This window comes from Alosa sapidissima, chromosome 15, assembly GCF_018492685.1.
Source record: "Alosa sapidissima isolate fAloSap1 chromosome 15, fAloSap1.pri, whole genome shotgun sequence".
Lineage (NCBI taxonomy): Eukaryota > Metazoa > Chordata > Actinopteri > Clupeiformes > Clupeidae > Alosa > Alosa sapidissima.
This window is the reverse complement of record NC_055971.1, coordinates 22634495-22864494: the sequence shown is the minus strand read 5'-3', so window position 1 is coordinate 22864494 and position 230000 is coordinate 22634495. Positions and strand designations below refer to the sequence as shown.

At 43.2% G+C, this 230000-nt stretch overlaps 16 protein-coding genes across 28 annotated transcripts in view; 4 read left to right on the top strand and 12 right to left on the bottom strand.

The window, feature by feature from the left end:
• Positions 1 to 20920, bottom strand: part of rap1gap2a (RAP1 GTPase activating protein 2a) — a 73999-nt gene extending 53079 nt beyond the window's left edge. Inside the window, exons 1-2 of the mRNA XM_042063605.1 lie at positions 20849 to 20920; positions 12401 to 12436 (exon numbers count right to left, since the gene is read on the bottom strand). Coding sequence (XP_041919539.1) covers positions 12401 to 12436; positions 20849 to 20889 — 77 coding nt within the window. The 5' untranslated portion in view covers positions 20890 to 20920. The remainder of the gene's footprint in view (positions 1 to 12400; positions 12437 to 20848) is intronic.
• Positions 20921 to 23845: 2925 nt separating this feature from the next.
• On the top strand, positions 23846 to 26505 carry xaf1 (XIAP associated factor 1). 2 transcript variants are annotated; one of them, XM_042063634.1, is made up of 8 exons: positions 23846 to 23950; positions 24199 to 24334; positions 24444 to 24500; positions 25007 to 25241; positions 25460 to 25527; positions 25621 to 25815; positions 26014 to 26073; positions 26171 to 26505. In XM_042063634.1, the coding sequence occupies exons 1-7, from the start codon at positions 23904 to 23906 to the stop codon at positions 26068 to 26070; spliced, it is 795 nt and encodes a 264-aa protein (XP_041919568.1). In that variant the 5' UTR covers positions 23846 to 23903; the 3' UTR covers positions 26071 to 26073; positions 26171 to 26505. The 2 variants fall into 2 exon arrangements, with proteins under 2 accessions (XP_041919568.1, XP_041919567.1); XM_042063633.1 differs by having other exon boundaries at positions 26014 to 26077.
• A 110-nt stretch (positions 26506 to 26615) lies between these two features.
• On the top strand, positions 26616 to 29384 carry LOC121683794 (F-box only protein 39-like). The gene is made up of 3 exons (XM_042063629.1): positions 26616 to 28008; positions 28745 to 28921; positions 29041 to 29384. Exons 1-3 carry the CDS (start codon positions 26857 to 26859, stop codon positions 29167 to 29169), a joined length of 1458 nt encoding a protein of 485 aa, XP_041919563.1. The 5' UTR covers positions 26616 to 26856; the 3' UTR covers positions 29170 to 29384.
• A 4891-nt stretch (positions 29385 to 34275) lies between these two features.
• tekt1 (tektin 1) lies at positions 34276 to 38368 on the bottom strand. Its single transcript, XM_042063631.1, has 8 exons — positions 38238 to 38368; positions 37104 to 37294; positions 36810 to 36975; positions 36596 to 36724; positions 36195 to 36341; positions 35690 to 35915; positions 34680 to 34876; positions 34276 to 34548 (listed from the first exon to the last, which is right to left on the bottom strand). Exons 2-8 carry the CDS (start codon positions 37291 to 37293, stop codon positions 34389 to 34391), a joined length of 1215 nt encoding a protein of 404 aa, XP_041919565.1. The 5' UTR covers position 37294; positions 38238 to 38368; the 3' UTR covers positions 34276 to 34388.
• A 146-nt stretch (positions 38369 to 38514) lies between these two features.
• Positions 38515 to 51587, bottom strand: inpp5ka (inositol polyphosphate-5-phosphatase Ka). 3 transcript variants are annotated; one of them, XM_042063627.1, is made up of 15 exons: positions 51291 to 51587; positions 51109 to 51197; positions 50883 to 50965; positions 48655 to 48759; positions 48325 to 48433; positions 47811 to 47927; positions 45759 to 45934; positions 45367 to 45478; positions 45115 to 45224; positions 44831 to 44857; positions 43266 to 43515; positions 42955 to 43092; positions 42224 to 42307; positions 42021 to 42125; positions 38515 to 39768 (listed from the first exon to the last, which is right to left on the bottom strand). In XM_042063627.1, exons 3-15 carry the CDS (start codon positions 50954 to 50956, stop codon positions 39688 to 39690), a joined length of 1488 nt encoding a protein of 495 aa, XP_041919561.1. In that variant the 5' UTR covers positions 50957 to 50965; positions 51109 to 51197; positions 51291 to 51587; the 3' UTR covers positions 38515 to 39687. The 3 variants fall into 3 exon arrangements, with proteins under 3 accessions (XP_041919561.1, XP_041919559.1, XP_041919562.1); XM_042063625.1 differs by lacking the exon at positions 51109 to 51197 and having other exon boundaries at positions 51291 to 51586; XM_042063628.1 differs by lacking the exons at positions 44831 to 44857; positions 51109 to 51197 and having other exon boundaries at positions 51291 to 51586.
• Positions 51588 to 52304: 717 nt separating this feature from the next.
• Positions 52305 to 61777, bottom strand: pitpnaa (phosphatidylinositol transfer protein, alpha a). Its single transcript, XM_042063632.1, has 12 exons — positions 61629 to 61777; positions 60476 to 60506; positions 58564 to 58709; positions 57039 to 57130; positions 56908 to 56915; positions 56446 to 56520; positions 56050 to 56133; positions 55129 to 55206; positions 54536 to 54646; positions 54176 to 54298; positions 53357 to 53420; positions 52305 to 53044 (listed from the first exon to the last, which is right to left on the bottom strand). Exons 1-11 carry the CDS (start codon positions 61652 to 61654, stop codon positions 53373 to 53375), a joined length of 822 nt encoding a protein of 273 aa, XP_041919566.1. The 5' UTR covers positions 61655 to 61777; the 3' UTR covers positions 52305 to 53044; positions 53357 to 53372.
• A 1366-nt stretch (positions 61778 to 63143) lies between these two features.
• On the bottom strand, positions 63144 to 87160 carry slc43a2a (solute carrier family 43 member 2a). 2 transcript variants are annotated; one of them, XM_042063623.1, is made up of 15 exons: positions 86997 to 87160; positions 84918 to 85142; positions 80226 to 80478; positions 79972 to 80027; positions 79778 to 79854; positions 73970 to 74062; positions 73750 to 73883; positions 73026 to 73231; positions 70017 to 70160; positions 69182 to 69199; positions 68600 to 68726; positions 68186 to 68318; positions 67713 to 67786; positions 67444 to 67567; positions 63144 to 67073 (listed from the first exon to the last, which is right to left on the bottom strand). In XM_042063623.1, exons 2-15 carry the CDS (start codon positions 85069 to 85071, stop codon positions 66816 to 66818), a joined length of 1851 nt encoding a protein of 616 aa, XP_041919557.1. In that variant the 5' UTR covers positions 85072 to 85142; positions 86997 to 87160; the 3' UTR covers positions 63144 to 66815. The 2 variants fall into 2 exon arrangements, with proteins under 2 accessions (XP_041919557.1, XP_041919558.1); XM_042063624.1 differs by lacking the exon at positions 69182 to 69199 and having other exon boundaries at positions 86997 to 87157.
• Positions 87161 to 89989: 2829 nt separating this feature from the next.
• Positions 89990 to 98344, bottom strand: si:dkey-118k5.3 (NLR family CARD domain-containing protein 3). Its single transcript, XM_042063602.1, has 9 exons — positions 97926 to 98344; positions 97000 to 97055; positions 94531 to 96438; positions 93091 to 93516; positions 92867 to 92953; positions 92680 to 92763; positions 91935 to 92018; positions 91420 to 91503; positions 89990 to 91328 (listed from the first exon to the last, which is right to left on the bottom strand). The coding sequence occupies exons 3-9, from the start codon at positions 96405 to 96407 to the stop codon at positions 91235 to 91237; spliced, it is 2736 nt and encodes a 911-aa protein (XP_041919536.1). The 5' UTR covers positions 96408 to 96438; positions 97000 to 97055; positions 97926 to 98344; the 3' UTR covers positions 89990 to 91234.
• A 295-nt stretch (positions 98345 to 98639) lies between these two features.
• Positions 98640 to 144330, bottom strand: myo1cb (myosin Ic, paralog b). Of its 4 annotated transcripts, XM_042064160.1 has the most exons (33): positions 144224 to 144330; positions 143858 to 144035; positions 119679 to 119834; positions 119247 to 119362; positions 118073 to 118271; positions 117178 to 117258; positions 116556 to 116735; positions 114703 to 114801; positions 113847 to 113960; positions 113475 to 113546; positions 113176 to 113295; positions 112587 to 112669; positions 112343 to 112448; positions 109725 to 109805; positions 109193 to 109284; positions 108843 to 108937; positions 108637 to 108683; positions 108420 to 108500; positions 107778 to 107883; positions 106761 to 106878; positions 106308 to 106421; positions 105806 to 105882; positions 105627 to 105695; positions 105249 to 105333; positions 104026 to 104185; positions 103836 to 103919; positions 103552 to 103645; positions 103372 to 103427; positions 102713 to 102848; positions 102009 to 102079; positions 101667 to 101764; positions 101379 to 101478; positions 98640 to 101090 (listed from the first exon to the last, which is right to left on the bottom strand). In XM_042064160.1, exons 2-33 carry the CDS (start codon positions 143945 to 143947, stop codon positions 101064 to 101066), a joined length of 3207 nt encoding a protein of 1068 aa, XP_041920094.1. In that variant the 5' UTR covers positions 143948 to 144035; positions 144224 to 144330; the 3' UTR covers positions 98640 to 101063. The 4 variants fall into 4 exon arrangements, with proteins under 4 accessions (XP_041920094.1, XP_041920093.1, XP_041920096.1 ...); XM_042064159.1 differs by lacking the exon at positions 144224 to 144330 and having other exon boundaries at positions 143858 to 144131; XM_042064162.1 differs by lacking the exons at positions 143858 to 144035; positions 144224 to 144330 and adding an exon at positions 140637 to 141131.
• Positions 128966 to 158682, bottom strand: LOC121684202 (14-3-3 protein epsilon). 4 transcript variants are annotated; one of them, XM_042064168.1, is made up of 7 exons: positions 158454 to 158681; positions 156628 to 156827; positions 155817 to 155923; positions 155509 to 155715; positions 155231 to 155371; positions 142450 to 142460; positions 128966 to 128977 (listed from the first exon to the last, which is right to left on the bottom strand). In XM_042064168.1, coding segments are annotated over exons 1-7 (732 nt in total). In that variant the 5' UTR covers positions 158518 to 158681; the 3' UTR covers positions 128966 to 128975. The 4 variants fall into 4 exon arrangements, with proteins under 4 accessions (XP_041920102.1, XP_041920100.1, XP_041920103.1 ...); XM_042064169.1 differs by lacking the exons at positions 128966 to 128977; positions 142450 to 142460 and adding exons at positions 152589 to 152713; positions 154689 to 154735 and having other exon boundaries at positions 155235 to 155371; XM_042064166.1 differs by lacking the exons at positions 128966 to 128977; positions 142450 to 142460 and adding an exon at positions 151581 to 152713 and having other exon boundaries at positions 155235 to 155371; positions 158454 to 158680.
• A 1551-nt stretch (positions 158683 to 160233) lies between these two features.
• On the top strand, positions 160234 to 169143 carry ndc80 (NDC80 kinetochore complex component). Of its 2 annotated transcripts, none has more exons than XM_042064164.1 (17): positions 160234 to 160307; positions 160647 to 160742; positions 160907 to 160987; positions 161204 to 161327; positions 163639 to 163811; positions 164468 to 164570; positions 164986 to 165075; positions 165176 to 165269; positions 165542 to 165642; positions 165853 to 165997; positions 167124 to 167329; positions 167587 to 167739; positions 167867 to 167956; positions 168110 to 168202; positions 168290 to 168420; positions 168509 to 168611; positions 168710 to 169143. In XM_042064164.1, the coding sequence occupies exons 2-17, from the start codon at positions 160654 to 160656 to the stop codon at positions 168863 to 168865; spliced, it is 1932 nt and encodes a 643-aa protein (XP_041920098.1). In that variant the 5' UTR covers positions 160234 to 160307; positions 160647 to 160653; the 3' UTR covers positions 168866 to 169143. The 2 variants fall into 2 exon arrangements, with proteins under 2 accessions (XP_041920098.1, XP_041920099.1); XM_042064165.1 differs by lacking the exon at positions 160234 to 160307 and adding an exon at positions 160476 to 160494.
• Positions 169144 to 174091: 4948 nt separating this feature from the next.
• LOC121684203 (transgelin-like) lies at positions 174092 to 179583 on the top strand. Of its 2 annotated transcripts, XM_042064171.1 has the most exons (6): positions 174094 to 174250; positions 176266 to 176308; positions 177528 to 177716; positions 178061 to 178229; positions 178432 to 178534; positions 178763 to 179583. In XM_042064171.1, exons 2-6 carry the CDS (start codon positions 176297 to 176299, stop codon positions 178902 to 178904), a joined length of 615 nt encoding a protein of 204 aa, XP_041920105.1. In that variant the 5' UTR covers positions 174094 to 174250; positions 176266 to 176296; the 3' UTR covers positions 178905 to 179583. The 2 variants fall into 2 exon arrangements, with proteins under 2 accessions (XP_041920106.1, XP_041920105.1); XM_042064172.1 differs by lacking the exon at positions 176266 to 176308 and having other exon boundaries at positions 174092 to 174250.
• A 413-nt stretch (positions 179584 to 179996) lies between these two features.
• pcsk7 (proprotein convertase subtilisin/kexin type 7) lies at positions 179997 to 210022 on the bottom strand. Its single transcript, XM_042064163.1, has 16 exons — positions 209899 to 210022; positions 207209 to 207675; positions 205748 to 205882; positions 203548 to 203713; positions 203238 to 203328; positions 202871 to 202925; positions 200237 to 200375; positions 199796 to 199896; positions 194810 to 194977; positions 194130 to 194237; positions 193744 to 193846; positions 183867 to 184023; positions 182439 to 182533; positions 182103 to 182202; positions 181858 to 181975; positions 179997 to 181463 (listed from the first exon to the last, which is right to left on the bottom strand). The coding sequence occupies exons 2-16, from the start codon at positions 207623 to 207625 to the stop codon at positions 181200 to 181202; spliced, it is 2217 nt and encodes a 738-aa protein (XP_041920097.1). The 5' UTR covers positions 207626 to 207675; positions 209899 to 210022; the 3' UTR covers positions 179997 to 181199.
• Positions 210023 to 210857: 835 nt separating this feature from the next.
• Positions 210858 to 220754, bottom strand: bace1 (beta-secretase 1). Its single transcript, XM_042064552.1, has 9 exons — positions 219771 to 220754; positions 217484 to 217572; positions 216584 to 216800; positions 216359 to 216496; positions 215999 to 216133; positions 215653 to 215754; positions 214839 to 214988; positions 214194 to 214365; positions 210858 to 212283 (listed from the first exon to the last, which is right to left on the bottom strand). The coding sequence occupies exons 1-9, from the start codon at positions 220062 to 220064 to the stop codon at positions 212039 to 212041; spliced, it is 1542 nt and encodes a 513-aa protein (XP_041920486.1). The 5' UTR covers positions 220065 to 220754; the 3' UTR covers positions 210858 to 212038.
• Positions 220755 to 222598: 1844 nt separating this feature from the next.
• Positions 222599 to 224596, bottom strand: LOC121684612 (T-box transcription factor TBX1). Its single transcript, XM_042064670.1, has 6 exons — positions 224551 to 224596; positions 224130 to 224292; positions 223760 to 223861; positions 223225 to 223396; positions 222815 to 222970; positions 222599 to 222670 (listed from the first exon to the last, which is right to left on the bottom strand). The coding sequence occupies exons 1-6, from the start codon at positions 224594 to 224596 to the stop codon at positions 222599 to 222601; spliced, it is 711 nt and encodes a 236-aa protein (XP_041920604.1).
• A 4299-nt stretch (positions 224597 to 228895) lies between these two features.
• The window catches only part of LOC121684438 (apolipoprotein A-I-2-like), a 2393-nt gene continuing 1288 nt past the window's right edge, over positions 228896 to 230000 (bottom strand). Inside the window, exon 4 of the mRNA XM_042064490.1 lies at positions 228896 to 229863. Coding sequence (XP_041920424.1) covers positions 229284 to 229863 — 580 coding nt within the window. The 3' untranslated portion in view covers positions 228896 to 229283. The remainder of the gene's footprint in view (positions 229864 to 230000) is intronic.

Genomic DNA, 230000 nt, shown 5'->3' with positions numbered 1-230000 from the left:
TCAGGGAGACTCCCCCACCTCATTCTCTACCTCTTTCATTTCATGCTAGAGGCATTTTGTGTGTGTGTGTGTGTGTGTGCGCGCGTGTCTGTACGTGTGTGTATGTGAAAAAGGAGTCCTCTCCTTTTCCCCTACGACAAACATTTGAAAAACTGCCTTGTGCCATACCTGCATGGACTGCAGCCAAACACACTCACCTGCACTCAGTTTGTTTTATTGCTGTTTATGTCTTGTGTATGTAGGTGTATGTATGTCTTTATACTGGGAGATTTTAACTGTGATTGGATTAATGGTACAGACCACCACCACCCCCGCATTCCCTATAATAGTTTAGCCCAGACCTAATTGGGTAAATGCCTAGCCTATTTAAAGGCAGACTTATTTCACACAGGAGAGAGAGAGACACAATAGACTGGAGACGCAGGAGAAACAGGAGGACACAGGGGAGTGCCAGAGATCCAGGGCCAGGGAAGTTAAATGTTTGTTTGTTTTCATGTAAAATTAACCCTTAATTAACCTAAATGAATCCCCGGATTTCATGTTTGGACTCCTATTGTGCTTCCTGGATCTGCCTGCTTGTTTATGGACTAAATCAATTATATTTTTGTATTAAACTGCTGTCTCCTGCCTTCCCTCGACACCACCTTATCCAGTGGCGCACCTCCCTAAACGTGGGGTGGTCGCCTCGGTCCCTCACTGTGTGTGTGTGTGTGTGTGTGTGTGTGTGTGTGTGTGTGTGTGTGTGTGTGTGTGTGTGTATATAAAGGTTTGGTGTAGGGCTTCAGATACGCCTCTCCGATTCTTCATACCAGACCCCTCTCCCTCCTTGACCACAGGGACAAAGAGAACTGCACTCCCAAACCGCGAGAGGGGACTTTATGGGCCCTTAAAAGGCCCGTTTAAATCAGCCGGCCAGATGGTACCCTTATCAGGCTGCCAGCGCTCACAGACTGCGAGAAGCAAAGTAGTAAATATTTGTCAGCAGCGCTGGAGACAGCTGGGCCACTGTGGGGCTCAATCCATGCTGGCTTTACAGACTGCCACTTTCTCACACACACACACACACACACACACACACCAAACCTCTGGGTACATATGAGAGAAGGAGGTGGTATGACAGAGGTGAGAGAAAAACAGAGAGAAGGAGAGGGAGAGAGAGCAACAGAATGATGAGTATTATTTGGGAGAACTAAACTTTTGAAAAGGTTACTGATGGGAAGAGGGGTGGGAATGTGTGTGACTTTTAGCCAGTCCATCTGGTGTATGTGGTATATAAATGAGACAGAATATGTTGCCTGAAGAGCACTAATGCAATATAGAGACATCACTCAATTCACCAAAACCAATTAAATGGCTAAAAAAGTGGGTTTGGCTGACCTCTGTTCCCAATCTGCCATTTTGTCCCTTCCACTCTCCCCCCATCTTCCCCCCGAGGCCCAGCACCCAAACCAGAAATCTATCCAGCTAGCTCAGCTCAATATGGGGCCAGTCCCAGTGTGGTGCTGTGGGGCGATTGCATAATCACAGATGGGGAAAATGGCCCTCACTGAGGGCTCTTTTGCCATAGCAACTGGCCTCCCCTGAGGTTTTGCACATTGCACTGTCGCCATGGCCTCTGCACTCCATCGCCATGGTTATGGGGCACTGGAGAATCCCTGAAGGGCTCAGTGCGCGATGACAACCGCATGTCTGCATCAGAATTGCCACCATGGCGACTGGGCCTCAGCATCCAATCATCTGTCACTTTTCAGAAAAACAATAATGCTCCTGTTATTGTTGTTATGCTGGGTATCCATTTCCAATAAGCCCATCCACACAGGATGGGTTTTAAACAAGATTTTCTTGTTTCCTTTCAGTGAGGAAAGGAAGTGAGAGATTTTCTATTTGTCTACTTTTGGGGTTGTATGAGTCCAAATGCAAGTTTTGCTTTATTTGCCTCTTTATCATGCAAACTTCATATTATTTTCCAAGACTCAGTTGGGTAAACAAGAACACAAAATATAACAAATACACAAGAACACAAAATATAATGGATAAATTATTCTTATCTCATTCAAGACAACAGGTCGTTTCTCACAGGAATTGTCAGTAATTCATTGAATTCATTCACTGAAAATCTGCTGCACTGACACACAATGCCCTTTCATTAGCCACACATTCCCGATTCCCATAACTATCACCCTCAGTCATGCAGGCTGGTGGTGGTACATTAAAACATGACATAAATAATCAAGTAACAGGTGGGTGGTCGCCTGAAACCACAGTCATCCAAAAATACCGGTCACATTAAACACCTGCCTGTCCACCTTAGGCCTTACGCTGGTCTGTCATCACTACATTTGTCAAAATTTCCCAGAGAAAACATGGTTATTAAAAACTCACTGATACTGTGCAGAAGTGCATACAATTAAACACACGTCCACCCATATGCCCACACAAAGAGCACAGACATACTGTATTATCTCAATTGTTCTCTCAGCAGCAAGGCACGTTTCTTGGTGTTTTATGCCCCCAACGTTGTCTTCAAGGCAGGCGCTTCAACTGGAAGACGCCATGGTTAGGCATGGGTAAAGGTTAGGGTTAAGTTTAGGTTTAGGATAAGGTGCCTTTAAGTCGACGGTGGCAGCGCTACCTGGAAGACGACGTTGGGGACCAGTAGCACCTGACAGCAGATCTTTGAGCTATGGAGGATGACCAAAGTCCTTTTAGGCAGGTCCCTTCACTCAGTGGCCATATTGCAAGACATTTTGGGCACTTATCGGGCGTCTATTAGGGGCAGAACTGCACGTGTGCAAGGCTTAGCAACACCAACCTCGCTCCAGCTGTTAGTTCACAACACATGATTTGCACAATGTATTCACAACATACCACATGATTGGCACGATGTATTCACACGTCAACTTTTGACGGCGGAAGGCGCGGAATATGTGTAGATGTGTTACGAACTAACCCCATAAATTATATGGGAGATTCTTTGAGTGCTGTATCACCTCATTAGAAATACTCTGGGATGACTGAAAGAAAGGCAAAACACCTCACCCTGCTGGATTGACACAGAATTACATCAGTCTCTGAGAACGCCCAGAGCACCGCAGTGCGGGAGCACATATGAAACTCTACTGCCCTCTTCTGGAAGCAGCACTAAAGTCACTTCAGCTTTCACAGAACTGTATTGCGGAGTTGTACTTCAGCTCAGCACTGCTTGCTTGTCAGCCTAGAATAATTAGCTTGTGGTTATCTGGATGTTGTTTAATCGTTTCAAGCAAAGGCTAATTGGGGAGAGATGAGCAGAGCAATACACAATAATGAGATTGGAAGGAAACAAAAACAAGAGCCTCAGAATAATAGGCTTTCTCTTTTCAGGGTTCCCACGGGTCATGGATTTTCTGGAATATCATGGAATTTTGTAAAGTCTATCCCAGAAATGGTCAGGGTATTTGTCAGGGAATTTGATAATTTTTGGGGCAAAGTCATGGAATATTATGTCATTGTGGTTGAGATATCTGACATTTTTCTATTAAAGATTGGCATGGAGACAATGGGACATGGTTGCCTTTGTCAGTGTCCTTATGTGAACTTGCACAGGTCAACTTGCTCATCTTTACTTGCGTACCACTTCACACCAGTGCTTCAGACCAGGGCTGATGCTTCAGCAATAGCCGTCACTGAAAAGCTGTAAGTGTTGTTGAACACAGCTGTTCTCACATCAGCTGATTGCGATAAACATAAACCATTGTTGCCTAATTACCAATTATTCATTACACCTGTGTGTAGTATCTACTTTTTTGTGTTTTTCACATTTAGTATTTTGCAGTATTTTTAAAATACAAAAATACACACCAATAAAGTATTTTGATACAAAATACAGAGCCATTTCCTTCAACCCAATAAAATACAAATAACAAAATACTATTTTGCATTTAAAATACATATTACATGTTTCAGAAATACTACCCATCACTGGGAACAGGCAGATTACATCTTTATAGTTGGCCATATGATGACATACTTAGGTTAATACTGTATTTCACCAGTTTGCGCACCAAAATAGCCAGTAGCTGCACTGTGTAGCCTATCTTGACATGTCTTTAAGTTTTGGGTTACAATATACAGGTAGTGGGCTCTCTGTTGATTTTAATGAGTAGGCCTAAGCCTAAAGTTACAGCATTTCTATCACAATTGACCAGACTTTGACCTTTTGTCTTCTTTAAACAAAATTCTGGCTATGATTGTTCCTTGTATTGCATCATGAGCCATCACTGCACCTATTGCATTCTACTGTAGCCTTAAGCCTAGCTCAGTCATTATGTTGTACCACATCACCCTCCATTAGAAGTGCAATGAGCTGCATTGAGCATAATAAACTGCATTTAGAATTCCAAATCCATATTTCTAGATATTTTGGTAAAAGTAACTTAAAAGTAATACAATAGTAGTGTAATGCCTTACAATTCAGAGACAGTAATATTATAATGTAATGAATTACTTTGAAATGACAGTAATAAGTAATACATAATATATTACCACATGTCACTGCTTGACTAAATGAAAAATATAGGCTACTGAACATGCATTGAGACAAAGTCCTTTTAGGCAAGTCCCTCCACTCGGCGGCCATATACCAACATTTTATGGGCACTCATCGGGCACAGTCTTTGGGTCGAACTGCGCGTGCGCAAGGCTTCACGACACCAATCTTGCTCCAGCGGCGAGATCACAACACATGATTGGCACGATGTCTTCACAACACACCATATGATTGGCTCAATGTATTCACATCACACCACATGATTGGCTCAATGTATTCACATGTCGACGTTTTGCCGAGGAAGGGGTGGGATATGTGTAGACAACGGCCATATTGGCGTGACAAACTAGCCCCATGCATTTCTATGGAGTATTTTTTGAGTGTTGTGTCTCCACATTAGAAAGTCTCTGATTGAGATCGTCATAGTTGACACAAATTACGATTTGTGCCAACATGTTGTAGAAACACAACCACAGCCTTTAGGCCTATTTGGTGCAAATCTTCTACATTGGTTATAGTCAGCGATTCACATTAACTGTAGGCTATCACTAGAACTGAGAAATTGGTAGTGAACAAAGGGTTTAATGGTCTGACCAGCTGAGTAGGCTATGCAAGCCATAGAACAAATGTTATGGCCCTATAATTGTCCCTAAACTAAGTGACACAAGCTGTTTTTGCTTTTGAAATTGGAAGAAACATCTGTATGATTTTTAATAACTGTGGACAGTAATTTATATGCATGAATGTATGTAAGTGTATATGTATGCATATATGTGTACTCTTTGTACACATATAACTTGTCTTTTTAACTAAATAAGCTGGTAACTGAATAACAATCAATGGCAGTAATATCACTTTGGTCATGAATTCAAAAAGGCCTAATGCTACCATGTGTTATGGTGCTTAGGTAGGAAACAGAACAATAGAGGGGAATATGACATGAGGTCACCTGGCCACCGGCCTCATAGATTTATTTTCCACACGCACAAAAGTGGAAGAATGTGGTTTGCTCTGTCTTTCCAGCAGTCAAATAATGATACATGGTCAACGGTTTACTGGGGTGATGCTCTACCTCTTGAAAAACAGCATGCTTAGAAAGCAGAAAGGATTTTCTCATCATAACATCATTTATAATGTAGATTAGTGCAGCATTTGTGACACTTGAGCTGACTGACACAGGGAGAAAAACAAGGTGGTGTTTATTTGCTGGGTGTGGTGGTAACTTGTCCCACTTGTAAAACCACCAATGTCAGTGGTTTCACTACCTATTTCTAAAACAACTTGACTTACGTATTGATATTTTCACTTTGAAACCTCAATGAAGTTCACCACAGCCCTGCTGTCCACATATTCTCTAGAATGTAGCCCACGTCATATTTCTTCATTAAAGTTGCAAATTATTCCCTAGGTTATCTGAAAAACTGTTTAATAAATCTAACCTCCAGCAGTGAAAAAAGTACTAACGAAATTACACAGCTGTTGTGAAGTGTTCTCAATGGGGAGTACTGAAACTTGGACTTTGGGTAGAGAGAGAGAGGGAGGAAGAGAGAGAGGGGGGAGAGAAGGAGAGAGAGAGAGAGAGAGAGTCATTTTTTCATTCATTTTCATTCAGCCTAAATGCCATGCTCCCCAAAATAGCGACAAAGAGAGTAAATTACACTGATCCTCGTAGACAGTTAACATTTGCACCTTGGTGTCACGGGGCGGCACAACAGACTCGAGCCTCCTGTATCTCTTCACCATCAGGTCTGGCAGGACTGGGTGTGCCATGTCCTAAAAGTGGCCCAGACAGTCAGCGAGAGACAGAAGGGCTGGTATGATTCAGACCCCCCATGGACAGCTATGCTCCCTGCAGCAGCAACAATGGCAGCCATTTTGGCTCAGTTTAAGTCGTAATGGATAACCACGGGGCAGTAGCGCTAATTGCCTCCTGTAAAGCCACAGGAGTAATTGATGCAGCTGCATACAAGGCGAGGGGGCCCGCATGTGTCCCGGGAGACCAACATCTGCCCACTCAGTCACAGAAACAGAGGAAGGAGGTCTGAGAGCAGCATAGGGAATGTAGATCATAGTCTCTGTACTCTCTTGATATTCAGCAGGTCTCTCTCTCTCTCTCTCTCTCTCTCTCTCTCTCTGTCTGCCTATCTCTCTCTCTCTCTCTCTATTTTTCTGTATGTGTTTGTGTAGTTGTGAGATACAGAATGAGACAAAGAACAGAGTTAAATGCTCTCTACAGAGAAGCAGTGGTGAATTACTTCATGTGTTTGCCTCTCTCTCTCTCTGTGTGTGTGTGTGTGTGTGTGTGTGTGTGTGTGTATGCGTGTGTGCGTGTGTGTGTGTGTGTGTGTGTGCGTGTGTGCGTGCGTGTGTGCTTGCCGACATTTACAGGCGCTGAGCCATGACAATAACAGTGTCTGAGCAGATCTCCCATAAGAATATATCAGGCTTCACCACAGAGATCACAGCCCCAGCCTCCTGCTCCTGACATCTTGCGTGAAACGAACACCATGCAAGCGAACCGGTTCACAACTCAGCCACTAATCTTTTAAAGCATTACAAACTGCAAATCTACTTTATGTCAAGGAAAACTCCCACACTTGAGGAAACAGCTGGAGAGAAGCCAATGATATGATTGTGCAACAGCTCCTGACAGTTGAACATCTCCCTCGGGGTTAAGACAGAGTCAAGGTTAAGGTGATGGACACAGTACTGACATCTCTTAGATCATTTTCCCTTTAATCTAACCCTGTGTGTTATCTTTTTACCCATTTGTCTCGCTGCATGGTTTATTCTTGCATGGCTAAAGGCAAGGTTGCGGAGATTTCCAGAAGGTCTTAATGAGAAATGCATAATAAGTAAGGCATAAATAAATACATAACAAATAAGCGTTATGAGTACAAATAAGAGTATGCTATGCTTGTCTCAGCCTCACCAAGATATATTTGTAGTACATAGTTAAGAACAGGAAATGATACAAAACTATACATTTACAAAAATCCATTTGCAGAAATGAAACACAAAATTCATTCAATGGTACATGAATCTACAATACAGTTTCACAAGGCACATGCACTTTCAAATGTCCTGCAAAAGCTCTGTCATTGACTTCACTCATCATGCTAAACACATCATGCTAAACACAGCTGAATAATTAATCAAAGCAGAGACACTGCCACTCACCAGATTTTGCGAGGCATCCTGACACTGCTTGAGTCAAAGCAACTATCTGCTCCCAGTGGTATGATTAGAAGAACCTAGCCTCAGCCCCTGCTAACATTTTAATATTCATTCATGAGGCCTTTGTGCAACAGTGTATAAACAGGCATGCGCACGCACACAAATGATGCAGACACACACACACACACACACACACACACAGACACACATGCGCACACACACACACAGAGACACACACACACACACACACACACACACACATACACACACATGCCTGATTATGCTGTTGTTATTGTGTGGCTGTGCTTTGGCGGTGCAGTCCACTCACTTTGTAGTTGGAGGAAGCGAGGGGGCGCAAGTAAGGGGGAGGGAGCCGTTGACAGCCTCTAGATCCCCGTGAGCAAAGCCTGCCCTGTCTATCAGCACAGCCACACTGACCCACTCTGACCCACACACACACACACACACACACACACACACACTTTTACAGGCAGATACACACATATGCACTGAGCCATGCATACATACATTTACGGGCTCACACGGGCACACACACACATACACACACACACACACACACACACACACTTTTACACACACATGCACACATGCATACATACATGTATGCATACATATATTTACGGGCACACACGGGCACACACACGCACACACACACACACACACAAACCCTTCTGAGTACACCCTTTGTAGACTGATTTCCATGGAGACAGATATGGAAAGGGGGCCTTAGCTACCTCATTATTTCAGACCAAAAGAGATAAACAAACACACAAACACAGACACACACACACACACACACGAATGCACACACACACACACTTGCACTGCCAAACGCACACAATTACTCCAATTGCTTTAAAATGAGCAAGCAGGGTCAAAACCATCCTGGGCCGAGTGGCCAGATGAAACAAAATCATCTAAGAGCACACCTGTAGACCTCTGGGGCTTTGAAGTGAGATGATGTGTTCTACTAACCTCCCTCTCCCTCTCCTCCTCTCTCTCTCCTCCTCTCTCCCTCTCCTCCTCTCTCTCTCCTCCTCTTCCTCTCCTCCTCTCTTCCTCTCCTCCTCTCTCTCTCCTCCTCTCCCTCTCCTCCTCTCTCTCTCCTCCTCTCCCTCTCCTCCTCTCTTCCTCTCCTCCTCTCTCCCTCTCCTCTCTCCCTCTCCTCCTCTCCCTCTCCTCCTCTCTTCCTCTCCTCCTCTCTTCCTCTCTTCCTCTCCTTCTCTCTTTCTCTTCTCCCCTTTCACCCTTCTCGCTGCTTATCGTTTACTTTCCTACTCATGGTTCTTTCTTGTCAATCTCTTTTTCTCTTGCCTACTGCATTATTTGTCTTTTACCTCTCCCTCCTCCCTGCTTTCTCTCCTCTCTCCATTATCCCTCTCCCTCTCTCATTCCTCTTTTTTCCTCCCTCTCTTACTTCTCCCTCTCTCTCTCCTCTTCTCTCCCTCTCTCTCTTCTCCCTCTCTCTCTCTCTCTCTCTCCCTCCCTCCCTCAGTGAAGCAGACGTGACCAGGCATGTAGGAGAGATGCTGCTCAGACACACTAGCCCTGCTGCTGGCCCTGAACGGTCTGTGGACTCTGGTCACTTCTGCACCCCAGCTGTTTGTGCCAGACGCTCCAGAGCGCCGCTTCATGACCTCCAATAACACGTCTGTGCCAGACGCTCCAGAGCGCCACTTCATGACCTCCAATAACACGTCTGTGCTGCCAGGCACTCCAGAGCGCCGCTTCATGACCTCCAATAACACGTCTGTGCTGCCAGGCGCTCAGAGCGCCGCTTCATGACCTCCAATAACACGTCTGTCTGGCTGGAACACCTGAGGAGACCAGCTCTGTATTTCCAATTCTCAGAGAAACCACACAACTCGTCAAAAAAAGAGAGACTTTTTTTATCTCCGGCCAAGGCACTCCTTAATTAAAATGTCTTTATTTACAATTACATGTCCTAAATGGACCAGTTAAAAAAACATAGGCTTTTTTTAGCATTGTAAAAACAAAATGGTGACAATTATTTTACATACCGTATTTTCTGTATTTTTTTCATAGTTTGGCTGGTCCTGCGACTTATAGTCAGGTGCGACTTATAGTCCGGAAAATACGGTACAGTGTGTGTGTGTGTGTGTGTGTGTGTGTGTGTGTGTGTGTGTGTTGTTTATGTAAATGTCCAGACAAACAGAGGAAGTCGGCGAGGTAAGACAATAGGAACTGGATCATTTTGGATCATTTGCCACAGTGGAACATGGTTTAGGGCTGTACCCAGCTGTGTGAGAGAGGAGCTTATGAGGTGAACTGTGCTGTGACTATTCTGTGTGAGAGAGGAGCGTATGAGGTGAACTGTGCTGTGACTATTCTGTGTGAGAGAGGAGCTTATGAGGTGAACTGTGCTGTGACTATTTTGTGTGAGAGAGGAGCGTATGAGGTGAACTGTGCTGTGACTATTCTGTGTGAGAGAGGAGCTTATGAGGTGACCTGTGCTGTGACTATTTTGTGTGTGTCTGTTCTGCAGCAGTCATGTCTCAGTGGTGATGCTGGAACAGAAGTGTGGGTTGGGGGAAAAAAATGCACAGAATTGACCTGTCGCTAAGCCCCGCCCCCCATTGTTACCGCGTGAAAATCGGACAAACAAACCAGACTTGATTAGAAAATAGATTGTGGACAATGGCAGCTGACAGTATATGAAAGCAGGCTTTGAGGACGTTTTGGTTGAAAAAGGATTTACTTTCCTCCAGAAGCTATCAAAACGGAGTTAATTATGCTATGGAGGGGTGTATTCAAAACTTTAGAATACATACAAGGTGACAAGCAGTTGTGGCGAGTAGCCGTGCAAATCACCGTGCAAAAACCACTGACGTTAATGCTAGCTAGCTAGCTAGTGGAAGATTGATACTCAAGATATGTTAGGTTACGTTAATATTTGATGTAGTAAGAATATAGTAGTTGGTTAATGAGCTTTTTCATCTTGGGATTTAACAGGAAACCTGTGCCCACGTTGTTGGCTTAGTAGCCTACATTACGTCGAGCTGTTGCAAACACTTGGAGCATACGTGATGGAGCATACAGTGCGTAAAAATTGTATTTGGGGCTTTCTGCTATATGAGAGCTATCACGACTATTATTCCCAGTCATTATCATGGAAAATATAATGTTCAGATATGCGTCACATTATTATAATGGCATTGTATAACAACCCTCATAGTAATAGGTATATTTAAAATTTTTCAAATGTATTTATTTGTTGCTTTTATTTTTCCCTCCAACTTGCTGAGGCCCCCCCTGGCACCCTCTCGCGGCCCCCGGCCCCCACTTTGAAAACCACTGCTGTGGGCTACTGTTGATGAAAATATACCCCGTTTTCTAGCCTCTCAGGGTACCAGCTATCAGTATTACACGTCCCCCATGCAAAACGTTTGACCATGGTTATCCGTCTGGGTTTTTTGAGTTAATAACCATGATAAATAACCATTAATTTGTAATTTTATGCCTCCTCCCTGTTGTTTCCTATGGAGTTGTCCGAGCTGATGTCCGAGTCCTGTTGAGGCTGGACTGTCATTGGCTCATCAGCGTTCTAAGGGTGGCGCTTAGCGACAGGTCAATTGTTGTTTCATCACAACACGGGCTTGGGTAGCGGGCCAACTCAGAGAGGGTTCTGCTGAGCGGCTGGGGCCGAGGTGTGAGAGCTGAGCGATGGAGATACGAGTGCCAAAATGAGTCAAGTAAAGCCCGTTGAACCCAAATAAAAACATGAGTCAGTGATTATCTAATCGAGACAGAGTGTGAGTGAGTGAGTGAGCGAGCGTAGCGAGCTAGTGAGTGAGCAAGTGAGCGAGCTTGGGAGTGAATTTGCAAGTGTGCCAGTTAGAGAGTACACAAGGAGAGAGAGACGGAGCGAGAGAATGCGAGCGAGCAGCTGAGCAAGCGAGTGAGTGTGTGTGTGTGTGTGTGTGTGAGTGGGCGAGTGAGTTAAAAGTGAAACGCTGTCGTATGCGATTGGTTTTGCCCTGTGCCGCCTGACGCACATTAATGGGCTTGAGCTGTGAATAAATCTTTACTCATGACACATAATTAAATAAAGTCCTTCATCTTGCCCCCGTTCACTCGTCGGAACAGATGAGGCTAATCAAATCGGACTGAGTCATTGAGATACAGTAATGTACATTAACTGCACAGAGCACTGCAGGGACTGGTCATTCAGAAAGGATAGGGCCAGATGTTGTGTTGATAGGGGGAGGGTGGAGGGCCCAGGTGGAGAGGTGTGCAGTGAGTGTTTCTGGGTGGAGGAGAGAAACTGGTCTGTGCTGGTCTGCCCATGCAATCTACCAAAAAGCAGTTTCTCCAGTGCTTGATTTATCTCTCTCTCTCTCTCTCTCTCTCTCTCTCTCTCTCTCTCTCTCTCTTCTTTCTCTCTGTCTCTCTCTCTGACTCTGACTCTGTATCCCTCCTTTTCTGTGGCACGGTGCAACATCTCTAACCATTTACTGCATAGTTTTTCATTCAACATGAGCGCCAGGGGAGCTTAACTTCAAAGGAGAGGGGAAAAAAGTAGCAAAAAGGCTCACACACACGCAAACACACAAACTGAATAAACAAACAGTGGATCGGTTGGAGAGGGCTCACAGATTGAACGACTCTGATAGCATGCACTCACGCTGGGTGCCGGTCAATAGTCAGACTCACCGGGTTTTCAGCGCAGCGATGCTGGACTTGTCGATCCTACAGAGAAACAGGAAGAGAGAAAAAAGAGAGAGAGGGTAAGAGAACTCAGATCAGATCACACTCACAGCAGAGCACTGACTAAAGAAATTGCAAAATGAGGCACTCCACTCACTCCCCACTGCTTCTGTGAAAGCATCTGATTTATGCATCCCTGCACACAAATTTCACCCTACAAGCGTATCCTTCTCCACGACGACCCCCGTACACAGTATGTGATAGCAATTACAAGTGGAGACCTAGAGCTTGTATTAACTCAGTACCCTCACACAGCCTCTCATTTCCCTCTAAAACAAATCAAATGATAGCAAACCAGGTCCTCTCAGAGGAACCAATTATGTGGATATGTGTGCCGCGATCAGTGACTCAGCAATAATCACTTGATTTATTGCCGGGAATGAGTCCATTTTCATCTCCCGTTGGTGCTGGAAGAAGGAGGACCGGCAGTCCACACATACCAGTAGACTTACTCAACAACACATCAACAGGCTCCCCATAGATGTGTAAAAGGCAAGTGAACCAAGAAAGCCTTTTAGCTCCCATTGCAACTTGAGTCATGCATAAACCATTGACGAGAGCTCTACCTGAACCACCGGTGCCACTTTTAATGTTTCACCGGTCTGTCGCTCACAGAATGACCAGCACTGTGAGTCCCCCCCTCCCAGTGACATATTTATGGCCGCAAATCTCCAGAGCCTGCCGAATATGGGGGGTGCTCAAGAGGGGAGGGGAGATAGATAGGACCTGATAGGACCTGATTACACACCGCAGGAGATAAGACAGAGAGGAAGAGAGTGTGTGTGTGTGTGTGTGTGAGGAAGAGAAAGTGTGTGTGTGTGAGAGAGAGAGAATGTGTGTGTGAGAGACAAAGTGTGTGTGTGTGAGAGAAAGTGTGTGTGAGAGAGAAAGTGTGTGTGTGAGAGAGAGAATGTGAACACAATTTGAATGAATGTAGTTACAGAATTAATTATAGAATGGAAGAGATAAGTACTGCCACTGAGGAAGCCCAACTTTAGACAAGGTAAACAATTATGGCTTTCACAGTAATGATTAAACTCATTTCTTTTTCTTTCAGTGACATAGCCATGCGAGGAAAGACGTAGCCACTACACGGCTTTTGGTGCCGTCTGAGACACGTGCCTGTGCCAGTACAGTATGTAGCGTCGTCATGGACACCGAGATGATGCTGCTGGCGCAGTGGCGTTCTTATCTTTCTGTACATTTGTCCAGTATGGAGAGTATGCGTCTGCTGTCATTACCTCTCTCTCACACTCCATCTGTCCCTGCATTATCACAGAGCTGTTTCCTGGTTACATGCGTGTCCCATTGACCCTGTCGTATCTGGGCTAGTGTAAATGATGGGAAATGTACATCGAGGTGTGATTTACTACTTCTGTGTTTAACCTTTGTGTGCACTAGGTCTGTTATATGTAAGAGCACATCAGCACACATAGGTGTTGCAGACCGATGTGTGTATGTGTGTCTGTGTGAGTGTTTCTGTATGTGTGTGTGTGTTTGGATATGCATATGTGTGCATGTCTAGAAGCTGACTGTATGTGTGGGGAGAGAATGGTTGTTTTTCCCGAGGTGAGCAGTGGAGCTGGAGACGCATCGGCCATCGGAACAGTCCTTCCTGAGACCACCAGCCAGGCCATGGGAACATGTATTATTCATGGTGGTATACTTTCATTCTGTGAACATTTAAGCGATCATCATCAATCTCTTCTACCTTCCACAACCTTTGCGATCTCATCATCAAGACTTTACACATTGTCATTCGTTCTGGCCAATGTCACCCACACAACTACAAAACGATCCTTTCTGAGCCATAAAATCCAATGAGGGATTAAACTGAGTCAGTATTGTGACAATATATTCCCAGAAGCAACCCCCCCGCCCCACCCACTCACACACACAGTTGAAATCTTGTTTTTGTTTCCAATTCCAGACACTTTGGTGTCTAAACTTTAACAAATGATGCCCTCTTAAGTATTCAGAGTGGTCACCAAAGCCCAACTCCAGTTAAATGGAGCATCACTATACATCTCTCTGAGCTTCACAGGCCATTTTCTGCACTGATGCCCATCTCTAACACGTAACGACAGGCAAACCAAATAAGGCTTGAGAGCTCCGTCAATAGCCGAGTCCACCGACTGTGAAGCAGTGTGTGTCTGTGGTGTAGAACATGCTGTTTCTTGATCCTTTTCTTTCCTTCTTTCCTTTTCTCTCGTTCTTTCTCTCTCTATCTCTTCCGTTCTCTCCGTCTCAGAGAGAACACCATGCATGCAACACCTCTCATAGGGTTGGATAGTCTTTGTGCCACACAGCCAATTAAACCTGACTAAGCCAGCCCGCATGGGGGTCCACACACACACATCTACCATCTCGCTCCACTGCTCACAGCTCTGAGCAAAGTCAGGTGGCTACTCCTTTAAGAGTTTAAAAAAAAAACAAAAAACAATCACACTTTGCCTTCAGATCTCAATCGTCATGCAGACAACAGCACAGAGCCTGAATTTATGTATGAGCTCATCTCAGAGACGTAAGAGGCTCTGCATCACAGCTAGAGAGATATCAGTGCAGCCTTATCGCACAGACAACTAAATAAATCATCTCTCTTCCTAAAGCAAGTTTCTCATGAACAGACTATTTGAAACAGCTTAAGGTTAGAAATACTTAGAACCTCTAGAACTTCAGATCTGAAACGACATGTTAATATTTAATGACAATGTGATTCCACTAGCAAAGATATAAGTTCAGAAATAGAACTAGACAGACAGTACACATTAAGAAGAAATGATGGATGGAGACATACTAGTTAACAGTTTTCTTTTGCAAAGCCATAATGGATGCAGTCAGCACAGTGTCCTTCAGCTGACTGTGCCTCTGCTGTCTGAGAGCTGAGAGACACAACATGTCCACATACAGCTGAGTGGATGCAGTGGCTTGAGAGCTGCGCAGTGCACAAGGCCGTCCACCCCACCCTTCCTCTGATAGCCTCCACTAGACACACACACACACACACACACTCACACACATACACACATAGAGAGAGAAATAGAGAGAGAAACACATAGGTACAAAGCTGTGGGAAGACCAACAGTGACATACCATTCAAATCCTCCAAAAGACACACTCCTCTTTCGCCTCAGCATAATGAAGTGACGTGCTGGAGAACTTTCTCACTCTTTTTTTCCCCTCCCTCTGTCTGACCCCACCACACGCTTCCAGGCTCAGAGCCAGTCTGAGGGCAGTAGCAGGGAGGCTCTCGGCTGCTTTACCTGCGACTCGCACTCCACTCCTCAGCCACTCACAGAGGGGTGGGGCCCACAGACGACAAAGGGTGGGTGGTGGAAGTGAGGCTTAGTAAAACGGGCATTCTCTGTCTCACTCTCTCCCTACCAAACGACCGGCATATCTCTAGCAATCAGTTATTTACTTGTCTTGTGTTAGTTATGACTACAGTATTGCATCTTATGGCTTTGGAATAACATTGTCACTAAATATTAACATGTCTCAGGTCTGAAGTTCTACAGGTTAGTAGTATTGTCTATTTATAACCCTGAGCTGTTTCATTTAAACACACTCGAAGTGAGAAAAAACTTGCGGCAAAGCTTGCAACCACTCCCATAGAAATGGGATCGCTACTTCCACAATTGCTTTGGTCATATGATTGATATCTGGCAACAAACCTTGAAGTAATAAGGCAGTAACTTCTCCCTGCCGCAAGCTCTCCTGGCAGCTCTGTGAGAGTAAATCTGATGGATGTTCCTGTTCTTGTTTGGGAGCCGACTAGAGGCACAAGGGGCCAGAAAAAACCAACAGAACACAGAGGCCATTTCAATAAAGCTGTTAAGAACATCAGACGCCAGAGCGGAGCGGCTCAGAGGAGAGGAGGAAAAAACAACAGTGCATTAACAGGGATCACGAGCCACTGAAACAGCAGCGGTGTCATTTTCTCAGCAGCCCAAGAAGCGCTCGCTGCAGTGCTCCGTCCCATTAGCTCGAGCGGCAAACGGAGGCTCTCCCCCCCCCCCTTGCAAAACAGCATCATTTATCATAAAAGCCCCCCGCTTTTGATGGTGCTGTTTGCAATGCTGAGATTATGCCGGCTACATCTACGTCTTCCAAGTGCTATTTAGTAAAGGCTAATGTGGAGGAAACAAGGTGGACACGCAGAGGCCCAGTGATTAAGAATTGGACATCATATCTGCATTATCAGGCTGAGTGTCTCTTGAACTCGCCTGGCTGACATTTAATGGGAGGCCTGCCACTGTTGCTCTGTAGGCTCGGGGAGTGGGCGTGCAACCTGATGATGCTTCATTATCAGTAAGAGCAGTCCTAATTGATTGAATCGAGAGGGGGAAAAAACACACACTCTCTCCTCTCTCTCTCTCCACTCTGTGTGGATGGGGTAAAAGAGTGGGATGGATGGAGGGAGAGAATAAAAGAAAGAGAGAGAGAGAGAGAGAGAGAGAGGCACCCCATGCCATGAGAAAATCTGTCGCTCTGTGAAGCATGACAAAAATGCCGTTGCTGAAAGGCCACAGAGACACAGTGATCTGGCCCCCAGGAGAAAGCAGCAGATTGATCCGTGACTTCAAAAATGCTCTCATACATCTCAGATGTCTCCCGTCAGCTTTGGACATGGTAACCTGGGCACTGGGCTCGGCTCGAGTTTGGATTAATCCTGCCCTGGGAGGCGACGGTGGTAAATTACAGAGACAGCAGGAAGACATGCTGGAGAGCACGGAGGGGGGTTGTACAAGGTGTGACATCTCGTTTGGCCCATGTTGCTATGGGGTCGACTCATTTATGCAAAGGGCACAAACAAGTCACAGGAAGGATTTATATTGTTGGATGGCAACTATGCCAACACAAGCAGTTATGACCAAAGCACTCTAGAATCTTTGGTTATGACTTGACATTGAGACACCAGAATACAGCAAGCTTGTACAATGAAAGAGGCACAGCAAAAACAAACTTGTCATCTGAAATTAAAACAGGATTTTTCCATGGCATCTGAGCTCTCAATAACCTGGTTAGTGTCCTGAATCTGTTCCGTTTAGTGGACAGAATGTACGACCCACGGGACACGACGAGCACAACAAAGAAGCGGTACTTTGGTGGGGACGGGCCCGGTTCTAAGGACGTGCCAGATGATTTAATTGGACTGATGAGATTAAGAGTGGCTGCACAGCATTAGCAGAGACAGCATCAGGGGCATAATGTCGTTTCCTCCTGGATGAGTCATCCGCACCAAGCCGCGGCTCGTGCTGCCCCTCTTTAGCGGCTCAAAAAGCGAATGGGATGGCAAGGCTAGCGGGCGACCATCCATATGGGAGCGTCCCATTTGTGAGAGTGCTGCTGGAGGAGCCGAGTAGGCCGCTTCTTTGACAGACAGGTCCTATTTTACTTTTCTCCATGGTCCATTGTCTCCTAATAATCAGTGGAGAGTATGGGGTAGGAGGACATATAGAACAAGAGACACACAGATGGAAAGAGCAAGAGAAAAGAGAGAGGGACAGTGAGAGAGAACAGAGTGATGAGAAGAAAGAGAGAGAGAGAGAGAGAGAGAGAGAGTGGAAAACAGAGAGAGAGAACATGGGCAAAGTGCCAAAATTGCAATCCACTCAAGGTTAATCAGTGAGTGTTGAAAGGGAGGGCAAAATGGTTTTGAGTAGAGGAATGGGCTAATGACTGAGCTCAGAGGGCTAGAACAGCTCCCATACACATTCATGGCAATAGCATACTCAGTTGAAGGGTACATCAGTACGGGCTGAATGTAACAATGCCTTTGCATTGCAAGATCAATTACATCTCAAAGTTGCTAATTGAAAGCCTCCCTGCGATTGCTGTAAATCAATATAATACTATGATCAAAATAGAAATTGTACATGACATAGCGGATGCAAAGACTATGATGTACATGGCATGTGCATGGGAATGGCAAGCCAAGCCTTGTCTATAATATCATGCTAACATGGCGGTACACTCCGTGCCCAAAGCACGTTGGCGTTTATAGCCTTGTCTATAATATCATGCTAACATGGCGGTACACTCCGTGCCCAAAGCACGTTGGCGTTTATAGCCTTGTCTATAATATCATGCTAACATGGCGGTACACTCCATGCCCAAAGCACGTTGGCGTATAGCCTTGTCTATGTTGGCTGGATGCACAGGAGCAGACTTCTGCTGATCCCCAGCTGATTGATGGTCCTATTTTTTCCCCTGCAGCTAGCTCCCTGTGTGTGTGTGTGTGTGTGTGTGTGTGTGAGCTAAACCAAATGCTGCACTTTATCATTCCATTATTACGGGCTGGGGGAGCTCAGTCCCAGCTGAGGCCTGCAGCAACGCTAAGGCTCATTAAATCACCTGTCTGGCCGTCATTATCATCTTCATCTGCCTCTTCCCTTCTCTCTCTCTCTCTCTCTCATGCCCACGCCCACAAACACACACCCACACACTCACACACACACACCACTGACAGCTGCCAAGGTCTGTGGTTGTCGGCTTGCCACACTTCCTCTGTTTTACTGACAGCAGAGTGACACAAGAAAAGGAAAGAAAAATCTGTCTGGCGGTTGGTCACATTGTTTCAGAACTTTTTTTTATGTCATATTTTCTTTATTTTTTCTCTTGTTCTCTCTTTCTCTCTCTCTCTGTCTCTTCTGTCTCTCTCTCTGTCTCCCCAGTTTATCTCTCTGTCTTTGCACCTGCTACAGAGTGCAACAAGTTGGGCTTGACAGTTGGCATGTCTAATAATACAAACTACAGCCTTGTGGGGGGGGGGGGGGGGCGTTTGGGAAGACAAGATGGCACACCGACGAAGACACATGGTACCAGATGAGCGCACCAGGGGAGTTCAAAGTCTCCGCTCACAGCTCAGGTGACTCAAACGTGTACACGCACACACATACACACACACACACACACGCATGCACGCACGCACGCGCACGCACGCACACACATAATACATGCACGCATGCACGCACGCACACACACACACACACACACACACACTGTCAAAGTTTCATCAATCCCACACACCAGACAGACATGTCAATGGGGAAATGGGATGAAGGAAAGGACACATGCATAGGGTGATGGAAGGATGCTGACAAAGGGAGGGGGATGGAGGGAAGGGGATGAAAAGAAAAGAACGACAGAAATAAATCTGAGAGGGATGAGAGATAAAGCCAGGCAGCCAGGGTGAGGGTGGGAAAGGAGAAGCATGCAGACTGGCTGGTACAGAAGTGAGATGGAAAGACAATGGGGAAAAAATATCTGGTGATTGAATAAGGAGGCAATTATAGAGCAGTGTGGGCAGAGAGAGAGAGAGAGAGAGAGAGAGAGAGAGAGAGGCCACTGATTAGAGCTGCAAAAGAATGCACAAAGCCAGGAGAGTCGCAGCCTGTAGACACCCTTTCAGCAGACATCAGAAATACAAATGTAGAAGTGCAAAATCTGCTATTAAGCAAGAGGGCTTTCAGGTATTTTAATACATTATGCCTTGTCCTTAAGGGAACTATAACAAATTGCACGAAGTAAATTTAATAAAACTTTCACAGCTGTGGATTGGATTCTCTAAATTACTCTGCACACTTGAATGTCAGATGTTGAATTAATGAATCAATTTGTTATGTGGCAAATCATAGCTGAAGTTTTTTTTTTTGTAACATTGCAATTTTAGCAGACAATACCAATTATAAACCCTTGTAACACTCAGCTCAGAGTAATGTAGTCAGTGCTGCCAGATATCTACTTGACATATACTCTACCTCATCTACTGGGTCTTGCTGCTTATTGCTATTTCACACATTTCCCACTGTAATTGAGTCATCCGTCAGAAAGGCACAACCCCCTACTGCATGCAATATGCAGCTCCAACAGTTTGCACACAGGAACAATTGAGAACATAAACTAGTAGAGAAATGCAATGACTAGAAACAAACAATACAAACACAAGTCATAAAATAGTCACATGCTCTATGTACCACATTACATAAAATAAAATAAAATAAAACCACTTTTAATAAATATAGATCATTACTACGATTCATGCAGGTGCCTATAGGATCTGCACCACTGCCATGTGCGTGACTGTGATACGCAAGCAAGTGAATGTGAACATGAACAATGGCACAAGGGAAATGAAGACTAACTGTCCCTGCAGCACGCACACCACGACCAGAGGGAGACCGACCCAACAACAGCCTGCCGCCTGCACCAGCCTGGGGACGGCGAGAGCTCTCCCACACGCTGGGATGCATAGCAACAGTTTAGCAAGCTCTCCCTGCCAACATATTCTTTCCCCACAGTTAAGGTGGCAAAACAACAGAGGACAGCGCGTGAGAGAGAAATGTAGGGGACATCCTGTGTCACAGTTGGTCATTCATGCGGTATTCTTACCTCGAGTCCCCCACGGTTCCTTTGCAGGCAGGAGTAAACATTGCAGCACGAGTGACTTGTCCAGCATGAGAGACGTGCGAGCGGTGAGAGATACAGCGAGAGAGTGAGAGGCAGAGAGAGAGAGCGAGAGCAGAGAGATGAGAGGAGAGGAGAGGAGAGGAGGAGGGGAGGAAGGGAAAGGAGGGAGAGCAAGGAAAGGGGGAGGAGAAGGATGGCAGAGGGGGAAGGAAAAGAATGAGAGCAAAAAGATGAAAAGCAGAGCGAATGAGATGCCACAAGACAGAGAGGGAGTGGAGAGATGCCTTCGCTTTAAGAAGGGGGGGAGGGGGCAGGCTATGCACTGTGGGCTTTTCTGATGGTAGAGACTTGTGTAGCTTGTAATGATGTGTGGTCCATAGGAGCTCATGAATTTATAGGGAAAGAAGGACAAAACAAACAGCAAATTATAAAGAAATCAGGAATACAGCACAGAGAGAGAGAGAGAGAGAGAGGGAGAGAGACTTTCACGAGCCCTATCCCTGCAGATGCATGCCCGCCAACACGTGACACCTGATAAAACATCTACCCCCTTTTGGACACCTTGCCTCTAGACAACTGCAAATGAGGTGCAATCATATCAATACCGCCACATGTGAGCCCAAAGGACAGCACCACCACCAACCACCACACGCAATCAATATTCTAAAAATGGTTCCTGGAAATCACAGCTATCAAAGGGCACAAACACTATTTGCTATTGATTTTGCTTGTGGCCATGTCAAAGGGCTGGTAAAAAGAATGAGCCAGCCTTGTTGCCAGCCATGGCTCTAGGTCGGTGGGGATCAGGGGGGGTTGGGGGTGGCAGCGGCTGTGAGGTACTAGTGCGCACCGTGAGAAGCTCAATCTCCTCCCACCCCCCCTCAATACCCACCCTCCAGGTCCTGTTTAATCAATTTTTCCCTTGCTTGCCCTGTCCTGCATCGCCAGCGCCATTCATTCATCTGTTTGCTTAATACCCTGTGCTTTTCATTGGCCTCCCTTCCTCCCTCTCTCTCTCTCTCTCTCCTCTAGTCTAGTCTCCGGGTGGTTTTGAAATAAGACAACCTCGCAGAGTTCTAATTGGTGCCATTTCTTTGGTTGCCTTGGAAACCTGTTTTTTTCCCATCAAAAAATGCACATTGGAATCCTGCCAAAGGTTTGAATGGCTTTATTTTGTTTACAGTAATCCCAAAAACGTGTGTGCTCACATATATTTCTTTCTTTATTTCTTTATTTCCACAGCCGTTTCCTTGGTGTTCTGTTTTGTTGGATCACATGATGCTCAAATTTCACAGCAGGCTAAAAATGGGCACCCGTTTCAGAGAACTATGCTGTGTAGACAACAAGTCCACATGGCAATTAACCACACAGCTAGATCCTTGTGAACATGTTGAGGTGAAGCATTTCTTTAAATATATAAAAAGGGGTCAATTTACAGATTAATAAGTCCTCTTGATCCCTGCGTGCACATGCTTGGGTTGAATTTGGCTCAGGTCTGTGTGATAAATCAAGCAGGGTGGGAAATGGCTGAACTGACAAAGCCAGTGGAAAACACCCCAGGAAGGGCTTCTTATTACAGAGGGAACATGCGCTATATCTGCTATTCTTTCATAGAGGAGCTTGAGCTTATCTTTATATATCTTGGGGGGAAAAATAAAAGCAAGCCTTGCACTGCATTGTACACTTAATGCCATCCTTCTTACTGAGAGAACAGAAGAACAAGCACAACTGTAAAACATGTTACGTAATTTTGCAACTATCCCCATGATGCTATTGTGATTGTCTAGTTATAGCCTATATGTGATATGTTTTAACGTTTAATATTATAATGTTGAAACACATGCACAACAATAACAAATAAAATCGTGCAATTGTAAACAGGAAGTGTGGGGCAGCTGAAAGTGATAGAGCATCCTTATTGCAGTGTTATGTGTTGGCTTTGTTTTTTACTGTGAAGAATAGAAAACCCCCAGCTTCATCCTCACCCCTGAGAAGCTGATGAGTGACAACAACAGTAGAGATGAAAGCTATGACATACTGTTTCAGAGCCAGAAGGATATAGAGCATGTGTTCTCACAGACACACACACGCACACACACACACACACACACACACACACACACACACACACACACACACACACACACACGGAACGATGTCTGAGTGGGTTCGCACCTTTACAAATAGGTCTACATCATAAAAAGACGAGAACATGCCCTCAAGATGTTCTGGTTGTTTTTGTATACACACACACACACACAGAGAGAGAGAGAGAGAGAGAGAGAGAGAGAGAGAGAGAGAGAGAGAGAGATACACACTGACATACACACTGCCACACATGCACATGACTAGTTATGCATGTCACACATTGTAAGTCTGAAAAGCCCAAACATCCAATATGCCTCCAGTCTGTGTGAGGAAAAAGAACTACACTCATTACTAACTACAGCTGACGTCTGGCAACTCGACTGGAATCAGGAAATTAACCAGCCAGGGTAAGTTCACCCCCCAGCACATCTGAGTGCAAAAGGGGGAAGCAATGACATAATTGCTATTGCCCTCAAGTGACACTGGTGTTTTACCAATCTCTGATCCTGCTAAAAATTCCTGGGCAGGAAATTTCAATCCAATTCCTACTCTGGCATAGCATATGATTAGTGCTATGGAACTTGCAGTCTAAAGATTGTTATGCCCAATGGACTTATCTGAAATACCACCGACTTTAGAAAATACATGATATTGATTGAATTAATGTTTTCGAATTTCGATAAAATTTCGAAAGTTAATGGTAGGCTACTTGAGGTCAGTCCACTGAATGCAGACTATCTCAGCGAGTGTAACATTTTATGTGGAAAATCTAAAAAATAATAAAATTGAAAGATCTAAATGGAAGGCAATTGGCAATGTCAAGCTCATCAGTTGAATCAGCAAAAGGTGGCGCAGTTTCGCCTCATTAATGTCAATCAATGTTATATTGAGGTTTCAGTTTCAGTTCCGATGAAGTGCAAACATAGGTTATTTAACACGCTAGCCTACAATGGAAAACAACGACAACAACGAAGAAACTGTTCTCTGTGGAAACTGGTATGTCTGTGTTTAGTTGTAGCCTATCATGTTCGACTATGTTTGTCGGCGTAGCTTATACTCTGTCCAGTGACAATATTGTACAATTTTAAAATGTTCATTTATTGTGAAGTATCTTGGTAGGACCTATACTGCAAAACTGAAAGTGAAGAAAGGAAAACAACGCTATCCTGACTTCAGAGAAAATGTATTTAAGTGTAAAACAATCTTTACTGAATGTTACTGTTTTGTATTACTGTATGTCAAAGTAAAAAGGACATCGCGAAATCAAATTTCGCACTTCATGAGCCTCATTGTAGACGGTTCTTATGTGTCTGCCCTGACTGCGATGAGCCGGTTCCGCGAGAACAGCTCGAGGAACACCACTCAGAACAACACACCCAGGTAGGCCTACATAGTCTGCTTTTAACCGAAATGTGCTATATTAGCCTAAGTTAGTGGGTAGTAGAGAATTTGGAATTTGATTTCATGTGTTTTATGATTATCTGAACAGGTTAATTGCTCCAAGTGCAACGTTAAAGTGGAACGCTGCCACCTAATGGATCATGAGGTATGCTAGACAGGTGACTTGGCGTAGCCTAAGCCCTATCCCAGATCTCATAACAACCAGCATGACCCTCCACAGTGGCACATTCTGGCAATCACTGTATAAAGATAGCCTACAGCAACCAATGATTGTAAAAAAAGGAAAACCAGTAACTTTGTAGGCCCTATACAATAATTGGTGACAGTCATCATCGCCTTTCTCTCTCCAAGGACGTGCAATGGAAAGGCACACCATTGTCCTGACTAACTTGGCTCCATCTTGTTTTGCTAATTAGCTGAATGGCTTCATAGTGATTTCATAACATCATTTGTGTTTGGCATCAACTTATGACAAAGTCCTCTTCAAATAACCTTGTCCAAAATTGACAATAAATCAGTTTGATTAATTTAAGTTTGAATCACAGCTACTTTTAGGTCTACCTTCAACAAACGAAGATAAGAGAATTGTCAGGATTCACTATGTCCTGTAGAATTAAAAAAAATCTGACAGAAGTGTTTCTTCTTTACCAGGCAGATGAGTGCAAGGAGAGGTTGGTCAGTTGTGAGTTTTGCCAGCTGGAACTCCCTCTGTCCCCCATGGAGGAGCACACTGTGGCCTGTGGTAGCCGGACTGAGCGCTGCTTAGACTGTGGCCGCTATGTCACCCTGAAGGACCAGCTCCGTCACGCCAAGATCTGCTCCTCTTCAGCGGCATCAGCAGATGCTATCACTGATGAGCAGAAAGCTGCAGCTCACGACACAAACAGTTAAGTACATATTCAGTGAGTTCTGTCATTTGGTCAGGTGCACTTCATAGTTTAGCTTAGCTGTGATGTCGTAGGCTATTTTGTGATTTTAGTCCAAGGATGAAGACATTAGCCACAAGTGGCCACAATTCTGAATTTTACATAAAACGTACAGTTTGCAAGTAAAGGTGAATATCTTTACTTGGCTTCCAGTGAATTTATTGTCATTTGTTTTCAGGGCCAACTCTAGCTCTTTGCTGGAAATGCAAAAGTTCTGTTTTATCAGAATGCCTAGAGGAGCATCTGGTAGGCCCAAATGATAGATGTTGCACATTTACACCATATCATTAGGTTTTTAAAAATCTATCCTTCACCTAACACTGCCCTCCCCCCTTCCAGTTTCAGTGCACCTCCCCCACACTATCCGAGGCCCAGGAGGACGAGAGAGATGAGCGGGCCTCAGCCCCGGAATCAGACTCAGATTCTGTGCTCCGTCTGTCTGATGTACTGAAGAGAGGAGAGGATCTGGACCAGATCAACACCTGTCCCATCTGCCACCTGGCTTTGCCACGTAAGACTCTCAGCTGGCACGTGGTAAGGAAATGTTTAAGGAAATGTCTTTTTGTAGGTGGTGGTTTAGTTTTTGCTGCAATGATTATAGCTGAAGAAAAGAAGATTAGAACTTGCTGGTTCTCCTATGGATGATCTCAATGTGTTTGGTTCACGGTAGTCACTGAAATACTTTCATGGTGAAACAGATGTGGTGACAAGGCCATCTGTTTTCTCCCTTAGAAAAAGTGCAAAATTTTTGAACATCTGAAGTGCACTGAGATCCATAAAAGGAAGTGAAATGTAGGTGAGTCCACTGAAATATATTCACTACCTTATGATTATTAAATTAGTTGACAATCACAATGGTAAACCTTCAAATGTATATTTCCTTTCATAGGATGATGCGCCTGATGACCCTACAATTAGTGAACAAAATGTTCCTTCCATCTGTAAAGTACTTAGAAACGCTCACGCTAACTCACTTATGTTTGAAATATGTGAGCATTTAACATAGCCTAATGTTAGAAATTTGAAATATAAGATGGTTGTGATATCAATTCAGGAAAAAATAGAACAATAAATACAATATACAAATAAAATTCACAGATACGTTCAAATATTTTCATGTATTTAGGTAGTTAAATATTTTTCAAAATGTTTGTTTCAAACGTTTAAAATGTAAAATGTTGTTTACATTTCCATGACATCAATAAAGTTAATGTAAAGCATCAACTTTCCACCTTGTGCTTAAATCTAAACTCCTTTGAGCTTTGCACCACTATGAGGTCACAGATTGTTCATCTGATGTCATAGTGACAGCATAAGCCCTCATGTAATCATGTATTGACAATCATAACGCAACCCTATTGTTAACACCTCTGACCGAATGTAATTCGGAAAGGTGTCTAAACTAAAAGATAGCTTTAGTCTTGACAAAAACAGTCAGGTAGGTTAAGCAGACTGTACTGTAAGCAGGGGTAGCTATTGCACTTCCAACAGTGTCTTTAGGTTACTTAACAATTCCCCTGAGGACTGTATGTCTTAGTGAAAATCATCTGTAACCAGCCTACTATTTGTCTCTGAATGGAGTATCTTGAAGAAGGGGAAGTTCTTTCAGGTGATGACTGCGACACTCATGGACATCGGAATGGGGAAGAGGGTGAAACTGAAAAAATGAAGTTAGAGAAGTTAGAGGAGGATAAAGAATGTGGTCAGTTCATGTGGTCCCTCCTTCCAGACACATGTCTGCGGCAGGTGTTCTTGCACCTCCGTGACCGGGACCGGGTGCGCGCTGCCCTTGTGTGTCGCCAGTGGCACCACGTGGTGCGCTCTCCGTCCCTTTGGCGCGTGCGCACCTTCAACTTCTCAGGCCGCGTGTCACGAACCCACCGCTCTGAGATGGACACGGCCGTCAACTTCGCCAAGACGTACGGTGGCTTCCTGGAGGACCTTGAGATCCGCTTCTCGCACCCCATCAACTCCCTGGTGACGCGGCGCTTCCAGCAGACCATGCGGGCATTCCTGTCTGCCCTGCGCAAAGCCCGAGGCCGCCTGCGCTCCCTCACCGTCAAGCACATGGACCTGGACCGCTCGGCCTGGTGCCGTAGCGTGCGCAGCAGCCTGGTACGAAGCCTGACATTCTACCTGCGCAGGGAGGGCTCTTACCTGAACTACTTGAACCTCCGAGGGGCCCGGTTCTACCTGCTGCAGGGGCTGGAGGTCCTCGAGGCAGTCGCCGCGGCCCAGCAGCACGTGCACCTTGGCCGACGTCCCGGATTGGCAACCCTGAACTTGGAGGATTTTTTCTCCCAGTCGCTTGCTGTGTACAACAGCCCTGGCTTCGCTGAGGTAATGTGCCGGTTTAAGGGTCTAAGGTCCCTCACGATTAACTACAGCTGCATGTCAGACCAGCTACTGGAAGCTCTGGCGGTGGCCTGCAAGGGTCTGGACAACAGCGGATCCCTGCGCTCTCTCACGGTGCGCTGCCACATCCATGAGCCACATGGCCAGGTGATCTGGGGCAGTGCCTGGTCCAACTTGGCCAAGCGCTGCCCAGACCTCCGTGTGCACATGTCTGTGGAGCGAATCCTGAGCCTGGAGAGCCTGAACCGCATCCTGCTGCATGAGATCCCCTTGCGAGACCTGAGCCTCACCAGCTGCTACTTCAGTGAACAGGAATGGAGTGCCAAGCCTGCTCTGACCCAGGTGGTGCCCTGTTATAGACATAACTTACAGGTAAGACGGAGGCCCAAACATAACATGGATTAAATGCACCTGGACATACATTCACAGACATTCATTTAGCAGATGTTTTTTATCCAAAGCAACTTACAAGTAGTGAACATGCAATTCATTCATTAGTAGGCAGGGAGGCAAGGAGACGTAATACTGCATGACATTCTAAGCTACTCTGGTCAAGACCACTTTTATCAAATCAATAACATATATATCTCAAGGGTTTCCCCATAGACTTGGCGAGATAGCTCTATTCTGCAGTTCCTTCACAAATAGAGCAGGAAGGTGGGCAAAAATTACCCAAAGGGACAGCAAGAAAGCTCCAACAGACACCGCATTGCATTCAATAACCAAGCGAGAATAATTAAACATGAGTTGAGGGGGGTTTGAAAGGCTGAGAGCCACACAGACAAAGGTGGATGGTGGTGGGTGTTAAATGCAGCTCCCAGCCATGTTATTAACAAGGCGGCTGATGAATGAATGAGAAGCGGCATTAAAAAGTCTGGTCCGACTTGTGCTGGAATTGAATTGGTAGGCATTATGAGTCAGCTGCACTGACAACCACTCTGAATGATGTGACTTGCACTGCGGCTTGCAATGCTGCAATGTTCAATATGTGACCAGGGGAATCTGAACAATGTCATGTCTAAAAGATAAAATTGTATTCAACATTTAAAACATACATTGTGTTTTGCGTTCTGAAAGCATATTCTTTTTCTTTTCTCTCTCCTAACAGAAATTGAGTCTGGACTTGAACAACAGTCATGAGCAGGTTGACGAGGAACTAATGGAGTTGATTTTGATGTGCAAAAAGTTAGTCTACTTAAAGGTCTGGGCCTTCCTGGACATCAGCTTCCTAGAGAGGCTCATGCAGAGTCGGATAGAGAGGAAATGCATACTCAAAACCATAAAAGTAAGATGCATACTCAAAACCAGAAAAAGTAAGACAAGGGGCAGTGGCTGTCATATAGAATGTGTTTTACGATGACATTGTACTGAGTGGTCATCTTGACTGGTGTGCTAACTTGGCAGGTGCGAATCTACACAAACAAGTATGAGACCCAGGAAGAGGACAATCAGCTGGATCAGATTCACCTACGCTACAGGAAACTCATAGACACTGAGCTCAACTACTTCGCTATCTCCTACCCCATGCTCTAACAGCACTGAGAACCAGCCGGAGCTCTGAAGCCCACTACAGCTGCACTTATCTCTTAGCTGTAGGCAGACATTACAGATGTATTTAGAAAATTAGATATGTTTCATGGACTTCAATTAAGATCTATTTGGCCCATGCTATAAATGTAAAATATTGTGCATAAATAAAATGATCATGACCGTGAACAACCCCAAATAAGAAAAAGTTGGTTCTGTAAATGTTTAGGATATAGGATTTCAGTTGCTTAACAGTTTGAAGTATTCTTAACAGGGCTGTCAAAATAATTGATTAATTTCGATTAATTAATTTGGCAAAAAAAAAACTGATTAAAATAATTAGTGCAGATTAATCGATTCCGTATGACCCCGAGCCATTCTAGTCAGTAAAAATTAGAATGATAAAAAATAAAGTGTTGAAAATAAAGTCCTCTGCGATGTCTGCAGCAAGGAATTTGCATATCACCAGAGTTCATCAACTCTATAGTCGCACATCAATGCAAAGAAATAAGTGACATTGAGGGGAGTGCTAATTTATTTTCATTGTGTCCCCTAGGTTATATCTGTGGCCTGAAATGCCTTGCATGTGAAAAAAAAACTTCTTCCCGAAGCACTTTTGAATTTATTCCCTCAGCATATTAGGTCATATCGTAGATTATTATGGAAATTATTTGAACAGTGAAAATAATAATAAAATAGTTTTTGAACTTTAATGTCACTTATGCTGATTATTCAATGATTCATTTGAATTTAAATATTTAAAATACTTTCACAGTAAAAATTATATATGCGATTAATTAATCACAGAGTATGTAATTAATTAGATTAATTTTTTAAATCGATTGATAGCCCTAATTATGACTGCTGCTAGCGAAGCGGTCATATAGGGATTGTCAAAGTCCCCTCCCCCCCGTCATCTACTTCCTGAATTTTTGGTCAACGATACCCGGGACACCGAACCACCGGGGCACATGAAATTTGGTGGGTATGTAGCCCCACTAGACTTTTACGGAAAAATTTCGTTTGGTCCCCGGGGGCCACTCCCCCACCGCGCTGGGCCCCCGGGGACCAAACGACCATTCCTAAATAACTACCTGAACCGTGCCACCAAGGATGAAGAAATTTTTATGGTATGTTGGTCTCAAGGGCCCACATCAACCTAGCCCATAATCACTCATTTGTGATTTGCACCCCCCTGGTAAAAAATGAAAATGCAATATCATTCTGCTTTAATCGCCCCTCTCTTCAGTTAAGATATTCAGAACTGCACCACATTTTATGTGTATGATTTACCTGACATTCTCTGGGGGTATGCCAAGTTTCGTAGAATTTTAATCCATGGGGGGGGGGTGTACATTTAGTGTACATTTAGTGACTGTACACTCATTGGCCTGTAGATGGTGGTGCACACATATACACATGCACACACACACACACAGGTACGCACATACCATCAGTATCGGCAATTACAACGGCCGATACATAATTACAAATTCAGTAGGATTAAAGGAAAACCAAATATTCATCATAATAATTTGGCTGCATTTCCAGTATTAGCGTCACGTAGTCGTTTGTCCACCAGATGGCGCATCGTTGCAGTGAGACGTAATTTTGTTGGAAGTTAATCTAAAGTGGGTTGGAAAGACACTACGCTTCCTACAAGGACAAGATTAGTTTACCGCTGAGAACGTCTAATAAGGGTAGGATGATTTCTGCATGACATGTAATTCCCATTTCTTCTTGAAGCCGAAATAAATCTGCGATTGTTTATCGGACATGCTTGGTTTTTACGGCAGGTAGGCTACATTAATCTTAAATTATATCAATAGCCTAGAGTAGGTAAAATAATCTTACCGTTAGCATTGGTTGAGTGATAGAGGCCAATTTGATTATTGATGTATTTGTAGAAAACCATAAATGCGGTTATAGGCTACCAAGAAAATTGATAACAGCACTAATTGCATCTTTCGACTGTCATCTCATTTGCTTATAACCATAACCTAGGTTACTAACAGAAGCTAAGTGAGTTAGCCACAACACGTTCGCTACGTGATGGTTTTCTAATGGAAAATATAGGCTACCTGAAAGATAACCTGATGATGCATCCTAAACACCGGGCTGGGACATTTAGCTCAAAGTCTCAAAAAGCATCTGAGTCAACGTTCATTCCCAAACACCCATCTAGGCTACTTCAATCCTCTATTTTCAAAGGTGATTCAAGTAAGGAAGAGCATGGCTTAAAGTAAAGTAACTAGGACTGAAATAAATTCGTCAAAGTGAATAATTTGTGTCAACTCGCCGCAATGTAGATTTATTAACGCACCCGTGATCTACATCTCCATTTAAACCAAATGTTTTAGAGCGTACGTTGAGAGATGTATCCAGGGCAGGGCTGTACCTACACATATTTGTTGCACGTGCTACAAAAATCATTCTTTGCGATGGATGATTTAGGATGGCTATACCGTGAGACTGAGACGTTTTTTGTTTGTTCGAAGTGCGTGTTTAGGGTGTGAGAGGGGAGTCGATGTGCTTTGATTCCAGCTTGGTAGTAGTAGTCTATGCCAGTGGTTTTCAAAGTGGGGGCCGCGAGGGGGTGCCAGGGGGGCCTCAGCAAGTTGGAAGGAAAAATAAAAGAAACCAATAAATACATTTGAAAAATGTAAAATATACCTATTACTATGAGGGTTGTTATACAATGCCATTATAATAATTTGTCGCATATCTGAACATTATATTTTCCATGATAATGACTGGGAGTAATAGTAAAGTGATAGCTCTCATATAGCAGAAAGCCCCAAATGCAGTTTTTACACACTGTATGCTCCATCGCGAAGTGCTTGTGGCTAAAGTAATTATTAGGATTAGCTTAATGTATTTTTACATTTGCCGTAGTATTGTCGATGGGTTTAATAAAGGGGGTCCTTGGCCAGAACCTAGTGGTATTTGGGGGGCCTTGTTGTGGAAAAGTTTGGGAACCCAAAAAACATGTGTGTGTGAAGTATCCAAACAATGATAACGCTTTCATTATGGCTGCTTTACCCATAGACCTTGAGCTACTGTACAGTGGGTTGGGTAAAGTGTCGCGTTTCGTGATTCACACAGCTGCGTGAAATGTATTACTATTAATATGCAAAACTATTAACTTTTCGCCAAGAGGTGGCAGCTTAGCTTGATACTGTAAGCCATTGGTTCCCAAAGGAGATTTTATTTGGGTCGCCAGCATAGCCTAGTGACAATTTATGTTGTGTAGTATAACATAGTTGCAAAATGGGAACATGAATCAGCATATTATTTGCACAAACAATAACGGACAGTAGCTCTTCAACTTGGCCCGTTAAAATGTGTATGCAGTCTAGCAACGCATTTCATGAAGGCCCTTTTGGACATGTCAGTTATTTGCACCACCTGGGTAAAACGGCATTTTGTTTTAGACTACTGGTATTTAATTTGTGCATTGACAATAAAGCTGAATATCATATGAACTAGATGACTAAACTATATGTAGAAGAAGAAACATTCACAAAAATCCATGACATGACCTCTCTTCTTGATAGCTGTTGAAAACTGCATGGAACTGAGGGATTGTTTTGTTTAATAATAAATAAATAAATACATTATGCTGCTACCTTCTGCTTTTCCCAAATATAATGTAGCCTACAGGTTTACCTTTCATCAGTCCAGTTGCAATGGATGGACTGTGATGAACTGCCCTACTTGTGATTGTTTAGATATTTTAAAGGTTTTATAACAATGCTACACATTTTTTGGCAAGTGCTACAAATCTATTCACCTTTGCAGCGCCAGTAGGCTACTTTGTGTGCGGCCCGCAAACACACATTCAAAACAAGCATACACAAAAGTTTTTTTAAGAGTGGGGGATGGAGTAGAAGATGGAGACAAATTCATTAATATGATTTAATTTCACGGAATGGATGTACAGGACTGAGCGGCAGTCATATTTTGTACCGCTATGCGGTACATCTAGTTCTTAATCATGTTTTTCATTCCATGATGCACCAAATTTGACAGGTCTGGACTATAGACAGGCCATTTTAGCACCTGGATTCTTCCTCTATGAAGAAATACTGTTTAACAGTTGGAATACATTGTTTTCCTTAAATATTCAAGGTCTTCCTTAGAAAAAAGCATTCCGAATTGATTGTGCCTTGTCAGATGTGCAAGATTCCCATGCTGTAGGCACTAATGCACTAATGCATCCAAGTAAAGGTTGGTTGCTTGGAAAGGCCCTCTCCTCTTTATTTCCAAAATTGATTTCCAAAAAGAATGGCAAATTCTGATTGGTCTAACCACAGGACTCTTTTCCATGTTACCTCAGTCCATTTTAAACAAGCTCAGGCTCAGATAAGACGGTAGTATTTTCTTTATCATGCCTCGATACAATTTTGGCTGCAGTTTTTGAATTGAGTATCAAACTGTGCACATAGACAACGGTTATCAGAGGTTTTCCTGAGCCCATACAATGACAGGTATGGAAACAGGTCTGGTTTTGATGCAGTGCCATCTGCGTTCCAAAAGACCACGGCCATCTACTGTTTTTCAGCTCTTTCCCTTGTTTGCCATGATTTCTTTGGATTCTCTGAATGTTTTAATGATATAATGTACTGTGATGAACTCCCCAAATACTTCACAAGAGCATTAAAATTACATTGTTTTTATCATTTGTGCACACAGCTTTACAGAGTGATGAATACCCCTACATCTTTACTTCTAAGAGACCCTACCTCTCTGGGATGCTCTTTTTCATACCCAATTGTGTTGCCAGTTACCCGAATTAGTTGTGAAACATTCCTCTTTTTGTTTTCTTTATCATTACACAACTTTTGCAGCATTTTGTTACCCCTGTCCCAACTTTTTTTAGAACATGTTGCTGGTATCAAATTCAAAATTAACATATATTTTCCATGAAATAGTCAAATGTGTCATTGTCAACATTTTATATGTTGTGCGTGTCCTTTTTGCAACTAAATATGAGTTTAAGAGATTTGCAGATTATTACATTCTGTTTTTATTCACATTTTACCCAATGTCCCAACTTTTTCTGATTTTAAGTTGTAAAACAAAACCACACAATCTGACTTTCTCCCCACATTTCATGATGCATAACTTTCAGCTTTATTGCAGTAATTCCCATCTTTGTAAATAGAACCTGAGCATTGCTTATGTGTACTGTGATATTAGTTGGCTCCTCCTAAATCCCCTCCTCAAAAGTTGTGAATGACGATTGGCTGGCGCAGCTGGGTGCAGATGACCTCGTCGATGTACAGGGAATGGACCTTGACCTGGATCTGCTCCTCCAGGGCCAGCTGGCTGCGGGCCAGCGCGCGGAGCTCCATCTCGGCCTCCCACAGGGCTTCCTGCAGGCTGAGTCCAGGATGAGGGGGAGAGCAGGCAAACGTTTAGAAAACAATAAATGCCAAAGGGCATTTCTTTTAAAGCGAAAAAAAAAAAAAATGTTAGTATTTTGATCGAGAGCTTTCTGATCCTCTGCTCACCTGTTGATTTGGCTGGTGAGCTCCTGGACCTCTGTGAGTAGCTGGGATTGGGCCGAGTCGTGACACAGCTCCACGTCGGGCCTGAGGCTGCGTGCTGTGAGCCGAGCTTGAGCCACTTTCAGAGGGCCCTCCTTATCTGCCATGTTCACACGCAGGGCCTCCAGGTTCCTCTCCTGGCTGGCCAACTCAGCCAATACCTCAAAAAGAGAGAAACAATGTGTTAATACAAAAGCAACACAAGCTTACTACAAGGGTTACGTAGTATGGAAAAGAGTAGCCTAAATATTTCTTGCAGCACTGAATATTTTCAAAAATGTCATGATCTACATGGTTCACAGTTGAGTAGTCAAACAAAACAGATGAATACTAGGTAAAGATTTCTCTCCTAACTTGAAGGTTTTACTATAAATAGAGGCCATTGTGGGTCATAGAGGGTGCGAGTTTGACAGCGTACTTTGCCAACAATGCAAGCGCACTGTGGCCAGAGTGAAGTCAGATGCACAAAGTGGTCAGAGTTAGGCCAAAGTTAATTAATAAAAGATAGATAGATCAGAATTTAAAACTGGTTGTATTTGATTGGTTTATTCAATTTTCACTTAAAGTATAAGTATAAGTATATATACTCTTTTGATCCCGTGAAGGAAATTTGGTCTCTGCATTTATCCCAATCTGTGAATTAGTGAAACACACACAGCACACAGTGAAGTGAAGCACACACTAATCCCGGCGCAGTGAGCTGCCTGCTTCAACAGCAGCGCTCGGGAGCAGTGAGGGATTAGGTGCCTTGCTCAAGGGCACTTCAGCCGTGGCCCACTGGTCGGGGCTCGAACCGGTAACCCAGAGTGTCCAGAGTGCTAACCAGTGGGCCACAGCTTCCCCAATATATGAGATATCGCCCATTTCAGAGTTCCCGCCCTGACATAGTTTCCCCCTACCTATATTGCCGTCAAACTCGGGCCCTTAGTCTTCTTGTGAGGACAGAAATGGACTAAAACATCTTGTGGTCACACCTTGCTGAGATGGTCCTCCAGTAGGGCTTTGGCACTCTTGGTCCTCTGCACGTTTATCCCCAAAGCGGCACCTGTGGCCTCATGCTGCAGGGACATATCTGTGGCTGTCTGCTGCAGCAGGCTGTCCACCAGGGACCGCAGAGACACCGAGTTGGTTCTCTCCCTCTCAGCTTTGCAGATGTTAATGTCAGAGAATGCCTCCCACTCGTCCGGTGTCACTGTGTTACTGCGGACAGTGAATCCAGCGCATAAAGATTAAATGTTGACACCATATTCTTTGGAAAAGTACAAAGTCAAATAAAGACCTATATTTAGATATATTGCTACAATTTCTTAGTGAATTGATTTTATACTATTGAACCACTCATAAAATATATGGTGCAATTTTATCCACACACTTAACAGTGGACTCTGACTGACCCCTGCAGGCCAATAGGGTACAATGCCACAGAATTAACACAATAATATTAGAGGTTTGAGTTTTGCAAGGGAAGCCTGTTTTTACCTTGCTGGACCAGTCTCCAAGACTCCAGCTCTGCTGTCAATCTTTTGATTGGTGCTGGTTAGGATGCTGCATAAATCATCAATCTTCTCTGCCTGGAATTTGCCTTGCAGATCCTTCTCTAGATAATACTTTGCTGATCGGTTGAGCCTGGAAATGCACAGAATTATGTGTTAGAAGAGATGAGATACCAATACTCTGACTATAGTTGGTAAAATAAAGCTCAGGTTCAGGTGAAATGTTGTGATTCGTAATTATCAGCAGAATGAACAATCCTCACAATTTCATAAAACAAAAATAATGAAAATACTGAAAAGATCCATTTTATTATGCAAATCAAAAATGCATATCATACTGTGTGTCTGCACAGATAGCTCATGGCATCACTGAACTAATCCTCTCACCTGATCTGCTCATTGGTCTGCTCCAGAGTGCGCTGAAGGAGGGTGGTTACACCCTCGATCACCTCCTTCTCCTTCATCAGCTCTTGCTCTACCTCATCATGCACCAGGTCAATACCCACCCGCTTCTCTCTGGAACAGTCAGTCAGGCATATGTTGAAGTGGATGGGTTTGCATTGGGCTGTGGCTACATCAGACAAACATTATGTTGGCTCACCTCTCTGCAAGACACTGCACGGTGACTTTCAAGGGCTGGAAGCAGCTCTCCAGGGCTCTCTGCACTCTGCTCTTGCTGGTGATTAGGTTCTCAGTCTCGCTCACCACTTCATTCAGCTTCTTGTCCAGCTCCAGTTTCCAGAATTTGATGTCATGGATTCTCTGTTCTTCATAGTTTAAAGCAAGCATGGCATAACACGTCTATTTCACCATCTATCATCACCAGTAATATAGAGCATTTTCTATAAATGGTGAAAACGTTTGGTGCATCAAATGCAAAAATGAAGTTGCTTACCCAATCTTTTACTGGCCTGATCTTGCATATGTTTGGTCGCCCTGTCACACTGCTCCATCAGTCGCTGCGACTCCACAGTGAGACGCTCAGAGCGGGCTCGCTCTGATTCTGCATTCCCACAATGAACGTTGTTGGCGTGCTTCCATTCGTGGGGTAGGAATTTAGGTGGAGGTTCGATCAGCCTGGACATCCTGTTTGGAGAACAGATTTAGATAGTGTTCAAAATATGCGTATGCTCACAATTAAATGAAGTGCCTTGCTCACAATTAAATTAAGTTGATATGTGAAACCGAGACAGAGGGAATGTAGGGTCAAACCCAACAAAATAACAAATTGAGGTAGAAAAAGGTGGTCTAACTCAGTGTTTCTCCAACCTTTTCAGACCAACAACCACTTAACCTAGCAAAATAAATAAAAACATACAGAACACCTACTTGCAGTAATTCAGAACTCTGCAGTCAGGATAGTAACAGACACAAAGTCCACAAGCCAACACCTGTACTGTTATAGATACTGGCTACCGGTTACCCAGTAGGTCCAGTTTAAGATCCTATTAAGGCCCTGCATAACCTTGCTCCCAACTCGCCGACCTCCTGGAAAGCTATACCAGTTCCCGGTCGCTGCGATCCTCATGAGCTGGTCTGCTCAAGGTGCCCAAGATGAACCTCAGCACCATGGGAGAGAGAGCGTTCTTCTATTTGTTTTATCTGTGAAGTGACCTTGGGTGTCCTGAAAGGCGTTTTAAATAAAATGCTGCTGCTGCTGCAGTATAGGCTACACGGTACTCACTAAACCACCTTGCTTATTGTCTTAACCTTACTTGTTGCACATACAAGTTGGTTCAATATTGCAAAAAACTCATCAATATTATATTTTACCACGTCTGCTTGCGGACAACTTGGGATAGCTTTAGGACCACCAGTGGTCCTCGGACGACACTTTGAGAAACACTGATCTTAACTTATAATATTTGACTTCGCTAAACAGGCTAGAGCTAGTAACGTTACTTCAGTTGGCGTTCGATAGAAATCTAGGCTAAAGATGTCCACCGTTCATCAAAAATAATCCTGTCATTCCCTTTAATTCAAATAAGGCAATGGATCCAACATATACACAATAAAATACACAACCTACCTGACCACACTGATTGGATTTGCAGTGCTGTAACAACAGCGAAGTGTTTTGTTGTGTCTACAATGTTACTTGCAGCACTTGGCTGTAGAGTTCCAGGGCAGATAAACAAACGGTTGTCACGGTAACGCTTCCTAGCGCAGAGAAGATGGGGCGTTCTTTTGAGATCAGTCAGTGCCTAGGCCGACGTAAGACATGAATGAATAACATTAGCCTGGGAATACTCATACATGTCAACCAATATGCCATTCTTTCTTACAAGAAATAAACAAAAAAATAAATTATTTTAAATAATTTATTTTTGAACAGAATTAAGGACAATTGTTGCTGTGAATATGCAGATAATAAAGCAAAACATGTAACATTTTTATTAAGGTCTGTGTAACTTGGCCTACATGACAGAAATAAGAGCTTTAATCTTTTGTTTTGAACATTACTGAAATTATGGCAATGATATGAATAATAGAGCCCTAACATCATGTCCCACATTTGTGTATCTTTGAGAAACCGGATTCATTTACAAGCACCAGGCACATAAATTTGTTTTTTAAAGTGTACTAAGTAGGATTTATTGCCAAAGCATTACGTTTCAATCGGATGTCTGTTGTATTGTACATCAAATGCATTTTTAATAGATTTATTTTTCAGCAGCATGAATGGGACCTGAATGACACAGCTGAGGCACAGAAAATGTTTTGTTCTTTTTAAAACCATATATATATATAATACTTGCCTTCAGAATTAAAGCACTGTTTTTGACAACAACACTACTTACTGCACCTTTTGAGCTCATTAATTTTACAGTTGATGTGTTCCAGACACTTGGTTAACTCAGACCGTTAGCAAATAAATATACATGTGTATCATTCATAAATATTTTCGAAAACAACCATCCTTTGCAATAAGCAATATGACTAAAATATATCTGTATATATACATCCATATATCTTTCCTATAGCACAGGTAAACTGATAACATCTGTAAAATTGACCTGCTGAAACAAGACCGAATTAAACACTGAAATTGAATGACAAAAGGACTACAAAAGTGCGCTTAACAGTTTAAGAAAGATACATTATCTGAGCATATAAAATATCAGTTCTACAGTACTTTCATTATATTAAATTAAAAACTGACAATCTCAAAAATGGCTGTTTAACTTCCTCACTGGAGTACAGTCACTACAGGCAACTATAGAACCCTATGCATATTTTTCCATCAAACTTTTTTAAGAGCCAAGAATGTTAAGGCAAACTGTATGTGCCGTCTCAAATTATTTCTTGTAACTGTAACCGAATGCATCACATTAGCATGATTGATTAAAGGCTAATAAACTGATTTTCTTTAAAATGCACTTGTGTCCAATAATTCCTGGGTTTCCAAGGTCCAGTGCTGGTTTTGCTCAGCCTATGGACACACCACAGTGATGACGTGGATTCTGTGTTCGTCTTGTTCAACTTAATACTGCTTGGTCCAATCCATTGACATTCTCAGGCACCAAACCTTCTTCTATAGCAACTCTAGACTCCTGCACCTGTAATGAAGATATTGGTCATATTCTCTCAAGCGACATATATATAACCCTGTTTCCAAAAAGGTTGGGATGCTGTGTAAAATGTAAAGAAAAACAAAACACTATAATTTGCAAAATATGTAAACTATATTTAATTAAGAATGGTGTAAAGACAACATACACATTGATGATACGGTTGATTTTTTTAAATTTATTGTTGTTTGGAAAATATATGTTAATTTTGAATTTGATGCCAGCAACTTACTTAATCCTCTTCATGCATTTCTGCACATAAGGCTAACAACACTTTATGCAGTTCAGTAGCAGGGGGTCAAGATTCTCTGAAGAAGACGCATGGGCGTCGAAACGTTAGTCGTTTTGCACTAAAAAAAATTCACTAAAAGCTTTGTGTGCTCCGGTCCTGCTCCTTGGTCCTAGATAGACCTTGGGTCTCCTCATTGACTTCATGCCGTTCTTCAGCTACAGTGCATCTTCTGAAGCCTTCCGCAGCTTACGTACCATTGTTAACAGTCTGGCACCAGGTTTCTCTTGGGCATACTCACCTGCGTTTTCACTCTAGAGTACAGCGGAGTGCGGTATTGGTATTTGTACCATTTTCTTGTCAGATCCATTTTCATCGTCTCTTTTTAATTTCTACAGTGATGGGTTGTATAGATGTCGTGCAATCGAGTAGATCATTGGAGATGGTGTCCGACCATATGTTGAGAATTCTGTGGAGACAACGGTTTTGGAAGACTTCTAGTTTGTCACTGATTCTGAAGTCTACTCCATATACCGGTAGTAGGATAGAAAAAAGGACACGGTTCTTAAATATAGGATTCTAAATATAGGTGTTATGTATGGGGAAACAAATGTCTGGTTGGCCTGGGCGATTCTTTCCAGTATCTCTGTCTTTTGGTCCATCTGATGACATTTTGGAGCCCTGATACATACATATGCACACCTCCTTGATCTCTTCCCCATTGAGAGTGATTAATCCTATGTGCTGTCCTGACGTTTATTCTCAGATGTTTTGTCTTCTTTGCACTGATTTTCAAGCTAAGTCGAGCAGCTCTTCTTGCCAAATCATCCATCTTGACAGACAAGATCTTCTAGAACATGACCATGTGAGTCCTCTCCTTCCTTGGCCTACCACAGTCTTTCATGATATAACCAATGACAAGTAGGAACAAACATGATGATGCATCCTTTTTTGACCTCTGTGTTGATCTGGAAATGACTACTGACTTGATTGTCACAGATGACTTGGGCTGAGAAGTCTGTGTACAGCATTTTGATGATGTTGACAAATCCACTCTGCAACTTTGCTCCAGGATCTGCCTGAGCATGCAGAATGAGATGCGATCACTACATGATCGCCCTTTCCGGAATACTTCTTCAGTAGCAGTGCAGATTCTGTTGAGAATAAGACGACTTAACACTTTGCTAGTGAGTGAGAGCAGTGTGAAATTATAACTTCTTAAATTATAACAATCCCCCTGGTCTTCTTTCCCCCAGGTCTTTCTCTGGTTTCCTCTTCATCTTGATAACACCTCTTCATAAAAATGTTGATTGCTCTAACCACAGAACAGTTTTCCTTTTCGTCTTGATAAGACCTCTTTGTCTTGATAAGACTTTTCCTCTTCGTCCAGATAGGACAGCAACATTTCTGGATCATGTCTAAATAAGGTTTCTTCTTTACATGGCGGATTTTAAACCAGCATTTGTGGAAGGAGCGACAAACTGTGTTCAAAGGCAATGATCAACAAAGGTTTTTCTGAGCCCATGCAATGATTTTCATAACAGAATCATGTTTGTTTTTAATGTAGGGCCATCTGAGGCTCCAAATATCACGGCTATCCAGTATTGTACAGACTACTCTTTAGCATTACACAACTTCTCAAGCCTTTTGTTGCCCTGTCCCAATGTTTTTGAGATGCATTGCTGGCATCAAAATAACCAAAAAAGTTCATAACATAGTATAATTAGTCAGTTTCATAATATGTTGTCTATCCTCCTTTTGCAACTAAATATGGGTTTAAGTGATTTGCAGAAAATACCCCCCCCCCCCTTCATTTTTCACATAATCACTGTTTTCATTTACACAGTGTCTCAGCTTTTTTGGAAACAGGGTTGTACTGTACATTACTCATGTACATTACTCACACATTTGCATCTAAGCGCAACTTGACTTGCATCCACTAAGCATTCCCAAACATTCTATATTGTATAGAATAACAATGTATATTAAGACAATGTATAAGTGGACTGACCTTAAATGGTTTGCTGATCCCCACAATGCACTGCAAGTTGCTACTGAAGTAGCAGAGAATACATTCACCGCCAAGGACAGGAATTTCATCTTTGCTCACATACACCTGTTATCATTACATGCACAGACCACATTCGGTTTTAGACAACTTACAAAAAACACAACATAATCATGTTAAAGTTCCACTTCATAATTTCACAATACCTGTACAAGTTCATCATTAAGAGAGACCTGGTCATCCTTCACCCATGTGTAGGTAATGTAGTCCATTGTGCTCTTGAAACCAACCTAATAAGGTATATAAACACAGACTGTAATTATTCTTAAAATACAATTTATTATTTGCATTAAAACACTGTCCTGCAGTTTATGCACAATATGCCTAATACAGAGCAAATTACTGTAAACATGCATAGTAACTCACTATGAACTGAAAATGTTTAAAATCAACAACTTGCAACTTCTATTGTGCAACACAGTTTATTCAACTTACTAGAGGAACAAAGGCATAAACTGTGCAGGTCCTCCATAGCACATCACAAAAATCCATGTGCTAAAACATTGCCTTGGCTCCCTTTACAGTAATTTCCTGTGTATTAGCCACATTGTGTATTAGCCACATTGTGTATAAGCCGCAGGACAGTGTCTTATACAAGTTAAAAGAAACACAACCATATCAATATACCATATTAACTGCCCCCGTGTATTAACCTCATAGCTGAAGAAATTTTACAAAATCAATGTATAAGCTGTGGCTAATAGTTGGGAAATTAGGGTATAGCATAATGATTTCACAACCAACTCAATTTGATGAGCAAGTAATACGCATATACTGTAAATGTCCAGTACTGGGCCAGTCTGGTTCAAGGAGGCATTCCATCTTTAACCCAGGCCAGACAGAGAGGTGTGTGAGGAGAGGTGGAGGTGTGGGAAACCTTATAAAGTCCAATCCAGTCCCAGGCACTTGAGGGGAATGGCTGGAGGATGGTGTAGGTCACCATGGCATCAAAATCCGCGCTCCAGTCTCCCTCCGCACTCACTTGGACCAGTGGGGTGTTGTACATCTTCTTCAACTGGGACAGAGTCAAAGGAGTTGAAAGAGAGATATTAATAGACACATGGTGGGCAAACCTCAGCATGCTTACAAATGTCTAAACTATTTATTTATTACTGCTTAATGTGGAGGAAATCTGGACTAATGAATCAATGAATCAATTTCAAGAATCAGAGAATATAAATGTCTCACCTCTAGATGGAAGGTACCAATGACAGGCTTGTGATCGCTGACACCATACTCCATATTTGACGTGTAGAGGTCCTGTTTCACCTTCAGGGAAAGCTCCTCGTCCTCTTCCCCTGCTACCGATGCCTGCTGCTGGGCCTTCTCGGAGCTTCCCGCCTCGCTATCTTCCCCCTCGTCCTCGGTGGCGGGCGAAGCCTTGGCCTTCACCCTCCACAGGATCCGGTCAGTCCACGCTGGCTTTCTCTTCTTGCCACTAAGCAAGCACACAGGGACAAGAGGAGAGGACCCGTAAGAGGCTTCTCATGTCATAGTAGACAGCGAGCCGAGGCAGGAGCCAAGAGATACACAATGGGCAGACACGGACAGGCATATCAAATTAAATATATCTACACACACCACACACACACACACACACACACACACACACACACACACACACACACACACACACACACACACCCAGAGGCATAACAGCAGGTGGTGCATCACTAATTCTAATCCCTACCTACACACAATACACACACACACACACATACACAGGAGAGTAATTCTGGAAGTGAGAAGTGAGGCTTAGGTGTGTGTGTGGGAGAGATGGGTAAAAGAAGGATTAGTTGGGCAGCAAACAATACTCTTCACCTGTTTAGTACAAACTTATGGCACAAACTTTTAGAAACACTCGATGACATTTAATAGGATACATTAATATGAAGTGCAGGTAGGTTAAAACCCCAAAGGAATGGGAACAGCTACTCAGTAGGGACATGCACAAGCTTCTATGAAGCTTATTATCCCATAAAGGTGTAGGTTTTTGAACATTCTAACATAAGATTCCGTTCCGCAACAATTGAAGGTTCTAAAATTCTAAGTTGAATTCAGAGCCTTATACATATGGCTCTGGTTGAATTCAATGAACCCAGATATTCTTTAGAACGTTCATTTCCCAACATTCCCGTCATACCGGTATGACGGTACTCCTTTAAGGATTAATTTGGATGGAGTGACAGCTAAGCTATTGGCAGTGAGCACTGTTTTAAATGGTGCTTCAAAGTCCAAATACTAGGATGTGATTTACTAAAGCCCAAGGCATGTGCAAAAAATTCCTTTATCTATACCAAGCCTTATGATTGGTCACACTGAGTCATTTGAGCCAATCTTAGGTTTGATGTTGAAATGTCTCTTGCTGAAACTTTTTGCACCAACTGTGGGATTTGGTAAATCCAGCTCTACGGTGAGTGATTTAGCTGGTCTAAATAGCAGTCTTTTGCAGATTGCAATGTTTCACATACCATACCATTTGAGTGATTATCAAATATTTTTCAAAGAAAAACACTCCATGGCTATAAATGTCTATCAAACCAAAAATGTCTGATAATCTGCAAAGGCACATGCAGCAAAATAAAATAGCATCTGCAGCAGACAGGCAAAAATCAGAACCTCAAACATTACAATCCGCTAGACAGCTTGACCAAACAGTATCTCTCCCCCAGAGCTTCTAGGGGCTTGATGGAAGAGGGGGTGTAGGAGAGAGGGAGATGCACATGAAAGGGACAGATGGTTTGAACTCTTACTTAAAACCCAACAATGTTCTCTGTAGTCTGCAAAACGTCAAGCAGAGGACAGGTAATGCTTACTATGGGACACACGGCTGTAAGAGGGAACACCAGAATCAGACTATAAGGCAATGACATGCATTGTATACGTAACGGAACAGCTTGTTCTTTCCCCCTTACAGCCCACAGGGACAAACAACTTACTGTGCTTCAGTGTGTGTGTGTGAGTGTGAGTGTGAGTGTGAGTGTGTGTGTGTGTGTGTGTGTGTGTGTGTGTTGGCACGGGTGAACTTGATAACTACCTGGAGTCATAGTTATCAGAGTGCAGGTCAAATTTATAAGTCGGCTGAAAGTCGAGTGGTCCCTCTTCGAACTCCTGAAGGCTAGCTGCTTGCTGTTTCATCATCGTAAGCTGATGAAATCGCAAACAGGCACATGCACAAGTTGAACAACATCAACACAAACAGCAATGAACACAGTCCAAAACCGGCAGGGAAAGGGATTTGTTTTTTTTTGTTTTGTTGTGTTTTGTTTTAAATTCAAATGCAGCAAACCTGGTCCTTGGACCATAGTAGGTTGAAGCGCTGGCTGGTGATGCAGGAGCGTAGAAAATGCATTCCATGGTCGGCGATTCGGAAATTCAAATCCCCGAACCAAAAGACCACTCTGAAAAGAGGAAAGACGGTTATGTAACAGAATGTGATTAAACGCCTACACACAGTTAAATGAGGCCGCCACTGCAAGTCAGGGATGCGTACAGCTCACACACATTCAGGCATCGCTGATGTTATAGCTAAAACATGGCCAGGTCTCTTGTACGCAAACATCTGAGAGGAACTGGAATAGCTGGTTCTTAGGTTTTGGTATAAGCAGCACAGCTCCTGCAGATTGACAGATCCCCTACAGGGATAGCTGCAAATACTTTGGCTTGTATGTGTATACTGACTTGTGGTCGAGGATATTCGGAGTGTCCTTTGAGTTAAAGGTCTGATTATCCAGGATGTACTCAAACTCATCCACCCGCTGCGAGGCGTAGTTCATGTGGGCGGCCAAGTGGCAGTTCAGGAAGCACAGCATGTGGCCGTAGAACGACAGACGCATGGAGACACCTCCCTTGTTCCCCTGAGGCAAACATGTGAGCATGAGAAAAACAAGACAACAACAAATAATCTTAAGTAATAATTAGTGCTGTCAAATGATTACATTTTTTAATCGCGATTAATCGCTGAATTCCTATAGTTAATCACGATTAATCACATATTTTATCACATGATTTAAATTCTATTATTTTGCATACTTTCCAGGAGTCCATATTGACAATATAAAGCAATTATTGTGTATCTTGATTGGGATTCAAATGAAAGCAAAGCAAGTTAGCCTACTTTATTAACTTAACTTTAGACGTAGGTCTATTTGATTATTTCAAATCAAATTTCAAAAGATGTGCTGCAGCCCTTGAGGCAACACAATATAGGCCTATTCTTCAGAAATATAGCTGATATAAACTGGACTAGAAGGAAGTAAAGTTCTTAGAATATTTGCTACTAGGAAGTGTCGCAGTTTGAGGACAAGAAACGGTGCATCAAAGCCACAGATAACAGATAAGTGACGGGGAAAAAATCTTTGGCGGCACATTATTAATGAGTCAGCCTACTACTCTTTGGCCGGCTCGTAAGCCCAACCAAGTGTGTGCAGCATGCCTTTACGTAGCCTAGCCTACTAACAGGGCATCATCATAAAGATACATTTAATCTGCATCAAGCCCCATTTTAGTGGAAAGTTAACATTATATCATTGATTCCAATGGGAAAGACAGCTAGTAATCACACGTTGACGTTACATCTAGTTATTAATTCACAGAACATTCAAAGCTACACTTACCATAATATCCCATGTAAAACGGTTAGCTTGCTAGCTATAGTTAACTGTGGAATAACATAGCCAATTATCTCCTAGTTGTAGGAAATAGGCTATTCATATTACAAGTGATAGAATGAATGTGTGACTTATGTTTAGTTGATGTTATGACATGTAAAGTTAAGCTTGCCGAACTTAGTTATAGTCAGCCATGGGCAGTTTGACTGTGCCTACATTCATGACACTCCTGTTAGTAAACTGCAAGAGCAACACATAGGAACATAATGGTCATATTAATCCCATAAACACACAGATAACTCTTACACCAACCTAATTTTGTGCCTTTTATTCACGTTTGTTTCAAGATTTAGTAAGTATATAAGCCCTTTTCGCTCCCCACTTCGATGCAGCATAGGTTTCCATTATATCCAAACAGTCATCTATGATCTTTCCCCTAAAAGGGGGCGTGTATGTGCAGCACATTCAACGTTCCATTCCATTCGTCAGTGCGTATTGTTTAGTTTCCGGTCTAGCTGGATCCAGTGTGGTGTTGTAGTTGTTCTAACGTTACTAGTTGTTTCAACAGCATGTGAAAAAACTACAAAGTTTGTTAGACCAAAAAGAACGTTAATCTCGCGATAAAAAAATTGATGCCGTTAAAATAGGTTTGCGTTAACGCCGTTAATAACGCGTTTAACGGACAGCACTAGTAATAATGTATATAATTAGATAAATAATAACATATATTATTACATAAATAATAATGTAATTATTATTTATACTATGCAGAGGTGGAAAAGTCCAGCTTGATAAAGTAAAGGTCCAACCATGTATTGGATCTACCTGTGCACTTTAGGTGATCTCACAAGTTAGCTGCTCTACCTGGCAGAAGTTGTGCTAATTAGAATCAGCTGCTTTAAGTGAATGGTTGGCACAGATATGTGGTAGGACTTTTACTTTCTGAAGCTGGAACCTTTCCACCTCTGATACTATGTATAATATAATGTATATAATTGTTTCCGTATAGTATTAATATTTATACGGAAATGCGCAAACTGTAAGTGCAGCTACCGATGGACTGTGTTTGTGGTTTTCAAACACAATCAAATGCAATATGGACAGTGATGAAATCTGGCCTTACCCAGTAGCCAAACATGCCCGTGCGGGTGTAGGAGACCTGGATGTTTCGGATGAAAGGGACGTGTTCCAGGCGGGTGAAGAAGACCAAGAGGAGCCCTTGCATTCTAATGGAGGACACCTGGAACAGACAGGGTAGAACCTATCAGAACAATAAGGCCACAACAGCTCATTGTCCATGGTATTTGGCAGAACCAATCCTCCATCAATACACACCTCGTATTACAGCACATTACGTAAAAGGCTCCATAGTTAGAGTGGACCACTTGGACAATCTTATGGCACGCAAATGTGTAATAGCTAAAAAATATTTAAGAACTCTGGCGTGTTCAGCTCCAGACACTTCGGTGATTGACTAAAACACCATTATCCATGATGCAGAATGCCTTACACAAGAGTGCACCACATTCTTGTGTTCCTACTCAACGAATACAATGCAAGTCTCAGTGTATTTTCACATTGTCGGCAACAGCAAATAACAGCCCTCAGCTGAACAATGCACAGGAGAGGATCGGTACCTTTACGTAGCCTCGTGGAGCCAGCGTGTTCATGAAGAGATGGCTCCAGGAGTCATCAAAGGCCAAGTCGGTTACAAACTTCAGAGGGGCAGCTCTCACTTCCTGGAGTCTGAAAACAAAGAGAATGGTTTCTTCCTTTCAGGTGAAGATAATCTTTTCAAGTTCAGATGACTTGATCTGACTGCCAGGGAAAATGTTTTTGTTGAAGTAACGTCACCTAAATCTTTCAGACATTTATAGTCTAAAGATGATGTTATATAATGCTGATAAAAGGGTCTTTGTCCAAATTAATTGTACATCTCGCCACTGAGTCATTGTTCTGAGACCCACCCTATCACATAAAGATCTGGAGTCTTTGGGGAATGTAGCTTGAGCAGGGAGCTGATGTCATCTGGAGGTTCTGCTGTCGCCACATTCCATGTGACCATATGCAACCTGAAGAATGGAAGGACACACACACACACAAACACACATTGCAAAGATCAAAAACGACTCACAACTGTCACACTGAGTGTTAACCCAAGAAAATATGGGCTACATTGACAATCTCCCCCAGTTTCTGATGAAATGCTAAGCTGAATACTTATCCAAAGTATGTCTAAGCCAGGCTAAGGCTTTCTTTGTCCTCAAATAGCTCTCTAGTGTAACAAAAAGCTCCATTTAGAGTAATGAGGTCAGGGAATAAGTGTAATATAGATTACGATCTGAAACAATTTAATCAATTTGGTCTGATCCGGTTTCAGAGAGCCAGATTATAATCTGTCCAAGGGGAGGGAAAAGAACTCCAGAACGTGAGAAACAAATGGCACCCACTCACAAAAATGGAAATACTACTGTTATACACAGACATTGAGATGAGAGTGCTCACAGCAGTCGTACTAAAGGCAGTTACTTGAACACCCATCCCTAAATTCTGCAGAGTGTACCAAACATTAGTAAACACAGACACGCTTGTACAGAAAGACAGAGGAATCAAACAAGAGCACGAGAATCAACCTGAACTGGTCTTTCTTCGGTTTAGACGCCTTCTTTCCACAGAGGAGCAAAGCCCCCTCTAACTTCTTCCTCATCTCGGCTTGCAGCTTGCTGTTGGACTCCAGGTCGTCAACACAGGTCATGAGCTGGGCAACACGATTGCGCAGCTGCATTCGACCGTCTGTGGAGTGAGTGGTCGTGCTGGCCAAGCTGTCTGCACGCACTCGCATCTTGGCCTCGAAATAATGGGCAATGTCCTCCATGATGGGTTTTTTTTTTTTTTTAACTGGTGTATCAGTGAGAGAAAGGTTAACACACAGCCAGTCTTCAGTCTCCGCAACTCAGAGCAAGTTCCTCCTTCTGTGCACTGGACCCAACTTGAGTATGTTCACTTGTCGTCTAGGTGGACTAGCCTTGCTCAAGGTATAAGCGATTTTACCTCAGTAAACTGCTAGAAATATAATCCATTCCTCAGTCATTAGAAGAAAAAAAAAACAATCCAATCAATTCTGCTTCACACTTCAATGTGTCGAAAGTCGAAACTGTACATAAAGCCCCAGTTTGTTTTACTCACTGCTGCTGCTAATACACTTCCACAGTGTGAGGGAAATTTCCTGGCAAACGCACCAAGCTCAGTCTATCCAAATGCAAGGGGCTTTGAGGGTGGGCTGGATTTTTGATAGATGGAAGTATGGAGTGAGGGCTTATGTGGGTAATCTGGCTCGGGGCAAGGGGGTGGGGGAGTTTGGAGCATGTGTAGCAATCCCAGTGTAGAGCAGTCTGGCAGCTCTAAACCTGTATACAACTCACATGACTACAGTCTAAGCGTCTCTAGCATGATAAAAACAAAATTGCATGCAAATACAACACAGAGGGAACAGTTAAAACTTAACCAAGTCTGGGTTTTGATTTTGAAAGAACAGCAAAATAGAGCAACACTGTCTGCAACAGGTGTTTATGACATATGCCACAGGAACAGTAAACAGAGAGGGCAGGCCTAGAAGACTCACAACTTTTGGTCCAATTCAGGTGTTATAGCGGTAATGTATAGGCTATATAGCCATAGATTGTAAGAAATTATTTTGCTAGAGGATTTTGTCTTTAAACTTCCCATTGAGAAGCACTGGTGTAGCAAACATTAGATGAGGTTTAATTTTCTCCATTAAACCTTCAGTCAGAGTGACTCAATGGTTCCCCCTGGGCAAAATTGAGTAATCTACTCAAAACGTCAAAAGGAAGCCTTTTAGCCCTTTTGGAGTTGAGAAACCTTACCATGGTAAACTCATTTTATAAGGTGCTGTATGTTTTGTAATGCCTTCATCACAGCACAGGCAGCTGAGAATCTTGGGTTTTGCAATAAGAAAAACTAAGCACAATTCTCTCCCAAATTGCCTATTCAAATCTAACAAAGCAGACACAGCAGTACATAACACATGGTAAACAAAATCCATCTATAGAGTAACGAAAACAGACTGTTTTCCAAATAAATAATAGATAGATACATAAATAAACCAATGCATACATATAGATGAACAAACAAACAGATACATATTCACACACTGAGTGGGAATAGATTCCGTTACCTGAATGTATGCATGTCGCTCCTACCGTCCAAGCTCATTGCTTCCAGACTGTCTGACAGGACCTCTTGCTCCATCCCTTTCACCTGCAACAACATGCATACAGTAGTTCCAGACACCCAGTGAATCAGTCATATTAAATTCCTGAATGGACTACTTGCTATACACCGAGTTTCAAGGTTAAACATGCACGATTAATACACAAAATATATTAGGAAATTACACCTGCCTGCTCTGTATCTTAGTACGTTAGCTCATCCGTTAACTAACGTAAACGTTAGTTAGCTAGTATGCTGTTGATGCTGAGGCTGGCTTTTACTATCAGAAGTGACCACACACACAGCACACTTACACAAATTGCATCAACACCACCAAAAATAAATAAACATAGGAGATACATCACATCCATACCTAGCCAGATGAAATTAAATGGACTGTTGTTTGGTAGGGTAACTTGCCAAATAGGGTTTATCAAGAAACGCTAACTGGCTTATCACGACGCAAACTACTTATGACTAGCTTCCTAGTTAGCCATTTCTCTACATAGCTAAATACGACGTAATGTCAGCATCACTGTGAATTGAGTTAGGATATATGAAGACTGGTGTATAATAGGGCTTAGACCTCAACTACTACAACTATACAACTACAGCTACTATGTACCAGCTCCCACTTCCCTCTTCAACGTTTGTTTGGTTTTCATACTTCCTGTTCCAGGCTGTCCAGTCGCGCCCGCGCCTTAAAGCGACACACAACCTCAAAATAAGATTTGCGCTACTCTCCATAAAAAGAAAATGCTGTCATCCATATAGGCCCTTGGGAAACTTCAGCTGTCTTTTACTGAAAACAACACTGGTCAACAACTGAACGGATCTAGATATCTTAATATCTCTTGCTCTGCTAAAACAGCTCAAATAGGCAAATATGCATTATGAAATGAAATAACCTATTACTGCGCCTAGTGACAGAAATATATTGACATACAGTATATTGCATGAATGCAAGAATTTATGTTTCTATGATAGCATGAATAAGTCAATCCTAAAACACCAAAAAATGGTGTAATCTGACCCAGCCACCACTGCTGCTTTATTGTACCAACCGTATCACAGTATTACAGGTACTCCTATGTCGTGTAGCGTAGGCCTATTCTTTTGATAGGCTACACTAAATATTTGTTTACATATATTTTTAAATAAAGATGTTTAAGCTTTTTGCTGAATTTAACAGTGTGTAGGGAATTAGAATGGTGGAAGTGGAACCTTTCATTTCTAACCACAGACTGCCTATAACTTTGTGTTTAGCCTACAACTGGGAAGTAACATTTTTACACCTGCACTGTGTGAGCCCTACGCTTAGGATGAATTAAACATTAATTAAACATACTTCCGGTGTGCTTATAAACATGGTAGGGGAGGCAATTCGTAAATATAAATGTTTTTTTAATTTCATGATATGTCGTATAAACAGTACTACAGTGTATCTGAAGACATATGCAAATACAGTGTTTCTTTCCACCCCTGACCAAAACAACAAAATCATGAACATAAAAAAAATGTACCCCAGATATAAATACAATTTAATACCCCAACTCTGGTTTCTCTCATTAGAGGACCGAGTATAAAGAGCCACACAGACACACATCAAACAACCCCTCAGATCCCATCCTTGGCTTACACTACCATCGACTGAAACTGAAACATCATCTCAAGCAATGTTGACCATAGGGAACATTAGGTAGCGTTTTAAAAATCCAAGAAAAATAAAGAGCATGGCAAAAGATATTGTACGGTAATTTTGATTCTGAAGGGCCTACACAAGGAAAGATCAAAGGCTGACAACAACTGGATTTGGTCCATTCAATTGTATAAGACAAGTGCCACACAGCATTTTGACATTTGACACCACATATCAAAAAAAAAAAAAAAAATGAATAAAAACAGTCCCATGAATCAAACATTTGTAAAGAACAATATCCTTATGAATTAGTGTACAGGTTACAAGTGAACTATTCAAGTGGTAAGGCTGTAGACCTTGATGATCCACCATGACAATAATGGCTTTTTAGATTGGTCAACAGGGCAGATGGAGAAGTTGAGCTGGATCATAGACTTGCTCCGGAAGGATGGCAGTCAAAACAGAATGCTGGTGTTTAAGGCAATGATCTGAAAATAAATCAACAGGGAAATATAGATAACAGGGCATTAGAAAAATGAGCCAAGATTGCTTGAATAACCATGTTCCACACACGTATTGTCTATACTTTTAAGTGAACCCAATTTGGCGGTAGGGGCAAAGAACATCTGGACCACAGATCAGTTGATTTTGGTCTGACTCAAATACTCCACTAACACACTGCTTTGTTTCTGAGGAACTTGGAGGTGCTGTTAAGCTGCCAAGGATAAAAGCAACTAGCAGGCTATTACAGCCATCCCCATGGCTGACAGTAATTAATGGTATGAGGGGTATACACTCACAATCACAGCTGTAGTCTCACTCCTCTGTGGCAGACATGCCCTTCACTGGGTCCTTCACCCTCATCTGTAAGGAGGAAGCAAACAACTTCACAAACCGCTACAACTTCACAGGCAGTATGGCAACTCTCAACACTGGCAAGCCAGTGTCAGTCTTACTTTTATACAGGGGCAATGAGACACAAATGTAATGGAAAAATCGCTATCTTGTATTTGTATAACTCACTTTAACAGTTATAGAGCACAGATACATGTTCTGACATTTTTAAATGAAATGGCTGGCTGTGAAAAACACATTAAAAGGAAGGTCACCTTATCCTAGTGAACAAGACTGCTCTTCAATAATTTGAGAATGAGAGCTCAACAGAGGTCTTTCTACAGACCATGAATTGCACAACACATACAGTTAAGTATGTGGTGATTGTGGACTGTGAATATGTTGGCTGTAAAGTTGAGTCTGATGTCAGGTCAATGTTCAGAAGGTGGACAGGGCATGACTTTTACAACTTTAGTTTATCAGCAGCAGTCACCATCTGACCAAATTAATTTGATCACAGACCTAGAGGTCTAACAAACCACAAGGATATGTTCATGGTCTTTGCACAGTGAGAGCTGGGTGCAATATCCCATTTGGATTTGGAATGAATTGGAATAGGCCTACATATGAGCATTAGCATGACACACATTAAATAAAATGTATGGAAAGATGAAAGGACAGAGACAGAGAGGAATGACTGAAGAAACAGAAATCAAGTAATCAGGGGCATGACTTAAAGAATATAATTCAAGAATATAATTTTTTGAAACATAGTCATAACCTACATCATCAAGTTCTTTTTGTGTCTCCTCCTCCATTCTTCGGATGTCATCCATTGTTAGTTCAACCCACTTGTCAAGCCAACAGAAAAGCTGCCTATGGAAATTGGTAAACAAGCGCTTCTCTTGCTGCAAATGAAAAAATAATTCATTAGACAACTTTTAGGTCATCAAAAAGACCTTAACTAACTCACAGATTAGAACAAATTTAAACCATTCAAAACATTACTGATTACCATACAGACAGCATATGTCTAAGTTGCTATGGACAAAAGTGTCTCTGAAATACCTACGTAAACTATAGCTATATGTGGTATTCTTGAAAACCAGTGACATAGCACTGTTCCCATCTCAGAGACTCCATACCTTGTGAATGAAGTTCTCCACCTTGTTCTGCAGGCCAAACCACTTGAATTTGACTGTGACCAGTTTGTAGGCACACATATGTGGACAGTCCGTCTTGGATGGGAGCTCCTTCTGCAGAGCGCAAACAAAAGTATTCACATGGAAGCAATTGTCTCAGCAGTCACAGTAACCCCAAGTACAAAGACATGCTGCCATAAAACAGGAAAGACAGCCTTAGAGGCAGAATAAATAACATCTGTGTCTGTCTTTGCTCAACACCATTTTAACCTCATGTCAGCGCAGACTAGTCAAAAATGTGTATTTTACACCAATGACATGCGTTGCCAAATTATTTTAGCCATGCATCACTGGGCCACCATAAGGTTAGTTTAGAGTTTTTGAAGTTTCATAATTCTATAGAACATTGTTTCGGTTGTTCTATTGAGATTAAAGAAAGAGTGGCGTGCATTTCACACACATGTATGTACAAAAAAAGCTTTATAAAACAGGATCCAGGTGTTTTCCATATGTGAGGATGACTGGACATCAACTGTGAAAGCCTGCTGTTAAAGGTTGCACAGCAACATCTGTGAGGGAGGACTACATGACTTTACCTTCCAGTCTGGTCCAAGGGGTCCCCGGCCTGTCTTTGCAGACTTGTATGTGGCAGGATCTTCATCTGGTTTATAGTCCTGAAGGGAGACAGTTCAGGATGTCAGTGAATCAGTGAATGTCAAATGAAGTCAGTAGTGAGGCTGTTTAAAGAAGCTAAAGTAGGTGCAGTAGGCAAGGGAATTAACTACAACCCATGGGGGACAACAACCCAATTTACTACAGTTACGATTAAACTAAATGATCTCTGACAAAACGTGCCTTTAAATCACATCTTGTCCCAGATTCTGTTCATGCTGTTAGGTCACTTCTGTCAGTCCACCAAGCCAAGCTATGGTTGTTTGCATCCGATGCACTGCAGGCGAAGGCAGCCTATCTAGTGGATGGGCGACAGCCAAACACAACCTGCTGTATCTGTATCTTTTGATCTTGTGTCAAAAGCAGAAATCAATGACCCCAATTGCAGCAGTTGATTAGCTACTGTTTTTGACAAGTGCATCTCAGTTAGCTAACGGCTCCCACACACAGCTGCGTGCATCGCGTTGCTGGAGACGCATCCCATTCACTTTAAATGGGCTCACGTGATCCGTTGCCAAACTGAATTGTGGGTCCGTCGCGTCGCGTTTCTCCCGCTGCTCGCGTTGAGGAGTTCAGCTGTTGCTGCACCGACAGACGGCACCGGCCAATCAAGCCAATCTACGGACGGCACCAACCAATCACATTACGGTTTTACTTCAAGTCATTTGCATAGCTACCGTCGGGAACACCCACTGGAATGCATTGACGGAACGCAGCCGTGTGTGGGAGCCGTAATGGAAGAGTTTACCGATGTGGACATCCGTGGCAAAAAATTCATTCCTCATTTCTGCGACTCTAGGCATATCTAAGTGTGCCAGCAGTGCCACGGACACTGGAAAACTCACCTTGGCATCCACAGCATTTCGGTCTGCAATGTCAATGTGAACTACTTCAACCTTCTTCCATACGTCTGCATCTAATCCATGTACCTAATGAAAAGAATATAGGAAATAACAGTGAATCAATCCTGACGATAACAATAAGGATCACGTCTGCTTTCCTCACACCAAATTCTGATTGGACGGGATGAATTATCAGGTAATTGGACGGGATGAATAATCAGGTATATAAATTCCTGAAATACAGTATCTGTATCCTCATAAATAACCCTTGAGAACCATAACCCAGGAGGATGCAGTATATTAATAAGAGGGGATGTTGAGTTATAGAAAGTGAATTGCTTGTAAGTTTGCCATTAAGTGTGGTAACATAAACTCTCCTTCCTTTTGAGACACACTCACATTTTCCTGCTCACCGAGGTCAGGCTTGTGCCAAGTTTCAATCTGGATCAGAAAATTGTCCTTCATGTACTCACTCTGGGAAACAAAAAAAAAAAAAAAAATAGTTTCATGAATATAGTGAATAGTAATTATTTTTGACCACTATAATAAACACATAAAAACCTACACATACAAGACATGGAATGCTCTTATTATACTGAATCATATTGCCAATTAACCTATTTGGTTTTGGAATATTCCTTCTTGTGACGTGTTGCTGGCATCAAATTCAAAATGAGCTTATATATTTTTTTTATAAAATACATGTTATTTATGTTCTACTTTCAATTGGTTCACATGATAAACAGATCACCACATTCTGTTTTTATCTACATTTCACACAGCGTCCCAACTTTTTTGGAAATGGGGTTGTACTTGTAAGGCTTAAGAGGGAAAAGAAAAAAACAAACAAAAAAAACTTACTGTGAGAACTGTCATGACGAGAACATGTGAGGAGTACAAAACAAAATTAGAACAAAAAACATTAGACATTCAATTCTCCAAACACAATTAGTAAGACTTTTCCTGATGTGTCAGTAACGAAGAAAGGGTACCTGTGCGACAGTACGGGTAAGCATTCCAGGCCTCCTCATGGATGTTGAGGGCAGAGGAAGGTGCTAGCATCCGCACAAAACCTGGCACTTTACTGCATATAAAAGAAAGCAAGAGGCAATGTTTAAACTTTCTAATGAAGAGACAGCACTCAAGAAATCCTCCGTAGAAATGCGTGGGGTTAATTTGTAACTGGAATATGGCTGTTGTCTACACATATCCCGCCCCTTCCGCGGCCAAAAGTCGACATGTGAATACATCGTGCCAATCATGTGGTGTTGTGAATACATCGAGCCAATCATGTGGTGTGTTTAGTGTTGTCACGATACCAAAATTATTGTTTCGATACTGAATCACCAAGTCAAGAATCTCGATACTTTTTTAAAATTTGATTTGATTTGGGGGCCCCCACCACCTTAACCTCATCAGAAATATTGAATATAGTGTGATCATTCACACCAGTGTCCTTCAGAGATCAGATAAGTGTCTTGCAATGCCCATTTATGGTATTTTGGTGCACACTACATGATTGACAGAAATGACGTGAGAGCTAGAGGGATATTTAGCAAGGAGCTCTCTGCACATGTAAACGTTTGGCATTAGGTTGCATAGCATATTTCTGAAATGTCATTAAACCCAACAGTAGGCCTAAATTAACTAAATCCCATAGCCTAGGTAGGTTAGCAATACAAACTTGAGAGATGCAATTGAGCAAATCAACTTAACATTAGCCTATTATTATTTGTTGCTTTGCGGGCACAGCATCACTTAAACTAGCAGCCATGTCTCAATGTTTATGGCATGACAGCTGCAGCTTGAAAGATGCGTGTGTGAGAGAGGAGAAAGGACACACAGACTAGTGGAGGCACTAGAATGCCTTGCGCACACGCATCTTACTGCAAAACGACCCTGTTATTCTTAGAAGTATCGATACTAATAAATTTAGTATTGTGACATTTTTAATTTCTGGGCGAAACTTTTGTGGTATCGGTACACCGTGCAACACTTGTTGTGATCTCGCCGCTGGAGCGAGGTTGGTGTCGTGAAGCCTTGTGCACGCGCAGTTCTGCCCGAAATAGATGCCCAATAAGTGCCCAAAGTGTGTTGCAATATGGTCGCCATATGGAGGGACTTACCTAAAAGAACTTTGGTTTAAATCAAGGAAAGAAATCAGAAATGTTAAAATAGGCTGTGAATGCCCATTTTCATATATTAAACCTAGCCAACTCCTGATTTCTAGCAGAGTGCCTGAGGCCTTTAAGCCCTTAAAATGAAATTTATTGCATGTACAAGATTGAGAACCAACTTGTGATCTCACATAACAACTTGTGATCTCACATACCAACCCATATTACACTTGCTAAGAACAAAGAGGTTCTTAGCAAGTTCCTCCTATAGCAAAATAACCTAACTGGAGCTGAACTCTTGCTTTGCAATCATAAAAATAATCACTTGCCTTCTTGCAAATGACAAAAGAACCTTTGCGTGTTGTACACAGACCTGTATTTTCACAGTTGACCGGCTTACCTCTGCAGGTGGTAGATCTTGTGCGTGTACTGGCCCTTCTCCCCCTCCTTCTCGTACGGCTCGTTCTTCAGCACCTCCACCCCTTCTCCGCCGCCCGTTTCATTTTTGCTGGCCTCAGCTACTGAGTACAGCTGGCCCACCTGATACTGCACAAGGGGGGAGGGAGAAAAAGGAAATGCTGACCACCACCGGCAGCAACACCCTCAACAGAAACCACTTAACCTAAAGTACCATCTGTGCCCTTAGAAAAGAGGAAATGATGGTTTTGTGCAATACGCAAGATTGCAGAAGGCACATAATCTGTGAAAAGATGGTATGGCCCTGATACAATGACCTGACTGACTTCTGCCTCTTCAACAGCTACAACAACATAGAATGCATGAATATTACATGAGCACATTGAATGAGAAATGAGAAATTAACTGAGGCAATAAGCACAATGAGGACACATGAGACCCATCTAACATTTCCATGGGGTGACTGACCATGGCACAGCATGTGATGCCCCCTTTTCAACAACATTAACAGAAGCTCTATTGGCTCTCAGGGAGGGCTAGTTTTAAACAGAGGCGTCAGAAGTCAGCTGCCTTTAAACTGATCCCATTATTCAGTCAAGCTTGGACGGAGGAATTATCATTATCTTACGGCTTAGGCTGCCTGCGAACCAATCACCCCCCATCCAACAGCCATCGTCAGGAGCTGGAGAGGTAGAGGTAGTAGCAGCAGCACCAGCAGTCACAGTCACGGCCAGCCTGCCTGCGTCACACAGGTGGTGAGTCACCCAGCCAGTGGGCCCACGCCTGCTGCTGACTGAACTACGGTCTCACTCCACTGACATCAAGGCCACAATAGATTAAACTCCCAGAAGAGCCAACACTGGACTGTAAGGTGTCAATTGCTTGTCAATTACTCCGCCACTCCTTTTGAGGAGTTTGTTGATGGAAGACTGAGGGAACAATCACAAAGAACTGAGAGTGTCAATGCGCCGGTTGCAGTGGGTGGATTGGAATGTCACCTCACGTGTTGAACTTGTGCTTCCTATTATTGTTAAAAGGAAGACTGGTCTTTTTCAATGACAGACAGCCAATCTAGTGCCAATATAGTGACGTGAATCAGTGAGCACAATGCATGGCAAACTGAAGTCTTATGGCCTATTTAAGCTCTGTTGGGACTGGGAGTAAAATTACAGCAAAATTGTCAGTCCCTCACAAGGCTCCCATCTGTGACAATGACTTATGAGCACAGGCTGCTCACAAGTCCACTGGCAGGTGGAATTGCTCCCTGGGGGCTACTCAAGTGTTGGGAGATTAAGCTGTCAGGTATAGAACTGATTGGCCAGGTGAAACTCACACACTACATCAATGGTACACTCACACAACTCACACACATTACACCAATGGCATTCAGTTGTTAAATGCTCATAGTCGGGGGTTAAAGTGTGTGTGTGTGTGTGGGGGGGGGTTGGCAGTTCTTGTCCAAAAAGTATTGCTATTGAGTCATTTTTCCCCGTTGCACCAGCACTGGATTTTAGGGTTCCCCCACCTGCCAAACCCCACTTTAACCACTGCTCAGAGTGTATCTCCTTTTCACTTCCAAAGTGGTGTATTCCTTTTATTATTCAGGCAATTCTAACAAGCAAGAAGGGAGTTCTTCTCACCAGGAATATCTGAGTCAGAAGGGTGGAAAAAAATGTGAACAAACGGCTTTTGTGCCTGTGATTTCTCAGACAGGGTTTAAGGCTCAACTCTTTATTTACAGTAGATGAGAGAGAACTTGCTTCATGCTATGTTTGAATCAAGTGCTTAGATTGAGTTGAAAATGTTTAACCTAGGGACTTCCCATCTGCAGACAATCCCAGAACAAAAGGTCGGGTGAAAAAAAAAAAAAAAAAACATGCGAAATCAGCACTTACCTCCTCAACCGATATCGGAAGGACGACGCGGCTGCAGAGAAAGAGAGTGGAGCCTCATTACAATATGGCAAAATATTACCGCATTACAAAAAAAAAATTCTTTGTCCAGTCTGCCTTGGGGTTTTGAAATGTTAGTTATTAGCTGGCACTTACACCATGCAATGATTGCTACGGTAGATATTCATAACTGAAACGTGCTGTAGGCCTAAGCTACTTTCAATGATATTCCTTGATTGGCTTTATGATTAGGCTACTCTGTAGGCCACTTGCGTCTGTCAAATTACTAAAGGCAAATTAAATCAATCATCTCACTAGGTGTAAGATGCAAATGTCAATAATATAATCAAATAAAATCTAAATTACACCTAGAGTATTTGTGATAGGCGACTCAAAGAGTTAAACGTTGTGTGAAGTCCTCCACAGCCTTAGTAATTTGTCCTAACCCTTGGCTACCTTCATTTAATAGACTGGTAAGGTGCTGTGCGACCTAGTGCCATCAGAGTTAGAGATAGTAGGCTACGCAATGACAGGCTAAATAATAGTTAGTCATCGTAAATCCATTATGGAAGTAGAGTAGGCGAAGTAGGTTATTACAGAAATAAAGTAACTTCACCCTAAACTCAACCAAATCAGTCACTCTTCACGTGTTCCACTAAGATACATTTCTATTTTGAATCAGCTTCGTTCTGCATTTAAAGATTATTCTATTTTAACAGTGTTGTGGGCCTTGGCATAAAACAACGTTACTCTCCCATTCATTTAACATTCACTGCCCGATGATGTGGTGACAACTCAGACCAAGGTGTAACGTTACTTGGCAGCCTTTAACGTTAATGGGATCATAATGTTACATTTCACTGGACGCCACTTCCATTTACAATTTCCTAGGCAACCTGACCAAGATACGGTACCTATTGTATTTAGATCTGAGGATAATTTACATATATTTTAAAAGTAAATCTTTCACGAAACAGATCGTGGACAACAGCTGGCTGGCTGGCTAACTGCTGCCTAACGTAAGTTACTGACTGTAGCTAGCTAACGTTAGCTCGACCAAGTTCATGGTAACACCACCTTGTTCAGTTTACTCATAATTTACGAAGCAGTTGCTATGCTTCATTTATAAAACGTACAATTGAAAATAACAACTTACTACTCCTTAATCAGCGTTTTTTGCATGTCGCCGTTGTATGCCCCACTTTCACAAGTCCAGACAACGTTATGCTGCTCTCACTCGTCTAGTCGATGCATTTTGTTCCACAGTTTCCTTCTGCCTTAAATTTACTTCCTGAAAGATATTGAAGGGGGCGAGGCGTAGTCAAGGCAACTACACCCACTACAATGTAAAACACATCAACTAGCCGAGGCTGGTGATCATCTCCAATACATTCTTTTATTTTGCGTAATATTTGGGTGTTTCGGAGTGACTTTTGTCTTTCTTGAGTAGTGTATTTCAAAATATTTAAAAGAAACAAGAACTTCAACTGGCCTTAATGCTTTAATGCCTATATATATATATATATAGGCATTAAGGCCAGTTGAAGTTCTTGTTTAACAAGTGTGCTCTGTTCAAAAACACAGTAGGCATACTGGTTTGACTGGGTGGGTGCAATTCGACAGTTATCGCAAACAAGAACTTCAACTGGCCTTAATGACTATATATATATATATATATATATATATATATATATATATATATATATATATATATATAGGCATTAAGGCATTAAGGCCAGTTGAAGTTCTTGTTTAACAAGTGTGCTCTGTTCAAAAACACAGTAGGCATACTGGTTTGACTGGGTGGGTGCAATTCGACAGTTATCGCAACAAGTTTCTTTTAAATATTTTGAAATACACTACTCAAGAAAGACAAAAGTCACTCCGAAACACCCAAATATTACGCAAAATAAAAGAATGTATTGGAGATTATCACCAGCCTCGGCTAGTTGATGTGTTTTACATTGTAGTGGGTGTAGTTGCGGATATAGTGTAGTATGCGGACACAAACCTGTCATTGACAGTGCAGGGTTCGTCTAGTCGCACCTTACAAAATTCCTAAAAAAAAAAGCCTTTTAGCAACTTGTTTTAAAGGATTCCGGAGGGCCTGATGTCTAGGCTACTAGACTAGGCCTACTGATAAAACCATGGCTAGGCCTATATCTGATGCAAGCCTTTGGATTATTGATAGGGTAGGCCAGGTATTCCCAAACTTTTCCACGACAAGGCCCCGTTCAAGGACCCCCTTGATGTGTTATTAAACCCATAGACAATAGGCCTACTATGGCAAATGTAAAAATACATTAAGCTTATCCTAATAATTATTTTAGCCACAAGCACTTTGCGATGGAGCATACAATGTGTAAAAATTGCATTTGGGGCTTTCTGCTATATAGAGCTATCACTCTACTATTATTCCCTGTCATTATCATGGAAAATTATTATAATGGCATTGTATAACAACCCTCATAGTAATAGGTAGCAGCTATATTTAAAATTTTTCAAATGTATTTATTTGTTGTTTTTATTTTTCCTTCCAAGTTGCTGAGGCCCCCTGATGGCACCAATTTGCAGCCCCGGCCCCCACTTTGAAAACCACTGGGCTAGGCTACGTGTCAAAGAGCTATTGTGAGTGAGAGAAGGCCTTATTAAAAATGAAGACATACATTTGTACAAATTACTTTTGGTTTATTTTACATATAATTGATTTTTGTTTCAACAATTACTCAAAATGTCAACAACAGCTACTTTAATATAGGATGACTGATATCATATAAAGACATAACATGTTTTGACACATCAAAAAGAAAGCCTAAAAAAGATGTCAAAATAAACAAAATGCACATGGTACATACAAAAGTCAGGTAAAACATTGGAGTTCAAGATGATGACTCATGACATCAAGAATCTGGTTACTATCCCCATAATTACTCACCATGTCAATAGCCTTTTCCTTTCATACCAGGACACTGTAATGTTTAAAACAGGGGCTAGTTAATGTGTTACATTTACAACGAAACACATGGTTGATTTAAAAAGAGGATGACCATTTAAGGTATGGCAGTGAAAAAGTGCTGAATCTCCCATTCTGAGGGAATGAAAACCATAAACCCACATTCATAGCGCCGGAGTACAGTACTGCATCATTATTTTCTTCCACCTGCAATTTCTAAGCATGTTCAAGCTATTTAAAGCTGTCCTTCTGGGACACATGCACACTATAGTCTACACAGCCCAAATTGTCCATTATTGTCAAAAGATATTCATCCGAAAAGGGTATAAAGATTACGGGTTTGGGGTACCATTGACCTGTTTCTCTGTGTACAGTGTATGTGTGCGCGTGACTGAGAAAGAGAGAGAGAGAGAGAGAATGACAGCAAAAATGTGAAAGGGGAATGCTACCTCCATGTTTGCTGTCAATTACAACAAGGGTCAGTGACCTGGACATGGATGAACTGATGTAAGAGAACAATAAAAGGAGGAGGGGGTGTTGATGTAGAGTGCAAGCATTTCTCTATTAATACAAAAATAACAAACAGCTTGCATCCCTGACCAAAGACACGTTGGGGGCACAGACCATACTTTTTCTATATTTCACTTTTAACCTGGAGGCTTCTGACTGTGCCTTAACCAATAACATTCATCACGGGACAAATTGGACACAACTTGATGAGATATTAAAGTGCGTATGTGCCATTCTCTTCTCTCTTTTATTCACTCACTGGACAGGGTGATCATAGTACCCTCTGCACTGTGTACAGGGTATGAGTTAGGTCCAGAGAAACAGGTCTGCTAGGGGATCTATGCATCAAAGTGGGACTCAGCTGGGATAACAAGGTTAAAATGAATGCAGGGAATATGGTCTACTGGGGGAACAACCTTTGCCATAATCCTATTCCCAAAATGTGTGTCGGTACCCCTCTACAGACGGCTGTCTTTGGAAGTGTTTCTGTGAGTGACTGCTGAGCAAAATCCTTGTGAGTCAAGTTTGGAGAAATTCGAGTTGCCCCCAAGGATTTCCAAGGGCAACCCTTTTGTGCTCCCAATACACTGTGTTTTAACCTCACAGTTACAAGAGTGTGCATCAAGAATTAGGCACAGATATTCAAGCATCTCTTCAGCTCCCTTTTTTGATAGTTAAAATATTATTCAAGTTTTTCAAGTACTTTTTTGCCTGAAATGTGAAATGTGGCTCTCAATATGAAAATGTACTGAAGACTGATCTAAAAAGGTTTACAACCTGACCACCATAAAAAAGTGTGTCCATAGTTCTGTAATTACTAAGAAGCACCATTAAGGCTGACACTGTGAAGAGAAAATCTCTATCTTGTTCTGTAAACATAGACAGAAACATGCCCATTCCGTGTAACTCCTAAGGACTTTACCAACTGAGAGCAGGCATGCTTGTGTGTATGCACTTGAGGTTGCAAAACAGTGTAAGTGGAAAAGAGCACTGTAAACTATTCCCAGGTGGCTCACAGAAACACTTATTGCTACATCAAATCCTCCATAACCTCCACTTTACCCAGATAGTATAATGCAGGTCATGGATAAGTGGCAACGATGGTTCATCCTTATCAGCATATCTCTTGTTTAAAAAATCTGAACTATGTAACTGCTTCTTCTGTTTTATCTTTCCAAATAATACACATTGTTGTAAGACAGAAGAAAACTTGAACTGGATCATATTGCAGGTAAAATACCTTTGATAAAATTATTACTGTATAATACCAGATTCCCAGACAGATACAGTATCTGGTGTAGAATACATACACAAAGAATCTCCAGAGAAACGTTAACATAACAGTAACCCTAGGCAACAGCAAAGACAGTAGTATGGCATGATTGAGTAGCTGGGAGAAATGCTCTAATGATTGGTACTCGTCTGTTAACTGTGCAGGTTGTGTCGTGGTACATTATTGCTGGTGAGAAGTTCACTCTATGCCATGCTTTGTGATAAAAGCTTTGGGGAAAAGTAAACACAGAATTTTAAGTCCCTGTAAAATATCCACAATGACACTACTGTATGATCAGGTCCACGTTCGACACCCCCCTCCCCCCACCCCAAATCATCAAAAGCATCTGCCTCAGTTCTGCCTCTGCCATGACACCAAATGCGGACAGTTAAGTCTTCCCAGATCCCTGGGGTGGTACTGGGAGGCAAAAGAATAGTTTGTAAGGTCTTTATCACTTCTTGAATACAGAACATTCCAAAACTGCACCTCTGCGAGTCATTGCTTTTTTATATTTAAAAGAAAAGGAGCAAGAACACTCTGAGGCAAATGGTGCAGCAAAAAAAACCTGCCAAGAAGCTCAAAACATGCTAGTTTAAAACACCCATTATGTGAAGTGTGTAAACGCTGGAGAACCTTCTGACCAGACTACAATGCCACTTTCTTTGTTCTCTGATCTAGTTTCTTCTCTGCTAAAGAACCTCTACTAAACATTGATCAAAGCCAGGTAACCCAGTGGATGTTGACGAGAACTGTTCCAAAGGAGACATTTTTTGGCCAAAGACACATTTTTGGCAAAGTATCAACATTACCGTAGTGATTTCAGAAAATCACTGTAACACCTCAGGGTGAAGACTGGTTTCAAAGTCCAGGTCATCTGAAGCACTTCTGATCATCGGTGTTCAGGCTTCTTGACACTCAGCATTCGAAGACACTCAGTGACTAACTCGGTCTCGACGGGCAGCCCAAACTGACATGGCATGTGGCAGGGCAAGTAGCAGGGGTCACAACAACACACAAGCAGCAAGGGTTGGGGGGTCAAGGTCTGTTGTTGAGACGGTCATCTGCCCTTGCTCTGTGACCTTAAGTCTCGTGTGAGTTCACTTGTGGCCTCCAAGACTGTCGGCCCTTGTGGTGATGGCAAGATCAATGGTGCTGAGGGCTCAGTGGCTAAATGTGAGATGGGCGAGGGGCTTGTGCAGACGTGGTTTAGTGTCGCCATGTGTTATCGCTTGTGTCGTGTTTCACAGTGAAAGTTGTGTACATCAGTCTTCTCTTCGGAGTATGTAATCAATGTGTATGTGCGCGTGTCTCTTGACAAGAGATGTGGACTCGAGAGTAAGATCTCAAAGGGCAACACTACTGTGTTCCTGACATACTGTGGTTTTAGTGGTATTTGAGTGGTACTTCTGTGAATGTGTGTTTGAGTGTGCAGGAATGTCAGGGTCCATCTGAGAGTAAAAGGGGGAAGGACAACTTGGCCTGAGGACCTGGGTAAGTAATCATACACAAGGCCTCAAGCTCTCTACTTTCTCTCTTTCACCCATTTGTCCTTCTTTTCTTTGCCTCACCCTCTCACCCTCTCTCACCACATCTCTCCATATCAGACTTTAGACAAAGACATCTTGGTTATCCCCTGGGCTGCCCAGTTCATTGATGCCATTGGTGCCAGTGATGCCATTGGTGCCATTGGTGCTAGTGACGCCATTGGTTCCATGAAGGCCACTGTTGCTTTTGCTGATATTCACGTAGATCTTCGGGTCTTCCTCGCGCTCCTTCTTCTCGCGGCGGAGCTGGCGGCTGAAGCACAGGAGGTAGAGGGGCAGGCAGAATCCCAGCATGCTCACCACCAGCAGGCCCACGTTCACCTGTGGGGAACAAACACAAAGGACATTCCAGAAAGGTCCATAAACAGAGACAGACAACAAACTAGGAAAAAAATGAGAAGGAACATGTCCTACATGGAATGTGTCACTGGAAAAAGAGATTGTTAACCCTAAAAGGAGTGTTGGGAAATTAACGTTCTAAAGAATATCTGGAATTCAACATAGAATTTTAGAACCTTCAATTGTTGCGGAATGGAATCTTATGTTAGAATTTTCAAAAACCTACACCTTTAAGACAATCTATGCACATGTGTTGCACAGTCTGTGTATTATTCTTTGTATGGGTATGAATGCAAGTGTGTGTGTGTGCACATGTACAGTATGTGTGTGTGTGTGTGTGTTGCAGTCTCACCCAGAGTGGGTCTCCTTCTAATGGACCCATCATGGCCATGAACAGAGGCTGCTGAAGCAGGGCAAACAGAGCGCTGATGAGAGACTGCATGCCTGTCAGACTGCCAAACTGAGAGGACGGGTAGCTGGAAAGAGAGAAGCAGAGAGTGGAGGAGTGAAAAAGATGCCAGGAAGCGACAACATTAGAATGAACCATTATGTTCAATAACATTCAAGCGAGGATAGACAGGGATTCCTCAAAAAACTCTGCTATCCCTTTAAAATACTTACACAGCAGCATACAGACCACCAACAGCAGAGTGGATGAAACCCCTTACAATTGTGTGCAAAACGAACGACAGGATCTGAAGAACAAAACCAACACAAACAATTTAATTTAAAAACATCCAGTCACACCATTCCCACTGCAGATACTGTCTGATGTATTTTTGGAAAGAGCGCCAATGTCATTAATAAATTGCTAAGGAGAGAGCTGGAGGTGAACTCAGGCAAGGTGCTGCTGGTTGCACGCAGAAACACCACATGGCCACAAGGGAGCAGTACTGTACTTCACATTGCAAGAGCTGCAGTAACATGTGAGTGCTCTGCAGCAGAGTAGTCTCTCTCCAGCCAAACCGCCCGCCCGCCCCCTTGGGTGTTTGGAGTGCATCGAGTGCAACACATGCACCAGAGCGTGTGGCTCCCTGGAACCTCCCCACCCAACCCAACCCAACCCAACCCAACCAGACGGACAGGTGAGTCACCTGAAGGGGAAGGTTGGGGATCAGGCACACGAAGCCGAAGCAGACAAGCAGCAAGTTGGTGAAGATGAAGGCGCGTGTGGCGTTGGTGATCTTCTGGATCTGCCGATCGCGCCGCTTAGGCTGAGTAGGGTCCCTGGGAGAAATAAGGACAAATAGAGAGAGAGAGAGAGAGAGAGAGAGAGAGAGAGAGAGAGAGAGAGAGAGAGAGATGGGTTACATGGTGCATTTGCTGAATTCCAAGAGGGGTGAGTCATCAACAATCCCTCAACCCCCCAGCACCCCACGTTAGTGATGTGGTGTGGTGTGTGTGTGTGTGTGTGTGTGTGTGTGTGTGTGTGTGTGTGTGTGTGTGTGTGTGTGTGTAACAAAAGGGGTGCAGATTGGGGCAGGGGGATTCATTATGTAAAAACCCACTTGCTGCCGCCCTTCTCCTCCCCGTCGTCACACTCCTTCATCTTCCAGTCCATGATGTAACCGATCACCGGCGCAGTGAGGAGACAGAGGAGCTGCAGCACGCCAAAGATAGAGGTGTACACACTCACTGTAATAGAGAGAGAGAGAGAGAGAGAGAGAGGGAAAGGGAGAGAGAGAAAGAGAGAGAGAGGGAGAGATTAGACTTCACTGTGGGTGAGTTCATCTACAAATGACCTCTGGGTTGTGACTAAGGGATGGAGGAAATGATGACTTTGTCCAGGTGGAAAGTGCAGCCATGCTTCCTCATGTCAGAATGAATCAGTGTGTCTCTGTAGTTCAATGGCTAGTGCAAGGTACTGAAAATGCCACATTTACAGTCAGTAAATGTAATTTCCTAGTAAATAAACAAAGCTCTAGCTGATCTATACTCTCTCTATAGCAGAAGCCATTTTACATGAGTGTGTCTCTTAAATAAATAAATGTGTCAGCCAATGTCAAATGAAGGAGAGTGTGTGTAATGGACCGGGAGTTGTTCAAAACATGCACATCATCCCCAGCCCGCCCCCAGTTCCCAAGCCTTACCGACTTCCATCCTTTGCACTGCGCAGGCAGTTAGAAAGCCAGCATGATAGAGGAGAGGAGAAAAGAGGAGAAGAGAGAGAGAGAGGAGAGAGCAAACAGAAGGAGGGGGAGACACAGAGGAGACAGAAGCAGAGTGCATTAATAACACGCATCCGCAGCAAGCGTTACACCGCAGGGCCGGGCTCTTCCCTTTCCAATAATCTCATCACATTTAGCTTTACATCGTGGACCAAAACGCACCGATCAGATAAAGCGCTACTGCACAGTCAGCAGAGAGGGGGGGAAAAACATATAGGGACAAGCAGAGGGCTGTTAAAGAGGCTGCAGAGAGATTTAGCCTTAATCTGTAGTGCGGCAGTCACCCCAGCACTAAGGCCACCGCCACCAACAGCACTTTCTGAACCACATTTGTTAATGCTATCGCCGTATTGATCCAGGGCTGTCCCACTCACTCACTCAGACTAACACCAGTCCTAGCAGCGCAAACATATACACACAATCAGCAAGGAGGAGGGGGATAGATGGAATGAGAGGGGGATAGATGGAATGAGAGAGAGAGAGAGAGAGAGAGAGAGAGAGAGAGAGAGAGAGAGAGAGAGAGAGAGAGAGAGAGAGAAGGGTTTGGCAGGCTGAGTGGGGTCGGGGGAGGTAAACACACTTTCTTATATGAACACACTTTCACTGATCAACTGATTTGGTTCAACTGACCGATTGTCAGACATGCACTGAAACACAGAGAGACATCCACACATTCGTCCAATACATAATATAAACATCCAAATGGTCCCTCCAAACAAACTAACACACACACACACACACAACCATAGGCACATACCTGTGTTGAGGTTGCCATCTGCAAGCGTCTCAAGGATGCTGTTCATGGCCCCCATGTAGAAGATGAGGCGCAGCTGAGTGACACACATGGTGATCAGGCTGAGCATGAAGATGGGGCTGAAGATGCTGCGCATGAACGACTGAGCTGTAGAAACACACACACACACACGCGCACACACACACACACAGAGAGGCAGAGAGAACAGAGAGGGGTTAGGAGGTCTACAGTCTACTTTAAACACCATTAGAAGAAGCATGAATACACCTTCACAGAGTGAAACAAAAGCTATATATATGGTTGATTCAAGTTCAAAGTAATGGCATATCAAATCCACCAAGAAGTTCTATTTGAATTCCTTTTGGAATGTAAAGAGTTATGGTTAATGTATTATTTTATTGAGTTGCTTGTTTGTGATACGTGGAGGACTTTTTAGCAGCTGTAGGTGTCTGTCGTGGAAAAGTACCACACCATCCTGAGTGGCCCATATCCTACAGGTTGGGTGGATGTCAGAAGTGTTGTTTGATCAAAGAGAGCGTGTTCGCACGGAAAATTATTCCCTGGGCCCTGGGATGGCAAGACAACGTCCTGGGGGCACTACGGTGAGCACCGGGATTGGGAGTTGAGCCGGTTAATAATCCACCCTGCCTGATGCTGTAAACGGACTCAGGTGGCGGTCCAGCGTACGGTGGAAAAAACTCTTTATGGTCGCGTCGCAGCTGCACTGGCCTTTTTATTACCCAGCATTCCAGTAATCCTCCTGAACTCAAGACCCCCATTCTTCCTCTTTCGCTCTCTCTGTCTCCCCCCCCCCCTCTCTCTCTCTCTCTCTCTCTCTCTCTCACTCCCTCTCTCTCTCTCACTCCCTCTCTCCCCACTTCCCTTAATACACAAGTGCTTCATTCATTCACATGGAAATGACATAAAGGCAGTTTCGGCTGTACTCATAATGCTTGTACATGTTTGTAGGATATGACATACTGGCAGTTTCCACTGACCACATTCAGTACTGAGACTATATCAGAAGAGGCACTAGAATGGTGGTGTAATGGAAAAGACACTGTACTGTACTGGCTGACTGCTGTAATGTACTGCTGAACCAGCTGGGAGGGGCTGCAACAAGAGGAATGCAAGAAACTCCACAACAACACCCTCACCACCCCACCTCTATCTACCACCATCACCACCATTACCCTCTATTACACAAATGTGCAGCAGCTCCAGCTGTGTTATTAAACAAGCGGCTGGCCCTCCACATCATTACCCATCGCACCCCTCAGCCTGGCCGGAGTCAGCAACAACCCCTCCACCACCAACAACACCACCACCACCACCACCACCTCCACCGTGGTCTCAGTGCCCCGCCAACCTTGGCTCCAAGCACACTGCCACATTTGAAGGCTTCTAGGAAAGCGGTCTGAATCGATTGCACGGTCCGTTTGGTCTGAGAAGGCTCAACAAGGGACCCCGCTGGGAGTCAGAGACCCTCCCGCTGCCAACCAGGGGAGGTGAAGAGGCCACTTTTATTTTGATGCCGGGGCTCCGGCGACTTGTGGCTAATCGTATGGTACATATCTGGGTTAGTGATGCCAAAGTGCATAGAGATCCTATGCATGCATCACACAGCTCACTGCAGCCTCGGTGACCCCATACCCTTGTTCATTACTGGGGAGACCCCCCACTCTACTCTCCCACACCAACACAAATCCATGGCCATTAACCCCAAACACAGCCTCCCTGCTGGCCAGGCCATGGGTTCACAGTTGGCATCCCCGCTCAGTGGGATTTTGATAAGCGCAGCAAATATTTACATTCCAGTTTTTGTTTTATCTATTTTCATCTGTTTGGTATTTTGGCCCATGCTTGTCGTTGGGTACTGAGTAGGCAGTCTTTGTGTGTCACTTCGCAGTGAGACAGGTTGCTGGCAGAAGGTTTGGCTCGTGCCCCACTGTCTTTGAATGGCGTGTTTATAAGGCTGCCGTTTGCCAAGTCACTTAGGCAGAGATTGAGGGCCTTGCTACCATGGAAACATGCAACAGTTTAAGAGTAAATCTTTTGTTTTTGTGGAGTGGAACCTTCTCAAAAGACCTCAACAGACCCCTGCCTCTATGCCTTCAATTCACCAACAGTTGTATTACTCTTAAAGAAAAACAAAATGGATTTATGGACAGTCTATCCATTTTGGATGGTCTTTGAGGTTTTGGCACTGTTCATTTAAGAGACAAGATTGATGATAATTTGTGTCCATGTCCTGGTGTCTCATAAATCTACAGAGAAGGAGGCGTGTGATGGCTGCCTCTCAGATCCTTACCACAAAGAACTCAAACATGATGGCTTGCAACTGCATGATCTCGTCACTAAATGGTGTTTTTACATGAATTAAGAGTATAAATAATTTAGACTAGGAAAACCTACTCCTTTGTGCTTACATTAGAAATGAGTGGATGTGTGTGTGTGTGTGTGTGTGTGTGTGTGTGTGTGTGTGTGTGTGTGTGTGTGTGTGTGTGTTTTTTAAACAACAAACAAACAAACAAACAAAAACACATCTCAGTATTGTGCAGAGAACTGATAACAAACCACAGACAGCCAAGGTCGGTCAAACAGCTGGGAAATGGCAGACGACCAACAAAAACACCTGGAGTCACAGAGACTGTGACACAACTGTAAACAAACTCTGTGATGTCTATGTTTCCATGACTTCCTTTAGATCAATGAGTACATTAGACAAACAAAGAGTGAATAGTAAATAAAATGAGAGAACCTTGTCCTCTGTACAATAATTATTAGTAATAATTAGTACAATAATTCCTGTTAACCGTATGGCTTATTTTGTTTAGCATATTTTACTTGTTCTGTAAACACAACCAGTGTATCTTTCTTATGAAAGATGTTCTATTTGGTTCAATTTTATACTTATATAAACTTATATATACTTATTATACTCCTTTTTCTTGAAACTGCTATGGTGTTATGGCTATATTGACAAGGAGCAGGGAATGAGCTGATTCTTACTTTCATCCTCAGCCTTGCACTGGACCTCAAGGTCTACGGTGGAGAGACAGAGCTTGTTGCCCTCCTGAGTGGCCAGCTTCTCTGAGTGGTGGTGCTTCAGGGAGTTCCCCACGCTGAGGCGACGGCCCACAGTGGTCACCTGCCTGTAGAACTGCTTTCCGGTGATCTTGTGGTCGAAGCCCAGCCAGCTGAACTTGATCTTCACACTGAGGAAGAAGTAGCGCAAGAGGCAAAGACAGATAAGTGGGAGGACAGGGACATGTTTTCTCTTAACTTATTTACACTGTGGACGGGGTACCCTGACATGTTTGCAGATTAACTAAGCCTTTAGGAATGCTGCAAGTCTTCTATTGGACTACATAGCCTTTCTTAGGGCTGAGCTACACCAGGCGCGTAACTGAAGCGTTCCGTTCGCGTTGCGTCTGCTGCAACAATTAGCTTCCATTATAATCAATGGAAGTAGCTACACCAGACGAGACAGTGGGGCGTACGATCGAAAAAAATAGACCATTCATCTAAAATGGATTTTACGCGTTGTGAACGGAACGCTTCAGTTACGCGCCTGGGGTAGCTCATACCTTAGTATTCTTTATCTATTCTGTGAAAGAATGCTTTATTCTTCATTTCCGACTTCATTTATCATAAACCACTGTTTCACTGACAATGATGTGGGAATGGTATTTGAAACAGGGTTTGTGGGTTTGTGTGCGTGTTGTACTCTTACGTGTAGTCCATATCCTCTGGACCAGGGAAAGGTTCAAGGGGCCAGTTGAAGAAGCAGTTGATGAAGACCAGGCCAGCGCAACCAGCCCACACCAAGAGGATGGTGATGAGGGCCACGCCCAAATCATAAATCACCTGTGGAAGGACAGCCAATCGTGTTAATGTTTCTACGGTGTCACGTGTGAGACTTTTAGCATTAGCTCAGGAAAAGGGAAGCGCACCATAATTCCGGGGAAGGTGACGGCCGAGGAGGCGTAGGAGCCGATCATGAGAGAGATGAATGTCGATCGGAGGTCACCAAACATGTTCGGCAGCTAGAGGGAGGCAAAGAGATGGGCAGACAGAGAGAGAGATTTCATGTGGTCACATTCAAACAGGTCTGCTGCTTAAGTGTATACACATTTCCCCCCACTCCCCAAACGCTGACAGGCAAACTCATTTAGCAACGGCGTGACAGTGACAGTTAAACAATTCTGAGATTCAAGTGTCCTCCAAAGTGTTAACTTGGAGGTCAACAACATGGTGGGTGGAGCCCCTCTTTGGTGATTAATAGCCTGACATCAACATTTACAGCAGACTGTGGTGGAGAGGACAGCTTGCATAACAACCTTTCTGCTTTATCTCAAAACCCTGAGCACAGACTGTTCCCTGCCTCGACATGTAAACACCTAATACAAAAGGCTGCAAGCAAAGTGAGAGTGAGAAAAGGTGATAGAGAGACAGAGAAAGTGAGAGAGGAAGGGGGGGTAGGGGGAGAGAGCGACAATGTTTGAAACAAAGAAAAAAGAGGAAGGACATAACCTAATACAACTTCAGCAGCTATCTCTATCACAAACATATCAGACTCAACTGGGCTTGTCATTGTGACCTGTATTGCAATACCACTCCTCCAAGAATTCCCACTGTTTCCAAGAATTTCCCCAAAACAATGCTTCCCCAATGCCTTCCCCAGCATCCCCCTCCATTCTCAGCATGGTCTCTGCTAGTTAAAAGCAGGAATGAACTCCTTCTCCTGGCCCCAGCAGTCACCATTTACCACTTCTAATTGGAGTAAAGGTTAGCCAGGGTGGGCCCGTAAAAACTCTGGGATGACAGTTACACTAACAGTCTCACAGCAGCCTCGGGGTGTGGTGAGGAGAAGAAAAGCCCTCATGTGACAATCGTGTGTGTGTGTGTGTGTGTGTGTGTGTGTGTGTGTGTGTGTGTGTGTGTGTGTGTGTGTGTGTGTGTGTGTGTGTGTGAGTAAACTGACTTCAGCATGTGGAGGAAGAGAGATGCTGATGAGGGGGGAAACCACAAGGCAAGAGACGGAACAGAGAGAGAGAGTGGAAGAACTGGTTTTTGCTTTTTTTTGGTGTTTGCGAAACGTCTGCCCTGGTCATGAGAGACCACTGAGTGGTGCGTCAACAGGCTTGACACAGCACTGAGATGGAACACGGCGAAAAACAGGCTGCGACGGTTTTTGCCTCCGAGGCAGATTTCTGTATCTCAGTCCCCACTTCTCTTTCCAAAGCGACTGACAGTCACGCGAAGGTGAGACGGGCGGGGTGAGACGACTCTCAGAGAGCAGTCAACACAGGAACAACAACGCCTGCGCTCACCTACTTTTCTGCCTAACAGATTTCTCACTCTGTTCACCACACACAAAATGGGATACGAAAGCCTTTTGATTGAGACGGGTGTAATTACAGTCGTCTAGTAGTGTGTATGCGCAACGTTTTAAAAGAAGAACAGATAAGATGTTCAGATGGGAACTGTGGAATTGAGCTCCAAGGCTTCTCAGACAAAGAGCCCATTTGTCCTCTGTGTGTAATCAATGTGAGCTAAACACAGGTGAGTGGACTAAGGAAGGACACCCTGGTCCATCCCCTCCACAGGTTATATGGCTGCTGCTGCTGATGGCACCAATCTATAGCTTTGGTCAGCAGACAGAATGTCTGGATGGTGGCGTTTTTACCCTTGCGTGAGAGGTCCGAGTGATGCTGCTGTTCCTCTTTTCTCTTCCCGCTCAATCTAGGTCAGACAGGCTCTGGGGGTCTGTGTCTGGCTTGAGCTGTCTGTGGCTCTGCGCTAACCTAGGCACACAGGGTTCGCATTCGGCAAGGTCAAACCTTTACCTGTGGGCCCCCCGGCTGTGAAAGGGCCCCATGTGTTCGCTGCTGTCAGGCAAGACTACGGGCAGTGTGCTGCGATGGTGACGGGTAAATGATTGCCCGGCTGTGTCCTTTTTACCTTTTTGCATTCCTCGCTGACCTCACGCAATCAGTTTGTCTTGAGCAGAGCGGAGCCCTGACTCAGTGTTGAGCTCTCACTGAGCTTACGCTGAGCTAACACTGAGCTTACGCTGAGCTAACACTGAGTCTGTAGCTTTGGACATGCTGTCAGCGACGTGCTGTGATAGGGGTATGTTATATGTTATATATATATATATATATATACATATATGCATAGATCAGATTCAATTGTTCAGAGAACAAGACAGAGTGAGGATATGTGGTTAAACGAAAGTGTCAACAATATCAGTGGCTGGTTTTAAACTCATAAACTCAACTCATATAACTCATGTCATGGAGGCCGACTGTACATACTATGAGAGAGTATTTGAGCACTAGCACTTGTGATGCAATTATGAATTTTTTCATTCTAGGGTGGAAAAAGTGGAAATTTGCTGAAGGGCAGATTAGGAAACCTTGGTAGCTCTCATTTTCCATTCTGTATTTCATGAGCCTTCGCAAGGTTCCTTTACATGTTGTCTCCCCTCCATAGCTTTTTAATCCCATATACATGGAATGGCCTTTGTAATGGCCTTTGTAGTGCACACAAATGGTGTGTAGTTGAGCCTGAATGTGATAATACAGGAGGAGATGTTCCCAGAAGAGACACAAACATTTGACACTCTCACTTTGTGTTCTACTCCTCCATGAAAACATTCCTTCACTAATTGAGAGAATTTAGAAAACCTCACATGTTTTGCCTGTTTTTTTTATTTTTTATTTGGGCCAGGGCTGCTGTTTTTTTTTTATGGGCCAGGGCTGCTGTGGAAACTGAAACGTTCCCAACACTCCCACCACCAGCCACAGACAACAAGTGTGCAGCACAGGCAGAACTGCACCGGCGAGGGGATGAAAGGAGCAGAGAGGGGGAGAGAAAGGGAAGTGAGAAAGATGTGCTCAGCTGTGGAGAACCGGTCCACACTGGCCAGCACCCGACCTAAAAGACCTCAAGCCTTTCCATGAGTCAACAGTTCAGCGAAAGTGGAACTGAGACTAATTCCACACTGACCCTCGCTTATCTCCAGTTTCCCAGCAGGCCCCTAGCATTGACCATGGAGAATGATCACTGGAGCACAGAACTGAAGTCAACACAAAGTATAGGTCCTGCTTGCCCTAGTTCTCCTTCCTCTCACCGACAACATCATGTGCTCCTGACTGTCATGGTGGTCCGTTTCATGACCTTTAGTTGCAGTATCAGGTCAGTACTTCTATTTAAGTGCTGTTGATGTGGTCAGCACCTAGTTTCTGGTCCACAACGGCACAGTCATTTTCATTCATCATCTAGGTTAAAGCCATATTTCATGTACTCCTATTGCCCTGACCCCCCCCCCCCCCCCCCCCCCCCCACCCCCTCATCCAGAGTGGCACTCATCCTCTCTTCTAAATTTACCTTTCATGGACTGTTCCTAGGAAATCACATGGAATAACCGCTGTGACAGGGCTTGGCTAATGGCAGCTATATGGAGCATTTGTCACAGTTGAGGAAGAAGGGATTGAACCCAGGGATAGGGCTTTATGGGCTGTAGAGTGCTGGAGCGGATTACCAGTGCAGTGGACTGATTAGTGGGACACAGTGTCCAGAAATATATCATACACAGTAGAGTCATTACAAGAGCGTGTGTGTTTATTTGCGTGCTTTGTTTACGGCTAACCAGCTGAGTCGGAAGCCTGTGGCCAAGGAAGAGAAATTTAGGAGTGGGTGGTGGTGACTGGCTTGCTGGCATGATTGGGGGTGGGCATAAAGGGCACACACACACACACACACGCACGCACGCGCGCGCACGCACACATGCACACACACACACACACACACACACACACACACACACCCACACACACACACACACACACACACACACACACACACACACACACACCCTCAGGCAACAACAGCAGAGGGATCAGTAACAAACAGCTGTGTCAGGTTACTGAAGAGTGGGTTAAAAAAAAAGAACAGCCTGAAGTGTTCTCTGATCGCTCCGTTTCGTGGGAGTCACTCTCTCCCCCTGTCCCTGGGCCCGGCACTCCCACACTTGTTTACGGCTTTCTGGGAGGGTGCACTGCTGAGTGGGCACACACAGAGAGGGAGAGAACCGGAGAGCTCCAGCCTGGTACCGGGAAAGGTGCGGAAACCAGACGAGCCAAATTTGGAAAGGGAGCGCGAGGGGAAAGAGTGGAGCGAGAGATGACGGAGGAAACAAGAGGAAGAGGAAAAGGGAGGAGGGGGCACAAGCACAGCGCCGAGACCAGGGAAATGAGAGATGTGCGGATAAAGGCCTCTCTATTGTCGAGATCGCTCTCAAGCCAAGATATCTATCACACTTGTTTAACTTAACAGAGGCGGCCATTTTAATACTGTGCACGATGCACAGGCTTTTGCTACGTTCTATAGAAAAGACAGAGAGGCCATTTTCAAAAGGCTGTCAGTGATAGGGACGCACAGACACAAAGAGAGGAGCACACGTAAATATGAACCCACTGATCAGCATGTGTAAAATACACAGTTTTTCGAAGGAGTGCTTGCAGTGCAGGGTTGCCGTGGAGAGGTTACTGGAACAGAGCAGCTGCAATAACAAATCATTCTGTTCCCTGGAGCGAGCGCACGCATACACACTCACACACACACAGAGAGAGATACACATGTATGAGCGTGTGCTCGCCCCTACAAACAGTCTCGCACGTGCTGAAACTGAACTCTGGGAGAGAGCTCAAACAGGCTGAGGTATGTGTCATGGGAGTACCATTGCAAAAGAGCACAAAAACAAACCCATTTGCCTTGGCGTCAGGGTTAGGGTAAGGGAACCTGTTCGTTTGCTCTACTTCGTTGTTTTTTGTCAGGCACAAAAAAGACAGTACGTCACTCAAAAAAAAACAACAACACTGTGGCCAGGGTTGCAGCAGCAGCAGCAGCAGCAGCAGCAGCAGCAGAAGCACAGCTATCAACAACACTGACTTCCTGTTTACGTCAACTGAGCTTACGTCCTGTTCTGAGAAGCATTTGGAGTGGGGGCTAGTCTGCCTAGTGGGTTCCAAATAACATTGACTAGTGAACTCTCATAGGGGTGTGTATGAACAGTGTAGTGTGTGACAGACAGCTAGAACCAAAATGCTAGTTTAGCACTGGCTAGTTTAAAATCTGGCCATGCAGTCATAGATGCATGCATGAAAAGGATAATGTAAAACGCAAGTACTGCAAATGTAAAATATCTGGTCAGTCAGTCTATTCAGCCAACTCAGTGATGACTCAAAGTCTCATTAAAAAGAATGACCAGGTTTAATCTGACATTGCACAATATTGGCTGCCTGTCTGGTGCACAGCGAAGCCCTGGTCTATTTTGAGGATGAATAAATGATGACGAGGGGTCTTTTTTTGGGTTCCCGTGAAGAAAAGCGGCTATGCTGAATAATGCATCTCCAGTGCACTGAGGCACGTGGGCTACTCAAGACACACCCTGTGAGTGAGTGGGCTCACTCCACGACACACACTTGTGTGCATACAGATGAAGAGATGATCACACATACACACACACACACACACACACACACACAGACGCGCACATACACGTGCACACACACACCACACACACCACACACACGTATACACTAGCTGGGGATTTCTTCACTTCCCTTCTAAAGAGGCTGTGTGTGTGTGTGTGTGTGTGTGTGTGTGTGTGTGTGTGTGTGTGTGTGTGTGTGTGTGTGTGTGAGTGAGTGAGTGGTGCAGAGGAGTGGTTCATCACATCCCCAGTCACTTACTGTCAGGGAGGTGAAGGTCATGCACATCCCTCCGAAGCCATTCAGTGCCAGAGCGAAAAAGATGAGAACGGACAGATCTGGGGAAAGACAGACAGGTTACCTCGACACAGAGAGCGAACAGAGATGGCCCAAACAGAGATGGCCCAAACGGACCAAATCTTAGAACACAAGAGAGTGGAGAGAGCGGTACGTACTGTTTGGATCACTCGCTCCATAGGCAATCAGGATACAAGAAAAGGCAAAACAGGTACTGAAAACACAAAATGAAATGAATTACGCTGGGTTTTTGATTCATCATTTACGTAAACATGGTACTATCTATTGCCATTAAATTCTAGCAGAAGCACAAAAAATATCTATCACAAAATCCATGAATTAGTTCTGGCTTTGGATTGAACTTAGAGCATATACACATCACTATTGGTGGAGGGTCACAGGGTTGCCTCACCTGCCCAGCAGGCGCAGTTTGCGTGGGCCGTATTTGTCCATGACGATGCCCAGGGGCAGAGTGATGGCACTCAGCAGGAAGGAGCCCACGGTGAAGGCCAGGTTCAGCATCTCATCCTGGTCCTTGCACACTGGCCACCCTCGAAGCTTCAGGGGTTCCTCCTCAGCTTTCTCTGCAGCGTCCATGCCCTGGTCGTCTGAGGACTGATTGATGGCCGACGAGGACTGATTGAGCTGACTGTCTGAGCTGTTCCCTGTCGGATCCAGGAGGATAAGAGAACACCTGAGATGTGCTGTGTGTCTGCCATCACTAAAATCAACAACTTCAGACCGTATTCTAGATTCTGTTCAAATGGCCGAGTTTGCTTTGAATAAAGATTTGAATCACATTTTCATTGTTAATGAATATTCACTTTTTCTGTAGAGCACTTTAAATTAATGAATAAATGGATCATCGTTTACTTCTTCCTAGTAAAGCCTGCATTTGGCTTTACATTTCATGCCAGATATACATGACCTGGTATGATATGTGGCTTGCTTTGACTCCTGAGGTTACCCAGTTGGATTACCAGCCTAGGGGTATGGTGTGGGCATATGTGAAATTGTGACCCTGTTGCTGCCACAGAGTAATGTTCCCGGGGGGGGGGGGTGACTGGAGCGAAAGGTCACACACAGAAACAGCAGCAAATAAAAATAGCCGTGGCCCACCGGTTAGCACTCTGGACTTGCAACCGGAGGGTTGCCGGTTCGAGCCCCGACCAGTGGGCTGCGGCTGAAGTGCCCTTGAGCAAGGCACCTAACCCCTCACTGCTCCCCGAGCGCCGCCGTTGTAGCAGGCAGCTCACTGCGCCGGGATTAGTGTGTGCTTCACCTCACTGTGTGCTGTTTGTGTTTCACTAATTCACCGATTGGGTTAAATGCAGAGACCAAATTTCCCTCACGGGATCAAAAAAGTATATATACTTCTACTTACTTAAACAGATGGGTAACGTGTTAAGAGCCGTCCACGCCAGGAACAATAATTATAATGATAACTTCAAAAAAGTATCACTCTAGCTAATATGATTGACAACGTCCACATATAAACTATACCGATAACAGCATGAAGAACTACAGTATATTGCTGGGGACCACTTTCAGAGTGATTTTGAGAACAATAAAAAGCTAACAGCCAATCAGAATCCATCAACTTGTAGACACTACATTCAACAGCAGGGGAGACTTTCCTTATTGGTGGTTTAGTGTGGACACTTTTATCGTCATAGTTACAATTATCTTTATAGTTATCATTCCTGGTGTGACCAGCCCTTTAGTGCTCTTAGGCCACTGGGCTGCCTGTTCCTGCAGAGGCTAGGCCATGGCTTCGCCTCCCGCCATAATTTTATGGGGCTTTCATAATGACGTCTTATTTGCGATCTGATATCCTGCTGCTCTTCCAAAGCTGCCCTGTAGAGCCAGACTTTGCAGATGGCTACATTTCACTCCCTCCGAGTGGTCTAACTGTTCTTCTACCAGGCTATTTTTAGTTGCATCCTGATGATACTGCGCTGTGGCATTGGAGATTGCATTCGAATATTTGTGACTTGTTTTGAGCGTCTATGTGTGTAGGCGGTGAGGACAAAACTGACACACAAAAAAAGGACCCAATGTCTCTGTGTGCTTTTCAAAGAAGATGACAAACAACAGCAAGACCAGCAGAACTTGTTCAACAGTGGTTGTGTTTGCCGAGACTTCTCCGAGATGTAACAGGAGCGACATGGGACCTGAGTGGTGACCTAGCAATGGGTTACTAGACTGCAAACAGCAGCTGGGCAGTGTGGGCCTGGCTGGGTATTAAGGACTTATTGAGCTGTGCTGAGTCAATAAGGAAGACGCCTTGAGTACCTGCAGGGTCATACTCTCTTATCTGTTTAAGCTATGCCCCTCAGCTCACTGACACACACAGTCATCATGGACACAGCACAATTATTCAACACCTTGCCTAGAAGTAGAGCTGCTATTTATAACTGTTTCTAGCAACATTTTTAAACTTCTAGATTGGCAGAACTAGTCAATAGGTGAACATGGTCTTGATTATTTATAATGACTAATACTGAGGCTTTGGCTTGAAAAGGAACGATTTTTAATCATGTATTGAAAAGATTTGTTTTATTCTTGCTATTGATTTTTTAAGTCGCAGTGCAATGCTGTATTACAGCGACAGATGAGTTTATGTTTAAGTGTTGAACAAAGCAACCCATTGTCACACAGGGACCTTAATCAATAGCACCATTATCTCATGTAGAAGGAGCAGCAAGAATTAGGGTCATCTCCTGGAGTATTTGTGTGTATATGTGGGAAGGGGGGGGGGGGGGGGGGTAGTCAACTTTTAGGACTCTAGAAAGTAGTGGGTGGGGGTGGGGTGGGGGGGTGTAGACTGGATGTAGGGCACAGGATGGAGAGAGTTAGCCGGTCGTTTGAAATAGCACTCATGGCAAATTCTCAGCTTCCTGAGAAGCCTAATGTGTGGAAGACCAACTCAGTCACTCCAGCTATGTGCTGACAACAGCCCCCCTGGTTCATTACAGAAGGAACAGAGGTGATCGTGAGAGTGTGTCATGTTCGGAAAGAAGGGCGTTGTATCATAGGTTTGTGGTTGCATTATGCGGAATGACTAAGAAATATGTGTGGTCACTGCTGATAAAGTATTCTGACCACCACCACTATATATAAAAAATCTCTGGCTAAAGCTTGGAATGTTTTGCTGAAAATGTGTCACTCCATTGCAAACTCTTGGTGGGCCGTGTTTGTCAAATTGTTTATCTGATAAATAGCACTGAGGGCAGACGAGGAAAAACAAAAGCAGGTTAGAATGTGCCCCTCACACTTCACACGTGCACGTTGACCACAACTTGCGGGGCAGCAGCCTGGTGAGGAATGAAAACTCTCTGGTCCGAACAAGCTCACCAGCGCGCTGTGACAAGACACAAGACAGCGTTGTCCGTCCACACCCTGTCTGTGTCGCCTCAGAGACACACATATCCCCCATCACCCCCACCGGACACATGATTGATGGAGCGAGGGCTGGGGGGGGGGGGGGGGGGGGGTACTTCTTGTTTAACTGGTCCTAGAGGTGCCTCAAAAGGATATCTGCTGACTCCATTCCTGTGAATGGACGAAGCACTCAGCAGAGGACAGAGACGGCTTGGCAGAGAAGCCAGCCTCGCTCTACCACAGAGGACTGTGAAACCTCAAACCCTTGTCAACAGATCTGACCGATTAAAAAACACTTTGCAGTGACTTGACACTATCTGCAGCCATGTAGCAAAAAAAAAAATAACAGAACAAAACAAAAAGCATTTTCTTTCTTGCAGACAGGGTGTCAAAGTGAAATGGTCAAAAAGGAAACAGTGTGAACCCAGTAACCAACAGGGTTGATTCTGATAGTGTCCTGATGCATTACCCATTATAAAGGTCTCTTAAATGGGATTAGACCAACAAAAGGACTCTGTGGTAAAAAAAAGAGAAGCACAGGCAAAAAGCATGCATCCATGTCAGCTCTTATTTGGCACGAGAGCAATTTTACACTTGGTTTGAAACCACTGATGGTTTCCAGGTACAATCTCTTTGAGCAACAACAAAAGAACATAGATTCTAAAGAAGATGATAAGAGAAAATTTCAACTGATCAAAGGTAGCTTTTGATAGCACTAGACTAGTAAATTATCATTTGACCCACATACATGCATCGAGACTGACAAGAGACACTAGGGTATTGTGAGGATGGGAAATTGAAAAGCGTTTGATGTGTTTTTTACACTAATCTACTAATCGGTCAGTTCTTAGAATGTAAAAAACTCATTTTGGGATTAGCAAAGTTTGCACAGAATCAAAATAAACAACAGTATTTACTTGTTTTGTCTCTTAGAATTAGTGTGTAAAAATGCTGCCAAAGTCTGCAGTGTCGTTGGGCAGAATTAGGGACTTTCGGCAAGCTGATCACTATCACATTGTTTTTCCTCTAGACTCTGTTGACTGCCTGACACATTGGGGGTAGATTTATATAAAAACCAATCTGCAATTGAGAAAATTCTGGTAATCTGATCAACCACAAAGGTAAACACTTGTGTAATACTCTAATATGTTCCCTGTTTGTGATGGATTGGTGCTTAGGCAGTGAACTTGCAGTGTATAATATTGACTTTTGATAGACTTTTGATATATATTTTTACTGACTTCTAAACAAAAGTTGGCTCATGGTGGTTTGGCAGGTGACTAGGAGCATTATGTCACCTTTATTCAAGCATCAATTAATCAGTGATTTACTTTAGATGCTATTATGACTCCAAGTAGGTGAAAGAGCAAGGGTGCCCTTCAATGCAAAATAGGGTAGCGTTGCAGGTGGGATGGTGCAATTAGAATGAATTAAGATCTTTGTCAAAGTACCTGTAGGGTGCCACATTCCTATGCCATTTTTGACCTAATTGTGTTAGTGTATTCAAACAAAGCCTTCAGCTGAAGTAACTAACAGATTGCTTTGTGAAGTCACATCATGTATTATTCAATTATACATTTACATAAATGATATGCTGGGTAGGTGACGGAGATTCCTCCTTGCTACACTTTAAAAATACATTTAGATTGTGTATTTGTCCAAAGAACTTAATAATCACGGTGATGTTTTCATGTGCTTGCTGCTGTCCATCACATCTTACCAGAACAGAGGTATGAGTAGAAGCCTTCAGACTTGAGCATGATCAGCAGGGAACCCCATCCTAGCAGCACAGCAGAGAAAAGCAGGTTCTCGATCACCGCTGTTACGGCCATCCACCAGCGCCTGGAAACAGCTGTGCGCAGTGACGGAGCCATCTTTACGCACTCAAGGGGGGCAGATGTGTGCAATAGGTGGAGGGAGCGTTGGTCAGCAAAGAAAGTCAAGCCTGAAATATAGAGCACGATAATCTTAAGCATCTTAATGTTGGGCTAAGACATTGTGTTAGTCTTTTTAAGACATGTATTACAGTATTTAATACAGTTGTTTATCATAACAAACATGTTGTGTCTAATGCAGGATCACAGGGCTGAATAATAGTCAGACCCTGCATCCAACCGACTGCGAGTCTTTTTCTCGAGAAACTGTCTTTCTGGCTTATTTGGTTGTTTTGGGGGTCCCCCTTTGTTCACTTCTGCTAAGATGAAAAACATTGCACAAACAAGAAACAGCCCAGATATCCTCCGCGCGTGTGGAAACCTCTATACCCCACCCATTGGTGCGCCTAACCCCACCCTTGCGGTTGCTGATTGGTGCAAGATTACAAACTCCTCCCCCATTTGCAGCTGGTAATGCAGGGACAGAGAGAGACTCCACGTGAGGCCAGGATCTAGCCGGTTCGAACCAGTACGGCGCGAGATTCAGTGGCAGCCCCGTTATCATTCTTCACTGGTGATGCTCAGAGTACACAATAGCATCACGGTAAGCAGTACTAACTTAGACAATGTCATATACGGTAGATATATTTTAAAAACGCAATAACTTCTGGTCAAAATTGTTGTTTTCAACTGTTTCCATTACGATTTCGATGACATTTATTTGAGTGCGGCAATTAACCATTTAATCCTTATAGCCACAGATTAGTAAGCTGTACTGCAGCAAAGATGTTCAGAGAAACATGGTTATATTGAATAGACGTTGTAAGACAAAGCTATTTTGTCCTGCGAGAGCTCTAAAAACTGGTCTGAACTGGACATGAATCATCAGCCCCTGCGCCTGTAACCCACTCCCCACCCCCCATCTCCATTCACATGCACATTAAGCTCAGCTGTTCCGTGTCTGGACTCACTGCTTTTCCATGAATATCATCACTGCTGGCAAAAACATTCGAAGGACACAATGTCAACATTACACTTCCTTGTTTTCGGGTTGACCCTGGCTCCTGTTTACGATGCTCCTAAGGCTTTGCGCTCGCGGGTATACCATTTTCTCTGAAGTGTCTGTTATGAACCGTTCACAACAGCGGGCTGCATTATCAATAACATGCACCTCATTTCTCCGTAGAGATTGCACTTAATGATTAGTATTTGCAATATCACATTGTAAGGATACAGTGGTAATCACACAATATTAGGAACCTAATGACAGCGAAACCTATTGTTCAGGTCCTATGCATTCAGCACTATGTTTACGCATGGGCTTACCTTCCGATTAATTTAGTGTGAACACATTCGTACTTTATTTAAATGAACCTTTAGTCATTAACATCAACACGAAATAGGTTGAGATGGACACAAAGAATGTCAATACAAGGAACCCACGTATGAGTCCACTCCAGCTCAAAATATGCTATATTTGCATCCGTCTATGGATAGTTTACAGAACCCGGCTATTAGTATGCTAATAGAAGTTGCAGGAGACAATGAAAACATCTCGATGACGACAACTGTACATCATCTGATAGCCCAAAGCACAGATTTAGAAATCCAATCGATCAATCAGAAATCCTGAGACATGTAGTGAGTTAGTCTGTAATAACTTCTTTTGGTGAGAAATATTGTTACCATTCATTACAAGAGGTAATGCAACATACAATCAATACAATCTTTGTCATGACATTGACCACAGAATGGAAAACAGAATGGTAAAATGGTATAATGGTATAATTGACCATTACAATTGTACTCCATATTAGTATGGTATTTCAAATACTGAGCACTATGCTACATGACACAGCAGTGTCTGTTATACTGTAGCCAAGTTTCACACCAGAGCATCCTTGTAAGCAGAGAGCGGCTCATACCTGCTTGACAGGGATCCCTCACCAAACCGTTGATATCCCTCTCGTTGAAGGTGAAGATGGAGAGCTGGTGCAACTTAATAAATCATACAGATATACATCAACTAACACTGTCTTTGGTTTCTATACTTCAGTTCATTCGTTCATCTCAGATTCCTGGATTTATATTTTCACTGTTCGCTACACAAACAAGCCAACGCCGCCATTGGTCGACTGCTGAGCTAGAGACGGATTTGAACCAATCAGAGAAGACTAATAATTAAATATATTATTACCCATCATGTTTGCCTGTTTATGCTTCCTACACACACAACAGACACATGGGTTTTGCAATCTGTTTGGTTTCCTAAAATAAATAAGTTGTTTAGTGAGACAGACTATGAATCGCCAAATGTTTCCAAGATAGTGTACCGTGTCGAAGTAGTGTACCGTGTTCTCAGACCGTGTAAAGAGGAAATGAAGTCAGTGTTGCAGTATTTTCAAAACAATCCACTTGTTTGCCTGTTCATTTGACTTTAGTGTGTGTCTGCAACAGACTATCTATCGGTTCAATGACTCTAAGTAAGAAAGTGAGAGACTTATTTTTGGTGCGTAATTTGGATGAAGCTGCGTATTGCTGGAACAAAAGAAATCAGCCAACGAACCACCAGATCTTGTTTATTAAGTCTTTCCCCCTGTAAACTAAATTGTGTATTATTGACAAACTGCATAATTCATAGACTACTCAAGATGTGAAAGCATTATATCTTTAAATTAAATAAACCGCTAAAAAGTAACGCGCAATTACATTATTTAGTCCAAAAACCAAATTTGCGCACGAATGTAGATTATGACTCATAGACATTATGGTGAGCGCTCAGCCAAATATTGGTAAAAAAAAGTTTGTTGACACCATTAACACAGCTGTGACAAGACTGGTACTCCAGGTGAACACAATGCAGGCGAACTGACTCACTTTCCGACTTTTACCTCGACGTTGCCCTCTAACGGCAAAATCTCATTCTAACAGTAAAATGCAGTTCTCATTGGTGTGGTGAAATACTGCAAGTAGGAGAGCCAGTTCCTAAAACAAATGGTTGTGCCAGACTTATCAGGCATCAAAAATTAAGGCAGGCCGTAAATATGAATTTGAATATAGATATAAAAATGACACTTACCCATATGTCATATTTTGGAACAAAATATAACATATCCACACAGCAGCAGAATGTGAAGTGATTCTTATTGGGGGCCAAGCAGCGAAGCTGCGAGGACCTCATTGTGTTTCTACGTTTTCCTATTATTATTATTATATGCAATGGAAGTCAATGGCAGCCCATAGAACCGTCTGGTAAAAAGTTGGGAAATTTGCCACACTAATTGGGGACGGTCCCATGATTCATGTCACCAAGTTTCATGTCGGCAACTCGAACCCTCTAGCGCCACCAACAGGCCAAAGTTGGAAGTGTGTTCACTCACGTAAAGTTTGACCCGTAGGTCCGATTTTCAAAAGTCAGGTATCGTTGGAATCCTTGGACCAAGCCGAGTTCAACGCACCCTATGACGTCATTTTCCGCCATGATGGATTTTCCGCCATTTTGGATTTCATCAAAAACACTTAAAATGTATCAGGGGTCACATACTTTCTCTGATTCCCACCAAATTTTACACAGATCATCTTCAGACCAAGCCTCACAAAAGTTATCACTTTTCGTCTTCGGAAGTATTACCGTTCGCCCGTAACAGCCAATCAAAATTTGCGGTAAAGCCGCCAAACAGGAAGTGAGCTCATATCTCAGCAACCCTTGCATTTATCAAAGCCAACATTGGTGCGTGGACTCAGGACCCAATCAGGGGGACGCTCAAGAAATCTGGTGACCTTTGACCTCTAGGGGCGCTGTAATTAAGAATCATGCCTTTTGGCCTGTAGCAGCAGTTTTGCTTAGAATTAAAATGCACTAGTGGTGTCTGGTAGTACTGTTGAATGTCCTTAGGCCGACCCAAGCCAATTTGTGATATCATCGTAATTGATTCGGCTGCCATATTGGATTTAATCAAAAACACATACAAGTTTTCGCAGGTCACAAATTTCAGCGGATCCTCACCAAAATTGGCAGAGACCATCTTCAGACCATGCCTTATCAGTGCATTGCTTTTTGGAACATTTGACAGTAGCATTCGGCTGTAACAGCCAATCGAAACTTGCTGCGAAGCCGCCAAACAGGAAGTGAGCTCATATCTCAGCAACCCTTGCATTTATCAAAGCCAAAATTGGTGCATGGACTCAGGACCCAATCAGGGGGACGCTTACGAAATTTGGTGACCTCTAGGGGGCTCTGTAATTGGCAAAAATGTATTTTGGCCTGTAGTTGCTGCATTATTCTGCAATGGAGGTCAATGGCAGCCCATAGAACCGTCTGGTTCATCCTGATGATGCACAAATAATTTGGTGACCTTTGACCTCTATGGGGGCATTGAAATCACAGCAAGCATGATCATATCTCAATCGATCTTTTATTTGTGATGTGAAACTGATACAGCGAGTTCCATTCAATTAATTCTAATGCGTGCGTGCAAGGGTGGGGCAGGGTGGGACGGGCAGGGGCGATTGCGGCGGTGAGTTGGCTGGTTGAGGGGGCGGCGACACTCAGCCCTGGTTCAGCCACACAAAATCAGTTATGTTTTGATGTGAAACTTGACCTTGTAACTCAGCCAATCTTGGGTTGTTTTGCATGGAACTTGCTGTGACTGCTTAATTCTATATGCCTGATGCCACAGCATTGAGTTACATGGCACATCTGGCCTGCTGAACTGCCTGCTTGGCCCCCACATTGCTGCTTGCAGCTATATTTTAATTAGTTATTTAATTGCATGAGAATGTCTTTGTCAAACGGAGGATCTTATCAATAAGCATTCAGTTCATTGCCATCCATCCATTTATTATAAATACTGGTTATCACATGACTACATTAAAACAGCCCCAAACATTTTTGATACAAATACTATTTTTGAGAATAATGCATTTTTGTATCCTTTATTTTTTATTTAAAAACAATAATTTCTATGGCAAGTATGTACAAGTATGTACATGTACAAAATACTGCTAACTGCATATCCCTGAGGAGTACAGACACAATGGTAGACATTGCATCATTGCATATAATTTAAGGCAAATGTAGCGCACACACAGAACTGTTGGTGAGCTGCTGGTCATTGGCAAATTACTTAGAGTGGGTAGAGAAGTGCTGCACCAACGATACCAATGCTTTTATTAAACGATAACGTTTCGGCCTGGGTCCTTTCACGATCTGAAGAAGGCCCCAGGCCGAAACATTATCGTTTAATAAAAGCATCGATATGGAGCCAGATTGTGCGGCTCTTCTCTACCCTCTCGAAGACATTACATATAAGTCATAAAATACGTTATATGATGCACAGATAACATTAAGTCTACTGACCTTATTATTCACAAGACCAAGGTTTACCTATCTTATCACAATGCAAGTAATTTGAACCTTAAGATAATAAGTACAAAGATAAACACTTGGATGTTTGTGGACTTGACGGAGAGCACGTGTCAACTTTGAATAAAATAATCTTGACCTTTGGGACCACTGCCAGCAGACGTCAGCAAACAGCAGATGTATCATCTCACAGCACTTGGACATGACATTTGGAACAATGCCACATTGAGTTTACGGCAATCACAACCTTAAGACATTCAGAACTATATTCTTATCTACCCAGTGTTGAGGCCTGGTGATGGACAAAAATCCTCCAAAGTTCATCATTAGTCCACAATTCTTGTTTGCTACAGTGACCAACAGAGGGCAGTGCTGGGGTATTTAAAGTTTAAATACTCTAGATAGGATCTCTTTAGCGGAAGCAAATCCAGTAGACCGTCTAATAAAGTACACATAGACTGTTCACCTGAAATATGCCCGTAACAATGTGTATACATGGAATTGTAAAAATTACTTAAATAAAATATTTACAATGACAAAAGATAACAAAACTGATATAATACAGCAATATTCAAAATCTGGGGAGTACAACGTCTCTTTATGTTTTAATGAGGCACTTGTGTGCTAGTAACCCTTGAGATGAACATTAACCTTCATCAATACATAGTCATTTAATGCACTTATATGAACGGTCTGAATGTAACTAGATCTTCATTCATTGAATCGCCCACCAAAGTATACAATGATATATGTATACCTATTCATTCCTCATCTTCAAAACATTTACATTCTTGCCGTTTAGACACACACTTTGATTTCAAGATTGGTTCTCGTCTTAGAGAATTCTATGAGCTTCTTCACACCATCCTTAGTGAACTTGTTGTCAAAGAGCCTGTAGTGAAATGAAAACCACCAAATTAAACAAATGGTAGCATTTAAAATGAATGATTACTTGTTATATCGTCATGATGTGCAGCACTCACCATAAATACTGAAGAGTTGAGTTCTCTGTCAGGGCATCCATCAGAAGTTCAGCCCCTTTGTCTGTTATCTGGTTGTCACGAAGTCTAAAGATAAAAAAGTAAACAGAGCCTTATGAAAAAATCAGCCTCCCACACATACAGTATGCACAGCACTAAGGTATACACAGTACAATACAGGGTAGACTGTATAGACACCCCATAATGTCTCAGTATGGAGATTGGAGAAGGAGGAAATTGTTTGACAAAATTCATATTCTATATCTGCCATTCTGGACGAACTGGCTGAAGCACTACAACATCCTGACAGTCCAACCTCATCAACTGTGAAGCACTTTGGGTCAACTCTAATGTTTTTAAATGTGCTATACAAATAAAGCGACTTGACTTGACTTGACTGTAAGTTGAGGTCCATGTAGATAAAGATTCTTCATTAAATCTGTCGTGCACAACTGTAGGAGCAATTTGTGCTTCTGTCTACAACTTTATTAACAAAAGATATCTTGTCTTTCCCTTACCTTATATCTTTCAAAGCACAATTTGTCTTCAGTAAATCAGCAAGATGTCCTGCTCCTCCATCAGAAATGTCATTGATGGCCATTCTACAAAGACATCAGACATTACTTTTTAAAATGCTTCAGCAATTTTTGTTGTTGTTCTTTAAAGCAACATATTTAGATAATAAAGGTATTGTGTGAAGAAGAAAGGTATTGTGTGAAGAACATTTCTATAACATCTTATACACACACTATGACTCCAATAGCTCCAGGTTATTCACTGTGTAGTTTTGTTTGCTAGGTCAGATTACACTTACAATGTATAAGTATAAGTATATATAGTCTTTTGATCCCGTGAGGGAAATTTGGTCTCTGCATTTATCCCAATCCGTGAATTAGTGAAACACACACAGCACACAGTGTACACACAGTGAGGTGAAGCACACACTAATCCCGACGCAGTGAGCTGCCTGCATCAACAGCGGCGCTCGGGGAGCAGTGAGGGGTTAGGTGCCTTTCTCAAGGGCACTTCAGCCGTGCCTACTGGTCAGGGTTCGAACCGGCAACCCTCCGGTTACAGGTCCGAAGTGCTAACCAGTAGGCCACGGCTGCCCCGAATGTATGAACAGCTATTGCAGAACAACTCTTCTACACAAAATATACTGGCAATGTCAGTAGCATTTCTACTGTAGTTTACATTAACATTGTTGCTGTTGATTTTTTCAAGGAAAGTCTGCTACCTGTTGGCTTTTGCTTGTGATTTTACCTGAGATCAACAACAGTCCGGTTGTCCTTCAGTGTGTCTGACAGGATCCGGACCCCTTCACAACCAAGTCCAGTCTTCACTACCCTGTAAACAAACACACAAGGAAATGCACATTGAGATCACGCCTCAGAGAGCACTGCAATGGGCCACTGTTCACTCAGCGTGGGTTTGGTTAAGAGCCACTCACCACAGCCTCTCGACACGGCAAGCTGGAGTCTTAAGCGCCTTGGAAAGCACAGCGGCTCCCTCAGGACCAAGGGGATTCTGTCCCAGGCTTTTAAAGGGGGTGAAAGGATAGAACAAACCGGAATGTGATTTTCAGGGAATTTCATTCTCTGTTTGTTCACACCAGTGGACAGCTTTGAAGAGTGCTGATTGTTGAGCCAGAGGAGCTTACAGGGCCAATCTCACCTGAGGGTGCGGAAGAGAGGAAGCACGGGCAAAAGTCTGCGTAGCCCCTCCGCGTCCAGACCCTGGGCGTCCAGCTTGAGCGTGTCCAGGTCGGGGCTAAGCTGAAGCAGGAAGGCCAGCTCGCTCCAGTCCTTCTTCTCCAGAGACGAGTGTTCTGACCGGGGCATCTGCGCCAGCACCTGCAGCCAGCTCTGCAGCCGCTGGGACAGGCCTGAGTCCTGAGCCTCGTACAGGCAGTGGCACACATTCACCTGTCGCTCTGGGCAGAGGCTGCAGCTCTGGAGCTGTGAGTGAAGGAGAGACAGGTAGAACGGAGGGGCAGTGGATGGAGTAGAGGGTGAAGAGGAGCAGAACAGAGATCCCGTCCTGGGGAAAAGGCCATCTAAGGTGAGGCGGGTTCGTGGAACCATGAGGCCAGAAACAAACCTGGAGGAGTGACAGGAGAGATTCATTGAGATGAATTAGTTAGCATTGGTGGCGCTTCAGAATGTTAAGAGGTTGTTCAGTAACTTAAGTGTTCCAAATTCAGTGCAGTTCCACATGGATTCATCTGAAAGTGTCCTTGTGCAACACACTTTATCTGAACAGAACTGGTGTCAGTAAGGTGTTCATTATAGTATTATGAATGCATTTAGCAGACTTACTTCCATGCAATGCCTACATGGAGTTAATTTAACATTCAGTGGGGGAAAAAAATACACATTTCATAGAGAATTATAACTGATATTAATTATATCTTTATTACAACTTTGTATGACTTGTTATGGCTTATTATATCTTTATGTTTTATTCACGGTGCTAGGCAGCCTGGATTCTATGGACTTCGTTTTCACCTCAACGAAGGAACCAATCACAGAACGGAGGTGGGACAGCAAGACGATGACGACACACCGAAGAGGTTATGCGCTACAGTACGTACAGACACATTTGATAAGACATTTGTAGCGCCCCATAAACTGCTCTGGGCATTCGTAAACCACGTTTCAAATACGAGAAAATGAGCGTGTAGTTCCCAGACCCCATCTCAATGAGATGAGGTCTGACGTTAGCCAGGCTACTAGCAGATGCTTTTATTACAAAAATATACAAAAACAGGAATAACATTCAAGCTACAATGCAGAGGAGACCTTATGAATTAATACTACATCAATCAACACAGTAAAGTAGTTTAGATGACAGAAGTTAAAGGTACTAGTCAACGTGTACAGAAAGAGAAATTGGTAGAAGAAGAAGGTAGAGGAGGGAAGAAAGGGCAGTGCATGGTAAGTACGTATTAGGTGTGTTAGGTTGTTAGAAGTGTAAGGAGATGAGGCAGCCTTGAAAAAGTTGGGTCTTCAAGAGCTTCTTGATAGAGAGGGACAATATTAACTATACCTTTATACCATGATATTAAGTATATCTATATAATGTCTTTATTATGAATACTACTGTTAAATTTACCTGCAGAACAAGTCCATATGTCCCGACTGTTTCTGCTCGCTCCACAGAAGAGCCTTCTTGACGTGTCGTTTCAGAAGACCTTTGGCCCCGAGTAGCTTCTTGGACGTGGAGGTCATTAGCCTCTGGAGTGCTGGCGGAAGCTTGAACGTGTGAGGCTGCTGCCCAGCAAATGGGTCTGAGCCGGACAGCGATTCATACACAAAGTACGTGGCCGCCAGAAACTCCTGCACACTGGTGTGGATGAAGTAGAAGTTCTTCTCCAGCGTGAGTGAGGTGCTGTCCTCTTTCAGGATCTCCACCAGGAAGACCCCGCGCGAGACATCAGCGCGGTCCAAGGAGAGTCCCGCGCGGTCCAGGTCCGCGCAGTCGAAGAGAAACCGTCTCTCCACCAGCCCCTGGAAAGCCAGGACCCCGAGGCCTCTCAGCACTGGGCGGCTCTCCTGCAAGATGCGCGGAGCATCCTGAAGGAGGCGCCAGCGAGAATCCTCCTCCCTCCCTTCCCCATGGAACACCAGGATGGACTTCAGGAAACAGCAGTAGATGTCTGTGATGGTCAGTGTCTTCACTGAGGATGTTATTAACACAGCACTAGGATCAGTAGGGATGCATGGTGCAGAGGGTGTCGCATCCTCGGACACACTTTTACTGTTGTCCGCTGCAGGGACAGGTTGGGTGAGACCAGGGCTTCCATTGTACAAGGCTGTGGACACAATCCAGCAGAAGGCAGGGACGTGACACATAAGCTGCAAGGGCTTATGGGTGGACACGTAATCCCACACCTGTGCTCCAGCCTGCACCGAGCTGCAGTTGTGTCTGAAGTACTCCTGCTGCTGAGCTGGTGTGAAGCCCAGAACACTGCAAAACACGTTCACCAGCTCCGGAGGGACCTTGGAGACAGCGTGGGGTCGGGAGGTGAGGAGGATGGAGATACCTGGGAGAAGGTTGCCTTTGAGTAGGTTCACCACCATGGCGCCCACGGGCATTGCCCGCTCCGGGTCTGAACACTTGGGGGTGCGTTTGAAGTCCAGCGGAAAGCAGAATTCGTCGAGTCCGTCGAGGATGAGAAGCACGCGCTCAAGCTTGTCGCCCATGATCTCAGTCAAAACGGGCTTCAGGTGACTGTAATGCATGGACAGCAGACCTTGCAGACTGTCTGGCTCCGTGAGAAGGTTCAGCTCCCGGAAGGACAGAGACAGGATGATCTTTTTGCTGTCCTTCTGTGAGGACCACTCGTGGACGAGTCGCCGGACCACCGTGGTCTTGCCACTACCCGCCACGCCTGACAGCAGGGTCAGGCCATCCCCCGGGACTGCCAGCAGACTCTGGTACATCTCCCTGAACACACAGATCTCCCCTTGCCCTTTACTCTCCTGTGCATGACCCCTGAAAGACTCTCCGACCATGGCCGCCTCATGCTGGTGCTGCAGGTGCACCTCATAGCCTGGCCTCTTGGACAGCGTGATGTCAGTGTAGGGCTTAGCCTGCCTGCTGTCTGGAGCTTTAGCTTTGATGTTACCTGAGTGTTTGGGGCCGTGCTCCTTGCCCAGTACTTCTCTGTGTCTTTGAAGGTGCTCCTGTAAGTTCGGCTGGATGGAGATGTTAGGGTTCTTGGTTCCCGAGGCGGTCTGAACCCTTGGCATGACTTTAAAGAAAGCACAGCAGGCATCCTCTCCTCGACCGTACAGCACATCCAGCAAGTTCCGCATGCGATCGCGATCTCCTAAACACCCTCCCCCTCTTACCAGGCTCACATCCTCCTCAGTGATAGCACCAGCTTGGGAAAGGAGGTCCAGAAGAGATGTCACATGTTTGCTCCAAGCATCAACAAGCTCCACGCGGCTCTCCCGTACCTGTTCACTGAATGGCCCCACAGCCATTTGCAGTGCAGTGATGCAATGCAAATGTCACCTGTGAAGGCAGAGGGGATACTAACGTTCAGACTTAGAATGTCACATGATATTGGCAAAAACAAATATCTTCATTCGAACATGTCGTCGAAGCAGAAGCACAAAGGCATGCAAATTTAGTTAAATAAGTGGGTAAATAAAAGATGTTCCATGGATAATGTCAGCATTTCTTGGCAACATCCACAAATTTGAGCAGCTATGATGTCTATGGCATCCTGTCATAAGGTGATATTTGCTGCAGGCTATCTATCCTGGATGATCTAAGCACTCAGTGCAGAACAACTCCGATTACCTGAGTCCATCTGAGTCTGACAGGTCTCTCAAGTCAAGACTAAAGGACCGATGAATACAGGCATATTGATTAACTTAGTTGGCCAAAAGATTGCTCAAAAAGACAGTGAAGGTTGTCAGTGCTATGTCTGAGCTTAAATCAGAAACTGCAAACTGGTTAACCATTTTTCACAACTCTACTGTTAACAGTGCTGTAACAACTGCATGAAAAGGAAAAATATTGATTTACAAAAAAAGTATGTGTTTTGTCGATAATAATAGGATGTCTTACCAAATCCTCCAAACTAGACACATTTCCAGGTTAGATGCAGAACCCCTTGCCCTCACCTGTTGATGCAAATTAGAATATAAAGTGTATTTTTTGTTGTAAATGGCAGACCTCACCTTACACCTAAAGTCACTTGAGTGCCAATAAAACGCTCATGAAGGCGTTTTGGGGAATTCCCAGTTGCCAATTCACAACCTGTGTAACACAACTGTATAGCTTATGTTCAACATTGTAAATGTTCCTCTGTGTGAAGAAAGTGGCATATTTGTGCATGATTAGGGTATCAATAAATTAATTAATTAATACATTAATAAAATAAATAAATAAATAAATAACTGGCTGATGACAGCAACACGTGCAGCATCTGGTAGGCTGTCCTACGTGTAAGGAAACGTTAATGTGCAGATCTTTTTCATTAGTTTTTTATATTTACTAAACCTGTCCTGCACGGATGTGCACATTGACTTTCTTCATAGGCTACAATCTAATCTTGTTAGTTTGTATTTCAATGGCTATAGCCAACAGTTCTGCTCAGAAGACTTCTCAAAGCGTGCAAGTTGAACACTGGGAATTCCCCGAGTCTTCACTGTAAATGTTTCTAGAAGTTTTGAGTCAATTTACATGGAGCAGGCTATTATACACTATTATGTAAAAAAAAAATGTATGTAATTTGTAAAATTTTTACAAATTACAAACGATATATTGCCTGTATTCTGTACAAATCACCTACAAGTCAGGAATGTTGTGTTTGTGGATAGCACAACGCGTGTGAATCAAGGAATATTGTAGATCGTGGTGCATTAGGTTTTAATGAGATAAATATAGGCCTACCCCCATAGCAACCTGGGGAATATGTAACAGTGATGAACAAATAAGCAACATAAACAGCATTTAACGTCATCATGCCAAATTGATAGTATGTAGCCTACCTGAACAAATGACGGAATACCTAACCTATTTGGAGAGGTCACATATGCAAATGATCCAGGCGTTTTATCACAACGAAGGTAAAAAAGACGAGTATTTTAATTTAGGCTGTGATTTGATATGTCTTCCAACTTGATAGCGAAGATTATGAAAAGGGTGTTTGTCTTCACTCAAAAGTAGTCTATCTGACGCAATTCTGGAACTCCTCCAGTCACGCTCACTGGGCAATTCCAGTATTAGCAATAGGCAATAGGCTGCTAGCTTCTATACAGCTTTCATATTGTAGAAGCCTACAAATACTCGCATATTATTCCCTCAATAATAGAGGTCAAACGTAACAGGGGTAATCCAGTAGGCTCCTTCCGTAAACTCGTAGTAGAGTTTGAGAAACTAAGTTGTGAACCCATACAACACAACATGTCACTATTACTACTTTCAGTTTCGGATTTCTAACTAACTTTGCAACATTCCATACGATGTAGACATAGACACTACAAGGATGTAGCCTAGCCTGCTATTGAGGTGTAGACACTCACATAAACGTCTTTCATACAATCTGGCATCTAATTTGACAGTAGGCCTAGGCCATTTCTCAAGTAGCCTACCTTGCAATATGCCTATCTTCCATTCTTTCCAGTAAGTGTGGAGTTATTTTTGCACTAGTGTTGGTTGTGGGAGTATTTTTGCTGACAGTGCAATATATTCAAACACAATAGTTGAAATGCCTATTAGTGCTTTATTTTTAACTTACAGTTGATATTTGTCAGTTTATACTTAAAGAGTATTTTGCCCATTCATTCAATGTATACATAATAGATTAATGTGATTTTCTATTAGGACCATAACATTTTATTTGAAAGGATTGACAAGTTTAATTATGCAATTTCAGAACATTAGGTCAATGATGCCAAGCAACTGTCTGAGGAAAATAAACTGCTGAAAGACAAAAAGTTGGTCTTTAACCAGTAGAAATACATTAAATATTTAGCTGTAGCGGAAGGCACAATAGTGTCATTCTAAAAGAGATAAAAGATTTTTAAAAAAGCATAACACCCCTTTGCATTCTCACTTGCCTCTCACCACAGCTTTGCAAGCTTGCAGAAGGGCAGAACAAAACAAAAATCCTTACATCTTTCCTGGCTAATGTCAGGGCAGTGGCGTGTTATTAGAAGTTGTTACCCTGGTGGATCATTACCAAAAGTAGACTTGGAACAGGGCTTGTCAATGAGAGGTTGTACTCTCCCAGGCAGTATAACTTAGGCACACAAAACTGTTTGGATCAGTTTTCCAGTTGTTTAAAGGGGGAATGGTCTAAGTCTATGCAGTTCTACCAAGTCTACGGAATTGTGGGTGAATACATTTTCAGAAAGTCCATTACCTTTGCATACATAATGTGGTGCAAATTTTGTTTTGAGTTTCAAAACCCTTTAAATAAATCTTATATTACACAAAGAGTAGAAAATAATTACAAAATGTGAATTATAATGATTTTTTTTTATGCTTTAAGAAATCAGTTGCGTCTTTTTTTTTATACAAAGTATTCAAATGACAAAAAAATATATAGTGTTTTTGGTCTTGTTGTTTTACTCTACAATTAACTTTACATTTGATCCAAAGCATGCCACCACATTACAGTCATCCTTCACATTTCTCCTCACTGGAGAATAATTGGTTCAAAGAAGCTTAATAAAAATCTAAATAGTTATGAATTATGCAGTACAAAGCAAGGCAAAACAAAACAACACAAAGAAACTATTAGGTCACTCATGTCTTTCAAGTGCTTGGCCTGAACAAAACGGGTATCAATCAAAACAGTCAAGACCATAACGCTGTGTTTTGTCTAATGTGGGAAGATTTGTTTAGTAGCATTTCATATCTACATATACAAAATCAATCTTACAGGAATACACAATCTGAACAATATATTTTTTGTGTATACCTTTCTGTCTTTCTTGTGTAAAACATTTGGACTATAGTGTTGAGACAAAGACTCAGATGCTGCCTCTTACAGAAATAACAGATACTACCAAGATGCCTGCAACTGGAACACTTGAAGTTATATTTATCCAGTGTATTGGAGGGACTATCTATCCTTAAGTGTAGTTGCATGTTTGAGTCTGGCTGTGTTTTTACAGTATGAAATATAGAACAATGCTACTCATGTTACATTTCAGACTCAACATTGTCATACATGGAATATAAGTAAGGTAGTGTCTGCATTAGATAAAGGCACTGGTTTAGGATGACAAATTAGACAGAAGCCAAACAACAGTTACCCCATTTCCTACCCATCTCCCCCTCTCTGTAAGTCTCTTTTGCCTGGGCGTTACCACTCAATGTATGTGTCTAAGACCTTTGTAGGCCTAGAGTGAATCCAAAAGTGACCAACCAGAGAGCTGAAACGGAGTGGGCTTCCCTACAGTTCCTGATACTTCTCCATTTTGTGCCCTGCACACTCTCACAACTCACAAAATTTGAGCAATTTCCCTTCACTTACTTTGTACTTATTTGGCAATGCAAAAGAAAGACAAAGCGGCATGTGTACCTCAGACTTATCCTCCCATCTCTACCCAAACATAACGAGAGATAATTTCAACATCCAAACTAACGACAAGGCCCATTATGACGGACATGGCTTTGTAATGCATACTGCTTTGAGTGGCACTGAGAGCAGTCGCATACAGGGTCAGAAGCTGAGTATATGACAGATAATAATGGATGAACCTGAACAGAGAGCAGTGATACAAACTAACAGTTAACCCTGATTATCTCCAATGACTTATAGCTGAGGTTATCTCTAGCACTTTTTCAATGGATTCCACTCCCCAACGAAAAAGCAACAGATAAAGAGAGGACAGGGGAAAATGCAGTAAACATTGTTATTCCTTGGCTTCAAATGTAAAATTATAATATTCAAAACAACAGTATTAATCCCCCCCAAATATATATATATATATAAACATAAATATCGATTAGTTCGCTTGAAGATTCACAATTGGAAGCAGAATCGTTTGCCGTCATTGGAGCCGGTGTGTGATTGATGTGGCAGACGAGGCAGTCCGCAGTCATGATTGGCAGACAGAAGAGTGGATCTGGACAGGCAGTCCAGTGCGGAATCAGGAAGTGCTTAGTAACTGTCATCATCTTGAGTTCAGGCGAGGAGCAGTCTGCAAAACAGTTTTGAAAAAAATGTGATTTCTCTTCCTCATATCACACTCAGAAGTGGTTATTATTTGAAGTGTCCTGAAAAGCTGTTTCCACACACTGGCTCTGAATGTACAGTATGTCCTACCAATCAGATTCATAATTCTTACATCCAATACTAAACAAACCATTTGAAGTCTCAACATGTGGTGTTGATTGCCTGATCGCTTTACACCGATTGATGAGTGTAGCTATTTGTACAGTATATTTTGCTTTCAGTAGGACTGACAGCCCCCACACACCCAACTTACCACAGATAAGTGTCCATTCTTGGCCTTGGCAATGAGCAGGTCTGAGCCAGCAGTGAAGTCTATGATCCCTTCTTTTCCTGGACCCCCTGTGAATGTTATACTGCGGAGAGAGAGAGAGAGAGAGAGAGAAAGAGAGAGAGAGAGAGAGAGAGAGAGAGAGAGAGAGGTGACTTACTTCCTCAAACACAGCTCTGAATCACTGGACACTTGAACATGCACATGAAACAGTTCATTGTGTTGAAAGTTTTGCAGAGAAAGGTCCCTTGGTGGACTGAGCTCAACACTCACCTCCCCGGGTTGATGTTGATGCTGTTGATTTTGTCGGCACAGATTGCCAGTTTTGTCAGAGTCTCAATGACATGTTCACTCTGGAGAACCACATCCCCCTGCACATGAGAAGAAAAGCAGAGATCACTCACCTTAGAACTATGAAGACTAAAAGTGCAGTGACATGCATTTCATAGCAAACCTAACTGCATCACTAGATTTCAAAACCATTGCTGCAGCTTATATGTGTAACAAAGGCCAAAATAAACTTCAAAACTAGATGGGAACAAAAGGGCTATGTCATCGGTTCTGTGTTGTGATAGTTTCCTTCAGCCTTCAGGTGAGCAGGAGGTTCGGTCTCACCTTCTGCTTGTTATCCTCACATGGCACATGCAGAACAAAGACGCCATCGCTGAGGGAACTCACTGAGATTCCTGAGGACACAAATGGAGCGTAGCATTAGTTAAGGCAGGCCACGGAGTCACGCCCAGCAACTTGGCTAACTGCTCAGCTGATTACTCCCTCTTACAGTATATTGGTGGACATCATTCAGGGCGCCCTTTTTAAGCTGCTGTAGCCTGCCTACTCATGCCTCTTTCTTTGCAAGGCTTTTTGCAACCCACCTCCACCCCATCTCCTCCTCATACATCTGACTTATCAATGTCTAGTTGTTGTTGTCTAGTTGTTGTCAGGTCAGGTCTGTTCTGTACCCTATGGGGGTTATATCTTGCTGCTCCCTCTGCCTTAGGCTTTCTATGTTTGCACGTGAAAGGGCAGGGGGCTCCCAGAACAGAGCCATACCGCCAAATTAAACATTATGCGATACAAATAGTAATCAACTACCTGGACATAGTGGTCCTGACTGAAACACAGCAAGTATATAGTAGCATCACGGCCACTCCTGACGTTACAGCTCTTCAAGGCAACCCACACGGAAACATAATCATACACTATCACACAGTCATTTTTTAGCATTAGCTAAATGCTAAATGCTTTCAGTATGCACCCACACGTAGTGTCTTGTTGATGGGCTCTAACAGAGATTAAGGTTTGGGAGAAGTTGTTACCTTTCAGAGAGTTGTAGTCGACGCGTTGCTTCAGTTTGGCTTCCTCCACAATGACGACACAGTTTGCTGTGAGGAGCAGCTGCCGGGAGCGCGCTTTGTATCCTTTCCTGTCATACTTGGTCACTGGAATTGCATACTGTTTGTATACACAAAACAGCTTACTGTTAATTTCACACACACACACACACACACACACACACACACACACACACAAAACAAAAGAACAAACCATTCCCACAACACATACACACCCACACACAGGCATACACAGGCACACACACAGACACACACACAGACACACACAAATACACACACAAACAAACACACACACCACACACACACAAACACACACACCGACACACAGGCATACACAGACACACACACACACACAAACACACAGGCATATACAGGCACACACACACACCGACACACAGGCATACACAGACACACACACACACACACACACAAACACACAGGCATATACAGGCACACACACAGACACACACACACACAAACACACACAAGCACACACACAAACACACACACAGACACACACACACCACACACACACACCACTAAATACTTACATACGTGTTAAGAACCTAACATGCACTCCCAAATGTATTTTGATAAGGAGAAAAGCTTGCTCTTGAGCTCACCTTCATCTTCTCACTTCCAAGAGCCTGGAGCACCTTGGGGTTGATGTCCTCTCCATCTAGGCAGGAACAAACACCACTGTGTAAGAACATCGTTTCAGGACACTTCAGAGCCATTAAGACGGCATGTAGAAGGTTCAGTGTGGAACCATTAAGGGGGACGTGGACAGCAGAACTACTCACTGAGCCTGGTGCCCACAAAGAGTTTGGGGACACTCTGAGGGTAGTTGTCTTTCTTGTCCTTGAAGATTTCGCTTGCTACCATTTTCTGCTCCATCTGTAGATTGAAGACACGAATAGAGGAGAGAGAGAGAGAGAGAGAGAGAGAGAGAGAGAGAGAGAGAGAGAGAGAGAGAGAGAGAGAGAGAGAGAGAGAGAGAGAGAGAGAGAGAGAGCAGTGAGCAGCTGGAGGACAAAATGGGAGAGGATCTACTGTGTATATTTCTTTTCTTTTCTTTTGAACTCACTTGGTGTTTCCATTCTGGGCTGATGCTCTTGCAGTACTTCCACACCATGTTCTGCATGCACATTTTGCGCAGATGCTCTGATGCCTGTCACAAACAGAACAACAAGAGAGTTGACCAAAGCTTGGTCACACCATTGTCAGTGCTTGTGTTTGTGTTTCAAGGGATTGTGGGTTATGTAGTCACATGGTACCTCAGCCAGGGCAGGTGGGGGAGTGGGCCAGCTTTTGTCCAGCACGGTCTTGGGCAGGCTCCTGTGGAGTTTCATTAGGAAAGAGTAGCGCACATAATCCAGGAAGTACTCATTCTCTGGGCATCTAGGCTGGTGTCTGTAGATGAAGCCCTTGATGAACCTGTGGAAAGGGGATGGGCATTTTTAAGAGTTGGCTTTAGTCAAACCCCGAGTCGACACATGGCCAGTTCATAGGCAAAATGGTTAGCGTATATTCTATACCATTTCTATTTATTTTTAAGGATTGAAGCTAGGAATTGCCCCTCATAATCGGATTACAAAACAGTGCGTAGTCGTACATTGCTGCAGTTTCCAGCTAAATCAAAAGCAACATTACTGGATAGTTTGATGAGTAATATACCTTTGGTTCAACAGAAAAGCCTTTGACGGTCAACAGAGAAAACAAATGCTTCAAAATAACAGAACCTTCCACCACGTCACAGCTACATGTCACCACTGCCCATTCTGCTGCACAAAATATGACGGGTTTGAAGACTTGCCCTAGACATAATCTTCACTTCCTTTTTAATCTGAATCCTCTTTTCTTCTCATAATGTGTTGGGCCACGTTAATGGAAGTTCCCATCTCAACACTGCATCAAATGTGAAGGCCTGAACTAGTATCCACTTTAGATTCATGCAACCTTATACATTACCATGATTAATTTCTACTAGTAAATTCACCGTATTGTGGGACATGACATCTCTGTCAACTTTGCCAGGTATCACAAGTGGACACTTGGACACTTGTGAAACTTTCTGACACTTTCTGAAACCATCTCATGTGACTACATACACAGACAGTCATACACGCCAGAAATCATGGGAATATGCAGAGGGAAAATAAGGAACCTGTTCAATTCTTCCAAATATATGCAAGGCCATTTCAATGATACTCTTGGTATTGCAGCATCTGAGCAATCTATTAGCCTTTAAACGGCTCCTTTTCAGTTACTTTGAATCAAATTAAAAAGGGAAAGTCTGCCATTCTGAGATAAACCAGGGACAACTCTTGAAAACCCAGGACATTTCCAGTTTGGTGGTCAATACCATTAAAATATCTATTGTTTTTATCTATAAAAAGGGGGAACAGTTCTGGTTTCCATGCATTTTGACAGGCCACTATGGAGGTCTGGTCACCCTAGCCAAAGTCAACGTATTGCTACTGAAAGTAAGAGCACCCACTTGCGGATAGTGTCGGCCGCCTGCCTCCTGCGCTGGGCTTTCTTGCAGGCCAGGATTCCTCTCCACCATGCCTGGATCACAATGGCTGTGGAGTCACATGTCACACGGGGTCAAGCAGACTGACATTACAGGAACACATCTCACAGAAACAGCACTTCAAGCTCACGCAGAATTCACCAAGCGTTGGATTGTTCACCCACTAATAGGGAACGTGAGCTGGGGTTAGACCGTCGTGAGACAGGTTAGTTTTACCCTACTGATGATGTGTTGTTGCAATGGTAATCCTGCTCAGTACGAGAGGAACCGCAGGTTCAGACCATGCAATAGTGACATGTGATAAAATAGAGGATTGGAGCAGGAGAAGCTTAGATCACACACCATTGCTCCTCAGTTTGCGGTACTTGGTCTTTTGGCTGTAGCCTTTCCAGGCTGACTGCAGTTTGGTAGCTGTAAAAACACAGATTGTATTCATGATTATGATTGGATCAAAATTATTTCTCATATAATATTTTCACTCCTACATTACTATTAATTATTATACTGACAGACAAACTCACCTATACTGTGTTTCCTTGTTTCCAACGCATCTTCAGTGGCAAACAGAGTCTTTGGGAATCGGATGAAGATCTTAGACCTGTGAAGGCAGAAATGTCATGCTTCAGATCAGTCACCGTTTCCAGGAAACCAGGAGGATTCTAGTGCATACTGAATGTTTTTGTTGGTCATTTAGGTCATTAGAATTTGGTTCCAAAACACTATCTCTATTTTTAAAAACATTAAACATTTTTAAAAACATTAAAAAGTCATGTAATTTAACTGTGTATTTCAGGTAATATCAATAAAATTGTGTTGGTTTGACTGAATAAATATAAATCCAACAACAATACCCAATTACAATTCTATTGAAATTACTTGGAAAACAAAATATAAAAAAAAATCATTAAAATGGAGGATATAGCGTTTTGGAACAAAACTCTTCATTTCCTGTTGTGTTTTACTGTAGAGCAGAACTTGCTACTTCAGCTTTCAGACTGTCGATCTCTGTTGATAATGACCAACCTGCCCAATTTGTACTCTTCCGGCTTGTAGCCGAGGTGTTTGACCAGTGTAGACACTCCATCTACCAGACGGCCATTCCAGCTGGGCCAGGTCTCTGGACACAGGGACTTATATCTACAAGAAAGCCGAGGAGGGAAACGTGGCAGAGTTAATACAAACTACAAAAACAACAGACTTTAAAATAAACTATTCACAAATACCATCATCAAATAATCACACAGTGTCATTTAAATCAAGTACTCCATAGAATGTATGTCAGCAGTGTCAACCAGCCATTCTTACAATAAGTATACATGATTCATACATCATCATGTATACTAATATAGAATCCAACATTTATAAAATGTAAAATTGAATCATGGTCAAAACATATACCGAAAATGTAAAAAGTTAAATGCAGAACTGTATTATTCAAAGGCAATCAAGGTGCACCGTTCAGGTGCAGATGTGTACCTCTGCAGGAAGATCTCATAGCGTCGACGGTATGCAAATCCAGCTCTTCTCACCCTCAGGTTCTCCATCAGCCCCAAGTATTTCACCTGGTGCCTGATCAGAACCTCATCAAAACGACCTAACAGAACACCCAACAGACATAGTGTCATCAACATTGGTAAGGGTAAAGAACACAAAGGTGATCTCATATTCTGAGACAAAAGACTCATGTACAGTATATGTGTGTCTGTGTGCGTGTCTATGTGTGTCTGTGTGTGTGTGTGTGTGTGTGTGTGTGTGCGCGCGCGTGCGTGCGTGTGTGTGTCAAACTAGCAAACACTCAAACTTGCATATATTTGTACATGTCTGAACGTTTCATCTGAAAACATTCCACAGATAGAATAAGGACATTTTTAATACATTGGCTGCTGACTGACAGTACAGATCAAGGAGACCGATTCCCCAGAGAAGGACCAATATTTAGCATAAATAATTAATACACATTTACCTTCAATATGCTATCATTTATCAAAAAGATTTTTCCTGTACAAGACTTTTATTAGTAAGTGAAAGATATATTTTTGCTTAAATACTCCTCTATGTTTCCATTCATGAGTTCCATGTAACTTTTTGCTTACATTATCTATCAACAATATGAACACAGCAGCTGAATTTGATACCTTAAATCAAAATCACACCAAGTGAGTTTATTACTTAAAGGCTGTTAAAAACAGAAAAAAATAGCTGTGAAACTGGCACAAAGGAAATACTGTGCTACTGTTAAGACAGAGAGCGTCCAGTGCACTGGACCATTTCTAACACCACACACTCAACTCTCACTTCACCTTACTAAACAGAACCCGATTACATTTGTAAGTCAACACCTTTAACCATTAATCAAAAACAGAAAACAAATTACTTATCATACTATTATTATAATTATTATTATTAATAATAATATATGTACAATCCTACAACCCAATTATGTACACTTTTTCCCCAAAGCTAAGCCTGTGTCCTAGAGTCATGCTAACACACCTGCTTGTTTGGCATCGTTGGGCTTGATGCAGCGGACGTACGACGGCTCCTTCGACATCAGAATTTCCATCAACTTCGCCAGACTGGTCTTGAACTGGGTGGCCGTCTGCGGGCAGCAACAGTACAGTAGCGATGAAGAGCACAAGCCGCAGAGACAGAAAGAAAGCCAGTTGAACGAGGGGGGAGAGAAAAAGCCAGCGACTGGGCTGAGAACACAGGTCCCAGTGTGCAGGTCTGACCAGGCGCTGACAGCGTTGTGCTGCTGGTGATGATGGTGGGGGAGCAACTAGCCGTCAACAATGCCCACAAACAGTCAACAAGAGCGGGCCACCCACACCCGGCCAATGGCCAGTGGAGGAGTGGGTGCTGGGAGGGGGGTAGGGCGGGGGGCAGCTGGGAAACAGTGAGCGAAGTGTGGAGGGCACCCAAGAGTCAGGGCATTCTTTGGGCCGTGGGCCGCCCCAGCGGGGCCCGGGCAGAGATTCCCCGAGTATCACCGCATCTGATGCCATGCGCAGAGGCGTGGACATGGGCCAGGGAAACTGGCGGGACGTTTGTTTGAAAACAAGCGGACCGTTAATGTAGACGAGGGGTGGGGGGGTGGGGGGGGAAGAGCACAAGCGAGCAAGAGCTAGTTCTCACCGTTTCTGGACGCTTTTTGTCGGTCAGCTCCTCCCTGTCGAAGCACTGGGTGAGGATCTTGTTTTCTGACCGGCACATAACCTAGCAGCAGGGAAACACACAGACACAGACACAACACAAATGAGACTAACAATCCTATTGTTCTCAAAAGACACATCACTAGTATCAGTCAGTGTGTGTTCCCTTTAGCATCTTCTCTTTCTGTCAACACTCTTACCTCCTTTAGGTTCCTGAACAAGAGGTCGTTGTTCTTGTCAAGAAAACCTAAAAATTAGAACAAAGAGAAATCCAATTACTGAAAGAGAACAATCATGAGAGAACAAATCCCATTTTGAGGTCAAGATCTTTGGTGAACCCGTCATCTTTGGTGGACCACCCCTGCTGACATCAGGCACCTCTGCCCAATCCCCGGTGACCTCTCACCATTCACATTGTAGTTGACCTCTCCAGCGTAGTGCAGCAGCCTGAAGTCTTCCCGGCCCATGACCTTCCGGGTCTTTCCATCGGCCAGCTTATGACTGGAGCAAGCACACACGCACACACACACACACACAGAACACATAAGGCCGATTAATCCAGCTCTTGTATCATCTAAGCTTTTTAATAGGATTTTCATATATTTATATCCTATTCAAGCCTTTTGCCTATTGCTGTCCATCAATTAGTGTGATACACAATTGGCCAGATCAGTGTTGGGCCCTTGAATGTGTGTGTGTGTGTGTGTGTGTGTGTGTGTGTGTGTGTGTGTGTGTGTGTGTTGGTGGTGGACTCACGTTACGAAATGAGCATGTCCCCCTACAGTTTCCTCCAACTTCTCCAGGAAGGTGATATCAGTGGCATCTCCAGGCCTGAGGCACTCCTCATCCTGAGGGAGAAGAGGGAGAGAGAGGGAGAGAGAGAGAGAGAGAGAGAGAGAGGAGGGAAGAGAAAGGGAAAGAGATGTAGAGAACACAAAAGAAGAGAGAATTGATTGAGTTTCCATTTATTTCCAGTTCAGCAGCTATGGCTATATCAAGGCAAATACATTTGGAAAGTATTCATATGATGTTTACAAAATCAACAACCAAATAAATAAATAGCTTAGATAAGTTTCTTTACATCAATACATACTAAAAAGTTAAAAACTTTTAAAGGTGGGACCTTATTGAAAATATCTACAACATTATCTTTTTTAAAAAAACTGCTAAAAGAAGAGAGAAGGAAGTGACACCAGCGAAACTTGAGTCATGTGCCCACTTAAAAAAAAGGAGCAAGACAAAAGAAAAAAGGAAATGTAATAATGAGAACTTTGACACAATTCCTCACCAAGATGGAAATGATGCCTTTGAATTTCTCCTCCACAAGATCGCAGATGATCTTGTTGTTGAAATATTGCACAGGCTCCCACTGTTAAAGAAAAGAAAAACAACAGACAATAAACAGACTGATAAATATGTATTACTTTTAAATTATCTCAACTATAAAACCAGACATTTTCAGAATGCAAGGAATCCCCACTCCAAAGCATTCTGATCCCACTCTGGACAACTGGGTCACCAAACAGACCCTTCTTTTATTAGCGGCTGGGCAGAGATGTTTTTAGAGTGCGGTCCGAGAGGTCGGCATTTCCATACAGCAGGCCCCATTTCACACATCAGACCATAATGTGTTCTTTGACTAGACACACATGGCGCGTACAGTGGAGTAGCCCCCACGCCCCAACGTCATGGATACCCAACTCAACAAAGCCCCACACACCCTCTTGGTTAGAGTGTTAGGACTACCATCATACCATACCATACCATACCATAATATTACCATAGTATACCATGAACAGGATCGTATGGGGCAAGGTTGTGTAGTGTGCAGAACTCTAGTGCAGTGACCAATGGTTACGGTCATAACAACCTCACAAAAACAGAACTGAACATTTTCCTGCGAAAATGGTCACGGTTAATGGTCAATGGTCATACAGTACACCTTTTTTGACTTAAATAAATAATTTTTTTGGAGCTGACATACAGTGTGCAGACCTTCTCCCTCCATATCCATGATACAGTTTGTGACATCAACCCACTACAGCTCAATGGGTAAGACTATAATAGAGTGTAGTTTATGAACATAAAACATATTCTTAGCATGTGAGGACTACTGGACTATAATATTCAGCATTAGGCTAAAGTATTGTGTGGAATGCCACTGCTCTGTAAAGAACATCATTATCATTTATTCCCCGTAAACAAAGTCAGTGAGGATAGGAGCAGGCTTCACTCAATTTGTCTACTTTTAAACTTTAAGAGTGCTGGCCTGGATAGTTATACATAAAGGAAAGTAGGAGAGAGGCCGCACTATGCATATATACTCTTTTATTTGCACATACGTGTTTCACTGAAGAAGGCACACGCCGAAACGCGTATGTGCAAATAAAAGAGTATATATGCATAGTGCGGCCTCTCTCCTACTTCCCCGTAAACAAGAAATACTATTTTCTGATTGGTTGGCAGGGGGCTATTAATTCTGAATATCGGGACACAAATGAAGTAGATCTGGTAAAAAGGTTTAACCACCGTTCCATATCAATGCTCTTTTGAACAGAAACTACAAAAACCATCGTAAACAACTGTTGAACTAGGGAGCACGTTTGGCAACAGTGGAATCAACTGTAAACAAGCGTTACCATTGTCAATAACCAAAGAATGAAACTGAACTGCATGTCTCCCTTTTTTGTGCTATAAATGCATTACTATTACCTACATCCATGAGTGCCAACCAGGGGATATCGGCATTTGAGGTGTCCCGATATACACAATTAATAAGCTTGGCACTATGAGTCCTTTCCCTCTGACTCATCCATTTATTCAGTCATTCCGTCTCATCCACTAATTCCAGACACCTCTGTGGCTGTTATCCCTTACGTATGAGGGAATAGTACCGTATAAAGCTGGCATGCGTGAGGTGGAATGATGGTGTAAGTGTGATAGCTGCGTGAATGACACAGCAGAGTAGAGTTTTAATCAGTTTACTTTGTATGATCGTGACTCAGGTATTAGCTGTGACACAGTTCTAGAGGAACTCCTGTACCATGATGAAGGTGTGTTACGTAAGAGTATTAACACAGATTCTAAATGAATATAGTACACACTTTTTTTTAAGTAGTAAAGCACTTTTTTTTTTTAAAGTATATTTTTTGGGTTTTTTGCTTTTATTCCGACAGGACAGTGAAGATTGACAGGAAGTGAGTGGGAGAGAGAGAGATGGGTGGGATCGGGACATGACCGCAGGTCGGATTCGAACCTGGGTCCCCATGGGTGCTTGGACCCGTTCATGGTACGGGCGCTGTAGCTTGTTGCGCCACAGGGCCCCCAGAATATAGTACACTCTTGAGTATGTTGATGTAAGGCAGGATGTAAAGGATGGGCAACCAGATTTTCTAAAACTAAAACCGGTCCTTCATTGTGATTGGCTGAATCGCGTTTGATGCTGTTGTAAAATGCAGCATAAACATACACCTTGACCCCATTTCGTTCTATATTACTGCACTACCATAACTTGATACAAAAGTTAAAGTAGCTGTGTCTCAACGTTGCTTGGCAACCATTCAGATAGAGAAAATATATTTTTTAGCGGAAGAATGACTATCTATGAATACATCATTACATTTCTCGTTGCTGTGCCTTTACTTTATGAAACTTTTCCAGGTTATTTATAGTAACAGTATTAGAAAAGTAATAAGCCACTAAGGGGCGTTGTTAGGCACGACACACTAGAGAGTAAGGAAGGGATGATACAGTACAGCACAATGTGAGTGAAAGTGTTGGGAGGTTTGTGTGTGCATAAGTGAGAGAGAGACAGAGAGAGAGAAAGAGAGAGATGGAGACAGACAGAGAGAGAGAGAGAGAGGGAGAGTGAGAGGGAGAGAGGGAGAGAGAGTTGAGTATTCTCACCGTGATTCCCTCAGCCTCATACTCATCCTGCTCAGACTTCAGGGTGAGTTCGATGAAGAGCTGCTGGAGCTTCTCATTGCAGTAGTTGATGCAGAACTGCTCAAAACTGCAGAGGCCAGGGAGGAAGGTGGAGAAGCAGAAGTACACAGCAAAATCAACATCAGGATTAATATTTAACAGAATTAAACTCCGAAGAAATATTTCTGTAGCATTTCAAGCCTTCAACACAAGTGTACAATAGTACCTGTTGTTTTGGAAGACTTCGAAACCATAGATGTCCAGAAGACCAATCACAGAGGCATTCTTGCTTGAGAGCCGTGAGTCATCCTGAAAAATGTGTCACACAATGAGTCAACAAAAGAGCAATTCTCCCCACAAAAGAGTCATTATTTAGAGGCGCCATTCTTCTCCGGCCTGTAACTTCTAAATATTTCCACTAGGGGGAGCCAAATACCCATGTGGGGATATTAGGGAGCCACGCTGTCAGGACTGATGGACTTCTTCCTGTGTTGTAGCAGCAGCCAATCCCCACTCTACGAGGACTGCTATACAGGGGAGGGGCACAGAAGGGGGACTAGTGTGTGTGTGTGTGTGTGTGTGTGTGTGTGTGTGTGTGTGTTGGGGGGGGGGGGTCGTTGTCCAAACACTAATGTATTCTATGGACAAATGGGAGGAGGATTGGGAATCTATGGACAGTGGGAGGATTGGGAATCGGTAGCTGCCTGGAAGGGAAGGCTGTCCTGATCTGTCCGCCCACGGCCGAGGGGGTCATCGAGAGGTGAAGGAGCCTGACACTGGAGGAAGGACGCGGGAGGTGAAGGCAGCAGGCGTACCTTGAATGCCAGAGAGTCGTTGATCTTGTTGACCAGCCAGGAGAAGGTGCGGCCATACACGGCCTTGGAGAGGGCGTCCCGAGCTGCTGCAGCCTGCTCCTGGTTTAGAGGGCTCATCAGCTGTGACACACACACACACACACACACACACACACAGGAAAACACCTATTGTTAGACACAGAAACCACTTCACTCATTGACATGTAAGAATGTTGAAGTGTGACACAGCCACGCCCTGTGGAAACGCATGAGAGCTAGAGGCCCTCGCTGCTGCAGAAAGCTGACAGCTGCTTACATACCTCCTCGCCTTTGGCAATGATCTTCTTATGTGTGAGAGCCTCCTTCAGAACAGCAACATCCACTCCTATCAACTACAGCAACAAAAAAGGGTCCTTGTTATAGACTTAAAGTCTCACCTATCCTCTAGTATACAGTATGGTTATTGCATAGAGAGGTTACCGTCATTTCCCAACTATTAGCCACAGCTTATACATTGATTTTGCCAAATGTATTCAGCTATGAGGTCAATACACGGGGGCAATTAATATGGTGTTAACATGGTTTTGTTTCTTTTAACTTGCATAAAACACTGTCCTGCGACTCATACACAATGCGGCTAATGCACAGGAAATGACTGCAAGGCTGGAAAGTGGTGGGGGTCTGTGTGTTACCCTGGACATGTATCTGATCTGCGTCTCAGACGTGATCCACGCACTCCCACTGTCCTCTGATCCGAACTGGACATTCCCCAAGTGAAGCACGCTGGCAATAATGTTGAGCAGCTCCTGCAGATGAGGCAGATAGGCAGAGTCAGTGGAGAGAGTGAGGAGTGGACAGAGAGAGAGATGGGGGGAGGGGTGGAGAGGGTAGATATGAAGAGAGAGAGTGGAAAGAGTGGTAGATTTTACAATGCTTTGGAGATCAAAAGGTGCAGATAAGATATGGGGTAATTTTATGGCTGCGTTGGCTAATGCTTTATAACCGTGTTACAGGGCTGTGAGCTTGGTGGAGGCGGAGGTACACAATGCGATGCTATCGCAGCGAGCATAATCAGCTCCTTTTCCTCTGTGTCTCTCTGAGACTCAGGCCCAGACGACCCCCCCCCCCTAAGCGCTCAGCTCCCCTGGGGGAGGTGTGGGGAGAGAGAGAGAGTGTGTGTGTGTGTGTGTGTGTGTGTGTGTGTAAGGGGGGTATAATCACATACACACACGCTTACACACAGATATACAGATGCTGGGGCATGGACATACACGCACATGCACACAGACACAACATAGAACTTTCCAACAAATAAACACACCCACATACACAGATGCCACGAACAGAACTGAATAGAACACAAACACATACATAGGCACTCAGATACACACAACACACAACCATACAGTCACATGCTAAGAAAATCTGAATCAAATCTGTCAGAAAAGTGCAGTGAGCTTAGCATAGTTGCACTGCATCATGAGCTTTGTGCATAAAATATGAGGTAGAAGGTTCTAGACTGCCTCCTGGTGGGAGGGCGTTTCTTACCTCCACCTCATCGTCGCTGAAGCCTATGACAGTCAGGGCCTTCAGCACCACCTTCCAGTCACTGCGGTCGTTGATGGAGCTCACTTTGGGGCAGTTTCCCTGAAACACACCCACAGCGTAGGTACACAGATTACTGTTTGCTCTGCAGCAAGAAGTCCACAAACAGCCGTGGAGGGAATCAGGTTAACTAATGCTGAGGAGAACTACTTGGGTCAATGTGATCTGCCATAGTCTGTGTACTAGAGTATATTAAACTTTTGCATAAAAGAAAACTATGAGTATGACTATGACAACTCAAAATGAGTCAGAAATGTCATAGCCTCTGACTCAATGGTACTAGACACTTTCACACTCATGCATTAGTATCTCGCATGCTTGCATCATAGCACTAAGAGAGAAATTCATAAGTAGTGAATGGGAAATGTAATCTGAATGTTGGTGTATAGACAGAAAGAGGGTGTAATGTCCTCAGGTGATGTATTGTAAGAGAGGTGGTGTCTACACTAATATGTACAGTATGTGGATTGTAACTGTAACAAATTAACAAAAGGTTAAGTGTCCTTGTGAATAGTGATCATCTAGGGTTGCTCAATCTGTGGTGATTGAGAGTGGTTTGTGTCGTAAGAAGAGGCTCTTGGCAGAAGACAGAGAGTGAGTGAGTGAGTGACCGAGTGAGTGAGTGAGAGTGATAGAGAGAGTGAGAGTGAGAGTGAGAGAGAGAGAGAGAGAGAGAGAGAGAGAGTGAGAGAGAGAGTGACTGAGTGAGAGAGTGTACATCAGCCTTGCTGACAAGGTCTCCAAGGACGAGAGCTCTCTTCTGTGGAAACTCCCCTGGGGACAATTGGGGGAGGAGGCTCGACTGATCCACACTTCCTCCATTAAAACAGTGGGGGGTGGAGGTGGGGGGGGGGGGGTTGTTTGTTTAAATCTGAGTCTTCTTTAAATTTAAGTCTGAGTCATACCTGTATGTGGGAGAGTGAGTTTGAGTATGTGCATGTAAGTAAGTGTCTGTGTGTACTTGCTGTTCACATGGTTACAGACGATTTGTTTGCTTGGTGTTTATCTGTACGAATGAGCATCAGTATCAGTTTTTAGCATCATTGCGGCTACTATCTGAGCGACCTGACTGAGAAAAAGGAAACTCTGGATTGATGTGTGTGACTGAAGGAGTTAGTATGTGTGTGTGTGTGTGTGTATGTGTGTGTGGGTGGGTGTGTGTGTGTGTGTGTGTGTGTGTGTCTGTCTGTGCAGGTGCAGTGTACATTTGTGAGACCCACTGGTGCATTGTTTGCACTCTTGAGTGATGGTGTGTGTATGTATCTGTGTTTATGTGCATGACTGTGTGTGTGTGTGTGTGTGTGTGTGTGTGTGTGTGTGTGTGTGTGTATGTATGTATCTATGTATGCGTCGTGTGGATACTGCTGCGTGCTGTGTGTGTGTGTGTGTGTGTGTGTGTGTGTGTTTATGTGCATGACTGTGTGTGTGTGTGTGTGTGTGTGTATATGTATGTATCTATGTATGCGTTGTGCGGATACTGCTGCGTGCTGTGTGTGTGTGTGTGTGTGTGTGTGTATATGTATGTATCTATGTAGGCGTCGTGCGGATACTGCTGCGTGCTGTGTGTGTGTGTGTGTGTGTGTGTGTGTGTGTGTGTGTGTGTCTGTGCATATGTATGTATCTATGTATGCGTCGTGCTGATACTGCTGTGTGCTGTGTGTGTGTGTGTTTATGTGCATGACTGTGTGTGTGTGTGTGTGTGTATATGTATGTATCTATGTATGCGTCGTGCGGATACTGCTGCGTGCTGTGTGTGTGTGTGTGTGTGTGTGTGTGTGTGTGTGTGTGTGGTGTACCTTGACCAGGTACTGGTACTGTGAGGTGTTGCGCTCCAGGCCCAGCCTGCGCAGCAGGTCCTCCTCGCCGCCCTCGATGAGCTGGTAGAAGATGTGGAAGTTGCGCTCGCCGTGGCTCTGGTGCACCACGCGCGACTTCTCCAGCAGGTAGTTCAGGATGTGGCCGCCCACCGGAGCGCCCTGCCATGGCCGAGGGAAGAAGGGAGAGGAGGTGGACGAGGAGGAGAAGGAAGGAGAACGAGAGGAACGAGTGATGCAGGGATACTGGGGTAGGCATATACAATATATACAGGCAGGTGTGGAGACACCCACAAATGGAAGGACCCCAATTCATGCAGCATAACACACAGGGAGAGGTACACCAGGTAAACATCATCATGGATAACATGACAAACAAAGGGTGAGGAGATATGAGTATTTCATATTTCAACACAGACAGGTGATGAATTTAATAATAATAGTAATAATAATAATAATAATAATAAGTTTTATTTATATAGCACCTTTCTCAGACACAAGGTCACTTTATAAAGTCAACACAAACAGAGCAAGACAACACAAAAACAAACAGACAATCAAAAAAAAAAAGGGCACTCCATTTAACATCATATGACTCGCTCACCTTGAAATCGAACTGGATGTCCATGTACTTTCCGAAGCGACTGGAGTTGTCGTTGCGCAGAGTTTTGGCATTCCCGAAAGCCTGATGAGTAACAGTTCGGGGAAAAAACAAGGACGATAAAATAAAGATGAATAACAAGTTCAGTACCGTGTCCCCAGGAACAGACAGAGGTCCTACTGCGCCCTTTCCCAGACACGGATGGGGGGGGGGGGCAGATCACAGAGGGCACAGCAACTTCTCTCGCACATCTGCCAAACATCTGGAGGCCACAGCAGCACAGCCAGAACACACGGCGGCTGCATCCGCCCCGCCTGACTGCCCCCCCCCTGCCCCCCCTCCCCCCCGCCGTGACATTCTCAGACATCCTGCTCCGCGCACGGCACTGTAATTTGCGTGTGTCTGCACCGTACGGGACACAACAACACACCCCCGCCTCTGCACAGCTAAAAGGCCTGCTCCTGGTCATTACCAGCGGAGTGTGAGGCGAGGTTGCTCTCGAGCTACGAGACCAGACTGTGTGCTGCTGCCTAAGCAAGGCCTGAAGGGGAAGTGTGTGTGTGTGTGTGTGTGTGTGTGTGTGTGTGTGTGTGTGTGTGTGTGTGTGGGTGTGAATGTGCACTCAAGTGGATATGTGTCCTTGAAAGGCATAGGTACTAAGGGCAACATAACAGCAAAACATTCTTAAATATTTATTTTAGACTAAAGACATTTACTATAAAAGGTACTCTAGCCACAAAACATTGAAGTCTTCTTTTTCTTCCTCAGTCCCATTACTGATGATGATCACATTTTAGAGTGTACTGCCTATTCTTATGACAATATCGAAGATGTTTTCCTTAATATTTCTTGGCCGACATTATAAAACCTATCTATGTAGTGGGCAAGGCCTGCTTACCTCCAGGACGGGGTTGGACTGCAGGAGGCGGTCCTTGACCGTCTGCACATGGTCACTCGCGGGGCAGGTGACGGCGTAGTACTGTAGCACCTTCTTGGAGGCCTCCGTCTTACCGGCGCCACTCTCGCCGGAGATGAGGATGCACTGGTCCCGCCGCTCGGTCCGCATGGAGCGGTATGCGTTATCCGACACAGCATAACTGACAGGAGGCAGAGAGAGAGAGACGGGAATGAAGAACAGAGATGTCTTATAACTAGGCCTAAATAACTGAGCCGCCACACTTCATACTATGAACATTATCTGCAGCAAATGTATGGGCTCAATGCGACCAAATCAAAGCAAATTGTTTACTCAGCATCACACAGCATTCACGGAATGAATGAATGAATGAATGAATGAATGAATGAATGAAGAATGAATGAATGAATGGCCATATTAATGAATGAAATTCATTCGTTCGTTCGTTCATTCATTCGTTCCTGCCGTGGAGATGACATAATGCAGTCAAGGGTGAGCCCTGTTGGCCAGAGTGCCAGCTCAGCTCATGCTGCTGTGGGCATGTTTGGCCTGATGTGTGAGTGTGGCCAGGGCTGGGCTGGGTGTGTGGGGGGGTGGGGGTGTCAGTGCCAGTGTGGGTCTGGGAGTGGGGTCTGGAGGTGGGCATACCAGCACCAGTGCTTTTGTTATTTCAGGCCCTTTCGCTGCGTCACTGCAAGCTCAGATAACCACTCGGCTGGTGATAGTCACATCGGGGCTTTGTGTGTATGCTATGAGCACCCAGCGTGCACTCCCTGGCCCCGAAACAGCCAAAGATGACAGAAACAAATATGAACCCCTTAACCAATAGGGGCAGACAGAAAACATTTGGCTGGCAAACAGAATAGAACAGGATGGGAGTGTATGTAGTGGTGGTGGTGGTGGTGGTGGTGGTGGTGGTGGTGGTGGTGGTGGTGGGGGGGTGTGCCTCATGCATTCCACTACCACACTGGTCAGCAAGTTTAAATATTCCGAAGGAATTCCCAGATCTCTTAGCAACATCGACAACAGCCTGTGCAAACATGGTGCCCATGCATCACTCCCACCACTTGTCCATTTGATAGCCGCAGCGATTACATAAGCAGACAACCCCCACAGTCTCAGGGATGGCTCAGACTGCCCACGGGCACTCACTCACATGTGGGGGGAGACCTCGTAGAAGTTGACTCCCCGGTATCGCTCCATGTGCTGCTTGGTGTAGATTTCCAGCTCCTTGTACGGGTTCACCGACACCAACACTGAGCTAATGTATGTCTGCAGGGGGTGAGAGAGTGTGAGTGAGGTGGGGGAGACACAAACACACACACACACACACAGAGGGAGAGAACATCTGTTTTTAATGCTTTTCTTTTTTTGTTGGCGACTGAAAGATTAAAGAGGAGCACAACTGGATGCAACCTTGGAAAAACACTTTAATGATGATACCCGCCCACTCACCGACAACTACAGCTACTCACAGACAACTACAACTACCCCTCAACCCCTTCCCCCTCCCACCCAAAGTAAGCACCACAAACTCAGGGCATGTTTGCACTGTTTGGGGGGGAGAGGGGGGGGGGGGGTTACTTACGTAGATGAGGTTCTCCTTGAACCTCTTGCGCAGGTTCTCTATGAAGGCCACCTCGCTGGTGTGGTTCTCCAGCAGGACAAAGTCCTGCACGCCCACCCGGTCTCTGGCTGTTAGGGCGCTCTCCATCATTGCCCGCACCCCGTCTACGCCAACCGCCTGTGCAGGGAGGGAGGGAAGGAGAGAGAGAGAGAGAGAGATGGAGAGAGAGGGAGAGAAAGAGGGAGAGAGGGAGGGAGGGAGGAAGAGGAAGAGAGAGGGCAACGTGTCAGGAGGGAAAAACTAACAGAGACTCTTAGACAACAGGCACGCCCCGACAGAGCAGGTGACTGATGTTTGTGAAGCTGCTAGCTGCTGCTAAACGCTTCAATATGTCTTCAAAGTGGCTCCGACAGCGAACAACACGTCCTCCGATTGCTGTCTGACTGGGAGCGCTTACGATGCGTACAGCAGTCTCCCCAGGGACTCGGTCTGGCAGGTTAAACACACTCACACTCAAAAAAAAAAAAAAACACGTTTACAGAACAGCGCACGGCACAAGGATATTAAACACACATGACAAGTTCCAGCACTGCCCTTCATGTTCAGTAAATGTGCCCACAAAACCCTCTAAATATAAACCACACCGAGAAAATTACATGAAGAAAGTCACACCTTCATATCGGCTACAGTCAAGCCACAACCCGGCATGTGCAACTCCACCCAAATTGTGCTGCACAAGAGAGATGCGACTGAACTAGAGTCAGGGGAGACACTTACAGACTGGATGTCATCCATGGCCTTGATCAGACGTTCCTTCTCTACAATGGCGCTCTGTGTTTTGCGCATTAGGTCTCCCAATTTGCTCAGATCCATGGCCTCGGTACCAGGGGCTTACTCGTCACGTTTCTTTTTCCCCCCAGCGACAAAAACTTTCCTCTCAAGCCAAAAGTGGAGTGGAGAGGTTGTCGTCAACGAAGCGATGTGTGGAAAAGGCTTGTGCCTGCACGCACACTCTTGCGCTGTCTCACCACACACACAAACGCTTTTGCACTCGCAAACACACACACAGACACACTTCACGTTAATGAAGACCTCTTTGTACTACTGACCACAGAGGATTTACTGTAATGCTGCTCCTCAAAACAACAACGCACAGGGATGAACAAACCCGCAGATGCTGACACACACACACACACACACACACACACACACACACACACACACACAAATAGGCAAATATGCAGCAGCACAGTGTGAACACAACAGCTGCCCATACTGTTGTTTTGTTATTGACACAGCGGCACTAGGGCCCTGGGGAGCACCAGCACACCTGAGAAAGAGCTTTAATTAAGGAGAGCGGAGGCAATTTCAGCACCAGCGGCTAGAGCACCTCCTCACTGGAGGATGACATGGCAGAGCACATGACATGGCAGGAGGAGGAGGAGGCAGATCCTAGGGCAAGAGGGAGGGAAAACACAGGGAGTGAATGGAACTGAGGCAGAGGGCAGAGGAAAAGTCCGGTGCCAGGAAGTGACTGCGCTCTCAATCTATCACCTTCTTCATCAGCATCATCATCATCATCGTCGTCGTTGTTGTCGTCGCCACTGTTATTACTTCTCTCACTCCTCTCTGAATGTTCCAGAGACAACTCCCTACGACTCATGGTGAAGGCCTTTTTAATATCTCCATCATTGTCACATTCCCTCCATCTCATTACCATCCTCCCGTTCTCTTCTGTTCCCTCCTCTCTCCCTCCCTCCCTCTCTCTACCTCTCTCTCTCTCTCTCTCTCTGGTGAATGAGGAGGGAGAATTGTTACTCAATTTCTGAACTATGTGACCTGCTCAAGGTTGACTGATAGCTGGTTTTGTTTGTTTGCATTGTCTCTTTTGTTTCTTTTTTCATTATTTTGTGTAGTTTGTTTTTGGTTTGTTTGTTTTTCGTATGTGTGTGGGGGTGATGTTCTAATATGGGCTGGTTTTATTCCTAGTCGGTTTCCTTTTGACTGATAATAAAGAAACTTAAAAGTCAAAGTCTCTCTCTCTCTCTCTCTCTCTCTCTCTCTCTCTCTCTCTCGGAGTGAGAGTTGCAGGCAGACAGATGACAGGTACTAACATAGTAACAATAAGGAAATATTGCTCTTTGTGGTCACAGCTAAACAAATGATTTCTCATGAGTGCCAAAGCATGCCCTACTGTCCACTACTTCCATGGGCTTTTGAATGGGCCTCTGTGTTAAGCATGGAAAATGACAAAGATCGGAAACACGACATTCTGGGGATTTCTGGCTATGCAGAATTATTTTCTAAATGGCGGTCTAATGCCAGATGCGCTGGCACTAGTCATTTGAGATGACAGATTTATCCTTCCCTCTGTAAAAAACTGATGATAAATTTGTGATTATATTTGCTTTAAATGATTAAGTCATAGGCCTTTGCACTAGAACGATAATGAATAAATGATGAGTGCAGAAGAATAAATCAATTTATTACACGGCTCTTCAGAGTGCTGCAGAAAGTTCCAATCACATGAATGGGCCTTCCCAACGTTCGGGCCTATGTTAAATCTATATAAATATACAAAGTATATAATCACCTCTGTCAATGGCAACGGGTTGATTAACGTCTTTCATATCCCTCCGCAAGAATTCCGTTCGCTTATTGCAATGGAATTTCATTGAAAGGGAAAGTAAGCTAGTAAGACGTTGCCACGCAACACCTGAAACGGTCAAGTTCTATCTGTATGGCAAACTATTTATTTTGTCAGCGGAAGACACGAAACGGTAACAACATTTTTAAAGATTTATTGTGTTAGGTTTCTTTTCTCGTTTTGGCAAGTAGCCGTGTAATAAGCGGGATAATGTATTGTCCGCCGGTAATTATCAGAAAATAAGTCACTTCAGGTCGAAGCAAAACCCCTCCGCTGCGCGTCGGGGTTCTGTTCTCCCTGTCGGGACTTATTTTCTGATAATTACCGGCGGACAATACATTATCCCTTACATAATGTTTGCTTGTTTGATTAAGTGATTACTTTGGCTTATCTATTCAGCTGGACCACTGGAAAGAGCTTTTGCTGTTGATGGTAACCAACCCACGTCACAGCATATTCAAAGCTGAGGTCCTTACTCATCTCTACTATTAGTCAAATCCTGGAGGTGAGAGCCAGGTGCAGGGGCCTCGGGCCTCGGTCTCCACCCAGTGCAGTGACTCACCTCCTCACGGTCACTCTGTCCCTCACCGGCACGCTATAGTGCTAAGGTGTGTGTGTGTGTGTGTGTGTGTATGGGGGGGGGTCCTTCTCTCTCTCACAAATATACATACACACAAACACACACACTCCATCACTGGTATTTCAGCGCTGAGAACACACACGTCCCATCTCATCTCATCTAGCACCTCTGTGAGAGAAGGCTCTCCCAGGCCTCATAACGTCCATCTCGTTAGGGAAGGCGCCGTCATCCAGGCGTCCTCCGTTGGTCACATAAAACCGGCAAAGACGTGTGGAAAACGACCGCAGTGGCAAACTGCAAACACAGTGGCCCGCTGCCAGGAGCTTTTGGAATAAAACCGTAGTGGTCTAACAAGAGGAAGCCCCCTCTCTCCCACGCCTCCTTTTTACAAACAGAATTCTCCGAGCTCCTGCTCCATGACTTCATTGTTCCTCTGTTGGGTCTTTATAGTTGGGTCTTCCTGCTCCCACCCTGTCCACCTCTGGCGTTCCCTGACTGGCGTCCGTGCGGCCCCCGGGCCGGGACCCCCGTGCTTACCTAGGGCCGCGCTGCCTGCCTGCCTGCCTGCCTGCCTGCCTGCCATGCCGTCAGACTTTCCAGATCCTGTGGGTTAAACAAAGGAGTGGGGAAAAGGGAGACGGCCAAACAGGCTGGACCTGCGTGTCAGAGCTCACTCACTCACTCTCTTTCACACACACACACACACACACACACACACACACACACACACACACACTCGGACTCTCACGGCCTGCCTCTTCATCACACTCCCCGTGCTCACGCTCTTGGAATCCTTCTCCAACTCTCTGTCCATCTCCATCTCCTCTCCTTTCTTTCCATCCCTCTGTTTCTTTGGCTCTTCATTAATTTCCCTCTTTTTCCCTCATTTTTCCTTCCCCCTTTCTTCTTTCTTTCCTTCCTTCCTTCCTTCTTTCATCTTTCTTTCTCTCATGTCCTTTCTTTCTGATTGTCTGACTGCATCTTTGTCCATCTCCATTTCTCACTTTGACATTTCCTCCTTCTCTCTGCCCATGATCTGTCCTTCTCCGTCCTTCTCAGGAGAATGTCAGAGTCAGCTGGGTCAGAGACCGAGGGAGTGAGCTTAACTGCAAACAATGCTTGCTCTTTAGGCTTTGACCTTCCTACAGCCGCAGGCACAAGGCAAGGGCAAAAAAGCTCTAAAAAAACGAGGTGGTTTGCTTGGGCAGATCGGTTAAATATGGAACAGCTCAGATGCAGCATGCCTGCGTCAGCATGCATCGTGTTTCGGTTTCTGTCAATAGTCCGCTCTATGGAGACGTTATTCTGAGCAGAGGCCACATTTCAAATTGATGTTTTCAAGTTGGAAGTGCACAAACAGCAGTCTGCCAGCACAGTCTCAGGAACTTGGTTCAAGCATCGCTTTCCATTACATCGAGCAACTACTGCCATGGTTTAAGAACACTCAGTACACACACTCAAAAAGTCTCTGAAACACCATTGTGTTCGGGTTAAAAAACACCGCTGAAGGAAACGGTAATACTGCATTTTTGTACCCTGATTCAGCCATCCAGCTGCCTAGACCCACCCCTAACTCTCGTTTCACAGTCAGGTCTTTCTGTGGGGAAAGATTATTGTCCATGCAGAGCAACCCCCCCCCCCCCCCCCCCAACATTGACAAAAGATAAATTACTAGAAAAGAGAGTGGTCATGCTGAATGACAAAGAATGCAAGTACTAAAGAAAATAGAATGACATTGACTGCAGATCGAAATGAGATGGAGGCATCCTCTGGGATGGACGGGGGTTCCCTGCTGATAGCTGAACTGTGGCAGAGGCCAAGAGGTGGCAAGGGGTCACCACATCACTGTTCTCAGCACAGCTGGCTGGAGAACAGCGAGAACTCCGAGTTCTGCCCCGAATTTTGAACTTGCTGAAAACAATGAACAACTTTTCTAGTTGCTGCTGGTATGGGATAGGGAAGCTGCTGGGTTGCATTATAAGCAACACTGGGCAAATGTGACTCATCTAAACTTCCCAGAGATATATCCAGCTTTCTACTGAAATCCCTAGAACGTAATGTTCAGTGTTTTGCTTTTGGTTTGTTTGCTTTGAACGAGTTTCCCCCCTTTATTTAGCTGTAGGGTTTGAACAGTTGCTGCCACATCACACGCAGAACAAGAAAGCTGTGATGTAAAGGAGGCCGTCTCCACTGCGAGGTCCTGATTAGCTTTGATTGCAGTGGCTGTTTAAAAGGACGCTGATGGATCGGCGTTCACAGCTGCTCGGCGACAATCTCTAGGGAAAGCAGACAGACAGGTGCGTCGGGCTCCGTCTCAACAGGTGAAAGTGTTCGAAGTAAACAAACATATGTACACAGGCTCCGAAAAATGCACACTACATGTACACGCACACACACACACACACACACACACACACACACACACACACACACACCCCTCCAGTGGACAGGGTTTGTGTTGGCAGCTGAAAAGTTTGGGCCACAAACCTGTGGGGAACAATAGAAGGTATTCAGAGCGAACTCATGACAGTGTAGAGGGCATTTAGATGGCAAGTCAGCAGGGGGACATTCCTGAGTTCCACCTCTGCCATAACTGGAGACGCTGAGGCAAAGAGGGTACAGCGTGGGCCAATATCTGGAGTCTTTGCCCGGTTTTTTTTTAAGTGACCATTTCAAGGTATTATATGTACAGTACTGTTCTGTGGAGTGTCTGTAGATGAGCAGTGCTTCTAAGTCTCTGACAGTCTCTCTATGGGAACGTCCCACACTGAAACTAAAAGAAGAAAAAGAGCTACAGAGTGAGAGTGAAAGAAGAAGTAGTCAGGAAGAAAGAAAGAGTGAGTAAATGAATGAGAGAGAGAGTTGAAATGACAATAAAGGGTGAAAATGAGAGCAACGTGGGCGAACAGGAAGCTCTATCGATACCACATCTCATCAGCCTTCTATGTACTTAAGGCTGTTTTCCGGTTTAAGTCACTCAAGATGTTTACATAGTTACAGATGTACATAGTTACTGTACATGATATCTGATAGGAAAGCTGTCAGATATCTCCTTGGCTTGGAAACGACACACAAACATCGGATGTAACAGATACAAACAGACTGCTGTATTACTCATGATGACAGTCTCACACCTTCAGCACAGGTGAACAGGTGCTGTTGCACTGTAGACCAGATCAATGGAAGACTACCTGGGATTAGGTTTCTCGCAAAAGATAATGGTCTATCACTCTGATCCAGAGGCAAGTTGAACAGGTGCTGTTGCTCTGTAGACAAGATCACTAGACTACCTAAGAGTCCCTTTCGCAGTCAGAAGACCCCTCAACATCGAACCCTCTGATTGACAGTCATCAGGCCACGGAATAATTGCAGAATGCCTCAGGGATGACAGCAATGGGAAGCAATGTGTGGGGCGGATCAGGCTTGCAAGGGCCAGCCAGCAGCAGTTTCCTTACCGGCTACACTCTCGCCCTGTCTCAGTGCCAAAGAATTCGGCAGGAGGGGTAGTGACGGTGAGATAGTGATTGCTTCTAGTCATGGTGCTGGAACACCCACACACACACACACACACACACACACACACACACACACACACACACGCACACACACACGCACTAACATGCACAACAATACACACATTAGGTCATGGGAATTTGGAATCAGAACAGAGATAATGTTCACCAATCAGCTGTTTGTTACCATGCCAACAAATGTATTCTTAGCACACTCACTCCTAGCACTTTCATGACATGACCTGGGGAACACTAGCAAAATGCTATAGTCGATGCAAAACAGAATGCAAAACAAATGTATGCTGCCCCCTATTCTTCACTAATATCCAAAATTCTACACCGGTACACAGGTGAGTGTGTTATCTAACTTAAAATGCATAAAGACAGATCTGCAAAAAGTTCTGCAGCAGTCTCAACATAAACCCCAAGTCCAGTTTATGACATATGTGCCCTGCCCCTCCAAACGTACACTCTCCTTCAACCCCACATAAACACAGACACCTCAAAGAAAACAAGGGGCTTCTAGGTTAGAGTGAGCAGTGCAGGCAGGCTTCTGTTCTTACCATTGCTTGGTACTTCATCTCACGTCTCTGTTCGCTCCGTAGGCACAAACTTTTTCCTGTTTTTATTTCCAAAACAGCCGTCCACGTCAGAGGAATCGTGCAATCATTTGTTATTATAACTCTGCCTGCTCTGCGTGTGGGAGACGTCCAGCTGCCATCTCTTCTCCAGTTGTTTCTCTTGCTCCCCTCATTCCCCCTCTCTCTCTTTACTGTGTAAATCTCTCTCTTCTCTGTATTCTACTGCAACCGTTCCCTTTTCCTCTCTTCCACTCTCCTTCAGTGTCACTCTCTCTCTCTCTCTCTCGCACTCTGTCTATGTTGAGGAACAAGTTCCTCTGAAAAGTGCCACCCTCCCTCTCCACCTCGCACCCTTCCCCCTCACTCTCTCAACCCACCCACCCCACCCCACCCCACCCCAGCCTGGACTGAGCGTTTGGCACTGGAGTTTAAGGGGTTTACAGTGAAAGGTAAAACTCCTATGGGGCTGGAAGTCCATGTGCGTTCCACTCTCTGTGCCTGCTCTTAAAACCAGGCTAAAGGGCAAATAACCACCCCAAAACATCACACACACACACACACACACACACACACACACACACACACACACACACACACACACACACACACACAGCCCTCACATCTGGTCACAACTACCACGTCAAGAGAAAGGAGACAGAGAGAAAAAAAAATGTGCACATTTTTTCTTTCCTTCAGGGGACTGGAAGGCAGGATAGCTGGGACTGGGGCAGGGGCGAAGAACACACGTGTCAGTATCTCTGAGAGAATATCAAATATGTCCAAATAAAAATCACCGCCGAGCCATGTGTGTGTTTTCTCCTCCTTACATCCCTCCCTTCTCTCTCTCTCTCTCCACCATCATCCTCCCAGCCTTCTTCCCCTGCTTCTGCAAACTCAGGCGAATTGAACAGACTCCACGGGATTCCCCCTCCATAAATTGTAGTGACTGGGGCGTAAATGCGTTGAGGCTGGCTCATGCTATCGCATGTTACACTGCCATCACTCAGAGCACAACTGATCAGTAGATTTACAGAAAGAAATATGACTGCAACATAAACCAATAACTCTGTCCAGTCAGGGGCATGGGGAAGCTCTCTCTCTCTCTCTCTTTACATATCTCTCTCTCTCTCTTTCTATTAATCTGCAGCAGTAGAGAAGAACCTCCTCCTGCCGTCTATAGACAGACAAGCAACTGCAGGACAGACAAGGACCAGAGGCTCGTGAAGTGTCTCTCTGTAAATAATTTGCAGGGGTGTCCCTTAGGTAATGTCTGGCTCTGGCCTGCAGACAGAAGGCTCTCAGAGAGTTAGGGCGTGTGTGTGTGCATGCGTACGTGTGTGTGTGTGATGACATCAGTACTGCAGCACAGTTTGGGCACAGCCCGCTCTCCTGAGTGACCGGCCACAGGGAGAGGCTACCCACTGAGGAAACTACGGGGTTAATGTGTGAGGTCATATGTGTGTGTGTATGTGTGTGTGTGTGTGTGTGTGTGTGTGCGCAGGACACACCCCTCGCTGTTCCTCTCCACCCTGCTTGGCTCAGCACAGCACACACCACCTGTCCTGTCCAAGTGCAGGTAAAGCTCCATGCCAAGGTCAACTCTGCCAACCCCGCTGCGGCGAAGTGGCGCCATCTACTGGCTGCAGCTGACCTCTCGAGGTGGGCGCGGTGAAGCGAAGTGGTGAAGCGAAGCTTCGGACCGACACAGAGGCTTTTGTGAAGTTCGATACTCTCTGTGTGAATTTAGGAAAAACACATTTGAATGCTGTTGAATGTTAATGTGTCAGATAAATGCTAATGGCGTCTCTCTCTCTCTCTCGCCTCTTGTCTTCCTGTCTTTTCTCCTCCCTTCTCTCTCTCTCTCTCAATCCTTTTTTCTTTTTCTCGCTCTCTCTTTGCCCAACATAATCAGAGCCCCCGCCTGCAAGAATCTGAGTAATGTTTTCCAGACGGTGTGATTTTCTCTTTCTTCTCCTCTCTCCGTCCCTCACTCTCTCCCTCTCCCTCTCTCTCTCTCTCTCTCTTTCTCTGGGAAAACTGGCATCACTGGGCCAACTCACACACAGGAGGGAGGGGGAGAATAAGACAGATATACAAATAAGAAACAAGGCAGCCAGACAAATGGACAGAGGGAAGAGCAAAGCTCTTGTTCTTTTCCTCTACCCCTGTCTAGCTTGGGTGTGTGTGTGTGTGTGTATGTGCGTGCATGAGTGTGTGTGTGTGTGTGTGTGTCTTTGTGTGTGTATGTGTCTGTGTGTGTATGTGTGTGTCTGTGTGTGTCTGTGTGGCAGCAATATACCACCTTTGTTAGGAACAAACAAAAACTCTGCGGCTGGCTGTCATGACAACCATGTAAACAAACCCAACAGCGCTAAATGCTAAGGTTGCATATTTGCTTTGGCCAAGGCCTGCACCCTGATCAGATCTCCTTTTTATAGTCGTCAGTCTCGCCCTTGGCCCTTTGTTCACATCGGGCGATCAGAACTCATCACTGCTAAGCCTTGATCAGACAACTACAAGACAATTAGTCCACTGGGCCTGAGGACAGAATGACACATCTCTTTCTCTCTCTCAACATCTCTCTCTCTCTCTCTCTCTCTCACTCAACATCTCTCTCTCTCTCTCTCTCTCTCTCTCTCTCTTGTCAACTAAGGACAACTTAAAAGAGGTTTAACAGCAGTAGAGTGTGCCAGAAACTTGCAAGGTGCTCTACTGACAGGGCCAACAACACATCCAAGTGCAGGAAAAGCCAGAGAGACATGAGCAAACACATTTAAACACCCATTAGTCAACCGCCAGCTACTACACACAGAGGAAGTGCTTCCTCACTGCTGTAAGGAAAAGCACCAGCATTAGTGCATGGTAATGGGAAAACTCCATGAGAAAGTAGAAAATTGGGCTGTTTTTTTTAATTATTATTTGTTAATCTCTTTGCGTGGTCCAGTCCCCTCAATCCATCTTTATTTTCTCAGCATCTTTGTGTATTTTTTTACTCACTTCCTCTCTCACACTGCAACATCTCTCTTTCCTATCTGGGGACCTCCCCCCCCCCCCCCCCCACACACACACACACACCACACACCCACATATACCACACACACACCACACACAGACACACACACAAACCACAGACACACACACACACACACAGACACACAGACATGCCACACACACACATAGAGACATGCCACACACACACACATAGAGACACACACACAGACTCCGATTCCCAGCCCCTTCTCCCTCATCCAAAGCTTCCTGTGTGCATGACACAAATTTAATAGGACACGCACAGCATGTTATGGGACCCTGTCTGCTCTGGTTAATGTCACCCAATAGGCTGATAGGATTATAGGTGCACAGCCTGCATGGCTGGGGCTGTCATATCTGCTTGTTCCATAGCTATCATGCTCTCACTCACTTAATCTCTCCTCACTCAGAGCCCAGAGTTGGTGCGGCGTGAATGAGCTCTGGATAGATTTGGACTTAGTTCACCTCTGCTGCAATCCCTATATAGCTCTGCCATTCAAAGCCAGTGGGCTGCTGCATATCCACCACTACCCATACATATAACATTGCCTATATAGACCCATGATTAGCACTGCAGGCTTTTATTCACAGCCATTTTAGATCTTGGTGTCAGGGTGGTAGCATCTGCAAAAAGACAGGCACACCAACATGGAGAAGTGTTTGGAAATGTATGTGTGTGGGAAATTAGACGATTACATAGTGTAGCACTTAGTCTTTCAGACTGCTCTCTTCCTGAAACCCTATCGTTTTCTGTTGCGTTCCTTTGCACCTGACTGTTTTAAGCACCGCTTTCCCTCGTCAGCTAAATATACCCACATGCTCTCTCTCTCTCTCTCTCTCTCTCTCACACAGGGCTATTTGTGGCTGTTTGTGTGTCTGCAAGTGTCATTGTGAGAGAGTTAGGCAGCTCAGGGACATTAACAGCTCAGGCCTGGTCAGTTGCAGTCCCCCCCTGCACCCAGGAGGTACTGGAAGAAGCTCTGGCACAGCCAGTGTCATCAAGGAACCACCCAGTGTGAATGGCCTGTGGGCATTGGGTGGAGGATTACGGCTTATCTTCTATTCCACTTAAACTGTGACGTTCAACCAGATCCTAATCTAAAATATAAAGTAATTAAGTAATTTGTAATTAAGCAAAGTAAAGGTTGGCAGTATGACAGACGCCAAACACTGGTCTGTGCAAAGAGCCACAGAGATTTCCTCATAAAACCAAAGTACTGCCGACCGAACGACTGACTGTGAGGACACCACCAGCGTCCAACCACACTCTTTTATTGTGCCTCATATGTAAAGTCCAGCCCAGTCATTAGGAAAGGCACAGAGAACTCTCCACCTTTAAATGCCCAGTGTGTGATTCTAAGGGATAAGTTCAGCACCTTGGCAGAGTAACTTGATCTCGAAGAAAAACAGAGGAAATTCATAGCTTTGTGGGAACAGGAGGAGGAGGAGGAGGAGCATTGCTACAGTAGGAATCATCGGAGCACAGGGTCCAGGATGTCTGGTAGAGTCATAGCCCTGCAGACTGATTGAGTGCGAGTCGACATCACCATCCCAGCAGCTAGACTCCTTCACTTCCCCTGTCTGTCGGCACAAGTCTGTAGTTATTGAGTAATTCAAACAACTTGATTTGAGTTAAGACTGGACCAGTCACAGCAGTCTGAGGAGGTAGAGGAGTGTGCTTACAAAGTAGAGGACAAGGTCTCAGACGTCTTGGCACATCAGATTGAGAACAGAGAGATTCATGGTGGAAATTAGTAGAAAGAGACAGGGATGACTGTTAGGGCAGACGAACTCAATAGCCTACAAGGTCAAAAATGGAGAGCGAAAGAATGTACAGAAAAAGGGAAGGAGGGAGAGAAAAGAAAAAGAAAAGGGCAGAAAAAAACAGAGGGAAGGCAGGAGAGCGCTAGTCAAGCAGTGATGTCACGGCACAAGAATGTCAGCCATGTGGGCGTAAAAAAGAGCCGGTTGAGAAAAGAGAGTGAGGGCGAGTGAGTGCCGCAAGAAGGAGAAGAAGAAAGAAAGAAAGAAAGAAAGAAAGAAAGAAAGAAAGAAAGAAAGAAAGAAATAGATGGTGGCTGAAATTAGACGACTTGAGATAGGGGAAGCCCCAGGGCCACAACGCAGGCAGAAAGAGGATATGACATATGTAAGGTTATGATGTAACACTGAGTGGGCCAGCAATGACCCTGAGAGTCATCCGAGTCATGGATCACGTTTAGATCAGTCCTGTGGTAGAGCTGTGGTGCTCGGCCTCTCCCTCTGACTCTGATTGTCTCACTGATGTGACTGCACCTAAATCCCCCTGAGTCCCCGGGTTTGGTGAATCACCCATGGCATGCCACTCGAGTGTGAGCGTCTGCTTCTCTGTGTTAAACTGGGAGCGAAGCCCTTTTTCAGAAGTGAGAACTTTCCAGACACAGTGGAGTGGAGCATGACTCACTGCATGCACAGACCCTTTCTGCCTTATTGGAACAGAGAGAGAGAGATGACAACCCACACCCACTTTTAATCGAATGCTGTTTGTCAAATGCCTGCGAGTGGAATCCCGGCCTAATCAATTGTTGCAACAGGAGGGAGGAGGAATATATAAGAAAACACACACACAGTGACAGTGACACACACACACACACAAACTTAGAGCTTTTCACTCTTGCAGACGCCACATCTTTTTTTTTCCTGCCTAGCCAGCACTCTGGTTTCCCAGGCATTTCCTTAAGTGTTCCATAAAGCGATTATTTCTGACGGCCCGTGATTTCACTCAATTACTCCGGCTGGGATATGGGGGGGTCGGAGTCTTAAGTTGGAGAGGCGGAAACACCAATTACTTGATTGCTTCTTTCGATCCACAAGCGAAAGCGCTAATCCATCTTGAAAAGGTGTTAGTGATGAATCACTGAGCTGACGTTGTATAGCTTTTGAGGAAGAGAACGCGAGTCCAAGAGTCCAGGCTGGTCTTAAAGTCATCTTGGCTGCACATCAAAGCCAGCTTGGCCATCTGGTACCTAAATATACATTTAGTGTTTAGTATGGAAACCTTACGTGAATAAACGACGGATATAATTATACATAAACTATGTACTTTATATATTTTGGAATCTGTAAATCTGACACAATAACACATAACAAAATACATAAAACAGTTGCAAGTGTGATGCTACAACTCAATATCTTTTTCAAAGATAGTGTTTATATTTTAGTTAAAGCCTAATCCAAAAAACTAAATGAAGTCCTTTCTCTTCAGGAAGGATGTTGTGGCTCTCATTGCTTGCACTGGAAACATTTGATTTAGCAACTGGCTCTGGCTGCTGAAGTGGATGCGGATGTCCTCAAATCCTGCCAGTTCAAGTTCAGCATTGAGAAAGCCTGTAACACCACAAGCAAGATTACCTTCTATGCCTTTTTAATGGTGCTTCTAAACCTAAAGAGTGCCTAGTCCAGACGACATTCCTCAACGCCAGTCTTTTATCTTCCTTTAGTAAACCAAACATGCATTTACACACTGGCTGGCTGGCTGACTCACTATGGCCACAGTTCCAATCTGAGGAGCATACAATGAGATGTAGATGTACTGTATGTTACACACACTGACACTGGAAGGGGAAGGCCAGTGTATGCCAGAGTATTGGCAGCCAACCAGGAGGAGGTGAGGAAGGGAGGGGCACTACTGGGGTACAATGCATTCTCTCGGGGTAATCTCTCAGCCCTCAGCCACTTTGGTCAGTGATGGGGGGGGGGGGAACGAGATGGGACATGCAGCTGAAGAACTCCAAGCATCTCACTCTCCCAAATCCCAGCGGACCGTCAAGTCTCTGCCCTTCCCTTAATCACCCCTACCCCTCCACACACACACACACACACACACAATCCCCAGGCATGCACTGTGCCCCCATGCTGCCCCTCTGGGCGGGGGACTCAACTCGAGTGAGTCTTGCACTGCTAGAGCAGCTGTGGGCTGGCAGCCGTCCCTCTGTCCCTCCCTCCCTCCCTCCCTCGTCTCCTCTTCCTCCTCCTCCTCCTGGGCGTATTAATACCCTGCAGGCCTTATAAGGGCAGGTCAGGCAGCAGCGTGCAGGGCAGGGGGTTCCCACAGCACTACTCGTCGGCATGTTCCACTCCTCTCTCGACTGGGAAGGAAGATGGAGGGGTGACACCAGCTCTCAGCTTCCTGTCCTCTTCACTCCTCTTTTTCACCTCTCATTCAATTCCAATGCTCCATCAATCCTCCTCTTTTATTCTCCCCCCCATTCTCCTCTCTTTCTCCTATCTTTTCTTCTCCCCCCCATTCTCCTCTCTTTCTCCTATCTTTTCTTCTCTCCCCCATTCTCCTCTCTTTCTCCTATCTTTTCTTCTCTCCCCCATTCTCCTCTCTTTCTCCTATCTTTTCTTTTATTCCATTCTCCCCTTATTCTGCACTGTCACACATTAGGACACATACAGTAGGCATGATGGGACAATAGGAGGGTATAGCTGATGTTGTCTCCTGCTAAAAGAAAGCTATTGTGCCGTCAACGCTGGATTAGAAACACTAATTCTCTGTTGACATAGCACAGGCATTGGAAGTGGCTTGCATAAGACATCCATTATGATTCTGCCAAATGTCCACCATGGGCCTTTCCTGTTTACAGTGCTCATCCTTCTTCCACTGATTTGTGTGGTGAAACAACCACAGTTCTAGACAAAACACACAATATTCGATTTCACACACAACTGCCAATTCTCATACTCCCATTTCCCGGGTTCTTTTAATAATCATCCAAGATACACACCCACATATGAATGGGCATATGTCACTGAACCACACAACCCTTTAAAAGCTTCAGAAGAGTGCTATTGTTAGTTTAATTATTCTATTTCTAGATAAAAGATGCGTGTTTTGGCTAAATTGTATGCTGCATGCGTCTACTCCGTCCAGTGGAAATGCCTTTGACCGTGTCCCAAGAACCAACAAAGATAATTCTCTCTAGCGCAGTGGGTTGCTGGACAGCCAATACCGCTCAGGGTCAAAGTCAACTTTCAGTGAGAGTAGTTGGTTACAGGTAAAAAAAAGCATACAGTCACTTTATTACTACAACAGTCATGCTCTTTCCTGAAAAGCTCGTCCTACTGGACGAAGGTTGAAGACTTCAAGTTTCTCAAAACTTAATTGAGAGACGCAATTACTTTGCTAGGACAAATTTAGATGATGAGTGGTTGCAATCTATGGCTGTAAAAACACAGCATGTTGTAATCACTTCATGCTTAACTATGAGTGATGCTAGGAGATTGCTGTGCAGCTTTCTGTGAAATATGGCAGAAGAATCCCAAAGGAATTCTTACAGGGAGGAGACTTTGGGCTGCAGCTTCACCGCATGACACTGTGCTAGGCGTTTCAAGAGCACGCACTCACAGCCACATTACAACATCACAGCAATTTTGCACAACACAACTGTTGCCCAAACATGGAATCATCATGGGGTCAAGCAGAACACAATGCAGCTGCTTCTGTCCTCTTTTCTCTCTCTCTCACACACACACACACACACACACACACACACACACAGATACACCCACACCCACACATAGGGATGTCTTTCAGCAGACAGATCACGGGGTGATTATTATTATCCACTAATGACTTTTATGGTGCTCTACCACAAAACAAAATGCTTTGGGATAATAACATTCCAAGGCTGAGGAGGACAGAAGGAGAGAGAGAGAGATACTGAGGTGTCTGAACTCATAAATTAGCAAGCTACTGCCACTTATAATTCATGGTTGACGGATGGCATTCTCTAAGCTGGAGATTCCAGTGTTGGGATCATCCAGGCCTCAAGTGCAGGTATAAGGCCCCAGTCTGTTTTCTGAGATTGATGGTGTTAGAGTGGGAGCTGAGCATAGGGGTGAAGAAGAACGCTGGCAAGAAGCCCTGGTTTATGCATACCCCACTTATCTTCACCGTGGTATCAGGGTGGCATTCCATTACCTGCTTGCTCTCTCTCTCTCTCTCTCTCTCTCTCTCTAAAGGCCACGGCGGATGAGGTAATTGACCTCAGAATGCAAGCTTTAACCTGAGCAAATGTCAGAAAGCGGTTTTGGTCAGAAAACAATGATTCCCTACTCACATTGTGAATTCTGAGGGAAACCTCCTAGAAAGAAATGAATGACAGGATGTGTGCTTTATTATCAGTTTAACGGCGTACACAGACTGACACAGAGTGCGTCTTTCACGAAGAATCTGACAGCAGACAGTGGTCACAAGATCCATGTCTGGGGTCTGTATTCAATTTAGCCTCGATAATTTAACCTCACTTCGTTATGTAATAACATAGCCTAAGTCCTAGCAGGTCTGCACTCCACCTGTGGATCTATACTACAGCCTACATGCTTCCCTTCCCATCAGTCTGCTGCTCAAAGACACCATTCCAGAGATCCGGCAGTGGAATTTCCCCCCTTTATAGCGGAGGAATGTCTGGGTTCCATCCCGCTGTCCTGGCTGTCCTGTTTTGCAAGATGAGTTAATGGTCTGTTGCACAATTCTGACGTTTATCTCCCCAGCTCCGCGCTGCTCGCATAGCTGTGCCCTGTTTAGCAGTGGCTCTTGGGCGCGATCCTCTCCCTGTCAGTCAGAGTATACGCTGCTGATGGATGCTCCCGCCACCGGTGTCGCCACAGACACACACACACATGCGCGCGCGCATTCACATGCGCGCACACACGTGTGCACACACATACATGTACACAGACACGTACACAGACACAGACACAGACACAGACACAGACACACACACACACACACACACACTCCCCTTCCCACCCATCCAGCTAGGTGTGACAACACTTTCACTCCCCATCAGTAGATCTCTCTCGCCCTACCTCCCTACTCAGTTCATTTCATTGAGGTGGAAGCCAGGCCACACCTGGCAGGGATTACATACAGTGCTTATCGCTAACCACTGGGCCCGTCTGGTTAAAGGTTAACATCCACAAGGTCTGTGAAAGGAGGGCAGTCAGAGTCAGTGCTTTCTCCGCTCCCCTAATAAAGATAGATAGGAACCGAAAAAAAAAAAGACAGACTGGGGAGAGCCTGTGAACTTTGCCATGCAAGTGTCTTGGGTGCTCAACAGGCAGGGTCGCGGGTGTCACGGTATGTGCATAATCAGAAACAGCAGGGGATAGGAATCACGACCACACAGCCTCCGAGGTCTCTCAGCACAGTAGGGTGATTTACACATGGGGAGAGAGTGGGAGTGAGAGCGAGGTTTAGGGTCGGTATCAGTATGTTCTGTGATAAGAACTAATGGTGCAAACTAAGTGAAAAGTGAAAAGTTCACACACCTCACGGGAACACACTACGGGTAACGCCATAGGGAAAGAGTTTGAGTTTCCTCTCCAAAACACCTACCTGCTCCATCCCAGTGGTACTACGGATAGGCTGAAATATAAAGGACCAAAGTTAATTTTAAAAAGATAACAAAAGCAACATACCGTATAGCAATCTACTGTAATGCCCACCATACAGCCATGTCTGTTTCATATTCTACTGACTTTTCACTGCAGTCACCACCAACTGTCCACTGCTGCACTATTGACCTCTAATGTCTGCTCATATAAACTGCTGGGTTTCTATGATTATGCAAACATAAGTTTTTATTGATGGATCATTATTCCCACTCTCAGAACCCATCAGGGGTTATAAAGCAGGAATGTAACATGAGTGGGACAGTTTCCAATTTGACAAAGAAGTTGCCTAGATATTTCTATCAGTTAAATACCGCAAAGCCAGCCAGAATGAAACGCAGGAAAAAAGAAGTCTCTCACACAACCTCAAGTTATTTGAAGTTGAATGTATCCAGTGTGTGTCTGTGCACATGTGTGTGTAGCACCGAGAGTAACCAGCATAACAAATTCACTTAGCGTAATACACAGTAGTGGTTTCCTCACATAAACGTGAGTAAGAAACATGCACAGGCATGGGTCATAGAGTTTGACACTAACAGACAACGTACGCTACACAAAAAAAACTGCTGTGCTGACTGGTCAGTTTTACACAAACGGTTACACTCTGAATCACCAGGACTGTTTAAACACCGTGGCAGAGTCGTACGGTACACACACTTTTCTTTTTTCCCTCTCTCCTCCTCTTGATGCGGAGCAGGGCCACGACCAAGGGTGGGGCCCTTTCTTCAGTGGGAAACTCTGAGTGGAAAAGCCACAGCTAAATGGAGTCAAACTGCCGATCCTACGGCAAGCCTGTGACTCACCACAGGACACACTGACAAACGCTCCTTTCCCAGCCAAACACACACACACACACACACACACACACACACACACACACACACTGTTTCACCCTCTGCTACCCATATCTCCCGTATGCTTCAAACCGCTATTCTGTAAACACACGGCCTTGCCTGTAGTTTAGAGTATACACCAAGCATGTCCATACCACCCCATATTTTAACTCGGGAACACACTCTCGTGCAATCCTCTATCGGCTATTCTCATATCTTTGAATTAAGATCACATTCACCATCTTATTTACGTAAAACATTGTTTGACTTACTGCCGTTACTATTATGAGATTGGCAGTTGGCTGGTTTAAGTGGGTATGAATGACTCCGGAGAGGCTCAACACACGGTAAACAGCAGAAAGAGAAACCCATTTTGGCAAAGTGGTGACTAGATCCTGGCAGTTTCCCGTCAGAGAGAGAGAGAGAGAGAGAGAGAGAGAGAGAGAGAGAGAGAGAGAGAGAGACACAGCAGCCAGGTGTGTCCTGTCTGAAGTCTCTCGAGACCACCAAAAAAGTTGACAGCTGCTTTTGACAGAGCAATAGAGAAGCTAAGGCTTACAGATCAACCCATGTCCTCAACAGTGAGATAGTCGATTTGTACATTACGTAACAGGACAATGGGAGAGATTTCCCTTGAAAAGGCACTCTATAACTAAAGCATGGTTCAAAAACTGTAAAATCAAACCAACAGTAATCTGAGTTCCACTGACCTTTGCTGCAGTCTGCGGCAAACTTGACTGTGCGGTAAGAGCTAGGAAGATTCCTAACACTTGAGAAACAGCTGGAAAAAAGCTCGGCCCAGCACAATCCTTTTTTCAGCAACCAAAACCAGACAGAATCTGACTATAATGTCAGTCTGGCGGCAAACAGCATCTTAGTGCCATTATGTAAAAGCAATGCTGCACAGTCCATAGACTTTGCCTGCATTGTTATGGAAAACTCTATTGACATTGTTCCATTTAGTTCCAACTCAATTAGCAAACAGCAACAACATTATTTGACAGAGCTGACATTGATTGCGGATCAAAATTAGCTGCTGACAGCATGCTGCTACAAACAAGACCAACACATCCTTAAACTGAATTAACGAGAACATAAACAGTAATGTGGAAAGCTGGGTGGGAGATGCGGACACGACCTCAAAACGCCCTTGATATGTCACTACCACTAGCTTGCAGATGACACAGCCTTCCGTGATGGATTTGTTTTCCCCCTTTTCTTCCCTTTCTGCTTTCGGACTTTTGGATTAATATCTGACCATCAGTAAAACATCTACTGTGCTTCATATGACATGCCCACAGCACATGTGTGACAGAGGGGGAGGGGTCCACAGTCCACTGAAGAACAGCATGCCAGGCTGTTCTCTCATACACAGCTATAGATTAGATACATATAGATATGACTTTTGTGGGGAGGTTAAAGACATTCCACAAACTGAAAGATAATCCAACGCCACAGTCCACTGAAGAACAGCATGCCAGGCTGTTCTCTCATACACAGCCATAGATTAGATACATACAGATATGACTTATGTGGGGAGGTTAAAGACATTCCACAAACTGAAAGATAATCCAACACCACCCAAATTGAGTGTATTCTCTCAGTAAAGAAGATCCATCAGGTCAATGAGTGGCCATGAAGCTTGCCATAACTTAAAGCAGTTTGCTGAAAATAGAAGTCAAAGTGGTTTGCAGCATGAGATGGAATGATGCCAGCAAAATAGTGCTTGCCATGGCAAACTATGGAGAATCGTTTACAGACAGACACTCACATACACATCCTCGACTTTGTCCAATATTCAAGTGATGTGTTGAATGTTGTATCGGTAGCCTACATCAATTCACATATGTCTAGATATAGGCTACCCATCGCAATAAGTTGAAAAGCTCGAAGAGCTGAAATGCGCTCATGGTAACATGGTAAACTTTAAGTACCAATAGGTGTGGTTGAGTCCACCCTATAGCGCATAAACAATAGTAGCCTATACGATGAAAATTAGGGTCAAATAGGTCTGAACACCTTACCCTGTGTTGTCAAACAAAGTTACAAAAGTGACACGAGACATAAATGACCTGAGAGTCATTTGAACAGACTCATTATTCATGAGACCAACCCGTCATTCAAACTATGGCGAAGCAAATGTTGGCACTATCCATGTGATATGACTCATACACAATCACTACATCGTGAAAGACCTTATATCGTGAAGAACGTTCTGCCGATCATGTTATAGCATATTTCATTCAATCGTAGATGCAAAGTCCTAAAACGCTCCGAGGAGGCTACCAAATCCTGAAGCGTGTCACAGCATGTCGTGGGTGAATGAGACATTCGCAAACGTTTTCATGAAACCTACCTTATGAAGTTCTGTTTCAAGCACGACAAATGTGCTTCTCCTAAATGAAAAATGTTCTTCACCGGTAGATGGTTGATGGCAACATTCATGTGAATTTCCTTAAGTACGTGGAACTATAATATTAATCCCGTCGTCCTGTCCTTCAGACGGTCCTCAGAGACTTGTGGATAGTCCCAACACTCTGCGTCCTTCTCTTACTCCCCTTTCCTCATAGGACTTTCCCTAGGCTACTCTACGAAAATGACAGCTTAGGTTAATATATCACACTTTAATTTTGACAGACCAGTCCTTGCTCAGCTATTTCCTCGTTATTTAGAAAAATGCTCAAGGCACTTGCATCAATAGAAAAACCAACAATTTTGTAGCTAGTGTAGGCTATAACTTACAACGCTTTACAGTTGGCTACATATAATGTACATTCTTTAGGCTACTTTTGGAGCTTGGACCACTGTCGTGGAACAACTGCTCACATTATCTCTCCTCCCTCCCTTCAAACATTACCTAAGACTATCTAATACCAGGAAGTTCTTCAAACCAATCCACGCTGTGATGATATCAAGACAATTCAAAGCTATTCATGTAGCCTTGGCGAAGAACACCTTAGGATGAGCTGAACAGTTTTTTTCTGTGATTGCTGCATTTTTTCCCCCCCAGCAGTTGAAATTCGTCTGATGTCGTTTGCAGATAATCTGTCTTTAATGGCAGCCTATCTGTCACACTAGATTTTCATAGCCTGTTGAACTCCTCGCATGGCCATTAGCGGGCAGGCCTTTCTTTTCATTAATAATCTATAAATATGGACATAAAGTTCCTAAAATGAATAAAATTGTTCTTAAAGTGTTATCTGTATGTGTGTCCACTGTTGTAATAGTAATTAAAGTAATTAAAACATTTGTATTACTTTTGTTCAGTTTTTATCTAGGCCTATCTCTTATCTATCTATCATTTTAGCAGAGTAAAGTTATTGTGAAATGAGCCTCTAAAGACAGATATCAACACTTTGGATTCACCCTTAGTGGCAACTTTTGTCTGGTATGGTTGCATTATATTACCCCCTGCTGACAAGACCACTGTTACTGCAACTGTATACTTAACCATGGGAACTGAGGCCCAAGGAAGGAGGAAGATGTAGGCCTACATCCAATGTTTAAACAACCTTTCAACAGTTGAATATTTATGGTCAATGAAGTTTGTAAACAAGCTGATAGAGACATTGTATGGCTGAACCTGAGACTTTTTTATCCAGTCTATATTAAACACTCCACTGGTTGGTTCAAATCAAGAGCAGTGCATAGATAGGCTAATCAATACCGTGGCTCTCATGAAGGTGACCCCTGAGGCCGAGGCAAGCCTTCACATAGAGCAGCGCAGTACTGTAACCCAACACCACGGTCACTGGATGAAATGATCAATACTGTTTCATCACAGATTTGTTTTAGTCAGCAAATGCACACACCACAGCCCTGCATTAAGGGTGGTTGCACAGCAAGCAAAGCAGAGAGGAAAGGTTACATCCTGTTGACAGGGCAGTGCCGGACAGACAGGCTGGACTTCAGGGTGTGTTCCGTCTTAACAGACTGTATGGCAATGGTTATTTATCGATGTTACACAGCAGTGTATTAATAGATTTACAGAGACGAAGCCACCTAAGGAATCTCCAACATACTTAACAGGTTGTGCCACAACTAAGTAACTATGTATCATCAAATCCTTAAATCTCTCTCACCCACTACAACCCCTGCACCCACCCTCTTTTCCTCCTCTCTCTCTCTCTCACACACACACACACGCACACACACACACACACACACACACACACTCTCTCTCTCTCTCTCTCTCTCTCTCTCTCTCTCTCACACACACACACACTAGGGTGATGTGACCTTAGAGGAATGTTAATGAAAATATTCCACTCCTGTATTTTAGTGTTTCCTGTGCATTCCAGACACATTCCTTCCCAAGCGATTACTATTTAAATACAACCAACTAACTGCATGACTCCCTTAATATTATATACATAATCATCCATAAAAATAGCCTGTGATCAAATGTGCAGTCATTTCTAGGCACTATTACACTGCTTCTAGTGGTAGCCTACCTAATGTCTTATAGCTCCTTCCCCTCTACAATGTAAAGAAACCCTCTGCCTCCAAGATATCTCCATGGTAGATGGCTCCATGGAAACTCCTAAACAACAAAACTGTCTATTAAAACATGCTGCAGTTCTTTTTTAGTCATTTGCCACCTGGCACCCATGCTTGAATAACACTTTTCACAAACTATCTGAAAAATGCTTTACCCAGAAGAGGATCTTTAGCACTCTGCCATATACCACAGATATGAAGGTAGGTTGCAGTAAACAATATTTTGGACGCTATGTATCTCTGTGATGTTTCCTAAAGTTCAACACTATCTGTTATTTTGACTTGATGGTCCAGGGAAAGCCAACATCCTGCATTCTTTAGATTGTGTTATTATTACACCCACCTCAATGTCATTTGTCTCCTTCATACCAGTATGAGGAAATCGTGGAGATAGCAACTCAGGGTTCGATGCACTGTACATATAAAAGCAAACGTTTATGCTGCCTGACTTTCACAGAATGCCATACTTTTGCTCTTTTAATCTCTTCAGGCAACATCACGTTGTCATTCACATGCTTCTCATCCATACACCCAACATTAAAGATCCACTGTGCACTCACCACCTGAGGCTAACCAGCCTGATCAAGTCAAATGGGAGTGGAATTGATTTATCTCCCCCTACAGGGAGCCGAGCACATGGCAGGCCATCTCTACATCACAGCCCATGCAATGTCAATTTCCAACATCTTGGTTAAGCTTCATCATACTGAGTGCTAAAGGCGTACCAAATTTGTCTTTATCCGACGAAAATGGCCTGCTTCTACCCACAACAGCATAGTAAAATACCAGGAGTTCTGGGTATGCAACAACAATGTCAGACACTCCATTATTCTTCTCTTAAGTCAGCATGGCACCAACATGAGTTGTTAATTTAAGGTAAAAGATAAACTACATTGCGTTGCTTTAATTAATATACCCATTGTTGTTTCACACAGAGCTTAGAACCCTGAGATCTTAGATCTATTGACAGGCCTATGTGTTAATGTCACCTCAACAGGCAGATGCAGAACCTTTAAAAAAACCGGCATATTAATGCATCTGTGATATTCTAAGGCACAGAGTTATGAGTGAGCTGACCTTGCAGTTGTGGCAGTAGCTTTCTCCATTTTTTCCGGGAGACAGAATGATCTCCCCCGTGGGGATCAGCTGGATCTTCAGCTCCATCATGTTGACTGTGTTCGCTGCTGTCCCTGTCCTTCCACCCCTGCTGTTAGTCACTTTGGGGAAAAAGCCCGCACGTGCGCCTCAGTGGATCCTATGTGTTCAAACGGGAGAGGGAGAAAGTTGGCCGACCACGAGAGCAGAACAGAGGACAATGAAACACTCGTAAAAAGAAGCGAGGATCACAGTTGCAGGCTGTCCAGTAAAAGGAGAGGAAGAGTGAGTGTTGGGGAGTGAAAGAGAGCGAGGGACAGAGAGAGGGGGAGAGTAAGGAGGTGTTACCTGTTGCTGAGCAGGCGGCGTTTGCGCGTTTCCTCCGAAGCTCGGGACATGGAAAGGGTCAGGGTCTCTTCCCACTGCCAGGCCAGCCTCTGCAGAGTAATTGATGTCTCGCCTCGGCCCCGAGCCCCCATCTGACTCGTGAGCGTGCACGCTCTCTCTCTCTCTCTCTCTCTCTCTCTCTCTCTCTCTCTCTCTCTCTCTCTCCCTCTCTTTCTCTGGCTCTTGCCCGTCAGCGCTTCCTCCAAGTTTCAGCATCCTGTCTTGCACATTCCCATGGTAAACACCGGAGGAACTGCGCTTCCCCTGGATGTGCAGTAGGGGAGGCGCGCATAGTCCTCCCCGCATGCTCCTTCACATCTTTAACAAAAACACAAAAACAAATAGCCACCACTTCTCCCCACAGGGAGGACTAAATGTTTATATTGGACGTCTGTCTGGACTGCAGGGCTGGGGGGCCCTTATGCCACTCATTCAGCCTACATGTTTGACGGACAAATGTGAGAACAAATGTGGGTGCAACCTTTGCTGACCCCACAAATTTGACTCTGAAAAGGGTGACCTTTGCCTCCGACATTTGGGATTGATGGCAGTGTCAAAAAACATAATCAAATGAATATATATATATATATCACTGATTCTTCAGATAAGGGACAAAACATGTCCCCCATCAAAATGTTGCAATTTCCCTTAAAAAATAATAAATTATTTCATTTAAAAAGGCTTTAAAAGTTGGATATGAAAGACTTGTGTATGTTTAGACTCTTAGTTTTGGCTATATTTATATTATTATTTCATAGTAATTTCATAAAATACCGGCACTGTACAATGAAAGCCCATGCAAATTAACTCGTCCTCCGCAGAGGTTACAGTATCAAACTGCAAAAATAAAGTGTTTTAAAATGCCCAAAATGCACAAATATGATTATGAGGTTAATTGGATGGCTTAATAAAATATCACAAAATACTTAAAGTGAACATTGCATTATTTTATACATTAACAACAGCCTTTCAAAATCTGTCCTCAATTCATGTCAACTCCGTCAGATATTTTTCAAATTCGACATAAATCAGGCATATTTTGGTCAGCTTTAACCCTGAGGACCCCCTTTGACTTCTTTCTGTTGATGGATGCAGCAGTCCAACACATGGTCTCGTAAGTGTTTTTTAAAAAATAAATATTCATCAAACAAATTGAAATCCCTGTGGTCACAGCTTTCATGTGTCAACACTGTCTTCAAAGTAGAGCTGAATTCAATCAAGAAGTTTGAAATAAAAGTTGGTATTTTGGTTTAGTTTAGTGGCAGCTGGCAACTGAGAAAAATCAAAATGGCTACCATCTACTATACTATACATGATTAAGTAAAAAAAACATGTTGTTATGTCAACTCCGTCAGACGTCAACTCAGTCAGATATTTTGTCTGACGGTATTGACGGAGCCGATGTAAGCTGACGGAGTGGAAAAGTGCTCCCAAATACTCATTAAGTAATGTATAACAACTACATAACATGATAATATGATCTAAGTATGCATGTTGATTGACTTAAAACATCTTAATTTACCCAAATGTCAAATAACTTATAATAATAACTCAAAAAGTAATGTTTTTATCTGTACTCTAGGCAGACATGGCTAGACAAAAATTGTCAGTGTAGGAGCAAAAACAAAGAAACAGTACCAGAGAAAAGGGAGAGAAAGAATTAACAGTGACCCAGAAAGCAGAAGGGACAGTTACACAGTAAACAGCAGTTAGAAAAGGAGAGACAGAGATGGAAGGACAGGGTCCAAAACAAAAAAGTAAAACAAGTAGGAGAATTAGGACCCAGAGCAAAAAGGCACCGCAGAAAATATTGGAGGAAAGCAAAGAAAAGGTCCAGAGCTATGCAGAATAGATGGCTAAATGAAATAGACACCCCTCCAGAATGTCCTCTGGACCAGGCTGTTGAGGAGCCTACTTCAACCCAGCATACCCTGGCAGCTGAGAGAGAGAGGAGAAAAACCAGGAAAAGATATGCAAGGGAGATAAAAGCATTGAAAGAAAAGGTTAAGAAATTAACAAAAGAACAACGCGGAAAAAGAAGGCTCAAATAGAAAAGTCAAATGTCAAACTAAAAGATAAAATGATTGTAGATTCTCCATGAGCAGAAACAGAGAGGATGATAACGGGAAGCCAACATGTGGGTGCAACCTTTGCTGACCCCACAAATTTGACTCTGAAAAGGGTGACCTTTGCCTCCGACATTTTTGGGATTGATGGCAGTGTCAAAAAACATAATCAAATGAATATATATATATATATATATATATATATATATATATATATATATATATATATATATATATGTATATGTGTGTGTGTGTGTGTGTGTGTGTGTGTGTGTGTGTGTGTGTATTTTTTCATTCATTCATTCATATATTGATACTGTATATATACTGTATATGTCAAAACAAAACAGCTGACTGTGTCATTTTGTGATTTCTTCTTTTCCAGCTGATTTGTTGCTCATATTCTGACTCAGACATAAGCCACATTTACATGGAAATGGAGGGGTTGTGGTCATTGTCTAAAAAGCCTGTGTGGTTACTGGCCAAGTGTGAAATTATTCCGTCTCTGTTCCTCATTGACCTGCATTATGTAATAGTCGCATAAGGTGTGAGAGCATCCTCCAGTTCCCAAGAGCTGGCCACTTGAGTCACACTCTCCACTTTTGCATGGGCTTCAATGCAGTGCGTCTATGGCCCAGGTGTTGGACTTTTTTCTTTGCTCTTGAATAAGGTACAGTGTGTTCTGACCTTGCCTACAATATATGGGATGGTTAGCTATGAGCATGTGAAGAATAGTCTGTCTCTTGTGGGTGGTACTATCTGTGGCAGTCGGTGATGGGTGTGCCTAGGGTGTGTGGATTTCGAAAAGGGAGGAAGTGACAGCGACACACATCCTCTGACCTGTGACACGTGTTTCGAGAATTGGCCATTTTCTGGGCATCAACAGGAAATGGTGGCCTTGGTGTCCAAGAGCAACAGGTCTACTGACAGACTAAGCGTGACTATAAGTGTGTAAAACACAAACTGGTTGGGAATAATGTCATTTGGATACATGAGGTTACATTTACTCTCATTGGGTCAATGTCCCCTGATATGGGACTAGCCCACTGATATGGTTTACAGCTCAAATGATAGGAATAACTGATAAGTAACAAAAGCCAAGATAAAACCAAGTAGCTAAGGGTCAAAAATCAAACAGAGAAACCTTATCACCAGAGGTGAAGGCCCAAGAGCACTTCCTCCTGATCCATCTTAGAATATCCCACTCTGTGACTCAGAGAAACACACAGAGACTCACAGACCACCCCACCCCTCCCCATCCTACTACACACATACACATTCTTCAGACATGCCTCAGGGCTCGCGCTGCTTTTAACTTACCCTTCAGTTCTCTGTTAATATTTGAATGTCTGAATGTCAAAGAACTACACAAGGCAAAATATAAAAATGCGGCCTCAAAATGAGCAGGATGAACTGAAGACTAGTTCTTGAGACAGCTGTGCCACAAAAGCAGAGTGAGCTTGCATGATAACCACCACCCAAAGCTTCTAGGCTGACTGGACAGGGTGTGGGTACCACTTGTCCCACCGGCGTCTGAGAGGCAGTGCTGGACTGACATCCTGTTTGTGAGAGAGCTCAGCTGGAGGGAGAGCTATTAGGGCAGAGTAGACAGGATCGCAGAGTTGGCTGAAGGTGAGGAGTATGGCAGAGACCAGCTCCAAAAGACAGTCAATCAGAGTCAGTCTGCTATGGGGTTGAGCCCTGGGAGAGCGATCTGTGTCTATTTTTAACATTTGAAAAGGAAGTCAGTAATATTTTACTGCCATTCAAGTTCCTCCATCTGATTCTGCGTACCAGGCAGCCCCCTCAAAACCCAGAATTCCACAGTGGGTTCCAAAGGAAGGAAGGACTTCTTGTGTTACTTGAGCATCTGTCGAGTCCAAGTGCTTCATAAGTAACAAAGGAATGCATTGGATGGAAACTAAATAAACACATACCTGGACACTTAACCATCACTAAAGGGAAATTGCATAACTGTCTCAGAGACTTTCTAATGAGGAGACACAGCACTCAAAAAATCCTCCATAGAAATGCATGGGGTTAGTTTGTAACGCCAATATCCCACCCCTTCCTCGCCAAAACGTCGACATGTGTATACATTGAGCCAATCATGTGATGTGATGTGACTACATTGAGCCAATTATGTGCTGTGTTGTGCAAACACCGTGCCAATCATGTGTTGTGAGCCGCTGGAGCACGGTTGGTGTTGTGAAGCCTTGCGCATGCGCATTTCTGCCGAATAGGATGCCCGATGAGTACCCAAAAAGCGTTGCAATATGGCCGCCGAGTGGAGGGACTTGCCTAAAAGGACTTTGACTGTCTTTCTCAGTAAACCAAAAGTGCCTATTAGCCTATTTGACTGAAGTAAGGCACAAGTGAAGTGCCTAATATTTATTTGACTATGTTGCCCTCTTCTGGTGATGGGAACTGAGAGCACCCCCCCTCCCTCCCCCCAAGCTGAGGCAATCACTAGACTTGTTTGGTTCAAATGTTGACTTTGTATTTACATGCAGGGGTGAAAAGGATGAAAGTTTAAGTCAACCAAGATATACAGTTTCGTTGCCTATTATCAGGATGCCGAGGAAAATCAAAAAACAGAAAGTGAAAAGGTGAATATGTTTTATGAACTTTATGTGAACATTATGTTTTAGACATAATTTGCCTTCAGTTTCCAATACAATATTGAGATTTTTTTAATCGTGATGCCCATGTAACAAGCAATAAAGTGTATTGGTATATTAAAATAAATAGTATTACAAGAAACAACTAAATCAATGTCAGTGGATAGACGAACATGGCATGGAACCTCTATTAAATTCAACAAACCATCATCAGTGCCATACCCTTTTATCTAGCAGCCACAGGTCTGATAGACAAGACAAAGTGAAAGAGACGACACAAACGAAAAAGAAAAAGAAGATCAGGAAGGAAGGACGGAGTGACAGGGAGGAAGACAAACAACTGAAGTGTCCAACCACAAGTCCTCTGGTGTATGACCCTGAGGTCAGCTCTCACTTACATTTGCTTTCTCTTGTTTCTATTCTGAACCATTCATCTGGCCTGGTTATGGAAAGATTATGTGAGTATTTTTAAACCCTGAGAGAAACTATTCTCTGAGCCAAAATAGACAAAAACACACACAATACACAAATCCCCCAGCCAGCTCCATGAAACATCCTCATCATGAATGATTCATAGCCGCTTAAAAAAAAATTGTTAATGTTTGTTTTAAATATTTTTGGTCAACAAATCCCCTTTATACACAATTCTATAAACACATACTACTGGATATGTTTACGTTTAAGCATTTCACAAACAATTTCATGCAGACAGACAATACAGATAAGGTGTATAACCTCAACTTTCCAGTATAATCAAACCAGGGTAAAGCCCTGTCTTCATGCACATATAGCACAGCAGGAATGGGAGCGCCGAGATCTTGTGTGTTCCAGGTTGTTTTGCAGGAACTGCTCCTTCGCCACCCCAGCAAACCTCCAGATGGGGAAGAGTCGCTGGAGGAGCTCCGCTCTCAGCTTTTTGAGAGACAGAAAGCCGTAAGATATCTACCAAATCCCTCCACATAACCAGGCCACTCAAAATCACAAAAACACCAAACAGTCATGAACACAAAAACCGTCTTGTTTATATTATTGCACTAGTATGCCAAGCACCAATCAATCAAGATAAGAACCTGCCTATCCAAGAGGATATGTCGTTTTGAGCTTCCAATGGACTTGCAAGAGTTGGAGGGTATGCTATAAATGTGTATTTGTTAGTTATTTGTATTCAGCATTTAATTGGCTGCAAAGATGTGTTCTTCTTACCCTTACTCTTGTCTAAGTTCTCTCCCCACAGAACTACCTCAGGAAATACTGCTGCGTGTGTCAACGCAGGAGAAATGCCTACCTGAAAGTCTTCACAAAGTTTGATAGCAAACAGAAAATGCTCCTCTCTTTTAAGGTAACATATTTGAAAGCACACATGCACATGTCATTTCACATTTGTTTTATTCTATTTTATATTATTTAACTATATTCATGGAGTCTTGCACACCTGTGTGAATCTTCAAGGCATATTGCTTCTGCCTTCCTTGCTCTAACCTGTAAAGCACTTTGGGTCAACTGCTGTTAGTTTAAATAAAAGTGACTTGACTTGACAAATAACATTATGTTTAGTCAAGTTGAATGCATGAATCTGTAGTTGGAGACAGTCAATAATATGGGGTGTAAAAGTCATTTAGTTAATATTTTGTGGATAAATTGGGTCTAAAATAAATATAAAGCATTGTTATTGGTAAAAGGTTGTTTTATTAGTATAATTGTTCAAAATTGATTCCATAAAGATTTATTTTTTTGATAATAACTAAATCTTTATCATAGAGAAACAAAATATACCCCGAATTATAAAATGATCAACACATGCAAACACATTTCAACTTCAGACTATGTAGTTTTCTTGAATTGTTAAGCCCTGATTGAGTAACCAAGGGGAGAACATCTAGTTAACTCTCACAAACACCTCTCTCTGCTAGGACATGGAACATGCCCTGAAGGACTTATACTTGGGGAACATAGCCTCGAAACAATTCCAGTGGCTGATGGATTTATGTGATGTACACATACAAACAGAAATTGACTGTGACCTCTTCTGTTCAATCTGTGCCCTCTCCGAGAGAATGCTATATGCTGACTTTGCGTAAGTAGTCTGGTGACAACTAATTCAACCTTCGCTGAAATTATTCTGATCCAGAATTACCAATTAAATAACCTTTTCTGAATTCTTACACAAATCTCAGTATACAGACAGTTTAAAGAGGTCTTGTCTTGACACATGGACTACAGTATTATCATCATAAGGACATCATGTAAGGTGTTCACATTTTAATGACCACTAGTATGGCTCACCTTGTTCTGTCTGCTTCATCTTGGGTCAGAATGGATGACATGGAGGAGGCTGATACCAGACAAAAAGAGCTGCTGGAGGAAGCGGATTTCTGCCGTCTGCTGGCAAAGTTCCATGGTTATAACATTGCACCAGCGCTGACCAGACTACTCCTGGAGCTTTGACTTGAAACTGATGCTGTTGGCTGTGTTTACCTCAGTTATTGAAATGCTAAGCAATGTAAACATATTTCAACATTTAATTGAATTCTTCCCGGGAAGTGTCATTATGTCAATAATAGAAATCTTTCAATTATAGACTAGTGTCAGTATTATTAAGCATTTAAGAGATGACGCATAAAACATTTCATGTAAGGTTTTTTCATTTTTATTTTAAGTTTAAATGTTAATTCCATGCTGTGTCTCAGTAAGAACAATACAGATTCTATATCTGTGGCTCCAGTCAGATATCCAGTAGTACAAATTAGCTTCAAGTTAAACATGAAAAAGAGGAGAAAGGTAGAAAGAAAGAGAGAATTAGCTATATAAATGAGGTGGGGGACAGAGGGGAAGAAAAAAAGATTTGTCTATCCTCATGCAGGTTTAAAATCAATCATTTTGGTGCTAAATCATTCCCAACAGCCAATGGACTTTTTTTTCTGAGACTTAAAAGCAACAAGGCCCCGTTTTATTTTTTTTGTTTTGTTTGAGCTGATAGCAGCCATTATCTGAACTCAGCATTTCTGCGTGATACAGTATTTAGCACAACGTACAGTCCAGAACACGGCAAAACACTACTACATGACTTCTACGGTATAAATGTTAAGCATTTGCTCCACATGGATATCAAGAATTTGCCAACTTCCTCTGAGTGACTTTGTTTTACCACAGAAAGAGCACTTTGTTCAGACTTGCCCTTTTAAAGGTTTTATGATTCTTTTTAAAGTTGCATCTGATGTTTGCACTATCACAGACATATTACAGCTCCCATAGCTAATGATAGTAGACATAAGTAATAAAAGTTAATCTTCTTTAATATTACATTAAGAAAAAAAAAAAAATCAAAAACAAAACAAAAACAAAAAAACATATCCAGCAACTGATAAAAATGTTGAGGAAAAGCAAATAAAAAAAATTGTACCAGAAATAAAGAAAGAGGGAAAACGGGGAATCCTAAGTCTGACAATGTTTTTATTTATTTCGGTGAGTGGTATTCTGTGTTGAATAATGGGGTGAAATACCAAAAAAACAAACAAACAAACAAACCATTCTTGAAAGAAAAAAAAAGGGGGGGTAGGTGGCAACAGTGAGGGGCCCTGGAGGCATTTGAGCTGTGGAGGAGTACCACTCGAGGGTGGGCTCTGTGTCTCCCTTCTGTGACACTGAGGATGGAACTGGGGGAAGGGTGGGTAGGTGGGAGGGTGGGTGGAGTCTAACATTGGCTGTGATTTCTCACTGAGTCTCATCCTCCACATCTTGCAGCGCTTCTTTGTTCTGTTCCTCTCCTATTGACATGGGGGAGCAAACAAACAACAAAAAACATGTCCCAGTTAGGCAGGCAAAAGAAAGTGGTCAGAACTATTACACGGTTGATATGAAGACATAAATGACTAAAAATGCTTTCTATTGATGTTCCCATGCTCAAAAGTAACAAAACGGTGACAATCTTCAAAGTGATGAAGACTTGCATGTCTTCTCAGTTTTCCATGTGGCACACTTGCAATCAGAACATGCTTCATCAACACACATTTTCACCTGATCCCCATGCAAACCAATGGGTATCCAATGCCAAGGATAGCAAATACGCATCAACATTAAAACTCTGCAAGTAAACACTTGTTATTGCTAATGGTGGCCAACTACATCCTGGTTCCTGTTCAACATCACATCTGACTATGTGTGTTCAAATAACAAGGATCAGTGGTCACATGCACTGAACAAATGTAACCGGAAGACCACAAAACATCACTGCATCTACAATTCTTCCACAGGTATTTCTCACTGAAAGGTATTAAAGACAACTTTTTCCTACGCCAGTCCATCTTAGGGCTGAGCAATTAACTGCATTTGCAAAAATACTGCGATATGATCAAACGCGATTTTCTAACCGCAAAGACTGTTTGAAAGACTGATTACACTCTGATCATGCATTGGCCGTTGCACGTGCAATATGTGATGTCACCAATCTTTTGTTGCCTTCTTCAAAGTGCAGTAGAGAGAGGTAGGCTACTTTGGTTGAAAATAAATCTATTCATTACCTTTTGCTGAATTATTGCCATGTCCCTGGTTCCTAGTTCCTTTCTCTTACTACCTTGCTTCGTTAACTTCTCCAACTGACTATTAAAAATTCACGACTGTTTAGGCTACACGGCCATTTGCTGCAACTCTCACTGGTAAGTTTATTCAACTGAATATTGGTTGTAGAGAGTGAACTTAATTTGCGCTGCGTAAAGCCTCTTTAGTGAACACCGAGCTGAACGGTCATTTGGCCGTGTTGCAAGATTGTTCTGACTCATGATGTGCATGGGAGGGGACAAGCATGTCTGTCGTGTGTGAGACAAGGATACATTCTGGCTGTGTGAGTTTTCTGCCACTGCATGTATTTAACGAAAGAAGACCATATCTACATGAAATTGTAATAAAATAGAAACGGAATGTAACAGTCACACTAAAGGGGCACAGGTTTTATGAGGGGGAAACTATTTTGGCTGGAAGTTCAAAAAAATATACTGGCTTAGTGTGAAAAATATGTAATTAATTTTTGTCTACAGAACTGACATCAAGACAGTTGCTGATGGAGGCGTTAAGTTGACATGCAGAATACAGCTTGCCATCTTTAACCAAATCCAATTTTAAAATCGGCGGCCATATTGGAACGCTTTTTGTGTACTTATCGGGCATCTATTTCGGGCAGAACTGCATGTGCCCAAGGCTCCACGAATCACAACACACCAAACTCGATCCAGCTGTGAGATCACAACAAATGATCGGCACAATGCATCAACATGTCAACTTGGACGGTGGAAGGGGCAGAATAGCGGTAGATGACTGTCAAGTTTGCGTTACGAACTAACCCCATACATTTCTGTGGGAGATTCTTTGAGGGCTGCGTCTCCTCATTACAAAGTCTCTGGTTTAACCAAGCCAGTCTCTACAGCTGCAAACATGAATGATTCAAGTGACAACCAACTACACAGAGGCCAACAAGCTACAAGCGGAAGGATTCGTGATTAAGTGAGAAGGCAGAATATTCAATGGGGGAGCGTACAGTGCGCACTCTTACAAATACACGACATAGATCTGGCGTGTCCTTAGATCATGACCGGGTCAGTGCAAGCACGTGAGAGAAAAACGCAAAAACTCTACCTGGGGCAGCCGGTACGGCTACACAGTGCAAAACAAAACTACTGGGGTCAGTGGGTGTGCAGAGTGGGTTAGTGTATAAAAAGAGCAAGCCAGGCAACACAGGAGAGAACTTACAAAATACAGTTTTATAGGGAATGAGCATTTTAATTCCCCTTAGGAATCTACATGGTGGAGATGAAAAGAGGAGAGATGAGTCCTACGGTCACAGTTTACCAAGTTAAGAGTTAGAGCTTAGAAACAGACAAGAAAGGGGAGTGGAGGAGAACAGGAAGAATCCACATACAGGTGTTAACACAATATTGCTCCCAGAGTTCCTACCTCTGCTAGGCGTAGCGCCACTATTATATATAAAAAGCCGTTGAACAGCTTGATGTACATGTTTCTAACTTTCAATGTTACCAGCTTTTAGAGTTTGCAATAAGACTATCGGCTGACCAAAAAGGAAAAGATTGCATGACTTTTGCTGAATATAAAAACACAGATATAACCTGCTCCAAAAAAGCTAGAGTTGTTTCCTGAAGAGTAGAGGAAACCATAAAGCAATGGCCTCCTTTCTGCCATAAAAGGTAAAGTGTAAAACCAGCTTTATTAAACTAGCCTTTTTTTTTTTTCAGTTATGAGGTGTCTAGGTCAGCGGGTTCTGTGGGTTCTCATACTCACCATCTCCCTGCATGTCTGAAGTCCATAGTGTCAGGTTGTCACGTAACAACTGCATGATGAGTGTGGAATCCTTGTAACTCTCTTCACTCAATGTGTCCAATTCTGCAATAGCATCATCAAATGCTGCTTTTGCCAACCTGAAAAGGCACTGACAATTAATACACCAATTTATCACCCACAGAACCAGTCAGCTATGACTCTTTATTTGAATGTGTGACATTTGCCAACATTAAAATGAATCTGGACAGACAGACATTCTTTGAGGAATACCCACCTGCATGCCCGGTCTGGAGAGTTTAGGATTTCATAGTAAAATACAGAGAAGTTAAGTGCAAGACCCAGACGAATTGGATGGGTGGGTGGCAGTTCAGTCATAGCTATGTCACTAGCAGCTTTGTAAGCTACTAAACTGTTTTCTGCTGCCTCCTTCCTGTCGTTTCCTGTTGCGAACTCTGCCAGATACCGGTGGTAGTCACCTTTCCTGAAAAGACAGAACAAGAGTAAAGGTATAACTCTCCATGCAATGAAATTAGTACTCAAAATAATTTGTTTCTGAATGGAGAGGGAAGTAGTAAGGCATACATTTTGTAGTAGAAGACCTTGGACTCCCCTGAACTGGATGCTGGAATGAGGTACTTCTCCAACACGTCGAGGATGTCATTACAGATTGATTTGAGCTCATTTTCAACCTTCCGACAGAGATAATGCACAGACATGACAATAATGAAAATAAAGAAATACTGCCTGTTTTACAATGCTATTCACCTTATTCAGCCCCTCCCATTTTTTTTAAATTTCTTGTCTTCCACGTTGTCGGCTAGCTACATCTAGTTAGCTTCATTGGGATAACAAGGCAGAAGAGGATGTAGAGGCTAACTTGGGAGGAAAACCAAATGCCATCAGGAGGTCAGATTGCAATATTGTACTAAGCTACCCAAGGCTATTCACCTCTACCGAGTGGGTAGACGATATGCGGCAGTGGCCGCTGTATCGTATGGAGACACTCGCAAATCCTTATTTGTTTGGTAACTATGGTAACTAGAGAAAGTCATTACAGAATAGCCGCTCCAAAGTCAGTGTTTTTCTAACTTCAGATAGGAAAGGTGTATAACAGAAATGTCTTAAGAAAAAATCCTAAATAAACGTTCCTAACTTTAGTATGACCCATAACATATGATGCCAGTAATCTCGATAGAGCTCTGCTATCTCAATGTATGCTACTGCTCAATCGGAAGTTCGGAGACAATGTGGGCAAAGCTAGCCCCCCCTCCCCAAGTTTGCGCGCGGAATAAGGTGAATATGGTGCTAAAACATCACATTCACCCTGACAGGAGCATGTTTATTAGAGTGTTTGCTTTTTTCAGCATGGCTCACTCAGGGCTTTTTATCTTACCGTTTGCCTGTACTCCCGGATCATTTTCAATTTGACTTCCCCACCTTTACTCTCCTCCTTCTGCTCAATACTACTGATTATCCTCCAGGATGCTCTCCTTGCCCCAATGACATTCTTGTAGGCCACTGATAGAAGATTTCGCTCCTCGACTGTTAGCTCCACCTCCATCCCAGCTACATTCTTCATTGACTCAACCATTTCTAAAACAAAAACAAATCACATGCTAAGTAAACTCAAGACAATGGAATGTATGTGCATTGTGCAATACTGTAAAATGTCACATTAATTACATAATTACATGTGAGTCAAGACATTTCGAATGACATATTCATTCAAAATCGATGCATACAATAAGTGAGGGAAAACATTAAAAAAAATTACTTTCTTATCATACTATCTGAAAGATACTGTAGAATTTCCTTTGAACAGAGTTCTAAAACACTAGTGATGTTAATTTTCTGACTGTGTGATGGGGTTGCTTGACTAACATCGGAGATCCATTACGTCAACTAGGTTGTTATAAGACCTGCCAGGTAAATGTGCACAGTGCACACACCCTTATTAGCAGTTAGTTTCATGACATGACCTGGAAGATAACCTACCACTTATTGGGTTGCAGCAGCATACCAAGGGAAAACATGGTTACAGAATTCAACAGAAGCAATTCCTGCTGATCTGACAATTGTGCACGCACTACGTCTAACTAATATTACAAACAATACAACATTCGAAAATAACGGTCAGCTACTCTGTAATAATTTTGAAAATTCCATCAAACGTTAGACGACTTGAGGTAGACGCTGACCCTCTAGAATCTTTGTTGCTAACATTACAGTTGATTTCACAAGGCTAGCTAACTGGGTGGGATTTTACTTAACGAGTTAGATAACATGTAACGTTAACCTGTGGTGCTTATATTGTCCATGACAGCTCGCTAATGCAACTAATTTGCTATTACAAACTCTGGAACCCCAACAGATGTTAACGTTAACAGCACTGACACAGTTAACGTTAGCTGGCTATCTAGCTAGCTATACATTAACTAACAGATACAGTAGTACTAACCCCTAATGTCAGCCTTATGGTCATTGTTTGCTGTTGTCCAACTTAGGTTAACTTAACTAACCTGTAATATGACCAGCCATCTCTACATTTACGTTAACTGTTAACATTATGTTACTATATAACATTAATACCTCACTAAGCTAGGTACTGCCACCTAGCTAGTTAACTTGCGCTAGCTGGCTAATGCGTTCAGCCACCACGATAGGATTTAGCCATGAAGGCGGACGCTCACAATGAACTTAACGCTAGCAAAAAATAAATCAGTGGAGTAACAGACTATTACTACAGATGATTTTAGTTTGACGTGTACGCCACAAATGATTGGTAAACACTGATGACTTGTTCGTACATGACGAGTGAATTCTCGGGATTCACAGTCAGTGAGAGAATCCTTAGACGCTACCTATGCTAACCAGCTAATATTCTCCGCCATTTTGTCTCTCTAAAATCTCCATCTTTAAACCTCAGTTGCTCATCAAGCATTTGACACTCCCCGCTAGAGGGAGGGTGAGTGGGGAACACTGAATGAAAGTAAAATCACCCCACTAATGTCTCACATCTACTTGATTGTTAAATGCAATGACACACTTTCCTTTCACATCAAACAAATAGCTTGTTGTCAAGCTAACTAGCACACAATGCTAGGTCTAAGTTTGATGGCTAACATTAGCGGGCTGGTTCATCCACTTTAGCGTTAACGTTAGCTAACGTTAGCTTCTTCGCTTGGTTGTAACGTTAAGCTTAACGTTGACTTAACTTACCATCGTATCTCTCTGCCTGTTCGGCAAGTTTGGCCTGATAAACTAACTCCTCTCGATCACCCATGTCGGTATGTTGCTAAAGTGGCGTTGATACGTAGAGAATTTGAGCAGTAGAATAGCGATGTTTGACACTACTAGCCACCAGGTCCAGCTAGAGCAGTGATAGCAACTGGAGCGGTGTTCCCACTCCACCGGTAAAACGAGAATAAAGATGGCGTTAGATTTCCATCCGGGAATCTACACACCACACCACACTGACCACACCACGCTTCAACATCCAGTTTAGAGATGAACTGGATCATAGACATATTTTTCATTGAGAGACAACTGACTAAAGTCAATTTCTGACTTGCAAAGTTGCAAAGTCAGTGAAAGATGAACTCTGAATTGCATGTTGCAATTTAACAATTGAATTGTTGAGGCCTACTAGAACCCTCACATTTCATATGTGAAGTTTTTAGGATGATCCCCTACTGAAAAAAAGAAGCTACAAACCAGCTGGTAGTCATGGTGGTGTGACCAACCGGACATGTCATGTCATGGTCGTAGTCTTACAGACCTTATGCAAAATTAAAGGTTGCCTGTCTGCAGCAAATCTGCAAGTGTGAAGTGTATAGGAGGTCTGCATGGACTAGGAGAGAGGAGGACTAGAGAAAATTCTACAGTATCACTTCATGGCATTAACCAACCTACAGCGGTTGCCTACTGTCCCAAGGTTGCAGTTAAAGATGCTATCATCTCCTTCAACAAGCTCTCTCATCCAGAAAAAGCTGACATGCACTGTGAGGATCATGTCCTTTGGTTTCTCCAGCCTTCACCTAATCCAGTGAATAACAGATCTCCAAAATAATCTGGTAGACTTAAATTATTATTATTGCACTATACCATCAATAGCAGCACAGGAGCAAGGAGCTGAACTCTCACAATTTTATATAAAACACATCTCATGTCCATTACAACTTAGATCTAGAGATTCTCAGGCAGTTGTGGGGTTGTCAGTGATTGTCAGAGTGCAGGGAACTGGTTGACCAGCTTTGTGCATTATGTGAGCAATCACCTCCTCTAATGTGGCCAAGATGCAGGAAATGGAGATTGGGCCACCATTGCCATAGAGTTGAGGTAACCTGCCCAACTTGACAGACACTGAAATGAGGGTGAAAAGAAGGATACTGAAAAGGATGCATGGTTTAGGGTCTGCGGTGCTTGTCCACCAAAGGCCCTATCATAATCCGTCCAAGGCCCTATGAACCTTAGGACATGGCATCATGAATTGAATGAAATATTTTGAATCAAAAGCTGCAACTGCCAAGACTGCCAAAAGTGGGTAATTTCGTCCAGCACAATGATTCAAAACATGTCAAGATCAACACAACAATGGTTTGAACACAAAATAAAACGTCTGTCATGGTCATCTCATTCCCCTGATCTAAAAAAATAGGGTGAATGAAATAGGAGACTGCATGGAGCTAAGAATCTGGATAATCTCAAGAGATTCTGAAGAGCAAATACCCTCCTTATTCTCCAATTTGAGAAGGTTGAGATGATGAGATGGTAGTAGGCCACAGGTCGACTGAGTGTTTTATTGGCAAAGGAAGATGTACACATTATTAAATGCAGTGCCAATCATAGAAACGAGACAGAATTTAGGAGCATAGCACAGCAGCATTGCTCAAAACGTATGCTTTCATCAGCCTAGTTCTTAGGGGTCGTTATACTCCGCACCAGAAGGTGGCGATAGTATCCCTTTATAGGAAACCTCGCTCCGAAGAACGAAGAAGCGTTGTGTTGTTCGCGGACATTTTTGAATTTCTGGCTGACGTTAGACCCGACGAAGAAGTCGTTTTCATCTGTCTGGTATTGAAATTTCAATCCATTTTTATAATACACTTGAATACTACCATGAAAATGGAATGGGAGAGAAAAAAACGTATAGGCATGTCGTAAAATATGTGTGATATATGAGAATCGTTTGTGTAGCCTCTCATCTTTGCTAAGTTATCAATAACAACATTAACGTTAGCTGATAGTCGTAGCACTGGCTGTGAGTCATAACATTATTCAATAACGTTGTATGATAAGTTTGCTTGACTGTTTGCAGATAACACAATATTCATTTGTCGGAGGATACATGAAATGCTATGTTATTCGTTCGATGTTGACTTATTTCAGCTTTTCCCTCGTCATCCCCCACAGTGCTAAGATGAACCGACGTACTGGTAATAGATATTCAGAGCTGCCACTTCGTGTGGCAGGGAATAGAACGAGTATGGTCAGCGCCACTCCTCAGAGGTAACACGTTAATGGAGGTTTTGATTAAAGTCACTTGCACGTATTGGTTTTGATGTTAAGTGTAAATAACATGTCTTGTGTGCTTTGACTCCTGTCAGAGTGAGCTGACGTTTTTTTTTTTTACTTGACTTACTTACTTTGTGTTGTTTTACTTTCTTTCATAGCAAAGACCTCTTCGGTAAATTAAGCCTAGCAAAAGGACAAGCATCTGGAACATCAGAACGAAGAACAAGCTTTTTCGGAAAGTGAGTGTCTACAGACAGTTTTTTGACAGACATAGCCAGTTTCTTTGACTAATAATTAAATAATAATAATTTGACACTTTTCGTACTTTCCATATGTTAGATCATCTTAGCAGACTTCAATTGAGAGGCCTATCTAAATGTTATTGCAACATATGAATAAGTGTGTCCATGTCTTCGCAATCGCCAAGCATCAGTCAATATACATTTTGTCCTCAGTGCATCCTCAGGAAACCAACGAAATAGCTTCTTTGGGGCATATGGAGGTTCTGAGAAGATCAAAGATCCCCGGCCCTTACACGACAAGGCTTTTATTCAGCAGTGCATCAAACAGCTTTGTGAGGTGTGTAAATCAAGTCTATAGTTAGTCTCTATTATGTTTGTGTGTTACCTCCGTTTCCTGTTCTTTTTTTTTTAACATCAACCTACCAGGGACTGGAGATCAAAATGAGCTTGTATGGCTGATACATTTGAATTGCTTATTCAAATGAGCATGTTCATTAAGGTACTCTGTCCCTTAAAAAAAAATCCTTGGGGTTAGTAGAATCTTCAGAGAAACCCCTCAGTTTTTCTCCATCCACCATGTCTTGCCTCCATAATAGTTGACAGTGTAAAAACATGGCATTTGTGTTTTACACAGCATATATAAAAGCAAGTGATTGACTGCCAAAGATACTAAATTATTTTTGAAGACGGAGAGGGACACCCCTGCTCTGGTGGCAACGGGTAGGATGTTCCACCATTGGGGGAATACAAAAGGGAATAGTCTGGATAGCTATCATATTTGCTGGAGTTGGATATTGCTGGCTATTACTGGATCATACTTTCTATACATATAAGTTAAACTGTGAATACTCGAGTCAGTGGATGTCTTTCAATGCACCCATTGTTACTTTGTGGTGCTCCTGTTGTCTTTATCAAATGTTATTATGGTTTTTCTTTGTCAGATGTCATAGTTATGGTTCCCAACCAGAAGTTTACTGAAATGCTTTTAGTACATTTTGAGTGCTGTAAAAATATGGAAAAGTTTGCAAGGAAACCTGTTATGTAGTGTAAACACAAGAGGGTGCATTTGGACAAATATCGGCTACATTGCTATGGGGAAGCTCATACCAGTATAGTAAGATCCGTTAAAGGAACCGTATGTAAGAAATGTATTTTTAATTAATCATAAAATGGCCCTGATATGTCACTAGACATTAAGAAATCATGTTCATTTCAAATACTTATATCACTGACAACAGCAGTCCGGCCAGGATATTGTCATTTAAAAAGTGAAGTTGCAGCCCTCAACTGATGTTGATGTTGTGTTTTGTCAGGTCATGTTGTGTTTTGGCCTGATGCGCCACCCTCCACCTATGTACTAATCACAAAGTCAGTAGTGTTTCGGCATCCGGGTTGGCAACCTCGAGTCAGGGAGAGGGGGAGGGGATACACCGCTTTACAGTTATTTGAAAGTGATTGCCGTACCAGTTTTGGCCACAATCTTACATATGGTTCCTTTAAGTGTCTAAGGGGGCCAAAATAAGTCTGTGAAACCGATATATTGTTCTGTTGTTTATGTTGTATGTAATAAGATCAGGTTGGTGCCATGTACTATGTAATTAACTTAACAGAAACAATATGGTTGTTGTGCAAAACCATCAGTTATTGACTTGGTCAAGTAGTAGACTATAGTGCAAAAACAATAATGTTATAAGTTTGATTAAATTAGAAAAAAATATGTTGTGTTATAATTGACCCTTCCAGAAGTCCCACCCTCCTTAGTTACTGTTGCTAGGACTGTAAAGCTTTCGCACCCTGCACGTCTATTACATAGGGGGAGAACTGGGACTTTTTAATGAAATGTCATTTACAAAGACATCATACCACACTGAAAACTAATATTTTGACGCTAGCAACCTACATCTGTCCTCTGTCAAATACAGTTGCATTTTCAGCTTTGAACAAAACCGTTCATGAGTTATTTAAGCAGAAGTCGAATGTGCATGCTGTTTCATTCGTCTCTCCTGGCCAGTACGAATGAAACAGCATGGGGGACGAAAAGAACATACAGTTTAGCTATGTTCTTCCCACAACTTTGACAACACATCATGATTGGTACTTCAAATGTGTGATTTTAGATAGATTGCTGATGGGCTATACGTCTGTTAACAACTTTTTGCAGTCATCGTGAAGCGTGTTGCGGTTATGGAAATGTCATGCAATATGCCTTTTTTATAGTTAGAACAATATGTGTTCGAAATGATATCATGTTTCTATAGTGCAACATGATATTTCACTGTGTCTTTAGGTGGGTTAGGGAACCACACACCCAAATAAGTGCCCTTAATGACCCACAGGCCGTCAGTCTCCATAGGTTAACATGGCAAAACTCGAAAGGTTGCCAGGCCTCCCGTGCCTAGTTACGGGTTGCTAAGCCACGATTGGCCTGTGGCGGTTTTCGGGCGTGGCTTTGGAAGGGTCAATTGTAGTCATGAGACCACCATGTTTTCATTATAACATTTAGGCTCTCATATAAGTGGTAAGAGACATTAAGTGTTTAAATTGAAGAACTAATTTACATTTGTAAGCATGTTGATGCATATTGAAGTCATGCTTGTAAACTACTAAATATATATAATACATTTGATTTCTACCTTGTTCTCTTGCAGTTTCTGTCAGATAATTCTTTCCCTGGGACTATTACTGTCAAGTCACTCCAGTCACCCTCCACAAAGGAGTTCCTGAAGATTTTTGAATTTACCTTGAGTCTGCTAGACCCCACCTTCCAGATGCCCAATGCCAGAGTTGAGGAAGAAGTACCAAGAATCTTCAGAGACTTGGGGTATTTTTTATTCTTTTCGATCTACCATCTTATGTTACAGATCAAACGTAGTAGTAGACATTCTACAGCTGCTCTGTCCTTCTTGCTATGTTGCCCTCCACTTGGTAGTCTCAAATGATCAAGGAAATGTATTCCCATTTGGAATATGTGCTAACTGAATGGTTGGATATTTAAGTAATAAGCCCCGAGAGGCCGTAGGTTACACTGATTCTACAACCGCTAAGGGCCGTTGTTAGGCACGACGCGCTAGCAGAGTCCCTAAAACCCCCCTTAGCTGTTGTAGAATCAGTGTAACCTACGGACTCAAGTGGTTTATTGCTTTTCTAAAACTGTTACTATATACCTGGCAAAGTTTCATAAAGTAAAGGCACAGCAACTAGAAATGGAACTGATTTATTCATAGATAATCACTCTTCCGCCAATAAATATATTTCCTCTATCTGAATGGTTGCCAAGCAACGTCGAGACGCAGCTACTTTAACTTTTGTATCAAGTTATGGGAGCGCATTAATATAGAACGAAATGCGGTCAAGGTGTATGTTTATGCTGCATTTTACAACGGCATCAAACATGATTCAGCCAATCACAATCAAGGACTGGAAATATCCGTTTTTGAATAAACAAGATAATATGTACTTCTGTTTGTGCATTTATAGGTACCCTTTTGCACTCTCCAAAAGCTCCATGTACTCAGTTGGAGCCCCGCATACATGGCCACAGGTCCTGGGGGCGCTAGTTTGGCTGATGGACTCTGCCAGGGTAAGCCCACCGACTAACCTGATAATAATCAGCACTAGTCTAACATGGGAGCTGAACCTGCATACCACCCCTTTAGGTCCAAACCAGTTCTTGGACAATGTGTTCAAATGTCTACCAGTTCTTTGAGTTATTACTGTGTTTCCCATACATTGACTTATTTGTGGCGGCCCACCACAATATCAACATTGACCGCCACACAATGATTTTCCAGGTTGTACTAAATTGTGCTTAAATCTGGTTAGCATCATAACCACACTGTGCTAATTGTTAAAAAACTGTTGTATTCAAGTTAATTCTGCAAACCAACCACCACAAATGAAATTAAATTCTGTGAGAAACACTTAGTACTCTGTTCATGATTGTGGCCATTGCCCCATGCTTGTTCTGACTGCACCACTGACCCTGTCTTTTCCAGCTCTTCAGCTGCTTGCGAGAGCAGGACCTCCTCTTCTCAGACTTCGCAGACGACAACACCGACGTGGAGGAAGGAGTCGAGTACAACAAGGTACACAGAGCTTTCCTGAAAGTTTACTCAAAAATCTCCCTGGTTTTGTTTTCACCTGGAAATATATATTTTTTCTGACTTGGCCTTCTGTCGCTCTTAGCTCTTCATGGACTACTCCTGTGAGAGCTACAACAAGTTCATGCAGGGAGCGGACATGTTTGATGAGGAGGATGCAGATTACCTGAATGCGCTGAGTAAGCCTCTTGTTTCTGATCTGGCTTATTTAATAATAAATAAAAAATAAAAGGATATTGTTGTTAGTACAACAAAAAAATTACCAGTCTTCTCCCTCAAAATTTGTGTGACTTGGTTCTTTATTGGATTACGGGTACGGGTTCAGGCATTATTCTTTGTGTAAGGTCTGCACCCTGTCTGTACTGGGTGGTGGATCCAGTGCTTGTGAGTATTGGTATTATTCCACCATGGTTCGCTTAGTGCTCTCTCATCACTTTCTGTTTGTCTTCAGAGAGGCTTTACAATGTGGATGAGGAGCACCTGGCGTCTCAGTGGGAGAGGTACCAGGCCCTGGCAGAGGAGGTGGAGAGACTGGAGAAGGAAAGTCACAAGGTCAGATGAGGACACTGGATGTGTGAAATGCTTACATGTATATTTTTCTTCTTAATTTGCAGGGCATCTACAGTGTATGCATGTTTTGCAAGCCTCATGTGTGTAGCTAAATGCATGCACTTACGTTTAAGCAAATTTGAAGAAACCTTCTGTGATTAACATTCTGCAAATGGACCCTTGCGATTTTGGTTTCTTTTTGTTGTGTAATAGGATCCACTCATGAACAAACGCACTCAGAAACTCCACATGCAGACAGATCTGCAGAAGCTTCGGGAATACCGTGACAATCTGGAAGCTTTTAAAACCAATCAAGACAACAAGGCTGCAAGTCTGACTGAAGAACTTGAGGCTACAAGTGAGTGTTCTCCTACTTAGCATCCTGAGGGACTATTGTGAAAATTAAGAAAAAACAAAAGATGGAAATGTTCATCCCCTCATCAAAGTTTTTGTGACATCTTACTATAGAGAAGTCCCCAAAGCAATTTAAATCCTTTATTCCAGTTTAATGGAATCTAAACAATATTCAACACTATAAAGACCAAATGGGACAACGAGCTAGGTGAGGAAATCCCAGTCAAGACCTGGTATGAAATGTGGAAATGTCATCAGACCACCACACAATCTCAAAGGCGGAGAGTTTGCTTGGAAAAATCAGAACCGCTACTTCATCACCCCCCTAATTAAAAGTAAACAACTTTCAACTCCGCAATCATGCTGGAGACAATGTGGCGAAATGGCACCAAACCATACACACATTTTTGGAGCAGTAAGAATATACAGCCTTTGAAGAGAGAGGTACATGCCATTTTATGTGAGATCTTGGGTTATGCAATTCCTTTTTCATGTATGGTCCTATGTCTCTTGGAAACTTGGAAGAAAACGTATTCAAGGATGACCAATACCTAGTGAAGATTCTTCTTGCAGTGAGTGAGAAGACTATCACTAAGAATTGGCTGAAAGCGTGAGAAGACTATCACTAAGAAAGGCTGACAAGCAAATTGTAAACAATGGTTATCTATTATTGAGAGAATCCAAGGGATGGAAAGGTTAACATACAAATAAAAAACGAAAGAAGTATTATATGTAAGTATTATAGGAACTGGGGAAAGTGGCTACAAAATGAAGCAAATGTAGACATAACAGACATTTCTATTACTTCATGGTTGTTTTTGCTGTTTTATGTTTGACTGTCTTTCTGAACATCCAGGCACTGCATGTATACATATATATGTATACTGTTTTTCTAACATATTTGCTGAAAGAAAAAATAGTATTACCAATAGTCTTACCTTACGGATATGCCCCCAGAATGTAGCGCTGTAGCTGACTGTGCATTACCTGTTGGCTGTAGGTTAATTTGAAAACTGACAGTATTTGGTGACGTTGAGATACGGAGATCTATGTGAACTTGACAGATTTCTCTGTTAACCATGTAAATCTGCCTGAGTGAGTTAAACTCTCTCCTCTGCACACTCCTACAGCCTTGCAGCGCGACAGTCTGAAACAGGAACAGGCCCGGCTTCAGAACATCCTGCAGAACCAGAAGTTCACGCCGGCCGACATCGAGCGGATCAACCGGGAGCGCAATGAGCTCCAGCAGACGCTGGACAGCCTGAGCCGCAGCCTGGAGGAGACGCAGCAGCAGCTGTGGGCCGAGGAGATCTCCGTGGCCAAGGCCAAGGAGGAGGTGAGGGATAGTATAGTAGACACAGTAATATAAATATAGTATTAGTATTAGCATAAAGTATAGTATAATAATTCAATAATGCAATTATATACATGATTTTCAGAGGTCCCTTTTAGGCATTTTAACTCGAGTTTGAGAATTTTGAGACAAGCTAGAAATTAATCAGAGGTTAGTGGGGGGAAATGGTCTGTTCAGTCCTGCTATGCAGCAGTATGGATGAAGTATTACTTCTGCTGACTTCTGTTTGAAATCCTCAGGCTGAGAAGGACCTGGCCGAGTACCACAAGCTCGCCCGTAAACTGAAGCTCATTCCCCAGTCGGCCACTAACGCCTGCGGACATGACTTTGAGATCAGAAGCCTTCGGGATTACAGCATGGCGGCCATGACTGAATACAAAGCACATATTCAGGTACAGATTTTCTCCTCAGTGTTGAGAGTGCTTAGAGATGGTATCTATCTGTTCTCAGCTGGGATTTAAAGGTAGATTTTGTGTTTGGATGTGTGTGTAACGTGATGTGATTTCTTTTGCTTCACAGAATCCCCTTAGAAACATGATAACAGATGTAGAGGATGAGTTCAATAAGCTGACCAATAAGAAACTGAGCCTGCAAGAGTCTTTGGAGCAGGTATGTCACCATCCAAAGTTACCCACTGAGACGTGTAGGTCTAGAAACCCAGTCTGTATCTAACATGTTATCATAGCTGGAGATTGCTAACTTCATTTTGTTGCACTTCTGCAAACAATGACAACAAAGATATTCCATTCTATCCTACTGTAGGTGAAGTCCAACGTATCCGACAAATCCAATGACGTGAAGCAGTTGAAGGAACAGATCAGGAGACTGGATGAGCAGCTGGAGCTTGATGTACAGGCAAGTACTGTCATCTTGTGCACACCAGACACTGAGGAACTGGACAAATTTGGTCATTAATGTCTGTCTGTGTGTGTGTGTCTATAGGACATTGCGGATGAGGAAGAGAGGTGGGCAGCGGATATTGACTCGGCAGAAAGTCACAAGAAGCTTCTAGAGAAGAAGGTGATGGATGGATACGATGAGGCCATGGAGCAGCTTAAAGCAGCACAGCAACAGTCAGTATACAAACATTGACTTATTCTAACACTTTACACAGTGCATAAGGCCTGAGTTTTTATTGTGTTTTTCCAATCCTTCTCTCAGGTACCATCTTGTCCTGCAAGAGACCAAAGAGGAGAGACGTACCGTCTCAAACAATCTGGCCAGCGTATTGGGGGTAGCATTAAATCACTTGGACATTATAGAAGTAGGTTCCAAATTCCCACATTATCATTGACATGGATATCTGTCCTGCAGTAATGTGAAGTGATTAATAATTGTGTATATTACGTATTACTTCTGTAGAAAAACATCAGTGACCAGGCAGAAAGACTTGATCGGTTACACAAGGAGGTCCTGCAGCAGGATGAAGTGGATCTAAAACAGATGAAGGCAATGATGGCCAATTACATAGCAAAGGCCAACTCGTTCTGCAGCAAGACAAGCAGATCTGAAACATGAAGACCATGGTGACCAACTCTTGTAAAGACATTCCCATTTCCTTTTAAGAGGGTTTGTGTGCATAGTTGACTTGTTAAGAGAAGATAGCCCAGGGACAGGATATTATTCTAGGCTACATGTATTATTTTGTTACTAAAAGGCATATATGTTTGTTTTTCATTTGTAATGATTGTTTACATGTCATGTTTTTGTATTGGATTGTGTTTGTATTGCTAAATACTGATCCTTTCATAGGTATTCCACTTATAATTGAATAAATTGATGACTTGGTAAAGCAAGTATGAATCGTATTGATTTATATTGAAGGGTCTTTAACCACATTTTAATAGGGGATACAAAATGTATTCACAAATAGCTTACAATACTACCAACGCTACATTACAAATTATTTCAATGTTTAGAAAACAAAGTGCCACTCTTAAATCGGAAACCACTCAAGTTTCACTCTGACCTCATTCATGAGTTGACACATCAAGGTGCTATATTTTTCCAGTATTAAGTGCTTGTTACAGACGATATCGGCCAAGGCATCCATCATGTCAGAGGAACAGAAAAGGTGATAGCTTTGTTTTTTTCTAAATGTGGAATGTTAAAGCATTTTATCCACCTTTACTCATCATGACTTAAAATGGAGGGGTAGGATTGAACTAATAGTTTCTATTTTCTACTGATGACCTTCTGAAGTCTTCCTCCCCTTATTACCATACAACTCGTCTCAGGTTCTGCTCATGAACACTGGGACATTAGTGTTCCTTATTTGTGTCCATTCTGGGTTTTCTGCTTGGCCAGCAGGAGGTCCATGTATGCGCCCTCAATCAGGTCCTCCTTCCTCACCCCCAGCTCCTCCATCAGTTTGTGAGCGATGGAGACGCCCTCCTCCATGCTCTGGCCTTCCTTCATCACCACCTTCACATGTACAGGGAAAATCATGACTCAGACATGCAGGGCTAAAAGTCAAACACATCTTAAAAAAAACCTACTACCCCCCCCCGGCACTCTTCTCAAGTCCTGAGCATTTAAAAACAAGCTGAAAAACCTTTTCCTGGCTAGAATGAAGACCAAGCACTATATCGAGCCCATATGATGTTAAAAAAAAATGGTCACAATGCTTCTGCATGGGTTCAAGGAGATGGCAACAAACCTCCAGCTCCATAAAGTGGCCTAGGCCCTCGACGGTGTCTACGTGTACCCTGGTCTGTCCCACCATGAAAAGTTTCCGTTCTTTCGTCACCTGTCCCACCATTCCCAGGGCATCTGTTAGCACTTTCTGTGAAAAACAAATCCATGTGTGAATACATTAGTCAACAGAAACGGGACCATAGCAAAGCAAATGTAATGTGGACATGAACAAGTCTCAGATTTTCCTTTAATCTGATTTTCAGAAGTTAATTTCAGTTAAGACATCAAATACTATAGACTCAGCAGCACAATGCTGTAACTTACTGTAAGTCCCTCTGGGTCAGCAGTGGGAGAAATGGAGTAGTTTGACAGCTTTGGACCGTCCATATCAGGCCTCTCGTAGAATATGAGCTGTCCTTTCCCATCCTATTACCAAAACAGCACAACTTCAACATAACAACGCTCCTCTCCTCCAAAGCTGCGTTATGTTGTAGGCTACAGTAAAAAAGCGTTCTGTGGAGAAAACTATGCAAAGATCTCACCATAAAGTTTCTCAATTTTAGACGACCTTTTTCTACAGTGAAAAACGTGTCCTGTTGTCGAATAACGGTTCCATCCGATTCACTCAACTCTTTTGCTCGTTGCATCAGGTGTTGCATGTCATGCACGGTCGCTTTTATTTCCACGTTTGAGGGCATTTTCAGTTTGGCAAGAATGGATCCTGGACCAATTTCCAACGCAGGGGATTACGTGAAGGCCTGTTCACACTTCATACAACCAAACAATAGTCAGCTAATTCAACGGCATATACCAACATGAGACAAAGTAACATTAAATCTGATATATTTAGTTAACGTTGCATTTTTTAAACACCACCAACAACAACAAAAGGGGCTGCACAACACAACACCTTTTCAAACACTGGTGTGATGGGCTAACAGCTAACACAATTTAATGCTGACAAGTCAATGAATTGGCAAAATACTCAAATGCACATATAGGCACGCAATACATGTCCAACATCTATTCGCATTAACGATACATTAAAGAACCGAAACATAGGCTACTGTCAATAACAACCCACCTGCCGTCTTCAGATTCCAGAGTGGCGCGCTTATTTTCTTCTTCGCGTCCTTCTCCACGTGTGTACTGCTCACTTCATGGAGCATTACCGCCACCTACTGAAAAATAACCAAAGGGTGCTTGGGGTTAGGGCATCCTGTGGTTCAGATGTCACAGCAACGCACCAAACTCTACATGCAGAATACAGATTGATTAAATTAATTATAGGAAAAGTAACTTCCAACCAGACTGGCTTCTAACTAGTTCTGCTAGAAAACAGACCCCTTTATTTATACCTTAAATAGCCTAGACTCATATCATTAGGGAAATCAATAGATTTAAGCACAAATTAAGTATTGGGACAAACTCCTGAATATGTCCCTTAAAACAGGAGGATACGATCACTTAAACATAATCTTAAAAGGGTCTGGTTTTTATCTTAAAGGGTAAAACATGTTTATCTTAGGTCATCTGCACAGCACATGACTGATTCTTTAGCCTCTGTTTCAGCACACCACATAAACAAGGAGTGCATGCAGCATGTAGGCCTACTCAAATTGAAAACATACCAAAGCCACTTAATTTATATTAAGTGGTCCTTAATTTGTAAAACAGGGCCTTAATTTGACCTTAAAAATGATGGCTGCATTATAACTTGTTAATAATCCATATAGTACCACATATATTATTATCTAATGTTGTGATAGACCTTTGTATCAACTTATGTTCTATTGTATATAACCAGTTTTGAACTTCCATTTGCTATTTATGGCCTGCAGGCCTCATTGATCTCATGCAAGTCAGAAAGGGGAGGATTTTATTGGGGAAAGGTTTCAGTGGGGGCATAGAAGTAAAGAGGGGGAGTGAGGGTGTGTTTGTGTGTGTGCTTTAATGTACAGAAGCACACATACAGTCCATCTGATCAATAGGTATGTCCTTGGACTGATACACTGACCATTTTCTAACCCATTCATTTCTAATAGCCGGCCTTTTTTGACCGGGAATACATATGGGTGTCCTAAAATTAAATGAAACACTCAAATTATTATGAAAATAACTTGTTTTGTGTGTTCAGATGCACCGTGTTAACAAAGTCATGGTAGTCAGAATAAGTTATTGTATTATATAATAGTATTGTATTATATAATATAGGAGGGTTAAGTACATGATGAAGACCACAGTCTAGTATTGTATTTTTTATTGATATAATTTTTCCAGGTCCTTATTTATTACTTGAAATGTCCAATTATTGATATAAGACATGATTAAGGTATTTTCCTGAGTTCATCAAAATTCAGGAGTATTCACTGAACAAAGCCCCTTAATTTCACCCCTTATAAATGCCTTACTTTTGACCTTAAAACCCTCCTATATAATTAAGTAGTTTTTAAGTAGAAATATGCATAGAGTAAGGTCGATTAAGGAGAAAAGCCTACTGAATTTACCCCTTACTTTTTCAATTTCCCATTAATTCCCCCCTTAATCAAGGAATCCCTGAATTAACACCTTAAAATAAAATTAAGATATACTTATTGTCCTTAATTACCCCCTTAATCACAACAAATAAAGAGAACCCCTGACTTGACACCTTAAATATAGATTAAGGGGGTCACATCTTAAAATGGCATTTAAATGTTGTGACATTTTTTAAGACTTTAAGTGAAATGAACATGTTAAATGTTTTAGAGAAAAATAGTCAAAATTGTCTAAATGTAAACTTTGACTTTAAATGGTTGAAATCTTGTAAGTGGAAGAGTTTTGGATTACATCACTGTGAATGATAGCAATATGTTTCGTTATATAATCTAAACAGATCCACCAAAGGGTAAGTTATTGTAAACCAAATACGAAAGATGTAAACAAAGAGGACTCGGTGGAGGCTCTGCTAAACATTTGCTGACGTATGACATTTTTATGAAACAGGACAATAACTGTATGATCAGTATTCATGTTGTGAAACAGAAAAATAAGTGAACATACAGTCATTTCATATGTTTTACATTCAAGTACACAGACCAGTTATAGAACAAACTGCTTTGTGTCATCTCTTAAGGTTTATAGAATAGGAACAAGGCATCCAGTTAATGTGGCTTGAGAATAGAATATATGATATAATATTGGAAACAATGTTGTTTGAAGGCCGGATGGGGGTCTGTGCCAGATGGAGTATGGAAAGGAGGGACCGATTCATGTCTGTGGGATTGGTATATACTGCATAAGTAGTCTTGCACTCACCAATAAGGGTCGGCACCAAGTGTAATGAGTGGGGAATTGCTGTCAGTAAAGTATGTGTACACACACACACACACACACACACACACACACACACAAAAGTGGAGCATCATGGACATAAAAGGTCTTGCAGCAGGGTAGGCTAAGTGTCTTTAGTTCTTCACCTCTGCATTCTCCCGATCCCTTCTCTCTCTTACGTCCACAGCTGTTCTACTGTCCGATATGGTTGTTTATGAATTGACATGTATATTTCAAACACAAAGTATAACCCCCATCATCACACCTACACTTCCATCTTACCACGTATAAAAGTTCTGTGAAGCATTCATATGTTGAACTTTTCATTTTCATTCTCTCTCTCTATCTATCTATCTATCTATCTATTTATTTATCTATCTATCTATCTATCCAGCCTATCTATCTGTCCTGTCGATCATTGTTCTTCTCCATGTCTAATGGCCCTGAGAATGCAGCTCCCCTTTCTCTCGCCCTCCATCTTGGCTAGAGATGCAGTGCTGTGGTGAAATATTTGGAAAATTCATCACTCAGACCAAACCAAAACCTCTTGGCTGTGCTCTTCTCACTCCCTAGCCCCAAATAAGGATCCATTTTTTTACCAGGGAGGACAGTAAAAAAGAAAAAGGCTAAAGTGACAGAGAGATGGAGAAAGAGAGAGAAGGAGAGAGAGAGTGTGAGAGAGAGAGCAATGGAGAGAGGAAGGCTTGCACAGAAGGACCATATCCTTTTAAGGCTATGGTTTCCTTTCTGCCTTTTGGTCCTCTCCCTCCCTCTTGGTTTGGTGGTGAAGTCATTTCAGCTCACCCTCTTTTCAACCGGCACTTCTCAGGAGGAGGAATCAGCCACACATAAAACACACACACACTCTCGGAGGCACGCGCAGTCCCACTTATAAACATCCCCTTCCAGCACCTCCAGGACCTTGAGAAGAAATTATCTTCATCCTTTCAGACAGTGAGTATCATTCTCTTTCTCATTTTCATGGATCATGGAGATACAATGGAAAGTTTAATTTTCATTGGCACATTCATTTACTTGTTGCTTGAATTTTTATTCTGTGTGTCTAGCAATGATTGGTTGGACAGGAGTTAAGGGCAGACTTCTTTTATTTTTAGTCTTTTAAATTGAAGGTCAAGGCAAAAAGTCACTTCCAAGTAGGTTTTGAGTAATATCATGTAAAGCAGTGAAACAGTCACTCAAGCTGTTTAGAAGTGATGGCCTTTAGTCTTCTGGACTTCTGCAAGTCACCTGTATTCTGTTAAAACAGGGTATTGTCATTGATATTTCATGCAGGGTTTTTGAGTTTGGAGTTTGCACTGTAATGCATTTTGAGTTGACTTTGTTTCAACAGCTCTGACATTTGCAGTGTCATAGGGATACATCATGTCTTGCTGAGAGACACACAGTGTTGCCTTTGATATGGAGCATACTTATCATCATTTATGGAAATGACCGCTGTAAACTCCCCACACATGGAAATGGGTTATGTCATTACTGGTAGTTTGGCCTGGCTTTGGTAAAGTCCTAGACTAAAACAGAACTTCACTGAAGATCTCTACTGATCTTTTAGCCTACGTCTAGAACTAGACTTAATCCATTTCTGGGAAACTGGTACTATGAAGTAGACCGTACACTGCTTCACAGAGCTTGAACAGCTTTAGAGAGACTGTAGTTCTCTTACAGAGCCAGGATGCACTCGGTGGCAGCACTGGTAGCAGTGGCGCAGGGGCAACAGTAGGCGAGGGCTGACCCAAAAAGAGATAAAGTTGCCTGCATTCCATTGCATTGACACGCCACAGCCCACATTATTACATCATAGAGGCAGACACAGTTCACCGATGTGGTCTCCAGACGAGTTTTTTCTTGTCCTGCAGACTAGCCAGTGGCCGACAACTCTGTCTGTAGCCATGGTTATTGGGAAAAAACACACAAAGCAATTAAATGTGTATGGAACCAAGATTATATCATGGATACTCAGGACACACGCAAACTCATAGACGCATGTGCGCGCGCACACACACACACACACACACACACACACACACACACACACACGCGCACACACACACACACACACACACACACACACACACACACACGCACACGCGCACACACACACACACACACACACATTTACTCAGACAAATTATGATAATTTGTTTGAGAGTTTATCCAGTACATAAGGATAGAGTCTCCATGACCTGGGATATGTCCAGCTACAACAGGGAGATGCCCTGTCCACTATAAATACCTCTTTATCTTCAATTCACACTACAGTGACAGGCTATTGTCTAAATATCAGTAAGGATCTAACAAGACTCTCATGCATGCAAGAGTTTTGTACTGATGACTGGTAGCAATTAACGCTGTTCCAGGGACTTTGATGTGCTTCAGCTGATGTCATACAAGCATGCCAACCCTCCATAATGGTGGCATGATGGCACAGCTGTCCCTGCGTTCGAACAAAGAATGCCAGTGATGGAAGGACAGTGTGTGACAGTGCTAAGATCAGTTGATCAGACTCGGAGGGCAAAACAGGAAGAAGGAAATACAGAGGAAGAGAGGGGCATTATCTGACATCCTGTTAGCAAGGGTCCTGAAGAAGATAGGGCTTTTGCAGTACACTGGGAAAAGCCTGACATGGAACTCTGGGATTCCTCATTAAGTCAAAGAAATAAACACACATTCCAGCGGAATGAAAGATAACAGCTCCTTATTGTGTTACATTAGGCCATGGTTTCTCCTCAAGTTAAAGAAACAAGCATAAAGTTAGGCGCTGACTCACAAAATACTGGGGAAATAGTCCCTCATTGTCATGTTCTTATAAAAATAGAGAAGAGGCAATAAAAATAGTTCAGTTCCACTGCCCTGGTTGCTCCAGGAACTCATGCTAGCTGGTGGGCCCTCCCAGAGAGTTGTCTTGCACACTCTTAGGGCTTGACTGGTAAACTTTGACCTTTGACCTCCAGGCCCAGAGAGCCGTGATACCCTGACATCAAGATGGCACAACAGGTGAACGTGCTTAAGGTTTCATTTTCATCAGCTTCGCTGTTGGCTGTGTCTGGGAACTGCAACTGTTTTTTTTTTTAATGTACTGATGGCTGTTTATAAGTGTGAATTGTATATGAGTGTAAAGTATGGCTGCTTTCCAGGGGTGAGTTTCTCATGTGTGTGTTCTGAGAAGAGTAAAAACAGGAATGTCAACAAATTGAACGTGAAAACATGCTCAAGAACTCTCCTACTGCACAGCACCTGTTCCTAGACGATTGGAAAAGCTATTACACAAACATTTAGATTTCCCAAAATGGGAATAAGCTCAGCTGGTGTGCACTTGGAGACCGCTATTTGTGTGGTGATTGAAACTGATGCCTTCAACAAAGCTCCAACAAACAAATACACGCCTTTCACATGCCTATCAGCTATGATGTGTGTATGTCATATATCTGTGTGTATGTGAATGAGATGGGAGAAGACGAATCGTATCTTTACAATTCAACATATACAGTATGTGCATTATGCAGCATCTGTCCATACTTGCCTGCTTTTCTCTGCATTATATAAGTCTGGCTGTAATCTCACAAGGGTGGCTTGAAGCAAAGCTAACAAGTTACCTTTTTCAGGGGAGGAAGATCCAACAACAGTAAGAGTGGTATCACTGGCTGGTTCCAATAGTCCAGGGAAGATAGAAGCACTGACATGCAAAACACAAGTTTACTTAGTTTTACATGTATAAGAATAGGGGAACAGAATGAGGCAACTCACACACTCACACACACACACACACACACACACACACACACACACACACACACACACACAATGAGGCCAATTGACCTAACCTATTTGGTGGATAATTGACAACATGACTGTTGTCAATTATCCATTTTTTCATACCAGACACCACACGATTCCAGTACAGGATAAGTATAATTCTGTGAGGGGTTATGCCTCAACAATATGATTGTTCATCATGGATATCAAATTAAATTAGCACTGCATTTGGCCATCAGACCTGGACATGAATTTGAAATGGTTTACCAGAAGCCTCACTTGTTTCTCAGGATCTTATCAGTATCACATTCCAGTCAAAATGTTTGTTTTATATACACCAAAAAGAGATAAAATTGAGTCCATGGGGATTTTCAGACTCTGGGACTGGTCAGTCCTCTCATCCATCCTCTGATTTAACTGTGTCTTTCACTTCGTCTCTCCACCACTGTCTGAATGGTAGAACATAGGCATGGCCAACAAGGGTCCATCCTACGGCATGAGTCGTGAGGTCCAGGGGAAGATCGACAAGAAGTACGACCCCGAGCTGGAGGAGCGTCTGGTGCAGTGGATCATTGCCCAGTGTGGTTCTGGAGTGGGCAAGCCCGAGGCTGGCAAGCTGGGTTTCCAGGCCTGGCTCAAGGATGGATGTGTGAGTGACCTAAAAATAAATCGCACAGCAGTGAATGTTGAATCTCACTCAACCAATTCACCATGGCAACCCTCAGAAAGAGCCCATTAGAGATTATCTCCCTAACAACACCCCTCCCCCTCTTTATTATGAGTCTAGCAACAAAGTTGAGAGACTTTGTTTTGGAGACCATGGCGGCAGCCAAGTGATACGATGGCCAGACGTCGTGAGCATGGGAAATCGCTTGATGCAGACCCAGACTCTGTGACCTCTGGTTCTCGTTCCCAATCCCCATATATGTACTTGTGGTCATTCAGTGATTCATGGTACCTGAAACTCTCCCTTGTCTCCACTCAATCTCTCAGGTTCTGAGTGAGCTCATTAATAGCGTTTGCGCCGACAAACACGTTAAGAAGATCCAGAAATCAGATATGGCCTTCAAACAGATGGAGCAGATCTCCCAGTTCCTCAATGCTGCCGAGCGCTTTGGTGTCCAGAAAACTGACATGTTCCAGACAGTGGATCTTTGGGAAGGCAAGAAAAACAAACTTGAGGAAACTTTTGGAACATATTTTGAAGATGTAGGCTACAGCCTAATAGCCACTGCTGACAAGTGCTTTGAAAAACTGCAGTTTGATAGAACTGGATAAAACACTTCTTAATGTTTTGCTGCTTAAGTCTTAGTATTAAAAAAATATTTTTGTCAAAATTGTCATGATCTCATGTGTAATTGCAGGAAAGGATCTCGCTTCAGTGCAAAGAACACTGATGGCTGTTGGCAGCATCGCAGTCAGCAACGAGGATGGATCGTTTAAGGGTAATCCTGACTGGTTCTTCAAGTAAGTCAGCTCTTGAGGATACTGCCATCAAACCTTTCAAAAATACTACCAGCCTGCTACAGATGTCCATAGTACTGGTAACTCAGTGGTTATCAGTGGTTATTTAGATGAGATTTTGATGGTAATGATATGTTCTTGGTGTTTTAGCCAAAGCTGGTTATACTTATTGATTCTGCTTATTTCAGTGCCTCAAAACATAACTGAGCTGTTTTTGTGCAACCTCTGCAGGAAAGCTCAGGAGAACCGCAGAGACTTTTCTGACTCCCAGATCAAGGACGGAAAGAACGTCATCGGCCTGCAGATGGGCTCCAACAAGGGAGCTTCCCAGTCTGGCATGTCATATGGACGACCCCGGCAAATCATGAGCTAAACTGGCCAACCTTGACCAGCCTAAAAACACCCCATTCTGTCCCTTCCTGTCCCCTGACCCCCCCCGCCTCTCTGTAGCCGGGACAAGCACTGCATCCCATTAATCTTCCCAGTGTCTATGCAGATATGCAGATAGGACCAGTGCAAGTTCCCCTCATGATAGATACATGTTAAGAATTACAGTACAGTCTTAAGCATAGCCTTGTGTCCATAATACCAAGTCCTATACAAACATAAAGACACTGTAATAGCTTACCAAATTAGGAATGACCGATACATCTAACCAAGTCATACATTTGGCTGTTTCTCTCTTATTTACGTTCACTGCAAGCTCAGGCAATGGATTATCAAGTTCTTCACAGTGCTTGCTCTATGTTGTAATATTTAAATTACATGTATGTGATGTAATTTCACAAAGTTAAATATGTTCCTAAATTTCGGCCAGATGACCAAAGGTTATCAAAAGAGTTAAAATGATTGTGCATGCTTTACGAAAGCTTAGATTTAAGTATGCTGAATGCATTTGTTCACAAGGTTTTAATCATAATGGTACAATGCCAGAATTTGGACTAGATTTGAATGCTTTAATGTGGTTGCCATATTTGGCTATCTTGTCATCAACCCTGAAACAGCCTTGTGTTTTTCTACTTTGTCTAATTAAATGGTGAACTTAAAAAAAAGTCTCGTCTCAAATTTCCCTATTGGGTTAAAATCCCATTCATAGTGGTCACAAGGGCTTTCCACTTAAAAGTTCTACAATGTGATGTATATGGACCAGTATGATTAGCTGTAGCTAATAATAGCTGTTGCTATAAATATCTGTAACTAATCACAGGCCAATTCCACACAAAACTGTCACGTCCATAACGGCAACACAATGCCATGGTATGGTATGATGTGATGAGTACTTGAAATTTGAGCATTCACTCTTCTTGGTAGAACTTACATGAAACACTTTTTTTACATGATCAATCATTCGCATCATACAAATACCATGGCATTTAGTTGGCATTATAGATGTGACAGTTTTGCACAGAATTGCCCCATAACTACACATAGGACTTTCTTTAAAAGAAAATAATTACAAACATGGTAGGCCTTAACAGAAAATTTTATTTGCTTGGACTTGTACTTGCAACTAGTGATAAAAACAAAGGCAGATGACATCATATCAAATCAACACCAGAGACAAATCTGTAGTCTCGTAACCTTCTCTAGCCGTTGCCTCAGGAACCCAAACAGATAGAGACCCACCACACGTTTAAACCTCAATGTGTAACAGAGACAATACAACACACTCTATAGTCAAGTCATCTTTATTGAGCTTGATCAGACCAGCTGTGTTAAACTCAGTCTTTGGGTCATTGCTCCAAGTCCAAGTTAACCTCAGTGAAAATCAGTTTAATAGAAATCTTGAGGAAAAAGTCCAATATAGCTGCACAGCAGACACACCTTCTGGATAGTGTGCATTAGTGTGTGTATACTTTGTTTATTATAACACAATACTTTCTAAACCCCTGAACATCAACACTGATTGATGTTGCAAAAAGTAGATAATTTAATAAAAATATAGCACTCTGTAAGACACAACTTGATTTTTTACAGTTCAGCCCACATAAACACCACACACACACACACACACACACACACACACGTTTCCCTCCACCTCTCCACCCCAATACACATACTCTCACTCACACTTACTCACACTCACTCACTCCCACATGACTTGTGTGTGTATGCAGCATTTTAAAGCAACCATAGTGCACTTTAGCGGTTGGTCAAGGCAGGGAGCGAGTCCTCTTTTGAGTCCGATGGGGAATTTGGATCTGGGCCAACCTTTAAGGTCAGTCTGCACAATCCCTTCTGAGACACAGAATTGGTCTAGTACCATCCTTGCAGACCCTGGAGGAGGGCATCTTGAAACGTCAGACAATAAAATGTCTGACGCCATTTCCAGCAACGCTGCTCATGGGGATGCCACAGGATATTGATTGATATCCCCCAGTTCATCAGTACCTGCTACCCCCAACCCCCTTTCAAAACAAAAAAGACCCAACAATGTCAGGACCATACACCCAAACCCCCCAAACTCCACCCAACATTTTTTTTTTGTTTCTAGCACAGAACAGCTTGAGTGTGAGCTCCCCTCAGTCAACGTGGCAGAGAGACTGACCACACTAGGGGAGAGGGGGAGGGGGGCAGTCTGTAGGCTGCTGGGTGATGATTATGGGCAGGGTGGGGTGGGGGAGGGTCGGTCGCGTGTGGCCGTAACATGATGTCCCCTCGCCGAGTCCTAGTCCGAGTCTGTGGGAGACCCCTTGCCCGAGTCCGAGTACGCAGTCACGTCACCAGCGATCACAGGCACCTTGGTGTCCGTGTTGACCACGCGCTGCAGCTCCAGCTCAGGGCCCTCCTCCAACCGCACGGCCTGGAAGCCGTCCGGCGTGCGGCTCCGCCGACCTCTCCACAGCTCCCGCAGGTCCAGGTGGGCCAAGGCCACCTCCATTGTGTAGTACAGTGACCAGAAGAGCGCAAAGCAGCCCAGCAGCAGCAGAGACTGCAAGCACACACAGACACACACACACACATAGTCAGAGACAAAGAGAGAGAGTTAGGCACAAACTAGACACAACATTTACTCTGAATGTGAGATGCCAAAAATGAGAAACACAACACTGCAGCAGCTGGTATCTGGCATTGAGGAATGATCTGGCAAGAACCGTCTGGCAAGAGCAGAAGACCTCTTGTTGATAACATTACTAATAGTCATCATTAACACTGAGGAATGTTCAGCCAGCAAAATATAATGTCCTATTGTTAGCTATTAGCTAGGATATTCATTATGACTTATCATCTTCAAAACGTAATTTAGCTTTTACCCCCCCCCCCCCCCCCCCCCCCCCAAGATAACTGACGTATTAATCAACAACAGCATAGTTTGGGAGTATTACCTTAAGGCTGTTGGAGGTCAGAGGGTGCACCTTCTCAGGGGCGATGTCCAGGCCAGGCGGGCAGGGCAAGGAGAAGCTGCTGTTCAGGTACTGGCCACCCATGGCCTCCTTCACAAGGCTGTCCATCAACAAACAAACAAACAAACAAACAATCAATAAAAGAAATTACCAACAAGGCCACGTGATCTATGAAGCACGTATTCTCGTTTTATGTAACACATTGTCAAACCACACGGTAACCTCACCTTTGTCTCTGCTTCACCTCCTCATCTGACATGGAGGAGCCGTAGAGCGTGAGCTTCCAGTGGTTTAGAGTGCCCAACGACTTGCTCTGTTCTCCTGGGGCTGAAACCAACCAAAACATTACACAATGATCCAAGACCGGGATTCACTAGGATCAGTTTGCGGCTTTACTACTAAGCTTGTGCATAGCTATGCGCATGAGAATCCTTGATAGGGAGAGCACAGCATCAATCACGGATAAAAAACACGACAACAGTTTTACACAGAAACCAGAGATCAGGCTGGTCAATGGTGTGGTGGTCTGTGTGTGATGGTCTGTGTTGAGAGAGTTGACGTACTGTGGTCAGTGATGAGCACGGAGTACTGGCCCTCAGCCCTCTCTCCCCAGCAGCGCACCGTGGAGAAGGTCCAGTCCATGTAGCCAGAGGTATCGCTGTGGGTGTGAAAGACACAAATGGCTTCAGGGTTGTATTTTACACAGGGTCCCTCTCCTGGCTAGAGCAGTTGGACGTTCTGCCTGCGGTGTTCATCTCAAGCGTTTGCACAAACAGCTTTAATGCTCGTAAACACATTTGACATTCCAAAAATGTAAACAAAATCATAATCTTTATTCCTACATCCATAATTTGGATTTGGTTTCATTTGATGTAATCACAGATTTTCTTGTTCTTTCAAGCTGCTACTACTGTTGTTGTCTATGCAAGGTGCCTGTGAGCTCAATGCTTCTCAGTACCTGCCTTGTTTAATATAAACAGGATTACATCACATCTTTTGTCAGCGTAGCCTAGTACTCTTTGTAGGGAGATTGTTCTAGTAATCACTACTTTGTTTTCCTCCAAGAGCAGACGGCTTTAAGAGGGTTGGTGCCAAAAAGCAAGTCAAGAACTTCAATGATATCCCATTCTAAGTCTATAGATTTATAAACATTCTAAATCCACAGGTTTATAGCTTTTATAACTGCTCCCACTCATCTGGGAAGGGATGAACTAGTAGAGTGACTGTGAGCCAGGCCCAAATTATGTAACTTATGGAACTTATTTTCCCCATAATGACCGGCGTTCTATACATTATCCCGCTTATTATACGGCTACTTGCCAAAACGAAAAAATAAACTTCACGATATGTCTCTTTATACTTGTGGCTTTTGCTGAGAAACAAATAGTTCACAACACACGCTGAACTTGAATCAAACATTCTTTAGAACACAGCTGATCAACCGTCTGCTTTCACTTGATGTTGTTCTTGCAATGAAGTTCCAATGCAAGAAGTGACCCAAATACTTGCGGTGATATGATCAGCAGCACAAAACCCGTTGCCATTGACAGCGGTAATTATATGTTTGCAGCGGTAATTACATGAATTTATTTTACTGTAGAACGTTGGGAAATCCCATTCAAGTCAATGGAGCGTTCTACTAGCATTGTGAAGAGCCATATAATAAAAAAATATATTATTATTTACATTTCATAATCTATTATTTAGTTGAGGTGGAGTTAATAACCTGTTTTACTCAATTTATTGTTTTATTCACACTGTACAGGTGGTCTATCGGTGGTCAAAACAAAAAGTCATAGGTTACATGTCTATATTTGCTATTGACTTGATTTTTTCTCACAGTCTTGTCTCCTTTGGAAGCAATAGAAGTCAAATGGTCTGTTCCATTTTATGGAGGAAGCAGAGACTCCCATTAGCTGTTAAACTCCTACAGCTCCCATAGCTGTAACACACATGTGAGGGGACAGACATGAGTATGTGAGGGCACTCACGAGTCCAGGGCCCGGCGGGCCCCGATGAGAGAGGACATCCCACTCGGGCAGTGCAGCACAATCTCTACGTTACCACGGTGGGGGTGTGCCATCGTCACGGTGACCGACACATGCTCCAAGGTCTTCATGCCTGATTGCTTCAGGTCTGCTGCAGTTACTGAGGGTGAAGACACAACAGGCAATGATTTATTACAGTATTCATCACCTCAGACATAACATACACATGTCAAATATTTGCCTGAGAACCATTATTATTATTATTATGATCAAACTTTTATTAGCTTTGGCTAGATGTGCTCTGACAGACAACCTGTGTCAGAGGCCAACTTTTAGCGCTGGGTTTTAATTCATTGCTCTCCACTGGTTACCCATTGCCACCCGCATCAAGGTTAAGTCACTAATGCTTGTTTACAAAGTGATGGCTGGGTCTGTTCCCATCTACTTAATTGCTCTACAACTGGGGTGGCCAACCAGTCCAGCATGAAGAGCCAAAAAAAATTTCAACACAACTCAAAAGAGCCGCAAAGATATCTGACACACATTACAAATTCCCCATCACTGAATGACTTATTAGCATGAGAATGCTCCGATGTAACAACTGATAAGATGCCAATGTGACCGTCAAATGTTCCGTTGAGTGTCTGCTTCTCTGACTGACGTCTATGTATCCTACCTTTACCTTGTACTTGCAAAGGTCAGTGCCTTTGGGAAATGTTCAGGTTTGAAGCTTTATGCATCAGTTAAGTCTGGTATACCAAGTACCAAACTAACGTGTTAAACACGTTTTTTAACGGTGTTATTTTGGTTATGTTGACATATCAACCAGAAGGCTTATGCTAGCCTACAAAAAAGATTAATCCTCCCTTTGAATGTCTGTGTTCCTCTTTCTATTTAGGCTACTCTTAGCATCAGGGTTTTCCTGATTGCAACAGTAGCATTACACCTGGCTAAAGAAACAAACGTTTCTGCTTCTTTATGGGCTAGATTTCTATAACATAACATTGCAGCCTAACTATTACCAGTACTATCAACTTATGAAAAGCATTTTCATTTACTAGAAATATAGGCTATTTCAAAAAATAAAAAACTATAAATCCAAGAAGTGAGAACATCAGTTGAGCAGCCGCGAGCCGCACGAGAGGAGGCAAAGAGCCGCATGCAGCTCGCGAGCCTACAAGGAAAGTCATCTGGCACTACCGGGCCTACAAACACGTCAACCCTGATTGACCTGCCAATTGCTACAAGAGCAGGGGTCCCTCTCTATCTTCAAGAAGCTCTTGAAGTCCCAGTTGTTCTGAGAGTACCTCCTCTCCTGAATCTTCTAAAACCCCAACACACCTAACGTGCATTCCCCATGCACTTCCCCCTCTTCCTTCCCCACACCCCCCTCTTCTACCACTTCTACTGCACTTCACCGAGTATTTAAGACCCTGCTCCTCTCTAATCCTCTGATAGCAGTGTTTATAATCAATTCAATTTAGAAATATGAATGTCTACCGTAAATGTAATTAAAAAAAAGTGTAATTCATATTTACTATACCGCTTTAGGTAACTAGTAGATTTCATTTACATTAAAAAATAAAATTAAGGCCCCAGCCGTGGTGCAACTGGCTGAGGCACCTACACCGTACGCCGGCGACCCGGGTTCGATTCCCGCCCCGTGGTCCTTTCCGGATCCCACCCCACTCTCCCACTCGCTTTTTTTTTTTTTTTATTAAATAAGAGGACAGACTCCACATCACCTTTTCAGGGGCAAAGAAAGATTCTCTAAACATCAACATAGTAATCAGCAGTGTACTGATGTGTGCAGCGTGTAGACACACAACCAAGCATAACACACATCGGAGAGGTACACTAGGAACTAGGATGTGAGTAAGTGCGTGTTCTGCTCAGACCTGAGCCCCACCTCCCCTCTCCCTCTCATCTCCTCCCCTCCTCTGAATTCCTCCAGCGGTGTACAGTAATTCGCTGGCATTTCCTCGCCCACTGTTTACTAATGCTTCCCACACACTCCGTAGCCATGTAGGGAAGAACTCTCCCTGAGGAGAGGGGTGGGTAGAGAGAGAGAGAGAGAGAGAGAGAGAGAGAGAGAGAGAGAGAGAGAGAGAGAGAGAGAGAGAGAGAGAGAGAGAGAGAGAGGATGGATAGAAGAAAAAAGGTAAGAGACAGAGAGAGAGAGAAATATGGGGGGGGGCAGAAAGAGAGAAGGAAGGGGAGAGAGTAAGAGAGAGAGAAAGAAATGGCTAGACAGAACAGGTAAGATAGAGAGAGAGAAAGAAATGGCTAGACAGAACAGGTAAGATAGAGAGAAGGAAAATGGGTAAAAGACTGAAGGAGAGAGAGTGCGCGTGGACACTGCATGACTATAGCTGAAGCAATATGTTGAATTTGTGCTGTTAATGGAAAAGGAAAAGAACGCCAAGATTCCTACCAACTACTCAACCACACCAACCAACAACAGATGATCACATAAGTGAAACAAGACCTGAATGGGTCAAAACCATCCCATCCATTTATGTGGAATATACCTAATTTTGGATTTTATCAGTGTACAGTGCCCTCCATAAGTATTGGCACCTTGGTAAAGTTGACTAAAAACAGGTATAAAAAAAGAATCTTTCGATAATGTATTGTAGTCCCACAGTGAAAACAACGAGGAAACATCCAACCTTGAAGGGAAGCAAATTTATTCTGAGAAAAAGGAAATAAATATGTTAACCAAAAAATATGCCCAAAGTTATTTGCATCCCTAGAACATATTATATACAAAATATAACAGAAGCATTTTCCTATTTACTTCTTTAAGTTAATCAGAGTGACTGAACTTTCAGAAGTGGTTCTTGACTTTATTTTTCACTAAGGTATGAAAATAAAGTGACAGAGGCTAAATCCCCTAGTCATTTTTCAGCATGGGAAAGACAAGATAATACACTAAATTTAAATTTAAATAAATAATGCTACAGTGACTTTGTCTGGAATTGTGGTCTATTGTCAGATGAAATGAAAATTGCGCTCTTTGGCAAGAAACACTTTAGATGGGTTTTGCATACATAGAAGAATGACTATACTGAAAAGAACCCCATGCCTAATAGATAGATAGATAGATACTTTATTGATCCCTAAGGGGAAATTCAGGGGGTCTCAGTAGCATACAGACATCACACACAACATGCACTTACAGCAGAAATGGTAAATATAAGTATAAGTATAAACATATAACCAAACTCCACTGTACAATAGAGACAGTAGGAGATAAGAAAAACTAACAAAAATAAATACTAAATATACTATATAAATTAAATGAAAAAAATCCAGTGTGCTTGAGGGTGATCAAGCATGAGACGCTTGTAGTGACGGGGCCTGTAGTTCTGTGTGCATGGTGAGGTGCTCAAGAGAGAGTGAGTGTCATGGTGAAGGTGCAAAAAGTAGTCCAACATTAGTCCAACAGTGCAATAATAAGGTCTAGAGACCAGAATAAATAATATGGACAAATAGGAGAGTAAAGTATAATGTAGACAAGGTAATATAAAAAACTATAAAAAAAACTATGTCAGTGCAAGAACAGGTTGAGGTAATAGGGTTACAGCCATTCAGTATTGTAGCAGAAGCCATTGATCATGTGTGCTAATATAGCATGAAAAACAGTGTAGCAGGAAAACAGTAGTAAAAACATTAGGCTGTGGACATTAGGAAAACAGTAGGAAAACAGTAGTAAAGCAGTAGTGGGCTGTCAGTACTCAAACATGGAGAGGGTGGAGAGGCAGACAGACTAAGCAGAGAAGTCTCTCTCCTCTTCCCTTTAGTAAAGCATTAAACAGTTCAATGGCCCTGGGGACAAATTACTTCCTCAGCCTTTCAGTTGTGCATGGCAGTGAGCGAAGTCTCCAGCTGATCAAGCTCTTTTGCTTTTTAATAGTGCTGTAGAGTGGATGGCATTCATTGTCCAAAATGTTGATCAGTTTGTTCAGGGTCCTTTTGCCAGATATTGAAGTGATGCACTCCAGTTCAGCTCCCACTACAGAGCCAGCCTGTCAAGTCGCCCAGCATCCTTCTTCTTTGTGCTTCCTCCCCAGCATACCACTGCATAGAAGAGGATGCTGGCCACAACAGACTGGTAGAACATCCTGAGGAGCTTGCTGCACACATTGAAGGACCGCAGCCTCCTCAGGAAGTACAGCCTGCTCTGCCCTTTCTTGTAGAGTGCGTCAGTGTTGGCTGACCAGTCCAGTTTATTGTCCAGGTGGAGACCCAGATACTTGTAGGTGCTTACCACCTCCACATTGACCCCATCAATGTGAACTGGTAGCAGAATGGGCTTAGACCTGCGGAAATCCACCACCATCTCCTTGGTCTTTGAAGTGTTAAGTTGAAGATGATTGAGTTTGCACCATTGCACAAAGTCCTCCACCAGGCTCCTGTACTCCTCCTCTTGCTCGTCCCTGATATACCCCACAATTGCAGTATCGTCAGAAAACTTCTGCATGTGGCATGACTCGGTGTTGTAGCAGAAGTCAGATGTGTACAGGGTGAACAGGGCTGGAGAGAGCACAGTTCCCTGTGGCGCTCCGGTGCTGCTGATCAGTGTCAGAGAGTCAGTTCTTCAGTCTGACGAACTGTGGTCGCTCGGTCAGGTAGTCTGTAATCCAGGTTACCAGGTGAGCGTCCACACCCATCTGCAAGAGCTTGTCTCCCAGTCTGAGGGGTTGGATGGTGTTAAAAGCACTTGAGAAATCAAAGAACATGATTCTCACAGCACTTTTCTAGGTGAGAATGTGTCCTGTGTAGAAGATAAGTGATGGCATCGTCCACGCCCACTTTCTCCTGGTATGCAAACTGTAACGGGTCTAGTGCATGGCGTACCTGGGGTCTGAGCATACCTAAGACCAGTCGCTCCAGTGTCTTCATCACATGTGATGTTAGAGCGACAGGCCTGAAGTCATTAAGCTCACTGGGGTGTGGCTTCTTAGGGACGGGGGTGAGACATGATGTCTTCCACAGTGTTGGAACTTGTCCGAGACGTAGATTCCAGTTGAAGATGTGCTTCAGTGGCTCCCCCAGTTCAGCAGCACAGGCCTTGAGTAGCCTTGGACACAGTCTGTCAGGCCCGGCATAATGAGAATTATGGTGGAGGGGGTGTGATATTGTGAGGCTGTTTTTATTCCCAAGGGCCTTGGGAACCTTGTGGGTCATGATTGGATCATTCATCAGGTCAAAGCAAACGTCCAGAACAAAACAAAAATGGTTTACTAAACACAAAATCAAGCTTCTGTCATTGCCATCTCAGTCCCCTGATCTGAACTCCATAGAAACTCCATAGAAACATTAACAACAGTCGGGTGAGTCAAAGAGCAAAAAGTGTGGACCTAGACCTGTGGACCTGTGAACACCTAGAAATCTGGACAATCTGGGGAGATTTTGTAAAGATGAATGGTCTTAAACCCCTTGCTTTGTATTCTCCAAATTTATGGGGTGTCAAAGGCCATTATGAGCTGTTTTATTGGCAAAGGAAGGCTTAAGAAGGTATTACAAACAGGAGTGCCAATAATTGTGGGCGACCTGTTTTTGTTAAAAATATTTATTTCTTAATGAGATTTTCCAGTAACACTTTACTGTAAGGGTACATGAACAATCATAAATAAATGCATGAATCAATTCACAATTTATGCATTACTTCATTCCTTTATATCTTATGAATCATCAGGAATTTACATGAGTTCATAGTCTCTCATTCATGACCTCATGCATGAACAACACATCAACTAGAGCATTAGTTACGATGGGTACATCATTATAATTCATGATTTCTTAAGCATGATCATCATGATTACATGAATTTAAGGCTAATCCGTAGAGGTCACACCCAACACCTGCCACTGACCATCGACGGTGCTGTGGTGGAGAGAGTGAGCAGCACCAAATTCCTGGGGGTGCACATCAGTGAAGACCTCTCCTGGACCACCAACACTGCATCACTGGCGAAGAAAGCTCAGCGCCGCCTGTACTTCCTGCGGAAACTCAGGCGAGCAAGTGCTCCACCAGCCATCATGACCACATTCTACCGAGGCACCATTGAGAGCATCCTCTCCAGCTGTATCGCTGTGTGGGGCGGAAGCTGCACTGAATACAACAGGAAAGCCCTGCAGCGCATAGTGAACACAGCTGGAAGGATTATTGGTGCTTCTCTCCCCTCCCTGAAGGACATTTACACCTCCCACCTCATCCGCAAGGCGACCAAAATTGTGAGTGATGCAAGTCACCCCGCTCACAATTTGTTTGATCTACTGCCCTCTGGGAAGAGGTACAGAAGCCTGCGCTCCCGCACCACCAGACTCACCAACAGCTTCATACACTAGGCTGTTAGGATCCTGAACTCCCCCCCCCTCTCCCCCCTCCACCCTCAGCTACATAACATCCTGGACTTTTAGACCCAAAATGGCTGCCTTGCACTACTCCACTTGCACTACTCCACTTGTACACTTGCACACTTGCACACTTGCAACTTGTTGTTGTTGTCCTGTTGTCCTGAACACTTCTGAACACACTTCTGCTGCTCTTACATAACTTGCACCACTATGCCACTTGCATACTTAGGTCAAACAAAACTACCTCAGCCATTTATTGGCCTGACTTTTGCACTATTATATTGACTGTCTACTGTATGCAATGTACTGTATGTCTACCAAATTTTGCTGCTCTTATTTCTTCATTGTATGTGCCTTCTTATTTTTACTTTTTATATTGTTTACTTGAATGTTATGTTTGTCTGTGGACCTACTGTAATTGGTAAAATATGTCTCGTCTCCACCGTGGGATAGTAGGAAACGCAATTTCGATCTCTTTGTATGTCTTGACATGTGAAGAAATTGACAATAAAGCAGACTTTGACTTTGACTTTGAATTGCTCCTGAGTTGTTCATGCCTGTGGCCCCTCAACTAAAGTGGTGAATAGTGACATGTGTTTAGAGAACTGCAAAGTTGTGTTTAAATCAGAATTTGAGCAGTGATGATCACATTTTTGGCAGAAAAAGAAATAATCTAGCCTAGAAACCTAGACGCGCCCCTAGCGGCAGCAAATTACATTTGCTGCCAGGGCTAGTCTAGCAACTCTCCGTTGGCTTGTGAGCTCCAGAAATCGAAACTTAATCAGGGCATTGAAATCGTGTATAGAGTCGTTTGGTGGGCTTAACATAATGATTGATGGCAGAGTTGCAACGGTTTGGCTTGAATTCCCTGCGACTTGAAAACAAATATCCTATTGCGTCCTATTGCGTGCAGAGGGAATTTGAAAGACAACTGATTATCCCGCCCCTCGGACTGAGCACTGCGAACGGTGAGTGCCCAGACCCTACATTTTAATGTGGGTCTGGCTCGCCAGGCTAGAAATAATCATGACCATGCTTAATAAATCAAAATTCATAACGATGTGCCCACCGTACCCAATGCTTTAGGTGATGTGCTGTTCATGTATAATAAATTATAACTATTAACTCATGTCAATTCCTGATGATTCTTGAGATATTAAGGAATAAAGTAATACAGAAATCATATTAATTCATGCATGATTTCATGATAATCCATATATCCATATAGTGTTACCGATTTTCCTTTTTCTCAGAATACATTTGCTTCCCTTCAACAAGGCTGGATTTCTCCTAGTTTTTTTCATTGTGAGATTATAATAAATCACCAACAGATTGTTTTTTATACCCGATTTTAGTAAACTTTAGCAGAGGTGGCAATAATTATGGAGCGCACACGCACACGCACACTTCAAATTTTGAGTAAAGGCGAGCCTGGCTGGATTGTGTACACTCATCTCTTCCTTGACAAGCCATGAAGTCACAGAAGTCCTAAACATGGAGCACAGTTCAACTTTAACGACTGTTTTTCTTTCAAATACCATCTCCGCTTATCTCGAGGACTTGCAGTGCTTCTGCATGGTCATCGAGAGGAACGTACTTCCTCAAGTAGATTTCACATGGGACACAACGTGTTCTGCGGACTAACAACTGTACAAGGAAAGTTCTGCCGAGCATAGTATATCAATGTGAAATAACCAGCAATTAATATAATTGTATACCATTCTATGAGTCTGGCTTAAATGCACTGGGGTAACTTGGTATTTGTGGGCCTGAGAAAGCCTGGTTATGTTAAAAGCCATGTTGTGTGGATGTATGGAGGAGCAAGACTATTCATTTATTATTTCACAAGGGTTCACTGGAAGACGGGCATGTTGGATGTCCTCAGAAAACCTTGTGCCTCACAACATACACAGACAGACACACACACTCTCTCTGTCACTCACACACACACACACAAACACACACACACACACACAAACACACACAAAGAGCACTCTACTTGATATCTGAACCTCACACAGGGCAGAGGGGGGAAAGTTGTGGTGAGCCCTGGAATCGCTCACGAATAATGGAACACGAGCTTGGAACGTGAGAGGCCTTAACGAAGGGGGCCCGAGAAAAAAAAAAAAAAGAGAGAGAAGAGAACAGAATGAAACAGAAGAAGGAAAAAAGGGAGGGAAAGGAGGAGTGGAGGAGTTGGATGGAGCCATCTGAGTGTGTGCTGCCCTGCAGAGCAGAATGGTATGTTACTCTGGTCTGGAGCGCTGGTTGACCTTTTCCACAGCACAGAACAGACGAGGGAAGGAGGGAGGGAGGGAGGGAGGGAGGGATGGATGGATGGAGGAGAGGAAAAGAGAAAGAGAGACGGAGAGAAAAAAGGTCACAGAGAGAAAAAAGGACCCAGAGGGAAACCATTGAAAGCATATCTCTGTGGAGCTGGACAGACAGTGAGAATGAGAACGTGTGAGAGAAGAGAAAGGAGTGATGGTAGAGAGAGAGACAAGAAAAAAAGCTTATCGTTCTGCCGAAGGGAGATGGATGAGGAGCCGGCAACAGGCTTACGAGAATGGGGGCAGCTCGACGAAAACAAAGTGCACGTCCGAGACAAGAAAAGAGCCAAAACACAAAAGCGGTGGAGAAGGATGTCTTCACTTTGGCGTGCTCACGGCGACACAGATGTGGGAAAACATTGCCTAATAAGGGCAGACCACTGATTGTCTTTAGGGAAGCTCCCTCATTCAGTCTCTCTCTCTGCCTGCTATACCAATGCCCTGAGTGCCAACGGTACACACTTACACTCACACACACACACACAATCTTTAAAACAGCCTTCACCTATACATTGACGTCACCCTCCCAGGTCTCAATGCTCTTTACTTGGGCACTCTGCAGCTTAACGACCCTTGTCTTGTTTACATCCAGAGAGACCCATCCCCCTGTGAGTCAGTCTCACACACACACAGGAGATGAGTCGGAGGAGCAGCCTCCCGGCCACAGTGACTGGTCCTCAGGACTCCTTCCAGAGGGTCCCTTGCTCCTTTCCAGAACATTCCCTCCAAGGTAAACAAGCCCGCCGTGTTTTGCTAGGCATTTAAATGCCAGCATATCTGACATGTGTGACTGTCAGCTGGCCGGGCCCCATAAACTGAAAGCTATGCATGCCTTAACATCAACACAGGGATATTTATCGGACATTAGAGCAGCTAGCCGCTGTTGCTTTTATTTAAATCAAATGCAGTAAAGGTCGCTCAGATGCCTATGCCTCTGCAGGCACGGAGTTATCGCATATAATCATAAACCATATGCTGACATCCACAGACTAATAATAAATCATATGTACTGTTGGTGTGCTTGACTATGTAAAGGAACTTCAAATATCCATTAAGCACTGTACTGCAATCTACTGGAATATAAGACAGGATGATGTTTACAAAGCTATGTCTATACCTTCTACTACATTTGGCAAATGTAGCATATTGTGTTGATCTTACAGGCATTTCATACATAGCACTTACCATTCCAGCTGAGCACCAGTTGGTCGGGGTAGGCCAGGATCTTCCTGTCTTCTTTCAACACAGGGCTTTGGTAGGATACCAGAAAAGGAACAGACACCCACACCTGTGACCACACACACACACACACACACACACACACACACACACACACACACGCACATGCGCGCGGGCACGCACGCACGCACGCACGCACGCACGCACGCACAGAGAGAATTGAGAATCCAAATAAAGTCACAGAGCAAACTACTCATGCATAGAAAAGATCTAGGTCAGAAGAAAGAGGCCATTAAGGAGCAAAACTCAGAACTTAAGACTTGCGCTAAAGTTAAACAGTGGTGAAGTGAGAGCACAGTAAGTTCCATGTGTGCGCGTTCTGTCTGGGATACCTTGGCAGCGTTGACGAGCCTCCAGGCGTTGAGGAGGCCAAAGCCGTGCTGATGGCTGTGGTGGAACCCAGCACCGTTAGTCTCCCAATTAGCCAATTTATCAGTGTACTAAATAAACACAAACACACACACACAGGGTCATTTTCACATGACAATTCCTAGGCATTAAGATCAGATTCTGGAATGTTGTTCTGTTAATCTTTTTGCTGGTTAGCTATTTCTTAATTAGCATCTGAGATGAAGAGTTAAAGGTTGTATCAGCAATTTTAGGCCCAAAAAAGGCCCAAACATAAATGATCACATTCATCTAATCTTTCCTAACGATCCGCTAGCTGTCAGCCCCATAAGCAGGTCGTCAAAATATGCTTCTCTGTAGGCAGCTTAGGCTCTGAGATCTGCACACAAAAACAATTGCTACCAACAAGGGTTGGCAACCCACTCAAAGGCAAAATAAAGTGTTTCAACCAATAACCAACGAGATTAGGAGAGTTTTAATTGCACGGGAGGGAGGGAGAGAGAGGGAGTAGCAAGCTAGCGGTCTGCTTTGTTTGAACATCAACAGAAGTGACGTATCCCCGCTATCGCTGATACAACCTTTAATGAATGAATATGATCATGAGGTTGTATGCGCTTGTGTGCACAGCTGTTCCTGATGTGGCCTGCTGGTGACGCAGCTATACCTGGGTGGCCGTGTAGGCAATGATGTGCTGCACGTCCCTCCAGGTGAGACAGGCGCGCACCTGCAGCATCAGCGCAATCATGCCCGCCGCCAGTGGAGCCGCGGCCGAGGTGCCCGTGTGGGCATCAGTGCAGCCCGTGCCATCCTGCATAGACCAGTCCGACGTCACCTAGACAACATAAACATAAACATAAGCAGCAACAACAACAACATCAACAACCACAATTTTAATAGCACTCACTTAATCAAGGCACAATAAGCACTCACTGCAAAAACTGTTTGTCTAACTAAGTATTATTAATCTTATATTACGATAAAAAAATCTAGCTGGTATTGTTTTTAGTATAAAGAGACTTCAAGAGAAATCATTTCACTTAATTGCACATTTGGCTAACAGCTTGTTAAGCAAATTTGTCTTGATAAGACATCTTTGTAAGACATCATAAGTTAATAATAAGTAAAAAAAAGTTAAAAAGTTAATAATAAGTTAATAAGTAATAGAGTTTGACAATAAGTCAAACTCTATTAAACTAAGTCAAAAGGATCTTACGAGAAAGCACTAAGTACGTCTATTTATACTAAAAACAATACCACAGTACCAACTACATTTTTTATTTTAATATAAGATTAATAACACTTGATTAGATAAGCAGGTTTTTAAGTGCTTTACAGGGAAGGGGGAACTGCATTAACCACCACCAATGTGTAGCACCCACTAGGGTGATGCACGGCAGCCATTATGTGCCAGAACACTCACCACACACCACCTTGAGGTGAGAGAGTGACAGAATGAATGAGTGAGCCAATTAAAAATGGTCAGCTCTTGTGTCACCTCTGTCAACATGAGCACTAACAGACATTCATCTCAACGTAGAACCAAGTATATCGGTGCATGTGCAAGATATACTGCAGACACAGCCAGCTGACATACAGTAATGTACAGTGCCTAGTAAGAGCCTTGAACAGCATCCAGACGACTTTTATCCCAAATTGCATATCCAGACTCCAGCCTCTAGGCGCAAATGTCATGATACTCGGCAGTGAATTTATTTCCTGTATTTTTACTCTTCCAGAGAATAACCATGAGGATGTGGAAGAGAGGGTGACTGTGTGCAGAGCCTGAGTACATGCGAGGGAGGGGGGGGGGGGGGGGGGGGGGGGGGGCAAAGAGAAAAAAGCAAGACAAAAAAAGATGGACAGACAGAAGAAACACAGAAACACAAAACAAAGATAAAGATAAGATGTTCACTATGTGTTCAAATTAAAGGGTGTGAGAGGTAGAAAGAAAGAAAGAAAGAAAGAAAGAAAGAAAGAAAGAAAGAGAGGGAGGGAGAGTGAGAGACTGATAAAGAGGGAGCATGGAGAACAGCCACACTGATAAACTGCCAAATAAACATGAACTCTGTGGGAGAGGGGAGACCTGACACAAGGCCACCATTCTTCCCCCTGCTCCATTTTTAACCTTCTTTTCATTTCTTCTCATTCCGTGTTATTTCATTTCCTTCATTCCGCAGATGCGGTTCCTCTTCTTGACGGATTACTACGGTGCTGCTGCCTGCGCTGCTGTGGTGGAGAGGCGCTCCCTCTGTGGGGTTCTCCTGAGCGTCACAGGGGCCATATGCAGAGCACCAGGAAGAAGAATGGCTTTCATTTCTGCTCTCATAGAAACTACACCATCAACAGAAACTTCATTCTTAAAAACGCCACAGCATTGTTGTTCTATGACAAAAGGAATGCTCTCTATGGAGTCCACTGTGCTGGACTATGAACCATTGGCTTCAAGCCACTCTAGTTTGAAAGTAGTAATGTGGTACTGATATGCCAATAAAATATAAACCTGAAGCTGGACATCCTTTCACTCCAACCAGACAGACAGCCAGCCATAACATTCTTATTCACTCCCATTCATCTCCTTCCTGTAATGGGTGAGTTCTCACACACTTGGAATGAGTGCTGCATAGTATCAAGTGGGCTGGTATTTTATTTTATTGCTATGTAACTTCATAAACCCAACAAGAAAGAAAACAGAGGGTGAGGTTTCACCGTGTGCCCAGGGGGTGTCTGAGGGGGAAAGTCATATGAGAACAATTTTTTACAACTGATTTGTTTCTCGTCATTGTTAACGAGACTCAAGGCTTTCAATTCCGCTATCTATAACCCCAGAATTAGTCTGGTATGTGCATATACCGTCTAAAAATGGAAAAGTGCTAACACCTTGGAAGGAGAAATAGATCCATTCTTAGAAAGGCATGCAGCTGAGGAAGGAGCTTTCAATAGCATGTGTGCGGGAGAGTTGAGGGAAAGTTGCTTTTGGCTGCTGTGCGCCCGACAGGTCACACACGCTGCAGAGATGGAGTATGTATGTATAGCATGGGTCAGATCCGGAGGCTATTTGATTGGACGTCTGTTCCAACAGACACAACCAGCAAGGGCCTTTGTTTAGTCTGCATAGCCCTGTCTTGATTTACCATACTGAGGCCGATTTTTTTTTTTCTGATCTTGATCAAATCGCATTTTCGTTTTCTTTCGCCTTTATTCTCTGGCCAATCACCAGTCCATATTCACGGTGATGGGAAACAGACCTAATGGCCCAGACTCCTGTGAACCTGAACAGGTCACTCCAGCCAATGGAAGATGGCGGTACTTGAGGTAACAGGTCATCATTTGATGGGTGTGCATTAATCGATATGGATAAAGATGTGCATCGTCTGCTGTATTCTTAAAACATGTCACAACATCCCCGACAGTTTACGGGAAGGTGATATGCTGTGCAGCCACACAGGTGGTTTTTAATCATTATGCTTGACTGCATGTGGATATATTAGGCCCTGATTAGTGTACACATGGACAGCTGCAGAGATGCCATAGGCACGTTGTTCTCATCATACTTTCTAGTCCGTTGGGAGGGCTCAGTTAGTGCCTTGGTATTGTAGTGGACAAGTCTACACGGTTGGGCAAAATGAGAGGGTACGTGGGCACTGTGCCTAGAGCTGCCTGTGCCTAGCCTAGGTGAACCCAGAAGAACCTGTTGGCACATTTGAATTTGCCCTGCAGGTCTATCTGGACATCCTCCTATAGACCTCTGAAGTTAGCCTACAAAAAAGAACCAAAGCTGCCATCTTTGCCCATATAAGGAGATCCAGGTGTTAATTGAAACTACCTATGGCAAGTTGCATTGCAAGTTAGCTCTGGGGTAGCAAAAACGTTTTCTGTCATAACGTACTGAAGATCACAGGAGCCACTTGAGGGCAGAGGACAAAAGTGTGTTGAGCAAAACGTCTGCATTTCAGACTTTTCCGTCCCCACGAGAGTTTAACAGGTGCGATAATTCAAAACTCCCATGTTATTTTCCCATAGGAATAATTGAAAGATACCGGATCTTAAAGATGGCAGCTTTTTTGTAGGTGAACTTCAGAGGTCTATTGAAACTGATTTCCAAATCGTAACAAAATTGCTCCAAATGGCAACTTGGAGCATAAACCTTAATGAGATATTTAAGCACTATGCAGATAGCTTTGTGTTGGCAAACAGGTGTTATGTTGCAAACGGACCACTAAGGTCTGAGAGTGAATGGCCAGGTCCGCAACTGAGTCATGCTTCCTTGAGAATCGAATGGTCAGAGCAGTTCCGTCTTTTCCACGATGTACCTTCATGAACCTTCATGATGGTGCATACGTGCCAATTATAAAAACGCACAAACAATCCTTTATAGCACAGCTTAATCTTAGCACCTGACTTCAGATTACAGCTCGTGCTTTGGTCAGTGCAACCCTGCGTCCGTCCACTAATGTGGTCTCCTTCCACAACCATTTGCTTTAACTGCAGTTTATTCTACTTGTAGGCTGCTAAGATGCATAAGCACTCAAGAAAGGATCACACGCACAAATGTAGATGTGCAGATGGTTAAACTTCATTGCATGATCCTCTCTCATGGTTGCCTATAAATTACAGGGCTCAACTAAAGAGAGGCCTCGCAAAATCCACAGCGTTTTCACAAGCTGGTGACGAGCGCTCATCAGTCACTCAACAGCACATATGGCCTTTTCAGAAGCTCAGAAGTCCATCTGTGTTTTCTGCCTGTGGACCTACAGTACACAGATCCTACACACATTTTTTTAGATAATCCGCTAGCTTCATCCAGCCAGCTGTAGAAGGCATGCATGCACACACACACACGGCAAAAGAACATGTGGTGAGGACTCTCTGCTCAGCATCAAGCCGGTGGCAGGCGTGGTCGTGCCAGGACAGAGAGAGAGAGAGGGAGAGAGAGAGAGGACAGAGAGAGGACAGAGAGAGAGAGAGAGAGAGAGAGAGAGAGAGGACAGAGAGAGAGAGAGAGAGAGAGAGAGAGGACAGAGAGAGAGAGAGAGAGAGAGAGAGAGAGAGAGAGAGAGAGAGGCTGGGTCAGCTCTGCTAATGGAGAGGGAGAGAAAGAGGGAAGAGATGAAACCCCAAATACCCATTCTGCTGGAGAGGCCAGCTGAGGTTCTGGTGAGCTGTGGCGGCTAAGAAAACCACAGCGGAGTTCTATGCGCAATGAGCTGACATCACTCTGCAAAACCAAGTCACCAAGGAGATGGCAGCAAACAGGGGCAAACAAAGCCTGGTGAGCGCTGTAGCGTTCACATGTTCCCCACAATGTCCCCTACCACTGGCCACTGGATATGGCCTGTTTAATGAATATATTTAAAGGAGAGTGTGTGTGTGTGTGTGTGTGTGTGTGTGTGTGTGTGTGTGTGTGTGTGTGTGTGTGTGTGTGTGTGTGTGTGTGTGTGTGTGTGTGTCTAGTTCAGGCAGGATATATTAAAAGTGATATACAAATGCAAAAATATTCCAAACTTGCAAAAAGTGTGATGCTAATCGTTGACTGTGAAGGTTTGTATTTGTGTACATGACAATGCATACCCATGAGTGTGAGTATGTGTGACTACGTGTGTGCATCTGTGTGTATGTGTGTGTGTGTGTGTGTGTGATTCTGCAGACTCACAATGCTGCGTAGTGATCTGCCTCCGCTGCTGAAGGTGACTGCCAGCATGGACGCACACTCCTCCGCATAGAAGGGCATCCGCCCATACTCATCCACTGCTCCTGAAACACACAACACACACACACACACACACACACACACACACACAATTACAACACTCTCCCAAGAATACATCATACACAGACATAAAAGAGGTGGTTTACTCAGGGTGAATTAACATGACTAAATCCTTCTCTCTGAAACCCACATGTACCGACTCAAACAGTAATTCTAACAGACGCACTATACCCAAAAATACACATTTTGTGTTTACACTTCTCAGTAGCTATACTTAGTGTGCGCAGACAGAAACACAGTGGCGTGACATTGATCTATGGTAAAACACGCAGGATGTCTGAGGAGATTAGCTAGTGGCCCTGCTGGGCTTGATGTGGTTCTCACCAATAGTAACAGTGTAGATGGAATTAGCGTAGCCATCATAGTTGCAGTTGTCATTGTACTGGCCCCCGTTGCCACTGGCAACAACAAAAATGCTGCCAAAGCCTCTCCTGCCAGCGATCACGCCATGTTGCAGTGCCGCCTAGAGGGACACAGAAGTAGAGAAGAGATAGAAAGATAGAGAGAGAAAGAACTTTTAGTATCCAGTAGCTTACACATTATGTGACATGTAAAACAAGGAAATAGACCTTCACATAAATAAAAACAATAACTATGAAATCACAGCTGTGGAAGGCTTAAAGGCTTAAATCACACAAAGACCAAAACAGATTGTGTGTAGAGGCTAGAGGCTAGGCCTTGTGAGAGGTGTGACTCAATGTGGTTTGGCAAGGTAGGGGCAGAGAGGCAGTGTGTCCAGCCCAATAGCCAATTTCACCCCACCATTTCTGTGTTGAATTAAAGAGCTGAATAGCTCACGGAACAAAAGACAGGACATGTGACAGGAGTCTCTGACCATGATTTCCTGCCTGGTGAATGCAATGCAGAATGCAATAGGTGACCATCAATGTCAATGACGGACAGCAGCTTGTTGAGGGTCCTTTTCCCTGCCACTGATGTTATGGACTCCGGCTCATTGCCATCAACGCAGGCAGCTTTCCTCACCAGCTTGTCCAGCACGAGTTTTGACAACGCAGACAGGAATGTTTTTCACTTCAGTGGAGGTCTCACTGTTACTTAAACAGTACACCACTAAAATCTGGAGCACAAAGACTTAAAACAGGAGGATATTGCAAAGCAGACTTCTAGACTTCTGAGACAAATAGGGAAAGCACAGAAGACAGAATGTCGGTGATGTCAATGTTGAATAAATGATAATTACCAACCAATCATTTTCTTAGCCTCAAATGCACTATTAAAAAAAGCACAACACAGAATTGGCAGGGTCTCATAAGGACATTATTAACTATTCCATAGAGAATGAACGAAAACAATCATACGACAAAACGATCCCAACAAAACACTAAAACACTCGGGATTCTTTCCGACTGCTTCGGCTCATGCCCCTTGTCCACCAACATCCCTGTGTGGTGCGCTGCTCTGCGCTGCTCTAACATGGGCCCCTGTTTATTGGACCTCAGAGACACGCAGCTATAATGGCTATTTCTCTTTTACTGAAGTTTCCACCGACTGTGCCAAGACAGAGAAGAGAGAGAGTGGAACAAGAGCACTACAGGAGGAGAGCTGCCTCCAAGGACTCCTAGCCTTCAGAGACTGATGCTTTCCTCCCTCTCCTACTCCTACTCCACTCCACTCCAATGAATGATTGAAAAAGCCTTGACTATGGCCTTCTAGAATCTTCTTGTTCACTTTCTGAGAGCCTGGACGACAAACACACGGCACGCGGCAGTGTTCTCAGAAAATGAGAGTCTGGACAATGGACATCTTCAGATCACTGAAGGAGCACCAGTGAGGAAACGAGAGAAAGCAGAACTGAGTCATGCAGATGTGGTCAAATAGGCCTGTTTAGAGGCAAGTGTGACCACATGTGTATATAATTATATTGCTGCCTTATCTGGGTGATCTTGAACAAGACTGTTTTAGATCAAAAACAGAGCTACAAGACAGGACTACAAGTACAGGGCTACAAGACAGGGCTGCTGAGAATTCAAGCAGATGGATTCAACAGATTTTAGTGGTCAGCAAATACCAGTCAAGCACTGAGAAGCACACATTCCTTTTTACTAAATATCCAGCCAAAGGAATCGTCTGCACCTACATGGGAATTCTGCAGATCCATAATCAAGGCCATGTTCTCAAATCCCTCTGGATCTGTGAGACACTGCTCTCTGCTGGATGAGCAAGGAGGTACAGATTTGCTGACTGCCCGAGGGCAATTGTGAATAGGCATGACTTGTCGACTCTCCTGATTAACAACATTTCTGCAGTGCAGGGCCTTTACTTGGCAAAACTCACAACAGCAAAACAGACAAACATGTCTGGGCGTCACACCTCGCACCCAGTGAAAAAAGGTGTGAAGGAGTGGAAGACTAAACACCGACAAACAGACAAGCTGCACCTCTATGAGCAGGTAAGGCCACTTACACAGTGCACAGTGTCGCTCATGAGTCATACATCCCTCTAAGCTGCTTTCACAGTCAGCTGCCTCGTTTAAAAAAAAAAAAAAAAAAATGAATACATATAGTAATGCACAACAACAATACGCGACCAGACAGGGATCAGGGCAACACCACAAAAGCCTGCAGAAGAATGTCGAGGCGATTGTATTCACTTTCTTTCAATCCAGTCAGTTCTGGCATGATCTTTAGCGCAAACAGTCACTTGCACTACTTCACAAAGCATTAAATAAGTGCTTGTATGTGGGTATGTGTGTGTGTATGTATATATATATATATATATATATATATATATATATATATATGTGTGTGTGTGTGTGTGTATATATATGTGTGTGTATATATATATATATATATATATATATATGTGTGTGTGTGTGTGTGTGTGTGTATACGTGTGTATATGTGTGTGTGGTGTGTGTTTATGTGTGTGTGTGCGGTGTGTGTATATGTGTGTGTGGTGTGTGTATATGTGTGTGTGTGTGTGTGTGTGTGTGCCAACCTTGCCCAAAGGATGTGGTCCATCAACAGTTCTCCCGTCATCATCGGGCCCCCAGCTACGGGAGGAAAAAGAGCGCACATACGTGACAAACTCCTTCACAGAGAACAACTTAAGACCACCGCAAGCACCTCACCACGTGCAAGGGAAATTCCTGTGTCTGAACCTAAGATCTTCAAAATCACCACATACAATCACCTATTTTCAAAATGTCATACAACTCACCCCCCACCCAGTCTGAATTAAGACACAGTGCATGAAAACCCTGCTTTGTGTATAGTCTGGGTCTACGCATTACACAAGACATCTGAAATGTCTATTATCATGATGCCGTGCTGCCATTGAAGTGTCCTGAACTCTCTTTGGTTACCTGCAGCTGTAGACATCGTTGACCTGATAGTGTTTGTTAAAAGCTACAGCCTCCATACTATCGGTTAGTGGTCCATCCAACACTCTGATTCCTGAAACAAAGAGGGTACACTCATTTATTTACATCATATGACCGCAAACTCCTGGAAATCTCTGGCTACACTTATGTCAAATACAAATTATGGACTACTTTTACAGTACTGTTTTACATTTAAACATCACTGATCAAATTCTGTAAAATCAAATGCAGGCTCAAATCTTTGTGCTGAGCTGAAAAACTATATGATTGTGGTATTCACACATTAACACACCTGCAACTCTGCTGCCGTAAGCAACACCCACAGCACAGAAACTATTGTTGGACACGGCTGCAATTTCACCAGCGCAGCGAGTGCCGTGGTGATTGTCGCTCCGAGCATCAGGATGGGGCATAGGATCAGGGTCATTTGAGTTCAAGTCATAGCTGCCTTCAGGGCTCTTAAAAAAACATAAAAAACAAAAACAAATATTAAAGTAATAATTTAATGACTTTTAAGACCTTTTGAAGACCTCTAAAGGTAAAAATACCAGTTGCAGAAATTTTTATTGTTGTGGGATAGGCGGGTATAATAAAACAGATTGCCAAATAGGAAAGTATGACTTATGTTTTGAATAACGTTAGAAAAACAGACTCATATTTTTAAATAGTTGACTTATTAATGTCAGAAATAAAAATTCAAGTTGAGAGCATACCTGAAAAAAATACAGTAGTATATAACTACAAATGTCTACCTGAAAAATTCTGTTCTTTGAAAAATCTTCTTGATAGACCTGTCCTTCATAACATCAGATGAGCACATGTTTCTTTTTCTATTCTGAATTTATAGCAAGTAGCTTTTTGCCATAATGTTGTACCTTTTAATGCACTTAACACGTTTATCAATACATATATTGCTCTAAATTGCAAATTACACATGTTTAAGCAGGCTATAATATCAGCATTGCAGACTGTATACAACGCATGGTGGGGAAGTCACACTAACATTCTACGAATTTCTGCAGCACATGCACTCCTAATTATGATTAGGCCAACAGGTTTAGCTGAAATAATTACTTTTCGGCGCAGTTTGTCTGTTTGTATGCAACGTTAAAAAACTACTGGCTCTACAACCACAGTGTTTCCCCTACTATGTATTCAGCAGCGGTATTTCTTTCAAGGTTATATACCATCAGACCCCCCTAGCTTCCTATAACTTACACCACCGCTGCTGGAAAAAATTCTAGGGGAAACAATGAACCATGACGTACAGTATAGTTTCACTTTGAGTAACATTGTGAGATATTGGCATTTGCAAAAGTCTACGCTCTCCGAGTAGGCTAGCCTTTAGTTGATGTTATAAACAGGCTAGTGAGGTTTCTATGTAAAGTTACTTTTACCACCTGCATTATCCTACACGGTTAATGTAACTTCCTTTGTCAGTTTATGAACAACCAAACTAGCTTGCAAATAAATACATAACATTAACTTAATTCTTAATCTCTTAATCATTTTTCACACTCATGAGCTCATGAATGGTCTTCACTTCAGAAATCAGACATTCAGAATGAAGAGGGGGACTGAGAGGTCAACAATGCTGGTGTTGACTTGTGGCATTAGGCTACACATTCTATCATTCCCACTTGCTAATGTTTTTTAGTTAAAGGCATACAATGCAGGTTTAGGTATTTTTGGCGACTGCAGAGCTTCCTCTAGAGTCGCAATGTATTTATATGTTACACTGCTATTGTAAATAGCAACGACTTATCCCCCCTGTACACAATGCAAATGCTTTTGTTGTGGAGGTGAAGGATTAACAACAGGCAAAATCTCTCCAAAAAACTCTCCAAAGAGCTACATCTACTGACAAGGTAATGTTTCACGATTCTCGTGAGATTTGGCGGGCCGCCGCTCTTGGAAGTTGCATGGCTGGTTTTCTCGATAGGGACTCGCTCCATATGCTGTATAGCTATGCTAGGTGAACGATTTGCCTATTACAAGTTTGTCTACCATCAAATTGGCTTCGTAAAGGTGAAAATCTTGCATAATGTACCTTTAATGGATGAAAGCAAGGGAAATGAATCCTGCACTGTGATTGGTCGAACACTTCTCAGCTGGCTCGAAGCTCATTGGCAAGCCAACTGTGCACCAGGTCAAACTTATAAAACCAGCTTACTTTTGATGTCAAAATGCGCAGCTAATATACAGGTACAGGTCTGAATATAAGCTGAACAACAATCATTCTGCTCCAGATCCAATTTAATGTCTGTCCTCCTATTCCAGACATTCCTTAATTTTCTTCTGGATAAATAAAGTATCTCTATCTATCTATATATCTATCACTATCTATTTAATATATTTTAAGGTCTTAAATATAAAAAATGAACACATACAATAATGGACAACAGCAATAAAGGACACATATAATAATGCACAACAACCTGATAGAGAACCCAGCTTGGTTTCCAACAACACGTAACAGCTGATGTACTTACGTAGTTAGGCTGAATATCTGCCAGTGTGTGTTGGACGCCGTCGTCGACGACCACCACGGTGACTCCTGCCCCTGTGATGTTGTGCTCCCAGACTCCGGTCACGTTGATGTCCATGCCCGCTCGGAGCTCATTGTGCTGTGCAAAATAGAGAGCAATTAAGAACTGAGGAATAACGATGATTTTGGAAAACACGACAGAAAACAGAACATTGGAATTGTTGCATGATGATTGACTAATGTTTTTTGTGGTGAATGTCTACATAATGTTAGTGTAGTAGCTATGCAAACTATAGCTATACTATTGAATTATATACTATTTAGTATAAATAGCTATAGTATTTATTTATAGCAACAATTTAAGCTTTGTTTTGGGGATACTTATGCTGGGGAAATTGAAAATGCTTTGTATTTTGTTGGGGTGGAAAATATTGGCAGAAGTCATTTTAATAAATAGTGATACACTTGGCGCAAAAAGTCTTTTGCCTTTATCTTTCTTTATTTGGCTGCCACTTTTATCCAAAGCATTAAATTGCAGGACCAGACTCCCTGGAGTATTCCACGGTTATGTGCCATGCTCAAGGGCCCAACAGCGATAGCTGGGAGTAAAATCACGACTTTTCAAGCTACTGCATGCAACTTAGCCACTACACTACCACCACACCCTTTATCAACATACTTGTTTTGGTACTCAAGTGTCTTTCAGTGTTACTTAATCACAACTCATTGTCACTCATTTCACTGCAAGCCTAGTTCAATCTCACATTTCTGGCACTTAGAATCAAACACCTTAAAGTGTAACCATGCATATTGCATGGTTCTTTGTGATGAACACAGCACAGCTGCTGTGTAATGATAATACAATAGAAAGAACAGAGGCGCACTCAAGGGCTTGATACTCATACAATTTGTATTGGGAACCGAGATTTTAACAATGAGTCTCAGGACAAAACTGGAAAACAAACGTTTCGGGCTTAGCCCATTATCAAGGTCTCCATTATAATGATAATACAAATAATGAGCCTGATTATTACAGCAGTGTGTTAAATAGTACATTTATGTTCCTCTTTTTCTCTGAAAATGTGCTCATACTCACCATAAACATGAATCAGAAGTCAAGTGAAGTGAAGTAGGATGACCTTGTTCTCTCGCCAGTTGCCATGGTGACTCATAGTATCAAAGCCCCATTGATGGCTTTGTATAATCGTCGAGCATGCACTTTACTTAAAGTGAACATACTCAAAGACAAGAGACTATATAATTTGAATGTAATTCGGTGATTACAGGCGAAATAGCAAATCGCGATGCTGTCCGAAAGTTTAAAAGTTATAATAATTTAAACTTTTGTGGCGACAAGCGACGGGTGAATGAAGCTTATGAATGGGGCTGTGCACTCAAAATTTGTTAACCCTCTACAGTATTCTGGAATGTTACCCCTCACTGCTCCCAGGGCACCTTTACTCACCAGATGCCACTGTTTGGGATACTTGGGATCGTTGAACGCCACGCTCCTCTTCGACCGGCTGAGGAGGAGCTCCTGAGAGTGCCAGGCCACGTACGGGTGGTCAGCCAGGGCCTGCCCTGCAGCGCTGGCCCCCCTGGTGTCTCTCTGGCCCTCCTCCTCGGCCCCCCGACACAACAGGTAGTGCCCCGCCAGCTGCCCGATCTGTCCGCGGTTCTCTAAGCCGGCGTCAACCGCCACCAGGTGTGCCAGCTCGTCCATGTCATGCCCTTCCTCGTTCAGGCGCGCGTGCAACCGCACTGCCCACGACTGTCCCGGGCCGCAGGAGGGGGGCGGAGGTGGGGTGTGCAGAGGGTGAACGGTCAGGAGGATCAGGGGGGAGAAGAAGAGGAGGAGGGGGAAAGATGGGGATGATGCCATGGCAATAAGCACGGGACTTCAACACTGGCGCTCCACATCAGAACTGCAGCCTGGTGGAGAGAGAGAACACCAGCAGGAAAGTCAGATTTTAGCAGAGTTTGTAAAATGGAGGTCAAGACAGAAAAGAAGAAGTTGCAGACAATGAGGAACACATTCATACTAGGGTGAAATTTTACAGAAGCAACCTGAAACTCAACTTCAATCTGACTTTAAGTGTACATTGTGGAAAAAAAACACAAAGTTTAATTCACAAGTACCAAAACGGGGACACAGCTTGACAAAGTCTAACCAAGTACCACTGAGCAGTAGAGTGAATCAGGGTATCTGCAGATAACCCATTCCCATGAAAAGGTGTGCACAATCTGAAGTCTGAGCTGCGAGGTTTCGTCTTTTATGCTAGAAGCGGGTTCGGGGGCCTCCTACTTCTTATAGCCCACGTAACATATCCAATCACAAATCGGGGATTTGTCCCCTTGACAGGTGACTGACATGTTTACGAACCAATCAGAGCCCTTGTCAGAAAGGCAATAAATCATATTGATGGAAACTCCATGTTTACAATAAAAATAATGTGTATGACATTAGTTGGTATCAATGTCATGATTTTGCTGACTATCGCTACTTGGGTGCATGGGTTTTGGGTGTAAGACACTTTCCCAGGCATTTCAATAATCAATCATATAGGCTTGTGTTGTGGGGACCCTTTCCTAAGTGCTTCTTAAGTGCTTTCTACATGTTTCATTGACACTTTCCCAAGTGTCCAGTGGGATCACGTTATGCTTGGGGTACGTACAAAGAAAGGTGTCGTAATGGGCAAGCTTCAGCACACAGGGGAGTGCATGAACTAAGGTGAATGGGGCAATGAGTTCTACTGCAGAGTGTATAGGCCTTTTTCTGACCACACAAAATGACCACACACGTCACAGAGAGGAGAGAAAACAAAGGAAATGAAAGCAGCAACCTGATTATGTGTCAATTACATGTTAGCCTCACTAATTTGGGAAGTGAGAGTTAGCCTATTAACAAATACCCCTGCCGCCTACAGAGTCTAAAACAAGTCAAATAAACAAAACAAAAAAAAAACCCTCCACGACATCATAGAGGAAATGATAATAGGTAGATCTAATTAGATAGAGATTTTATGATTAATGTTGGAGCAGTAAAGTATTACATGGTCAGTTGTAAACTAAAATGATTAGGCCTTCACTAGCACCATACTGCTCCAATGAGATACAAAAAAACAACATACAAGTGAGAATGAGACAGAGAATTTCCAGGGAACAGGGAAGAGTTAGTGTTGAACAAATAAGGAAAAACAATACCATAGCACCCTACAATGGATTAATTCATAGATAGATAGATAGATAGATACTTTATTGATCCCCAGGGGAAATTCTGTTCAATTCATGTCTCATTGCTATGATCATGACAATTCGTTGCTTTTCGAAATAAGTGGGTCTCTAGCTACATAATTAAGCAACACAATTTACCTACTATTATTTCACTTAAAAATATATTACTACGGTTAGAAAAGAAAACACACACACACACACACTATTTGTAACTGTAAACAAAAAACAGATGAGCCATCCTCAATTTAACCTCTCGGATGACTTGCTGCTGAATAGTTAGTGTCCGATTAACACCAGACAACAGTTTCAAGTTTTTGACTTGCACTTTGGCCTGTTCGTTTGAAGTGTGAAATGTAACCTGCAATGCAACCTTTCACGAATTTGTGGAAAAGACTTGAGAATTAATAGCTAGAATTAATGTACTGTAGGTTAGCGTTATGTATCGCTAGGCAACATTGTTACAATATATTTAGCCTACTTTATGCTTTATGCCTAACGTTTCGGTTCCAATTAACCAAGTCTAAAGAACAGTTAATGTTACTTAGCGTGATCCTTGCAGAAGCGGCAGAAGATGATTAGTTAGGTGTCAATATTAACATCAAGCCATGTGAGCTAACTTAGCTATCTGACGCTATCACAGGTAACAGCGTGACACACATACAATTATTAAACACAAGAGGTTTAAGACAAGGTTGACCAACTGATCTCTATTAACCGAGCGCACATAGCCAGAGGCATTACGTTATGTTTCTCCAGTTAACACTGTTGTTGTCATGATGATTCGCTACAGACAGCCCGCTTCAAAATTGGCTACAGCGTTCCTCGCTAATCTGACAGTCCCGTAGCCAAATAGACAGGTAGAGGTATACAAAACAACATGGCTCATTAACATAATTAACCAATATACTATAGCCTACATACCTGTATGTCAACATGCTCATTCGAAGACTAGGCTACACAGAATTAAAACGAATGCTTCTTGTGCCGATTTCCAACTTGTCATGTCAGCGACAAACATACTTCCGCAACTGTGACTAGGATCGTCATTTCCGGTGTTATGTCGCAACATTATATCCCATCACTTTTGTACATCATTGTGCCCCTCCCAAACATCACACACCTTCTTCGATTACAGCAAACTCCTTCTAGGCCCTGGTAGCTGACAGTCACAGTCAGTAATAGCCTAAATGAAATGACTTGTTCCAGATACAATAGGGCAATCAGGTGTAGCATGGTGTGATGTGGCTGGTGTCCCCTAGTTTACCCTATCTGTTATTTTTGGTAGAAACTGCACAGGATGATAAGATTGAACAGGTTGATAGTTAATACAGCAGATTGGCCTAAACATGAAAATCACAACAATCTAAGCGTGTTTGGGCCTATTGCATAACTCCTAATAGGCTACATCATCCCAAAAAGCCGAATTCTGAAAAAAAAAATCCACAATTCGGTAGGCTACTAAACAGTTTACTGTGACAGTCTCACATGTTTGGTGTGGACTTTGTTCAGGTGAAGTTAATGGACAGGTGGCATACAGAAAAGTCCTGAGGACCTCTCATGGCCCAAAAGTAAATGACACCCTTTACAACACTTATACAGTATAATTTGGCAATACATATTTTACTCCTGTCCTGTACAATACCCATACTCGTCCTTGTGTTTTCTTCTTTATACCTTTGGCCGTTTCCTACTTTTGTAGACTTGTTCTATTGTACTTCAAGTGTATTCACCAAACGTAAACCACTTAATTGAATAAACTGAAAAAAGGTGGCATTATAAAAGTTTTGGCATGCAACACATGTAAATATTACTATGAAATAATCCTAAAATGCAGGAAAATGAACAAATTGCGTTTTAAAAAAAACTAGACACCTCATGGATAGGTACAATAGTTACTTTATTGATTGGGCCATTATTTTAAATAATTTACATCAGTCAGACAATATAGAGTCAATACATATACTTTCACATCCATCACTGACATGTGCTGCCTTGGTCCTCTAACAAGCGTTTGCTTTCCTCAGTGACTTTGTAGAAACCAAGCTGAGTGTGGAGGAAGCATTTTAAACAGAGGTGGTGCATTTCGCTACGTTTAGCTCCCAGGCTCGTGTCACCCTACAACTCAGCTCCAGTGTTAGTTCTGCCCATGCCAGTGGGGACACACAAGATGTCGGAATGTTCTTTGAGGACCATCAACGGAATGATCCAAAATTCCCTCTATATTACCATGTGTCTTCACTCACCAATAGGAGGTGATTTTCTTATAGTGTCAGTGAACTCATCTGACAAAGGACAGTTATGTGAATTCTGTTTTTGCATATTTTGACAATTATGTATGGACAATCCGACAGCGGCTTTTTGGTGAGTGTGTGTGACTGAATGCATGCGTTTGCATATAAGCAATGTCCCACATTAATAAACGTGATATGTTAAGCAGACAAATATTAAATTTTGTTGAAGAACCATTAAAAAAGTGTCATTAATTCTGTTAAATACACATACTTCAGTACTTTGATGCATAAACTTACAAAGCCAGCAGCAGGATCCCTTCCTATACCATTTGTTACTTTATATTGTAAGTTGTCTGAATATGTGGTCACATCAGCAGGTACATTTAAATCATTAGCACTTGATATGAGATTTGTAAGAGGCTGGTATCATATCACAAAAAAACTATTCAGCTTTTTTCACTATTCATTCAGTTATTTCTGAAGGTCCCCTGATCTGGATATGTTGTCTTTCATGCCACACACTCATGTTGTACAGTCACAAACACACAAAAACAGTTATACACACTGTCTACACATAAGCACTCTCCCTCACTGACAGCTGCAATGTCAGACATCAGCACTTTGATGTCTGTGTGACAAGTTTAAACTCAACAAATTGAGGAGACATTCCCTCCATTTGTGTGTGTGTGTGTGTGTATGTGCTTGTGTCTATTGTGACACACCACAACATTTTGATTTTGCGTTAATATTTGTGTGGCCGTTCGCGGGCACACAACATTTGATACTCCTTGTGATATGTGACACTTTCCCATATCAAACATAAACACGGGTTACTTGAGAAGGGAAATGTCGTCCGCAAAGTCACCACCAGTGAGAGGGCGCAGGCACCGGGCAAAGCGCCACTGGCACACCATCAGGCACAAGGGCAGCATGAACAGGGCACAGATGCCCGCCATGATGTAGGCGATGGTCATGAGGGTAGACTCGTCCGTCTGTGGGATGTTATAGCCGCAGTCCTCAAGGTCAAAGCCGTGGAAGGGGCCCTCCACAGAGGCCGTACGGAACTCATCGTGCACTAAAGTGTGAGACATGGAGAGAGGAGACGAATCAGAATCACAACTAAAATGAGGGTTTCTGCTGCATTAGCTACATGACTGATAAACAGAGAGGGAACAAAACAAAACACCATTGAAACAATCACAATCAATAGATTGTTATAGCTGTATTGGTTAAGAGTGCTATAGTATGTGTAGATTTTTTTTGTTTAAACATTAAAAAATACCTAAAAATACCATATAATAAAATAAAACAATAAACAAACAATCGACTTGACATCATGTCAAAAATGCCCTGTGCTCTGCGTTAGCATGCAAACTAGCAGCACCAGGCTGACTCTTGCAATACCAGATTGGATCATGTGTGGCACTATCAAATACATTGCAAGTCAATGGCAGAATGCTGTGTGGCTGCATTAAAGACAACCTAAATCTTACAGAATTACACATAGCTCCTTTAAGTGCCTAACAACAGACAGAACCCCCAACCAAACCCACAATGGCATTGTTGCCATTAACATACATAAAGGAACAAATTTCACAAATTTCACAATTTGCCCTTCTATGCTTTTATCAGCTATTCCTGTTTGCTTTTGTTTATGTTGTAAGGCCCGTCTTTTGCCCAAACCTTATGCATTTCTAAAGAATGCCTTTTGCAGTCAATTTACATGTGTGGATGCCTGTGTTTGATCTGTATTGTCTTAGCTGGCCATGGCCAAAGATCCCCAACACCCGCTCATGCATAAAGTGACCATTTGCTCCTTGTTCTGACCCCTCTACTGAGAGATAACTCAGTCCTGGGCCTACTTGATGTCTTGGTGAAATAGGCCAACCTCATTATCATACAGTATTGCTCTGTAAATATGTGTTGTGAATAATACATTCATGTTTGGTCTTGAATTAATACTTGTAATGTGGGCAACAGTCTGATTATGGTTTTGGTACAATTGAATGTATCTGTGCATAGTTGTAGATTAAGAATTAAACTGTAGCATAAAGTTATGATATCCACCTGGGCCACACCCATCCACCTCAGACAACAAAGGCTCTGATGAGTCGGGGGTGGCCCAAGTGAATGATAAAAGTGGAGGCTCTGGTCCTCCTGGCTCTTCTGGTCTTCTGTCTTCTCTCCCATCTTGGGGTTCTCTTCTGGTCTTCTGTCTTCTTCTTCTGTCTTCTCTCCCATCTTGGGGCTTCTTTTCCCATCTTCTCTTCTTTTCCACCTTGGACCTCTTCTCTGGGTCTCTCTCTTTTCCCCCCCTCTCTCTCTCTTCCTCTCTCTCTGTCTCCCTTTGTCTTTCTCTCTCTCTCTCTCTCTTTCTCTCTCCCCCTTTTTCTATCTCTGGGTTTGTATTGTTTTATCTGGTGTATCTGTTATCTTTAACTTGTCAAGTTTACCTCTGTGAATTGGTTAAGTTTCCTTTGTTATCATTTGCTACTTTGTTACAGTAGACCCTGTGAGTTTACTTGTACATTCAACTGAAGTGATATTGGTTACATTTACCTTTAAGACTTAATGCCTATAATAATGCCTCCAATAGTATATCTTCAATTCTCGTAGTGTGCCATGCCATTCTCCTCCATAGCTGATAAAATAGTTATTTGGTAATTGATTGGTGATACAAATTATTAATCAAATGGAGTCAGATTAACGAGTATGTAATAATATCATTGCCATTTAACTCTTCACCCTATTTGTCCACAAAAGCTCTTTCAAGTGAGGATATAGCTCGACGTCTCTATGTTTCTGAGAGAATATAGATATATCATTTATGAGGCCTTCTTACAATGTAAAGCACATTGAAAGACCTCTGTGTATGAAATGCGCTATATAAATAAAGTTGACTTGACTTGACTTGACTTGACATGGTGTAGCACTGAAATAGACTCATACGATACAAATGATCACGATTGCCCTTTATTTCCTCACCATGGCAAGTGCTGACAGCGAAGCCGATGCGCTTGTTTTGGCGGTCAAACACCACGTAGAAGCCCTCCATGATGACGGCACCCATGACGGTACCTGTGCTGGACTGGGACACGGCAAACTTGTAGCAGTCCTCCTGCGCCGAGGCCACGTCCTCTACAGGTCGCAGGTACTGCTGCAGAGGGCACAGGGGACAGGACAGGGACATGTCAGTGGACACAGAGTCACACATCGATGCTGCCTCCAAAAATTACCACTATTCAGGAAATATAAGATATCTTATACAGCAAAATTAGTTGTTTCCGTTTCAAACCGCACTTGCTGCCTCGCTCCCCAGTTAGATATCTTAAAAGGCAGCAGTTTTTCTCGTTTCGAACAGAATCATAGTCTATCTCAAATTGTCAGCTGTAATGTCAGCTCTCAGGACAGCTCACAGAGGAATCACAGCGCCCTCTATAGGTTACTAATCGATATGAATGAAAATACTTGTTCAGAAATATCCCTTCACCCCAACACTATTTAAAAGGTATTATATTTATTGTCTTGGAAATGGAAAAGATTATATGTCTCCTGCAACCACATCCACTAGAGTTCTTGAGGACATACTTGTTAAAGGACTTTCAACAGACCAAAAAAAATCGTCCTTACCTGTGGCAGGATGGAGATGCGGAAGGACTGGTTGCGGTTTTCGCTCATCAGGTACAGGGAGATGACAGGGAAGATGTGCCAGGGGGTAGTGCCCGCCTGCCAGCACACCAGCTGCTCTCCCAACCAGAAGCCTGAGGGGAACTGCTCAGTCTGCAGGGGGAGAAGAGAGAGAAGCATCTTACAGTTATTTTCATTAGCATTGAGATGAAAATATTTGTCCAAAGCGATTTGCAAAACATATAACACAATTGAAATGCATCTTTACAAAATAAAATACAAGACAGGAAGAATAAAGCATTGTGTATATGGTAATACAATAACATACACATAATAACATTAAAATATGTATGTATAATCGTAATAAAATTATAGTACACATTTGAACCCATACATAACATCCAACAGGTGGTTCTATTTTGGTTGAAGACATTTTCCTTATGTACATGTATAAGGATAATGTCTTCCTTACTATTGCTTGGAAAAAAGCACAGATGCACAAAGCACAAATAGCAATAGAAATGGTATAACTGATAGTAGTGTGTGTAAACTTATATGTCAACAAAAGTTGGTGATTGGACAGAGAAGTAACTGAATCAAGGAACAATCTGTGTCTTCAACAATCTGTGCCTCTGTATGTCAATGGTTAAACAATGGAAGGACTCACTGACTGACTGACACAGAGACACTACTGTGCTGCATGTGACCGTGACACTCTGCAGTGATAAAAAGCACCACTACAGTACCCTTCTGTCTTTTATGCTGCACATGAGAGGAGACAAGAGGAGAGGGAAGAGAGATGAACAGAAGTACTGACTGAGGAGGCTGCTTCAATGGCCTTCACTGCTGCCTGGAAAACTTTACGAGGGAGGCGCAGGTTTGTTGTGCCGCTGTCCACAATACTCTTGTCATAGTTATACTGCAAAGATACACCAAAGAACAGAATTAAACAACAAACATACAAATCATATACATGTACACAATAACACAACAAGAACAAAATATGTCAAATATACAAAACATTTTTACAGACCACTCTGATCTAACATCACATTTTTAAAGTATGATACATAAACAATACAATTATGAATGGATAAAATATATTTTTTAGAACTGTACATTTTCAAGCATCCCTAACTGTAGAGTGAAAACAATTAACAGACCTCTTTACAATCCATGCTGAGATCCTGTCCATTGACCTCAATGCGCACAATAATGACCTCATAATACCACTCCCGACGAATAGGAGTGTACCACAGTTCTCCTGCATACAGAGAAGAATCCGTGCCACCAATGATCTATCGGAGGAAGATGTTAATATGCAGGTTAATAGTCTTGCTTATATGTTGAAAATTCATTTAACAGTCTTACTAGACCCTAGACAGTAAATTTACAGAACTATATTTTCAGCATCCTTATCCTTTCTTTACTTTACAGTACCACCAACAGTGGAAAAAGGTGCAAAGTTTCTCTTCCTAAAAATGGTGATATATGGCTTCCTTCTTATTCTGTCTCATTCTCACCATGCTCCCCCCTACAGTGGCACTACCCAGGCTGTAATTCTTGGTGTATCCAACACCACACAGCTGCAGGGAGAAAAGGTCGGGTACGTTTGTCTGACGAACCAGTGAGTCAAAGAAAGGCTCCAGCGTCTCATCTGGCTGTAGGGGAAAAAACACAAACCACCACTCCAATTAACATTGGGTGCACATGCACTTAGTATTTGCTTCTCACAAAACACAACTCACCCGTGCGATTTCAGCATAGGCCAATCCCAGGATTCCTTCCCAGTTGGAGCCGTTGATGAAGAAGCGGTCCGACTGGGTGATGGCTGCGATGTTGGCCCTCAGTGAGGCGTTGGGCCCATGGGGTATGGAGACCACATCAGTGCCCAGCTCCCCCTCCCAGCGCCCCTGCGTGTAGGGAACATACACGTTGCGGCCGAGGTCTTTGTACGAGGCGGACCTGTAACAAGAAGTGGAGGTTAAGTGCCACGGACAGAGAAACCTTCTGATGCATTTTTAACATCCAATCACAGCCATAACAGGATTGCAATAGCAACTAAAACTTTAACGATTTAGCAATTTAATTACACAATTTAATGGCCAGAGGTCTGCAGCATGTTGGTATATGATGATTAACTGGGTTAAATCTATCAAAGGCTAATTGTGGATAACTGGATTAAAGCTACCATCACACGTGATGCCAAGAAACAATCCTCAACCATTATAGCTGTGCGACCTATGCCCATGCAATACAGTGGTGACTAAAGAGCTTTTAAAGCAACACCAAAGAACTTTCCCTCTGACGCACGCACGCTATTTGTTTATCCAGCAACGGCTTTGCAAATAACGATGTCCACAGACAAGGTAGAATATTTTGCATGACTTATAAAAGTATGATGTATTGCGACATCAGATGCAAGTCAAATTTGTAGTTTCTTACATCTCATTCCATCGAACTACAGATCCGCTACCCGATCTGGCAAACTTACATAGTGCGGTTATAGCCGATAGAGGGCTGCGAAGCGAATGCAGAAGTGCCGTTCACCCTGTTACGAGTTGATGAACCACTGAAACGATTTTGGAAACATTATTTTAAGGTATAAAAAACTCTTTGGTGTTGCTTTAACATGGGTGCTAACTCACAGCGACCGATGGTAGTATCTGCGGAGGAAGGGGTGAGGAGCTGCTCCGACTGCGAAATTACTGCTGCCCGTATCTACCAGGATATTCAACTGCAAGAAAAAACATAAACATTCCATGCTCTTTAGCTTAGTGTAATATGATTTGTTATGCCACATACTGTGAAGTGGGGGTGGATTCTAGCTACTGACACAGGAGATTAATGAATGATCACACACGGAGCACAAGCCACGAGCAGAGCATCATGGGTAATCATGATCTATCTCAGACAGTGATTGATCATGGGAGTGATTTGAAACTGTGTTAATGAGAGATAATTAAATGTGAGCAAACACATATAACTCACTCTCAAATTGTGACTGTCAAGATTAAAAATGTATGTTTTTTTCTCTCTGAAATAGGTCCTTTTTTCCAAGATCCTCTACTCTTTATGTATGCCATCTATATTTGAAGTGTTCCTGTAACCTCTTTGATTCCTAGAAACCTTAATTAGGTCTAACATGCAGATGGGTTTTGAAAAGACTAGTACACTCTCCTTATCATTATCCATTATTATTTGGGTACCACTTGACTTGGTGAAAAATAGAAAATAGTTTAGTTATCGTACAGCCACACTACACTGAAGTTTATTTGAGCTTATATCTTAAATCTTTGATATGGCATCCTCAGATGTTTCTCAGATGTGTGTGTGTGTGTGTGTGTGTGTGTGTGTGTGTGTGATGGGGTGGTCCTGCCAGTCTTTTGAAGCTCCAAGTAGCTTTCTGTGGTATTTAAAGAGCAGATTCATTATTGATTGTCCTCGTGCACACCACCAGAGATTGGCTAAAAGTTGGACAGACTCCCTGACTCTGCAAAATGTGATCCTCATTCACCCTCACACTGTGTGAATGGGAGCGAGGGAGAGACAGACCAGAGGTGGAGACAGAGAGGGCAACCTGAGAACAGTCAAGGGGGTGTGGAGAGAGAGAGAGCGGGGAGCAAGGGGCAACAGGAGCCAGTGGATTGCATACAGAGTACGGTAATGAGAAAGAGAGATTGACAGAGAGACTGAAAGAGATTGAGACAGAGAGATCAAGATCAGTGAGATAGAGAGAGGTCCAACAGAGCATCCTTTTAGGAAATACTGAAAGTGCACAAGAACTTCAAGGAAGGCTGACTTTCTGTGAAGTCCTTAACTGAATGAAGGCTGACTTTCTGTGAAGTCCTTAACTGAATGAAGGCTGACTTTCTGTGAAGTCCTTATCTGAAAGAAAGGAAATCCAAGGGCTTCTATGTGCCCAGATCTTCTCTTGTTTGTATGACATATGTATCACCAAAGGCAGGGAATTTCACAACTATTGTGGCTTGTCAGCAGGGATGTTTGCCTCTTTCCCTCGCTTTCTGTGCCCCTGCCATCCGGCCACGCAGTCTGCCGTCTGAGGGATAATACGCTGACTCCTCTTCATCGATCTGTCCTGCCTGCTTCCTGCTCTCGCCTGCTAAATCCGGGATGCAAAGCTGTATCCTGACACACACACACATACACAACCACACACACACACACACACAGAGACCTCCAACCTGCTACAAATCCACTGATATTTCCTCTCTGTCTTGTGCAAGCTCCTTCCCCCTCTTTTCCTCTACTCTGTCAAAAATAAAAGCCCATACGCGGAAGTGTGCTCAGGTCATCTACGAGTTCTGGACACACAGCAAGCATATGACAAGGGGCAGGTGATCTGCTGATCTGCTGATGCAGGGGAAAATGAGCGGAGAAAATAACACAATGGGAATATGAGCCGGGAGGAGCCGTGAATGGGCCTGTGCAATCCTAAGGAAAGTTGTACAGTGTGACGAGATAAAGGATAAAATTATGTATGTCACAGGCCAATGATTGTTTCTGATGCCTGTAATAGCTGTGTTTCTAGGATTTCCCTCAGATGACAGGACTATAGTCACACCAGTCCTAAAAAACAGTGGCTAAGTGGTGTTGGCATCATGAGGGAGTCTCAGTGTCTCAGCGGTGACTTTTATCCTGTGCTAATCCCTGTGCCAGCCTGTACCCTCTCCTCCAGCTGCATCAAAGAAGGAAATCTCTCTCTCTCTCTCTCTCTCTCTCTCTCTCTGTTTGGTAGTTTTGTTTTTCAAGCAATGGACAACATTTTCATGGTTGTTTTATAGGCTACTTCAGATACATTTTCTTACCAATCCAGGGAAACAATATTTGAACATTGCTGGAAATGTTGATGCTTTTGCTTTTGGTTTTATCAGATCTTATAGGGATGAAAAGAAAAATTGCAAACATTCTTACCTTTTGAGCTGGGTTGCCTACAGCCATCTCGACGTAGTACCCCTGTCCAGATTTCCCTCGGAGGTTGTCTATCATGTCCACAAAATTGATGCCACTGGCTGCTCGCCTCTTTCGTGTCGCCCTTGGACCGGGCAGCCGAACCGCAGGCTGTGCTTCAGAGAGGGGGCCTTGCCGCAGGGGAATACGAATAGCCAACGACTCCGAGCGCTGCGGGCCAATTTCGGAGCAGGTCACCACCGAAAGGCCCGTTATCGTCCATAGAAACAGCACCCAAAGTGGACAGACCGTCTCCATTTCCGAATGCAGTCGACTTTACGATGGTGTTATGGTATAGATTTTCTTGAATTTCGGTTTTTAGTGTGCTTGCTTCTACTCACCATTGGTTTCCAGTCACAATGCGTGTCTTCTTCATCGTAAGATCCATTTCGGGAACTGTAAGAAAGCCGTTGCATCGAGTGTTATTTTAAGCTGTTTTTCATTGCACTGTTGTCACCATAATTCGCCATTATTCGCAACACAACACATAACGGTGTGCTTAAGAGCAGGTCCTCTGTTATCCGTACTGTCACCTTCGCCTCCTTAGTGGGAAGTTTAAAAATAGAAACAGGTTACCGCATTTGATGCCTCAATGCCAAAAAACAAGTTATCTAATAGAACTGTTCATTTCGAAGAAAACCAATGGTAAAAAACAACGTCGATGAAATTACTGCAAGAAACTATATGGCCATTTAACGACCTGGCTACCAGTAGCCGAATGACTACCTTTAATCCAAAACAAAAACAATTCCTGACAGTCAATCAAATCTCAATCGCTGTGCTCGAATCCGTTCATCTCCCGAGCATCCGTGCACGTTCATCGTGCGTAACCTTCCATAATCCGCATCCCTCAGCTGTTAAACGCTCCCTACCTCCGCCTCCTCCATCTTTTCCTTGCATCCGCGGAAACTGAGCGCATCTAGATAAAAGCCTTTAGTGAGGGAAAATGTGAGACGGAAAGGATTGTGGGTACAGTAGTCTACCAACTCACTTCACTCACTCACATGAAACAAACAAATAAAAGGTTGCATTCACATCTGAAAGCTTTATTGAAATTCAGTTTATTAACAGTTGGCACAATATGCTTTGCAAAGCAATATTTTTATTTGTTTGTTGCAAAGCAATTAATCATTTGTTTTGGGGCCAAATGGGAGTAAAAGTAAGTTCCTTACAAAGTTGCTGTTTGTATGTTGATGATAATTATTATTCTGTTAATTATATTTTGTCTATTAATAATGTGTGTTTTATTATTTAGGCCATATGACTTTACAATACACTCTTAATTGAATGTAATGTTTATTGATGTCATTGTATGTTGCTTTGGACAAAAACATCCGCTAAGAATCATAAGCAAACATAAACATCTAAAAATGAATCACAGAAGTGCCCACAGGGGTAGTACCATGACCTAGGAAGCGTTTATGAGGTATGACTTCTTCATCCCAGGTGTCCCCTGTCAAATCTGCTGAGGTTCTCCCATGTGCCAGGTAAGGGGAGAAATAGCGAGGCCGGATAGCTGTCCTGCCTTTCTCTGTCCTTCCTCTGGGCAGGGCAGCCTGTGCTGTCACTGTGTGGGAGGGCAAGTCTACTGTCTGCTGCCTGGAGGGGGAGATGATGCACAGGCATGGGCTCTGAAGGAAGAGAGGAATGGGAGAGTATGACGGCATGTACCAAGGACAGCTCCTCACAGAGAGAGACCTATACAGGGAATTTGTCTGATGCATGAGCTATATTTGATTGCCTAATGAATATTTAACAATCAGCAAGTGTGTGTGAGAGATTCAGTAAATGACTCTAGAATGAATACATCATTCAGTACATGCGAGGCAGTCAAACAGGGTAAGCAAACACAGAATACTCTGTAAAATGCTGTGTATGTTTGAATAAGTGTGTAAGTATAGTATAAGTATAAGTATATATACTCTTTTGATCCCGTGAGGGAAATTTGGTCTCTGCATTTATCCCAATCCGTGAATTAGTGAAACACACACAACACAGAGTGTACACACAGTGAGGTGAAGCACACACTAATCCCGGCGCAGTGAGCTGCCTGCATCAACAGTGGCGCTCGGGGAGTAGTGAGGGGTTAGGTGCCTTGCTCAAGGGCGCTTCAGCCGTGCCTACTGGTCGGGGTTCAAACCGGCAACCCTCCGGTTACAGGTCAGAAGTGCTAACCAGTAGGCCACGGCTGCCCACAAGTGTATGTGCATGTGTGAGTAAGGGTATGTCGTCTCATGTGGCATTCACCATAAGCACAATGCTGTATAGGCTGGATTTCTCCAATTGCATGACTCTTGCTACATCCAGGCTCAGGGCTGCTGCTTGCACTTGTTTGCTGGGGAAGCTGGGATCGGCAGCTGCCACTCAATCTGCCAAGATAAGAACTGTACCACACACAGAAAACCCCTCAGTCAGTGCTTTCAGTGATACCACATTAGGTTTTCAATACCATTCATGGTCAAAAAAGATCAAACTGAATTTAAAAGGGCCGAGCTACCACTAGTTGTATATGTTCAGTGTATTTTCACTATATTTTCACATTCAGTGGATTATTTCTACTTATTTACATTCTACATTTGTTGACCCATTCAGCTGTCCTCTGAGAAGTGAAACGGTGTAAGTTCAGCATTAAACTTGGCATTGGCAGTTCTTTTAGCCCTCGCCTACTTGACCCATTTAGGGGCATGATAGGAGATATGGCTAATATTATACATATCTGTGTCCTTTACTGGAGATTCACTCAGTAATTAAGGATGATAAAATATAACATAATGCAACTTATATTAGTAGCCTTACCAGTTATCTGGGTTTGCTGTCCTGAAGCCTTTGGCAAAGGGGTTGCTGGCTATTTTTAGCTGGGTAATCTGGAAATATTGACAAGAAATGTGTATGATAATAGATTATATATATATAAATAATAAATCAACAAACAAAAAAGCTGTAGGAGAGATCATTTTGTATTACAGTTCAGTCTTAGATTTTCACATGCAAAGCCACTTCACACTTACCCTGTGGTTTTGGTAAGCAGTGACAGCAATGAAGCGTGTTTCTGGGAAAGAGAAGGTGCAGAAGTTGCGCTGAGCGTAACAGTGGCTGTCGCACCTTGGGTCCACCAGCACTACATGCAGGCGAGGCTGGTAGCAGTGCATTGAGTTCAAGATGATCTATAGGGGTTAGACATATACAGCATAAGGAGATGTATAGACAATTAGCACATGCCCACGGTTATGTTTCAGTTCTCCAACTCTGGTGTGCACCAACCTATTTATACTCATATATTTTTTTAATTGTTTACCAGTAAACTACACAGAGGAAACATTTCAAGTGTGTACTAAGTGTGTACTTGTGCTTGAATGTCTTTGTATGCTGCCTATATATATAGACCTATATGTATAGATCCTATATTTGGAATTCTTACATGTCCATTGTCATCCAGCAGGTTGTTGGTGAGTTTAAGCCGATCGAAGGAGACCGTCTGCTTCATCCACTGAGCTCCTCTTGCGGGGGAGTCTGGATGGAAGTGCACCCTACCAGGGGGGGAAGCATCACCGCGACCCGCCACCACCCAGGACGAGCTGTGGAAGGCATACCTACACAGGAGACGGAGAAGGGGAGGTTATGCACATGTATAAACAACCTTTACTGTATACAGGCTGCATCTTACCAGAACAGTCATTGTATCAGATGCCACCACTGTGTGCACTGCATTTAAGCAACACAATGCAGTTATATAAAGACCTTCAAATAAAAACTAATTTTGATGGTACAGTGACTAATAATATGGAGAATAAAAGCTCTGACATTGCCATTTAATAATTTTTTAATGAACTGGGTACCATCTTAGCGCTAAATACTATTGAATACTGACAGCAACAAGCAGAAATTACTATAAAATTACATATTTTTTCTATAAAATTACTTCATTTTATGTTTACAAATGAACATTAACACACCTGTATCTCTTGTTATCCATAGGGATTAAATCCATGAGCAGAACATACTCTGACTCGGGATCCATGCCTGAGATGCAGACCTGGAACGTGGGGAACATTCTCCTGAAGAACAATGAGAGCAGAACACCACACAGAAGATGACAAGAATATTCACACTACAGCCAAGTAGAACTCAGAGGTGTGTGTGCGTGTGTGTGTGTGTGTGTGTGTGTGTGTGTGTGTGTGTGTGTGTGTGTGTGTGTGTGTGTGTGTGTGTGTGTGTGTGTGTCTGTATCTGTGTCTGTGAGAGAGTTTCTTCTAGCTTTAGTATCATAGTGAGAATACATTGTTTACATGCGATGAGAAATATAAGCTTTGGGTCCATCCCCACCTTCCAGCCTTTGTGACAATCATCTCTGTCCCAAGGTGATCAAACTGCTCCCACAAGGTGTGCATCTCCAGCTGAACTCTAACTGATGCTACCTTGGCAGCTTTGCCACTAGTGACATCCAAATCTGGGGTGCAGGGCACACCCAGTGTACAGTTGTAGGAGACTGTGAGGACAGCAAGAAGAACAAATCATATGTGATCCGATCTAGGAAAACCCACCACATGGTGCACTCAAAAATCTAAAAATATATCATGCATATTTTTGAACATTATCTATTATTACCATCCATGAAATCTGCTGGCGATATTGTCCTGTATCCAACCAATCAGTCGATAACTTATCAGGCGATAAATGCTTGTTTTCTTGCTATGGAGAGGTTTTGTTCTAATTCTCTTCTCACGGTTTCTTTTAAATAGCCGACCTCGTTGTTCCTCAGTGCTCTCCAGATGACCAGACTGCGCTGGCATCAGAAGCCCTCAGTGGTTTTTATAAGAGTTTGGACACCCATGGGATTTCAACCAGGAGCCCCATCCATTACATTCTCCTACAGCCCACTGACATACAATAATCTCAAACACATACACAGGCAAACACTAACACCACAGGGTGCAGCTTTAATGAAAACAATGGAGGACAATTATGTCAAAACAGCTTTTTACTTAGAGTGAGTATATAGTATAAATCTGTGTAAGTTTATATGATGTAACTATTATTATTATAGAAAGACTAATAGAGATTATTAATGTTGTACATAATGATTGAAAATATTGATATTGAGTTACTTCTGGTTTAGTATGCAGCAGGTCCCGTTTCATATTATAGCCTCAGATTCTAATTAGAGCATTTAACAGCAAAGGGATTTGTTTCATAATAGGGAACTTTTACACATACTTTGTCTCCAGCCTGTTTATATCCTGGTGATAGTTATCATAGCCATTATGAAAAAGGGGGACAATTTTCTAATGAGCCAAGTAATGTTTAGCTGTGGCCTGAAGCACCACATCTTTTTAAAATTATTACAGTAAAATGTAATTAGCAAACGTACGACCTTTAAGACCTCGTCTCACCTAAAGCTTCAGTCCTCTTAGTGATGCACAGCAATTACCTGTAATAGAAGGGCGAGGACAAGGAACTGACAGAATGTCACCACTTCTGTCTTCCATTGAACCTAATGCGCCGTATTCCACCAACAGCGGCAGACACTCAACACAAGATGAATTGGATTCTGGGCCACAGCAGAGCAAATGATACCTGCCACCTCTGGGAAGCCTGTGTCGTGTCGGTCAAAAGTCTAAGGTCATAGATTATGGCCTTTCACCCCAGACTGGTCAGAGGAGAGTGGAGGGGTGAGTGGCTGGTCTGTGCCCTCATAGTCTGCCTCTCACCACCTGCTAACCACCCGTGAAGCTGGACCCACTCAAGCTCACTGACAGTTAAGATGGATCCGTTAATAACTTCCTTATGGCAAAGATCAGGATTGCAGTCATCATGGCAATGATTATGAAGATGATGATGATGTGTGAATATGCAAAGATGTGAATGACAAAATAGTGAGGTATTACACAACTATTACACATTGACTAATCTCATTCATTTCAGTTAAAAGTTTTTTTTATAAACAACAAAGAAATGAAGACAGAATTAATTTCAGTCGTTGTTCCTCTGGTTCCTATTTTCTTAACAGCAGACAATTAAAAAAGTATCTCACAGCCACCTCATGAGCTGTGATGTGAAAAATGTCAAGTTGGGCCGTGATAAACTCTATATTCAATGTCTTTTCAATGCTATGTATAAAAGGAAAGCAGATTCCTCAGAATGAAATGCAAGATGCAGTCAGGACATAAAATACACAAAAATACAGGGTCTTTTAGGTATTGTATGTAGAGATGCCTGGTCACCCTGAGAGGGGGAGACTGATCAGTGGACTTGGCCTGAAGGGTATTTTGGAGCAGGTCCCATCTATCTCTCCACCACAATGATTAGACTCCATGGGTAAGCATACATAAAGCCCAATGACAAATTCTCCTGCTCCACCAATTCATCAATGACACTAATGGCCGGAAGCAATGGTAGATATCTGATTTCACTTTTTGTGATTATTAATGTCACAGTGTGGGGAAGTCACGTTTGTGGACCTGGGTCAACATCCTTCAATGGATTTTCTTATTAAGGTTGCTGCCAATTAATCCTGTTGTTAAAAGACACAAGATAAAATGTATCACGTGACTGTCTGTTGAAAACATAATCATGAATCCTGATTATTGCAATAATTCATACCTCATCAGTTTATTTGATCAAATTCACTAAAAATGGACATGACTTATTTTCATGCACTGAGTAGAGTAGCCTAATGAGGACTTGAATGGAAGGAAACAGTTTGAATTCTCTTGAATTATAAAACTAAGATATTACCCATAATTTTGTCCAATTCAAGCTTCTACATCTTAGTCAAAATGTCAGCCTTTGACATTTTCTCAGATATCCTGGACCATCTACTTGCTATGGTCTTATTCTATTCTAGGGGCTCGGTCAGCTTGGCATGCACTGGCTCAATGATTGCATAACCTAGACTTGGTCTCCTGAACATTGGCCTGCATCTGGGTGCACAGCTCCATCTTGGCTCTGAAGGTCTGAGTGCACCCTTAATAAACTTGGCAGTAAACTCCTGCATGACGGGTTCCAGTTTCCCCCGGTACTTGTGAAAGTGCTTCCCCAGGATCTGCTGCAGCACCTTAGCACCCTGGGTCTCTGGGCGTCCTCTACAGCTCCTGGGTGTCAGAAGGCTTTCTTTAGCTCATCAGTATTGGCCATCTTCAGCTCATCAGTATTGGCTTCATCTAATTTACTCTAGAGGTGGCCAGTACCAGTTTCACACCACATTTTGCATTGTTTTCTATGCAACATATTAAGTTATCTATTTCCGCCCGTGCCCTATTTTTGCCCTTTTGCCTTGTCACTTGATATTTACTTCTATACAAACCAAGACGGTGGATTCCTAAAGAAACGCAAGCACCCACCCCATAAGGGTATCTCAACTATCTGTACCAAAAATTACATTGTATATTGACTCAAAGATATGTACACAGTGTTGTAAGGCTGCATGTACAAACCAGTGGAATTTTGATTTTGTGACGAGAATTCTCGGTCTCACTGTTGATGTGAATGAGTGGGCAGAAATAGGACTCACTTTAGATGTCAACACTGTGTGTGTGTGTGTGTGTGTGTGTGTGTGTGTCTGTGTGTCTGTGTGTCTGTGTGTGAGTGTGTGAGTGTGTGTGTGAGTGTGTGTGTGTGTGTGTGTGTGTGTGTGTGTGTGTGTGTGTGTGTGTGTGTTTGTGTGTGTGTGTGTGTGTGTGTACAGTTCAGATTCACACATTCGTATTTCTTTATAGGATGCAACATAAACATATTCTTCAGATGCTCCTGGCCTACAATGAGAGCCTGTAATCAGGCTTGGATTAGATAGTGCTAAAAAGAGTTACACCATCTCCACAGAGAGATTTGTCTTCAGCCGCCACTTAATCCACAATCCCCTCAGACCCACAGGGCTTTGCTCCAGAGGTTGGTCTTGGATTGGTGGGGAGAACTCGCATTGGCTACAGGTAAACCTGTCTGTGGATAAGGTGATTAGCTTTTATCTCAATCTGTGATCTCAACAAACTCAACAAACACACCGACGACTCTGTTAAAGAGAAGATTCTATCTAATATCTGAGATAAAGTTACTCCTGAGATATAAATCATGGATTATACAAAGAGTTTTCAGTTTTCATCTTAAAACGGATGTTTCCAGGAAATTAAAATTAAGTCTTTCAAGTGTGCAAGTGCAACTGGTCAGCGTTTAGTTGGCCAGCAACATACAGTGTGTAGCTTTACTTTTATTTTTGTTACATAATGAAGTTCTCCCCTGTAAACTGTATCTTGATGACATTTAGTTGTATTCATTTGGCCACTTGGTGTCACTCTAGTGTACCTCACTGTAGATGAGTGAAGGAGAAATCAATCTGTACACATAATCCATATAATGAAATGTTACAGTCAGAAAAACTTACTTGATAGAATCGTCAGCCTCTTCATTTCATACTGCTACACAAGTAAACAGATTTGCCGGTGTTTCTGTGAATTTAGCAGTAGTTTATTGTACTGCACTACTGGCCTAGTGTCCTGCTGTGTCCTGAGTAATTTGCAGTTGGCACAAAACAGTGCCGTTCAGGAACTAAACACATCCAGGAAATTCACCATGGCTCCAAACTTTAGATGTACAACACTGCAATCTTTTAAGATTTGATTTAGGTCTTGGACAGTGTGGCACCAACTTATATTGTTCCAAATTGCCATGACTGGTCTGCCCTCTGCTCTAAGAACAAAGACAAAACCCAGCAGGGTGTGGAGTTTTTGCCACTATGGTGTCATTTTTTCTTGAGGTTGCACTCCAGGATTTTAAGACTGCAGACATTTCTGCTTTTGGGACTAAATTGACTAGAATGATTTTAAACATTCTATTTAGCTGTTTCTTTCCACATTTGGTTTTCTTTTGTTCTCCACGTTGTGACTTCATTTTGTTGTTAATTCATATGGCATTCTTACTATTTCAGTGGTATTTTGTTTTTATTTTGTTTGTTTAATTTACATTTGTCTGTTGTATGCTAACTTTGCAAAGCTGCATTGAGGCCATCCCAAAGGTGAATGATGCTACATAGTTAATTTGTACACAAATTCATGGCTGGCTGTCATAAAAATGAAATGATGCTCTTGAAGCAATACAAGTAGTATGAAACAGTCTGGATTTTATTGAACAGACAGTATTAAGACACTGTTACACTGTTTTCTCTAACAAGCAGCAGCATGACAGAATATTCAAGCATTTCACAGGTTTAGTTTGAATGGAAAAGTGTGCTTCATCTTCTGCGTGCTTGGAGCTGTGCAATCACCCCACACGATGTAGGTGTGTGTGTGTGTGTGTGTGTGTGTGTTAGCCTGTGCGTGTGTTAGGAAGCAAAGTGTCCAGCCATGGCATTGCATTAGCCCTTGTCACAAGGGGGAAGTGCGTGGGTGTGTGTGTGTTGTGTGTGTGTTGTGAGTGAGGGTGGAGGAAATGGGGACACGAGGAGTGAGGTGTCGTCCGACGACGTTGCAGGGGGACAGGGAGGGGGCTTTAGGACTTCTGGAAAGCCTTGGTGAGGGTCTCGTAGACACCCATCAGCTTGGTCTTCAGCTCCTCGCCCAGACCGTCGTTCTTGCCCATCTGCTCACGCAGGTCAGCTACAGCCTTGGTAAGCTGCTCCCTGTACTCCTCGACGTAGGGGGTGGCCATGGTCTTCATCTCCTCCAGACGCTCGGTCAGCTTGGCGCGCACAGCCTCGATGATTGGCATCAGCTTGGACTTGGTCTCCTCGACGTTGCTCTGGATCTTGGCGCGCAGCTCCACCATAACGGGCTCCATCTTGGTTCTGAGAGCCTCCATCTCCTCGCGATGCTTGGCGGTGTACTCGTTCATGATGGGCTCCAGCTTCTCGCGGTACTCCTGCATGTGCTTCTCCAGGACCAGTCTCAGCTCTTCACGTTTAGGCTCAAGGTTCTTGCGGAGCTCCTCCACATCGGCGGCGATGGAAGCGCGCATGCCAGCGGTGACCTCCATGATCTGGGTGGCGAAGGCATCGGTGTAGGGAGACAAGGAGGCAGAGGCGGTCTGCACATGAGTCAGCATGTTGTCAAGGCTCTCAGAGACCTTCATCCTGAACAAGCAACAACCAAGGGAAGTGGGGGGTTAGTGAGTGATTAACATGGGTTTATTCAAATACCGTGATTGACTAAAGTAATTTAACACAGAATACTACAAGCATGGGAGAAATATTATAGGGAGGTTTACTCA

Bases quoted from the DNA above. Each gene is read 5' to 3' on its own strand.
- pcsk7 (XM_042064163.1), bottom strand. From the start codon at position 207,625: ATGGCATCATCCCCATCTTTCCCCCTCCTCCTCTTCTTCTCCCCCCTG. The intron at 203,329-203,547 runs GTGTGTTAATGT...TCTTTGTTTCAG, and splicing joins TTACGGCAGCAGAGTTGCAG to GAATCAGAGTGTTGGATGGA. The intron at 182,534-183,866 runs GTGAGTGCCCTC...TCACACCCACAG, and splicing joins GCCCGCCGGGCCCTGGACTC to CGATACCTCTGGCTACATGG.
- slc43a2a (XM_042063623.1), bottom strand. From the start codon at position 85,071: ATGGCTCCGTCACTGCGCACAGCTGTTTCCAGGCGCTGGTGGATGGCC. The intron at 73,232-73,749 runs GTAAGAGTACAA...CTTCTTCCTCAG, and splicing joins CCAGAGGATATGGACTACAC to TGTGAAGATCAAGTTCAGCT. The intron at 67,787-68,185 runs GTGACTCACCTG...TTTGTTCTTCAG, and splicing joins TCCCCAACCTTCCCCTTCAG to ATCCTGTCGTTCGTTTTGCA.
- LOC121684202 (XM_042064166.1), bottom strand. From the start codon at position 158,517: ATGGGTGATCGAGAGGAGTTAGTTTATCAGGCCAAACTTGCCGAACAG. The intron at 155,924-156,627 runs GTAAGATAAAAA...CTCTGTCGGAAG, and splicing joins TCCGGGAGTACAGGCAAACG to GTTGAAAATGAGCTCAAATC. The intron at 152,714-155,234 runs GTGAGTATGAGA...CCATGTCAATAG, and splicing joins TTCAGACATGCAGGGAGATG to GAGAGGAACAGAACAAAGAA.
- ndc80 (XM_042064164.1), top strand. From the start codon at position 160,654: ATGAACCGACGTACTGGTAATAGATATTCAGAGCTGCCACTTCGTGTG. The intron at 164,571-164,985 runs GTAAGCCCACCG...TGTCTTTTCCAG, and splicing joins GGCTGATGGACTCTGCCAGG to CTCTTCAGCTGCTTGCGAGA. The intron at 165,270-165,541 runs GTAAGCCTCTTG...GTTTGTCTTCAG, and splicing joins AGATTACCTGAATGCGCTGA to AGAGGCTTTACAATGTGGAT.
- myo1cb (XM_042064160.1), bottom strand. From the start codon at position 143,947: ATGATGGAGCTGAAGATCCAGCTGATCCCCACGGGGGAGATCATTCTG. The intron at 101,765-102,008 runs GTGAGACCGAAC...TCTCATGTGCAG, and splicing joins GTGAGGATAACAAGCAGAAG to GGGGATGTGGTTCTCCAGAG. The intron at 101,479-101,666 runs GTGAGTGTTGAG...CTCTCTCCGCAG, and splicing joins ATCAACATCAACCCGGGGAG to TATAACATTCACAGGGGGTC.
- pitpnaa (XM_042063632.1), bottom strand. From the start codon at position 61,654: ATGCAAAAAACGCTGATTAAGGAGTA. The intron at 55,207-56,049 runs GTGAGTTTTCCA...GTCTCCCTTCAG, and splicing joins GAAATGCTGTGGATGCCAAG to GACTATAAACCAGATGAAGA. The intron at 54,647-55,128 runs GTAAAGTCATGT...TGCGCTCTGCAG, and splicing joins CCCTTGGACCAGACTGGAAG to AAGGAGCTCCCATCCAAGAC.
- LOC121684203 (XM_042064171.1), top strand. The intron at 178,230-178,431 runs GCAAGAAAAACA...GTGTAATTGCAG, and splicing joins GACAGTGGATCTTTGGGAAG to GAAAGGATCTCGCTTCAGTG. The intron at 178,535-178,762 runs GTAAGTCAGCTC...CAACCTCTGCAG, and splicing joins AATCCTGACTGGTTCTTCAA to GAAAGCTCAGGAGAACCGCA.
- si:dkey-118k5.3 (XM_042063602.1), bottom strand. From the start codon at position 96,407: ATGGCTGTGGGGCCATTCAGTGAACAGGTACGGGAGAGCCGCGTGGAG. The intron at 92,764-92,866 runs GTGAGTGGCTCT...GTTTGTTTACAG, and splicing joins TGCCGTGTCGAGAGGCTGTG to GGTAGTGAAGACTGGACTTG. The intron at 92,019-92,679 runs GTAAAATCACAA...ATGTCTTTGTAG, and splicing joins CGGACTGTTGTTGATCTCAG to AATGGCCATCAATGACATTT.
- LOC121683794 (XM_042063629.1), top strand. From the start codon at position 26,857: ATGGAGTATCTTGAAGAAGGGGAAGTTCTTTCAGGTGATGACTGCGAC. The intron at 28,009-28,744 runs GTAAGACGGAGG...CTCTCCTAACAG, and splicing joins GTTATAGACATAACTTACAG to AAATTGAGTCTGGACTTGAA. The intron at 28,922-29,040 runs GTAAGATGCATA...CTAACTTGGCAG, and splicing joins GCATACTCAAAACCATAAAA to GTGCGAATCTACACAAACAA.
- inpp5ka (XM_042063627.1), bottom strand. From the start codon at position 50,956: ATGGAGCAAGAGGTCCTGTCAGACAGTCTGGAAGCAATGAGCTTGGAC. The intron at 48,434-48,654 runs GTGGGTCTCAGA...CTTTGTTTTCAG, and splicing joins CCAGATCTTTATGTGATAGG to ACTCCAGGAAGTGAGAGCTG. The intron at 42,308-42,954 runs GTTTCCCACACC...ATACCTTATTAG, and splicing joins ACTGGATTGGACTTTATAAG to GTTGGTTTCAAGAGCACAAT.
- LOC121684612 (XM_042064670.1), bottom strand. From the start codon at position 224,596: ATGCCAGCGCAGTCTGGTCATCTGGAGAGCACTGAGGAACAACGAG. The intron at 223,397-223,759 runs GTGTGTTAATGT...TCTCCTGTGTAG, and splicing joins ATGGATAACAAGAGATACAG to GTATGCCTTCCACAGCTCGT. The intron at 222,671-222,814 runs GTAAGTGTGAAG...CAATATTTCCAG, and splicing joins CTGCTTACCAAAACCACAGG to ATTACCCAGCTAAAAATAGC.
- tekt1 (XM_042063631.1), bottom strand. From the start codon at position 37,293: ATGTCCAGGCTGATCGAACCTCCACCTAAATTCCTACCCCACGAATGG. The intron at 35,916-36,194 runs GTAAAAACAGGC...CACTGTCCGCAG, and splicing joins TTGGAGACTGGTCCAGCAAG to TAACACAGTGACACCGGACG. The intron at 34,549-34,679 runs GTGAGCAGAGGA...TCCTGGACTCAG, and splicing joins CTCACCAGCCAAATCAACAG to CCTGCAGGAAGCCCTGTGGG.
- xaf1 (XM_042063634.1), top strand. From the start codon at position 23,904: ATGGAAAACAACGACAACAACGAAGAAACTGTTCTCTGTGGAAACTG. The intron at 25,242-25,459 runs GTTAAGTACATA...ATTTGTTTTCAG, and splicing joins TGCAGCTCACGACACAAACA to GGCCAACTCTAGCTCTTTGC. The intron at 25,816-26,013 runs GTAAGGAAATGT...TTTCTCCCTTAG, and splicing joins AGACTCTCAGCTGGCACGTG to AAAAAGTGCAAAATTTTTGA.
- bace1 (XM_042064552.1), bottom strand. From the start codon at position 220,064: ATGGAGACGGTCTGTCCACTTTGGGTGCTGTTTCTATGGACGATAACG. The intron at 215,755-215,998 runs GTCTGTTAATTG...GTATCTTTGCAG, and splicing joins TCAGCATGGATTGTAAAGAG to TATAACTATGACAAGAGTAT. The intron at 214,366-214,838 runs GTAAGGACGATT...TGCCCTCTGCAG, and splicing joins GCATCTCCATCCTGCCACAG to CAGTACCTGCGACCTGTAGA.